Here is a 288358-nt window from a genome sequence, read left to right as displayed (position 1 = left end):
AAGTACTATGCAATGATGCTAGACTTCTTTCAGTACCTGGTCAAGCTCACCTAAAGCAAAGTCAGATCTCTGTATGCTACAGTGCACTTGACTAGATGTTCTGTTAACTGAAGAGATTAGTTTTGGTTTTGTTTCAAACATAGTGAAGTCTGTGGTTAGTCTCTCTTTTGTAACATGTTGTCTACTTTAGGTCTGGTGCCTGCAAACAATTTGTGTTCTGCACTCATGAGTTTCACCCATTGGTTGACAGAATCATTAATCTGATGTAATATTAGTATTACAGGAGGATATATACCCGTGGACTAGGGACAGAAGTCGCACATAAACCATTTTAAGTGATCAGAAACTGGTTTAGACCTTTAACAGAACAGTTCAGTGCACATAAACCAGTTTCAAAATGGCTGAAACTGGTTTAAAGATAAACCTGGTTGAATGTAGTATCAGACTTAACTGATTTGGGTTGAACCCATTTATGAAACTTCTGTCCCAGACCCCTTCCTGCTTCAAGTTTAATCACAGTCTCCCAGCATGCTAGGATGCTTTGCAGCCCTGCAGTGGGCTGTGCTGCCTGCTCCAGAGAACAGAGTTTCCCCCCCTCCACTCCCTAGCGGGAGCAGTGAGGGCTGGCTGACAAGTGGGTTGGGGTGGGAAACCCAGCTGGGGACCACAGCCGGGTCTGCCTGGGGATGGGGGTGGGGGTCCCTGCTGGAGCAGAGAGGGTGGGCAGACAGGCAGAGGGAAGGGGGGGGGGTTTAAAACCCTCTGCCACCAGCAGGGGATCTCAGCCAGAGTCTGCTTCTCAGGGGGCCAGCAGAGTCCACCCCCTCCCACCTCTGGCAAAGTGTAAGGAAGCAGTTGGTAAAAGGAAGGGGTGGGGGCATATTTCCCATCAGCTGCCCCAAGCCATGCGAGAAGGGGAAGAGGCTAGGGAACCAAGGCTGGAGGAACTGATCCTTGCCACCTGTGAGCATAGGGCCAAGCCCTGCAGGACCAAACTGAGTGGTGGGAGGTGTTGGCAAGACCTGGCATAATCATCACATGTATGCACTGGAGACAGAGATAAGGAAACAGGAGAGGGTCCCAGACTTCCTTGGCTGATGTGACCAAAGAAAGCAGAGAGCTGCATTTATATTATGAAGCAGAACCTGTAAAAGGTGGGAAACTGTAATACCTAAGAAGAGACAAAAGACACTGAATGCAGGAGAGCCCTGCCAAAGGTGCTATAGGTGACAAGCATACTAATGTCAAGGCACCCAAGAGGGAGAAGGTGGTACAAGCACCAAGTAGAGATGAGGCCTGTGGGATCTCCAGTTCAACACCTGCTGATTCTCCTAGAAGGGCTTTCTGAATACCTGGCTGTAAGGAAATTATCCGCCCTCAGCATTATGCAAGGCTTTCTCTGGTCTTTTTGGCTTCTTACATTCCATTTTAAGTCCGACTAAGTGGTGTTTTACTGGGATGTATCTTAGCTTAGGTGAAGATTTTTGGTTGTTCTTGTTGTGTGCTTGAGGTTGCAAATTGCTACATTCAATACATGCTTGCTTCTTGTTCCAGGTATTATGAATTCAATGCCGCTACCTTTTCCCCCCAACTGCCCCCTTCTCAGCCTGGCAGGGGCTGCCCCCTCCCCCTCGAGTGGAGAAAGGGGGCAGAAGCCTGGCAGGCACTCTGCCCTAACCCAGACCCCGGGCTGGGGTCCTGTGTGGGCCAGGGAGGGGATTTAAAGCCCCACCCTCCAGTGTGCTAGCCCTGGTCTGGGGCTTGGCCATGCCCCCTTGGCTTGAGCAGGGAGGGCGGGAAAAGCCTTGGAGCTTCAGTCCCGTCCTTTTGGCAGTGTCCGGCAGGCTGGGAGGCATGCTCTAGCACTCCCCGGCTTCTGGCTTGAGCCACTGCAGGCATCTGACTGCATTACCAGAATCAAAAGTGAATGTCTGTTCAATTGCTTCTCAGTTTAATCTCCAAATTTTAGACTAAACTGCAAAGACTGAATCAATTCAGCCTCGAGCTCGTTCACTCTTTGTACTTAGCCATGAAGGTAGAGCTTCTCTCTGTTAATCTAAATCGTTGTCAGGTTGGCTCAAGGCATCTAAACAAAGGCTTTCAACTGTAGTCTGTATGCAGTAGGCAACCAGTATAAAGAATCAAGCATCAGTGAAATATATTCTCAGGAACATGAACACGCCATTAAGAGTTCAGACTGTCATGCTTTGTATCAGTAGCAGTTCTCTCGAGGGTGTCGCTTCATTCAAAGATACGATGAGTTGCAATAAATAAACCTGGAGGTGATGAATTTGTGGACAGAGACAGTCTTCTGGGCTGCAAAGATGGAAGGAGTCTTTCTGAGTACCTAGAAGTCTGAAAGCAACCCAGTGCTCTGCCTGACTCTGTCTGAGGCCAGAGCCCCTCCATAATGCCTTTTCTCATCTTCTTATCCCATCAGCGGTTTCAGTTTGGCATTGAGACTGCTGAAGGCTGGCTGCTAGAAACATGATCGTATGTTATCCTATTTTATTAGTCCAGCTTTAACAGTTTCCTATAGATATGGACTATTTGAGGGAAAATGACTCTCCAGCATAGGTGGCGGAAGGCTGGGGCCAACAGTGTTTAGCCACCCCAAACGTTTCATAGAGGCCAGCGACAGCAGCAACACATGGCACTGCCATCCCACAGCGCAGGGTACCACTCACCATGCAGCTGCTCCTCCACTGCCGCAAACAGCACCAGGACACACCAGCCCTGCAGCAGCCCTGCGGGAGGAGGGGCTCAGCACCCCAACTAATATTTCCCCCCACCACTTATGGTCCCCAGATGTGGGTTCAGTTTAAGTGGGTGAAACGAAGTATTTACATGAAGGCCAGGTAAAGACATTACTCTTTTACCACTATAAGTGATAAAAAACAAACAATCTATATGTGGAAACCAGTCTATACCTGTAACAGAACAAGAAGTTTGGCATGCATGGACTAGTTTAAAAATAGCGACACCCAATCTAAGATTTGTGTCCCCTCCCCTCCACCCCTAAGAAAGGACAACTGTGTGTTCTGTTTGCTACCTATCTAAACTACACTGCTTACAGAAAAGCACATAATTTAGATTGAATCTACCTCAGCTTTTGAAAGGAAGCGATTAAGACTCTGTCCACACAGTGACAACATGAAAAGCAGTGGGTGACCAGCGGTTGCAGTCAGCCTAGGCCCTGCTGCCATCCAGAACACTCCTCTGCTACGCAGTAAATTTACCGTACCTAGTAGCAGCATCCTCCGACATGCTGAGCTGCTCCACAATATTGGTCAGACTAGTTAGGACTGCTGAGCAACAATGAGAGTTAACTCATCCCAATGGCAATTAGGTCAGTCACGATGCTATGCAGATGCAGCTACAACACATCCAGATTAGGAGAGAAAAACTGCTCCTGAGGCACTATTTCCTAGCACAAAAAGTTTATAGTATGAACGTGACCTAAATCATTGTGGGACCCCTGGCACGGCTTTACAAGCACTTGTGATGCTCTGGTGTGCTGCCAGAGGACTGGAAGAGGGCTAACATGGTTCCCATCCTCAAAAAAGGGGAGGAAAGAGGACCCAGGAAACTATAGGTCAGTTAGTCTTACCTTGATCCTGGCTAATCTTTTTGAGAGGATTATCCTGGAGCATGTCCACGAGGGGCTAGTGGGGAGGTTATGCTTAGGGGCAACCAACACGGGTTCATTAGTGGCAGGTCCTGTCAGACCAACCTGGTGGCCTTCTATGACAAGGTCACAAAATCCTTAGATGCAGGGGTAGCAGTGGACATAGTCTTTCTGGACTTTAGCAAGGCCTTCGACACTGTCTTTCACTCCATTCTCATTAAAAAAAAAAACAAAAAAAACTAGGGGACTGTGGTGTCAACACCTACACAGCAAATGGGTCGCCAACTGGCTGGAGGGCCGCACCCAGAGAGTGGTGGTGGATAGGTCATTTTTCGACCTGGAGGGATGTGGGCAGTGGGGTCCCCCAGGGCTTGGTCCTCGGGCCTGCACTGTTCAACATCTTCATCAGTGACTTGGATGAGAGGGTAAAAAGCACCCCGTTCAAATTTGCTGATGACATTAAGATGTGGGGGGATGTGGGCACGCTAAGGGGAGATATAGGCTACAATCAGACCTAGACAGGTTACAGGGGTGGGCAGATGAGAACAGGATGGGTTTCAACAGTGACAAGTGCAAGGTGATGCACCTGGGGAGGAAGAACCAGCACCATACATTACAGGTTGGGGAACTCCCTTCTCGTCAGCGCAGAGGCAGAAAAGGATCTTGGAGTCATCACTGATGCCAAGATGAACATGGGCCGGCAGTGTTGGGACACGGTCAGGAAGGCCAACTGCACCTTGTCATGCCTCCATAGATGCATCTCGAGCAGGTCCAAGGAGGTGATCCTCCCCCTCTATGCGGCACTGGTCAGGCCGCAGCTGGAGTACTGTGTCCAGTTCTGGGCACCGCACTTCAGGAGGGATGTGGACAACATGGAGAGGGGCCAGAGGAGGCCACTCGCATGATCAGGGGACAGCAGGGCAGGCCCTACGAGGAGAGGCTATGGGACCTGAACCTGTTCAGCCTCCGCAAGAGAAGGCCGAGGGGGGATCTAGTGGCCTGTTACAAACTAGTCAGAGGGGAACAGCAGGCATTGGGGGAGTCCCTGTTCCCCCAAGCATGACCAGGAGTGACTAGAAATAACAGTCACAAGCTGGCAGAGGGTAGATTCAGACTAGACAACAGGAGGCGCTACTTCACGGTCAGGGTAGGTAGGATCTGGAACCAACTTCCAAGAGAAGTGGTGCTGGCTCCTACCCTGGGGGTCTTTAAGAGGAGGGTAGACGAACACCTTGCTGGGGTTGTTTGACCCCAGTACTTTTTCCTGCCATGGCAGGGGGTCGGACTAGATGATCTACTCAGGTTCCTTAGGACCCTACTAACTATGAAACTATGAGACTATGAAACTATGAATTGCTGTACCCCTAAATAATGCTGCTTGCCTGTAATCACAATAAAACTGATAAAAATCTTAATAATGCCCATGCTGCCATACCTTTTTAATATGTGGTTACAGAATAAAAAAAAGAGAGAGAGCCACAGATTACCAAGGATTTTGTAGCGATTCAACCAAGAGCTATATGAGACCTGTGTTTGTCTAATGACGATGTACAAATAAAGTGTCTAAGACCACTCTGTGTAGTGGTTTTGCATTAATAATTATGTATTATAGTACAGACCTCAAGAAAAAGTCAGGGCCTGTTGAGTTAGGTGCTTCTGCCTTGTATCACAGGTAGAAAGGGTGAGGTGAAGAGACAGAGAGAGCACACACACATGGAAAGCATAGGAGCCAAGACATGGAGGGGTTAAGTTGCTACCAAGATCATACAGAAAGTTAATGTTGGAAAAGGGCTTAATCCAGCAGCTCTCCAACTTAAGTCCATTATATTCCCTACAAGACTTCTGCAGGCTAAAACACATCATTTGCCATAATTAAATTACCAAATAGTTTAAATGCTTACTTATAGATTAATCAAAAATGTCGCAATGGAACCATTCCAATATCTCTGATTTATTAGGGTGATTTTTATGTATTTAACTGCATACGTAAGTTAGAGTAATTTTTTTTCATAAAATATTCTTTCCTTCTTATAATTAGTTATTTTTTTAGCTGGCCAAGAAATTGAAAACATTTTTCCTATGTGTGGGCTACAGGCCAGGATTGGGAGGCACTTCATTTTCATCAGAATAACAGATCATGAAAAATAACACTTTTGCCAGTGTTTGGAAATGTTACGTTTGAAAATGATGTAATTATTTATAAAAATCAGAGTGATGCTCATGCATGATGATCTCAGATTTATAATATGAAGAAGTAGTAGGATACAGTCTGATCTTATTCAGATGTCATGCCTTAAGGTCTTTAAAAATAAAATAAAATAAAAAGCTGCCCTGACATTAAAGCACTTTATAAAATCATGCACCTTATAAAATCATGAAGGTTTAGATACCAACATCTTTTTAAATGTACCACTTCGCATATTTCTACACTTTTGAGCTATTCATCATCCTATAACACTATTATTGAAAACCCTAATGGTCTAACTGGCAGAGAAGTCACACTGCAATTCCTGTATCTTCAAATGCCTTCATCACTTCAGAGTTCCAGAGGACAGTATTTGAATAAATATTTTACTAAACTTGTCCAAAGCTAAATAGCTATGGCTGTGCTATTTTTTCTATTTATGGCCTCCTAATGAACATTCAGAATGTGACAAAGATACTCTAACAGATGGATCACACTCACGTTGTCCACGTACTTCACACTACTGAGTTTAAGCTTCTCTCAGCAAAGCTGGGCTTTCAGGAAATTTAAGGGGTATTTTAAACTTATGTGCCAAACTGGAGAGTGTTGCTAGCTCTGTCAGCCGTATCCTAAGATTTGTGATATCTAATATTTTCCTTTAATATCCTGGTGCTAAAAACAGGCTTATCCATAAGAATCTCATTTTTCATCTATCTATCCATCTATCTAGTAAATTTTCAAGCCGTGTTGTTAGCTGTGAGTTAATTGTAAGGGCTCAGAAACCAGAAAGCAAATAAAAAGTTCAGAGATCTATTTTTTTTTTAAAAGCAATAATTTGATTTATATATTAAATAAATATATATATTTCCTGAGTTTTAGGAGCCTGACTTATTATTCTGAGCACCAGAAGTTCAGGCTGGAACATCAGCATGGGATATCTCTAGGTGTATGCTCAGCACAACAGGATAATCTTAGATTGTATTTCATATAAAGTATGCAGTTGTTATTTTGGTTGGTCCTCGTGTTTTACCCTGTGCAGAAGAGCTCTGATTATCTTCAAATGGGCAAAGGACATGCCTGGATAAAGGCTTCACCCATGTGTGGAAGTACATTAACTATCCACAAGACCTTGGAAGTGAAAAGCAGACAAATAACAGCCCTAATGCATCCCACACCAAAGCCATGACAGCACCAATTATATCAATGACAAACCTGATAGCCCACATTAGGAAGTATAACAGCTTGGATGTGAATGCAACATATGGAAAGTAAACTTGGTTAAACCACAATAAAGGTCTTTGTTGGAAGTACCCCCACAGACACCCTGGTTCTAGATACTATGTAGGAATTCGAACAGAACAGGTTGTGTCTCTCTTTCATGTCTGATAACTGACTCAAGGACATTACGGTTTCTCCTGAGTGTGGCAAAGCTTAATTTTTCTCCATGTTTGAATCAGACTTGAGATATTGAGAGTATGCCTATACTGCAGTCTGCACATTGCAGACACCTAGTCTTGTTTGGGTACCAAAAGCAGTCTAGCCAAAGTAACACAGAGGTCCACAGGGGTGAATTTACCCCAAATCTCATTGGCTAGACTTCTTTCAATACAAAATTTGGCTGCGGAGATGGCAGCTGCTGGGAGAGAGACCCTGAACCCTAGGGCTGCATGTGTCTTCAGATCCTGCTTCGGATCCAGACCCGCTTTGGATGCTTCGGTGTGTGAAGCAGGACTTCCAGATCAAAGTGGGATCCCAGTAACGGTGTTTAGAGTGGGTTGGGGCATCTGAAATGCATTGGACCTGCTTCGAATGCTTCAGAGCCACTTTGGCCATTTTGAGACAATTAGAAGAGGGAGGGAGGGAGAACGGGGGAGGGACAGAGAGTGGGGGGGAGGAGGGAAAGTGTGTTGGGGGAGGGGAATGACATCTGTAGGTAGCCAGTGAGAAGGATTTCTCCCTGGCTGCCTTTCCAATGGCACTATCCGTGGGGTGGGGCTAAAAAAAGTATAAAAGCCCCTGTGTTTCCAGCCTTTTTGCAGCTCATTTCCTGTCAGCACCTGTGTGAGAGAGGAATGCTGCGACTGAGACCTGCCTGCTGCTTTTTCATGGTATAAAGGAGTGGTTAGGATTTAGCTTAGTTTAGCATAGCTATTCAATTAAATTACTAGTAGTATTACAATTCAATGTATTTCTTTGAATAATTTTTTTGGGAACTTGTTTTGGAAACTTTGCAAAAAGATGGTTGTGTTTTCCCAGCCAGTGTTATCTATCACTGTGCAGGGAGGCACAGACTGCTTGCACGCACACATATACACACGCACATACACAGAGACCCAGAATATAGAGAAAAAAATCACAGCTGGAGATAGACAGATATTTACAGAAGAGCAAGACACAGATAATATATTGAGACACAGGAAGATGTGCAAATTTCATTCACAACAGAAGAGACAACATAGTGAGCCCCACAAAGAAGACACACAAATAATTTCATTCACAGCACAAGACAGACACAGATATTCACAGGAGAACAAGACAGACAGATATACAAAAGGATTCAACACACAGAGAGACCTTTTGCAGCACAGGAAAGATCAGTATGAAGCGTGCTGGAAAGGAAGGTGCCAGGTCTCCTGGCAGAGGAGAGAGAGGAGGTAAGGAGAGAGCTAGAGCTGCAAGCCCCCCGCCGCATCCCAAACACAGACGCATTCTCTTCCCGAGCAGCCGTGACATCGGTGCTGCCAGTGGAAGCCAGGTGGTGGGAGCGGTGCCTGCACCTAACACCCCTGCACCTGCATCACCTCCTCTCGGTCCAGAAGTGGGCATCAGCGCTGGAATCACTGCCTCGTCCACCCCAATTTCAGCTCTCAGCATGAGCCTCCCACTGCCAGAGGAGGAGCTGGAGCTGGAACCAGGGATGCTGAGCGTGCTGGCTCAGGCAATTCTGGGGACTGAGGGGGAATCAGAGTTAGTGCTCCACACCCCTCTCATTTCCCCTAGACCAAGGTCTCCTTTGGAAAGCAGCACCTCAAAGGAGGCTGAGGTTGAGGAGTCAAGTGGCTCAGCTGAGGCAGCTCCTCCTGCTGTTCAGCCTCAGCCTGCTGAGAAGGGGGAAAAGGCAAGATCCACACCCTCAACCCAGAAGCGGGGAAGTAGTGTAGTGTGGGGTCATTTTGAGGTGGCAGATGATCCTAGGTTTGCCATCTGCCAGCACTGCCAAAGGCACATGAGCCATGGGAAGGACGTGAGACACTTCACCACAGCCATGCTGCTGCATCTGAGGAGGCACCATACCCTTGCCCTCCTTCCTGCTGCTCAGCCTGGCACCAGTGCAAGTGTGCTGAAAGGAAAGTCCCACACTCACTCCAAAGCCCCCTTACCCCCAAAGCAGAGGCAGGCCACTCTGGATCAGTGGGGGAAAGGTGGACAGAAAGGGGGGTGCATTCCCAAGGTGTGCAAGATCACCCAGAGCACTGGGGAGATGCTTGCTCTGGATAGCCAGCCCTTCCCCCTAGTTGAGTGACCAGGGTTCAGGCAGTTCATAGCACTTCTGGCCATTTTACAAAGTGCCCACATGTACCACTCCATTTACAAACTAGTCAGAGGGGACCAGCAGGGACTGGGGGGAGTCCCTGTTCCCCTGAGCACGACCAGGAGTGACTAGAAATAACGGTCACAAGCTGGCAGAGGGTAGATTCAGACTAGGCATCAGGAGGCGCTACTTCACAGTCAGGGCGGCTAGGATCTGGGACCAACTTCCAAGCGAAGTGGTGCTGGCTCCTACCCTGGGGGTCTTTAAGAAGAGGCTAGGTGACCACCTTGCTGATGTTGTTTGACCCCAGTACTCTTTCCTTTCATGGCAGGGGTTTGGATTTGATGATCTGCTCACATCCCTTCCGACCCTACTATCTATGAAACTATGAAACCACTTTAGCCGGGTGCTGGTACCCTCCCTGTATCAGACATGCAGGGAGTACTTGAGGGAAGAGCTGTGCAAGGCAGGGCTGCAGATAGCCTTGCACTTTACCTCTGATATCTGGAGCAGCCGGGGTGGTGATCACACCTACCTCTCCCTCACAAGTCACTGGTATGATCAGTCAAGCCATCGGTGGGCTCTAATGCAAGCCGAGGTGCTGGATGAGTCCCACATGGCAAAGGAGATCATGGGGGCCATGAACCACATGGTGCAGGGGTGGCTCATTGGGCAGGCCAAGCTCACCCGTGGGTTCATGGTCACCAACAATGGGGCCAATATGGTGAAGGCTTTCCATGATGCCAACTTTGTTGCCATATGCTGTGTGGCACACAGGCTGCACCTAATAGTGAGGGATGCCTTGGAGGGGAACAGGACTGCTGGTGACAGCACCGCCACCAATGCTGCTACAAGCCAGCTGATTTTGAAATGAAGGAGGATGGCGGGCTACTTCCACTGCAGCATCAAGGGGGGCAAAATGCTGCGGGAGAACCAGAGTTCAAGATCCCACAGCACAGAATCATACAGGATGTGGAGTCTCAGTGGAATGCCACATACTTGATGCTCCAAAGGCTGGTGGCAAAACAGAAGGCTATCCATGAGATGGCCTTGCTTGGGGAGATAGGGATCAGCGCCCCCCTGAACAGAGCTGAGTGGGGTACCATCTCCCAGATGTTGGCGGTCCTCAAGCCCTTCTTCAAGGTGACTGAGACCCTTAGCGCTGGCGATGCCCTCCTCAGACAGGTGATCCCCCTAGTAAGAGAAATGGAGAGCCAAATGGAGAAGCTCCAGGCGATCAATGTCCCTGGCTGGCGCAGGCCGCTGTCACCAGATGTGCAGGCACTGGTGAGGCGGCTGAAGGAGGGCATCAGGAGACAGCAGGATCCCTTACAGCCCAGTACAGTCCACATGATGGCAGGCATGTGCAACCCAAGGGTGAAGGGGAACATGTGCACTGGCAGCCCCAAAACCCTTGATGACTGGATGCAGGTGCTGGTGAACACAGTCAAGGAGGTCGAAGTGCACAGGTGAGAGGATGTGGAAGAGGGAGATCCACTTTCCCGTGCCAGCACTCCCAGCACCAGCATCAGCCAGTCTCCTCCATGACAGTCACTGCCAATGTGGGCTATGGGCATGGCTTCAATGCTGGGGTCCAAATGCACCAGACTCTAGCCTTGGACAGGTATCGCCTAGGCTTTGGTGGCTACTTATCTCACTGAGGATATGGAGCCACTGAACTGTGACTGGAGATAGTTGGCAGGTTTTGTGTTTTGAGATGTAGGAAGTTGGCTTCAGTTCTGGTGATGAGGTTAGGTGCTTGTTTGAATATACAAACCACTTTTCAGAGCTGGGCCTAAGAACTGTACTTCATCAGCCTCCTAGGTAGTAGGTACAGAAACTCATGGAGTTAATATACAGAGTGGAGTTCTGGTACACTGCAACCTGCTAGACATCTGACACCCGAGGGACCTCTGCACTTCTACCTGTGCTGCTACATTCCCTTCCCCCCCCTCCCAGTGCCTCCATTTCCATTTCCATTGACTGGCTTTCTTGCCTGCATTGCGGGCCAGGCCAGCCTCTGGCTCTCTGGCTTCTTTACTATTCCTTCCATCCAGGACCAACTACAGGTACTTCGTCAGCCTGACAAGGGGTTTTTAACGCTAAAGCTTCAAAGATACATTTTTTTTTTTTTAAGTACTACTTTTTTTTCATGATACACATATGGACATAAAAACACAAGATAAGCCATCACATACTGTGAATATCATCATATGTCCAACACAACACAACATCTTTACTTCTTGCTGTCAATTCCTTTATAAAATGACAGGCTCTGTGACAGTTCTGTGTGGGTACCTTTGATGCTGCTGCTGCTGATACTACTGGTGTTGGACCAGGCGTGAGGCTGTAGGGGAGGAGGAGACCTCAGTGGGGCCACCACCCCTGCAGTTTTCTGCCCCTTGTGGTGTAACACACAGCCATGACATGAGTTTGGCTTTCAAGAATTTGGGGTAAAGTTCCCCCAAACCCCTGCACCGATCTTCTAGAAGCTTGGCAGGCTTCATTCTCTTACCAGAGGCTACCATCTCTGCAAGTTTCATCCCAATCATACAAAAAACAAAGTTACAGATCTTTCATTGATTCTCCATGATACCCTATGGCTGGATCTCCAAGGTGGCTCTGAAGCTTCGGAGGCCCTTCACCTGGATCGAGGTGGGAACCCAGTTCAGAGCTCCAGATTAGTTCACTGCCATCTGAAATGGCTGGATCTGAAGCTGGATCGGATAGCTGCCGACTCACACAGCCCTACTGAATTCCTTCCTCCTCAGCAAACCCCAAGCCAGGGCAGCTAGGGGGACAGAAGCCACCCTTTTCCTATCTCCTCCCCTCTTCCAGCCAAGCTGTGCATGGGACTGGCACCAGAGGCTGTCACTGACTCGGGTAAGTGATGTCCCAGTGCTCGGGCAGAGCAAACAAGCTTTGCTGGAGGCTAGAGCAGCCCTTTGCAATGCCACCTGGGATGGTGGCAATCATGCTGTAAGTTAACTTTCAGTAGGATCTGGCACAGACATTCAGTAAAAAGCTCTAACAGAAAGTGCTTTAGGTTGTTACACATCCATCCAGGGTTAATTTAGACATATGTGGGCATTTTTACATGCACTTCGGGAGGTGCGGTGCTTTAATTACCAAGCGTTTTTAATTAAAAGTGCTTGCTAATTAAAATAAAATAAAACAAAAGCACCCAAGCATCACGTATATCAGCATCCCCTGCACTGAAAAATGGCAGCAGAGCACTTTGGGTAACGTCTGTACCTAGCCGCTCTTATCAGGCCTACAGTAGCTACTTAAAGCCTGGACTATTCTCTATAGTTATTATAAGTAATAAAGCAATTATAATAAGTCTTTCATTTATCAAAAATTCAAGATAAATTTTCCAAAGCAATTAATGCCATTTAAATCCCAAATAAGGAGACATATTTTCAGAAGTGTCTAGAGTCGCTCAGTATTTCTGAAAGTGAAAGTCATTTTTATTGAGATGCTTACACTTCAAATTAGCTGCTTCACTTCAGGTTCCCATGATTTTAAAATAATTGGCCTTAGTTCTTTCACAACTGAGTGTAGAAGACAGTTGTGGATTAGAAATAGCTGTGGATATAAAATAATTGAGGAATATACTTTTGACCTCAACTTTTTAGTGTAAATCTGTAGTTAATTTATACTAAGTAACTAATCTCTTTACCATCTTAACTTTCTCTGTATGTAACTGTTCATCTTCTCACTTGTTTTGGTTGAGAACCCAAAAGATATGTTCCTGATTTGGTTTTGGCAGTTTGGTCATCTTCCCTAGTGACTGGAAAAAAACTAACAGAATTGGGGACTGACAGGTGGTTACAGTTTCCTGACCAGTTATTTATTTGGATTCTCAAACATTCAGGTCTAACTTATTACTTTTTTCACTGCAGTTTAAGATGCCATTTATCAACGAGACTGATCACAACATACTGAGTATGCCAGCAGAAAGTAGACAAGGTTCTTTGGGTAAATCTGATATCTTTTATTAGACCAACTCAAATAGTTGGAAAAAGTCTTTTTAGCAAGCTTTCGGGTACAGATATCCCTCATCAGGCTGAGGAAGCGTATGCAGTTGGTCTGTGCTCTTCCTGGATGGAATAGTAAAGCAGCCAGAGACCAGTACATATGCAAGAAAGCCAGTCAGTGAAAATGTAAATTCAGGTAGTCAGTGGGTGAGAGACAGGTGCAGGGTGGAAGGGAAAGGGGAATGAATGTAGCTGCTAAAAAGTGAAGTAGTTACCTGGGGAGTCAGATGTTAGGGAGGTTATAAGGTGTCATCAATCTAACGTCGACATTTAGTCCGTGATTTCTTGGATCCAGCAAGTTGATGAAGTGAAGTTCATAGGGTCATCGCTACAAGGTGTTTTGCAAATTCTCTTTGAGTATTAGAACTGAGAGACTGGAGAGAGAGTGGTTTTCTTGTGAGAAATGTGCCCCCACGGGTAATTGGGTCTTCTTGTCTTCGATAGATTTCTGTGGTGCTTTCATTCTGGTGTGCTGTTGTTCTTTGGTTTCTCGCACTTTTTTTTCCATCAGGGAATTTGGTGCATTGGAAAGGATATATTATTTTTCTGGAGGTACAGCTGTAGGATCTAAGAATCTAGGCATCTTGATGGTTCTGTTGTAGGGTGTAGTCATTGTGGGGTGGTGGGGATGTGTTGGAAGGTTTTTCATTTTTTGTCATAGAAATCCATTTCTGGATCCATCTGGTGTTTTCTGGGCTTTAGGAAGTCTGCTTCTGGTGATGAGGTTGGCAAGATTTGGTGTTTGACGAAGGGTATCTGTACCCAAAAGCTTACAGTGAAGAATTTTCCAACTATTCGAGTTGGTCTAATAAAAGATATTGGACTTACTCAAAAAACCTTGTCTGCCTATGTCCTATTCCACAGCTACAACCTATATCCCCAGCACACAAAGGTAGTGCCTTCAGAGTCCCCTGCCTCACATTAAAAGCAAGAGAATTTGTGACAAGTGAACTGATTTGAACAAACCATCAAACTAAGAGTTTACTCCAAAATCAGAACTGGTCTCCACATTTTTATAGGTTCAGATAATTCTGCCTTTGCATTGCTTGCTCAGTGCCTGTTGTTGACCCCGACACTAACACATTCCCAACTCAGTCTTTAAACATTTCTTTCTGGAAGCTGGTAAAACACAATAAATACATTTACTAACCGTTTTTAAGTTATATCAGTTCACTGGGTTCAAGATGGATCCATGTTATCAAATGTTTTCAGAAAGACTTTCATTTAAAATAACCAGCACTTCATGAAAACTGGGTTTTCAGTCAATGAGAAGGTTTGATGATAACTTTCATACCAAGTTGGTTAAACCCTACTTGGAGAAAAAATTATAAAAGAGTATATTGTGTAAAAGTTCATTTTAAGAAAGTTTGCATTCAAATCAGCTGTTTAAATGTTGGTTATGCCTCTATCCTTCCCTACTTCATTGACTATTCCTCCTCACTTCGTTCAAGAACATAAGCCCAGCAGTTTTAATAGTCTCTCTACACCATTCCTTTCCAGTTTGATTCTCCTGTGGAAAGCATTTTCAATTCACTGTTAGTCACAGCATTTTCATTTTTAGCTAAAAAGTAATAAAATGCCACCAAATGGTAAATCTCAGAATAGGCCTTCTATTGTTTGGTTGTCATTTTATTCTGCTTATTATGTGCAAGTGTCTCAATTTTCAGCGGTGAATATTACTGTCAGAATCAGTCTGAGTTCAGTGGTACCTCCTCCTCTAAGAGAAATTTTATGAGCAACCATTTTTTCTCATGCAAGTGAAATAGTAGTTTTAAATGTCTGTAATATGTATGTTTTGAAAATGATGCTTTTTAAAAAAAACATTAAAGCATCAGAAAACAAGAAAAAAAATCACCAACTTGAAAGGCGAAGTATTTTTCTACACGCTGTCTTCTAATAGATCAGAGCTCTCTCTTTTCCTGCTCTCCTTTTCTTCTTAGCCACATTCTGTCCCACATCATAAATATTGGGTTTCTATGTATATGGACTGTCTGCTAAATATTGTTTTTAAAAAATGGTGGTCATCCAGGTTCCCTTCAAAACTTTATAGCAATGGAGCGACTGCTTCAAAAGTACAGACTGCTACTACTTGAATTCAAGGATAATATTTGTAAATTAAGGCTTTTGATGCACACAGCTATAAGCAGTTTTCATTGTTTCCATTAGCTATTGTGAAGAATATATACACTTGGAGCTAACCGCTATCTTGCTCAAGTGACATCCAGTCTACAGTTGACAGCAAAGTCCTGTTTAAACACCTGAATCTGGGAGGCATCCTACTTCACCTGTGTTGTTGTACAGTTCTTGTACACTTTTTATGCGGAGCTAGTATGCAGCTCATCACTCCCCTACTACTTCATCTTGCAAATCAACACTGCTCTCACACTCATTTAAATAGGAAGCGCTTCAATGCCTTCAGAGGCAGATTCTCTATTGCCCACAGGGTCCGTGGTTCTCCATTTATTCCAAAGGATACATTTAAATCTGTGCTAAGACTCCTCCATCTGTCTGGAATGCTACTCCCCATAACTGCATGGAACAAATGCATCTTGACAGGACTTCTGACCTGAGTGGAAGGACAATTAGGCAGACAGCAGCATAAAGATACTGTACTGGTTAAACCAGTTATCCAGAACACGGGAAATCTGGATTCCAGGCCACTCTCAACCTCCCACAGTGATACCACATTTTTTATGTCTCAGAGTAATACCTTGACCCCCCAAACTATGGGACAAACATGACTGTGAGCTCCTTCCATCTGCCTTGCTTCTGAAGCTAAGCCACTTGGTGGTCTAGGGCTATAGCAAAAAAATCTTGTGTCTGCCCCCTGCCCTCAAATGTGAAGTTCCTCCATATGGCAAAAGCCCATCTTTTAATATTTGCCTCTTTTTAGGGATGCTTTCTCTTTTCTACCTTTTCTTCCTTCCTCTCTTTCTTTTATTATATTATTATGATTTTTATATAAGGTGTATTTGTAGTGAAAATAGATCTTGTAGATGCTTTTACAAATGCATTTTAAGTTTAAAAGTAAATTGTACCACTTAACAATGTTAGCAAGAGCAAGGATCTTTGTATGGAGTAGGTCCCCGAATTAATCATGGTTGATTGTGCAACAGTAACTAGCCTGGAAAAGCATGTTAATGAGTGGCAATTAACACCTACAAAATCAGAGACCAAAGAGAAGAAAGAATCAATAAAGAGCCAGGAATTCCTGGAAACTTCATTGTTAAAAGGCATGGAAGCCCTGTTTGAACTAATCAACGCTGGAAACAGACCATTGGGGCTGAAATATCCCCTGATCAACCACTTCCAGAGCTCTGTTCATCATGGCAATGAATCAATCAGAATTCATCAACGGACTCCTGAGACTGTAGGTATGTATGGATATGACCCCTGGGGCTGACAGCTGGCATCCAGCAGGTACCAAGAGGGACATCCCTTGAGGTCAATGACCCCTGGATTGGGTAAGCCCGGAAACTGGGGAGTCTCCAAAGTCTGCTAGAGAGGGATAAAAGGCAATAAAGAACGACCCCCAATGGCGCCTTCTTTGACCTGACCAGCACCCTGCCTGTCCAGCCAGAAGGACCAGCCGGCAACCCCCTTCTGCAGCAGCATTTCACTGAAAGAAGCCTCGACTAGCCATCAACGGCAGACTCCAGCGCTTGGGGATAGGTATATGTTGACACCAGTGCTTAGTGTTCAGAGCCAGCTATTGTGAGCGTGTGTGCGCGTGAACGTGCGTGTGTTTGAGGGGATCAGCACCAAGGTTTATGATCTGACTTTTGCTTCTGTCCAATAAAGTAGAATTTTATGATGATCCTGTGAGTTTGTCCTTTTTAGCCAACAGGGCTAGGGATAGAAGTTACGCATAAACCCATTTAAGTGATCAGAAACTGGTTGCAACCTGTAACAGAACAGAAGTTCAGTGCACATAAACCCCTTCCAAAATGACTCAAACTGGTTGAAAATAAACCTGGTTGGTGAATGTAGTATCAGACTAAACTGATTTAGGTCAAATAGTTTTATGGAACTACTGCTCCAGATTCCTTCCCAGGTCACATTAACTCAGAGTCCCCCAGCATCCCAGGATGCTTTGCAGCCCTGGGCTATGCTGCCTGCTTCAGTGGAGCTGGGATTGCCTCACCCCGCTGCTCCTTAGCCTGCTTCCAGCTTATATCCTCCAGCCCATAGGGATGTTGAGCGGGGGGCAGGGGAACAGACCACCACCCCAGCATGTGTAGGGAGGGAAATCTCCTGTGATGGGGGCTTTTCAGTCCTTGGCATCCCTCTCCCCTCCCATCCCCCTCCTAGCTGCTGCTTGCTTCAATGCCTGCCATAGAGGGGAGGGAGAAGTCCCCTGGGCTGAATGCCTGTCCATGAAGCCCAGCATGGGGGCACCAGGGAGATCCTGCCTTTGGGGTCTTCCCCCCACCCCAGCCAGGCAGCTGAGGGGAATTCTTCCCCTGCTGAACCACAGAGTGCTTGCCCCAGCCCCCAGGGAGGCTCCAGGGGCTTCAGGGAGTGGAGAGAAATTCTCCTGATTCTCCACAGCTGGTTTTGCCTTAGCTGCTGTGAGTCCAAGCAAAACTAATCCTAGGGAGCAAGGGAATTTGCCTCTGCAACCTGGGCTCTGCCTGAGACGCCCTGTAGCTAAGGCAAGGGGTTAGCATGGAGAAGAACTCCCCCCAGCTCCCTGGGGCTGGGGGACCCTGGGCTGGAGTGGGGGGAATCCCTGCAAGGCAGGGGCTCCTCAGTGCCCCCATGCTGGGCTACACAGGCAGGCATCTGACCCAGGGCACTTTTCCTTCCCGCCTGCGGCAGCAGCTGAAAGAAATCGGCAACTGGGAAGGGGGATGGAGGGAATTCCCCTCTGGTCCTCAGGGCTGCCTGGGCTGGGGAACTCAGGCTGGGGGAACCCCTCTGAGGGGTAGGCAACCCCAAGGTGGGCCACCACCCAGACAGGGGACTTTTTAACTGCCTGGGTTTGGGAGGGGACAGCAAGGGATTGGGGACACTTGGCAGGGCTGGCAATGGCTCTAGCATCACCCCCTCCCCACCCCCACTGCCTACAGACTTGGGTCAGTGCAGGCCTCCCCCTCTGTTTCCCAACTGAAAACCGAATGTCAGTTCAGTTGGTTATAGGTTCAACCTACGCAGTTTAGAGGAAGCGGCTTAGACTGAATCAATTCAGCTTCAGGCTTTTTGACTTTCTGTACTTGGCCTAGAGGGAAAAAAATCACGGGGCCCTGCAAGCAAGCAAGGAAGACCCTCATTCTGTGGTCCAACACTGGAAGCAAAGATAAAATGATTTTTGGCCCTTTTGTCCACGGGTAGTCATGTTTTTTACTCACAGAGTCTCTTTCTAATGACAAATGCATCACACACAGATACATGTAGTGTTATGTCATTATAAGCAGTGGCATTGTTCTGGGTCACACTTCAGTGACAAGGGACACAATAGAGTCAGATCAATGCATGCAACACGAGATTTTGGCCTGCACTGTACAGGGTGATCTAAAACCAACCAGGTTACCGATCACTAGTATGCCCATTCTGCTCCTTTGCGTAAGCTGGATGTGTGGTGAAAGGTGTCACAGGAGAAGTGAGATTTAAGGAAAGACAGCAAAGCATCTGCTGATGCCACATAAGCCTGCGCAGGCTTGTGAAAGAGGGCGGGAGAAGGCTCAGTATTGTACACATGTGGGTTTAAAAGTTAATTCAGAGATCCTTAGGTTTACTACTAACAATCCCCTCAGCTGCCTTCTGCTTTCTCCAAACACAAGCACATACTCCTTCCTGGGATACTGTCCCCCTAGGCTACCCAGGAGTCTAGCTTCAATAGAAAGGTGTCCTTCAACCTGCCTGGCTTTTAGGTTGGGTGATTAGGTTGCTGCCCTACACAGTTTAATGTTCATATTCCTTTAGGGAGAGGTGAACTTTGAACTTGGGTGTCTCAAGCTTCTTGCATCCTGTGTGGGTTCCCAGGAGCTGAGACCACTACCACAAGTCTCATTTTAGTGCCAGAGAGTTGCTAGTTGTGAGTTTTAGTTGTTCACAGTTTCAGGGGGTTACACAGCATGTGTGTGTCCATGGCAAGATGGAATCACAATGGAGTAGAAACAAAATTAGATCCTTCCGTGGTAGCATTGTATCATGTCCAAGCATGGGATAACACAGGATAAAAGTGTAGTTGCATCAAACATTTGGGTACATAAGCGCAGTTCAGGCTAATACATAAGAAAAAGTAGAATGTTGCTGGGCAACTTAGATGCCCCGAAACTACGTGACATAGGTAACTTAGCAATGAAAGAGAATTCTGCCCTTAAAGTTTATTTTAAACACAAACTGAATTTATCGTTATCCCAAAATTAGAAATTTGGACTGTCAGACCTTCTCTTCCAGACATAATATTTATAATTTTATCTTGCGCTGAGTCATCTTTGTATACATCTCATAGTTATTTTCCATCTTTCTTATCATACTGAAAATAGAAATATATCAGTCGATCAAAAGTCAACAGCAGTACTGGGTGCTACTTCAGAATGGATCTGGTTCACACAATGACAATTTAATCTAAAATTTGTTGACAGTGACCACAAACTAATTAATGGGTGGTTTCTCAAAAGCAGGCATTTTGACACCTTAAAAGAAACAACATACTTCTCACTATAAAGTATTTTTTTAAATCTCTATGCTGAGAATTTGGGGAGGAGGCAGCAAAGGGGGTTCAGTTTACTAAAAACAACATTTGCATTTTTATTTGGAATCTACTTGTCCATTTTAAAAATAACTGTTTAAGGTCCAGAATCAAATCACAGGTGAAAAACAAGACAAAACAAAACCCCGAGACAGACAGAGAGAGAAACGGGCACAACTCAGAATAGCCAATGACACTGTCATTAGGGCATTTACTTAAGATGTGGAAAATCCATTTTACCTTTGTTCCAGGTCATTTTTATGTCAACAGACTCACTACAAGTAGGGTCTTGAACCTCAGAATGCCTATATCCCCGCTGAGTGCCATCAACACCAGGCCACTGGCAAGTCTGGGGTGAGCAAAGGGTTTCATTTTCATAAAAATGAGAACAGGGTTTTTGTTTTGTTTTTTTTAAATTGTGCCCAGCCCTACCTATGCCACTATTAATATGGGCCAATTTTAAGGGAAAATATTATACGGTATTGTGCAGGGCCTTAACAGTGAAACCAAGAAGCTCGTTTGAAAGAGTCAAGCCCTATTATCCTAGTTACATAACTACCACCATTGATATGAGGAAAGGTTCAAGTAACGCAGGAATCTAGCCGCAGAATCAATATTTAAAACATGACGAATGGCTTCAAAACTAAGAAAACACACCAATCGGCCTCGCAGCTGAAGTCCTCCTCTAATGGAAAACATAGCTAAGTGATGTAAACAAAGGGGGCAAAGCAAGTGACAACACACAAGACCACCCATCGAAAAGCCAGACTGCTTTCTTCAAGGTTATCTGACTGTTTCTTTTGTCCGGGTTCACACAATGACAATTTGGTCTGAATCCTGTTGACAGTGACCACAGATTAATTAGATCAGTGCTTTTTCACATGTAAACATTCCCAACTTAGAAGACAAATCTTATGTAGCTCCCACTATATTTGCTAAAAAAAAAATCCTTATCCTGATGGATAATCTAACCCTGAACATTTCCTCCGTATGTCTGCGTTGTTTTTCTGGCAGCTGTGGAATGTGAGGGGTCTGAAGGATGTAGCACTATGGCTGAGATCCTCCATAGTATCTTACTGAAAATTTGGTTTCAAGTCTTTTTTATGTTCGTATCTTTTTTACTGAGAATTGTAAAAAACACTGAATGCAAGAAAGTCGCACATGGCAACTACAGCCAAAGGATACAACACTATGAACAAAAAGAAATGCACTTAAATATTTTAAGTGCATCTGAAAACTTTGCTAACACGCTTTATGGGATATTGAAATAAAATGAACAAATGATTAGGATCATTTTTCTTAACTGCAAACCATCAAAAAACTAAAAGCACGGAAGAGATTCTGCCACCTCTATTCATAGCACCTAGTACTTCATTTCATTGCTAGCTCGTTAATCAAAGGGACTATTCATGGAATAAAATGTGACTCATGATGAGTCACGTGGTCCTGAATAATTCAAACAATTATTTCATTTCTTTCCTTTAAATTCTCCACTCCACCTTTCCCCCTCCAATTTCTAGGGCTAGGTGTTGGTTTATGGTAATAACCTGAGTTTTCTATCCAGAAAATGTCTCCCCGGCTCAGTATCTTGCACCTCTTTTGCAATTCTCGTCATCATTGCTTTGACGTCTCTACTTTGATACATAAGTGAAATACTGTGTAAAAGTATCTAAAGAGCTCCACTAAATTATGATGATGCACTAAAAAAGATTTAAGAAAACTAATTCTCTTGCCCATGTAAGGACACAGCTCCCGGTGCAGTACTTCTGAGCAGAGAAAGACAACCAATAAAGAGCTTTACTGATTACTACTTCAGGACTGTGCTACATAATTATGCCTGCTCCTCTTGAGACAGCCACACAACGGAGGGATCTGCAATACACTAGGAGCCAAAGTAACGCCCTACTCCTTTTGAGAATGATATCCATCTCCGACAGCAAATATAAAAGCAGTTGAAACGAGATTTCATGGGCCTCAATTCCCACAGCTTTTTCCAGGCGTCAAATTTGATCACCATTATAAAACCGTCTATGTGAGCAGCCTGGACACTGTAAAAAATAAAAACAAATCCAAACCCTTTAGTTCTGTGCGATTTAAAAAGTAGAAAGAATCAATTTTGTGGAAGACATTTTGATGGAAACCGGACAGCTTTCAAATCAGTTTTCTACCACGTAAAGAAAGGAGCTCCTTTCTCTTTGTTGGGCTATTGGGCATTATTCCTTCACTCTGATCTACCTATTGTGACACAATTTTTGACATTTGCAGAAAAGAAAGCAGCGAGTTGTTTGAATCCATTTTAAAGAACGAAAGCAGAATAGAATTACACGAAGAAGAGAGCTGTTGAGGTAACAAATTAGCTTGTAAGGAGGAATGATACTGAGGCAATTAAAATCATATCAAATAGCTCTTTAGCTCCAATGCAGCTATTTCTTTCCTTAAGGGAAACAATGTCCTTTTGCAGCAGCATTTTTTGAAAGAGAGAAAAGATTAGGCATTCCAAACAGGACTTTCCTCTTCCAATTGTTATTCCTTTTTCTACCGTCTCAGACGCTGAAGTTTGAGTCGAGGAACTCCATATGTGTTTTTAGTTCTGGGCCAAACTTGCAGTTCATTTTTTATTATTAGCAACATGTATGGATAATAGATGGCTACTAGATAGTTAAGCCTCTTGTTTTTCTCATATCGCTGACAGATGTTTACATAAAACGTAGTTAGGTCAACACCATATTAAAAACTGTTTCAGTTTACAATGTAGTGCAAGTCACAGACTGTTCAGAGCAGATTCCTGCATAAAATAGATGCTAAATTTATAGACATGTGTCTAAACCAAACACATACTTGAACTTTAAAGATATTCACAATACAAGCCTGAACTGAAAGAATCTTGAATGCATTTATAGGAAGAGGTTGCGGAAATCCTTCACCCCTGGGGATGCTCACATGACGGCAGAGACAAACTGTAGCAAAAATTGCTTTAATCTAACATGGACTAAGGAATTTATAAGGACACTCAGCATTTCAGCCGGGGTTTTGACCGGCTTATCATCGCACCTTTTTCTTCTATGTATAATATTTTGCCCAGCCTTGTATAGAAGTTTGGACCTCAGTGACAGCTGCTAGAGTTGGCCAAAGTTTTTTTTTTCCATTCAAGATAATGCCTGCTGGTTTCAGCTTGGATAAACCATGGGCTATTGTCCAGTGGTTAAAGAAGAAATCCTGCCACCATTTAGATTTGATCTATTTTAGCTCCATGTCCTCTAAAGCAGGCCCACAAATAGTAAAGGTTTAACTATAGAGCTGGCAGGGTTATTCTCTTCTGTTGACCCATAAGTAGCTGAAATTTGGGTTTACTCCAGTGACTGAGGGCTGCAGTACCGCGCATGGGACTTGCATGGTGTCTTTTTGTTGCAGAATTCTCTTAGCAACCAATACTTCCGTATCTACAAGCCCATTCTCTTGTGGGTTGTTGCGGCTTGAAATCACAGTACAGCCAACAGCTTGGAAATCAGAGATGGCAAACTCGGATCCGCTATTCTTCTGAAAGAATGCTTTTTATGATGCTTTTTAAACTTTCCAGAGACTATTGGTTTCTGAAATAGTGAGAAGTAAAATTTCTGTGCATATAGAAAAATCAGATGGCATCTGTGCGCCTTTCTTTCCCTCTCACAACAATCTTCTGCTATTTTGCACTATCTACCAGGAAATGCAATAGGCACTTAGAGAGGGCAAGAGTGAGAGCAAGGTCCCCAACCCAACACAGAAAAAAGAGGGACAGCCATTGCCAGGAGAAGGGTTCAGCAGCAAAGAGCAGGTGCTGAAGGACTTATAGGTATGAAGTAGAGAGAAGGTTCCTCTGTCCCTTTGAGTGGTCAGCAGTCAGTAAGTTAATAGTAGAGACTTCCTGAGTCAAAAGTGTTAGATGACTAAATGACCCCTGGCATGTAAAAGGACATCTTGGTTCAATGTCCACATATCAGCCAAACGTTTTTGTCCACTTGGATGTATCTGGTGTCCCAGTGTCAGAAATCCAGCACACAATATTCTCTCATATTTATATATCGGAATAGGACCCCAGCAATACCACAGCTACTACAATGTGCAAAAAAGGACTGTAGGCATAGATTTATCAATATGACAAAGCACAATACTGGGAACGTGAAGATTAGATTAGTTGGACCACCTTCTACTCCAATGATTTTTTCTTCTTTGTTTTATTCATAATCAAGAGTTTGGCTCCCTGATGACCTGCAATCCATGGTTTTAAATCAGTGCTAAGAAAACACAGACTCAAAAAATTCCAATAAATATTTCCATTAAAAACTAAAGTATGGCTGAAATGACTCACTGAAATCTGTCTTTGAGGCAAATATGCATATGTGAAGGACACATTACTGTATGGGCACCCTTCGCAAAGTATTAATATATTTATCCTCCCAACACTTTTTTATCCAACACCAGTGTGACTAGAGCAAATCAGCCACATAAAAAGGTAAACCTGGGATCAGCACCTATAGTGAGATGATTTCACATGGCACAGTACCTGTGATGAGACAGCAGGATGAACTCTCTACCGGCGGAGCTTTCTAGTCCTGTTATTAGAGAGCTCCTGGAAGAAGAAGTGGAAGGGACCTAAACTTTAGACACTGCTTCCAAGACTGATCATATATTTTATATTTAAAGGTCCTTTGAATAAAATGTTGAGCTAAAGAGTTATGGATTAAGTTTGACAGACTTTGAGGGCTGTATCTGTGGATTTAGACCCATAAATTCCATGTAAGTCCTTTTGCACATTTGGGACAAAGTGACTGGTCCAAAGCCCAAGTCATTGATGCCGAGATGAACATGGGTCGGCAGTGTGGAGAGGCGGTCAGGAAGGCCAACCGCACCTTGTCATGCATCCACAGATGCATCTCGAGCAGGTCCAAAGAGGTGATCCTCCCCCTCTACGCGGCACTGGTCAGGCCGCAGTTGGAGTACTGTGTCCAGTTCTGGGTGCCGCACTTCAGGAGGGATGTGGACAGCATGCAGAGGGTCCAGAGGAGGCCACTCACATGATCAGGGGGCAGCAGGGCAGGCCCTGTGAGGAGAGGCTATGGGACCTGAACCTGTTCAGCCTCCAAAAGAGAAGGCTGAGGGGGGATCTAGTGGCCTGTTATAAACTAGTCAGGGGGGATCAGTAGGCATTGGGGGAGTCCCTGTTCCCCCGAGCACTGCCAGGAGTGACCAGGAATAACGGTCACAAGCTGGCGGAGGGTAGGTTTAGGTTAGATATCAGGAAGCGCTACTTCACGGTCAGGGCGGCTAGGGTCTGGAACCAACTTCCAAGAGAAGTGGTGCAGGCTCCTACCCTGGGGGTGTTTAAGAGGAGGTTAGATGAACACCTTGCTGGGGTCGTTTGACCCCAGTACTCTTTCCTGCCAGAGCAGGGGGTCAGACTTAACCAAATCCCACTCCGTAAACCCAGGATCATTTAAAACCAATTCCCAGTTTAAATCGTGGACCAAAAACCTGACATTTAAGGCGAGATATATAACCTTTAGTGACTACATTTAAAGCTCATTCTAGCTTGAACACATGTGCAAACAGAGTTTTGCTTCAGTTCCCAGAAGGCAAATTTCCCAGCTTCAAATTAGGGTGAGTGGGGTTGGGTTGATCTTCCAAAGACACTAAGAAAAGGCAAGAGATAAAGAACTACTCACCTACAAAGCATCTGAGAAGCAGAAAAATAAAACATCCTTTGCTTCCTGACAATCCAAGGTATTTCCACCAGGAACCCATTAGCTCACTGCCCTCCCCTGTCTATAAATCCTTCCAACAGTGCCAAAAGTTACAATTTTAATGCTCTAACAAAGACAACAGAAAATGTTTCTTCCGAATTACATGTGCTTTTACCCAATTGCTCCAGGTGGACATGCTCACTGCATCAACAAGCCAGCAGAGTTTGCTTGGAGGGAGAGAAACCCAAGGATTTCCCCCCCACCACCCCAAAGTGATTGATAACCACAACCACCTGTATTTCAACCAACAGACATCTGAAGAATGATGTGAAGTAATGAAGCAGCAATAAATCTTATGTTTGCTGCTGAACTCTTTGACAACTTAATTGTACTTGACTTGTGATATTTTAATCACAAGACTGGGGTAAACCCAGTCAGACCCAAAGAAAGGACACATGGAGTACCAATGTTTGTTCACCTGTAATGGACCCAGACCAAAAATGTCAGTCCCTTTTTATGCACAGAGGTACAGTAGCTGCCCAGCAGCACCCTATGGATTGCATATAATGTCTTTGCGTACAGTAGAGCTGCAAGGTTGCCCTGTTCACTGTTTTGCTGAGCATGGCATTTCACTTGTAAAATAGCAAGTGAAAATTAAGCAAATCACATAAAACAGGGCATGTGGTTTTACAGAAACCATGGCAGGGCCCAGGTACCCTTTCTGGCAGTGAGTTAAGAGACACTAGTCAATGGTGGGGGGGGGGGGCATATGAATTCTCTGCTGTTAACACTCAAAGCCTGGTGAGTGCTATATCACTTTTAGTAAAAAGTGTTAAAAAGCACTCCCTCTTCTAATTTTCTTAATATTTTTTACACAGAAAATTAAAACCACATCAAGATGCTTTGAAATAACACACACGCATTTTGAAGAAAAGACGGCAGTCCAATACATTTCCTTTTACCCTGTTCATGGTAATTTCCTGGTGCTAGAAACTGTCAGTTATGAACTGCACAGGCGCATCTAGAGGAGTGCTGTTGTGCAGCATGTGATGCCGCAAACACACCTGCAGCACCGCATACCTCACAGTGTGGTGTTCTCCGTGCTGCAAGAGTGTGCTGCCCAAATGTGTGTGGTGCCAGGCTTTTTCCTGGGATATTTTTTGACCCCTGGATATACAGGCATCAACATCCCTCTTCCCCCTCTGGCCACAGAAATAAACACTGGTATCGCACGCATTTAGGCAGTGTGCACTGCTGAAAAGCAGAGCCGGGCTCCCCGTACCCACGCTCTGCTGCCAGCCAGGCTCCACGCGGCAGAATTGCCACAGCTGCAGCCATGCTCCACCGGGGCAACTCGCTGCTCAAAGTGCATTCGACACAGGAGCTCCCCGGGGACAAGCCATTGTGGTACAACATGTGCCGCTGCTAGTTGTCCCTAGGGAATCAAACATCCGTGCACATCTGGATGCACCACGCTAGTACATTAAGTGCTGTATTTACCTACAGAACAGGGAATGAATGAACAAGTTTCTGCGACAGCACCTGATGTATACCAACTAGTTTTAAGGATGATAAGGCTTTTTATCAATTCATGACTTTATTATGATCCATAAGTGCCCACCAAAGAGGAAGGCTTCTGACAGTCCAAGTCTTTCAGTTTAGTAGGTTTAGGTTTGGACATTACTATTAGAACAATAAGGCAGAACAGGCTGCCTAAGGAACCGGTGGACTCATCATTACTGGAGGAGTTCAAGAAGGGGTGGGATATGCATTGAGCATGGATGATTTAAGTGTAGTTATGCCTACGCTCTCCTATGGGTATTTCCCGTACTTCTGGTCTGTATTGGTTACCCTAGGGGCCCAGGAAGGAATTCCCCCCCCCAGTATTGCTACACGTGAAGGGTTTTTTTTTCGTTTCTTCAAAAGCACTGGGTGCTGGCTGCAGCCAAGGCTGGGGATTTTGACGGGGTGTGCCAATGCTCCTGCTGGGACTTAAACCCAGAGGTTCCTGTGGTTTTACCAGGCTCTTGCCCCTCTACTCAGGGTCAAACTGATTACGATATTTGTGGTAACAAAATAATTTTACTCCATTGTCAGATTGATACAGACTGTGGGGATTTCTGCCTTCCTCTGTAGTAGGGGTGGTGTTGTCCTCTTCCTTGCATTACTTGTGCGTATTTTAAAAACCCTTGAAGCAGCAGGAGCTTGGCCACCATTGTCCCTTTGTTTTGTCTGTGGCAGGCTGGGGTGCTATGCCTTGTGGTCATGTTGGCTGTGAAGTTTACAATGGGTTTGTAATAGGATGAACCTATTTCTGTGGAGGAGGAAGGACCAGACTAGATGCCATCGAGAGGTCTCTTGCAGCTCTACTTTTCTATAATTCTATGGCCTGAGACTGTCATCTTGGGTTAGAGGGTGTCCCAGGATGAAAATCCAGAGGCTAAAGCAGGGTAAAACATAAAAGCCTAATCTCAATGAAGTCAATGGGAATTTGGGGGGAAGGAGGCAGGGGCCGAGTTTCATATGGCGTATTACACCGAGAAAGTCCAAATAAAGACAGAATCTAGTGACCTAAGTGAAATGTCAGTGATGCTTTGGCTAAGAATTATGCAAGAACAGATTCAGCAGAAGATGGTCTGTTTGTACGGATTGCATCCACAACTAAAAATGGCACAGAGCTTTCTTGGAGATGAATGAACTTCGGTTGAACCTGAATAGGAATAGTTCCTGGTAAAAAGGGGGAAGTATTCAGACAGAGAAATATGTTTGGGAGTTTAACTCTAAGTGTTTTTCTGACTAAGCTATGGATCTTGGTTCCCCCTCCCTTCAAAAAAGGTACAGGTATCATCTGCAACTTGAAAAGCATTACAGCAGACAAGGAGTTCTTTGAAGTAAAGGTAAGAGCAGGGAGAGCACAAAGGTGTAGGTAACAAAATCTTGTCTGGGGAGGAGGGAGAGCAAGGGCAAACCCCAAATTTGTGCCACGATATGGCTTATCTTTATCTGAAGGTAGAGAAAAAGATTGCAAATAAGCAGCTTTTTTCCACCCTCCATCCTTTTGTATTCCCTGCATTTGGACTTCAAAACACTGGCAGGAGGCAAGATCACTGTATTTTCTTGCATACAATATGCCCCTCAATGAGATACCTACCCAGTTTATGAAAGGTGGAATGAAGATAAAAAGCTCTTTTCCTAAAAGTACCGGTAGCCAGAAGTAACTGAGTAGCAACCACTGCAGAGCCCAGCGTGCTCACCATGCTGCTCTCTAGGTGCATGTATAGTGCGCCAGACTGTATGGTTTTTACTGCGCAACCCTTGCACTGCATGGGTCATTTCGGACACCACTGCACAGTTGCAATGATTTCCTGAGCAGTAGCATCAGCATCACGGTCCGTGCCTGCTGCCACTATAAGCTATATCACCATAGCTCATTGCCACAGTGATGTAGCGTCTCATGTAGATGCACCCTCTGTGAAGCACTTCCAGTTACTTCCAGCTCTCCCCAACAGAGGCACACGTTGCAGAAACTTGCTGTTATTGTTTCTCCCCCTGTGCATGTTGTATGCAAGAAAATACAGTAATTCCTATCTTGTTTCTCCGTGTCATTCACAGAACAGAACTGTACGGCTAGACAACCCGTCATAAGACACAAGTGGCAACAAGCAGTGGTAAGCAATCTGTGGAGCTAAGGCTGGACTGGCTAGCTGAGATAATCTCTGCATATGGGTAAATCCTCATACTAGTACTCTTCCCATACATAACAACACAATCCAGCCCTCCATCAACAATTTTAGCAAGGAAGGAACATGAAAATGAGCCTTGCCCACATCCAACTGCGGAGTGGATTTTAACGACTTTACCTGTAGCAAGTTGTGGCGTCCTTGATGGTTTGGGGGCAACGTACCTTGTAGTTGTGTGACAGCTGTTGTGCAGTTTTAGAAATAGGTTAGACGTGGACTTGTATAGCATGGTTTGAATAAGGAAGATTCTACCTTAAACATGAGCTTGCATGACATGACCTCCTACCAGCTCTATTTTTTCTGTGAATTTTCTTTGTATATTTAAATGAGATCATCTAAAAATGGACTCTTAAGCCTGACTGACAACCAATTAATTTCCAGGAACTGTATCCTGAGCAAGGACACTCATTGAGCCTCTGAGAAACGGGGGACTCTTGGGATGTCTAACAGCTTGGAATTTACTCTGAGTCGGGAGAATGGGCCTGTTCTTAGCCAGAGGAATTTAAATATTCCTTTAAAGGACTGATTGGCATCTAACCATGCATGACTCAACTGGTCTGGACCCCAAGCCCTATCCCCCTGAGCTTTAAATAAAAGAACCAATTTGGATTGTTAACAAAATTCATATTTACTAGGGTGCTTGTTGTTGAATTAAAAGCTGTATCAACAGGCCAGAAATTCACACAGCAACCTTGTCCTGAACTCTCCTGCTTGCACATGTGTATCGTGAGAAGGCCTTTCATTACGCGATCACATAACAAATTCACACCCCTTTTCCTGTTAAATAATTTGCAACTGTTTGAACCCGAGAGTTATTCTGTTGAAACCAAGTTCCATGCCAGCCAGCCACAAGTGTGTGCCATATGAGCAGCTGAAAATATTATTGCAGCGCTGGTTACATGACCAGAATATACTCCCTATCACAGTGCAGCGTGTGTCCTGTTTATATACTTAGATGCCTTTGTTTTTGTGATGTTTAAGCAGGTGGTATCGTTACAGCCTGTGAAGCAGATGTGCCCCTCTAACAGATCATAAAACGGAGAGGTTAATAAAGGGATAAGAGGTGTCATGCTAGCAATATCACTGGTGAGGCATACTCAACAGGAGTCCAAGGTGCAGCCATTGTATAAGGTATATTACATGGATTGTGAAGCTTATTAAAATGTTAGAAAGTGTCTCTGTCTCTCTCTCACACCCTGTATTTTCTCCCTCTCCGCTTCCTGTACAGTTACAATAATATTTTGGAAACATGATGGACTGTTATAAAATGTCTTCACTGTGCTATGTTAAGGGACAGTTCAGTTAGCCTGGGTTTTTTTGTCGTTGTTGTTGTTTTTTTTTTTTTTTTAGAGTATTGTAGTCATCATCCTGAAGAGCCATAGTGTTTTGGGTTTTTTCCTCTCTTTTTTTAAGATGGTTAGATGTTATTAGCTCAAGAGCCCAAATCCTGCAGTGCTGTCTAAATCCTAATTCAGGTAAAAATCCCGTTTGATAGACTGGAAGCTGAACAGCAAAGTCAGTTTATTAGAAGTTCAAGCCTCCTGTCCTGGTGTTGCAGTTTAAGGGTTTGAGTGGAGGGAGCTAATTGACTGAAAATGCTAACAGAGACAAAAGAAAAAAAATCATGGCAAAATAGTGGGGGCAGTGGAAGGAAAGATATTAAAAAACAGATACTTAGAGATATCAATTGCCATGATCCCAGGGAGCTGTGAACCTAGCCTGGGGCTCCTGGGTTTTAAACTGTTTGCTGCCAGTGACTCATATACGACTCCAGTAACATTTTATCTTAACCTTTACCTGCCACTTTTCCAAACCATTGCACAGGGTGTCCAGATGCACAGCCATTTCAGAGGGGATTAGCAAGGTCCAGTTCATTAAAGTGCTTTAAGATGTTTTCACACAAGACCTATAGAAGTACAAGGTGTGTTTATAATTAGAAAATGAAAGGGAGAGTGCTCTGTTGGGCATTGATAGCTTATTCAGAGCAGTTCATGTGTAATTTTATTTTATTTACCTAGGGAAAGCAGAGATCTGCTAAACAGAGATATAGTAAAAGGAGGAATCTTATGAAAGAGTTATCTGTTTGATATACCTGTTAAAGTCCAGACATTATTATACATGGATTTGTGGATAACCATCTAAAAATGTGCTTACAAAGAAGCAGGATTAAAATAAGAAACAGGACAGGTTTGACCTTCTTAATTCAGAGGTTCCATCATGCAGGTTTAAAACAAGTAAGCTATTCCTAAATCTATTTTATTTTAATCTAGCTAGTTACATATTGAATTCAGACTTGAACTATGACCATCTTTCTAGCTGAGTCAGTAAAAACAATACTAAGCTGACCTCAGCTGGAATTCAGTTTTTGAATAGCTTATATTCTTTGGCTTGATGAATTAGTAGATGCAGATACATGCATATATAACTTAATAACTTTCCAACTGACTCAATAATCCCTGGAAATTTATAACTTACTTGGCTTTCAGCCTTTGTGCAAAATAAATTGATGCTAAAAATGCAAACATTTAGCTACACTCTAGTTTTAAAGTTTGCCACAATATGTAGGTAATTTTGTTTCCTCTCTGGATTATTATATTTTTCCACTCGGGGCTTTTTTAAAATAGATTTGATGTGCTTGGGAGTATCAAGTAGATAGCGTGTTACATTTAATATCTAAATACAGAAGTTGACAGCAAGCCAGAACAAAGATGACATGATTTGACAGTTGTCCCACTTGCTTGGCTCTGACATGACTTTTCTCTCCTTTGTCCAAGCATTAAATGTCAACTGAGAAAAGCTGATACTGCCCACTGCTTCCTTAGGAGCATGTTGGCGGTGTGGTCTGTAGAAAATGAGGGCTCCAAAACATGCACTTCCCTGGTGCTGTCCAATTAGACTGTGCGGGTGCAACAGAATGTAAAGTCATAACTTAGACATAAATCAAACTCATGGCCTCCAGACCACGTGATATCTTGTCCCGACTCCAACCATCAGGAATGCTTCTTGTCAGGAAACATGAAGTTCCCAGAGAAGTCCCACCTGCTATTTGACATAACCTGTGTGATATAGAAAGGATTCTTTAACCTATGAAGGCAAGATTTTAAAATGCAATATAAAATCTGCGACTACACATCCGTCCTCCACCAAAAGAATTTATCTGGCAACTTAGAGAGTTTCTACTAGAACTCAGAAATAGGCTTGAAATAGAATAAAAGTACAGAAGTGCTCAAATGCTGTAGTTTGATTTGTCCACTGCTATTAGAACAGGGATATGCAGATTTAATTTGGGATTTCTGAAACTGTTAAACTTGCTTGTGTTGATTTCAATGGGGTTTATAGTAGACTAACGCTGAGAACTTCTGTGCAATGTTTTGTTCCGTACGGGCAAAAATTCTGCTCCCGTTTACTCTCCTGTAATGGGATCCCATGAGCCCCATGACACTTCAAATTATGATACAGAATTTAAGCAGGCAAACTACTGTTTTCTGTTTTGTACTTTTTCCAGTAATCACATAGGTGCCAATGGAGGCTGCAGGGGGCAAACCAAGAGAATTGTTCCCCAAAATATAGGACACTTGCATTCATAAGCTTATATATGCATTTCTAATAACAATGTATTGCAATTTTTTTTTTTGCATGAACAAAGTCTGAACTAATACTTCTGCAGCTAAGCAAGTCCAGAATATTTCCAGACTTCATACCACATTGGATGTCAACAGCAGCACTGTAAACTTCTTCAATCCCAGCCCCACTAATGTGACGTCTATCTATGAAAAGGAGCTGTGATTGACTACCCAGAAGTCTGTACTTGAAATAAAAGCAGGCATGAAAAAAAGGAATAGATAGTTTAAACAGTCAGTGTTTTGATCTGTCAGCCCTCTGAGGATCAGTCACAGGTAGAGCCAACCAAAAAATTCTGGTGGAACAGTTTTCCATTGGAAAATGTTGCTACGACAAAAATCAAAATATTTTACAGGATCATGTCACTCAATATTTTTATGGAAAATATATTTAAAAATGATGAGTTTTGATCCTATGTATAATATATAACATATATAATTCAAGACACAACATTTCAGAGTTGTCAAAACATAGCATTTGAGACTATTCTGTTTCATAGGAAATTACAAGATTTTGATTGATTTTTTGTTCCAATTAAGAATGAACCCAAATTCCAGAATCTTAAAATTTCTCTAGGGGTGGCAATACTGTTTTCTGGCCAGCTGCAGTCAGACAGTATAATAAGCTACATTGAAGAAAACCCGAGCGAGGTATGGAAAATACATCTTTTCATGTCAAATTAATGAAGATATAGTTTGGGATTTTCAAAGGCAATCAAAGATGTTAGGAACTGATTGCCTTTGAAATGTTATGGGAATTGGGTAGCTAACTTTTTTTTAGGCTTTTCTGAATATCCTACCCACAAAGAATGAATGAACAAATAAAGATATTCCAGTGGTTGGGAGACTGTTACTGTACACAATAGATTAATTAATTTTTGACACTAGAGTTATGGGAAGATTTTAACAACATTAAATGGTCTATTTCAATCCCAAAGTGCCATACAGTTCTAAAGCCTAAATATTGTATGACATTCCAGCTTCATTCATTTAAGTGGTGTGCAAACAAATGGAAGTAAAATGATGTTGTATTAGTCGAATGACAGGATCATTCAACTTCAAGTCTTTCTGAGCTGAATCCTAAAAATGTCACTTAGGCCAAATTCCTTTTGAGAGTCACAGGAACTTTAGCAGAAAGGAAGGAGAAAGCAGGGGCAAGGGAGGAGACAGTAAAAATGACATGCAGTTTTTATTCTTTTTCTTCCTATTTAAAATGTCCTTGGTATTATTTCTGCCTGTGTGTTTTACTTTCAGCTTCCCTGCTCAGGTAGTAGCCTTCATTACAGTTCTTAAAACAAATGAAACAATCGTTATGATAGACATGTTGAAAATTGTATAAACTACATCTGAGTCTCAGATGCAGGGAAATTTAAATTAACATATTTATATTGGATCAGGAAAGTAAGTAAGTAGGGAGTAATTGCAATGTGAACTCAATCCTCAAGCCTCCAGGCATAAATTGATCACCAGCTGGGGTCAGGAAGAAATATTCCCCCATGGCATAGGGTTGCATGAACACTAAGGAAAACTAAGGAGGTTTAACACCTTCTTCTGATGCATCTAGAATTGAGGCAAGATGATGGCTAAGACAGATCATTGATCTCTCCCATAAAGTAGTTCCTGTATTCTTATAGCCTTAGATTAGAAATAATAGCTCATTTATTGCAAAGGATTTTAATCACTCCAATGTGAATGCCTAACACTCACAGCAGGCTGAAAATTGGGAAAAGGCATTAACCTCCCTGTTTAACTCATTTGAAAATGGGAAGAAGGTATTTTAAAAGCAATCAGGAGTCAGTAGGGGCAGAGTTTCCGGAATGACAACTGAAGTCAATGGGAGCAGCAGGTGGTCATCTTATCTGTAAAGTAATCCTCTAATCCATGCTTTATTTTTAATATGACCGATCCTTTGCATTACAGAAAAGGATACTGAGGGAGATGGTAAGAGTGCAAAACATTTACAGAAGTCGCTTTCAAGCTATGAAGTAACCGGAAGCTTCACATGGGTTGTGTGGCCTTACATTCATGCCAAAGGGAGCAGGAGTTGGATTTTTTCAATTCACTCAGTTTTCATGACACTTAATTCCTTAGGTCCATTTGAGACTCCCAGCCCTAGATCTATACCATCAGAAAAGCAATCTTAAGGCTATTGATCCAGGAGACTTCCTGCATACCCCCCTAACTATGCATCTCTAAAGGTACCTTTTATTTTTTTCAAACAGGGTCTTTTTTCTATGGTTGTATGCATCTAATACAGCTGTAAACCCTTTGGCAGGTATTTTTAATAGCATCAGCAAAGGTTGGGAACTTAAAACAGATGCACACAAGTAAGTAGCCTTATTTTTAGAAGTCCTGACCACACCTGTAATTTCTATTCTGTATGAACTGAGGAGTTTAACAATTCACATAGCAACACTAAAACAGAATGCAATGAGATCCTAGCCCTGCACTGATTGCTCCATCAAGTTACTATTTAAAATGTTAAAAGGATTTGAAATGTGAAGTTTGTAGCATGGCCAGAGGAAATTCTGACTATCCAAAAGAAACCACCTTTCAAAACCAATTCAGGTATTCACTGCCATTCCCTTCTAAAATAACCCTGTGATACATATTACACTGGATAGCCATCTACTACTCATTCTACGCGTAAAGCCTGTTCCCACTGAAATCAATATGACAAAATGCTCATTGACTGCAGTAGGATTAAAATGTGTCCATCTTTGAACAGGCATGGAACTGAAGACTTTTCCAAGAGGTCTTAATGCTAAAACCATCTGCCAGCCATACAGGAGCAGGCACAGATGGACAGACAGAAAGAGCATCCACACAAAGGAATGCTTTGAATTGCCAACACTGTGAAAGGACTGAAGACCCTAAAATATGAATTTTACCTTATTATACCAATAGCTTGGGAGTAAAGTGATTCCTTCTGTTTTCTTTGATCCCAGCACAAACCATTCTGAAAAATGCAGAACTGGTTTCTCCCTTGCTATGCATGATGTAACCAGGCAAGGATTTCAGTATGAAGTCCAAGTGACAGTGCAACTATTTTGTTTAATATTTAACCAGTTTTAATTGGAAGTAGGTCTGGTTTCTCACCTTCTCTATAAAGTAACCAACTTTAATTGGTGGGAGTCAGGGCTGAATGAAGCAAAAAGACACACTACTATCCCCTGGCCCTGTCCTATTCTGTGCTGTGGTGTCTCCCCATCAATTTTCAGGTCTGAGTTAAGATGAACAGAGCAGTTCACGTTTCTTTTGCTATTCTCTCACAGGCATAGGAATTGGTTAAATGGCTCAGATGCTCAAGATTGTTAATGAGAACCAAAATTTTCATTTCATCAGGTGATTTCAGGAGCTGGTGCCCTAAAAATGGGCCTATAAATCCTGTGTTTTCACCCAGACTTGAGGTCAATATAGCACCTATGCATAGAAGGAGGTACTTGACAAACCAAGGTAGAGCAACCCCCCCCCCATTTTTCTTTTCTTTCTTTCTTTTAAATGCATTCCCTCCCCTTCCCCAACCATTTCTGATTTCTCTCTCCCTCTGTATTCCCTATAGATAAGTGTGCCAAGACATAGGATAAGCTTCAGTATTTTATTTTGGTAGCAAGTTGTATTTGTTTTGTTTTTTCTCCTTCTTTATATTGTATAATTATTATGTTTATATTGATTTTTACTGTTCTGTATTACTGTTTTACTGATACTAGATGATTTAGACCTACATACATAAGTTAGCATAAGTCATGTCAAGTTTCCATTTTGTCATGTCAAGTGTCCATCTTGTCCCCAGGCCTGGTTGTGTAATCCATGAGTCACACCTACCCCTCCTATGTAACTTGGTTCCTGAATGAATGGGGGTGAATGAGGATGCTTGAGAGACAATGGCAGTAGGTCTAAAATAGCTCCCTCTGAATGACCGAGCCATCAACACCAATACCGGGAGCAAGGACCCAGCCCTTGGAACCACCCTCAGCATTCAAGAAACAAAAGATGAGGCAACCCACCATTGTTCCAGGCTGCACATGCTCAGTAAGAACACCTGGAGCCTTTTGGAACAGGACTGACCTTGCCTGGACAGGCCCTCCCCATAGGAGATCAGAGGTAGTCTGCCCCATAGAAAGGGGTAGTGAAGACTGATTCCTTGGGATACCCTCCCCATCTGGACCAGCACCATGCCACACCACCTATCCACCCAGAGGCCCTGCCAGCACCCCCCCTGGACAATGCCTGCTGGACAAAGTCCCTTTCCAGCCTGGATAGGTAGCTATCTCCTCCACCCCCTCTTCAACCAAGGACTTGGACTCTGTTTCTCTTCCCTGCCTGGACTCCAACCCTTCCACTGAGTCATTTTCTTCTGTTGCCATTGTGAGTGAGAGAACCAATAACTTCATGGGGCTGTGTAGTGTGTTCTTTGTTTAATAAACCTGTTATTTTGAAACTCCGAGTTAGGTTTTTGTCTGTTTCCTGACTGTTTGCTCCTTGCCACCACTTACCTGCCCCCAATCTCTCAGCTGTCTGCCTCAGTTTCCAGCCCCAAGCTCCTAGCTGTCTGCCTCTCTCTCTTTCCTAGCTGTCTCCTCCTTGGGGCCACTTGACCTTAAGTAACCCCAAGCCTCAGTTTCTCAGCCCAGCTACTCTCTATTCGACCAAATCTAACCCCGGTTCCAGCAACTTTCACTCCTTACACTTTCTCTGTCACCTTAACCTTCCCTCAAGTACCCCAAACGCACCCATACATACTGTACCATCCAAATTCGGAACTCACATATGTGTAGGTGGGTGGTATGTGTGTGAACTGGTGAATATGTGTCATGGTGTGCATGATATATGAATTAGTGATCCGTGTATGTGTACAGAGTGTGTAGGTATTGACAACTGATTGTTGTCTGATTTTTGGTGCTTGAATTGGCGATAGGTATGCATGTGCGTAGGCTGGTTTGAATGTGCACATGCCTAAGTTAACAGTGTGTGTGTGTGTGTGTGCGCGCGCGTGTGTGCACCTAATTGATTTGTGTGTTTATATATATATATGTGTGCAATTGTGTCACACCCTCCTAACAGTGCAATATTGAGATCCTGAGAGTTGCCCTGATCCCACAGGACAACAAAGGGAGTAAGTACTTGCCAAACCAAGGCCAGTCCTCCTGTCTTCAATGCAAGTCCAGCCAACAGGTTTGCCAGAACTTCACAGTCAACGCTTTCTTGGACAGCAGGGGTCACAGTTGCCGTTTTAACAGAGAGTGTTAAATGGCAGTCATTGCCATAAGCCTAATCTACTCTGGTAGGGTTTTTCCCAGGATCCTGGCATATTTACTATGTATGACCCACCGCTCATCTCCTGCGAGTATGATAGGATTATATACCTATACTGTGCATCTGAGCAGGGAAAGAAAAAACTAAACATAAGGCACAATATACCTGTGAGCAACAGTTACCAGGTCATTCAAGAGACCTCTTCTGCCTTCCCATGGAGAGCCCACAGGTACAGTCACATTCCCACTTACTGTTTCACATCATGTTTCACTCCGAATCCCAAAACACAACACATAATCGTACTTTATTAAGCACCTGCTTGGCTTATTTGAAGAATCTGGCTGTGACTGCACTAAATCCTGACCTTTGACTTTTCCTGTCTGATGCCAAAATGATTATTTCTGCTGATTCTCAGTTTGACATCAGGGAGCAATTGGTTAATCCTCAGGTCCTTCAGCCTTCTTATCTTCCCTTCTTGTTTATGCTTGTCATGTCTCTGTACTTCTGGTTTATTCAGACTGATTTAATATTCCAACAGCTGAGAAGGAAACCACAATTTGAACTTATACCAGCTCACCCCTCACCCCGCACAAGGGCACAGCTATGTATTATTTTGCTTACGGATATGTAAATGAATGGTGTGAATGTTTGCAGAAATACCTTAATGCACTTCAAGCGACCGCCCACACATAAGACTGAGCCCAGTAGGTACAAAATATCCATGCCACCTTATATAAAGCAAAAACTGTAATCCACAAATCTAGTGTTGCTGCTGTGATTAGAGAACAATGGCGTTTTTTAGCTGAAACTTTTTTTCATGGAAACAGATTTAGGTGACCAGACCAATCTGAGTCAAAAAATTAAACCATTCTGAAAATAATTGACAAGTTGGTGTCAACATTTCTAAATGGAACATTTTGATTTTTTCAATTCAAAATGACCTTTTACTTCCAATTGCCTTCAAGTTTTTATTTATACATATATATATATATATATATATATATATATATATACACATACATATATATATAGGATACAAACATGAAATATTTCATTAGCTGAAAACAAATTCCAAAACATCCTTTTGTCCTCATTTTTTCAATGTGCTGAAAATATTTGGAAAAAAAATCTTGCCTGATAAATGAAAAACAAACTTTTTATACATTTTTCTATTTTTCAGAACTACTAGCAAACCACTTATTTACAGGGTTCTGGTCACAGGACTTTGTTTAAGGCTGAAATGGCCATCTCAACCTTTTCTTTGCCACTACTACCGGTGCGAAAAAGCAATGAAGAACTCAGTGTTTGTATATGTAGGATTCTGAGCCAACACAACAGCAGTGACTTAGGCCAAGCAAAGATATAAAATCCCAATGGAAAGTTGACATTGAGAATATTTCAGTGCTGCTTTTCATTTGATCCTAATTGAATGTACATCTCACATGCACATCAAAATCAGGAACTGAATGCTTACTGTGGCAATAAAACAATCATGTTCAAAGCGATTTTCAGTTGTAGTGCTACATTTTAAGGCTAATGCATTGTGACAACCTCCTACTTTATTATTTAGTCAGGTGAAGATCTTCAGAAGTGAGCTTTCAATTAAAATTAATCTGTATCATTAGAGCATGTGAAGTTTTGCTAATTTGTTGGTCTGGAGGTTGCTGGGTAGCTCAAGTACCTCATATAACAGGCCAGATCCTTAGCCTAAGTTAAAGCAAGCACTCTGATTCAGATCAATTAAGGAGCTCCCCTATGTGGTTTGTCTTCTTAATGAGTCACGCTTTATTGGTCCTTACCTTCAAAGTTGAGTTTGCTTCCAAAATTTGCTGTTCATTTATCTGCTTGGGGGAGGAGGAGGGATAGGAAGGAAATCTCTTTAGAATGCACATTAATTAGGTTTTCTGGCCCAAATCTAGCAACCCAAGAAGGCAAAGTTTTTTTTTTTTTATAAATTATGAGTAATGAGGCTTTTTATTCTGGTGATTCATAGACATGCCATAGCTAACAAAGTGCCTTTTTAGCCTGCTGGCAATACACTGACAAGACTGTATTAGCCATTTACTTCCACCTTCATCAATTTGAGGGTGTCTACTACATCACCTGTATAGATGTAAAGCCTGAGTTCTGTTTTCCTTATCACTGGTTTCACTACCTTGTCTTGCTCCAATTTCATTACCTTGCACTCTTTCATTACTAACACTCATTGCTTTCCCTCCTGTGTTTGGCTGAGCTGTTGGCAAGTTTTCCCCCCACACTTTTGAAGGCAAACAGTGAACTTTGTTTCCAATGTACAGTTCAGTATTTTGTGAATTCTGTCTATACAGCCCGGCTCTGACTACAGGCTGGTGATAGATCTTAACAGAAAGAGAATTGAACAGTTATCTGAAAAGTAAATTTAGCTCCTAAACTGAAGTTTGAAAGCTGACACTCTTTCACTCTGCTCAGTGCAAACTATTTATATATTAGGCAGCTGAAGCTTTGGATCATTTTCTTGTCTTCCTGCTCTGAGGTTAAGCCTTTTCACTCTTCGGCTGCCTCAATTACTGTAGCCTTCGTAGGTTTGTATGCTGTCCTCCTTACAACAGTATCTCAAAAGTGCATTAAGACATGGGCATAACATCTGCCAGGAGCGGTTCATTCACATGCACATTCTCTCTCAGTGAGGAAGAAAATTATACACGCAGTGAGGTGGTTTGCTTTAGTCCCCATTCACCACAAGCACAAATTATTTGTCAACCCTCTCTGCCTCATTGACTGTCATGGAGACAAAGCTGGTCAATTTGTTTGAAAATATTTTTTTTTTGACAATAATGAACGTTTCTAAGACCAAGATGAGGCCTTGTTTCCAGATCCTCTAAGTGAGGGTTGGTCCTTGCCGTACAGTTTAGCCACATCTCTGAATCCATGCTGGAGATCTATTCTTGAATCAAATTTGCATCCACATGGGTATGTACAGACATTCTGGGAGGTTAGAGCAAGTTAAAAATGGTCACCTGTTCTAATGTAACTCAAGATAGGGGGCTAGCGGGGGGGCTTGGGAGGATCAGGATACAAACAGGGTGTGCAGGGTGGATCACAAGGTTTGTGGGGCAAGTGGGATCCAAGGGTGCAAGTGGGATGCATGGGAGAATTCAAAGAATGGGGTGGGGGGGTGGAGCTAGCAGGGCCTGTGGAAGGGAACAAGGAGGCTGAGGGGACAAGGGGTCTGTAGAGGTGGATTGAGGGAGAAAGTGGGTCTGTGGGGTGGGGGGGAATTAGGAGGCCTGGGGTCTATCAGGGTCCATGGGGTTGGTTGGTGGGAACTAGGAGGGTTTTCTGGGACTGGGGGGCAAGCGGCGGTCCATGGGGAGAAGGGGGTGGTGGAATCAGAGAAGCTAACAGAGTCTGTGGGGGAGTTGGGGAGATCTCTCCCCCAGGTACAGGGTATATTTTCAGCCCCCTGGCTGCCTCCAACCCCAGATAAACAACTCTCCATCCCACCTACCATTCCCCCCCACCCCAACTTACTTCAGTTGGCTCCTGGTACTGGAAGCAGCTTGCAGAATTGGGGGTTTGGCAGGCTTGGTGCGTGTGTGTGGTGGGGGCGGGGGGAGAGGCTGCCCATCTTTCCTCTGAGAGTCTTGATCCTTCCTTCTAGGGAATGCCCCTGCCTGTACTGCCTGGCACAAGCCTCCCAGGCTACTGGGTGCAACCTGCTAGCTGCTGATGGTGCCAAGCTCCAGCATGATGTACCTAGCAGCCTGGGAGGCTTGTGCTGGGCAGTGTGGACAAGGACACTTCCAAAAAAGGAAGGATTGGGTCCACTTGGAGCTTGATATCAGTGGCAGCCAAGGGCTCTGCTTTTTGCTTCTAGGTAGCATCTGGGCTACCTCTGCTGATTTGCTGCCAAGAACATGCCCACAATCCCCTGCCATCACTGCAAACCACCCACCCCAAGCCCAGCCCTAGGCCTCCAGGACAGCCCCAGAGAGGCTCACCATAAAACTCCCAGCAGCCCAGCTGGTGGTAGCAGGGGAGTGGGAGTCCCATAGTGACCTACTTTGGGGTTATCTTGGAAGCCTAGGGTTGGGCATGGGGAGGGGTACAATGTGATAGTTGGGGGCATATGTCTGGCAGCCAGTCAGAGCTGGCCCCTTCTCTGCTGATAGTCTCCAGCATGCTGGGAGGCATGCAGGAGACCCCCAACCTGCTGGCCCCAGCCAGTACAGGTATCTATGTGCCCCCTAACCCAACATACACACACACACACACACACACACACACACACACTTCAGCTTGTGTTTTATATACATATAAATAAAGGTATATAAAAACATAAGCTGAAATTCTTACATTCCAGGAATAGAAAGTTGAAAGGAACATCAAATTTTGAAAAATCTGTGACTTAAGATAGACAGGACTGGCAAACCTGGTGAAGCAGGTTTACCAGGCATATATTTAGCTCATTTTGTTTAGCATAAAACATGTAAGCCCATGTGCAGGAAAGTGTTATTTGAACTAACATTCTTTGTTTTAAAATCTGGGGGAGTTTAGGAGTATTTGTATAAAAAATTTCATATGTTTCCTTTCATTATCACTGATATAACCTCTCTCAGTACCACTGTTTATGCTTTTAATGGATGCTGGGAATAACACACTCAGGTTCTATAAATAATCACTGTTGCAATTACTCTTTCAGCATTAAACAAAGTTGCTGGCTGTACTGGAAATGCAATATGACTGGTTATATTATTATCATAGAACCATTAATAGGCAAAAAAAACCCTCCCCAGCAGCATGGGACTGCAAACCTGCTCTAGTTTTTGAAATTTGTTTTATTTTTGCTTTTTGGAAAAAGTAAATTGTTTTGATGAATCATGTAAGCACCAGCAAATGTCTACAGGAAATCAGAAATGGTCTTAGGGCATTGTCTAAATAGATATTCAACTTAAAATAAGTTCAAGGTACAAAAATAAAATAAAATAAAATAAAATAAAATAAAAATGGAATTTGCATTAATGACCTGAAGCAAAAAAGGAAGAGACTCTGAATTTACATTTCTTGAGTGAATTTAATTAAACTAAGCTAGATTTTTATTTGCTCGTAGAAATCTCTCTCAAAAAGTACACAGATGCATCAGATAGGCTGTTTCATCTTTAAGAAAGGTATTGTCCACTGTTTTAAAAGTAACCTAACTCTCACACCAGGAAAACATGACAAATCTTCTATGAAAGGCTCCATGAACAAATTGCTCTGCATACCATTCTTCTGTGGTTCATTTGCATCTCACTCAGGGCAAGACAAATAAATCCACCCTCTCTCACCCTTTATTTTATTCTTAACTTTATTTTCTCTTTTTTTCAGTTCAGTTTAGATACTTTTGGGGGGAAAGGGACTTTTTATTTTTTTAATAGCAATTCCTCTCCCCCTTCTCCCTATCTCTGCTTCCTCCCCACCCCTCCCAAATGTCAACTGTCTATAGGTTTAAATCCAGAAAGGATTCTGGTCCATAGGAATTGTGATCCTAGAGCAAAACAATGGTCCATCTAAGACTAATATTTTGTCTCTGAAAGTAATCAGAGTCAGATTCTTCAGAGAAAGGAATAAACAGAAACTCTGAGAATGTACACTGCTATATGATCAAGGAAAATATATTCCCGTCTCCAGCTGTTCATTAGCATTTTCCCCCCTGAGGTATGGTAGGAGGCAACAAAATTGCTATATATTGGATAAAGACAGGTTTAGTTACTTAATTATTGACTAGGATTGATGGGTATCAAGAGTGTTTGGACAGTTCAGGTCTGTTCTTTTTCCCGTTCTAATATCTGCTGATAGTTATAGTCATCCCAGGTCTCTAGCTACAGAGACTGAGAAAATTGCATTGCTGACAGTCACATCTTTTACCAAGTTAAGACAGAAACTCTATGCCACTAGTCCACTCTTCAGGGTTGTATGGATAGGTCTTAACGTACCATATGTTCAGCCTGAGATCTTGATCTAACACAGTGACAGTTGGATATGATCTTTATTAGTTTTACCTTTACTGAGGTTAAATGCACAAATGAAACCAGTATGTGTGGATTTAAGTGGATTTCTAAAGATGATATGAACAGGGTGGCAAACGGCACCAAAAGGGGAGTTAAAAAAAAATAAAAATCAGGCATCTTGCATTTGGTGACCCAAGTTTGATCCAATTCAGCACAGAAGCACTCAAGACCTTAAAGGTCTAAGTCGTGTTTTTGTAAGAAGGCTCTACAGAATATATGCACACAAATTACTGTAATAAAGGACAGTTGGCAAAAAGGACCAACAGTAATACAGAATAAAGCAGGATTATATTTTAGTCCATTTTAGTCATTTGCTAGCAAAGAGCATCTGGTCCTACAGAGCATCTGAATTATGCTTATCACTGTTTTCTCCTAACTGGGAAAAAGAAAAGGAGGCAAAGGAAGAAAGAAAATCTTTCAACCAATTCATCCTGATCAAACAAGCGATTTATTTATGCCAATGCTTGGAAAATTCTCTCAGTAGCATTCAGAATACTTAGAAACACTAAGTCTAAGCTATTGCCATAAATTATGAGCTAAGTCAAAGAAATAACTTCCATCAGTTTCCGTAAGCTCCGATGTTTAAAACAGATAACAATCTGAATGAGAACCTACTTTGGTCAGTCTGCACCACTGGTTTTAAAAGGAAGCACATGGAGAAAACATTTCAGAACAAACTTTGCTTTTTGATTTGCAAAGCAAAGCTTTGTACCAGCTCACTTCACACAGTACAGTGGTCACTACTTGTTTCTATTACTTGACAGTTTGGAAGCAGAAACACCCAGATACACTGGAATTGCACCATCTGCTTCAGAAGGTTTTGTAAAATTAAGTACGATTGATTTAGTACAGGAGGTAGCAATACTTTGTACTGCTTAATTTATTACATCTCATGATAAGAGTTATCAGAATTGCGGCCCCATTGATCTAAGTGCTGAATGAACACAAGATGACGGTACTTTACATTTACCTAGATGCTGCTCAAAACTTTTGACCCAAACTTAAATGATCCTGTTATAGCTCCTAAAGTGCAATCATGCAATTGGGGCTTGTAGTTCAACTGAAATGGATCTAAATTCTCCCCACATGTGGGTGTAAATCAAATGTTATTTCATTGTAGTCAACACAATCAGGTCTTTTGAACAATAAGTTAGTGACAAGAGTGTCAAGTTGATGTTATATGACCTAATGCTTCACCCCAAGCCATATTCCAGAGTGCCTGGTTGTGAACAGTCCCACTAATTTCAACAGGTTTACTGGTTTAACCAAGTCCTACTCAACACAACAGGAGTTAGTGAAACCAAGTTCCAGAAGGGCTTTTGTTTACGAGTTACAGGCATTTCTGCTTCATTCTGAAGTTCAGTCTCTAACCAGTTCCAGCTGTGGTTAAAAAGTCTCTTGAACTTGATGCCCAACCATTAAAATGGCTTCAACCATTAAAGATGTGGCCTCCACAGGTTTCAATGTTCAACTCAAAACTTATCAAAGCAGTCTTTATTAATGTAACACACAATCATACCGAGGGACGCAAGACGAAAGAATAATTGCCACCTCTACAACAAAATGGAGCTCGCTACAAAGTGGCAAATGGAGCTAAAAGCCATATGCCATCAATCTGAGGTTGTACTGGAAATATTATCAGTCAGAATGAAGTTACCAGAGTTGGAATTTTGTCTTTAAGTACCATATTGTTTAATTATTCTAGATTAAACTCAGGTTGGCCCAATGTAAGTTAACAAGTCAGCAATGCTCTGGGACTGCACCTCACCAAAACTTGGGGCAACTCCTTTATGACAAACAAATGAGAGTCATGCACTTTTCCAGTCCTATTCTACTATCCATCAGCAGCTGGCTCCCATACTCCAGTTGAAAATGACTCTACAAATGACATGGAGCCACAGAATGTCTTTTACTTGTAGCTTTCCTTGATAACTTTTTTCTTTTTGCAATAAGAGTATAAAAGCTGTAAAACAATGGTTTAGAAAACACTTTGAAAGAAGGGAAAATGGCTTTTTCTTTTAAGGAGTAAAACTTCCTCAACAACATCTGTAAAGAATGAACCTGAAAGCATCGACTACGATAAGCCTAAGGGCAAATATACAGCATGTGCGTATTTTATTTTACTCTTCTAATAGGCACTGAGTATGGTCACAGATGTACATTTCTCAATTATACAAACCAAAGAGACACTAACATTTCCACATGGCACTTTACTGGGGAAAGACAGCCCTGATGTTATTCTCTCCGCAACATAAGACTTATTATCCATTCTACCATGTCTGATTTAGGGATGGAAAGACCTCAGTAGAATTAGATTGTGCAATCATTACAGAGCTAGTGGTCACTGGCTCTCGCTGATGTAAAGAAGCTGCAGAAATGAAGCCATTCATTCAATTGTTATTGTTCCTAGAAAACTTAAACATGGCTGCATATTCCCGTGTGCCACCTCTCTTGGATATCCCCATTATAACAATCCTCAAAGACTATGTGGAACACATTTTTTGAAATGCTTTGCATTTCAAAAAGTATTTGCTTCCCGTAACCTATTATCTGTAATATAATCTACTTTATTACTATAACCTACCTTATTATCTATGCACCCCAATCAGGCTCATTGTGCTTGGCATTATACAGATACTAAATAGGACAGCCCCTGCTGCCAAAGGACTTGTAATTGGACCCCATTTAAACAATCCCTTGAACAAGGTTTAATAAAAAGCAAAATACAGAGTTTTATTAGATAGAAGTTTATGTATCTGAGCAAGGAGGAGTCTTTTTTGAAAGTTTTTTTCCCTGTGCTTCTATGACTGCTGAAATACAATAATAGGATATACAGCAATTTTGAACACACATTTTGATAAAAAGAAAAAGAACCAAGCACTGTTCCAACTCTGAAAGCCAACTGATTGCATGTTTTGTAAAACCATTTCCCCATTCTTTGTCTGAAATCTCAATAGTTTCTTATCATTAGGCTTTTCTAACTTTCTGCTTTTTTTCAAAGTATCTTATCCCTCAAGATTAATGCTTAATCGTGAAGTTGAAAATAATAGGTCTCTCTGTTGTGAAACAAGTACATAACAGCATGCAATGGGTATAAAGGGACAGTTTGAAAACAAGCTCCAGAGATTTAGTACCCATTTCAATAGGGTACTAGACAGGTAAGGCAAAGGTGTTTTATAAGAACAGAATACAAGTTGCATCAGTACATAAGGATGCCTTTGCAAGAGTTTGTAGCCACCCCAAGGGGGGCAAAAAAATGTTTCGGTTATACTGGGGAATGTATGCTGTCAATTAAACATTGTAATAAATGTATCTTAAAAACAGAGACCTGGGTTGTAATACGTGAAATAATGTGGTGTTCCTAACTCCATAACCATCCTCTAAACCCCAGTGCTTGCAGCACACACTAAGACATGCTACGTGTGAGAACGTGTCATCCCTTCAGGAATAAGAATGGGAAAACATATCAGAAAATAAAAATACTTACCAGCTAGAAGGGAGGGAGTCGAAGCAAACAGCAACTGCAACATGGCTGGTTTAGGGCCACAGCTGTTGTTTCCTTTCTAATTTAAAGGGTCAGTTTGCAGAAAGGCATGCTGGGGGAAAAAGTCCTAGAAGTTATTCTCGCGGCGTGACTGAGTAGTCACGGAGAAGTTGTGATGTTTACTTTCTGTATTGCACTTAATTGCACTATGCTATAAAATAAAGGGCAATATCCTGACCTACAGTGCTTTAATCCACTCTTTCTTTACTGACTTGCATTTTGCAAATCCACCATAGTGTAACGATTAAATAAAATGCAAGGCAGATGAAGTCTCCCTGGTTTTGAAGCTAGATTTCTGCAGTGTGAACCCATTATTAAAGATGACAATTGGATTATGCTGTGCAGTTTGATCCATGCCGTGAACCACTGACACAGAAAAACTGATTGGTCTCAAAATCTACAAATCAGTCAAACTTTTCCCAGGTCTGAAATCATGAGATGGCTCGGAGTTGCACTGCATCTTGCGGAGTCATTTGCCCCACTGAAAGATAATTGGCACCTTCTGTTTATCTGGTTAGAACAACAGTGACCTATCAGTGCAGTTATCCTCCCCACAGTAGCAGGTTGAATGAAAAAAAAGGAGACTCACTGGTTAGGCTTCTGAGGATGTGGCTTTAATTCCTTTATCTGCTCCAGACTTTGCAGGTACTTGCAAGACACTTCCGTACAGAGATGCCCTGTTACTTTGGGCACACAGGCTCCAGAACTTAAAAAGTCATATAGCCACATGTCTGTGCCAGGTTACTAAGTTTTCAGAGAAGATAGAAGAGCTTACTCACAACTATCCTGCTCCTAGTTCTTTGCAGGCACACGCTGAGCTAACACAGATTCTTACTACACAATCCTGTCTTGTTCTATACAGACACATCTTTTGTGTGACTTGGGCATAACTTAAGGCTCAGTTGACAAAATGAACTGGGCACTGGGATATGTTGCAACACCTGGCTGTGTAGAGCAGAATCCAGAGCCGTATATTAGGTAGGTACCTAAACTCTCTGAAAAATGGGCAAGCAGGGTAAGGTGGTTCATAACGATGTTCATAACACCTAGCATGACCTGAGTAGGAACCTGCCTGAGCTAGAAGTAAAAAATATTGAGGAAAATACACCCCTTAAGTGATGCCCCTCTTTAGGCTTATGGTCTGATTTAGGAATCTGAACAAGGTGCTGGTCTTAAACATCTAAGCTGATTCCGACAAAAGGCAATGTCTACTTGCTGGTAAATCTGTTCTGTAGGAGAAGGGGGTGGTGGTAGCCTCTTACGCACTACTGTGCTGATGAGCGCCACAAGTCACAATGTGGACTACATAAACCCATGTCTCTCTTCTGCCTGGGGTCAGTTCATACCCACATCTCCCCCCTCCCTGAAATGTGCCCTACACGTTTGACTGCTCTTCTGTCAAATGTCATTGGCAGAATGGGGAGAGGAGCATATTCATTTTCTGTTATTTCACTTTACTTACAATAATTAAATATTCATTAGCCTGGAGAGAGCAAGGCAGGCAGAGAGAAAGTAAGTACGACTCTCTAGCTGAGCGGTTTGAGCACTCAGCTAGGAAATGGCAGAGATTTTTTATAAGGATTGTTTACATATTCTTTCTGATTACTTCTTAATATCAAGTATGGGTTTATACAGGCACTGCATTTAGATCAACCTAACCAAGGTTACGTCGATCTAAATGCCCAATTGTACAGGTGTGAAGAGGGCTTAAATCATACAACAATGGATGGTGTGCCCAATCTAAGTAATTTTGCCCTAGTCAATGCTCTACCTTAGACTGAGATCTGGTTAACCGGATTGAAGAAAAGGTTTGGATCTCATGAGCACCTGTACACATTTGCTGCAGAGCCCCTGGGCTGCCCTATTTCCACCCTCAGACCCTGACTAGTAGGGCTCTGCAGAGCTTTGGGTGGTAGTTTGATTCAGAGGAGATCTAGCCTGAATTTGGTATCTGAATCCGCATGGAATCAGGGGACCAATTTAAAGGTCCAAATTGATTTAAAGCTCTCTAAACTTCTGGAAAAGATTCAGAGAGCTTTGATGATTTGGGTAGTACCCAGTGGCTGCAGCAGGGAGCTGCAGCCAACTCCAAGCTGGTAAGTACTAGGGGCAGGGGAGAGGGGACCATGGGGGGATCCTTGCCAGCCCCGTTGACCCCCCACCCTACTCCCCCAACCCTCCTCTCCCCCATGGCTGCTCCCACCTACTCCAGTTCCCAGCTTTTTTTTAAAAAAGCCCTGATGCTCACCAGGTGCTGCTGGGCGGGGGAGCGATCCCACTGCCCCATGCCGCGTGGGGGCCTCTGCATGACCCCCCCTCATTCCCCCAGCCCTCCCGTGGGTGCCCCACCCAGGCCAGCTCCACCTCTTTAAGAAAAAAAACAAACTCACTGCTCCTGTGGCAGCCTTGGGGCTTTGGGGGCTCGTGCAGAGCCCCTCGCATGGCCTGGGGCAATGGGGGGCAGCAAGGTTGGCCCCACTGCTGGCAAGAGTGGTGAGCCCCGTGGTTTTTTTGTTTATTTCTTAAAGGGCCGGAGCCGGCCTGGGAGGGGCACCCGTGGAGGGGAGGTTGGGGGAGCAAGGGGGATGGGATGGGGAGGGGGGCTGGTGCAGAGCTCCCCATGCAGTTTAGGGCAGTGGGGGCAGCGAGGATCACCCTTTCCAAGTCGGGGCTTTTTTTCCCTCGAGTGCTGGGAGCTGGGGCAGGCAGGGCAGCCATTACCAGGCTGGGAGAGATGGTGGGGGATGGGCCTGGCCTGGCTGACTTGGCCGAATTGAATCAGGAAAGTGTTTCGAATCACCAAATTGAATCACTGTCCCTTAAATTGACCAAATCCAAAGCGAATACTAGCTGCTTCTCTCAGGCCTACTGACTAGGCTTCTTTTAGCACTTTGGCTCCTCCCTCAAACTGGGCAATGCCTCCCCGCAGACCCACCAGTGCCTCCCATCCTGCCAGCCCCCGCCCCCGCCCCCATGGACCTGCTATCCCTCTTGATCTCCTCCACCCCCCTGTTACTTAATGTTTGTGCTCCCCACATGGCTCCTGAAAGCAGTGTGGTCAAATGCAGCGTGCACTGCTCCCAGTCTGTCTCGACAGCTTCAGACCTAGGCCTAGACTGGGTGCAGCAAATGCTTGTTTTCACCCTATATGAATAGTGAATTTGCCCTCACCTCAAATTAGGCTACAGGCTAGTGGGAACTTTTTAGAGTTATAGATGTAATTTGAGGTACCTGAGGCAGAGAAATCTATCCTGGGTGCATGGATTAGCCACTGGGTAGCTTTTGAATACCGCTTCTTCCAACCATGCTTTTGAACTAAAAAAAAAAACAAAACAACTGCCATCTCATTTTGGGTGAAGCCTGATTTTGCAGGTTTGCTCTGGGCCCCTCAAGTTGCTTCACACAGTTCTGAGGCACTGCTGGGTATGTGAAAAAGCAAGATTTGAGTCACCTAGGAAGCTGTACAGGCACAAAGGTAAGCAGCTAAGAAATCTAGGCATAGCCCACAATAAGCAGTGGTTTTGATGATCACACCCCTAGACTGGGAGAATTAATTTCCACCCAAGTCCTCTTGTGGCTCTGTTATCTATAGAATCAGGAGCATTTCCTTTCCTATCCTATCCTCACAACACGCTGTGGGGTAAAACTTATGAAATGCTCAGAAGCTATGAACCATTTTTCCATTATGAAAAGGTTTTTTTTCCGTATTCATCCTTCTTATCTCCTCATGCCAAGCTTCAGTACTCCTCTTCCAAGCAGGCATTGTGTTTTGTGGCATACAGCGAGATTTCCTCCGCAGCTGAATTAATTGTGTTTTGCAGGTAAACGGTTAAGCTTCTTTTGTTACCCTTATGTGCTATGACAACAGCCAGCAGGCTTACTTCTTGTTTGAGACCACAAGTCTACGTATTATCTAATAAAATGTTAATCAGGATTGTTCTTGTGTAACCAACTGATTCTTACATTTCCTTCAATAATTGAACTCCCATGCAAAAGCAATGGTTTCGATGCTGTAAATGTTGCTTGTACTCAACTAGGAATGAGTAGGAATAATCAGGAGTATAAAGACAAGCAAGGTAAGTGGAAGGAGTTTGTCAGTAGAAGGCATTTCACCGTGGGATGTGCAAGGGAAGTTGTTATAATCAGGGAAAGAAAGTAAAACCTGAAAGGCCACATTGGCAACTATATTCCCTAGCCAAGGACTATTTGGAAGCCTTTGAAGAAGTTGCAGAATTTGGCTTTTGATGTACAAGCTGGATAGTGAGCAGAGAGGGAGGTAGGGGCCAGATATTAAAAATCAGGACATGCAAAACAAATAGGGCAAGTGGCTTATTCACCATATGCTGTTCATGAATTAAGCCTAACACCTGCCAATATAATAATATGTAGGCTTGTGACTGAAGTTATGTTGAGGACTGTGTGACTTTAACATTCTTTTAAAGATGCTTGTCAACCTGGGCCATAATTTGATTATATATAAATAACATTATCAAGCAAATTTAAATGGTAGCATAGGCTTCAGGCATAGATGGATAAATTCCTGACATCATTTTTCACAGCCTGAACTGTGAGCAACATAAATACAGACAAAATGTAGAAATAGAGATACCATTTGGGAAACTAGTGATTCTGGCAGCTAAATTTGTTACTTGAAAAAAAATCTAATTTTTTTTCCAGTGACCAAAAAAGCTTGGATCGCCACTTGGCTTTGCTGTTCAACCTAGTTTTGCATACAGGCAACTCCCAAAATTCTTTCAAAGGTACTGCTGATCAGAGGGCCAGATTTCACCTCCCCAATACTCACTTTAAGTAACAAGTGCCAAACTTAGCCAGAAGTCCATTTGATTCTGAAGGCCTCGGATGAGGAAGGAGGTACAGCTCTGAATAGTAGACTGAAGTCAATTTAGAAAGAGGACCAATTTAACAAATGGTTCTGAGCATTTAGAGGAGCTCATCGCTTCCGCAGGAGGCTCATAATTAAGATGTGGCACACCAGATACTTCACTAATTGTCTCAGTGTTTGACCCTGTTAAACCTTCTCAGCTAAAATGAAATATCTCAACTTAATTAGCTTGCTTTTCTTTGGACACATGTGAAATAGTGCTGCACTTAATATCCTACCAGTATCCTAAATATGTGGTTACAGAAAGAAACGTGAGGATTTTTCCCATCCCCCCCCTCCACTTTTCCTCTCCCGTTAGCCATCCAGCATAGCATGGTAGGTAATTAACAATTGTGCCTGCCAGGCCCCAGGAGCTCAAAGTGTTTTACCAGCCCCATACAGGGCCAAACCCTGGTTATACTAAAAGTCAGTGGTGCTACCCCCCTGACTTCCCTGGAACCAGCATTGATCTCATGCAGGGCTCACATCATACCCTACCAGAACGTGGCCACTTGTGGGACAAGAACACAGCAGCTGCTTAACAGTGCACAGTAATACAAAACAACAGTTTGGACTAGGAAATGAAGAATACCATATCCAATTGCAACTGCAGGTGGATGTTAGGTAGGCAGAATGTTATTACCACAGTTGGAATTTGGCCTTGAGTCTCCATCAGAAACTACCCTGGGAGCACTTGTGACCAGAGGTTAGAAGCATTGTGGTGTAATGGATACAGCATGGATCCAGGAAGCAGATACTCCTGACTGTGCCAGTGAGATGATGTTTGGCCTTGACAATAACATGTTGACAGTATGTTAACAAAATCATAGCCCTTAAAGAACCTCCTGCGTGTGCTGGTGGATAGGAGGTGGGGCTGTGTGGGGGACTCTATTTTCCTGTTTAAATAAAAAGAAAATTGCCTTCATACGTATAACAAAGGAGAGAGAGGGGGAAGAAGATGGCGGGGGTATTGGGGGAGGTGTCGGAGGGTGTGGGATTATAACATAGCCAAACAAACATAAAATAAATAAAACTGAACTATCAACCCCAGCATCCTAATGCTCAATAATTTTTGTATTTAATGCAGGCTGGCTCAAAATGAGCCAAGCATCTGCCTAATCCAAGCCAGCTCCTAAGGCACATGTGATTAAGCCACACCAGGTTTGGTACCTATAGGCACATAAGTGAATTATGTGGTTAGCATCAGGCCTGGCCTCCTTTGAAACCACCAGGTTAGCCTAACTAGATCAACTGGAGGAGGCTTTTGGCTTGGTCTTGGAGTGACTCTTGAATTCATAGGTGAGAATAGGTGTTTGCCATACCACTTCTAGGTTTAGGCTGGTTATTTAAGCTGGGGAGCAGGCAAGTCTGGGTAGGCTAGTAGGGGTGTTGGTGGGTCTGCAGAGATGGGGGTTGGTGAATTGGGGGGAAGAGGGGAAGGAGTGGCTAAAACTAGTCTGATTGAGGTCAGTTGGGTAGAAATAGTGGAGCCCTGGGGCTGGGACGAGCAGCTGGGTTTTCCTAGCCTGAGGGCTATACTGTGAATGCATACAGGCATTTACTAGTCCAGTTTAAGCCCTTCCTAGATCAGATTAACCCCTTCTAGATCTAAGTGCAACTCCTGAGGTGAACTAATGTAGATCAGGCAAATGAAACTCTCTGGATGCCTGCAAGAGAGGGCATTTAGATGGGCCTAACCATGATTAGGCCCATCTAAAGGTAAGATCTCTACATGCCCCATGCCCTCAGATCTGTAGTGCGGTACTTTAACTACTCCTGTGCTGACCTCCAGGGATGTTGCAGTAAGTGTAACTGAGTGGAGTTTCAGATATCAAGCTATTTCTGTCCCTGTCATTTGGAGTGCAAATTTACCTTTTGCTTAGTGAAATCTAATACGGCACATACAAGCATGGGTGTCTGGTGCTTCTTGAGTCGGGGGGGCATGTGCTCCCCCTGACCCCAGTCAGCAATTGGGGGGGGGGGAGGGGGTCCTCCAGTGGCTGATCACATGGCCTGTTTCACTTACCGTAAAAGTGGCCATGCTGCTTCTGGAACTCCCACAGCTACCTTTTGAAGCAGTGCGGCCTGTTTTTCTGGTGGCCCTGCTACCCGGCTGGCGCTCACAGTAGGGGCACTGGTGCTCCCCCCTGCCCCCCTGCCTGCCGGCTAAACATGGAGCATGGCCAGAGTGGGAGTGCACTGGCACTCTCAGGGGGTGCACATGCATCCCCGTGCACCCGCTATGCATCACCCCTGCATACACGACTAAATTCTACTGAAGCTTACATTATGTCCTGAATAGAATCATGAAATTCCCACCTGCAGAGGATGTGACCTGCTGGTGCCCAAACTGAACTTAAAGACAGGAGCACAGATTGCACGAGAAGAGTTTAAAGGGAGGCTGTGAGCAATGGCTGGAAAGCTACTTGCACTTACAACTCTTCTGGAATAGCTGTTTTCCTAATTTAGTGTTACCAACATGGTGTCTTCTCATTGCTTTACCCAGCATGCATTTTTGAAACAGGTGCAAGGGCTATCTTATTTGTCTCCTACTCATGCCCTGTTTGGAGCTTCAAGCAGCTTGTAAATCTTCTGTATGAAATGTGCACGTGGATAAATCTTACGGATAGTCCTTAGGCAAGAGGAACTTCAGATGAAGTTGGTGAAAAAAATTGCTGAATAAGATCTAAAGAATGATCGTTCTATAATTTCCTTAACAAGCCAAATACTTTTTCTTTGAAAGTCTATACTAACTTACTATTACCCAGTAGTGGCCTTAGGGGAGGGCAAACCAGGGGACTGCCTGGGGCCCCACACTTTAGGGGCCCCAAAATTTTGCAGTAATTTTTTGGGGGAATGAAGCTATTAAAAACTTTGTTCTTTCTTCAACTTATGAATGTTTCGTGGATAAGGCGAAGTGAAATTGAAAATGTCCAACTTGCTTATAGGTCATCAAAATTAAGCCTCTAAGGGGTCCCAAATGACAGTCTTGCTCAGGGCCCCAACAACCCAAAGGCCACCACTGTATTACCTGGTTTGTCAGGAAAACAGAAGTCAACATCCTTTCAGCAATGTGTTTATTATAATACAACCAAAATATACATTTAACAGTTTCAGTTACCTTTGGAATACAAGAGTGGAAATTCTATTAAAATAGCAGGTCTGGGAAACTCGGAGCTTACCAGTAGGGACCTTCCAAAAGCGTGGTGGAGGTGCACCTCAGTCCTATTAATCTTGTTCACTTTTCTGTGCCTCCCCGCCCCCCAGATTGGCAGAGGGGCCCAGTAGCCCTGCGGCTTGCTGCTGATCAGTCAGGAGGCAAAAAGTATGGTTTTAAATATGCTAGTTTTTGCCTGACATTGCTGAGTAGCCAAGGGCCCCAGCATCCCTGCCAGTCCCTGATCAGCTGGGAGACAAAACCCATGCCATATTTCAAACCACGGTTTTTGCCTCCTGGCCAATCAGCAGCGGGACCTCCAAGGCCTCCTCCCATCAGGGGCAGGGGCCACACAGTGAAACGAGCAAGATTAAAGGAGCTGCTGCGCAGCACACTTCTGTCACAATTTTGGTAGGTCTCTACTTATTATTGATCACTTTAGTCATGTTTTACATTTACAAAGTTTACACCATTAAACTGTGGAGATTTACAAATAGACCCACCCCACCAACAGAGTTTTTCCTCATATCATTCTATAAATAGTTATCCTATAGAGGTGAAACTCATCCCCATGCAATTGGCTTGCCCTACAAATTACTTATGTCCTATGGGTACCTTATAAGATGGACATAAGGAACATAAGAAATGCAGAATTCTGCTGGATATGTGGAACAGAGGGTACTTTCTCACCCAAAGAATACATTAACCTTACTAAGAGAATGTAAGGTATTATGTGGTCAGTAAGTTTGGTTTCAATTTTCCATTTAAAAGATTGTGAAGATTTTCTGAGCTGCTGTTTCTTGCCAGCCAAAATATTTCCTGAGATGCTGATGCTGTTCTTGGAAGGGGCAGGAATCATCTTTATAGAACTAACTGAAAATATTACGGAGCAGTTTGGAGCAAATCTCTCTTTTGTTCACTCTACCCAAAAATATAGGCTATTACAAAGTTAACACCTTGACAAGCTATCTTTAAACTGTCAAAAAACTTGAAAGCATGGAACGTCTAAAAAAAGAACTTACAGAATCCTTGGAACGGGTTCAGCCTTTTTAAAGTTATGTGCATTTTGAAAACAAATTCAGAGCAATTTTCACTTCAGAGCCATTGTCCTTCTGCATGTGAATTTTCTTAGTGGCGGGAGGAGGGAAGGGAACAAGGATTTTTTTAACTGATTCTCAAAAAACATTTTTGAAAAAACTCTTCTGACTGTCATGGCCTATCAATATATTTAACACAACTCCCCCAACCCCACCTCAGATATGCTTACTGATGGCCCTTCAAAATCCATATTTTTATCATTAAGAATTTCCTCTGACCTTTATCACAAAATAGGGAAAATATCTTATGAAATTATTTATTTTATTTTTTTTGCCACCTCTAAACATCAGATTTTACAACTTTGGAGTCCAATTGCACAACTTTAGATGATGCTTTGGAGTACAGTAAATACTAGTTTTGTAAATGGACCCTGACACTCAGCTTATAGACAAAACTGCTGAGGTCCCACGAGGCTCTGAAATCTCATTAAAGTCATTAAACCCATAACACTCTGCCTATGGTAGGCACAATATGTAAAAGTATCCAGGTCAAATTACCTGCCTAACCCTTCTTTTCCATGCACTAAATTCATCAATGGTGAGATTTCAAAAACCGGCTGGCCTCGGAGACATTTCTATTTAATAGCAGGAACAAAATGAACAGAACACAAAAAGCAGCCAAAGGCATTTATACATAATAAGACCACGGGAGCAGAATATGAAACACCACCAAAACTGAGACGTGTCTAGGCCTATTAAAATTAGCATGGTTGTCTATGAACGGACAGATGATTTTCTTGGCATTAACTGTTTGAAACTATTAACTAGCAGGCTACAGCAGTAATAAAATTCACCTGGAACAGTTCCTCTGTTTCCTTGGGAATTTGTTGTGATTATCATTTTATGTTGTTTTACAGCACAGCAGACTTTGGATTTAAACTGGGAAATCTGTACACAATGAGAAGGGAAAGAAAGCTTTAAACAAGTTTCAAAATCTTATTATTGATGGAAATTTCACTTCCTGATCTCTGATTTATCTTTCCAGATATCCATCCTGAAGTAGTTGTATGTCAGAACCGTAGGTAACTTTGTGGTAAATGTAAGTGCCTAAGAAACACTCTTTTCTGAGCTGAGAATATGGTAAGAGATGTTTTAGGGTATTTAGTTTCATATACTGAGCCATGGGCCAGGTCATAAAATCTTCACCTTGTTTTTCACAGCCTTTTCCTCACTATCAGAGGGTGTTTGACTGAGTAAGGATCAAGTGAACACTCAGGTAGGATCAGACATAGTGCTTTGAGAAAATAGATTAAAATGGAAACCTATAAAATCAAATCTGAAGGGATAAGGACCCAATCCCATTACTGTTATATTATATCCTATCACTGTTCAAAAGAAGCATGATCAAGCCAGTTTGCTAACCTGTGGATTATAAATTGCCCAAGCACTTGTTTAAATGTTTCGCACTGGGAAAACATAGGTATGACTTTAAATGGTGCAGTCACTATCATACAAAGCTATGGAAGTAAAAAGCCAGGGTCACTTTTCAAAGCTTCAGAAATCTTTCCCATGGCATGTCTAATTTTCTTCCCCTTCCTTTTCCTGTCTGAAATGAACTCATTTTATTAAGCTTAAAATATGGATTGCAACCTCAAAGAATTCCCCACTTCGGCTAACCACAGAAGCCTAATTCAATGTAATGTTAGCAACACTATGGTAAAATATAATATTAGAGACCATATAATTTTTTGTAAGATGTAACGATGTATTAGACACACATGCGGGCTTAATTTTCTACTCATGCACATGTAATTCTATTGACCTCCATGTTGCTAAATCCCAATTTATATTTGCATAAATGAGAACAGTATCAAGCCAATGGATCAATGCACAACTGTCTTCAACTTAGGCTGTGATTTGGAAGACCTTGCTGTTATTTTTTTTTTCCATTAGATCGAAATTTATCGACTGACATGAGTTGGCGTTGGAGCTGGTTCTTGAATATTTTCAAATGATATTAACTGATTGCAGTAAACTTGTGTTTAAAAAAATACCCTTTTTTGTGCAAGTCTTTACAACACATTCATGCATATTACAGAAAGACCAGACGAAAATCAGTTTCCACTAGCCACCTATTGATTATTGGATAAAGGACTAGGGGTATAACAGATATTACTTATTTCATAAGGGTTTAGACTCTGGAGCTAACACTAATCTCACAAGAATGTAAAACTAAAAATTTATTAAGGTTTATTAGGTTACATCACTACAACTCGGATGAGAATCAGGCCCAGACTGTCTGTAGCATTTGTGCATATTCATGTGTGGTTAAAACCTTTTTTGCAGCAATGGAACCGTCTTATCACAATAAGTGTCACTATATTATTCGTGTCTTCTGCTAATCCTGTTTTCTTTTAACTGACTTCAGAATTATTACAAGCTTCAAGACCCAGTTGGCTCTTTTAAAGCTTGCATCGGACTTCAGCATCCTAATCACTACTAACCACACTGTATGCATCTGTCTGACAGGCTGCTCAGCCAAACTCCAGCAGGCCAAGAAAGGTGGCTTCGTTTTTTGAATGTTGTTTTATAAATACGGAGGGAGGGAAAAAGATTTAATTAGTGATTAGCTCTAAGTTGGGGTTTATTATTATTATTAATATTATTTCAAGTCTCCACTAAAAAATCTGTCTAAGCCTTTTCATTATTAGTGCAAGTATAACTTTTTCCCCTTTCAACCCAAATTTCAGTTAGCATTATTTTACTGAGCTCTTTAAGGAAGTTGCATTCAGTTTCATTTTAACTACGAGCCTGTTGTGACTCATTGTACAGCTCAGCAGCACGACTGACCCCCAAATCCTCATTTTGAAATTTAAGCACTTGCAGGTTTGGGCTTTTAAATGATACAGAACTCGATTTTTTTTTTTTCCCCATGGAAAAATATCCTTTCCTGACCCGCTTTTCATGTTACAATTCCAGAGTTAGCTCATTTTGTTCTCCTTTGAACCCCCCTCTGGGACTGAAGGAGCTGCTGCTAACCTTGAATTGCGAAACACTGTCTAACAAAACCCCTTCTTACCTTCCTTAGTGGTCCCTGATCTGTCCAGTTCATTTACTAGTCTCCAGCATCCTTGCACATGGATCATCTATATGAATGCGGAGTACTGTGCTAGCTCAACAGGCAACTCTTATAAAACTGACTGAACCAAACATTTTTATCTGCACAATATTATCAAATGCCCCTCCCTAGGGAGAGAGGAGGGGGTGATTCCAATATGGCATAATGACTTGGAGGATATTGAATGCATTTCCCCAAGACAGAAGTGGCCTCATACCTCACTTAGGACTCTGCTTTGCTGCCCCACCCAGGAGTGATGAGATCATCCCTCTGAGAGGAAACCTACTGCAAGATGATTTGAAATAAAATAAAAGAAGCTGAATTTAAGAATTTCAAAAGAAGTTTCAATTAAAAAAAAAAAAAATTAACCCTTTAAGGCTCAGGTTCCTAAGGCTCCAGCTTTTAGTCGCATAAAAACTTCTCTTGAAGTCAGTAGAGAGTTCTGTGTGAGGACTGTAGACCACAAGAGTATTTAAACCCAAGCTAGTCCATTTGTCTTTTAAGGTGGAAAACAATATTGAACAACATTTTGTTGGTGTATTTATGGAGGTGGGCAAGACTTTTTTTGTGATGTCTTTTAGTGGTCCAATTGGAGAACCACTGGATAAGCTTTTGGGCATCTGAGGAATGACACCTGATGCCCAAAAGCTTCTCCAACACGTTTCATGTACAGTTGGTCCCATGAAAGATATCCCAAAAAAGTTTTGCCTTTTAACATTTCCTGGACCATCCTGACAGCAAGAACACTCTTACCTATTTATGGCAAAATTCCATGTATATTACTTGGGGGAATAGGCCAACAGAAATCAAAGAATACTGTTTCCCTGCAGGTGGCAAGCAGGATTTATCCTGTAAGCAGTACGTAAAATACTGAGTGCAATCCTATTCCCACCAATTTCAGTGAGAATTAGGAGTAAGCCCCTTGTCAGTATATATAATCATGAGACAGGATGAACCACATGAGGCAATCATCTTAGTTGAGTCCTGGCTTATTGCTACATATTCACACAAGGGCAAAGGCTGCGAGATGATACTCTGGGGAATGGTAAAATCCAACAAGGAATAAATCAGTGAGTTCTATTGGTGAAGGCAATCACCATACTATATTTTCAGAAGTCACAAAAAGATTTAGAGTATTTAATTTTTTCAGTGGTCATATTAAGACTTCTTGAGGGGCTTCATATTCAGAAGGCAAATGCTCATTAAATCCTCAATAAGTAGTTCCAAGTGACCTTAAAATGTTTAAGGTGTGGAGTGATCATAGAGTCCTTGTCCTCCACATCTGCTAGAGAGCACTAGAAGGCTGAACTAGGGAGACAGTAAGAAAAGTTCAGACAGCTGGATTACAACCCAAAGTACGGCTGTTCGTGTCTCTTGATCCCTCACATTACAAAAGGCACCCTAATCACTAGTCACCTTTAAAAATTCTGCACTTGCAAATGACAGCAGAATCAGTACGTTTCAAGTCCTGTGCAAAGCAACCTACTACCCATCTTTTATAATATTCAGCACTTAGTGCTTGACACTATCAAACTTTTGGGCACACATTTCTAGACACCTTTCCATTAACTAATGTCCTCCTTCTGAAAAAAACCCATCTAGGGTAGGGACAGACATTCACAAAGCCTGAGGCTGCGGCTGAGCCTCAATCTTTGCAGGTTAGTCTAACCTGGCTAGGATGAACCAGTTTGTAACTGCACACACATCAGAGACATGAGGGTACATGCCTGCAGTGATTAAGGTTAGAAGCCAGGGGATGCTACAGCAGCCATCCCTTCCCTTCCAAGTGCTGAGCTGAGGGGAATGGCCAGGTCCTGGCAGGATGCTCTGATTAGGGAGTGGTTCTCCCCCTTCTGACCAGTCCAGCAGGGAATTGATAACATGTTGTTTATCACCCCTAACTCAGTGTTTATCACCCCATTAAGAAAACAACATAGGGACATTACCAGCTACCTGGTGATTCTGCCTTTGTCCCATCTGCCACAACGCAGAGATAGCCAGTGCGTGGTCTGCTGGCTAATGCTGAGAGGTATCTATGTAAGGCAGATGGGGTGCGGTGGGGAGCAGGGGGAAGCCAGATAGATACCTGCAGTCTCTGCTGAGCTCCATCCAGGGAGCAGAGGGGAGGGGCCAGCCCTGCTGTGGAGCAGAGAGGCCTGCCTGGCTCAGAGAGCATGCCAGGATGCTGGGAGTGTCTGGTTTATCTTGAACCAGCAAGGGGTCTGGGACAGACATTGCATAAACCAGTTTGACCCAAATCAGTTAAGTCTGATAATACATTCAACCAGGTTGATCTCAAACCGGTTTCAGCCATTTTCAAACTGGTTTATATGCACTAAACTTCTGTTCTGTTACAGGTTTAAACCAGTTTCTGATCATTTAAACCTTTTTTTGTGTGTATAATGTCTGTCCCTAGCCCTAAAGAGAATTACATTTGGTGTCCCTGGCTTTAGATAATACATTTTTTAAAATCTGCTTTAGGTTTTTACACAAAACTTGAATAAGCTGAGGCTCCTTTCTGAAATGTGAAAAAAAGGCATCACTTTTTTTGTATCATTCTACAATGACAGAACTTGTATCTACACAATTATTGATCAGGGACTGAATGCGCACACACACTGGGTAGTGGATAGGTCTAATCTCCAGTATTCAGAACTAAAGTTTTCAGTTCCCTCCTCCCACCACTAAGAACTGCACACCAGTCACATGGGTTTCCCACAGACTTCGCTCTCAAGACTTGTAGAATGCATGAGAAACAAGTAACGTCTGTCTTTTTGGTATCCATCAGAGCTCTCTACCATGTGAGGAAGTGGCTAATTTGTCATTTCACACTCAAAAAGGCGTGAAAGGGAAAACAGGGAAGATTTGACAAAGTGGGGGAAGGGAGGCTGCAGAACTAGAGAAGAGATAGAAAAGCCTGAATTTGATCACGCTTCATCTGGTGTAAATCAGGAGTAAGTTCAATGAAGTCACACTGCTTAGAGTAAGGCCACATATCTCTTCCCTATACAGAATGATGTAACCTATAAAACAGTAAAACATAAATCTGGCAATACTTTCCCAATGGAGTTATTGTCAACAGAAAACTGCTTATTTTTAACTTGTGCTTCTGTGTATTTACACATGGGTACTTTTTGTTTTTTATTTAATTATAATAAAAAGTATTTATTCCAACGATGCAACATTTTGACTCTGAAATACACAAGACCTTTAAAACAGAAAAAAAAAAAGAATACACACGTATCTGAGGAATGTTTGCACTATCTCTGTCAAAAAATAGGTTTCCCTCATTGTCTTATGTTATCAAGTGTATTTTTGTCCTCTTCCTTAATTTTTTCTTCCATGAACTAACAGCATGAGAAGAAGCCAGAAAAAAGGTCAGAGTTATAGAGGTGAGTAGAGACAATCTGGGTAAAATGTTCAGAGAGACAAAAAAAGGTGAAGGCAGAAATCCGATTATTTGTTAATCGGATTTGTGCACACATCTCCCACGCACCGTTTAGGACATTTACTCTCCAGTATCTTGCTGGCAGTTTCAATTTGAGTCAACATTTCATTTCAGCAGATGGACTGCAAACTGGTGGCTACTTAAACCCTAATGAATAATGCTCTGTATTTCCTCCTCTTAAACTATGATCAGGCTTTTCTTTTTCTTTCCTTGGCACAAACACAAGTTACTCCTAAGCCAATACTTAATTGATTTTTTTCACATGGCCTTTCTGTGCTAGCAACCCCCACCCATATGCCTAGTTATGAGCCCAAGGGTTAAGTTAGCGTTGTTTTGCAGATCTGTCACATATTTATATATCACCTTTCATCTATAAAGATGCCAAAACACTTCTACAAATACATCTGCCCACCCCTGAAATGTAGCCACTTCTGGAGTGGAATGTAGCAGCCAATTAATAACAGCCAGTAATACAAACGCTAAATCCCATGGAAAAATTATGTTAGTGAAACTATGAAACACCCACATGAAATCCCACGTATTGGCCTCTCACCCTCCAAGTACCACCTAAAAGTCCAAAACTTTTTTTTTTTTTTTAAATATTGCCTAGGATGCGGTACTCAAATCAGAAACATCTCATTTGATATTGTATTCCAGAGTACAGCCTTATACCGATTAATAATGACTGTGCATTATATGATCTCAGTGAGAAGCAATATTAATTACAAGGAAGGATGCAGCACGCGCCCTCCCCCCACCCCCAACACAGTATTTTCACATGTAAAATGTTCTGTCTTTAAATAGAATATCCAAATTACGTGGCTGTAGGGCCTGCATGTCGGCTGGCAGTTTCATGGTGCCTTCGATTTCGCTTTTTCTTCATCTCCTGCACGTGCTTCCATTTGGCCCCGCCTTTGTTCCGCTGCCGCCGCTTCTCCCGGTGCCACATCTGTTCACAATACTCATCCAGGCTGAAGCTGGGGCTGCTGACAAGCTGGATGTAATCCTTGTACCTCAGCCGGGACTCGGTTAGTAAATCCCTCACCCGCCCTTCCTCGTCCTCCGGTTTCTGCGTGCTTTCCATTTGCCCGTTTTCTATGACGTTCAAGTTCAACTTCACAATGGTGTGGATAAATGTGTGCTCCTGGGCTTTGCAGTAATAGGCTCCAGCATCCTTTTTCTGCAAGCTGCGGATCAGCAGGCCATGTTCCGTTTTGATAATCCTCTCGTCGGCCTTCAGCTGTGTGGTCAGACAAAGTAAACACAGTATGTAAAAATTATAGGGAAAATAAGATGCGAGTGAGAAGCAGAAATGCAGGAGGGGATGGCTGACTTAAGGGACTGTCCTATCCCTTCTTGAGCATCAGTATAACACAGCATATGACTTTCTGAATTTTGGAGTTCTGCTCTTCAAGGGATGGTTACAGTGTCTGTAATGCTTCAGCATGAGTAAGTAAAAGCTACATCCTGGACAATTTATTTACAATAGGAAGTTTCTTTAATTAAGCAGAGATTATTTAGCTGGACAAATCTCTGGTCAGGGACCAGCTTTGTTCCTGTATTAATATCACACCTAGCATATGCGCTTCCTGGTCAAGCTTTTACCACAAAAGAAATAAATAGCAGTCAGTGAAGCTAATCATCACAATTCTGATCTGACACTGGTTTTGCAGATGGAGCTCCACTAATTTCAGTGGAGTTACCTCTGATCGCATCTTTTGTCAGTGAGAAACAGGTCCGAGGAGATCAGAGAGCTAAAATCTAATGCCATTATTTTAGGGTCCTGTTATGGTTCAGGATCTATAAAAGAAAGCATCTAAAAAGACACAGTGGTAGTTGAAGTGGAGGCTGAATATCTCTGCTGTCTGTGCCTTGTCACAGCAACATTTGCAGGATTGTATTTTAGAAGGTGAAGATCTGCTGTGTAGAATAATCAGATGCTAATCTGGAGTGCTGCATCACTATACCCCAGTACCTGAGACAACGCAGGCCTCCATGATGCCAGGTAGTTTGCACACCTGATGATCGGAGAGTGATTCAGAACATTAATTGATCACCATGAAGGATGATGATATAGTGATAGTTAATGATGAAGTCCAGTTAATTTAATAAATTTGCAGATGGGGAAATATGGAGGGTAAGCGATTTGCCCTGGGCCACACCAAAGACCTAATGGCAGAGTCAGGAATTGGAATCAGAGCCCTGACTCCCAATTCTGCACTAACTCTATAGTCCAACTAACATATATTTTAATGATATAATAATTAACATACAACATAAATACTGACACAGCTAACTGACCCTCTCTATACTCCAAGGCACACTGAAGTGCCGATTTTGCAATGGAAAGTTGTCACCTCACAGTGTGCTGTGTTTTACTGCCGCACAGAGGCTGCAGCAGAGAACAGCAGCAAAGGGACTGGAGTTCAGCTTGATTAACCCATAATGCAGCATGCACTCGAAGCACATCTTCAGCACCACTGGTAGCATTGTTATAACACAAGGACCCTGTTTAATCCAGCACCGAGGGCTTCACTTAAAAAAAAGAGAGACAGAGAGAGAGAATCTGGAAACCATCCCAGACTATACATCTGTCCCTCCAGCAAACTTCAGAAGATGAAGATTAGGGAGGCATAAAGATGGCTAAATTAGATTTTTTTTCACCGTGGGTAGCCTCCATGCTGATTCTTTATGTGAAAAATGTGTGCAACTCCCCTCACCACAGAATTTACACGCACACACAAACATTCACTATATACCAGTGTGTGTATATATACACATATGCATCTATATGCATACACACGCACATATACATATACATACATACATATGCATACACACATATATACATATCTTTCCCCATGATACTAAAATGCCAGTGCCTCATATGGGTTTGTGAGGATTAATTAATAATTAATCTGGTAAATCACTTTCACATCACCAGAAACATATTTTTTGGCCAACCTTAGAACCATAGAAAATAAGGGTTGAAAGGGACCTCAGGAGGTCATGTAGTCCAACCCCCTTCTCCCGACACTGCCTGTGCTTGTGTGGGTAGCCAACATACTAGCTGAACCAGAGAGGTCCATCAGTCTGTGTGCCACTGCGGATGTAATAGCATCAGGGACTACAGATCAGCTTAGAAAGGTAGTGTGGATTAGTAATGAGGAGGGCTATGGGAGTCATGGCATATCAGTAGACTCTGTTTGGTTCTCTTACTCATTCACAAAGTAACTTTGGACAAGTCAGATCTCTTTAGTTTCCTTACTTGTAAATTGGGAATAATAACAACCGGCAGCGCCAGGGTGAAGTCAGGTCTCTATTTTGCCACTCCAAAGTATATAAACACGAAGTAGCTGTTTGCTGTCTTGGGATCGGCAGAGCACAGCATGCTTCCATCGTACTCCAATGCTGGAGACTGGCAGAGGGCCAGGCGCACTGCACCTCCTACACCATTCACATTTCCAGCATGCTGCCTATGCCTGTCCAAAGATGCCACAGTGGGGCTCAGCTCATTGTCAGGTAAAAGAAGGAGCAGCATTGTGGAGGCCCTTGAGCAAACTAGAATTAAGAAACACCTGCTGAGTCACTGAGTCCATCACACCACTAATTATTACTTATTTACTAGTTGCACGGTAGCAATCCCACTCGTTTGGACTGTGTCTAGTTTTAATATGCTAGACAATGGGGCTCCAATGGTTCTTCTTGAGCAGTTATATCCCAAACTAACACACCCCCTCATCTGGCAGTGTCCCTCGATCCCAACCCATCAGTGTTTCTATTTTTAATTAATAGGCTTCTTATTGAACATCCTGTATAAATCGTGATTATTGATTTACAGTGACTGTCACCTCCTACTTTTCTGTGGCTTCATTGTTCATTCTTTTCTTATCCTCTGACAGGATGAAATTATGGCTCTGATTTAACACATATTGAGCAACACTTCATTACTGTTTTCCCCCAAGCCTCCGCCTCCCCCCCCACTTTTTTTGGTATCCTGTTTATGTTGTTTTACCTAGAGGTTCAGAGCTCTTCCTGCCTTTCCTCTCTATTCCACCCCCCCAACAGGATTTTGGAGTTTCATAAACACCTGGCATTTCATTATTTTGGTAATAGATCTTTAACCTTTCCCTTGAATACTTAATTTGTTCGTTGGTTCTTGACCTGCAGACATAGAACTTGTTTTAATGAAAACCTGAGTTTAGTGAAAAGTCTAGTTAGGTACGAGACGTCATTTTATTCTTGTTAAATGTGTCTTCATTTTTTATCCATTTTAAACCATAGTTCTGATGGCCTATTAATCGTTGATCGAAATTTTTAGCACTTCAGCAGCATAGAGGCCCCAATTCACAAGCAATTATTTCAAGTTAAACTTACATTGTTTCTTTGAATTCAAGACAAAATTATGAGCCACAGAAATTAAGCATGTGATAAATGTTTGTCCAGTTATGTTTTCTGATAACATGCACTGCTTTGATTCAGTTTACAAACAGCATATACATTGCAACCTTCACCTTCTCGGTGAAGTGGAAGTCGTTTGAAAATACTGTATGTATTCTTTCAGCAATTTTTAAAACGATTTTTGATCCTTGACTAAAGCACTACAAAAATTTGCTTTGCTGAAGACGCAATGAATAAATGGTGCAGTGCACTTGAGATACAAAGGGTCTTTGGAAAAGAAAGAAGATGTCCCTTTATGTTAATAACCTGATTTTGACAGCTGGAATTGAGCGATGGGGAAAAAATAGGCATAAGATGGAAAATAACCATAGATTTGAAAGTGCCATCAGGTTAGGTCAGTGCCTTTTGTCCTTTGTTAATGATGTGTTTAGATAGCTCCCTCATTACAAATAATTCACATGTCAGCTCTTTCACAGTTAAAACATTGCACCTGTCTCTGAGAAGAAAGTGGCTTCAAAGCTTGCCTTCCCTCATTAATCAACATATGAGAAAGCACTAGTGGTAAAGCTAGGCTTGACCATGTGTTAGAGTGCAACCTCCAAATAAAAGCAGACTAGAAAAAAGGAAAACAAGGACCATTCCATGAGAATACCTATTGGTTTTCATTACCAAGTGTGTTCTTCAACATCCAATTGCAAATAAAGATTGTTTTTATTACAAGCCATTTCATTACTGTTACATTGGAAAATTAGCCTGAGTAACTCAAAAACTTGAGATCCCTTTTTTTAACAGCCTATTTCTGAATGTACTAAAATGCAAACGTAAAAACTGAAGGAAATGCTGGGGACATAATGACATTCTGGAGAGACACGAGTCTCACAGTACAGTGAAGGAGAACCTAACTTCCCATTAGAAGGCTAATTTCAAATCCTCAGCACAACCTTATTCAGCTCAAAGCAATCTTTCTGTGTGCTATATTCTAGATATATATTCTAGATATATTCTAGGATATTTTCTTTTTAGGAAATAATGACTTTCCTAATTTTAAAAATAATACTCTCATTTAAAGACTTCAAGGAATTGGGTTTTTTTTTTAAAGGTAGAAAAAAAAGTCCAGTGAGTAGCATAATGAAAGAATAATTTGGCATAGTGCTGAAAAGGTTAAAATTTATAAGCAGTAAGATAACATCAAGTTTCCCCAAGAGAGCACAACAGGACACTAATTTATGAATATACGATGGAAAGCAAATTGGCTTCCTCTTCAATTGAGCTCAGAAGAAAGTGGCTGGCTGGCTACCTGATATTACAATTTTTTCATCTGTGCTCTGCAATGTCCGTTTCAGTCTGGCCCATGGTTTCTTGGGTCCTTTATAAAACTCATCTTGGGACTTCCCTTCTTAAACTACTTATCTTAGACATGGTAGAGTTTTATTAAACCTGCCCTCCGTAAGGCATATGGACTACATTCACAAGGGGGGCATAAGCTTCATGTTGCGATGCCTAAATCTTGGGCGTGCTGCCACTGGATGGGATTCACAGCACAATGATAGGTGCCTGGCTCTCTACGGCCATGGTAAAATTAAGCACCTAACAATGATTTTTATAAAATCCAGCCTGTTGACTGAGAGATGCTTAAGCCAGCCAAGCAGAAATCCTGAAGAGACTGCTGCACCCGTAACCCTGTGTCAGAATGGGGGTGGGTGGAAATATGTCATTGGGAATCACAATTATGAACCCTCTCCCAGAGTTAGATGCTTAAGCCAAGCAAAAAAGAGTCAAGAATATGCCTTAGGAGCTAGAGTCCTCACCTGGGATGTGGGAAACCCACTTTAATTAGCTTCTTGGGCTTAGAGGGCTTGAATCTGCATCTTGTAGTTTTCAAGGGAGTGTCCTACCCTCCAGGCTGTTGGATATTTTAGGGTAAGCTCTCTCAGTTGTTCCTTTTGAAACTGTTACACTTTCCATAAATAGTAATTTATTGAGATTGGAAACAAGTGCACATCCCAGGGAACTCCCCTAATTAGTGGGATACAGAGCCAGTCTCTACCTTTCTTCCCCCTCCCTTATCCCAAGGCTTAAGTGTTTTTGCCTAGTGGCAAAAATTTAGGCAGCCCAAGGACTTCACCGTTGGAAGTTGCAACACTGAGAAAAATTACATGTTTTCAGGGTTAGGCAGAGATTTTGAGGATTTTAATTTTAAATGTAGATGTATAAAATGGCAGTTAGCTGCCTGAGTACACCTTGTGGATCTAGCTTGTGATCATCACCAAAATGTCCTGCTTAAATTACATTTCTTTCTTACTCTGCTCTCATTTGACTTTTAGGCTATTCCATTAGTCATCACCACAAAAAGGTCTTGTCTAAAAACTTGCAACCAAAGAAAATAGGTTCTTTCTACACAAAAAAGTATCAGCCCAGAAAACCAATGGAAACCTATGCCTCACTCACCAACCCACTACCAAAAATGCAAGTGACATCACTGTATTATATAAAGTCCACTCCTTCAATTCTGACCATGGGGAAAAAATGCCTGCTTATCCCTGACATGGTGACTGGTTAAATATCGGGTATTCCAGTAGGGTTCAGCACCTTACCCTGATGAGGACTCCGTAATGTGCCCTAGCTATTCAGAAAGTTCACTTTCATTCCTAACACCATGTTCATGGAAGAAGAAAAGGAAGAGTTAAAGCACGATCAACGCATACTCAGTCATTTCAGAACATATGGCTTGCTATGTTCCCTGGAAGGGCACATGACAGACCGGCAAACCGATGGTCAAAGGAGACTGTGGGTCAGGGCGAGCCTGAAGCAGGAGGTCTAATATTTCTAAAAGTCATAGGGAGCCAATGCTAATGGCTTTGTAGGGAACCCTGGGTGTGCTTTTTCCGGTCCTGACACTTATTATGTACATAACATAACACACTGGAATTTAAAAAGAAATAAACATCTGAGCCAAAGCTGCAGGAAACGTCAGCGCATTAAGCTTTATGGACAAATGACGTACGTGCTTTTTTCTTTATTAATTCAATTCATAGAAAAGCTCTCCCACAAGTAGGTGACTAGCTTCCAAATACGGGAATAAACATGCTCAATTACGTGAGCAAGACAAAATACAAAAGCACTAGATAACTGACTTATGACCTTAGAACAGCTCCGTACTGCAGGGAAACATATTCCCAGTACCAGCAGAATGACCTGGTGACAGCTCCTCTCCCCCAGGAGATCCTGTCCCCCTCCCACAGGCTGTTCTGACTGGAAGTAGGACTCCGAACCATGACCTTAAAGGTGAAATGCAGGAGACATCCTGCTGGGCCTAATGCTTCCCATCTAGTCTGGATTTTGCCCTTTCCCTCCCCTCAGGAAACTGTATTGCATGTCACAGACAATGCGTAACTCTCTATTTGTACAAGGAGGATCTGCTGAAACATAACTGCTACAGCACTGGAACTAAAAGTCCGTAACTTAAGTTCCAGGTGCATGGAGCCATTTGCAAAGCCTGGTATTGTCATCACAATAAGTTATACCTTTAAGGCATGGACTAAAATAATGGTTAGTGTTATCTGAGGAATCTGATGCAGGAAGGAGAGAAAAATGTATAATTGTTACAGGGAAAAAAGGGTGGGAAGGGATTAGCTAAGCAAAGATCAAACTACTTGTTAAATATGACTGCTCAATTTCTTTTGTATGTGGTATTTCGGTCAAACTAAAGGATGTTGAAAAAACCTCATTTTAATATTAGGGTTTTCTAGAGAGGCCTCTGTTTTGTATAATACTACATAAAATATATGATCAATATATGTACGTGATATGTATTGCATTAGGCTGGAGATTAGGAGGAACCTTTGGACTATGAGGGTGGTCAAACATTGGAACGGGCTACCTAGACAAACTGGAATCTCTATGAAGGCAACTTTTCAAATGTGGGTGAAGGCATAACAGGGCAGGTTGGTGCCCGGAGCAGCAGCAGCTTCTGGGTGCCAATGCCGACAATGTGGCCAGCTGGCAGGAACAGCAGCTGTTCCTTTTCTTCCCCTTGCTCCCGCCAAGTTGTTACCCAGGGCTGCTATTGAACATGGGCATCTAGAGATCCCATAAATAAAGAAATAAATAAGAAATGGCCAGATGTGCCATTGTATTTCCTTTAAGAACGTTGGTTAGGGGTATAGTTGTGAAAGTTTTGGGTTTTTTTTAATAACAATTCTGGCTCACATTTGCTTCCATTTAAATTTTCAATATAGGAAAACTTAGTCATCTGCTTAAATCCCTTTGAAAGGATAGTACTTAAGCACGTGGTTAAAGTATCTGCTTAACAGTCTGCATGTACTGAGGCGACTAGCATATATTGAAGCGTGTTCCTGAAGTGCTCCCTGTAAAGCATCCAGTCTGTGGTATTGGAGAGTTGAACAAGTAGGGCAAGAATTACCAAGTGTGCTGTGGTGATGCACACAGATCTTCAACGCTCTGTATAAACCACAGAGCATTCAACACGGGCACTTTGGGATCATTCTCCAGAGATTTCAGCAAGCTTGCAGACCAGAATACCACAATCATTTTAAAGTATTTGATCATGAGGGATATCAAAGATGGTATTTTAAACCAGCAGGCAGTTGTCTATGGCATGAAGCCTGAGGAGTGAGAAGTGCTAGATCTAGAATTACTCTAATTAAACATTCATTCTCAGTGATGAACTCCACTACACTAAAATAACACTGGAATAAACAGAGGTGGGTACAACAAAAGTACTCCATGCTAGGCTAGATCCTGAACCACTTGCATAGAAAGACAGGTTTTATGGCTCCCGTAATGATCTTTAATGATCAGATGAGCTGATCCTTTTCCCTTCCCTTTCCCTGCCACTGCAATTCTGATTGCTACAGAGGCTGGATATAAAGGCTGGAAAAGGGTAATGACTTTTAAAGACAAAGCTGTGAAGACTCCTAATGTCTGAATGAACCCAATCTGTTGACTTTCAGGGCAAAAGGTATGCACGCATGTGCACACAACACACCCCTTTCCTTCTTTTTATTTGCTGTGAGAGGACTCATTTTGAGTCCTCTCAACTTACAGAATTGAAGGTAGAAACATGAGCTTTCCAGACTGGTTTCAGACTGGGGACCATACTCCCACAGGAGCTATACACCACTGTGAACCTCATCACCATCACACTAACAATAACTTGCACTGCTTTGACCTGCCTTCTCTAACATACACAGAGCAGCATGGCCATAAGAAACCCTTCTCCCTCACCCCCAGTTTCAATGCAAAATCCTTCCACTATCACATGCAATTCCCCACATGCAATTTCTCTTCCCTGGTGAGAGGTGGAGAGAAAGAACAACCTGTGAATGCTGGAGGCACCTTATTTACTCAATTTAAGATGACCCTGAATATAAGACAACCCCCTAGTAATTAGATTCTATACTTGGAAAATTTATAAATGTGTTCCAATTTTCCATGTATAGAATCTAATTATCCAGGGGCCATCTTTAATCCATCCCCCCACTGCTGCAGTGGGGCAGGGAATGGGAGCAGCAGGTGGTGTGGGGAAGTCAAGTAGCTTGAGCCCTGCTTGGGCCTAGCCCCCTGCCATTTCTGCTCCCTGTCTGCCCCCCTGCAGGCTCAGGTCCCCCCTTCCCCCTCTGCTCCTCTTCCTGCCTCTCCCCCATGCCTCTGCTTGCCTTTCCCTCCCCCAGCCTCTGCCCCACTTCCCCACCATTACTTCTTTTCTCAATGCCAGAGGTCCCACCCCTGTTCTAGCCCGGGGCACTGAACACAGCCCCAGCCCAGCCCCTGTAGCAGCCATGCACTGCATGCCACTGCTACAGGCTGGGCTCAGTGCACGGAGCCTGCTGGCACGGAGCAAAGGGAAGGGGAAGGGGAAAATGTGGGGAAGAGGCCACAGAGAGGAGAGGGAAGTGGAGGAAGGCAAGACAGCAGCTCTGGTCCTGACCATGACCCTGGGTACAGGCTGAAGCCTGCCCTCGCCCTCCCCCATCACCCTCACAGGCAATTCTAAGATGAGGGGCTTCCCCCCAGATTAAATGGAAGGAGAACCTTGTCCTAGAATCAATTACATTTGGTAAGTCAAAATGTTTAACATGCTGCTGGAAGGTCCTCAGATGCCTCCAATTCTACGGTGAACAGAAGATCAGGAAAAAAAATAAAGCCAGAAGATTCTCAATATGGTTTTTGCTGTTGAGCTGTTCCAAGAGTTAAGTTCTGAGCAAAAAGGTGCTACCAGAGAAGTCTGGCGTTAAAAAATAAATAAAAAAGGCTCCCCAGGAGTAGTTTTAGAGCACTCCTCTTTAATGGAATAAGTATATAAATCAAAATAAATAAATAAAATAAATCTGCCTGTGGCAGACTGTAAATGGCCTCTCTCTTCCCCTCTCCATGGTGCAAATGGTGATACCAGAATGCTATGTGATACCCAAGTTGAGGCAAGGAAAAGTAAAAACATCTACTAATCCCAATAACTCCTGCCGTTGAATACTAGGCTGAATTCTCCATAGAGGAAACTTGCCTTGATGACTATAACTTACCTCTTCTCGATGTTCTTCTCCAGAGCGTTGAATATACCACCTAATAGAGGCTTGCTGGGACTTAGGAATACATTCCAGAAAAGTTGAATTAAATTCAATGCCAAAAACCACCTTTTCATCAGCAGTTTCATGACTAATGCCTGGAAAGCAAACATGGTACAGAAGATTAACCCTGACCTGATTTTTAAAGCAATGGGAAAATAGACTGATTCAGAACAGATGCTATAGGAGCAACTGAATTATAAAAAAAAGCAAAAGGAAACTTAACTTTTAGCTTAAAATATAACTGCTAGGATTTAGAGATGGCTGCTAACTTTTCTCCTGTGCAACTGGCTTTTAAAGACGTTCATAAAACCTGCCTCACTAACTTGCACAATTTTACACAAACATTGTGACTGTTGGTGAATTCAAGACTGCACCTACTCTTTCCCTCTGAAAATGGGAATGGGCCCTTTGTCAGTAAAAAAAGAGACAACAACAGAAAGGCAGCAGCTGTGCAGAAGTTTATCGTGCCCTGACCTGTTAGGGGCTAGTTTAGGCTCCTGAACACTTCTACAGCAGCATCAGGTTGACATTAAAATATATTCAACACAAAACTAACAGTGGTTTCTGGGACACAAGGATACACCAGATAAGGCACTGAACTGTATGTGAAGAGACTTGCTGTGTGACCTACCTCTCTCTGTCTGTCCTTCTCTTCCCAACCTTGCCCATCTTACTTGTGCAGACTGTAAGATCTTCAAGCACAAATCACCTCTGATGCTATGTTGGTCCAATGCATACAAGATTGAGGCCTCAATCTTAACAGCGTCTCATACCATAACAGCATGTTTATTTATTCTGAATAATATTAATATGCCAGGGGCTGGGATATTAGCTTAAGACCATGCAAGTCTGGATAATCCCTAGCTAGTTGCTTAAGCTGGCTCTGTTTTATTTTTGCTGCCATATCAAGGCTTTCAAGTCCATATTCTGTAAGAAGTCTTAGATTTGTTCAGTTAAAACAATCCCTTTGGTACATCATCTCCCATCCAGAGAAACACAACACCATCACTGTGTTGAAGGCAAGGATGAAATTGTGGCCGCCTTGAAATCATCTGGAGCTTTGTCATTCATTTCAATGAAACCAGGATTCTGCCCTGACTTTTTAATGATGTCCGCTGTGGGTATGTCTAGCCAGTGCTTCACAGACCGTGCAGCAGACTGATCCAGGGGCAAGCAGGCCTGATCTTTGCCATGACTCGAGCTGACTTTGGTGGCTGGTTTCCGGTGCTGGTTACCAGAGATCAATTAAAAGCAGTGGTGTGTACAAAATCCAAAGTGAAGCTCAACAATACAATAAATGGTGTTTTGACTGGATGGTTCCCTTTAATAACTGAATGTAAAAGCCCCAGACAAACCAAAACTCCACTTTGAATGCTTTTCATTTATTTTATGCTGCCACAAAAATTGCAGCGTAACCGCAGGATTTAGTACTGACAGTGCACGCTGTAAGTGAACCGCTGTCCTTGCCAAAAGTGTGAGCCAGACACTTCGGCAGCCAAAAGAGGGGGGTTTCTCGACAGGGGTGGGTGTAGGTCCATGTTAATAACAGGAGTGTTTAGGTAGCTGCAGAGAGGGGGAAACGGGAGGGTTTGGCAGCTGGAGCCGAGGTTTGGGACTTCTGTCAAGTGCGTGTAGGGAGGCGGGGAGGAAGAAGGAGTATTTCCTGTTTCCTCCTTTGGGGTTTCTTGCTTGGTTTTCCCCTTTACCGGAATACTCTGCAAGGGAGTGGCAGTGCTTGCATATACTCATGGCGAGGTGAAAGTGCATGTGTCCTCAGCCATATTATCCCCCTCTATAAGTTTCTGCTGGTGTCTCTCTCCTGTGGGATGTATAAGTGAGTCTGTTTTATTTTTTCCTTCCAAGTTCCCTTGACTCGGAGAGTTTAACTGCTGAACAAGGGCTATACGTAGAGTAAATGTTTAGGGATTGTAATTGCATAAGCATTAACTGCCCAGATCTCTCCTGAGACCTAATTCCACAAGTGTTTGCAAACAGACAGATAGCACACACTGTTACAAAGAGAAGGGCAAGTACTTACTGTCTTCCACATCCCAACACTGGGCAACTGGGTCTCCATATTTGACATCTTGCCTCCTAGCTCTCCTATGGGAAGAGCATGAAAATTTGTAACACTTCATACATAATTGCTGGAATTCAGCAACAAACTACAGAGGAGCTCAGCAGATGTGAGACCGCAGTGCTCCCACCCTATTGCTGGCAATTACAACCCTAACTAAAACCAGCCTCGCCCTCAGAGCGGCATGTGGCCAGGAGAGATTTGTAAAATAGGCATAAAAAGACAGGCCTGTGATTTAAGGAAACCACTGTGAAGAGGGAGATCTACCTAGAACAGGCCGAGAGCAATCTAGGGGTAGAGAGAATGGCTAAATCTGCATTACAAGCTCTGTCAGATCCAATGGCAGGTCTTAAGGCTGATTATCTTTGGTCAGAACACTCAGTGTGCCATATCATGAAAAGGTTCAGCAGACCACATTCCTACTCAGTTCAACACTGTGTACTGTTGACTAGAGAATCAACCACAACATAAGCAAAGGGGAAAATTTATGGTTTGCTTTGAATCTTAATATGTTCTAGCCAGGAGCCAGAAAGTATGGCTATGGGAGCTTTATGTACAGATGAACAGAGTAAGGGCCTCAGTCAGAATTCATGGTTTCTTTACTATTCTTAAATGCTTATGGAGCTTTAAACAAATTATTTACCTCTTTGTGACTCAGGCTAGCTTTTGTTAAAATCCTACTGATCATACTTGGCTTTCTACAGTATTTCAGCTGCAGGCTACATGTATTGTTTTAATTTTTCAGAATTGGGAATTTGAGACACAGAGAGGATGCTATGTCCTCAAGGTCATACGGTATCTCAGATAGGAGTACAACTTTACAAAAGTGCAAAGCATAAGTAGGCTCTTGATGTAATGAGTTCATCATAGAAAGAGATTAGATATGCTGGAAGAACACCATGCCAAATAACTAGATTGAACTGAAGGAAACAAGTGATGAGTAACTACCCTATAGGAGGAGGCACAAGGCCACTCACCAAGTCCTCCTCCTTCAGCCTTGCTCTCACAAAACAATGGTACATAGACAGACACAACACTGGCCTTGATGTCAAAGACTACTGATACAAGCGGTAACGGCGCAACTGTTAATTCTGCATGATTCGATGGAGAGGAAAATGTAGCAAAACCACTGCAACTTCAACAGGGTCAAAGTTAGGACTACTTAGTTCACTTATATCACTCGAAAAGGATGCAGGTGCTACAGCTGACACATGCTACCAAGTAGCAGCTCTCCCTCCACTTTAGAGCAGTTAAAAGGTAAATTTGTCCGTGCTGTTGACTTGTCCATCAATCTGAGGATCTTTTTAAATGAATGAACCCTCATTCCCCATATTCTCATCCACAGAAATAAGAACAGGATTGCCGTCCACAAGCTGCCTGGGTGATTAACTTTTTACTGACCCTTAACAGTTTTCTCTTCTCCTTTATGTTTCTCTGAATTTGCTCTAGTTTGCTTTGGCTTAAAGCAAAATGTATAAAGTTCCTTGACGTGTGACACAATGACCCATGACTCATTTACTACAATAGCTTGTGCAATTGTTTAGGCCCTAGTCCTGAAATCTCTAGGCAAGAAAAATTCTCATTCAGCTGTCTATAAGAACTTCAGCCTTGGACCTTATTGTGAGTGTTTCCTGTAGGATCATCTAAAGGAGAAGGAAGAGGTCCAGTACGAGTGACTCCAAGAATTTGGGCATTCCAAGAGGGGCATCTAACGCCACATCAGAAATTCGGCCAGCCTTGTAGAGGGGTACAGTAGACACCCCCTCTGTGCTGGCTCAGTTCTGCTAGCTGGTGGTTAGGATAAGTTCACATCCCAACTCCTTTTTCTTTGGGGAAGCAAATGCAGTCACCAGCAGCCAGCACGGCACCTACATAACCATAACGCAGCTCCCTGTCTCCCTCTGGTTGTTGACCTGCATAGAGTGATTACTGAATGATGATGTCCTTGGGCTACGATTTCTGGGCCATTTAGCTTAAAGCAGGCACATTATGCCTTGCATTAAACTCCACATGAGTTTGGCTTCAGTGCATGAACAGAAGTGCACAAAGCTGTCTGCATAACTCCCTTTGTACACTTATATAAAACCAGCTACAATCTGTATCTCAAAGAATTTCGCATCTAAAACAATGAATTGGTTACACTAGTTGCAGTTCCACCATTATAACTTCACATGATTAAATGCTGCAGTATCCTCTAAGCTCTCCCAGCAGAAATAGAATACCCGGCCAAAGTTATGTCTTCATTTTAGTTAAATGACACGTTATGAACATGCAAAAGTGCTCCCATTGCTTTCAATGAAAAATATATGAATGGGCGGATATTTCATAGAAACGCTGGCCATTTTCTTACCTTTTAGAAGTGGGTGCATATCTGGAACATGAGTTTCCATCCCAAGCGCAGTATGGGTCTCTGGCCAGGCAGCAGTCTGCACAAGCCTTCCCATATGTGTGACATCTGTGCAATGAGAGCTGAACCAATCCATCTCTGGAACCAATGTACAATTGTTGCTGCAAAGTAGGCAAAGCAAATGAATTAAGAGCAACTTTTAAGCAATTCTTTTAAATGTTCCTTGCTTCAATACCATAGTTGCTGGTTTTCAACTTTGCCCCAGATTTTACAGAATGAAGGAGAATTCCTCATTCAGTGTAAAATGTTTCTCAGGACACTCCATGCACTGGCAAGTTTCCATCAATTTCAGAAAACATGATGGTAGAAAGAGGGTTATGGTACAAAAAGGACAATAACTGTTGATATAAGTGGACAGTATCCAAAATTAGCAGCAAGTCCCATAGAGAGCAACTTGTCTTTTAATAATTTGATAAAGAAGAAGGATGGTTTTGATGTTAATACATCAGATTAATAATCAGGACGTTTGGGTTAATTTGTGCAAATAATATTACTGTGTTTCATGGTGTATATGTTGAGTTTTAAAGTCCAATTTTTTATTCTTAAAATTCAAACTTGACTTATACACCGTGTCAGTGTGCCCTGAAAGCAGAATCAGGCTCAGTGCTCAGCTGGCATGGCCTAGGCAGTGTTGCTCACAGGGGTTGGGGGCATGCCAGCTGAGTACCGAGACTGGAGATGCTTGCAGGGCATGAGGATGGGGACAGGGCTAAGCTCGGCACTTGGCTGGCATGGCCCCATACCTGCAAGCAGGGCTGCCTGGGCTGAGCCAGCCAAGCACTGAGCGTGGTCTTGTCCGTTGTGAGCAGCACTGTTGAGCACTGCACCCGGTTGCGTCTGCCAAGCACCAAGCCCAGCACTGCTTGCAGGGGAGGGGGCTGGGCTCAATGCTCAGCAGATCCACTTGCAGCAGGCAGGGCCAGGCTCGGTGCTCAGTGGATGTAGCCCCATCCCCTGTGAGCAGCACCATGCTTGGTGCTTGGCTGGCACAAAACTACTCACAGGGGATGGGGCCACGCCAGCCGAGTGCTGAGCCCATCCCTATCCAGTGCAAGTGGTGCTGACGTATGCATGCCCCAGTGTCAGCCCGCAATGAGGGTGCCCAGCCCATAGTGCAGCGGCTGGTATAACTTGACCCCATATTTCTGATCCAAAAGTTTAGGTTGACTTATACACTGGATCTATGAAATTCCTAACTTTTTGGATCAGAAAAATGGGGTCAACTTATACACCATGTCGACTTATACACCATGAAATATGGTATGGCTTTGTGCCTCAGCTCCCGTATGTAAAATGGTGATAATATGTCCTTTCTCCCCCTTCCTTGCATGACCTGCCTATATAGACTATAAGCACAAAGCACATGGACTCTCTCTCAACGTATGTAAAGAACTTAACCCACCGAGGACCTGATCTCAATGAAATCTCGTGACTATTATGGCCAATAAGAAAATGAAGATAATTTCTAGTTAGGCTGATAAATTATACTGAGCCAAACTTTTATGGTGTCTGTGTACATATCAACTTCATTCGCAAAACCCAAATGCATTTGGCTAAAGATTTTGTTTCCATGAATAAATTACCAGTTTGGGAACACAAACTACTGTTTGCAGGCAAATGTGAACTGTGCAAGCAAACTAGGTTTCATATATATATATATATTATATATATTATGTATATATATTTCCCATATACAGCTACTGTTGACAAATGTCTTAAAAGCACAGGCAATAGATGTCACCTGCAAAACAACAAGCTAGACACTCAGAAAAACCTAAACTTACTATTGTTAATTAAACAAAGTGGCAAATTACCTGCTTCAGGGAAATCTCCATAGTTGAGATAACTGATGGATGCTGAAAAATGAATATATAAGTGTCAGTAAAGCTATTTATTTATGCTTATTTCTATCACAGCTAAGAAGAAAAAAGATCTGAACATCTCTGTGACAATATAATAAATAAAACTACAAATCAACTTAGTTTAGGTAAGTATGGAAAAAAAAGATCAGAAATAATCAAATCCCTGGCCCCCAAAATATACATGGGTAAATAGTCCCTGTTATTTCCAAGCAAATTGTTTTTTATTCATACAGATTGCACTTAACCCTGTTGGGGAAGAGCGGGGGGCGGTGGGGGGGCAGCATTGGGCCTATGTATCAACTTAAGTTCCTATTACGCACTTTTCTAAAGGCCTAAATGAGACTTGAGGGATACAAGCTGCTCTTCTGCATCCAATGAATTTTGCTTCTATTGAAGTCAGGGAAAGCTTTGACAATTCCTATTCTCCTGTATCACCTAACATCTAATAGAATAAGATATGTCTAAGCCTATTGTTTAATTTTGATTGCCTGGGGAGGGTGGGAGAGGGGAGAAAGAATGGTTCGCAGCCATCCTTCCTTCTTCAATTTTCTGTATTTTCTTAAAGAATATAGAGATAACATTTCTGTAGTGGAGGGAAGTCTGCTAAGCAGAGAAAAACCCCCAAACCTTTGGTATTAAATATGATATGGCACATTTGCCCTTGACGTTACGTTTTAAGAATGCAGCAAATTGGTGCACGTACTGAACCTCCTGATTACTTGGCAGCTCATCGAGCAATCTTGGTATTTTCAAACTGATATTTATAATTGGTGTCCATAGCAGCAGAAAGATGACATGGAGAACCTTTAAATCAAGAATGTTCTCATCATATAGATGAGGCATCCAAAGGCATGCGAGTGATTTACTCTGTAAACGTATTTTTACAGTGTGTGCTGGGTGAATTTGTGTTGCCCCATTTCAAACTTGCTCAATTATTTTGGGGTAAAAACTTTGATTAATATCCTCATACTTGCGAGTTTTCACTACAGCTAGGAAAGGGAACAAAGACAAAGATGAGGTGGTAGGGAGAGAGCAGAACAGAAATGAGAAACATAAGAGTAGGGGAACCTCACAGAATAACAGGGAAACTGAGAGAGACTGAAAAAAGAAAAAAAAGAATAAGAAAGAAACAATTAAATCCAAAAATCAACTGACTGAAGACGTTATGTTCTCCGCTACACTGGTGTAAATCCAGAACACCTCTATCTCCAATTAGCTCTATTAATCAGCTTTTGTTTTGGTGTAACAGTGAGCAAAATTTGGCTCAGTGTAAAACTATTAATATGGAATCCATGTACATAAATTAGCTCAATTTTCTTCTAAGAATCTACCAGGACTGTTAAATGCTCAAAACTCATGAACTAACGTCTACCCACCAATCACGAGATTTTACACACACACACATGCACACACAGACACACACTAAGCTCTTTGTTTTTATTCATCTCCTGCTTTATGATACTTCAGGGTTCATATTTTCAAGTTCTTTCTCCATAAACACAATCACCTGAAAGCCGTTGTAAAAAGAAATCAGGCGACTCCAGAAGCTATTGGCGTTGAGACAACGCCAAAAATCAGTGAGTCACAATTAAACTTACAAAATCAGACTGGTTTTGGTTGAATCACTTTGAAAAGCCAAGGGACTTAAAATGAAATATAACATCCATTTGGAACCTAAACTAGTATTAATAAGCAAATAGTCTGACAGGCTGAAATTAAGGATATTATACTCTGGCCCTATTTAAACGGCTGTTAAAGTTTACCTTGAATATTTGCAGCTCTTCCAGGACTACTTCCTCCTTTGCCCACTTCTCCTTGGTAATACTTACAACTTTGAGAACTGTCCCTAGATCTGAAAAAAAATGTAATAATGTAGCGTAAAACTAGTGGTATTTTTTGGTATTTAAGCCTTTCACTCTTTTGGACTGCCTTCATATCAATTCTTCTTCACAAATGTTTTCTTTCTAAAGAGGAAAAAAGAAACTCAGACCATAGATCATGTTCCACATATCCAGGACTTTGCTCTCAAAAAGGCTGTCTTAGGAATGTGCATGGTCCTCATTAACCTAGTATATGACAACCTCAATATTTAGTGTATTTATCATAACAGAACACCTGTGAGGGAATCTAGGTTATTTTCCTTACTTTATAATGGGGAACTGAAGCACAGGGAGTCTCACCATCTTGCCCAAGGTCACATTCAGGAAGCCTGTAATGGAGCTGGAATTGAACAAGTCTATCAAGCCTTTGGCTACTGGACCATCCTTCTTCAAACATAGTATTGATCAAAGCTTAAAGTCCTACGGTGTTTTGCTGACTGGGGGCTTAACGACTACATAACCAACATACAGTATATGATGTGTCTGAAACACAAGCACAAGTACCTTTAAAATAAATATAGACAGTTGTTTAAGATCTCAAATCTTGATGTACTCAAGTGCATACCCTTCAATCTGTTGAGGTGCAGAGATGGGAGGTGAAGGTAGCTCTCTCACCAGTTCTGCCACTGACTGTAACTTGGAGTTTTTGTGACTTAGGTGTTCACCTTGGTAGGAATTGCAGCCCATATCAAACTTCACAGGAAGTGGGGGGGCGGGTTATACTTGAAAATCACTTTTGAGAATTGGGTTTAATTCTGTCCTGTAATTCTGCAGATGGGATGTCAGTTCTTGGGGGGGTGGGGGGGGGTGTCCTATGAACATGAAGGATTTTTAGTTTTGGTGGCTGAAACATGTCGTGCATAGAGCGCGGGGGGGTCAACTTAAAACAAACCTTTGTTTAAACAGCAGGTACATTTGAAATATGTTGTTTCAAAATGAAAAGTTGGTACTTATTTCATGTAAAAACATTGCAACAGAAACATTTACTCTAGTTGATTTTTTTCAGCTAAAACTTTTTGCTCCATTCACCTTGAACCACAGATAATTTCAGTTGATCTGAAACTTCAGTTTCTCTTGAATTTACTAATTACCAACATTTTTTCACATAGTTCTTGTCAACATTGGGTTATCTCACATTGCCTTAACAAAAAGGTATTAAAAACTAGTGAAGGGACAGGGCCTATGCATGTGGGATATACAAGTGATGGGAAAGATAAGTCCATCCAGTGATAAATACTTCATGTAGTATTGCAAAGAGAGAGGATGCATTTGAAAGTAAAGAATTATTTCAGGGTTCTTGGTTTTCCAAATTGCAGAAGATGGCATTACTGACACAAAGTTCAGATAACATCGCTGCCTTCCTGTTAATAATTTCAGCACAATTAGCAAAGGATGTGGAGATACAACAGGCTGATGTTACAAAATATGTACATAATGGGAAGCATTTCTAAATTCTCCACTAGTGCTGAATGCATTCAAGCATATTTTAAGCTTCAAATCTACTGCTGACCAAAACCTTCTGAGTAATTGGCGCATTTTTATATAATCTTTGAAATATTATCTTTCACTCTGATTTTCCACAGGACAAATTTAAAATATAAAATGGAATAAAAACATATGCTTGGAAAAAAAGGCTAAATAACAAGACTGCAGCTAATAATTTTTTTTTTCTGTTCAAATGAGGACTGCCACCTAGTGGCTGCTTGCTCACTACCTAATTTGAAATCTTTACAATACAGAAAAAATATATTGAAGAATTAGGGGCCTGTAATATATAGTAATAGCTAACCTGATGGGAGAGTAACTGTCGATCTCTTAATAACTTTATTTTTTAAGAGAAGCTATAATACTGGCAAATAGCAAAAACCTGAGGTCAACTTCTAGACTAAACTGAAATGATAGCGGAGATATGCTTGGCCTCAAATTTACCTTTTTTGAATGTGTGCTAAAATTTTTGTTTTAATATCTTTCTGGCATTTTCAACCTGCTAACAGATGTGTGCATGCATAGGTTTCAGCTGTAGCAAAACCATGTGAAGCTTAAGGCTTTTGCTATTTTTTGAAAGTGTTGTGATTACTTTCTTCTTTTGATTCCTATCAAAAAGACTTTGTTCAGTGAAGATCTTCCATGTTCTAAGGTAGGGCTTTTTATATCCAATGTGTAACATGACAATACACTGCAATAAAGTCCTTTCTTGCGATAAAATCCAGCACACTTTATCTTGCTCTCACAGAAGACACTTCATGATATTTTTTTTAATGAAATCAGTTCTTAGGGGAGGGAGCAAATTGATCGCTCTGTAGAGCAAAGCATTCCACCAGATGTTCTGTTTTGTTGCCCATGATACCAGAGCTGAGACCAGGAGAGTGGTGGTGGATGGGTCATTTTTGACCTGGAGGGACGTGGGCAGTGGGGTCCCTCAGAGCTCGGTCCTCGGACCTGCGCTGTTCAACATCTTCATCAGCGACTTGGACGAGGGGGTGAAAAGCACCTTGTTCAAGTTCACAGATGACACTAAGATGCGGGGGGATGTGGGCACACTAGAGGGGAGGAATAGGCTGCAATTGGACCTAGACAGGTTACAGGGGTGGGCGGATGAGAATAGGATGGGATTCAACACCGACAAGTGCAAGGTGCTGCACCTGGGGAGGAAGAACCAGCACCATACCTACAGGCTGGGGAACTCCCTTCTCGTCAGTGCAGAGGAAGAAAAGGATCTTGGAGTCATCACTGCTGCCAAAATGAACATGGGCCGGCAGTGTGGGGACACGGTCAGGAAGGCCAACCGTACCTTGTCATGCATCCACAGATGCATCTCGAGCAGGTCCAAGGAGGTGATCCTCCCCCTCTATGTGGCACTGGTCAGGCCGCAGCTGGAGTACTGCGTCCAGTTCTGGGTACTGCACTTTAGAAGGGATGTCGACAACATGGAGAGGGTCCAGAGGAGGCCACTCGCATGATCAGGGGGCATCAAGGCAGGCCCTACGAGGGGAGGCTACTGGACCTGAACCTGTTCAGTGTCCACAAGACAAGGGGATCTGGTGGCCATCTGTAAACTTATCAGGGGAACCAGCAGGTACTGGGGTAGTCCCTGTTCCCCTGAGCACTACCAGGAGTAACAACGAATAACGGTCACAAGCTGGCAGAGGGTAGATTCAGACTAGATATCAGGAGGCGCTACTTCACGGTCAGGATGGCTAGGATCTGGAACCAACTTCCAAGGGAAGTGGTGCTAGCTCCTACTCTGGGGGGTCTTCAAAAGGAGGCTAGATAATCACCTAACCGGTGTCATTTGACCTCCGCATTCTTTGCTGCCCATGGCAGGGGATCAGACTTGATGATCTGCGCAGGTCCCTTCCAACCCTAGAAACTATGAAACAGCTTTAAAAGTTTTTTCTATATACCTTGAGATAGCAGGTACAGCTCGTGATCACTGCAATGCTGGGGTGAATGGAGCGAACCCGGGTCTGTAGGGGAGTGCCTGGGCCCCTCCCTATGCCCCCCCAGCCTGGCAATCAGCTGCAGTGGGACCCCCAGGTACCCCCCAGATCCAGGAGGCATGAGTTGCCCCTCCAGCATGCTCCCTGGTGGACCCAGAAGTGTTTTTGGTCCACTTCTGGGTCTTCTGGTGAGCATGCTGGAGAGCCCCCCATGCTTCTGTGGGATGCTCCATCTGCCTCAGCACTGCAGCAATCCCAAGCCCCTGCTACCCAGAGGTATGTAGAAAAAAACATTAAAAACGTCTTTATGTCCAAATCATCCCACATTGATTTGGAGAGATTAAAGGGTCACCTGATTTGATTCAGATTTGGAGATTCAGCCACTGAATCAGGCCAAATGCCCACTGAATCTAATCAGGGACCAAAGCTCCACATAGCCCTAGTAGGCAATGTAACCCCCTTGGCTATCTCCCAAGAGCATCCCCATGCTGTCTCAGAAAAGCCTGAGGATGGCATTGGGGTTTGCATTTGGGACCTATCTAAGTTCTCTCTAGTGCCAAACTTCTTGGGATTGGGCCTATGCAGGCCAGGAATGACTGGTTGGGCCTTGCTTTTTTGGTGGCAATCCCAGGCTTAGCAGAAAGCTAGTACTGGCCTTAGTCAAGGGTCATGGGGCCAGGACAGCAGCCAAGTAAAAAACCTAGCTCTATAATTCAGTGCATTTACTGGGAGTACAGAGTTCAGGTTTAAGGTCCATTCTGTCAGAATTATTTATCTGTAATATAAAATGCATGGAAAGGCCTGGCAGCCAAACTGAAAGTGGCTGGTCCTCTTGCTGTGTGAGAACCACGCTCTGCAAATTATTACTGAATCATGTCCTTCTGGGGATGTTGGTACTACTCCTCCTTGACCCTGGATCCTAGTGGGGAGAAGGTAGGACCTAGGCACCTGGCTGCTCAGACTGGGAACTTCAGAGCACGCATACGATGTAGAGACCAAGGGAGCTTGGAAAGTTCCTAGGATGTTTAAGGTGCCTCCAGGGTTAGAGAGTTGCTGACTTGGGGGGATAGGTGTGGTCTGAATTGTTGATTTGTTGTAGAAAATGGACTTAGATTCCTAAAGCCTGCCTGCATCCCATTTTAAGCACCTATTGTCCTCTTCTCGATGTGACCCATGTGGCAATGATGAAGGGGTTAATTCAGATCCCAGTGAAACTAATGGAAAAATTCTAACGAAAAATGTCTTAAATGGTCTTCTTCATCCTTTTTAACTGTTCAGCATCATTGCCCATGCAGAAATATGACAAGAGTGCTCTCATATACCTGTTCCGAGGAATATAACATCATATTGACCGTCTTCTGCCATAACATGATCCACCACGATCTGTGTCAGCCGGTAGTCGACGTTGATCCTCGTAAATACAGGTCCTCCGGTCACCGGGTAAACTGACTTGTACATCAGTGGATGACGTCTGATAAAACTAATGACGTCATCTGGAAAATCTCGGGTAGATTTTATAAGTGGGTCATAGGTTTTGCTTGGACACTGAACAAAACAGAGAGAACAAGGAGAGGATATTAGGAAAGAATATAGATTAATCTGCAGGATTCGCTTGCAGGTTAGAAATGTTTTAAATGAAAAAATCACCTGGCTAACTGGAAGCAGAGTTTGACATACAATATTCTGTCCAACTTTCACTGAACTCTGTTCAGTCCTTCGCAAAAACAGGCCACTTATTCAAGTGCCTAACTGTGGCATTAGGATGCAACCTTTTATTTTTTTTTTTCTAATCATCCTGGATACTGTGATTTTATTTAGTATATCTCTAAACAAACACAACAATGCACATAATAGTTGCTATAAAATCAGGATTGTCTGGTTGTAAAGCCAGATTCCCAGAGGTCAGGTGATTTTGGCCTTTTACTGGGAAAAAACCTCCAATTGGTTTTCTAGTGTAAAGAAGTACTTTCAACATCCAACAACTCTGTATTTTGTTCTATGTATCCCTTCTCTTCTCCTATGAACTGCTCTTGGGCTGCTAAAACTGACTTAAATTTTATTTATTCCATCCCACTCATTTACAGGGTGTATCTACACGGGATGCCCACTGCGCAGTTGTTACTTCACAGTCATTTAGTACTTGCATGACCAAGTACTAAATGCCCGTGTAGTAACTGGCATTACTGCGCAGTAGCATCCTGGCATGGCTGCCTGGGGATGCTGACTGTGCAGTAGCTCGTTACTACTGTGGAACAGCTCATTACTACTAGGCAGTAGCATCGCATTGCATCACGGTTCATGCCCAGCAATGCTACTGTGTAGTAGTAATGAGCTACTGTGCAGCAAGCATCTCATTAGATGTAGCCACAGAGTTATAAATCATATTTTTTGTCCAACTCTCTCTCTCACATACACACATGCACACGGTGTAATTGTTGCTGATGATTTTCCCCCCACACACTAGCAATCCTCTCTCAGGAAGAACTTCAACTGAGTTCAGTGAGAGCTCTGAGTGCCAGCCACTTGCTGGAATTGCATAATAAGGGATAGCAGCATATGTTAGCAATTAGTAATAGGGGTCTATCTAGTAGGCATTTTGCCTCATTGCAAAACTTTTTTAATGAAACTAATTTAAAGCTACCTCTTTGCCTCTAGTTTAAAGTTACTTTAGTAAATACATGCTAAAACCATTACTGGAAGTGTCCTGTTCTCTTCTCCATCTGAACAGAGCATGAGGTCAGGTCATACGGTTGTACGGTTGTATCACTATCACTAAGCACGGTGTTCAGGAATGCTGTACTGTAATTGTACATGTCAGCAGGATGCATGTCGTTCATGACACATTTTAAAATTCTTTCCAACAGGCTTTAGGATAATCAAGAGTGCACAGTCTTCAGCCATAAATGATCAAGTAACACGAGGAAGAAAAATCTCCAAAATGTCTGACTTTCATTATTGTTGTAACTCTTACCAGTGTTAAAAGTAGAAGTTCGGGGGGGGGGGGGGGGGGGAAATCTGTTTTAAACAAGTGCTCAGTCCAGAGCAGTCTCAATTCCCACAGAAGTCAGGAAAAGCCACAGTGATCACCCAGTCTCACTATTAATCTGGAAGCAAGACACTGCTGCTCCCGGGGAAGGCAAGTGTCTGCTGAATGCTAGATCTTCCTCAGTGTGAGATAGGCTCTGTAGAAGAGTCCCCCTCGCCTAGGGAAGGCCTATTACTTTAGATATTGGAAAAGTGAATAAGTATCTGGACTACATAGAGGGGGGAAGAAAAACTTTTGTTGTTTGCCTCTAAACTTTTGTTGTTTATCTCTACATTTTAAGATTCATATATACATCAGCACCCCCGTTCATTTGATACAGTCAGCAAATCCCATGCACACCCAATTTTTCAACAGTAAGTCTACAGTGCCCTCTGGTGACTATCAATGAAAGCTCCTAGATACTGTATCCTCAACACAAATACAAGAGGCACTGCCTTTCAGTGTTTCGCAGGTATCCCAAACTGCTTAATTTCTCAGGTTCACAACCTACCCTGATCTATGCATAACAAAGGTGAGCAAAATAAAGCAGAGAAGCCCCTGAGCTTGGGTGGGAGAGGGCTGAACAGAAGCATACTCCACGCTGCCCAAAGGCTACAGATGCCCTACTGCTCTATTTCATCAAGTTCGGGGGTCTCCAGCACTGGGGGAGTGTTGCCAAAATGTAACAAGAGCAATTCTGTTGCCATCTGCTCCCCAACCAATGGTGCATTACCACTGCTGGAACCTTATGAGAAAAAATAGCTTAACCCTGTTCCCTTTGTTATGTTTTTGCTACGAGACAAAAGACTGCTCTAATTTCTTCTTCTTATGTATCATAGGAAGTTTAAAGAAACCTCAAGAGGCCATCTAATTCAACCCTCTGCTTAAGGCAGGAACCCCCTGCTCAAGGGGGATTATGGTAGGAGTTAGGTAATTACAGAAAGTAATTCCGCTGTCTTTTAACTTTCTCTTTTATGAACTGAATGGAGATCCTTTTGGCTCTCAGTGTAAGGCAGGTTCCGGGAACTTTTCTCTAAATTGCTTCTAATTTTTCAGACATCCTTTCTTAAAATTTAAACACCAGATCTGTTTCAAAGATATAGCCATTCCTATCCACCCACATAGCTAAAAAAACCTCTCTTCAGGCTCTTATCTCCTGGCTCAGTTATAGAAACATCTTTTTATTGTCTCGAGAAATGCAGCTTTGCCCTGCTTACAGTCATTCACAATATAGCTGCAAAGATCATTTTCCTAGTCTGCTGGCTGGACCACATCATCTCTGTTTTTGCTTCTCTTTACTGGTTTTCCCTTCTCCCTTGCAGAAAACACAAGCTACTTGACTTAATTTCAACTATGCTTATGGTCTAACCCCCACCGTGCCTATCGTCTCTCAGCATCACGAGGTCAACTGTATCAAGAAGATGCAAATAATAAGGAGTGAGACAAATGGGGCACTAACTGGGCTGAGGATAGGCACAAGATGCTGGCTTCCAAATGTACTTCACACACCACTATGATTTCTGCCACGGTGTCTTTCACATATGGAAAAACCTTCCTATAAACATCCCCAATGCTACCTCATTACGCCACATTGAATAAAACTTCCTTAAAACGTCTTTGCCATGGTGCCTGCAGAAAACTCGTCAAGGGTTGATCTACTATTTACTGCCCACTATGATTGTCATAAAAGGGTTGGCTGAATAATCCTTGTGCCTCCTGCCAGATGGAGCCGTAACACAGAATGTTAGGAGGGACGGCTGGTGAAGAAGTCTCTCTGCAGCGTGCTTGGGCAAAACTAAGGCTTGTGGTGAGTGTTTTGTAATCATCCTTCACAGCTGATTTAAGCAGAGAGAACAGAACTCATCTCCATGCTAAGTTTTCAAATAACAAATTTTCAATTTGACAAGCTTTCTACCTCCGATGCCAGCTAAAGGCTCAGTGGTTAAGACTTGCTGCAGTACAAAAGAGTCAGCATAATGCAAAACATTCACACTATGTAAATACTATGCCAAATACTTAGGGCACCCTTCCTACATGGTTAGTGGGTGTTCTTCCAATGACTAAACAGCTACGGTTACCAGGAAAAACATTTTCCTAGCAGATTCATTACTAGACATGGATCGTGTGATACTTTTCCCCCCTTTGTACATTACAATTTCCTACGCGCAACTTCTATTGTATTATTGAGAACTCTGTATTAAGGAGCTCACAGAATTTTAGCAGTGATCAACCATGCAGACTTTGATTCTATAAGCAGATCATACATTCAAATGCAAAATCCAATTGGTACAGTTTATCTAAGTCAAAAAGATGAATTTGCTTAGTTTGGCATGTAGCCAAAGTAGATAGTAGCCTCCAAAACTATTCTCTTGAAGGAGAGGGATTAATATTTACATACAGAACTTCAAAAACCCTTGAAAAAAGAAACTAGTTAGGAAAAAAATGCTTAACAAAACTATTTTTTTTCAAAATGACCTACATGATCTGGAGCACCTAAGTTTAGTTTACAGAAGTGATCTAGGCCCATTTTTAAGGGCAGTATGGTGCCTGAAACACAGGTTGATGCCCCATGACATCTAAGCACCTAAAATTAGACTTGCATTAGGCTTGTCTGTATCTTTAAGTGGCTAAATCATATTAAAAGCATTACTTAGGAACTTAAGATGTATAGAAGGTAAGTACAATTTAGGATCTTTAGTCACTTTTGAAAACTGTACCCCACATTTTTGGATGGCACTGAATTGCAACTAGTTGAATGTCAATGCACATCCTTCTATAATCATGTCAGCCTACAACAGGATACATCTCCATAGCTAAAAATCAAGCAGAAAATGCAGATGCATTTACATTACTGCAGTGTGATGAGTATTCACAAAACACCTCTGAAAACACAGAGTTTTGTAAAACAAAGGAGGAGCAGGGATTTCAATTGCCTATTGAAAACTAGGCTCCTTTGGAAATATATTTTCTTTTGGAGCAAGTTATTCCTAGTGGCTTTCTGCCAGCGTTTGAACAAGATCATTATCCTCTGGTTTGCTGAACGTGATCTCCCATGTTCTATTCTCTTCCATGCTTTCACAAATGAAAGTCATTACAAGGGTAGTCCCTGGAGATAGGCTCCAGTCAGATTCATTTGTGGAGATAACAATGTTATTTTAATACATTTAAGCAGAGAACGATTTACTTTGATACTATGTAGCTAAAGACTACAGAATACTGTGACAAATCAAAAAATCAATTGAGGCCAGTCAAGAGCTTTTAGATTTCTAGAAAAATATAAACGGGACCATAGTAACATGAAAGGATGCAATTTGGGCACAGCAACCACCACAAACAAGCCAAACCATAGACACAAAGTACACTTTTTAGGTCCAATGCCAGAGAAATAGCTCTTCTTAACTATCCAAACCTGATTCTCTTCCCACTTTTACTGGGTTTAAACCTCAAAAAAAATCTACTGATTTGAGTGCTGATGTTATTCATTTGGGGTTTGAGTCAACTGCTGAAGTCACTGAAAAGTATTTCAGGTTTCATTTTCTCCACTAAGCTTAGGATCAGGCCTTTGCACCAGCATGTGCTGGAAGAGAATCAAGGCCATTGTCCCCTGGTTCCAAACGTTCAATTGCTCTCTGACACTGAAATTTCTCTCTTTTCCCCTTGTGTGTATTTTTCTGTAGCACACATTATCACTTGCTAAATATATTACATTCATGTCTCACAGTCCATATATTTGAAAGCTTTCTGTGTGGCCTCATTTACGGCTGAATCATTTTTTCTCTGAATACCAGTTTGAAAAAATGGATGAGTGTCTGGGCCCAAATGATTTTGCACTTGTTGCCAATGTAAAATCTTTATACATCTTGCTAGAAATGCTGAAGTGGAAAAAGAACTTGGGCAGCAGAGCAAAAAAACAGGAACAACAGTAAAGCATCTAGCAACATGAAAACATTTAACAGTTACACTATTCCCCAGGTCTCCAGTCCTGCAGCATGTGATATGGAGCAGTCTCTGCTCATCAAGTTCAGTGAGGCTCCATGCAAACTTTTATACTGATCAGTTAGCATGATTAGGGACTAAACTTGATCCAAAACTTGTTTAAGTCAATGGGATTCCCAATGGCTTCCGTGGTCTTTGAATCAGATCCTAAGATATCAGCACGAGTGAGAGCAGCTGGTCAGGTGGAACTGTGTTATACTTGGCAAAGATAGCTGCTTCCATCAGCCTCTCAGACAGTGGCATAGTTTAGTGGAGGGCCAAAGGGTTTTTGCCTTTTACAAAGTTACCAAACAGCTGTTTAAAGCTTTCTCCACCCATAATTATAGACCATCTCTTGAGATCTTTGCTTCCTTCCATGCTAATCAGCTTGATATATAACTGTAGAAGCAAGGTGGCAGATTAGGTGAATGAAGAAGCCTTTCACCTCCTAAAGCTTGAGTCATATCCTGGCATGTGTCAGAAGTGGAAATGAGACTTGTGATCTCTATGTTATCTGCGGTTGGACATTAATTCACATCAGCAGTGGCCAGCTGTTGCCCTCAGAATCCATCATCCTTTCTTACTGACAGGAATTGACAGGAGTATTCATATATATCAAAGGGGTACATGACTTAAATATCAAGAGTGCTACATATTAGGTGTGCAAAGCGGGCCCTATTCGATTTGGATTAGGATTCAGCTAGAATCAGGGACAATGATTTGATTTGTTGATTAGGATCGCTGTCCCTGATTCGTTTCGGCCAAATCCAAATCTGAAGATTCAATGCTGATTCAGAGAATCAGTGATTTGGACACAGGCACAGCTTTAAAAGGTTTTTCTACATACCTTGAGCAGGCAAAGCTCACGATCGCTGCAATGCTGGGGCACATGGAGTGTCCCACAGGAGTGCGGGATGGCCTTCCATGTGCTTGGCGGTGAACTCAGAAGTGGACAGAAGTACCTCCTCTCCACTTCTGGGTCTGCTGGGGAATGCGCACGGGGGGACCTGGGTGCACCCCCCCAGACCCAGGAGGCACCAGTTGCTGAGCCCCCTGTGCGCTCCCTGCTGGACCCAGAAGTGGACTCGATATGCTTCTGGTCTACTTCCAGGTCTGCTGCCAAAAAGCGCTGGGGAGCCCCCCACGCTTCTGTGGGATGCTCCATGCACCCCAGCACTGCAGCACTCAAAGCACCTGCTACCTAGAAGTATGCAGAAAAAAACGTTTCAAGCTGTGTCTATGTCTGAACCTTTCTGAATGTCTCTGAGATTCAGAGGGTTCCAATTAGATTCAGAGAGATTAAAGGGTCCTCTGATTCGATTCAGCTTAGGAGATTTGCCCACCGAATTGGGCCAAATTTCCGCCAAATCAAATCAGGGACCGAAGCTTCACACAGCCCTACTACATATAAGGCTGAGAAAGAACTTCATTAACCCGCATTGCTTCTTATGAACAAATCTCATCATAGCATCTGCGTACCTTCCCATTTTGACGTGACTGACATCTCTAGTGGAGTTTCTGTGTAGGCAATATGCAAAGAACAGGCCAGATCCTATTCAATCTATTAAGTGCCTAAATTAATTCAGGCAAATAAGTGGGATCTACCCACGATGGAATAGGATCTGGCTCAACATATCCATAGTATATGTTACTCTTGCCAGATTTATTTGGTTCATTGTTTTTAACACTGTTACTTGCACATGCACTCACAAATTAAAAAGGACCAGAGGGGAAAAAAAAAAAATTAATACATGCTTGGAACATCTATGTTCACCCACTACGTAAAATATTCACCAAATGTTGATGGATTGATTCAATATTCACCGATGTCTATTTTTCACTGACTTCAGTGGGAGTTCACTTAGGCAATAACTGCATTAGGCTTAATTCTAATCTTAGTTATATTGGCATGAACTCAGAAAAAAGTGCAGTGAAGTTGTTAGTTTGCACAGATGTAACGAAGATCAGAATCAGAATCTGGCCAGCTGGTCAGACTGCACTGAGCTGCCCATTGGTGAGGAAAGCAATGTGGGCTGGAGGCTGGACCGCTAGACAAGGTTTCATTCCGGACACTACCACTGACCTGCTGGGTAACCCTGGGTGTGTCACTCAACACCTTTTTGCCTAAATTTGCTCATCTGTAAAATGAGGTGATACTTTCCTCTTTTATAAAGTATATTAGTGTCTATTGATTAAAACATAGAATCATAGAAAATTAAGGTTGCAAAGGACCTCAGGAGGTCACCTGCTCCAACCCACTGCTCAAAGCAGGACCATCCCCAACTAAATCATTCCAGTCAAAGCTTCGTCTAGCTGGGTTTTGAAAATCTCCAAGGATGGAGCTTCCACAACCTCTCTGGGTAACCTGTTCCAGTGTTTTATTACCCTCCTAGTGAGAAACTTCTTCCTAATATCTAACTTAAACTTCCCTTGCTGCAACTTTAGATCATTGTCTCTTGTTCTGTCATTTGCCATCACTGAGAACAATCTAGCTCTATTCTTTTTTGAACCCCTGAAGTTGAAGGCTGCTATTAAATCCCCTCCCAGTCTTCTCTTCTCTAGACTAAATAAACCCTGTTCCCTCAGTCTTTCCTTATAAGTCATGTGCCCCAGCCCCCTCACCGTTTTTGTTGCCCTCCGCTGGACTCCCTCCAATTGTCCACATCCTTTCTGCAGTGCGTTATATAAGTGTGCCAAAAATGTGTGCAAATTATTTGCAAAATGAGGAAGGCCAAATTATTTGCAAAATGGGGAATTTGAGATAGAGTTCCTATGGGAAGTGAAAGAAACTCAGGGGCTTCCCAGATAATAACAGGGAGAAGGTTCAGCAACATAGAAGATGTTGCCCTTCTCTTTTTTCTTCTATAGTCCAAAGGAAATCTGCACAATTGAAATCTAAACCAGGTCAGATGTTGGTAAATTAAGCCTAATCTTTCTCAAATAAAATATAATGGAGGTTAATATGGCTACATTGCACATACAGAAGCTTTGTTTTATTATCTGCTTGTTTTGTTAAATTAGTAGTTGAATGCAGCCCTGAGTGTATGGCTCAGAAAATGTGAAATGAGTCTGCATTAACATTCTGGAGCAACCCTGGCCAAGATTTTTAAAAGCAATTGCAAAAATCTCTCATTTGGATTAAATGGTTCATTTACCAAAATGTGGAGTACTTCACAGGTCCTAACGAAACCAGTAAGAGCTACTGGATGCTGGGTGTATCTACATGTGCCACTAAGATGACGCTATAAACTATGGCACAAGCAGATACTCGCAGGTGCAGTATTTGCATGTGCACCTGGGACCACAGCAGTTTGAGCTGGGACAGAGCAGCCCCAAACTGGCAACAAGCTGGGGAGGAAGAAGTGGGCAGCCCCAGGCTCCAGGTGGCAGCACTGGACAGCAAAGAGGCTGGCTGGGGCATGAGAGTGCCGAAACTGCAGAGCCATGTGGCTGACCCTCCAAGCCTGCGGCCAGCCTGGGGCTACACCATCCCAGCTCAAACTGCTGTGCATGGGCAGATGTGTGTTTCTGCACAGTAAGTTACTCTGCCATAAGACAGTACTGTTCCTGACAGTTTTATCTCACAGCAAATTAATGAATTTACTGCGTCCTAATACTGGTGCATATGAAGATGGTGATGCTTTACTGCGGAGCTAATTAGTCAACTCCACAGAAAGCACATGTGTAGATGCACCCACTGAGTACTCTCTGAAAAGTAGGACAATACTTTGGAAACTGCACTTTCAAATATTGGGTCATAGAGAATTACTCTGAGGGTGACTGGAATGAGAGACCTCAGCTACATGCCCTTGACTTTGCAGGTGGCGTGGCAGAGTGCTCCCTAAAGCCTTTTAAGTATGAAAGGTAAGAAGATTCATTGAGTCCTGAAAATCTGCTGTTAACTCACAGATGATTTATGTAAGGCAAGCATACCGGTAAGGAGGAGGAGGAGGAAAAAGAGGAGGAGGAGGAGGAGGAGGAGGAGGAAGTTCTTTCTGGACAAAAAAACAAAGTGAAAGATTTCACGTAATTGAGCTGCCCAATTAAAATGGGGAGATCAAAGGAGAGAGGAATGGGAGAAGTAAGGAATGCATTCCAACCTATAAAAGATCAGGAGCAACAGGAGATAAGTCTAAAAATAATAATCAAAACCTGTTCAACTTCAGTGTTTTATGAACGCACTTATTACAGCACGAAAGCTGGCCAGCCAAGAGAACAGTGGGAGTTTTTGGCCAACAGCAATATCTCCAAGGCTCATTCTCCTGGGACTCAGTCTAGGTAGATGAGAAGTAAATCACTTCTCCTACCTCCCTTTGCATTGGAAAATCTTAGCGGACAAGAAAAAGGAGAGAAATAAGATTGGTGCTTAGATATTATGGCAAGATGGTCCACTGAAAAGGGAAAGAGAAAGCAAAAGGAAGGGGGGTGGGAGTTGAACAAGAAAGTAAGACAGACATTTTAGGATAAACTAAATTTTAATTTTAGTTATTTTAGATTTTTTTCAAAAGAAACTCTAAGGACATAAAAATACAAAGAATTCAGAAGTCCCATGTCATATTTTGCTTTTACAGTTTGAAGTGGAAAGAAACCTGAAGAGACCAAATAAACAACCTCTTAAAATTGGATTGAGGGATGGCTTCTTCCTTTGGGTACCTCTTTTCAAGGTTGAAGTATTGGTTGGGATAAAAGACTATGCCATGGATTTCCTACCAGACCTTTGACAAGTCAGTTAATGAGAAATTGCAGACCCACTGAAGTAACTAGGAGTTTTGCCATGGACTTCAATGTTAGACCTGTGAAAATGTCATTAGTACCTCCTAACTGAGGCTTTGCTACCCTAAATTCCTTTAAACACGTGGTTCTCAATTTCTCAGTTTTTCATCTGCAAAGTGGAAATAATTTTTTTGTTTCTCACAGAAGCACTGAGGGCGACATCCAGGAAGGTTGTAAGGTGTTCAGCTACTGCAGTGATTACAGCCAGGTACATAGGCAGAGTAAATGCTCTTATCTCCCGGACTGCTCCAAATCCTGCTATTCTGCCTTTTCCTTGGTGCTGGCAAGGAATTATAAAACCCCAATTTTAAAAAGGTGAAACACTTTACAATATATGTTAAGATCTGTGTTCATAAATAAGCCTTGGATTACTTGTACTGTTAATGGAAGTGTCCTGGGTGAGTCCTCATGCAACAAGGAAGAAACAAGCTTAAGTTGTACCTCGTTACAATTCAGATCCATTTTTTTTTTTAGAGGTGAAAGAACGTTATAATGATAATGTCTTGCTTTTCAAATAGACCTTTGTTGCAGACCTGCTTGCTTTTTATATTTAATTTTGCCCTTTCTTCAGTTCCCAGAATTAGTACTTATCAATCCTTTCCCCATTGTTTAATTTCCTGGAGCTCCCTATTAATGCCAGTAAAGGTTTGGCTGAAAGAAAAATACATTTTACACTGACAAAGCCTAAGAGTGTGTCTGTTCCCTAATACAGCATATCAGCGGTCCTTGAACTTACAAACTAACTGGGATCACAGATTCTTATCCCATTACTTGGATAAGCATATGTGACCCCTTTGCTCCTGTGGGTTCTTGCTTGTATTCCCTTCTCAGCACTGTTTCCCTTTCCCCCTTCATCCCCCTCCTCCTTTCCCACTTTTTGTAATCCATTCACTCACTCCCCTTTATACACTGCTCTATGCTATCTTTTCACAGCATCTGATGGAGTGAACTCGAGTTCACGATAGCTTATGTTCTATACGTATCTTATTTAGTCTGTAAGATGCATCTCCACCCTGCCTTTTGCCTTGAACTGACACCAGAGGGCAAGCAAGCAATGCCAGTGAGAAAGGAACTGAAGCAAATAAGGGCTCCTGCTGTCTGTAACTGTCTAGCATTGTAAAGTCCTGACATCATGGTCATGTTGGGAGTTTATCTCTGACACAAATTGCCACAGGAAGCATTTTGTCAAAATTTCAATATCAAAGTGGCCACAGCATATATAGCAAGCAGCTTTATTTACTCAGGAGATAGAGATAGCAGAGCTGAATGTTAAATTAGGGTGACAGTCTCTTGCTTCTGTATAAATGCCTAACGGAAGTCAATGCATCTCTGCAAAGCCAAACATCAAAGGAAATGCATTTCACAGTGTATTCATTTTTGTGTGCTGCCAGTTGTTTAAAACATAAGAAATATAATGAAATCAGGAGCAACGCTACGCATGCTAATTTTATCGCTTATTTTTATAGTCATATAGTCACTTTGTATTCTAGTGTTTGACAAAATTAAAAGGACTAGATTGCATCTATTTAATATTCCCTTAGCACCACGTGAGTTAATCTATCCAACAGAAAGCTCTGGTGGCTTTTGTCTTTGGGCACAATGGTCACTTTTACACATGCTCCAGGGATGGGGGGCGGGGGGCAGTGTTTTAATTAGAGTAGCTCTGAGAACCACTCTAATTAAAACGTTGCCGCACCTCCTGTATCAGCATCCCTGTGCTTAAAAACAGGGGCAGGGGTGATTGAACTAAAGCTTGCTTGGTGAGGTCTAGTTCAAGTGCCCACCACCATGTTTAAGCTTGGGGACGCTAATACACAAGACTCAGGAGGCTGCTGGAGCATGGCATTTGCCACGCTCCAGCAGACCCAGTTAATCGAGTCTGCTCCAACATGTTGGGATTCCAGTGTCCAGGGAGCAGCCAGAACACCCCTAAGCCCTGCAGTATATCTCCCCCTGCTTGACTACTGATGTTGAAAATCTGCATAACCATTAAGCAGAAGAGCAGAAGACCTGCGAGGCTTCTCTGTCAAATTGGATTTCTGTCTCTCTCTGACAAAATTGAAGACTACTCACACAGGATTTTGGTTTAGCTTACTATAACAAAGAAGTGTTTAGCTTACTATAACAAAGAAGTGTGAAAGGAAATATTAATAAAAATCCTAATTTGGACTTGTAACAGGGGGCCTGCTTGGGGCCGATCCAACTGTGGCCCACCCACCTGTTCTTGGGCCAAACACCTGCGTTCTCGCCCACCACGCCTTGACGTTAATTAGTTAATCGATGTTAATCAAGCGGGAGGCTGCCCATTTCCTGCCCCGATGCCAGGGGGCGCTATTTGAGGCTCCTTTCCTCCTCTACACCACAGCCCAAGCCTCACAGATGGCATCTTGATGTTTCTTCAATCGCTGGCCCCCACACTGGGCCCCCGAATCCTACTATTGAACCCCACCTGGCTTTCTCCGCAGGCGGACTCTTCCACCGTCATACTGGGCAACATAGCTCCCTGAACTGCTTCCCCCACTGGGACCTTTGGCTGCTAGCCCTGGCCCACCTACAGGCCAGTCAGAACCCCAAGCACTCAGCTCTTGGGCATTCCTCATGGTGGGCCCCCAGCCCTTCGCCCCTTCTGGTTCTGGCCCCAGCATGGGCCAGTCAGGGGAAGTTCAGACAGGCCTGAATCTATGGCCCTTACTCTTCTTCATGGGGTCCACCTTCCCGACCCTCCAACAAGGGGTAATCCACCCAGTTGTGGGGGCTAGGGGTTAGGGTGCCCGGACCCACCTTTCACCAGGGTGGTAACTGGCATGGCATTTCCTGGGGGCTCCTGCACCACTGGGAGCCCCACCAGGGCACCCACACCCAGCAGGGTGTAGTTTTAGGTTGTACCCAGGACCAAGAGCCTCCTATCCATCCCCTACAGCTCCTCCCTTACCTCCAAATGATATCAGCAGCCCTCTGGCCAGGCAATGTTGTTGCCTGGCCTCTCGCAGCTGAACTGCCCTGTTTGTACGGGCAGCCCTCAGTTCAAAATGGCTGCCCTCATCAGGCACCTGGTAGCTCCCAGCTCCAGGCCCTTAAAGTGGCAGGCACAACCAGTGCCCTGCCACAGGATTCTATATCCCAAACCTCTGATTTCAGTGATTTTCTCATATGGGATGGTTCTATCTCAATATTGAAAACAGGATCCATTTTCAAAAATATGTAATAGAAATAATTACTATTTTATGTGTTAATATGTTCACTTAATGCATAAATAAATATGACCGACACTCTCTTTCCTAGAATCCTCTTGACTACCAGTCAGACCCTTGCTCAAACTCTTACTCAAGTCCATGGAATCAGGACTGAATGAGGAGGTCCTCAGGACTTCAACTTTCTATAGAACTATTTTCTCATGGTTGTTATCAGCAGGGATCTGGGTTTTCAGTTTCCCCATGGATAAACAGAAAATGACGATTTTCTCCTTTACCAAGAAAAATGCAGATTTTTCATTTTAACAGAGAAACATGTGGAGTTTGCTCTTTTGCAAAGAACTCTCTGCAGGCTGGCAAAGTTCCAACCTGCAGTGGGCTGAAGGCAGCGGGAGGAGGGTGGTCAGGTAAGTGGTGCCCTATACATGTATATGTAGATGGGTACCAGGTCCCATAGGTAAGTGGGGGACAGGGACTGAGGACCCCATAGTGAGGGTGGGAGGGAGGGAGACAGTTGGGTAGGGCAGGGCTGGGGCTGCTGGCCAGCCAGGCAGTGCATGCGGCTTGGGGCCACAAACCGCAGCTGCAGAGTGGGCACCAGCAGGAAGTGGGATGGGGTCACAGGTGGCTTGTCCAGGTGTCGGGGGGAGGTCATCTCCCTGCTGCTCCACACACTCCCACAGGGTGGCACGTGGGACCCGTGCCCCCCAGATCTGTGTGCAGGATGGGGGTGGCTGTGGGCTGGCTGCTGTGGGCTCAGGCTCCCAACCCTGCTTCCCCCTCCGGGGCCACTGCAGCCCAGAGGGTGGGACCCAGCACAGCAGGGCAGCACAGGGCTAGGCAGGGAAGCTCACTGTGACTGCTGCGAGCCCCATACTGCCCCGGTGAGGATCCCCTGTCTGCCACACAACAGTGAGAGCACAACAATGTGCTGACATCCCTGCTGTCTAGACATCCCTGCTGCTTTAGGGCAGACAGGGGGCATGTTACCAGGGCAGCATGGGGCTCACAGTGGTGGCAATGAGCTTTCCCACCCAGCCCTGTTCTGTCCTGCCATGCCAGGTCCCACCTGCTGGGCCACGGAGGCCCCAGTGGAGGGCAGCAGGGCAGGGAGCCCGAGCCCACAGCAGGCAGCTGGAAGCTGACCCCACCCCACCCCACACATAGATCTGGGGGGCAAGGGACCCTCTTGACCACCCGGAATGTGCACAGTGGCAGGGAGCTGGCTCCACCCCCCAAGTCCACAGCAGGCAGCCTGCACCTACCCCCCATGAGCTCCGCTCCAGCCATACCACACGTGAGTGAGCTGCAGCAGCCACCACCTCTCACAGGTAGTGGCCAAGGCCTGCTACTAAGTGGGGCAGGGAGCTGCAGACTTGGGTCCCTCACCCCATACCACTGGCCTGCTCCAGTAGGGTTGGGAGGGACAGGGGCTGTGGATGGGGAGTGAGAAGCATCAGCAGGGCCCAAGGGGTTGTGCGTGGGGAGTGAGGGGCCTGGACTTGGGTCCTGGTGAGCTAAGGGGGCAGGGAGACCTGTGATTTTTCCATGATAAAAATCCCAAAATCAACTATGAAAATGTATAGGTACTTAGAATTTATTTTACTATAGTGACTGAGCCACTGGTAGGCTTCCACATTGCTTTAAAGTTGTAAATGTATCAATAAAACTTTATGTTCAATTGATACGTATATACGTATGTAGTGGCATTTCATTTCAGTCATGGATCCTGCGGTTTTTATCAGTGAATTTGTGATTTTTTTTATCAGGGAAAACTAGGATTCCTAGTTATCAGGTGTTTACAGGAAGTCATTGTAGACTTAAGAAGTGGAGCTTATTGAGAGCATTGGTTTGTCATTAAACTTTCCGAAATTTAACATTCTCTCAACTAGGTGCATGGAAATCAGCCAGTAGAATCACAGACATGCCTACTTGTGACTCACACATGAGGCATATGATGGTTAATATACAATAAATGATTGACACTACAATCCCTCAGGCAGTGTATGTATTTTAGTACAGTATATTCAACCTTTTCAGACACAACAAAGCTAGGCAGGGAAGCTCACTGTGACTCCTGTGAGCCCCATACTGCCCCGGGGAGGATCCCCTGTCTGCCACACAACAGTGAGAGCACAACACTGTGCTGACATCCCTGCTGGGATAAGGGCCTTGTTACACAGTAATTTTGGCCAGCTCCTGGAACTCTTAACACCTGAATTGTCCTCACATTAAGAGCTGAAATTAGTTTTAAGTGCTCGTTAGGTAGCTCAAAGTTAAGCCACTCCAGGGCAGGATTATCTCTGATCTGTTTTACCCAACTTGCGTTACACTCTGGCGCAGCCACTCTAGGCTACACCTTAGTGTAAACACCCCACTCAGCCCCTCTCCCCTGCCCATGCTAGCACCCCAAATCCCCATTTCCTGCCCCTCTGTCAGCCTGCCCCCAATTATTTGTGGCTGCTCATGCTGTCTGTCCCAGGGGAGCAGACAGGGGAGGGTTTGTGCAGGCAGTCACATATAAGCTGGCAGGTGGTATGGAGAAGCCCTGGGGCAGGGGGGAACCAGGGGAGTGCCTAGGGGATAGTGGGAGAAGCCCAGAATGGAGGGATGGGATTATTTCTTTTCAGTCCTCCAGACTCCTGCTTGCCTGAATGTGCAATGCCTCCAAACTTGAGCTAGCACTAACACCAAGCTTGAGCTAGCACTAACAACATACAATATTTGAATGGTGCACAGCATAACATATAACAAGGCCCTATATCTAGTTCTTTAGACACTAGGTGAAATATTTTTTTCATAATAATGTTGTCCACTGCTGTCCAACTGTAGTGAAGGTTGACATTTTGCATCTGAATTTTTATGAAATTTCAAATTTTGAAATGCCAAAAAGTTGAGACAAGATTTTGAAATGTATTTTTTGTTTTTGTTTTTGACTTTTCCCTTAAGTTTTGCCTGGTCACTTGTACCCAGAGAATTATTTGAAAATGTTTTTTGATAATAAGTTTAATAAGTTCCTATCACTTTTTCATCAGCATTATTTAAAATGAGCCATTATTTATATTTGTTTTATATACATACTTTATAGAATAGAATTACCACACACAGAGATGGATGGATAGATCATTAGAGACAGACAAACACATAGACACACAGACTGATAGACATTATCAGGGAAATGTTATATTGCCTCTATTTAAAGTGTGTGTGTGTGTGTGTGTATATGTATGTGTGTGTGTGTACGTACATACATATGCCCACAACCTACCTATTCTTACAGATACTCATTGTTTCAGCCAACAATAGAGGCTGAAACAATGACTACATCTAAGGAGAATTTTACCAAAATACAAAGTCCTATTAAAAGCTAAGATTTTAAAAACTAAGTACATCATCATTATTTAATATTTAAAAAATAAATGTACTCAGAGGTTTATGAAGTACTGATGTTTCATACATGATCTCCACCTACAGATAGAAAAATAGCCAAAAAACAGGCAACCAGAACATGAGTGATAATGAGTGAGGAAACAGACAGTCTGAGCACAATGTTATCTAAGAGAAACGGAAGACGTATATAAAAAGGGTAGGTAGAACCTGGAGTTGTCAGCCTGAGCAAGAGTTGAAAGGATAATTTAAAACATCCTGAGAGTACAATATCAGTTACTAATTTTGGGGGGGGGGGGGGGGGCGAGGAAGGTCCTCTGAGTAAAAATAGAAGCATACTCTTAAAGAGATACATACTGTACCAGGTCTTGGATACGGGATGCGACCTTCATATTGTACCCATCGATGATCCACACTTTCTTTATGAGCATAAGGACCATTGAACACAGCTCTGATATCAGCCATGCTGTACACACATACTGCAGAGCCCTTGAATACAGAGCTGAAAGAAAATAATCATATTTACATGGACTTAAACATATTTATAAAAGCATATTTATAAATTATATCTACATTACAGAACTGATCCAAAGTCCACTGAAGATAATATAATGATCCTCACTGACTCAGATTGGCTTCGTATATATCCCTATTCCTGATTGTTACTGTGGTTGAGTACTATTTACAATTTATGTACATTATGGATGGCAGAATCACAGAATAGTAGGCTGGAGGGAACCTTAGGAGGTCACTTAGTCCCACGACTTCAAGGCAGAATCATTTCTGACTAAGCCATCCCAGTCAAGTGTCTCTTGAAAAATGTCTATAACCTCTCTGGATAGTCTCTTCCAATGCTTAATAACCATCACCCTACATTTCCCTTTCTGTAATTTAAGACCACTACTCCTTGTTCTGTCTTCTGTGGCCACAGAAATGAATCCATCTCCATCCTTCAGGTACTTGAAGCCTGCTACCAAATATCACTGACAACCCTATACGCCACCTCATCTTTAGTTCTTCAAACTAAATAATCCTAGTTATTTTAGACCATCCTAATAAATGTCCTGGATCTCTAATAATTTCTTGTCACTCTCCACTGGATTCTGCCTAATTTGTCCATATCTTTCTTGAATTGAGGAATCCTAAATGGGATACAGTACTCCAGTTGAGGCCTTACAAGTGCTATTAGAGCAGGAAAATCACTTCCCTTGATTTGGAAATGGCACTGCTATTAATACAGCCCAGTATACTATCAGCCTCTTTTTGCAACAAGATGACACTGTTAGCTTATACAGTATTGTAAGTTATCAGGTCAAAGGTTACCAGGCTATACTTAATATCACTGAGAAATACAATTTAAAGCTTTGCTCTGTTGGAGCCTAGGCTTGTCAAATCTGTGAACATCCTGGATGCATGTTTTAACCTAGGGATTGAAGGGATCTGGAGATAATGGGGCAATTGGCAGAGGTCCTGGATGATTGGAAAAGGGCAAATGTAGTGTCCATTTTTGAGAAAGGGAAGGAGGATCCAGGGAATTACAGACCCACCTCAATCCCTGGAAAAATCATGGAGCAGGTCCTCAAGAAATCGATTTTTAAGCACCTGGAGAAGGCGGTAATTAGGAAGAGTCAGCATGGATGCAACAAGAGCAAGTCATGCTTGACCAACCCCTTTGCCTTCTATGATGAGGTGAATGACTCTGTGAATGTGGGAAGAGTAGTGGACGTGATATACCTTGACTTTAGCAAGGCTTTTGGTATGACCTCACTCAACATTCACCTTCCCTGTGAAGACTGAGGTGAAAAAGGCACTGAGCACTTCAGCCTTTTCTGCATCCTGTGCCACTAGGTTGCCTCCCCCATTTTAGTAAGAGACCCAAAACCTTCCCTGATCTTCTTCTTCATACTGCCGTATGTGCAGAAACCCTTCTTGTAACCCTTTATGTCCTTTGCTAATTGCAACCCCAATTGTACTTTGGCCTCCTGATTTCATCCCTTCATGTCTGAGAAGTATTTTTACACTCCTCTGTAGTTGTTAGTCCAAGTTTCCAATACTTGTAAGCTTCCTTTTTGTGTTTTAGCTCACTGTAGAGTTCCCTGCTAAGCCAAGCTGGTCTTTTGCCATACTTTCTACTCTTCCTGTGCAAAAGGATGGCTCATTCCTGCACCCTCAGTAAGGTTTCCTTAAAATACAATCAGCTATCCCATACGCCTTTCCCCCCCAGACTGGTGTTTTAGAGGATCCTGCCCATCAGTTCCCTAAGCGAGTCAAAGTTGGCTTTTCTGATGTCCAGAGTCCATACTTTGGTGCTCTCCTTTCATCCTTTCCTTAGGATCATGAACTCAATCATCTCATGGTCACTGCTGCCCAAGTTGCCATCCACTACTACAATCCCCACCAATTTTTCCCTGTTTGTGAGCAGGAGGTCAAGAAGAGCATGGCCCCTAGTTGCCCTCTCTAACAGTAGCATCAGGAAGTTGTCCCCAACCCTCTCCAACAACTTCTGCTAGCTGTTTGAAGAAAGCCTCATCTATTTCATCCTCCTGGTCTGGTGGTCTACAGCACACATCCACCACAACTTCACCTTTGGTTCTGCTCTTTGCCTCTAACCCTGAGGCAACATGCCTGTCTCCAGTTTCATTCTGGAGCTCTAAGAAAACATACAGCTCTTTTGCATAAAGCACAACTCCCCCTCCAGTTCTCTCCTGCCTATCCTTCTTGAACCTATCCATGACCACGCTCCAGTCACGCGAGCTCCCACCAAGTCTCTGTTATCCCAGTCACATCATAGTTTCACAATTGTTCGCTGACTTCCAATTCTTGTTTGTTTCTCAGCTCCTTTGATGAAGATAGTTTTATTAAATTACCCCATAGACTGTACTGTGGAGGTCCTCACAAGGGTATCTGTGCTACAGAATATACTATTTGCCTTAACAAGGAAAGGAGGAAGCATTATTTTTCTACCACCTTCACCTGTAAATGAGGCTGTAGTACTATAACCCGTCTGTTATTGTAAGTGACCTTCTGCTAGATGACTCTGAGATACAACCCTGTTTAATATACAAAGATATTCAAGATCAGCCAACAGAGGGGAATGAAGGGGCTTCACAGGGAGGTGCTGAGTTCTCAGTCAAGATGTTCAAGAAGTTATGAATTTTGAAATTCAATTACATCATAAACTAGAAAAAATAAATAATATTTTTGTGAAGTTTTCATTCTTGTTTTAAACTACCTTTTGAAGATCAGGCACCTATTTAGCTACCTAGAAAGAATATGGGAAACTAACTTCATGCACCTATTTTTGAAAACATAAGTCATAATGATTAGCAGTCCAATTCTTGTTCAGACCAACTCCCTTTGACCTGAAGGCATTTTTCCCTTAATGAAGCTTTCAGGAGTGGATTTCAAGGGTGAATGTAACCCTACACATACCTTGAAGTGGTGAAGACTCCATACACTAGAGGGTTTCTCTCATCTCTTGTAGAAAGTAAGAATATATCTTCTGCAATAGGAAAAGTGTATTTTTATTAAATAGCCATTAAACACTTCCACATTCACCACCTTTTTATGTGACACTTTGTAAACATACAATAAATCCTGACACTTCTTTGATTTTGAATTTTTGCCCAGCGAATTATACTAAAGTGCTGAGTTATTCTGACTATGAAAGGGCTGATTTCTACATGGAACCAGATGAATATCTCTCCAAAGGAAGAAAGGAGAGTAAAAATAATTCTGACTGAGCTTACACTTGATTTAAATCAGCAATAATTTTGTTAATGTCAATGCAGCTGCCAGTGCTGGGAAATGTGATGATAGATTGAGGCCCAAAACTGCCGTCAAGCAAAACAAATATATAAAATGGAGTCACAGAATAAAATCACAAAAGTTACTTCAACTTACGGAGCTCATCAAAATGTGTGTCTGCTCCCTCAGGCCCAGGTATTGAACACACCAGCCTTGCTTTAAGGAAAGTTGTCCACTTATTTATGAGGCTCCGCTGACCGCCCATATCATTCTAATTGAGAAAGACAGATAGTTTTGCTTAACAAACATTTGAGGAAAATAAAGGACTTTACCTAAATATCTGAAACTTCTAATGATGCCCTTTCAAGTCATTTTTATAACCATGCTTCTGGTCTTGTGTTAAATTCTGACCACACCTATATCATCATCTGTGTGCATGAATGCACACATGTGTTTGTCTATGTGCACATGCATGCACATACATATAGCAGAATAAAGATTAAGGGGAAGAGTTTGACATAAACATTTCTCTAGAGAGAAAGGCTGAGGATAGCAGGTGCAGGACCTCCTGGAGTTAACGCTGTAGTGTGATTTGCTTTACAACTTCACTGTCATTTGTTTATAACCTTGTGATTTTTACCTTTTCAGCTGGAGTATGTGAGACTTGTTCTTCTACATTTATAGATTCACAGATTATCCCAAATGTGTTTGGGATGGCCAAATGTGTTTTGAGAGGCCCAGCGAGGGACCTGGGCATAGATCAATACAGTGCTGAGAAACCCCAATGGGGGACCAGTTGGTGGACTAGGGCCATGTGAAGGCCCGTGGACAGCCTCCCTACTACTATTATTATTATTATTATTATTATTATTATATTTCCATCAAGGTGTGGCAGACGAGAAGGCAAGATGCCTTAAGGGCTAAGCAGGGCACAGTCGCAGAGCCATCAGGGGGTATCACAGCCATCCCTGGTTATCCCAATGTGCTACACACAATCAAAATGATACAATCATAAAAATAAAGAAAAGTACATAAGCAGTACATAGCTCTGAGCTTTTCCTTCACTTGTCTGTTCTGATGACTCCAGCTCTGTATACCTATTAGTGTGCTAAATAGGTTGTTGGAGGATGCTGCAGACAGTCAAAAGACTTTTAAATAATTTCTAAGTAGCTGTGTGGAGGTTGGAGGGTTGTTGGGAAAGAAAAGATTGTTGGGAGTGAAATGAGAAGAACTGCCTAGGTTTTAGTCAGGTCCCGTCAGACAGTCTGCTGCTATTGTAGGCTGGAAAATACATCATAGAGACTATGACTCAGCCAAAGCGTTTAAGCAAGTGATTATCATGAAGCCCGTAAGTAGTCCCACCAGTTTCCTCAAGTTAAGGACAAGGCCAAGTACTTTCTGGATAGGGTTTTCAGCAAGTAATTGAAGATATGCAACATATTTCCATCAATTGAATAGGAACACACAAGGAGAAAGGGCAGTGTCATGTGGCTAGTAAACTCTTCACAGACTACTACAAAATGCTTCATGGCCCACAAAGTTTAAGTTTCTGGCACAGAAATTAGAGATGGAAAATAGCCTCTGCCTCATCTGGGTCATTCAATTCCAAGCAGAGCTCCAGAGCCTCTCTTCCAGTAGCACCACCACTTGTAAAGGAAAGATCAAGAGTCAGAAAAAGAATGGGGCTCAGGAGAGACTTCAAGAAGGATTCTTTTTTTAAAAAAAAATATGCAGACAACACTGTACATCTCCATTCAATCCTATCTGGATAATACAGTTTCTGTGTTCCTGTAATGCCTGACTAGCTTCTTTGATGAAAAGCTGATTTTAACTGTCCAGAAAACAGAATGATAACATGATGAAGGTTGTGACTGCTCTATCTGCTGAGCCTAACTCATGATAAGAAGGTTTATGGCCTATGCATAAAATTGGAAGAATACTTTACTCCTGGATTTGCAGATAGCAACGGAGGCTCTTACTGCTTTTGAGACCTGTGCTTATCTAAATAAGTGGTGGTTTCCCCTCATGATGCAGACACCACCATGTTTCCTCTAGATGAAATTGTCAGCTCTAGAAGTTCGCTCGCAAGCATCAGCTACAGAAAAACATGGCTATTCTACCTGCTGATTGCAGTGTGTCAACGTGAGCGCATTAGTTCTGTGCTCTGTGAACAGCACAGGTATCTATCAACTTCCAATTTTAATGCAAGGCACTGGCTCTGCCCGACAAAGCTGTGCTCACTTTGGGAATACTGTTATTTCAGTAAATACCTCCCTTGTTCAGTCATCACCAAAGTTGAAATTCTAGCCCTGTTGAAATTAGCCAAGGCATTTTTGCTGGCAGTCCTTAGATTCTCCCACATGAGCATTAAAAGGTTCTGGTGTGGATTCCCAATCCATCACAGCTCATCTTTACTGACCTCATAGTCTGTTCAAAGCATGCCTCAGTCAAATGTCTGCTAGAGATGGGGGTGATATATGGAAAGGTGACTATTATCAGTCTCTCTTTTGTGGCCTACTTGATATAATATCTGATTGTACTTGATCACTGCTATAATAAGATGATAAAGTTCATAAATGCAGAGGCTGAGTAAACAGCTGACTTCTAAAAGGGGGGAACAAGAAGAGAAGAGAGTAAGGAAATGAGAGGAAAAAGATCAATAAAAGGAAGTCCAAGAAGGGGGGGGGGCAGAAAACCCAGAAGAGGAAAGGATGCAGAACAAAAACAGTAAGTGGATTTTCATGTGGTGTAAATCTGCATTGTAGCACTAATTCCAATGATTCTACATAGATTTACAGCAGTTGAAAATATGACCCAGCATTCCTAAAGAGGCCTGGACCATGAAAAAAAATCTTGTCTGAAAGAAAGCAGTGGTAAGGATGCAGAAGAATAGCTACTGAAATATGAATAGCTTAGTTTTCCATTGTAAAAGTCATAGCCATCCTAACTGCAACGCACGAACAGTCCAAAGGTATCTGAAATCTTATCTCCGTAAGTATCACTGTCTATGGCTCCCAAACACACTGGATTAGTAGTGTTTACAATAAACTTTGTTACATTACAGAAAAAAGCACTTAAGGCTGCATATTTCTTTCTGTATATAAATAAAGATTTAATTAGCACTTACTGCTTTGTAATCTCACAAGCTGTAACAGATACCAATGCTTCCGCCTGAAATGCCTTCTAGAATATAAAGAAGTGACTGTAAGCTCTGTTACTCATGTGCGGCTGGGAGTTACAGGCAGCTTTAGATTAACTGCCAACTGGAAGCAGAAAGTTTAACTTGAGAGACTGTTATAGTAGGATTAAAATAAAAGACTGCACATAAATTAACTAAGGAATAAAGGAAAACATACCATTAAGATGTCTAAAGGGATTTAAATGGTGGAGTACATAAAGACATCCCAACTATGTCTATAACTATTAGAGTTGGTCAACGTAAATCAATAGAACATTTCTTCCTGTTTGAAAATGGAGTTTCATACAATCCAAATGCTTCGCTGGACTATGTTAACTTGACAAAAAATAGACCGACGTGTTCAAAATAATTATTTCAGTAGTTTCATTCTGAAAATCTTTTTTATTAATTTAAAATTTAAAATTTTAGCTTTTTGTTAAGTCTGAGAAGGCAATCAGATTTTGAGATTTCAGAATTTCCAGTGGAAAGGAACACCCAGTTGCCATGACTTCTGGTAACGGTTCAGCTATTTGAGGCAACAGTAAAATAAAGACAGGTGTGGTAGGAAGTAGAGATGCTTTCATAAAAATCAAGAAGGCATCCCAGTTAAAGGCCAGAATAAAACATTTGTAAAAGAGATCAAGGGCTGATCCTGGTGGTTTGAGTGAGTACTTCTACGGCTGTACACATTCTTTCACAACATTAATGGTCTGATCCAACTCTAATTCGTCAGTAGACAGGCTCTGGGACTCCAGTAGGACTTGCATGTAAACCATTACTCATAAATCGGCACAAGAAAGAACAACAGCTTTTTGTAGCAGCTCCATTTTGAAAAACTGCATTTGATCTTCCTTCCTCATATCAAAGTGCAGGTGCATTTTAACCTGTGCCTTCTTTCTGTAATAATATTACAGAAGTCTCTTTCTGATCTGCAATTTGCAAAATGACTGGTTTCTAAACTGTCAAGTTAAAGGGTAAGGTGACAAAGCAACAACCTTTTCTAGAAATCAAACTAAATTCAGACAAAAATTGATCAGAAACTTTTTTCAGTTCACAAGTCAAATTAGGTCAATTCTTTTCTGCCATCACATGAAGGTAAAATATATATGCTGGTAATGTAGCTACATCAAAACGCACAAATGCACATGCTGGAATCCATTAGACAGGAAAACAGATGGCAGTAAAACAAAACATCTGTATCTTGCAAATTCTAAATCATGTACTTGGGTTGTAAGTAAAGGTAACAAATTGAACATAAAACCAGAAAGCAGAATTTTTCAGAAATCAATCAGCACTGAAGATGTCAAGATGTGTGATTCATAAACCTTTAAAGATAGTAATTATCCTGAACAGCTGCTTAAATAATAAAAGAAGACAATAAGTGGAATTCAAAGAAGTACGCTATTAATTAGTGCCTGTGGCAAGTGATACAAAAAGACCATCCAAAGCGAATTTCTGGCATGAACAAAAGGAAATGCTGGAGGAGAAAGAAAAATGAGCTGGCACAGCAAAAAGTCCTGGAGTCCCTCTTGCATACGTAACCTGGCTAAGTGATGGATCCACCAAAAACAAATAAAATCCCAGGCAACAGAAAACTACACTATGTGGAAAGTATCCAGCAGACTTCAGTGATATTTTAGGCAGAATCTGCCAACGTTCTGATCAATTAAATTATGGCTTGAAATTTATGGTTTCTTTGCAACTCTAATTATTGTTATTTTTAAATGTATTCTGGCAGTACCCAACTGTCTTAAGTACTGGCCACACACAGAGAAATACATGATCCCTTCCTCTTAGGGTTTAATTTCTAAGAGTCTTATCCATCTCAGTCCCAAAATATTGGTGAGTTTTTGGATCAGCTCTGGAGAAGGCAAACAACTTATAAAGGATGGATGAGAGAGAATCAAAAGGATTACACATATAAATAAGGAAAGATGGTCATCTGGTTTCTAAAATGCTTGGGTTTGAAATCTGCCACAAATCCCTCATATGGCTGCAGGTAAGTCAACCTCTCTCTACATGTCTCAGCCTCCCATCTTCTAAACAAGGATAATAATTCTCTCTTGTCTATTTAGATTGGTGCTTAGTTACTTTTGGCCCATGGAGCCAGATCTGACCCATAGGCATAGGGCTTTGTTGGTGGTGGGGCTCCAGTGATGTCGGTTTCTCTTATGCTGCAGTCTAGGACAACAGCAACGGAGGGAGCTTTCCCCTAATCAAGTCATGGAGAAGTAGCGGTGGCAGGATGCTTCCCTATGACAAGTGGGGAGAAGCGGTGGCAGCTGTGGATGGGTCTTCTGACCCAAGTTGGGTCATTTTAGACCCATAGCCAGGAAGGGTTGCCAACTGATGATTGAAGTGGCAAGTCTCTGGGGCAAGAACTGAATCTCACTACAGGTCTCGACAGTGCTTGGCACAGAGCAAACCCAGACCTTGCAGGACCCTCCAGATACCACCTCCCTACTACTACCTATTTAATACTTCTCAAAATGGTTGGCATTATGCTGATGTAGTTTAGTCCCCTGTGTGTATCTGACAAAGCCCACTGCCTAGCCAATCTTGTTATCCAAGGGAGAACAAAGGTGTTTCTAAGCTATTGTAGGTGCAAAATGGAGGGAGGGTGGCTCATGCCACATCCTCCTGTTCTTTTATGTTTTAATTTGTTTTACTGGAATGCTGAAAGGGGCCAGCTCTGGGAAGTACACAGATGCATAGAAAGGATCCCTTCCCTAAACCTCACCACAAGCAAAGATGGGAGAGGCAACAGTAGTAAAAGGATGTGAAATAATTTGCCCAAGCTCACCTACCAGATAAACAGCTGGGTCAGGAATGAACCGGGGTTGGGGGGGGTGTTGTCCTAGCTCTAAGCCAGTGCCACATCCAGTGGACCAGGGCAGATTCTTTACTCACCTGAAGTTATGCAGCTTACCAAAAATGTGTAACAAGTAATGGTAGCTTTCCTAAATCAGTGGTTTTCAAACTGTGTTCCACAGACCCGTGGGGCTCCACAATAGATCAGCAGGGGTTCTGAAAAGAGACTGGGAGTAACAGTGGAGTGGCCCAGGAGACAGCGTGTTGCCACTGCTGGTCAGGGACACCTGACTCCATGCCAACTCACAGGATGGGGGAAGGGGTCTGTGGCAGAAAAAGTGATATGAAAGGACTTTAGGAAAATTGTAAAACACTCTTCTAGGCGAAAATTAATGTTTGGACCAGACCATTCCATGAGCACTAATAGCAAAGAATTAATTTTAGGATTGGGGCTAGATATAGAAGCTTAAAAGAAAACAAAGCCAAGAAAAAGGTCTATCCAAGCCTAAATAGTGCATTAGGTCACTGTGATTAGGGCACATCAATTCCTGTAGTCAAGAGGTCATGCAAGGAAATGATATGACTAAAACCACAGAAGACCACCACTGACTTTCCCAGACCTGATGACCATAGCTGGGTCAACTGGGGACAGATTTCATAATGAGGGAGGCTTTAATTTATAACTTTAGATCTGTAGGAAGACACCTTAACTGTTATCATCAAAACATGCCAGTGTGGGAAGGCAATAGTTAAATTAGTATGGCAGATAAAGATGCATTCCTGGGTATTAATGTATCTTTATGTATTAAGATAACAGGTAAATAGGGCTGTACTCAGAGTGAAACCATAGCCAAAGGAAAAGCTAGAGGAATGCAGTCTGAGCAGACCACGTCAACTATTGAAATGCCCTTTGTCTGAACTATGCACGGGAAAGACTATTTTAGCTTCAAGCTCTTGCCCCTCTCACAGATTTACTGTTACCTCTTTCAAAGCTGTAATTTACTCACATGAGCTATGTACAATTATTGAGTCCCTTATGGAAAACTATGACTCTTATTTTAGAAAATATATTCACAACAAGTCCTGAGTTTCTACTGAATTGGTTTTGGATAGGCCCCAAATTGGAAAGTCTAACTATACAGTAAAAAAAAGCCCTTGGCATCTTTACAATGCATAGGAGAAAAACAGAGATGAGCAGACAAGGGTAAAGTGACAGAGATTACAACAGGGTGTGTGTTTGGGGAGGAATGTAGTGTGGTCACATAAGGAAGCTCTGACAACTCTGTTTTTGCCAGCATTAGGTAACATCTCAAGTACTGCACAGGGGCACAGTGCTATATCTTCAGGATTAATCAAATATATAAAAGACAACAGAAGATGGCAGAAATGGATCACTAGCAGTAGTACAAGTTGTTCCACGAAGGGAAAAGTATAAACACATTGTAAAATAATCATAGAATCATAGAAAGTCAGGGTTGAAAGGGACCTCAGGAGGTCATCTAGTCCAACTTCCTGATCAAAGCAGGACCATCCTCAACTAGATCATCCCAGCCAAAGCTTTGTTTAGCCGGGTCTTGAAAACCTGCAAGGATGGAGCTTCCCCCATCTCTGGGCAACCTGTTGCAGTGTTTTACTACACTCCTAGTGAGAAAATTCTGCCTAATATCTACCCTAAACTTCCCTTGCTGCAACTTCAGACTGTTGCTCCTTGTTCTGTTCTCTGCCACCACTGAGAACAGTACAACTCCATCCTCTTTCAATCCCCACTTCAAGTATTTGAAGGCTGTTATTAAATCCCCCCTCAGTCTCCTCTTCTCTAGACTAAATAAGGCCAGTTCCCTAAGTCTTTCCTCATAAGTCATATGACCCAACCCTCTCACCTGTGTTGGACTCCATATTCTTTCTCCAACAGGGGGTCTAACTATCCAATATCTCCACATCCTCTCTGTAATGGGTGGGGAGTGAAGTTTAAAACTGACCACAGTACTCCAGATGTGGCCTCACCAGTACTGAACAAAGGGAAATAATCACTTCCCTTGATCTGCTGGTAACACACCTACCAATGCAGCTCAGTATGCCATTAGCCTTTTGTTGAACCTCATGGGTGTGTCCAGACGAGCACGCATGTGTCTCTTGCCCCACCTCAAACCCCCTTGCAGTCCCAATCTGGGTCTGGCAGGTGCACAGCAGGTCACAGCCAGGCAGCCCCCACTGCCAGACTGCTGCAGTGGGTAGAGGGTGCAGGGAACTCTCAGGGCTGCTTCAGCAGTCCAGCTGGCACAAGGGGTAGCGTCCCCAGGTACCAGTTGGCTGGGCCCCAGCTCCTGAGAACTAATAGCCCTGAACTACTTGCCAGGGCTGCTTTTTATACAGCTGAGGCCAGGTCAGAGCAGCTTTTTATACTGCTGGGGACAGCGTAGGTGCTGGCCCTGCGCTCTAGCTCCCCCTGGCGGCAGATACGGGATGAGCGAGGCAGTGTTATTTTGCCCCAAGTGGCACAATTTGCTCCACACCAAAGTGCATGTCCAAGCACATGCGCTGAAACAGAAAGCCCCGGCTCAAATTTGCACCGCTTCTACTTGAGCTGCTGCAAGCACACGTGCTTGCATGTGTGGATGTGCCCCATGAAATTTATTTTGGCCCAATTTGTCTAGGTAACACTGAATCCTAGCCCTACCCTCCAGCATCTACTACTCCCCGCAGCTTGGTGTCATCTGCAAACTTGCTGATGGTGCACTCTTGTTGATGAAGACTTTGAACAAAACTGTCCCCAGGACTGACCCCTGGGGCACTCCATTTGATACCGACTACCAACTAAACATTGAGCCAGTTTTCTATCCACCTTACAGTTCATTCATCCACCTCCTTAGCTTGCCTGCAAAAATGCTATGGGAGACCATATCAGCAGCCTTGCTAAAATTAAGGTACAGCACATTCACTGGTTTCCCTGCATCCACAGAGCCACTCACCTCGTCAGAAAAGGCAATCGGGCTGCTCAGGAATGACTTGCCCCTAGTGAATCCATGCTGACTGTTCCTAATCACCCTTTTCTTCAAGTGCTTAGAAATGGATTTTTTGAAGGTCTTCTCCATGATTTTTCCATGGACTAAGGTGAGACTGACTGGTCTGTAGTTTCCAGGATCCTCCTCTTCCCCTTTCTTATATATAGGCACTATGCTTGCCTTTTTCCAATTATCCAGGACCTCTCCTGATCACTATGAGTTTTCAAAGATGATGGCCAGCCACTCTTCAAATCTCAACAGACTACTCCCTGAGCACCCTCGGCTGAATCCCATTTGGCCCCATGGACTTTTACAAATCCAGCTTTTCTAAGTGGTCCCTAACCTGTTTCATCACTGAGGGCTTCTTACCTGTTCCCCAAACTGTGCTGCCCAGTGCAGTAGTATGGGAGCTGACCTTGCTTGTGAAGGAGGCAAAAAAGGCAATGAGCACTTCAGCCTTTTCTGCATCCTCCATCACAACATTGCCTCTCCAATTCAGTAAGGGACCCACACTTCCCTTGATCCTCCTCTTGCTGCTGACATACTTGTAGAAACCATACTTGTTACCCTTCACATCCCTTGCTACCTCCAACTCTAATTGCATTTTGGCCTTCCTGATTTCATCCCCACATGCCCAAACAATGCTATCATATTGTTCCCTAGTTTTTTGTCCACGTTTCCACTTCTTATAAACTTCCTTTTTGTGATTTAATTTATTGAAGAGTTCCCTGCTAAGCCAAGCTGGCCTTCTGCCATACTTTCTAGTCTTCCTGAGCATTGGGATGGTTTGTTCCTGCATTCTCAGTAAGGCTTCTTTAAAGTACAGCTAGCTGTCCTAGACTCCTCTCCTCCTCAGACTGGCTTCCTGTGGAATCCTACCCATGAATTCCCACAGTGAGTCAAAGTTTGGTTTTCTAAAGTCCAAGGTCTTTACCCTACTGATCTCCATCCTTCCTTTCCTCAGGATCCTGGACTCAATCAACCCATGGTCACTGCTGCCCAAGTTGCCATCTACTATTAAATTCCCCTTCAATTCATCCACTTGTGAGCAGCAGGTAGAGAAGAGCATGGCCCCAAGTTGGCTGCTCCAGCAATTCCACCATGAAGTTGTCCCTAATACTCTTCACAAACTTCACAAACCTAGATTGCCTGCACACTGCTGTATTGCCCTCCCAGCAGATGTCAGCGTGATTGAAGTTTCCCATGGGAACCAGGGCATATGATCAGGAAACTTCAAAATAACAACACCTATGCAACTCTGTCATTGAATCTTAGCTCTAACATCCAGCTTTATACCAAAATATTATATTATTTCATATTTGATAGAAGGATGCCATTCATTCCATCTACAAGATTCTTCTAATCTCACCATTGTTTTTTCCCCCTCCTCAGAAAGTAAGGACTTATACACAGTGAAAAAGCAAGGTAAAATCCAGTATTTCCAACCTCAGGTAGTCTCCAGGAGAAACTCCATATACTAGTGTCCAAGCTCTATCCGTTAATCCTCAGTAATGTGTCACCTCTAAGTTATTTCTATGCTTTTCTCCCATCTGCTTTCTTCCAAGTCACTGACATGTGGTGTTGCAGCAGCCACACCAGGGAGAGCCCTGATGATCAGGGTAGGTAATTGTAGCAAGACTGGTCATAGCCTGGTAAAGTCAGGAGACTACACTAACCTACCTGTAGGTGAAGGAACGTGGGAGCCAGAGAAGCTCACCATGCTGCTGTGTTGATTTATCAGCTTGTGCTTCCTGCAGCTCTGGGGATGCACAGAAACTGATGTCACACTGCCACACTGTAGTGGCGAATGAATTGTGAATGCTGTTAATTTATTTTTATTGATGGATAACTGATTAAATGATGGTGATTTACTTACCTGTGTTACATTGAAAACCCATTCCATTCTGGAAAAGACACTCCATTAATTTATTCCAGAAATGGGGATAGTTTTTTCTTGAGTGAGGACATCTCAGTGGTAGCTGGAATTCACCTGACAACACAGCTGAGGTGTTTGATTCATGATACAATGTACTTGATGCCAGTTTGGAATCTCTGGGTAACCAACTGTAGATGGTGGGTTACAGATCTGTCATTGTTAGCCCAGCAGTTGGCATGTGGGCAGGGTGTAGGGGAAGAGGGGGTCCCAGGAGAACACACAACTATACGAGTACACCCAGGCAGGCACTTGTATCATCTTGGACCCTCCTTTTTTTTTTGTTGTTTTTTTTTTAAAGACCAATGGCATAGCAGGTCAGTTGAGGGCAGTCTCCCAGGCCCTCAGATGATCAGCACGTATCCATCCAGGTGACAGTGTGACAGGTGTAAACAAACCTGGACCAATACATAGCTCCCAACACTCTACTTGAGTATATCCATTTACCACTGCTTTCCTCTCTGACTTTGGTTTACTAAACAACACATTATCCAGTTATATCCATTTGACCATTAACACTTGGACTTAATAATGATATTGGTTTCCTTACTAATAACAACATTAGTAGAGATTCCAAGCAAGCTGAAGACAGTGGCAATGGGGTGAAGACTTGTTTCATATTAAATCAAATGCTTTATTACATTTCAAGTATACTCTGTGCTTCATCCCACTGTTTCTGATTGGCCTTTACCTATCCATGTATTTTATTGTTTGGTTTCTAATATATAATTAAGATAAATTACACACTGTAAATACATAAAACCTATTCAAATGGCAGATGCAAAAAAGATCGGTACATTATAAAATGCAACATATTTGTTCATGAGGCCATGGGAAAGTCCAGTGATCAGATGCGTTATGAAATGTAATTCAAGGCTGAATGGGAAATGTGTTTTTCAAGTAGTTAGAGTGTGAACTGTGTTTTTGAAGTGTCTTAAAGACAAGGGCAAAGCACTCCTGAGGTGTGCTTGTTTCTCATCTAGCCACAAGCTGACCTCAGCAATCATGTAGATTTGGAGCATGAATGCACAAGATGAAGGTGTAGACAAAAACCTTACAATGTCTTTGGGCCAGTCAGAATGAAATATGACTATACAACAAGGTTAGTAACAACCTTCTCAACAAGCAATAACCACACCTGAGCCACAGGCTTAGTTAGGTCATAAAGCTTCTAAATATGCAAAAATACAACATTTCCTATTTGTTAATTCTTTTAAGATTTGATCTAAAGCCCCCTGGAGTTATTTGCTTTGCCTCAGTCCATATATGTGTATAAAATATATGTTCCAATTAATTTGGAAATTTTTAATATACTAGGCAAATTGTTACAGCTATTTGTCACTGAAGTCTGTCTGGTGGCCAAAAAGATTTTCACAAATGCTGTAGTGGCATTTTAAGAAACTGGTTTGTAAAGTTATAGCTTGCATGGACTGGCATTATCCAATTTCTTCTTCCTTGTTAGGGCTCAGTAAATCTAATTACATAAGAAGAATCATTCTACAGAAGCACAACTTAACATTTTTTTGCTTCAGCTACAAATCATGAAATTTCACAAAAGCTCTTATTGTATCATTAAAACACCCATCAGGGACTAAAAATGACACAGGGCTTTCTATATTCATGTCTGTAACAGTGCCAACAAAACAAGGCTATACTGAAAAACCTGAGAAACTCGGCCAAATATTTCATAATCCATTATAGTGAGAAACAAATGTTGTGTAGAATTTGTTTCCTCTCTTGGCTCTGTCCAAGACATTAGACCTTAAAATGACATAATTCTGGTGAGCATCTGTTTTTCTACATCATCTGAAAGTTTTTAATCACTAATGAACACTAGAGACCCTGCTGCTAAAACATGTAAGAAAGGGTGTTGCAAGGATGTTTAGCTTGCAAACCAGAACATATCTGGAGTGTGATATTGTTCCTAATTTTATTTTCAAACAAAATAAAAACACTTCCACACTCAGCAATGTGTCCAGAAAAGATGAGAAAATCAGAATGATACATGCAGTATTATCCATAACTCCCGCAAAGCAATGGATAGGCTACTTACAAAACAGCGTAAGAAATTTCTAATTTCAATACCCATAACAAAAGCTAGAAATAACTTCAATCCCTTGAATACAAGGGTTGCTTTCTCCCTGCATGAGTACAAATAGTCTTAAAGTAGCTGGAAGGAACAGGAGCCATGGCCCTTGACTCTTCCCTGGCCTATAGAGCTGGGAGCAAACTGCACTACACCAAGGTACAGTAGAGTGTCTGTGTGTGCTCTTTCTTGTTCTCCAGCCTGGAGCACCAAGAGAGAGTATGTTTCACTGAGCTACCCCGAGAACATGCAGTGTAACAGAGATGGCTCTGTCTAAATACCCTAATGTAGCGCAGAAAGAAAGAAAAACCCCTCAAGGATAGTTTGGATACTTTGAGCTCAGCAGTTCTATTTAGAACAATAGCCACAGGCAGGCATTCATATCTACTGGTAAGAATTTCTTTGAAATTTGGAAATTTCTCTAAAATTCTTACTGGTAGAAAACACCTAAGAACTGAAGTGTAAATGCATCCAGCCCTGTGGCTAGAAAGCTACACAGCTAAGCTGTCTAGTCCTGGAGTGGCCCAGGACTTTTCCCTGGGCCACTCCAGCCTTTAAAAGGTGCCCTGTCATCTCCCCTGCCTGAGAAGAAGGCAGGTTGTCAACAGGCAGCCCCTTTGTTGGGTATCAGGGGCCCAGTGCTGTTCTCTCTCTTGGAGGGAGGGAGGGAGGGAAGGAGGAAGAACAGAGGAGTGCTCCACAGCTATGAGAGGTGGACAGCTGTTGTGCTGAGAGGAAGGAGATCTTTCTTGTCCGTATCCAACCTAATTTCTTGTGCAAGAGCCAGTTGTCTTTCAGAAGAAATCCCTTGAACAGTTGTATGTTCTCCCTTTTGTGCTTGGAAAAAAGGCTTTTGTAACACCTAGTCATGGCCAACGAAAACTAGTGTGTAATGAACACTTAGAAAATCAAGAGAAGAAATAATTCTCTTGCCTGTTAAGGTCTCCTGGGAACTAGTCTTAGATGCTAAACACACATATAGTAACTGCTGTAATATATCACTGAGCTTCTAAAATAATCCTATAATGACCGCAATGACAGCACTGAAAGGATGAGATTGTGTACCCCGTTTGTTATGTTACAATATAAAGAAGTTGGTATGTATCATCGGAAAAACATGTTGAAGCTACCTTTGGAAAGAAACTCTTACATCACTAGTACCAGAAGCACATTGCTTCAGCATGCCAAAGTCTGCTGAGGTTTCCAAGAGCTATCAGGGCACAGTTCCAGGGCCTGGCTTTGGCCTATAAGACCCTCAACTGCTTTCTCCCTTACACTTGATCTCCATCCCCAAGGTCATTGGAGAGCAACCAGCAGTATGTTGAGTTTGCTTGGCAAAATCATGTGGAAGGTTGCTTCAGCAGGTGTCCTTTGCTTTAGAACTTCCTCCCCCTTGAGGCCCACCAGACCCCAAGCCTGGATACCTTTTGAAAGCACTGCAAGACCTTCCTTTTTGGACAGACATTTAGCAAGTAAGGTTCAACTGGGATATTGTTTAGCAGGTTTTTGTTTTATATCATAAAAACATAGAGAAGTAAGGCTGGAAGGGACCTCCAAAGGTCATCTAATCCAAACCTCTGTCTGAAGAGGGACCATCCCTTTCCAAACCATCCAACATTTTTGTTAAGCTAGAAGTGCTGCTGAAGGGTGGATCAACTCTCCAGCTCTCATAGTTGCTGGGACTCTCAATAGAGGGGCAGCAAATAAGGCAGTTTCCAAATAGTTTGCTGGGAGCAAGAGGAAGAAGGGGAAGAGGAAGAGAAGGTACCAAATCCTGATCCAGAAAGGTAAATGAGCCAGGGCTACCTGTGTGTTTGGCTTGCTGAGTGTTCGTTTAGTGGGCTGTGTGGTTGGGTGTAAGAGAGGGGCAGGAAGAGAGAGGTGGCAGGTTTAAGAGACACAGAGAGATAGCTGGAGGACACTGCCAATGCCAACTCTTCTTCTACTTGGTGTTTGTCCAGGCAGAACCCATCACTGCTAAGGCTTCCACCCAGGTCCTGGTTCGGTGCTGTGGAAACAGGCTTGCAGGTTTTTCAAATGACAGCCAGGTGGGAGGAGTGCCCAAGACGTAAGCAGTGCCTCCTGATGATGTCCCTCAGGGAACAGGAGTCTGCCATGAGAGCTTCATCAATCTGATTCTGGAGGAGACCTCTAGGATTGCAAAGGAAGGACTACTAGAAGCAGCACTAAAGAAGGAAGATGACATGGATTCCCAGGAAGCTGGAAGCTTGTGCCCTCTGGTGACAAGCAAAAACATTCATCTCCGCGTGCAGCAGTTTTACTTGAGAACAGATATGGAGGAGGAGGAGCATGTTTCATTGGCAGAAGAGGCGAGGCCTGGCATCCTCAAGGGTGGGAGCATTGAGACCACTGCCACTAATAGGAAGCAATGGGTGGTCATGGTTGGAGTGACCCTTCTGCAGGGGATGGAGGCATCCATTTATTGGCCTGACCTGCTGTCTTGGGAGGTCTGCTGCTTGCCTGGGACCAGAAGCAGTCACACTTGACTTGTTGACATCCAACTGAACTCTGCACCGCGGTGCATCGCTAGAACCCTCAACCCAACACCTTGGCTGCCTGCGCTGTCGCACATCGCTCCTCCACCCATCCTTCATGAGGCAACAACTCATAAATGGCAGTTGTTGAGTAAGGCTCAAGTTGCAGCCAGGGAAGTTTAGGTTAGATATTAGAAAAAAAACTGTCTTGCAAAGGGGGTAGCAAAACACCTGAACAGGCTACTCAGAGAGGCTGGGGAATAGAGGTTTTTAAGACCCAGACAGACAAAGCCTTGACTGGATTGATAGTTAGGGAAGATCCTGCTTTGAGCAGGAGGTTGAACTAGATGGCTTCCTGAAGTCCCTTCTAAGCCTAATTTTCAATGATTCTATGATTAAGCCAACTGTGTAACCTCTTAGGAAAACTACACAGTCAACCCTGATACAACACAAGACTTAACACCCTAACCTCTCATAGGTAAAACAGCCAAGATCCTGTTTCTGCAAAAGTTGTTACTATAGTCTCAAGAGATCCCAGGAAGAGGGCCACTCCCCACCACTACAGAGGAAGGCAAAAACCTCCATCATCCATACTGATCTGAACACTCTGACCCATGTAACAGTGGTGGGGTGGGGGAGGAATTTTCTCCCAGCCCCATGCAGTGGACAGCAATATCTTAGGGCCTTGTTAGACCTTATGTTGTAAGCTGAACAAATGTTAATCAGGTTTAGTACTGTTCAGCTCAGTGGAGTAGCTGCACATTAAGTCAAAAGACCTGCTCTCATTGCCCCTCACCTGAACAGCTGGGACTTGCCACTAGCAGCTAGGTGAGGAGGGGCAGGACATGCTTCCTGCTTTCTCAGGGCAGAGCGAGTGCTGCAGCCCCAGGTCCTGGAAGCCATGGTGTTTTCCACCATTGCTCTGACTGAATCTGCTTGGGAGCAGAGCCAGCGGGGTCCCAGTGGCGGAACGAACCTCATTGCTTGGACCCAACTCCATTCCTTGCAAGGTCTCACTGGGGGATGGGGAACAGCATCATTTGGGCCCAACTGGCTCCGCTCTGGTATGCAGCGGAGCCAGGTCTGAACAACACAATCCCCCCACCACCTCCTGCTTGTACCTGGCTGGCTTTGCTCCCAGCAGGGATGGGAGCGAGGTCTGAGCAGCAGCGGTGACACAGTTACCTCCCCTGCACGGACTCAGCTGCCTCTGCTTCTGTTGGGAACAGAGCTGGGCAGAGCAAGCAGTGGCAGGAGGCACAGCAGGCCCATTGCCTCCTGAGATGTTGTTGAACTTGGGCAGAAAAGCTGCAGAGAGTGACTACAAGTTAATAAAACAGGATCAAAATTACCCCTGTCCTGGAGTGGGGTAACATTAAGCTAAATGACGAGTGTCTTAAGCCACTTAAAAGTTGTTAACATGCAGCCAGTCATGTCCCTAAGAGCTCCAGAAGCTGCCTAAAGTGACCATGTAACAAAGACCTTAATATTCTTCATGGTTTCAGTTGCCCTGAGCTTTTGTTGGGAAGGGTTGCATATAAGTGTACTAAATCCCTGGCTATCTGTTTATCAACAGGTTTCCATACAAGTGATATTATATCCACTATGAAATCTATTTGTGATCAATTTACAGTTGTTAGTAAACTCTGACATTTGGGTTCAAAAGTACCATTTTCAAAATCAGCCCTGAACATCTCAGGCATAGGCCAAATCTTTAGCTGGTGTAAATAACTGCCTCTCCGCCAATCTGAGAAGTTAATGATGCTATGACAATTTACTCCATCGGAGGATCTGGGCCTGTGACTATAAAGAAAGGCTGCTATGGGGTATGTATTGCATTTTCGGTATTTAAAAAAAAATAAAATCATTAAGCTGAATCTTTAAGTCTGATATTGGGGGGGGAAAAAATCTAACCCATTACATTTGATATTCAGGGGAAATATTCTGTTTTCCCTGAACACCAAAAGAAATGTCAGGTACTACAGACAAGCTTACTATACCCTCTTTTTTTTGTGCTTAAAACAAAAATGATTAGTGCCATTTGGTATGATAAATTACACATTCAAGTCTGAAAATGGCTGTTAAAAGCATCTCTTTCCAGCACAGAACAATAACGTATAACAACAGAGTTGTACATAATGCAAATGATGTAACCCTAATCAAGTGCCTTTTTTTGCTATGGAGGCTGTGTAAGTACAAAGCCTGTTTCGAGATGCTATATAAGAACAGCCCTCTGAACAGGACAGGCAACAGCTGTTTGACTTTGGGCAAAGAACTGCAAGGGAGATTATTTTAATTTTTAGGCCTTCAAGTAGCTGGGAAAGGCAAATGATCTCCAGACAGGACTATCCCTGAGGGAGAGGATCAGAGAGAGAGAGAGAGACAATACTTTTCAGCCAGTGAAAATGAGCTAAAGAATATGCTGCAATGACTAACTTCCCTTACGAAAAGTACAGGTTAATTTTAGTTGAGCGACACTAACGTGGCTCCCGAGGGAACACTGAACAGTGAAGCTCCCGGGGAAAGAAACTGAAATTATAGCCACCAAGCAAATTATTTAATAGGTTTCTGGTCTCCTGACATACAGTATTGCCCTCTGCTTCCTATAAAGATGGTGAAGGGAAGAGAAAACCCTTGAGTTTGTAGAAAATTGGTTTGATCAGCTTAAGATTTAACAACTATCAAGTAATGTAGTAGAGTGAATACAATTCTCAAACCCATGTATTATTCAGATAGGGTGTAGCCATGGATATCAGCATATGTACCTTATAAGCATGCTAGACTTCTCACAGCAGACCAGGGAATACTGAAGACAGACAAGCAACTAAAGAGTTAGTTTGAACCAGACCAACGTTAGATATACACATTCTTGATATCAAGACAAATGCACAAATGATCAGATTTGTTACGGCTATACTCCCTAAATATTTAGGGACCTAAATGAAACAGTTACTAAAAAAAATGACTTTAGCCATAAATCCCCACTCAGCCTGTTACATAGCTGCTGGCTGCTGAGTGCTTTTGAAATTTAGATCCTACCAGAACTTGTGAACACCTGGCTCTGTAAACAGAGCAACCATGTACATTTTGAGGTATAATGTATATGTTATTATGCATGTACCCAACCCAACTCCCATTGCTGTAAATGAGAGTTGTGCTTGCACTTAATAAAATAGAAAAAATACGTTCTGCAATTCCTTCCACACTGTTCATGAATGGCAAAGTGAAAACATAAGACTCGAGACATCATTTCTCTCATTTACTGCTGTAGAATATTGTCTCGCTGGCAATTCAATTCCGCCTGGTCATTAGGTCTCTGCAATACTTCTGCTTTTACTATGATAACTTATCTATTTTTATTTTCAGTAGAGGAGGCTGGAGGTCTACTATTAATGCATCCATCTTAGTTTAACACAATCTCTCCCAGCCTTGGCTTTGCAGAGCCTAACACATTTCCCTTAATGCATTAAGTACTTCCTCATAATCAACAAATGCCACATCTAGTAGCAAATTATATCTGTTTTCATTCATCTGTGAAAAAAAAATCCCCCAAAACATTGAAGCCTGTCCATTCTTGTTTGTCTACAGGGAATTGGTTGCTTAATGTTTTTCCAAGATTTGTAAGCCGAAGACTGGAGTGTCAAGTGCCCATGGCCCCTGAAGTCTCAATAATTATATTTACATTCACATATAAATATGTCCAGCCTGGTTTTTTGCCATTGCATGTCTATTTTCTTTCTGGAGCTTATGCTTATGTCCTTCTGACTCATGAAGGATTTCATTTAGTTTCATTTAGTTTCAAGGGCTTTCCCCACCCCCACACCGAGGAGTTTCATAACACTTAATGACCATTGTAAATGCAGCTAAATGCTGCATCAGACAAAACTTTAGACGATACAAATAAAAAAAAAAAGAGAAGAATACTGCATAATGATACTATAGAAATATGGTAGATTTATTTCTCAGATTACTGCCTAGAGAGCGCATTTACGTGAGACATTTAGTGCAGTTGAAATTTGCTCTGCAATAAACAACTTAGCCTCTACATGTGTGGCCCTAATAGCTTGCACGGAACTAATACATGCCAGAGCACGTTAGTACTTGTAAATACAAGTACTATCCTGCTGCAGATTTTTTTTTTTACTTTGTAGCAGTGTACGTGTAGACAGTGACCTGACTAGCTGGGGCATGGCTGCCTGCCGGCTAGCCCTGCACTAGAGACCCTCATTCCCTATGCCCAGGCAGCCTTTCTGCAGCATGTTAACTGGGTTGGAGCAGCCCTGGGCTGGCAGGCTGACCCCGCCAGGCCTGGGATGCTCCAACCTGGCTCAACATCCTGAGGTCCTGGGGGCATGTGTCAATGCAATGCCTGGGAACAACAAACTCCAGCATGATATGCACCAGAGTTTATTGCTTTGCATTAATTGCATGTGTAGATGTGTCAATGGGATGTGTGCTTTACTGGGGGGGGGGAGGGGGGGAAGTTGATTAATTAGCTCAGCAGTAAAGCATCACTGTTTATGCATGCGCCTTTATTAGGTATTAGGGTATGTTCACGAAAGTACTACCCTATAGCAAAGTAATTGTGCGTGATGAAATGCAGATGTCGACAATGACTGGGGCATGAGGATAGTAAAGCGTGGGGGCTGCCTGCTGCACAGCTCTGCGCTTTATCATTCTTGTGCCCCAGCCATCCCCTCCACCACCCAACACGGCCACCTGAAGCCCAGAGCTGACCCTCCAAGCCTCCGCCTCGGCTCAAACTGCTGCAGTCCTGGGTACACGTGCAGACACTGTGCCTGTGCCAGTTTATCATATTGCCTTAATGGCACATATAGATGCACCCACTGGGAATTCTGGTAAGACTTCTGGGACCTCATAAGCTAAAGATTGTACAGGCTGGATATTTTCAGAGCTTCACACTAAATGTACAATGAGATTCAATAAAAAACGTGAAGAAGAACTTAAGAAGTTAAAATAGGACATTTGATTTTCTCACTTACAAAAAAATGTGAATGGCCATTTTATGGAAATTCACTAAATACAAACATGTTCATAAATTGATCCATATGGTTTAAAAACTTTGTTTCTCTAAACTTTGTCAATAATTCCCAAGTCCATGAGTCCGATCAGCAAGCCCCTTAGGGGCATCTGCAGTTACCACATCTGTTGCTACAGGATATGTGTTATAGCTGTGGCTGGGAGAAACTAGTGCTGGCTGGGTTCATGCTAAAAGCCCATTTACTTTAGCTCATATACTTGCCCAATACCGAGCCTCAGCTAAGGGGTGACAAAACCAAGGCACTCACCACAACGCAGCTGAAGTTTGCTTTTTAGATGCAAAATTATCATCTGATTATACTTACTACTTATATCAGGTCCATTCTGCAGGAAATTTTAGATGATATTAATAATCCATTTCCTTGCATATAACTAAGACAGCATGTTCTGTATTTATTAAAAAAACAAAACAAAACAAAAAAAATCGAGAGTCTTCTTACAAGAAACAAATTACATTTGTTTCTGAAAAGGAAACATATAGTGCATTTCTCACCTTACACACTCTTCCAACTCGGGAAAGGATTGTTTTATCAGAGGTACTGCTATCTTGTGATATTTCTCGGAAAAAGAAATAGATTTTGTCATCATCTGGGTTGTACGTGTCCGGGATGGGGAAGAGTCCAATAAATTTTGCTCCTAAAAGAAGTCCCCAAAAACAGCAACAAGTTATAAAGGTGTAAAAAATTCCTTAATATTTGAGATCAAGATTGCATTTTTATATCCATGTAGTGAAATCAGTGAGTTGTCACAGAGGGCAGTTTTGCCTTTATCTTCCATGGACAGGATTTGTACTGATTCCAGAAGTATTTATTTCTAGTATGACAGCTTCAGTTTCATTCTTTATATTGGCATAGATGGCTGTCATTTTGAATGTAAAGATATTATATTCAGGTTTTTAGGCCTAAAAGAAAAATCTGTAATAAAGTGGATTTTTTGCTTGTATGGATTGTGTATGACTAGAGACAGTAGAAAACCACATTTAGTAGAAAAATATGGAAGAGAGTAATATAACATCCGTTTGTTTATAGACACAAACTCATATTTATGGCAGCTTTATGAAGCTAATCACATCCTTTATGAAGCCTCACAAAGCCAATGGTTTCCCTACACTGCAGTGCTAAAATTATTTGTTAAGCCATTTGGTTCAACCCCTGTTCTGCTTGGTGTTTTCTTTTTCACACGTTTAAAACCTTGGGATTTTCATTTTGCTTATCCATTCACACCAGAAAGCAAATACATGCCAGACATCTTAATAACTGGAACACAGCATACATTGCATAAATAGAGGAACCCGACATTTAGGAAAATAGCTTTAAGATGTCCTTGTGATAAACCACAGGACCTGAGCCCTCTTGAGGGCATTAGGCTAACGCACAGAAAACTGCTTTGCTTCCAGGAGAACAGGGTAAGTAGCCAGGCAAATTCAGCAGAGAAACACCCTTGATGATGGGATCCATTACCTGGGCTGACACTGAACAGAAGCTTTGGCCTTCACAGGATGCAGTAAAGTGCCTCCTTTCTCTTAGGGATTTGGCTGGCAGAAAAAAGGATAACATGGAACCTAGAGTAAAAACTGTACTGATGTTTTAGACTGTTGGATGATCTTTTCCCATCTTTTTAAATATGTGCATTCATTTATATTTTCATTATTATTTATATTAGGAGCTAGAAAGTCTAGGCATGGGCTATAAGCCCAAAGTACTAGGTGCTGTACAAAAATGGAACAAAACTATGGGCCCTGCCTCAATGCTTGCAATTCATGCCTGAGATAAAAGATGGAATTTGTTTAAATTCCAAGTATGCCTTTGTGCCAGACGGTACAATTTCTAGGCTTGAATAGGTACAACATTACTCCACTTTTAAAACTGGGATGCCTTAATGGTGTATCGAGTTGCATAAATTTAAGCCAGGATTTTCAAATGAACTCAAGGAAAACAAACATATTCAATTTCCACTGAACCCGCTCTATGCTCTTTTGAAAGACCCAGATCCAAGCCTTCATAAGCTTCCACAGCTACCTAAAAAATCATGGATAAACTCCAGCAGCAATGCTCCCCCTGCACTGGCAAGCTGAAGCCTGGGCGCCATACAATCAGCTGATTAGCAGCTGGGCTGAGGGAGTCCCACACCCAGCTGCCCAAAGCTGCTCGGTACAGGGTTTAAAGTCCCCAGCGGGGGAAGCTGGAGGATCCACTGTTGGGAGTCTCTGCTTCCCTACTCTGGGCAGCCCAGCCAGAGCTGTCCAGCACAGGGTTTCAAGTCCTGGTATGGGAGGGGGAACAGAGATTTTCCCCTCCTGGGGACATGAAACTCTGTGTCAAACATCTCTGGCCAGGCAGCCTGACACAGGAAAGCCTCTGACCCCCACACCGGGAACCTCTTCTCTTGCACTAGGCTGCATAATCAGAGCTGCCTGGTGCAGGGTTTAAAGTCCTTGATGAGGAGAAGACTGCTCCCCTGTACCAGGCTCCCCTGCCAGTGCTGCTTGGCATGGGGTTTAAATCCCCAGTGGAAAAAGCTAAAGGCTCCTGCCCCCCTGCGAACCTCTGCTTCCTGGCTTGGGTATTAAAACCTAGGCAGCCCTGGCTGGAAAGTCCCCAGCAGCGAAGGCTCTTTGGCCTCCCTCCTGAGCAGCCTATGGCTGGACTGACAATCAGCTGATTGTTGGCCACTGGCCCCACATTCAATTTAAGGTGCCATGCAAAAAAAAAGTCATAAAGCGTTCTACATTATACATGGAACACTTTTACAGCTTGTTCCCCATTTTATGGCATCTTAAACTGGGTGCATGCCTTCCTATTTGTGTGTTAATTAATACATTCATTGCAGCATAAATGTAATGTGTAGACAGGCCTTATATAGATTTTTTTAAAAAAAATCCACATGTGCAGAGCTGAACTCTGAATTCCAATTTTTTAAAATTAAATTTCAGTGCTTTACTTGGCAAATAAACTCAAAAAACAAGCTCATAAATATGTTCTTGGAACAGATTTAGAAAAATCCCTAAAAAATTAAATAAAAGAACATGAATACTTAAAGACTTAAAATCGCAATTGAAAACATAGATGTTGAAAGTTAAATCAAAACAAAAATATACTGGAAAAAGGTACATGGACAAAGAGATAAAAATCACTTTAAAAACACAGCCATAGCTCACGATACAAAAAACAGATTGCATTCCACTAATAAGCCTTTGTCTCATCTTTTGACTTCTGTTCACACTATATAGAAGAGCAAGGTCTAATCAGCTATGAGCTGGGGTTACTGAAGTGTTGTACGAGAAACAAACTGCATTTGAAATCATTGTTTTTATCCCCATGCATGTGGTCTTTATCACTCAGAAATACATCTGACTTCAATGGAAAGTTTTCTTAATTGAAGATTTCATGGTTTGGCCATATGTAAGCAAACAATAGAGCACTAAGGGAGACAGCAGATCCTGAGAATAGATAACCCATTAGATCCTAGTAGGGCATGAACTTTTAGCAATTTGCTTCCATGGGGTATATTGAGAGCAGTAGTAATATTACAGATTCTGTTATCACCAAGATCACTGATAGTCTTACAGCCCAATTACCTTCCTCATTACATGTTCTAATGTAATATAAGAGGACTCAATAATCAAAAAGCTTGCTGAAGGTTATTCTACCTACAGAAGCCTTGTTAAGAGGCAAAGTAAAAAGTCCAAATGTCAAAGGCACCAAGCAGTAAAAAATGCCCAGAAAACAGGGATGTGAAGGAAGAAGAATGAGCTAGTGGAAGACCCTCTGCACTAGCAGTCTGTAGTTTAGCCTCCAGAGATGACATGAGAACTTGACTGGTCCCAGCAAACATAGGATGCAGAAGAAGAGTCGTTCTCTTTAGTATCATCCTCTGACAAAGAAGGCTTAGATCTGGGGCAAATCCTAAGAGATAAATACTATTCAAGGAGACCTTAACTCTGATTATGGCATTAACTGCCGGTGGAAGTGGGAGGAATGTGAATGTGCTGACTGTGTGCACATATATGGCAGATACAGGACTGCAGAACTTGGGAACCAGACATACCACGATGGTTCCCATCAATCCTCATACAATCCTTTTCCTCTGACACTTGTCACGTACATGCTTAGGTGGATCAAGTCATGTCCAGTGCTCTCCAATCTTAAGTATTTAAGCCTCAGGACTTCTCTGACTTTGGTGGTATTCTGAACAGGAGTTCATATGTGTATGCGAATCACCAGAAAGGTTATCTATCCATCTCTTTTGTGAGGCTGCTATTTATGTAAGAGCCAAGTGTGAAAGAGTTGCCATACACAGTATCGTATTAGTTTTTCCATTTTGTTTTTATTTTGCTAAACCTTCTATAGGCGAAACAATCTTGCTTCCAAACATATTTTAATAAATCAAAACTGAACTTAAAGATGCCAAAATGTATTCTAGTGCAGCACTCTCTACCCTTTAAAAGGAACAAGTCACACATTTTTCATTTATCCTAAGTAAAACATGACTCACTCCCTGCAAGTAATTTATTACTAATTGTACAATTACTTAATTATGTACAACCATTCCTGGAGGTCTAACACATGCCTGGTAAATGGCTGGTATATTCAGGTTTTGAAAGGTTGGGTTATTTTTTTAACTTAAAATCAAGTAAATGTTTTTTTAACACCAAAATTTGCTGAAAGCAGAAAATGTAGGTGACCATTAATGTTACATAAAAACTAATAACGAACTGAGTATTATGTTACTGAGCACACAACATGTTTAAATCAGAGCTGCAGTCAGAATTTCTTCTTAACACAATCATTTTTAACACACTTAAGAAACCCCAAGTTCATATTTATTTCAATGTATAACACTTCATCAATATTTGGGTTCAGTTTCAGATGTGCTGCAGTTGTAGTCTTTTAAAATGGCTAAAACCAGAGCAAAATCTATGTGAATATTAAATTGGAGCTTCATTGTTTTCATAGCATGAGACAGTTTTCACACTGCCATCTCTCATACTAAGCTGTTTTTTTTTAGTCCCAGCAACATGAATATAATGCACAGTGTCCTTGTAAAGCTCTCATAAACACAGTGGCTTGAACTGAAAACAAGAATCAATAATGAACGTATCTAAAAAGTTTTTAAAAAAGAAAGAGAAGAAAGCCCTATAGCTCAGGAGTAAAATATACACTGGCTGCATCCAAAAAAGTGTGGATGTTTGGTTCCCCGGGGACAAGCAGCAGCGGTGCACCTTGCACCACAGCTACTTCTCAGCAGAGGATGCCAGTACCACACACGGTTTAGTGTGCAGTATGTTACCCTGGAAGTGGTAGGGGAGGCTGGGGCCAGCACGGTCCTTTACCTGGGGTCCTCCTGGGGCTGCAGCAGTGGCGATCCTGGTTGAAAGCTGCAACATGGCTCTGGGCAGCCCGCCTCCGCTTTTCAGCAGCACACAGTGCTCATGTGTGTGTTGCTCTAGTTCTTTTTTGTGCAGGCTTTTTTGATCCCTGGATATCCAAAGTCCAGGAGCAGTGCGCACATGGGCAGCGTGCCCTTGCATTGCAGAGAACACCTGACTGTGCGGTATGTGGGGCTGCAGATGTGTTTGTGGCGCCACAATCCACACGGCCACACTCTTCTGGACTCGTACACTATGTTCAATCTCTTTGTTTTATATGCTGCACCTCTTTCTTGTTCCTTTGTTTGTCTAGGATTCCTTGCAAATGCACATGTAGGTAACGTAGCAATGTAAAGGAAACTTCTCATGCACAGATACTGACAGGGCAGATAAGCGTCTGTAATACTGGTCTCTTCAGTAGCATGTTTCTTTTGGCAGGGAACTATGTCGTCTTACATACTAATGTATTGACCACTATAGCCTACAAGCTCCTTAGGTCCAAACTGTACTACTGATCTTTTAGCCCACCCATTTGCAAACTATTTGGAAAAATGGATACTGTCAACTTTCCAAATTTTCTAGGGATGGATTGGTACCCACAATGATCATCAAACTTGTAATACTTCTAGCTGAATGGGGGGGGAGGGGGCAGGAGGGGGAAAGGAGGAGTGTGGAGGTGGCATGTTATTGTGGACCAGGTGTGGTCTGTGGCTCAGTCTGGGAACCACTGCTTTATAGGACTGTAATTTTCCTTTTAGAAAACTGGTTAAAATCTTTATGCTATAAGGACTAGTCAGTAACCACAGCCATAAAATTGGATGGTTTGTTAGGGAACTAGCTGCATACAGAGCCTTGAAACTTATACTGGTTCTACTTTCTAGGAATGCCATCCAGGCCCGGATCACATGTTGAACCTGCCCTGCCTTACCCCATATTGTTTAGCAGCAGGGGACAGATGGTATCAGCAGGATGGGTGGGACACAACAGACATAGGACCAAACACATAAGGACTGCAAGGATGGTGAAGAAAGCATTTGGAAGGTCTCCACTGATCTTGAAAGGGCTCACTCATAAAACTATTACCTTTTTTGACTCAAGAGAGATGCTGGGATGGGGATGTTGAGGGACATAGGTGAGGAAGGGAAGGAGGTGAGAGAGTGAGAGACTCTTGTTGGAGACTCCAAGAATTAATAGATGAATAATTCCTTTCAAAGGATAACCGCTCGAAAGTCAATTCACACTTGTGGTCAGCAGCCTCTGGTTTCACAAGTCACTCAGAAAAGGCACATAGGCATCCAATATCAGGGGACAGTGTTATCTCATTTTTAAAGACAAGTGACTAAATATGGACACTTCAACGCTGGATGGTTTTAGGACTGTGGGTGATGTTCTCTGTGTTGCTCTGCGTGTGGTGGGAGGCTGGCTCGGTGTGAGTGCGGACATTTTCAGAGGCTTTACTAGCTTAGAATAGTTTTTAATCAGCAAGTGAAAGTGGTGTTTTGCTTGGGAAGCTAGGTTAAAGTGCCCTTAGTGGTTCTAAACTGCTGTTTGCAGCAGCAGAAAGTATTTTTTCCTTGCAAAAAAAGATCTCCTACCCAACAGAATGGATTTTCTAGCCTGTCAGTTTAACACACTGTCGGAAAGAGCTGTGAAAAAGTAACTGGAAAATTAGTTGAAAAAAATCCTGACAATGCTGAAAATAGAAACATTTATGTCACAAAATTATTTCCAAAGGCTGTACATTATACAGACATATGGATCAGAGGTCTGATACTCTAATTCCCTTGAAACTGCAGTGTTTTCTTTTCTGGTACATATTTTCTATACTTTATCAATTCTCCTTCTTAATCCTCTAGTTATACATCCCCAACAAATACCCTTAAGTGATCGCATCTATGTTAGTTATACAGGTGTTTGAAAAAGAACAGAGACGATGTTACTAGTACCAGCATATGTTTAATATCTTACCAGTAAGCCAGTAATGTTCAGAAATGTCAGTTCTAATGTAATGGTGGTCCTGAGACAGGCCCAGAGAACGTGTTAAAGCAGTATCTTTGCCAAGGAAATCAGAAGCTGTTCCAGCATAGAGGTACTCATCTGTGAATGAAAAATAGTGTGGGCATTTCAAGAGCACTGTATATATGGTTTAAATCATTCCCATTTTTACTGAGGGAATAAACACAGCTATATATATATTTACAATTCTAATTTTAAACCACTGGGTTTTTTAAATTTTAATTCTGACCTGTGATTTGATCAAGTTCCTTAAAGGAGAATGTTTTGGGTTTTTCTAAGTGGCTTAGGAGTTCAAATTCCATTTTCAAAAATGACTTGGGTAGCAATGAGCCTAAATCCCATTGGCTACTGAGTGAGACTTATGCTTCTAAGTGCCCCAGTGTGTCATTTATGAAAATGAGATCAGGTTTACACAAATTAATATTGCGTACAGCTCATACTACTAATCTTGAGTTTGAATACAGGATCAAATCCTGCTCATTCTACCTTGATGTACTTACCTATGTAAATGAGCCTTACCTGGATAAGGTGGTCAGGATTTCACACAGAGTGAAATTTCATCTATGATGCATTTGAGTTGTGCCAGCTGTAAATACAGCTACGGTTTATTCTGCCATGCATACAATACATACTTTCCTGATATCTGAGCACTGTATAAAACCAAAGAGCACACAAGACCAGACCAATATTTCCTTTTTTGTTCTTTGAAAAGAAACATTTAAAAAATGATCTTGCTGTAAATGTTTTTCATAGCATCGTGCATTCTATCATGTTTGTCTTCCTTGTAAACCAAAGAGATCATTTACCGTAATGGATTTTTTATATAACAGAATTAAATATAATGGTGATTTTTGTTGTTGTTGTCTGTAATGAGAAACAACTGAACTATCATGCATGTTATCTGTAATTTACTGAAAGAAACTTACACTTCACAACAATCACATTGCATGTGTCAAAACCCACTACTTCAACTTTGATGACCTTGGTGGAAACATTTTTCAGGGTCCCTTTAAGGAAAAAGTCGTATACTGAAAGCATATCCAATATTAGTACAGTGCTGTGTGTTTTCTTTTTTAAAGAGATAAATGTACTTTAACAATTAAGACCCAAAAATCTACACACAATATATCCAACCAAATAAATCTCTCCCTCTTTTATTAACTTGGATTGGTATCATCAAAGTGGTCTTTCCAGGGCAACATTTAGAAGTACATCTTTCAGACATTGCGTCTCCACTGTGCAAGAACAATAGCATATTCTGAAAGGTAAATGTCATAATGAGGAATGGACAGTATAATTGGTGTTTGCTAACTGACAGGCATTCAATGATTGATAAATCTGAAGGGCTAAAAGAAAAAAATGCTGATCCTCACTTAACTCCTGTTGACAAGAACTTTTCAGCACTTTAGTTTTTTGTTGGGGTTTTTGGGGGTTTTATTTGGCATCCTGCATTCCAAGTTCTACTTATTTTCTACAAAAGCATTGGTGAACAGATTTTTAAATTAGAGGGATCCTGAACATTAATGTAAACAATAACAACAAATAAGAATGCCATATATGTAACAATAATGGTCTTAAAAGGCCATTTTCCTACCCAGATGAGGTAAATGAGTATTCAAAACTTTTAATGATATCTGTTACTTCTCTGTGAATACTCATAACAGCAAGTATTTACAGTTTGGGTTTGGGGTTTTTTGTAAGGATATGGACTAAATAAACTCTAAACTGGCAAAAATAAGCTCCCATGTATTCTAGCCATCAGGATTTTTTAATAAATGGAACAGAATAAAAACTATCTGGGCTGCAGTGGACCAACTAAAGAGAAACAGATAATATTTAGTGCATATGTATATTTTTATCTTGAGCTCTCAAAATTCTTCGCAAAGGAGAACAATATCATTGTTCCCATTCTGCAGATGGGAGAAGTGAGGCACAGGGAAAAAGAAATATGAACCAGAAATTGAAATCTCCTGCAGCTCAGTGCCATGCCTTTTCCAGAAGTCATACAGCTCCCTCAGGGTCCTAGCATAATCTCCGGCTGATGTGTTAGGAGTGGCAAGTTATTTCATAACTGTTCACCGTGCTATTTCTTGTACCTTCCTCTGAAGCATTTGCAACCACTCACATTCATACAGGGATACTGAATTAGACAGATCACTAATTTGGTCTGTCATGGGTCTTGTTATGTTTAAAATTTTATCTTCACAAACTGCAACATAGCAGTTTCTCTATTTCAAAAGATTTAGGAGAAAAGTCAAAGTGTTTTAGTGCTACTGAAATAGGCAAACAAGACTATAATAAATCATAGTGTTTGGTCACATTAGGGTAAAGAGAATAGTAGAAGTTTTTGGAATACTTGTTTAAAAATAGACTTCATGGCCATTAAAAATACTAGGGGTTCCTGAGAAGGATAACCACTGGCTTTAATCTATTGTTTTTAATAAAGGAAGTGCTGGCCCATCTGTTGGGTCAGGATCACAAATCATCTATCTTATTATCTGGGAATAAAGACTGAGCATTAGTCATATTCTTTTTATAACACACAGTGACCAATACTTCAAAGCACTGTCACCACTCCTCTTCTGCCTCAAATGAAAATGTCACGGTACTTTACTCTTATCTTCCATTCGTACACTTGATGGATAAGTTAAATTAAAATTGTCCAAAGCTACGAACCAAGCCATGACTAAAGTAACTCTTCTGGTGGTTTGAAATGCGGAGGTCAAGATGACCTTTCACGGCACCAAATGTCAGGCCACGCAGCACCAGAACCTATGCAGGAGGCAGATTGTGCTATCTTGTTCTTAGATTGAATGCTTCAGAAGTGGCCATTCACGTAACTGGAAGCATCAAAGATGTATTTATGGAAATGGTTCATGTCAGTGGACTTCTAAGGGCAGAACACATTGGTAGCTGTAGACAGAAGCCCAAAATTATTTGAAACACTGGAGATGTATGTCTTATGTAACAGAACTGACCAATGAATATGATACCATTTTGGTTTTAAATAAGCATTGCTTCCATTTACTGGCTCTCTCCTAGTTCCCTTCGTAGCATATGCAGATTTCAGGATGCTGTTGAGCCAGGTAGGTCATCATTGCATCACTGAAATCCAGGCTGATTTACACTTGCTGAGCATCTCCGCTATTTTCAGTATTTCAGAATACATTAGTGAACATGTGAGGGAAAAGCATCCATGCTTTAACGTCTTACCTGTCATTATGGAAGCAAAAGGCTGCTGAGGATCGAAAGGACATTTCAATCTGCCTGACTCCAAGGTCTGTGTGTCCAGTCTGAATACTGTTTCCTGAAAATAAATACATATTCATTATGGATGTGTTGCTGCAGAGAGTGTCTCAGTCTCATACTTACTGTTCTGCTAATAAATAAAGTGGAGGTGTATTAGAACAAGTGTCTGTTTTGTATCTAGCATTTATATTTCTAGTTTTATGATATCTGTTCCATATCTAGATTTGTGGGTTTTTTTACATTCGGTATTTTAATGAAGCAGGATCATTTAACACAACTAAATGAAATAAAAATAAATTGTTTGGGAAAGAGATACAGTATTCAATTCTGGCTGAACAAGGGCTAGATTGTGCCATAAAAAGCATTTCCGGTGAGGAGGGAGTACACAGAGACTAATGGGAGGCCCTGAAGCGATTCAAGCTAACTCCACCTGAATTTCAATGTGTGGGGTAATAATACTCACTACAAGCTCAGCTCAGCCTCACTTTAAATGTGTGCATCATATGTGTCTTCTTGCTCTCATTAAGAAGGCTAATGGTACAGGGGGTGTCATTATGGAGCAGTGGCTCTAGTATCTGTTAACATGGCTGTTAGCTCCTGGGCAAAAATATGTGACATAGGCTAAAGCAGAGAAGGATGGTAATTAGAAGTAATTAATAAAGTAAAACAATTTACAAGTTGCTAGTTCTAGATACAACCTTTAACTGCCAAAGCGCATGCTTCACACTTGTTTCCTTCAATGGTTTCCTAATATTTAGAGGGCTTGTACTAACATGTTTAACACTTAAAGACTCACCTGGGCTGAAAAAGAGAAGTCCAAGACCTGACTGAGGATTTGACTATACAGGGATGTTTTACTGTGGTCAAGCCAATACAACACCCCATATAGTGTTTTTATTTAGTTTACCTATTAACCAAAGTGACAAAAGCTGAACTGAAAGAAACATGGGAGGGGTTGGGGGTGGGAGGTGGAGAGCAGGGTAAGACTATCCACACAGAGAATTTCTATGTTATAATTTCAATTATTTAAATTCACTGCTTAATTTATTCTGGTATAATTCCCCCCCACCCCACACCTTCCATTTACACAAGTACTAATATTCTTGTGAGATCAGAATCACCTCAAATAACTCAAAGGTTCAAACAAATACAACTGCATCTACTGTTGCAGCTAATACTTACATGCATGCTTAACTTTAAGCATGAGTGACCTTGTTGAAGGCAGTTTAACCATTTGTGAGGGTAAGAAGATCTCTTTGTGAGACCAAGGCCTTACTTCTTTGTGAGATCAAGGCTCTTTATTTTCAGATACTTTTACATATACTCAGGCTTGAGTTGTTTCATAAAATTCGGATAGGATGGATTACCAATAGTCTATTTCAAAATTCTTCTAGTATTTATAATTCAGTTCATCAGCCAGTTTAACCTAAAAGGTACATACAAACTTCTGAGGAGATTAGGGGGAGATTAGTTCATGTTAAAAATGGCCAACCAATATAATTTAGTTCACCCAGATCCCTAGTTAGGTCAAACTAAGTGTGAACTGTACTGAAGCTCAGGACAGTTAGACTGATCTAAAAATGGCCAAACCAATCTAAGTTAATTGTACCTCGAGGTAGTCTAGCTCAGATTGGGTCTGGTGAGACTGATCTAACTGAACATCTGAATGTCTGTACAGTTCCTGGCACAGCCCTGGGGCTGGGAAAGATCCACCAGTGGCTCCAGACCCAGGACAGTGCTTTTTCTAACCCCCACCCCCAGCACTGGGCTATTTTAGCCCCTCCCCCACAGATGGACAACCTCTCACTGTGGACCAGCCATCTCTCCTGCCCTGAGCCTGCCAAACTCAGTATCCTAAAGGCCACTCCCAGTGTCAGTCTTAGGAAGTAAGTTAGGGTGGGGGCAAGGGTGGGCAAGATTGGGGTTGGTTCACTCGGGGGAGATTGCTTGGCTGGGGGTGGAAGGAAGGGGAAGTGTGGGAGAGAGAAACCCTCCACTCCACCAAACCCACATCATGGACCCTGCTAGCCCCCCCCACTTCCACCAAACTCTCCCAGACCACACCACCTCCCCACTGCAGAGCCAACCTCCCCACAGACCCCACTAACACTCAAAATCCTCCAACCCCCCACAGACCTAGCTTGCACTTGCAGGGTCCCCAAGCTCCTAACCCCCACATCCTTATTTACCTTAGATCAGGTGACCATTTTAACTCAATTTAACCCCTGCCACCCCATAACCTCCCCAAATGCCTGTATGTACCCAAAGTTATGATGCCATATAAGTTTTTTTCAGGTATTTTTTCAGGTAAGTATTATGAAGCCTCATTGAAATTAATAGTTTAAAAGTCAATTTAAATGAATTATTTAAAATTGCCTTGACTTAAAATTACTCCACCCTGTATGAAAGTATGAAGTACAGTTACTTGTCTACCCACAGAGGCCCATTCATCACCAGACTTCATAATGAGTTAGATTGATGGGCTTTCATTTTTATTTTCTTTTTTAGAATTTTCCTCAGATGTCTATATATACATTCTCTAGGTTCAACACAAAACATGAAAACATTGGAAAGAAAACAATGTCTATAGGATAACTAATAAAAAAGTTCCCTAAAAAGGCCCTTTCCAATCCAGGAACACTTTTTTTTCACCTCCACTCCTTCATCCACCTTATTCTTTCAAATGGTAGACCCATTCCAATGGTCCTCCATAAAAAATGCTGTGGTACCTTGGTTAGGGTTGTTAATTGTAATCATGTTGGTCTAAAGACATAGACAAGGCTCTTTGGGTAGATGGTCTTTTATAAGACCAACTAAATAGTTGGAAAAATTGTTCTTTGCAAGCTTTTGGGTACAAATACCCTTCTTCAGGCACAGGGAGAGTTTGTTGTTTCTTTATGTGCTCTCCATGGTACCCTGGGGTGCTGCAAGACCCCCTTATGGGTGCCACAGTATGGATGCTGCCTCAGTGGCCAGGTAAAAGTGCCCCACTTGCCTGGTACATAGCCAGGCCAGGAAGAGCTGCAACACACACACACACACACACCCCTCTGCCTCATTAAGGTTGACCGATAAGCAGACTGGAAAGCCAACTTGTGCTGCAGCCTTTCCCAGTTTGACCCTGCACATCATCTCATAGAAACAGAGGTGCCATGAATAGTCTCACCTGCTTCCTTCAGGCTTATCAGAGAACCCTAATGAAGCAGGAGAGTGTATACATGCCATGGCCCTTCTAGGTCGAGCTGTGTGGAGTTGTATGGGGAAGTTTTACCTGGCAGTGATGATCACCCAATTGAGAACCACTGTGGGTAGTTGAAGCAGCACAAACAGTGGTTCTCAACTCAGGGTCCTGCCAATTCAAACATTTTGGAGAGGGATGCCCCTTGTAAAAAGGTTGGAAACCACTAGGCTAATACTATCACTACTAATATTTAAAAAAAGGCACTGGTTTTGTAACATTCTCACAAGAATACCAAAGTATTCTGGGGAAAATGAACACCTTATCCTAGGAAAAAGTTTTCAAAGCAGGTAAACCCATTTTGAGAAAAAGCATGTGTTTGGCCTAATCCTGTTCCCTAGTAGTCAAGAAGTTTTGGTATTGACTGTAATTATTTTAATCCCCTTAAATTAAACTGTGTGACCCCACAAAGATTTAAACTGTTTTCAAAAACAGCATGTGCTATGGTTTTAAATCACCTGACCTACACTGACTCATCTGTTTTCATAGCACTGGCATCAGACAGTTGGCAGACATACTGGCAGGTTTCAAAGGCTTATAAGAAAAAGCAAGAATATACTGAGCCTTGGCTTTCTAAACATCAGATTAGGCCCTAGAATCCAAATGGGTCCTACTGAGTTTGTTAATCTAAAAACATATCAGTATAATGAAGATTTAAAAAAAATAAAAATCTAAAAGGGTCAAAAACAGTGATCGAGTTACCATGCAAGAAAATGGAATTTGCATCCTTGTGTCAGAGGACAGAATCAGCCTCCAATGAATGTTTCAGACAATAACTTTTAGAAAAAGGCAAGTGGAACCTGGCCCTGATGGGTCACTTCTAGTGAATGCAGACAGTAAGATAAGATCTGAAGGGCAAAAAGACATGAGTGTCTCTTGTCATTTAACACAATATTCAACTGTAGGTGAGAGATACTATCAGGTGAGGTGATGGGCAGGGACATGGACGATTGTGAAACTCAGTGCTATAGGCTAGGAGCAGACATTAAAAAATCCTGAGCCAGAATTCATTCAATCTTTGCAGGTTAGTCTAATCTGCCTAGGCTGAATCAGTTTGTAACCCCATAGACATCCCCTCTGGACTCAGAAAATGAAGGCACATGCCTGCAGTGGCTCAGACTAGAAGCTGGGGCAGGGGGAGGGGGGGAGCTCTAGAGCAGCCCTCCCTGCCCTTGCACAGTGCTGAGCTGAGGAGGAGGCATGGCCAGGCCCCAGCAGGAGGCTCTGATTAGAGAGTAAACCAGCAGGAGTTTAAACACAGCATTTATCACCCCACCACCAAAACAGAAGTTCAAGCTCTTCTTAAATAACTTGTTCTAAGGAAGGAGGGGCATTACCAAATACCTGTTGATTAGCTCCAAAGAGCCTTAAGCTTGTCCTCACTCCCTTTGTCTGGTCTCCTACAGCACGGACCTTAGTCAGCATGTGGTCTGTTACAGGTTTAAACCAGTTTCTGATCACTTAAACCAGTTTATATGTAATGTCTGTCCCTAGCCATATTTTCTCTAAATTGAAGGGTTAAGATGAAATTTTACCTATGGTCAGATTATTTCATAATGGTACATTATAGAAATCTTTATTTTTCTTTAAAGTAACTGGTTCTGGTCAACACTGGAGATGGAATACTTGACTGTATTGAATGCTAGCCTGACCCAATAGGACATATCCAATCTTTGTATATGTTTGGAGAGCCATTTTATTGGGCAACTCCAATGATGCAAAGTCTATTTGTGTGACAAAATATGTGGGGTTTATTACAGAGCTTTACAGTCATTTTTAAAATTTTATTTTAGAACCCTTCTGAGGACCTGGATTTGTATACATGCTGGGGTGGGTGAGGTTGGAGGGGGCTGCAATACCATGGTGTCTTAAAGCAACTGACATAACTTACACAGGTTTCCAGGTCCTTTTAGTCCATAGAAAGTGAGAAAACAGGTACAACTGTGACCGAAAACAGAGCACCCATAACGTCCCTCACTTTGGCCTGTGCAGCACCCCCCCAAGCTACCTTGGCAGCAAAAAAGGCTTTAAAGAAATTCTGTCATTCTATTCAGATGGAAATATTCATCCTCAGGCAAGTGTCTCCAAATAATTCCATGGCATGCTGGTGTCTTCCTCCTGCACACTTTGGCATGCTACCAGGTAACTCTGATGCTTTATTCCAAAAATTGACTTGTGCCCAAGGAAAAGGAAAGAAGCAATGGGCAGGAGACATTAATTTTAGCTGGAATACTCTGTCTCTGGACAGGTGCAGAGCTCATTTCTGGACAGCTCAGCTGGAAAGGAACCAGAAACATTCAGAAATAGAATGTGACAGTTACTGGATGTGTTGAGAACTAGTTTCTGTAACTGGACAGGAAGTTTTCACTGCGGACAAGCTGCCTGGCAGAAGGTATCCAGTTACTGAGAATGGAACCAACTGGAGCACACAAATGAGAGATACACATTTATAGCTGTTAAACATGGTCCTGTGAACTCAGAAGCTGAGCGATGCAAGACCAAAATGTATCTGTTGGGATGACTGTACAAAATCTGTACCAAAATCCCAAAATCTGTTGGGATGACTGTACAAAATCTGTACCAGTTCAGTGCACCATAGTTTTTGGTTTCACCAGTCACTGAGGACTAGTCAGTTATTAACCCGAGGACTGGAATGTGCACAACTATGGAGACACCAAACTTTTGGCTTGGTTATGGGATCCTGAAGTGTTTGGAAAGAACTATTCTGATGTTAATCTGCATGAGCTTCAATAGTCTGAGTGACCCAAGTTCAATGTTATGGGTATGCAGTGATGTCTAAGAAAACCACTTCTGAATGCAAATCAGAGGGGAATATTTTTACACATAGCACACTAAAGGCAATAAATGTAAATATTATATTGGAAGATTATTTTTAAATATAGGTAACAACATAAAGAATATCTATAGATTAAAATAAAGCTCCTGAGCAGTTAGAAGTTATAGTTATAGTATTCTAAATACTACTCACAAGGTTGTATACTATTTATAACGTGTTTTTTTCTCCCTTGGAATTATATGCTTGATTCTTTGCTAAGAAAGTGCATGATACTTTTTTTTCCCTGTGAATCATTAGTATCTCCTAATGAAGATTTTATGTACAACAGCCATGAGGTTAACTCTGTATAATACACCCCGAAAAGTCCTGAAAAGAAAGAATTCTGCCCCAGGCAGAAGAGTTCAGCTGAGGTGCAGGAAAAAAATGGAGTGTAATAGGGTTATGTATTCCTCCACCTTGTTACAACTGCTGACATAATACTTTATAGAGACAAGCTGATATAAAGTCATATTTGCTTTGAGGAACCATGGATTACGATGAAGAAGTCTCAAGTAGGACCATGTTCATGGTGCAACGACCAGATGAAGGACTCCATTGTTTGTCCTCAAGGGCATCTTTAGGGCAGAATGCCATGGCAGAGTTGTGTCTGTTGTTTAGCTGCAGCTTGATTCTCCTTCTAACAATTATTTTGACCACTGGGACCACACAAGTGGTAAACCCAGAGGAGAACTACAATCCCATCCCCAGAGTCTTCAAGCTGTCAAGAGGGGAAAACCACTGAATAGTCTTTCCCTACTGCCTTGCCATTTCACAATACTTGTCCTTCCTGTAGCAAAATTGTTATTCTCATTGGGAATGAGTGATTCTAAGGACATGGAGAATGTAAGATTTCACTTTAAGTAATACAGAGACTAACCAAAGCAAAGCAGTTTCAACAGTCCCACAACAGGGGGGCACTTCCATCCCCATGGGTAGGTTGCCCATCGAGTGGTAAGGGAAGCTGTTTTAGAAGTTATGATTTTCCTTTGTAGAAGCGATTTCTTACAGTGGTGGCCAGAAAGCAACAGAGTAGAAAAACTATAGGGAAACGACTTGTTAGGAAGAAAGACATCTGGGTTAAATGAACTCTTCACATAATTAATCACTGGAATGTGTCATTCTAAAGAACTTTGTATATTAATTCTGATTGGGCAAAGAACTTTGTCCAAGTATAATATGGACACATCAAATGTGAGAACTTGAGTTCTTATATGACCTATAAAACCCACCATTACCCTGCTATTTATATAAACTGCTGTCAGTTCATTTTTTATACCGTGCACAGTGTATTTTAAAATAAATGATGGATGCTAAGTATGGTTAGAGCCATTTCTTGTCATGCGCCACTGGCGGGTGGATTAAATTACCTCTTTGTGTGTTCCAAGTTCAATATATCCACAGATAGGGTGGAAGGCTCCTGTTCCACAGACGTAAACATGGGTCCGGTTGTAGGGCTGAAGAACTCTGATAAAATTTGCGCATTCTGTCTATTGTGGAAAACATGAGGGAAATGTTAAGATTGTACAACTATGCCCCCAGCCATACTCACATCTCATCACTTCATTTGCCTCTCATGTCTACGTTTTACTAAGCAATAGCTACGCTAGTCCCACTTTAAAAAGAACTGGGAAAACATGAGCAATGGCTAATCCCCATACATCAGAGAATGATCTACATGCCTATTATGATGGTTGAAGGATGTGGGCCAGGACAAATTATGTGGGAATGGCATAGCTTTGAGAAGGATTTTGGTGAGTTTCAGTGAAGCAGGAGGATCATTCAAAGATTTTCACTGACTTTGCTGGGCTTTGGATCAGCTCCAGGCTGAGTAAAATTCAGGATATATTCACTCCTGAGAACAAAGTCTAGTTATACTTATGCATAACAATAGCTAAAGACAACTTCTACTCATTGCTCTGTATTCTATTTGCAACATTCACATTTGATATAGGGGATGAAACTAGTTAATGGTTTCAATAAATACTGGAAGCCAATACAACTAATTCAAAGTTCAAAGAAAAAAAAAAGCATACAGTATGCAAGTTTTATCTTCTATGCCTTGATTAGAAAAAAAATACTAAATGTATGTGCTTACCAACTCTTTTTGAGTGCAGTTTAATAATCCAACATAGTGCCCATAGAAACTAATGCATACATCGTTACTAGCTACAATAAAATAGAAAAAAAAATACTGTACTTACGTGGGGATCTTTCCCAGCTAATTTGCATAATTCCACCTTTTCTTTTGCTGCAGGCCAGTAAATCTGTAATTTATTTAAAGAGGCATTAAGTTCACTTTCAGCTTAAGAATTTCATTATTAAGCACAGCTAAAATAGCTTTAAGTCTATTAAAGAATTTTTAATATGAATAGGAATTAATGTGACTTTTCATATGTATTTCTAGCAGAACAGTTGGAGGGAATTTAAATGTGGTCTGCCATTAGTTCATGTCTCCTTTTTAATTACCCTTTCTTCAGTTTAATCATTAACATTTTCCCCCCTGGTTTCATGACTCTCATGTATTTTCAGTGCTGTAAACTCCCTTTGGTTTTCAAAGATGCGATGGGCCAAAGTAATTTGAAGTTAGCCAAACATAATTTTTGGAATTACGTGAATTTGCCCCACTGGCTAACTATTTGGCAAAGCAATTAAGAAATATTAGCTGTTTCTGCCAATTTTAATATGAAAAGGTGTTTTGTTCTAACAGCTAAGTGTAGTTTGAGGGAAATAGTCAGAACAAAAGTACATTTGTCAGAAATTAATAGCACACCATTTAATAAATAGGACCAATAAGCTAGAAGTGTATTATAGCTAAGCAAATAGGTTTAGAAAATACAGTCTTCAGATACCTGAATGATGATTATAAAGAGGATGGAGACAGCTTTTTCTCTGTTCCTATAGAAGCAAGACTAGGAGCAATGGCTTCAAACTGTAGCAGAGGAAATTTAGGGTGGAGATTAGGAGGAACTCCTGAATAGGGCAGGCTGATCAAGCATTAGCTTAGTCTATCTAGAAAAGCTGTGGAATCTCCCTCTATGGAAATTTTTAAGAACAGATTGTATAGATACCTGGCTGGGATGATTTAGTCAGGGATGATCCTGCTTTGAAGAAGGAGCTGGACTAGATGAACTCATGAAGGCCCTTCCAAGCATATTTTCCTATGATCCTATGTAATGCCACAGGTAGAGTAGCTCTAATAGGGTATTAGTACTAGCATTAGGGTAGCTTTGAAGATTGCCAAAGCAGTCTTACCACAGACTAGGATCTGGTTCCAGGAAACTCATTAAATTCCTGAACCACTCCAAACTACAACATCTGCAAAACCTGGGTGAAAGAAACCTTTCTGGGTGTATTTCAGCCATTTTTTGTTTTACTTTCAGACTGAAATGGACTATATTGGCCTTTTACAAGCAGGTTATCATAGAAATACAGACAACTACAATTGAAGGGTTATTAAGAGATCATGTCCTCCAACAAAATTCCTGTTCTTAAACTGGTATTTATCTAACCTGCTCTTAAATATTGCCAGTGATTCAGATTCTGCAATCTCCCTAGGTAATTTGGTCCAGTCTTAATAATCCTTATAATTAGAAGGGAGGAACTGAATATTTTAGAAACTTCTAACCTAAATCTCTTGTTATACTTTAGGCCCCTTCTTGTATCTACCGTGGACAAAAATAGTCTTAACTTTGCTGCTTCTCCTTGCAGTGCCCTTTTGCTTATTTGAAGACTACTGTCATGTCTCCTTTCATTCTTCACTTCTCTAAATTAAACCAATCTAATTATTTCAAAAATTTCTCATAGGTCATGTTTTCTAGACCTCTGCCTATTGCTCTTCACTGGAATATTTCCAACATGTCCATATCTTTCTTGGAATGAGGTGCTGTGAGTTGAAAAACGTACTCTAAATGACCCCTTAGCAGTGCTGACTAGAGTGGAAGAATTTCATGTGTCTTGAATACAAGATTTCTGTATATATACCAGTAGGATTTCTGAAATAGTATAAAGTCATTGTCTCCTGTTCAGTCGTGATCTACTGTAACATGTAGGCCCTTCCTCAAAGAACTGCTGCCTAGTCAGTTGTTACCCAATATGAACTTGTGCAGCTGATTATTCCTCCGTAAGTGTAAACCTCGCACTTGTTCTTGTTGAATTACATGTGATTTATTTCAGATAATTTCTCCAATATGGTTGTATATGAGACACTTTCCTGTACAGTATACTAATCTATTGTGCAGTAAAGTGACATCATCTACACGTGTGGCATTTACTACGCAGTCAATTAGTATACTCCGCAGTTAGCTAGTACCTGTAAATTTGGTCCTGGTCAGCCACACCAGCAGGGGGCCACAGGGGACAAGGAACTTCTCTGTCTCCAGTCTTGGCGCTGTTCATCTCATAGCTAATCCCAGGAACTGAAAACCAATCAGTGCTGTCATGGGGTGACTCTATGACCCTTGCCATCCTCGGGATGCATGGCTCCTGGCTCCCCAGAGGAGCTGGGAGCCATGCAGTGCCAGGGTTGGGGCCCTGTCTGCTTTCCCACTCAGCCAAGGGCTTGCTGGCAGCTGTCCCACTTGTGGAACAGCTGCTGGCAAGCCTATTTCCAGGCTGGTCCCTAGCCAGCACAGGGCTGGCTGGGGAAACGCTGCCCAGCAGGAGGCTCACTGGCAGCTGCCCCACAAGTGGGAGAGCTCCATGTGAGCCCCCTCCTGGGGAAGCAGGGAACCCTGCAGGGCATGGGGTTCACTGGCAGTTGTGTGTTCCAATGTGCACGGGGCCAGGAGAGCTCTGCCAGCTGCAGTGGCAGATGTTTCCTGGCCCCATGGACAACAGGACCCCTCTGAAGTGCATGGGGCCAGGAGACAACTGCTGTTGCAGCCAGCAGACCTCTCCTGGCTCTATGTATATCAGGACAGTCCCCCATGTTCCCTGCCAGCCCCCAGCCTAGCTTTACCTGGAGGGGGAAGAGCAGGGCAGAAGCAGCCCTGCACTAGGCTGCTCCCACTGGGAGCAGATTTGCTCCCAAAAGGTTGCACGTGTAGATGCACGTGACATACTGGACTACCGTGGAAGGTAGTGAGGTTAAAAGGAAGGGAGGCTGCTTTTGGGAGGATGCTGTTGAAGAAAGACAGAAGAAGAGTTGTGTAATAAATCTAAGGCCATGGTTCTTCAAAGATAAGAGACCTATTTGGGTGGATCCCAATGCTTATGCAGATCTCTTTTGCAGGACTGAAAACGGAGGTACATCATAAGTGTTCATTGCCTTGCTGACTGAGGAAAATGCCACAATCAGTTATGACTATTGAAGAGTCTGTTGGTTTAGTTTTGAAGATTTTACAGCCCCAGAGTTTAGCATTATAAATCAGTCACTGGAAGGTATAATTAAGTACTGAAACCACTTACAATTATGTACAGAGGATTTAATAGAATGTTTGTTTAATTTACATGAGAGAAATCAGAAGTTCCCAGAAAATGTTGTTTCTCAAATGTATCAGATCAACAAAACTACACAATAAATTAAAGAGTAATATCACAAGCCAAAGTACAGAACTATATTTTAGCTTAGCAATCAATATACATAATTATACCTGCAGACATTGGCACACATAAGTAACTTCATTCATAAGTTATCCGACTGATTTCTCATGAGTATAGGCTAATTTGCATGCATAATTGTTTCCCAGACAACAGCAATGGACTTAGTCTGGATGCTTCTCTTGGAAATACGTTTTAGTCACTGATAAGTTATTGGGCTCAGTCTCATGCAAACTAGACAGTCTAACAATTCTGTCTGGCCTTCAAATGCACAAATCTGTAGATGGTTGGCAGAGTCACTCTCTCTGATCTGCAAGACAAATTTCAGCTGAGATGTTTAATGCCAAATAATCGTTTTCAAATTTCTCAGCATTTTGCACTGGAATTCTGAAACGTGAGGGTCATAAATGTTGAGAGTGAACATGGACAAATGTTAAAATATGTTATATGGATATATTACTGTTACTACATATCATTTTCAAGTCTAAATGCATTAGGTTGAATTTAGAATACATAAGGTTGACTTTCATTTCATTAATCCATAGGGTTGGCTTTCATTCTACAAATCCCACCTATTAAATATTTATAATGTTACACATTTCACAGAGATCATCTATACTACAAGTATCTGTGACTTTTCAGGTTACGTAAGTGAAGAAAGAATTAAATTCATGTCTATCTACTTTAAAGAGGTTTCCCCCTCTCTCTCCTTTTAATTTTGTGTTTATTTTCTTGCAATGTATCTATGTTGAAGATTAAAAGGTCAGTGCTGCTATTACTGTCTCCTGATTGTATCTTGTGTTATTCTGATCAAAATGTAATATATCATTATTTTTAATTAGTTCTACAAAAATACTCTTTATCAACATTTAGGAATACCAACATTTAGGAACCTGATATAGTCTCACCTCAATAGCATGCAATGCTTCAGAATAAGTTTTGAAGGAAAAGTAATTAAACTGTCATTGAGGTGAATCTAAAAAGGGACAAAATGCTGTATGGGCTTACTAAAGGTAGATCGTGCCAGACCAACCCAATAACAATTAAAAACATATAATAAATGCAAGTTAATGTGATAAAAAAATTAGACCTACTGCTGTAGTGATTTAGAAGACCTAGGTATTTATTATTACTTGCTTCCACTGTACCTATTAAAATAAACAGCACTGACTAAAGCCTTTCAGTACTACTACAGTAAATATAATTACATAATAATAAATCAAGGAGCCATTCACCATACCAAAATTTTGAAAGAACAGGCCCATTACGTTCAATAGCAAGTTGTATTTGGGTTTTTTTAAGTAAACCTATCAAAATCCAAGGTGGTGCCATAAAAGTGAAAAACGGATCATGATCCAGTAATAAAGAGAAGAAAAAATGTGATCCATGTAACTATGGTCTCACCTCATTAGCATGCAATGCTTCAGAACACATTTTGAAGGAAAAGTAATTAAAGAGGCATGGAGGTAAATGTAAAAAGGGATAAAATGTTGTATAGGCTTACCAAAGGTAGATCATGCCAGACCAACCTAATAGCTTTTTTTGATAAGATACTCTACTCAAGAAAATTGCCTCACCTTCCTGCACCGCATTCCAGGGACTTCCTATGAAGGTCTGGTACTACTTAATACATTCATTTATCACTTGGCTGGTGGAATGAAGCGTGCACATTAAATTTGTAGAAGATTCTAACAAGTAAGAGGTTGCAAGCATTGTGAAGGACAAAATGAACTTCATACAGGGTGGCTCTACACATGCTATTAATGCAACTTAGGAATTTCTTGATAAAGCAAAGCTGCCCACATTGAGATCTTAGAATGTGTCAACATTCTGGGCATCCCTTCTCTTCTTAGCCAGAGTCAGCTCCAACGGCTTGGTCATGTGTGGGGAATTGCTGATGGGCATGTACCTAAGGAGCTGTCTTATGGCAAACTCTCTACAGGAACAAGGTCACATGGGCATCCTTATTTCTTGGAAGAAGATTGTTGAGGATAAAAGTATTTGAAAATAGTCTAATAAGCATAGAACAAAGGCTTTGGAAGAAAGAAGAGCCCAACTTGCGGAGGGAAGAAAAACTTCATGAAAGACCCCTCACCACATTCAGAATGGTTTGATATGAACTTCAGATGTGATAAGAATGGAAGAGACTGTTGCTCCAGAATTGGGCTCTACAGCCACACTCGTAGATGGTTCCATGAGCTGAGGTCTCTCTCGGAGCAATCCTACTATCTGTTGCCTTGCAAGACAGACAGATGCCTCCTACTACTACTGATTTTCTAGACAGAGGAAATTATCTTTAGTAAAGCATTTAATAGGTTGCCACATGAGATACTGTGCATATAGAAGATGAGTACTATAACTGTAAGGTGATTAAAGGAATTGGCTAAAGAGATTGTGAAAATCAGTTGTTCTCAGTGATTTATTTAGCCTAGCAAAACAAAGAGTGAGGGGATATAGGATTGTTGCCTATGAATACACCACAAGGGAAAACACAAGAGAGAGAAAAAGCATTAGCTAAATGAAAGGACAATGTTGGCACAAGAATAAAAGCGCATACTACTTCCCATGAATAAATTTAGATTGGACCTTAGAAGATTTATAACTAGCAGAGCAGTGAGATTCTGGAACAGCCTTCTACTAAAAGTAGGATGGGTAAAAAACTTGGTGATTTTAGCACCTTAAGAGAGCTTTACAAATATCAGCATCAACCAACCAGGTCACAGCACAACACACTGGGTCAAATTCCATCCTGTTAAGAGGACAACTTTTTTCCTAATTAAGGGTAAAAGTGGTGTGTAGGCTGGGGCTGGCCTTCTTTGGAGGCCTATTAGTGATGGGGAGAGTAAGTTTTACCTAGCAACACCCAAGAAAAACTTTGGTATGCCTTGACAAAACATGGAGGCTGACTGCCCAACCAGATCAAGCATTTAGTTTTTCATTTTTATGACACACAAAATATACTTTGTAAGAACCAGTAACCCAAAACATCCCCATGGACATCACCAGGAGCTCAGTATCTGAATCCAGGGAAAATCCCAACTTGGTCAATTTGGCTGACACATTACAGACATGGATTTCTGCTGCCTCCTTAAAATGCAAAAAATTCAAGGTAGACGTGTACACAACATACTTAAGTGAATAAACCTATTCACAGGAATAAGAATTGCTGATATGCCCTCCACTATGCTCATCAGAAATCCCTTGCACTTGAGGAGGATCATATTCCATGACTGCTATATCTTTGGGTCCAAAGATGGCTGACAAAGCCAATCTGGGATTGACAGACTCTGTTGCAATGCGGGCATGTGTTTCCACGTGGGGTGTGCGGCACTAGATTCTTGATTTCGTCTGCAACATGCTGTTTCTGCTGCTCCTGCTTTTCCATCTCTTGTTGTTGTTGCTATTGTGAGGTTTCAAGGTCCTGAAAGCCCTACAGCAGACTCTTCCCCATTTGAGGCAGTCCTGGGCAACAGTCTCCCATAAGTTGATGTTACATTTTTTCAAGTTGGCCTTGAGGACATCCTTGAAGTACTTTGTCCTCCTCTTGAGCATATGCCTCAATTGAACTGGGAGAATAAAACATGCTTCAGGAGTCTGGAGTCAGACATCTGGATGATGTAGCTGGCCCAGCGAAGTTGATGTCAAATGATCATTGCCTTAATGCTCATGGTTTTTGTTTGCAAGAGGATGTTAATGTTGACACATTTATTTTTCCACTGGATTCAAAGGATCTTCTGCAGCATGCGTTGATGAGATTTGATTTGAGGTATCTCCTATGTTGTCCACGTCTCAGCTCTGTACAGTAAGATGGGGACCATAACTTGATAAACCATGAGACTCATTTTAGATCTGACATTGCGATCTTCAAACACACATTTTCTCCAAAGTCTAAAGGTTGCCTGCGTTTGAGGTGATGTTGGATTTATTTGCCAATGTCAACCTTTTGTGAGAGATGGCTTCCAAGGTATGGGAAATACTCATCATTCTCCAGAGTCCACTGTATGTCTGAATTACCAGAGCTGAGGACTTCTCATTAAGAGCTTGTTAATGGAGGACTTTAGTCTCCTGAATGTTAAGCATCAGTCCCATTTTTTGGTTTGCCTCAGTAAAGATGTTGACGATTACATGAAGGTCTGCTTCCAAACAAGCACACACTACAGCATCATCAGCATACTGAAGTTTGATGATTGAGGTTGAAATGGTCTTAGTTTTGGCTCAGAGTCAGCTAAGATTAAACAGCTTACCATCTATTCAGAAGTTTAGGTTCACTCTGACTAGAAGCTTGTTGGTGGTCAGATGTAGCATCACAGCAAGAAATATTGAAAAGAATGTTGGAGTGATGATGATGTGGCCTTGTTTAACTCCCATCTTAACCTCAAAAAGATCTGTTATAGATCTCTTACTGAGGACCACTGTTCACATACTGGTCTGGGGCAGGCAAAGAATGGTGACAAATTTTGGTGGGCATCCACACTTCAGAAGGATCTTCCATAGTGTTTTTTGGTTGACATGAGGTCAAAGAAGGCCATGTAGAGAGGTAGAGAGGCTTATGTAGTTCCCAGAATTTTTCCTGAAGCTGGCAAGCAGTGAAGATCATGTCAGTTTTGCCTATTTATGCCTTACACCCACAGTGATATTCAGGGAGGAGTTGTGGAAAGACATGGTTCAGGAGGGTTCTTCTAATGATCTTTCTTTTGATGATTCCTCTGTAATTTCCAATTGGATCTGTTCACTTTCTTAAGGATTGTCATGATCACGGCATCCCTGAGGTCATCTGTGGACTCGATCAACTCCAGATGATGCTTTGTCATTCTTCATCTGCTTAATGGCTTTCTTCATTTTGCCAAGGCTTAGAGGGATTTGGAGACTGTCTCTAACTGTATGTTGAGGGATAGAGTTGAAAGCACTTCTGTCAATAACAGCATCTTAAATAAGAATGTCTTCAAAATGCTCCATCTGATAAACATTGATGGCTCTCCTTTCCCTGATCAGGTCTCTTCCATCCTTAGGTCTCAGGGGGACTGGCCCTGAGTGCTCAGACCATAGATAGCTTTGGTGGCACTAAAAAAAACGTGCATATTATGGATGTCACTGAGATGCTGAATCCCCTTCCCCTTGTTTTCTCACCATATGAGTCCTCCTTTGGACCTCTGCTTTGGCTTATTGGTGATTCCGTTTCTTATGTTTGGAGTTGATGCCACTGTACCAAGCACAAAAGGCCTTGCATTTCTGGTCAATCAACTCTTGGATCTCCTGGTCATTCTCATCCAACCAGTCTTGTTCTTTCCTGGCAGAAAATCCAAGTTCTCTTCACAGACACTGATCACAGCAGACTTGAAGACACCAAAAGCACTGCCAACATTCTCCTATTGTTGTCAATTGGAATTTGCCAATTTTTTGTTGAGTCACTAATGAAAGAGGTCTTGTTTGATTGGGTCCTTGAGTCCTTTAACATTGATAACTTTGAGCCAATTTGCAAAGCTAGTAACTCACATGGATAAACATCATGACTCAAAAGAAATGTCTATATGATTAAATAGTTACAAGTCTGATAGAATAAAGGACACGGTGTACCCCTAAAACACTAGCATCAGGGCAGAATGTTTTTTTCCCAGATTTTTCAATGAAGTGTTAACATTAGCTAAGTAACCTCAGCCAAGGTCCCTTCAATGTTTTACCATGAATACGATAGGTATAATGCTAATTCTTCTTCTTTTGTAAAACACTTTTGAAGTCCAAGGTTGAATAATACAATATAAAAGAGAATAGCATGACAGAAAAATGAAACAGTATCAATAAAAGGTATGATGAAAATTCAAACATGTTTTCTGGAAAATTAAAATTGTAACAGTGTGGCATTTAACCCTGTTATTGAAGTCTATGGATTAAAAATTATTTTCCAGAGATGATTTCCTATTGGTGCTGGCATATTTGTTATTCTTGTATTTTAATCGGTGGCAGAGATGGTAAAAAAATTGCATGTAATTTCTTGTATTTTTTTTTCCAGAAGGTTGGAAAGAATTTGGAAATTGGAAAGAATTGCTCACCTTTCTAAAATTCTTCCTGAAAAAAGAATTATAGCTCATGGGAATGTTAGTGAGAGCCAGAATTAATGCTACATATGCATGCCAGTTGCTCTTCACATATACAAACACTGTTTTATGCATGTGTCCAGCATGGGAAATTCATTATTTTAGGAATCTGCATATAACGGTCACTAAATATGGCAATATCAAAATCGGGTTGTCCAAAGAAAACTTCCTGTTCTTTTAAATCCAAAGCTATTTACATCATTAGGAAACCAAGAAGGTTTAAAAAAAAAACACCGTATTTATACATTTCCCCATATTTCATGTTTTAAATACAGTATATTTGAGGTTTTAAATACTTACTCTATTTTCTTTTTACCAGTTTTACTGAAGCATTTAGATTTAACTGACCTACAAAAAACCTTAGGACACTAAAATGTTAGGTATTCTTATACTTTGATGCCCATTTGCTGAAGGTCTTCTATGCTTTCAACAGATATTTACACACCTGACATTGTTTCCTTCCCCTGAAATGTATATGTAGAGACAAGCTTTTGACTGGACTTTGCAAAGTCAAGTACTTTAATACTGCCTGAAAAATGAATATAAGGGAAATATTTCCCTACATGGAATCAAGTATAAAGGACGCTGATTCTTCTCCAAGTCAGTGCAGTTACAACACTACAAAACCAATTGAAGAGTAGCAAAGTAGCGCCTGGTATTTTAGTACCTCCCACATATTGTCCATATTCACACCCTCATCAGCCTTTGTAACTATACACTGGAAGTTACAGATATAACCAATCTTTACTTGGAAGATTACACTTACCAAACAAGATGTAACTTAAAACAGGGGAATGATTTGCCTGGTGGATGCTAAAGAGCAACCTCTCTTTGGAAGCTGGTGAGACCATTGCATTATACCTCTGAATCTTATGGGTTAGGGACAGACATTCAAAAAGCCTGAATCTGAACTGATTCAGTCTTTGCAGGTTAGCCTAGCCTGGTAGGCTGAACTGGTTTGTAACTGCATAGACATGCCCTCTGGACTGAAGAAATGCAGGCACATGCCTGCTATGGCTCAGGCTAGAATCCGGGGGGGCACTAGAGAAGACCTCACTTCCCTTCCACAGTGCTGAGATGAGGCGGGCATGACCAGGCCCCAGCAGGATGGTCTGATTAGGGAAGGATTTAAATCCTCACCCTAGCCTGCTCTGTCTCAGGCTTTTCTCCTGCTTAAGGGGTAGGAGTGTTACCAGAGCGCAGCCTAGCCTAGCACTCTGATGGGGAGGTGTACAGTGCGCACATCTGTTGATGATACTGAACTTTTCAATCTCTGTCTCTGCATCTGCAAACCTGGCATGGCTGCAGACCAGCAGGGAGCTGATAAAACCACAGTGTTATCAGCCCATCAGAAAAACAAAAGCCTCCCTCATTAGATCAAGCTCTTCTTAAACAGCTTTTTCCAAGGAAGGTCATTACCAGCTGACCTGTTGAGTAGCTCCCAAAAGCCCTAAGCTGACACTGTTCTGTCTGCCTGTCCCAGTGAAATTGGAGACACACACACACAGGCACCTCTCAGCATTAGTGACCTTATCACATGTCTAGGGTCCATGGGGCTGGGATCCATTTTGTGGGACACAGGAGTTCCTGCTTGAGGAGTGAGCAACAAGGGAAGCCAGACAGACCCTGCTATGCCTACAGTCTTTCATGAAACAATGGCTAGGGAGGAGAAGAGCAGGGCCAGCCTGTTCTGTGGAGTCCACAGCCCAGCCAAGCCCAGCCCAGCTGAGGGCTGCAAACCATCTAGGATGCTGGGGAACTCTGGTTTAACTTAAACCAGGAAGGGGTCTGAGACAGACATTGCATAAACCAGCTTGACCCAAATCAGTTAAGTCTGATACTACATTCAACTAGGTTTATCTTAAACCAGTCTCAGCCAGTTTGAAACTGATTCATAGATGCTAGGGCTGGCAGGGACCTCAATGGATCATTGAGTTTGACCCCCTGCCTGTGGCAGGAAAAAGGCTGGAGTCATGTGACCCCAGCCAGGTGCTTGTCCAGTCTCTTCTTGAGGACCCCCAAGGCAGAGGGAGAACACCATCTCCCTTGTAAGCGTGTTCCAGATTCTAGCAAACCTAACCATGAAGAAGAAGTTCTTTCTGATGTCCAACCTAAATCTACTGTCTATCAGCTTGTGGCAGTTGTTTCTGGTTATTCCAAGGGGTGCTCTGGTAAACAGGGCACCTCCTATTTCCTATTGCCCCCCCCCCCGGTGAATTTGTATACTGCCACAAGACCCCTTCTCAGCCTTCTCTTGTGGAGGCTGAAAAGGCCCAGGTCCCTCAGCCTCTCCTCATAGGAGCTTCCCTGCAGACCTCTAACCATATGAATGGCCCTCCTCTAGATCCTCTCAAGGTTGTCCACTTCCTTCTTGAATTGTGGCACCCAGAATTGGATGCAGTACTCCAGCTGCAGCCTGACTAGTGCCTCACAGAGGGAAAGCATCACTTCCCTGGACCCATTGATCATGCTACCTGCTAATGCATGACAAAGTGCAGTTAGCTCTGCTAATTACTTTGTCACACTGATGACTCATATTCATCTTGAAATTGACAACAACTCTGAAAGCTCTTTCTGCTGCTGTGCTGCTGAGAAGGTCATTCCCTGGCCTATACGTGTGCAGGTGATTCCCTCTCCCTAGGTGCAGCACCTTGCACTTGTCCTTGTTGAACTCCATCTTATTGTTCTCTTTCCAATTCTCTAACCTGTCCAGGTTTATCTGGATTTGGTTTCTTCCCATCAGTGTGTTTACTTCACCCCAGAGTTTGGGGTCATCTGTGCATTTGGACAGAGTGCTCTCCAGGCCCTCATCCAGGTCACTGATAAAGATATTGAACAGCACCAACCCACGGACCAAGCCTTGGGGGACCCCACTACCCACATCTTTCAAGGTTGATACCGACCCGTCCACCACCACTCTCTGGGTACAACCCTTAAGCCCATTTACCACTCACATGACTGTGTAATCATCTATGGCACAGCCCTTCAATTTGTTTATAAGAATAGGATGGGATACTGTATCAAAGGCCTTCTTAAGGTCCAAATAAATGACATCTACCTTGACTCCTGCATCTAAGCATTTAGTGGCCTGGTCATAGAAAGAAACAAAGTTCGTCAGACAGGATCAACCTACTATGAACCCATGCTGGCTGCCCTGCAGCATCATTGGGGGGTCCCTACAAACGCATTGGGGAGGGAGTGGTCAGGGGAATAGGGGACACTCTTCACCAGGGAGCCCCTCAGATTTACCAGAAATAATGGCCACAAACTGAAGGACAACAGATTTAGATTGGACATCAAGAAGAAATTCTTTATGGTAATGGTTGCCAAAATATGGAATGGGCTTCCAAGGGAGGTGGTACTTTCCCTTACCTTGGCAGTGTTCAAGAGGACATTAGACAAGCATCTGGTCAAGGTTACTTAACCCCAGCACTCTTTCATGCCTGGAGCAGGGGGTTGGACCCAATGATCTACCAGGTACCTTCCAACTCTAGAAATCTATGAAATTTATGGAATCATATTACCCACTGGACAAATATGATCCTTGATAATTTGTCAAGGGTTTTCCTAAGGAGAGAGGTGATACTAAGCAGTTTATAGCTACCCAGATCCTTCTTTCTCCCTGTCTTGAAAATAGGGACCACATTGGCCCTTTTCCAATCCTTTAGGACCTCACCAGAGCACCACGAGTTTGTGCACACTGAACTGGTTTATGTGCACTGAACTTCTTTTCTGTTAGAGGTTTAAACAAGTTTCTGATCACTTAAACCAGTTTATGTGTAATGTCTGTTCCTAGCCATGGAGGTCTCAACATGTCATGATTTCTACCTCAGATTTAATCATACATAAAACTGAAATAAAAAAAAAATGCTACAAAATGAGGTCCAATGATTTCCATTTTTCCTGCTTTTCATAGATCAGATGCTGATATAATGTAAACCAATATCAATTTTAAAAAGACTTCAGTGAACTTACTCTTGGCATGTATGTGAACATAATATTATCCTCATCTATTGCTTTTAGGAGAAAGCTACATATAAAAACTAGGGAAAACAATACCACATTTGACAAGATTCTCACCTCTTTTGCACGAATGCATATCTTTCCCTGCCATAACTTGAACAGAGCCCAAACTGAGCAGAATCTTTCAGACAGGAGGATACTATTTGTAATGACACCAAAAGCCAAAGTGTGACATCTGAATAGGGCGTTGGATGTTTGCACTGTAATTTATGGCAACAATGTTAAGGAAAAGAATGGTGCATTCTCTTCAACCTAAAATTCCACTGTCATTCTACTTAGATAAGACATTCTTTATGTATTATCCTGATCTGTTGCTTTTGTGTTGCTATGCAGGGTTTAAAGGTTGCTGTCTTTCACCATAGAGGTAGCTGAATTTGAACGACAGATGAAATCATTCCCCCATGCAAGGCATTGGGGTGGAAGGGAAATTCAATATATGTGGAACCAATGTCTCTAAGAGATGCAATCTTAACAATGAACCTGCTTCCCTTTTCTAAAGAACCACGATTCTTATTATGTATGTTGGGACTGGCAAGCTAACAAGCTAACCTACCTGTTGGGAAAGGTGAATCCATGCTTCAAATAATGCCCTGGTTCCAATTTTCTTTTTAGGCCCTTCTATATTAAAAAAGATTCATAAGAAAGCAAAGTGACCCAGGATAGTTTCACTGCCCCTCAGGATTTTGTCATAGCCTCTGTATCCAAAGTCCTTGAAATGTTTTCTTAGAAACTTTCTCAATTGTCTCTTCTGGTCTTTGGCACTGTGAAGCCTTCTATCCTTACTGATACAATGAACCCTGGCTCTGCCCAAGAGGTAGGAAAACTTTATACATGTTTCTGTAACACATGAGACTGGGCTTATGTATGTGGCCAGGACAAAACACAACCTTAGTGGGTATAAGGGCCCAAACAGGCACATCAGGCTGTGTGTATGCACCTCAACAGAACCAAAGCCTCATTATTCATCTAGCAAAACACCCATGGTGTACAAGCCCAGTTCAGTCCAGATTTAGACATAATTCCCCTGATTTAAATAAAAAAAAAGGTCTCAGAGACAACGGGCCATTATCATGTGCACACATGGTTGTTTGTGGGGGGGTTGTTTGTTGGTTTTTACTACCAACATGTGAGTTGAGGTCTTTCCAAAAATGGAAGGAGTCAAGTCAAAAGATTATCAATCCACATGATACCTTTAAAAATGCACCCGGTATTGACAAAAAATAACTTCAGATTAAAGGCACCCTAAACATCAAAAACGTGCGTCTTGGTGTCAGTGCACATCATGGCAGATCAAAACAGCTTGCTCCAAAGCAGCTAGATGGGATCTGATGTGTTTATCTCCTTGGCCCACATGTGGATGCTTCTTCTAGCACTGACAGCTCCTGAAGGTTGGCAGCATTTCAAGGGTTTGTAAGCCTTCGATAGCATTCCTATTTCTGCTGAGATGGGTGGGTCTCACCGCGGATTGCTCAGTGATAATCATGCTAGCGTGAAACCCTGCTTGTACTGCTGAGGGCTGTTGTTTGTAAGCACCACTTTAAGAAAAGCACAGAAATTCCTATGTTACCTTTTTAAAAAAATCTATAGGGCTGATCAAAATATATTTTTAATTTAAAAATATATAGATATATAGATTTAGATTTAAAATAATAGAACGGTTTATAGAAAGTGTTATAGAAAGCTAATAACAAATTATTAGCAATTCAGTAAATACAAGTACTGAAGTCATCATTTCAGCAGGAACTCTGGATATCACATCTCTATAGAGGCTCTTTTCCCACCTCTTCATGCTTGTAGGAAGCGTAGCCATGCCCTTAGTTCTGTGCAAAACCCTGCTGTTTTGTCACCCTCGTGCTATCTCAGTTATAACATGCAAGTCATTGTGTATGCTGTTTGTAGCTGGAACACTGGAGCAACCTGTTCTTTTAAGCTTTCTTCTGATCATTTTACTATCAGTCTCCGTGTTTTGCACAGAAAAGTATCGCAGGTTTCCTTGTGTGTCACAGTTTGCACTATTTGTCACATGTTTTGGTTCTTTGAATAAAAACCACTGGGATACATATTTGTCTGATCTTCTACAGGAAATCTCTATGGAGGGTGGCAAAAAAACCCTTAACATAGATTTGCATCAATTAAAATGAGGCAGAATATTCTGTCCCTGCTACAGAAAGACATTTACCATTCCTTATTACATTCTATACGTAACTACAATTCTTTGTATAAAATCTGAATAAAATGTTCCCACATGTTAATGGTTTTCATTCCTAGTAAATTTAGAGATTTTTCCCTCCAACATACAACAGAAATTATTGCTGGGGCAGGGGATTATACTCTGCATGTACTGCACTGAAAGCTGGGGAATTTCTTCAAGTAAGTCCCAGTTGTCATAGTAATGAATGCGAGTTTTCAAGCAACATCCACAATTATATAAACTAATTTGAGTAAAAGTTATAAGCATTGAAGGAACTGTAGACTCAACGTTAACCTGCCCCTCCCCCCAGGTGCTAAAATCATGATACCACAGGAAATAAAAGAATACAAGTTATAAATTATATATAAAAATAATACCCTGAATTTCCCAATACCTAAATGTTTCCCAGTATTTTGGTTTGTCACATTCAGATATATCCTATGCTGCAAGAAGGAAGTTGTTAAAAGATATTCTTAAAGGGAAAAAAGGATCCCTGCTTTTGAGGTTCCTTTAAATGCTCTTCCAGAAATGCTGTAATGTGTATGGCCAGACTCTACAGTAGTATTTGACAAGTGAATAGGTATCCAAAAGGGGATTCAGAGAGTGTATAAGGCAATACTCAGATCAAGCCATTTAGGGGTAACAGCACTGCTATAATAAAATTATCCCCCGAAACCGAATAAAAGGCTCAGCAGACAGCCCTGATCTACTCAATATATAATGCTCAGCACAGTTCATATTTATTTTTGTTTAAAAAGAATGAAAACCATGCATTAGTTACACAAACTTTCCTTCTGGTTTTCAAACCTCTTGCGCCCATCTCAGGACCCTGAAGCATAATATCCTTAAAGCATCCTTTCTTAAAGTCATTAGTAGCTGAATCATTTACCCAAAGAAATTTAATATTCTAATTTATTACTGCTATCCATAATGGCCACCTATAGTACAATATATTTTTTCAGATGACTCCTATTCCAAAGAGCACAAAGGACACACTTCAAATCCTTGTAGCTCCAACATGTGTGGTTTCCTCACACAGGGAAGGCCTGGAACTGAGCCGAGTGGCACAGAGCCAATCTAAACCATGGTCAGTCTAAACACAGCATAGACAAGCACTACTTTCTGACACTCACTTGCTACTGGAGAGTACCCTTTAGCACTGAAAACTTTTAAGTGAGTATGATATATATGAGTTCTCTCTTTCCCCTTATCATTGCATGTGTGTATATATATATCTATAATCGCAGACATAGTAATACGCATACGTGTGCACATGCGCGCGCCCACACACAGTTGTTAGAGTGCTTGTCACATCAGATTATCAATATTAGCATCCCGTTTGTCTGACGAAATTAGGTGCCTAGAACTAGACAGTTACATTGATGTATACCTCAACAATCATGATAATTGAGACAATGATAATTGTCTCCGTAATTTCAGCTGTATTCAGCTCTGTGTATAGAAACAAAATTCCCACTGAAGTTGGTGGGGGGGACACTTCCTGAAGTGCTCAGAACCTGAATTTTAAAGTAATTAGCATATGGAGCATTGCAGAAGTCAAAATCAAGAACTGGGTGTTTTTAAATATATATATATAATTGCCCTTTTTGTTTTGTTTTAATCAATTATATAGTTTAGCTAAAGAACAAACTTGAGCTGTAAGACTGAAGGTCTAATCCTGAAACATACTGAATAACTCAATTACCTTTAAAAAGAATGGGAGGGAGCCCAACTAGGCAGAAAAAAGCTGTCTTTGTTACAAGAAAAAATATTTTGGTTTTCTCCCTCTCTAGATGCTCCTGCCAGAAACTCAACCTGGGACCTGAAAATCTAGTTTAGGAATAACTATGTTAAAGATACCATTTTTATACTGTAGCTTTTCTGAATATGCTACTGTATTTCCAGATGAAAACTGACTGCTTGGAAAGTATACAAGGAAAGAAGCTTCCTGCAGTGTTTGTAAGCTGAATTTAAAGACACTAACTCTTTTTTTTTTTTTGCAATGAGCTCATAGTTTCCACTTACACATATGAAGCCAAAGTCTTTTCTGTTACACCTGTTAATTCCATTGACTTCAGGCAAACTGATCTGTATTCAGTGACACTAGTATATGACAGCAACATTTAACCATTTAAAAACTGCTGATTATAAAGAAATGTATGCAACACAACTAAGGATTTAATTTTACTAAATATCTGTCACAAACAAAATGCAGTTTTTGCAAGGGTTCTTGGCCAAGCAGCTGGTTTTTGTATGTAATGGCCAAAAGAGTTTGTCTAAGCATCAAAATATCATCCCCAAGAGAAATACTGACGTTTAAGAACTGCTTTCCATCTATAAGGTATGGTCTAAATGTAACAAGCCTAGTGCAGTTAAACTGAGACTTAACAAGACCTAATACATGTTTTACATAGGCAGTAATTCCAATTATTAACAGAATTGAGACTATTTAAAACAGCAAAGTAGCATATCAATCCTCTAAATTCTGCATGAAGACACACCCATGGGATCTCTATGAAGAAAACTAGCCACGGTTATCTTCATTAGATTAGGGCTGTCATGATAACAGAGGATATAAGAAACAAATATTCTGAGATATATCCTTGCCTTTGTGTTGATATTTTGGTTTCATGCAGTGCAGAACCCCTACAGGTATTTGACATATTACATTACTTTATTCCTATAAGAGGTCACATATACTGACAAACTCAGTTTATTAAAGAAAGCGATTGTAACAACAGGAGGTAAAATTATTAAGTCTTGTTACAACACGTGCACAATACTTTTGCCATGCAGCTAGTGAAGCAAAAAGGAGTAAGGGAGGGGCTGAAAACAAACTTATCAGATGAACTGTGTGGAAAACACACTGACCTTCTTTACATTTTTGTTTAAATCAACCAAGCTGAGCAGGAAGATGTGGTCTTTAGCTCCGATTAGCAGCCGACCCCTCTCCTCATCTAGCAGCAGGGTTCGAAAATCAAGCCCCTCCACTGAGCCCAGGAATGGGATGCAGCTGTTTGAGAGCAGCAAGTCTGTGGGAAAATGAAGAAAATCTTTATAATCAAAATGTTTACATATGACTCATCGGTGTCTTTTGTAAATATATGCACCCAGCATGGAGTTTGCCTGTGAGATAACTGCAACATATGCCACATCTTTCTGGAGCCATAAGATAGGTTTTGTTAAAATTTCAGCAACCTTTTCCTTTGCTTTAAATAGGGGGATATTTGTTTGCACCAAATGTTTGCATGACCGAAAACTTGTTAATAAATATAATCAAAAATATTAATGGAATCAAAACTTTTGGGAGGAATTGGAAATATGATGACAGAAAGCTGAAAGAAATTGCTACAATCTTTTTTCTTGTTGTAAGAAAATATGATCAAATAATGAATTATGTTTACATATGGATATCACAAATTTGGATATCAATTTAGTGAAGGATCAAGACCCATTGTGCTAGGTGCAATACAAATATTGGTGTATAAAATCCACAGGAAAATGATGCAGGAAGCAACAGGTGGATACACTGAACAAACAAGGACGGAGGATCTGTTAGGATGAGGTAACTGTAACCTTTAATAGGATTTAGTATAAAAGAAATCTCAGTTCACCATTTGGCTAACCAATACCAGGTGCCTGCCGATTTATAGGATAACAGGCTCAGATGTGCCTCATAGGATACATATACACAGCACTAAGGACCACCATGGAGGGATATATCAATGAGATAGCTCTGGACAAGCTAATTCTAGAATTGGAAACGTTATAGGTACATTTGCGCATTAAGCTAATTATCCCTCATAACAAGGAAGGTATATTAGTCTGGGCTAACTTAGGTAGGCTAACATAGCCACATTGCTTCCAGGGCCCAAACTAGTTGTCTGTATTGCACTAGATTGTGGCATATAGGAAATACCATAAAGCACAGCCCTGCAGTAGAAAGCAATCCAGAGGCATGCTCTCCCAGAACAAACATGAGGCAACATGCATACAATATGCCTCAGCTAAGCACAATACCTCCAGGGCTCCTGAGGAAGTTCAGTCAATATCCTCCCCTTGAAGTATCAGCAGGGTATGCTATTCCCAGTGTGGGATCACAGAAAATTAGTGTTGGAAGGGACCTCAGATGGTCGTCTAGTCTAACCCCCTGCTCAAAGCAGGGCCATCCTCAACTAGATCATCCTACCCAAAGCTTTGTCTAGCTGGGTCTTAAATACCTCCAAGGATTGATATTCCATCACCTCTCTGGGTAACTTATTTGTCCATCCACTTACCATGGGCAAGGCCCACCTGGCTAACTAGTAGCCCCATTTTACATGGGCTAATGGATGAATGCAACAACTAAATTCTTGGGACAACTAATGAAAAAAAACAGGATAGGAGTGCTGTGTGGGTCAAAGGGTCAATAAGTGAAAATAAGTGTGCCCGAGGGGGACACAGAACAGAGCTTCCTGGGCCACCCCCACCAGTACTCAAAGGCATCCAAGGAGCCAGTGGATGCTGCCCACTGGTTCTCTCCCTGGAAACATGCATGGACATGTGACAGGAAAGTGGCCCCGCAGTCTCTGGGCACCTTCCCAGCCAAAGCCTCCTTCCTGGTCAAGTACAAGGCCCACTTGGCCAGGGCTAGGAGTAGGTTGACCAGGAAGTCCCGGACTTGGTGGGGCGGGGGTGACCAAAAGCAAAAAGGTGGGGGGCGAAATTCAACCAGAATCTCAGGAGGAGGTTCTGGAGGTGGAGGGGTTGCAGCCTGGCACACTCCAGGGTTTCCCTCTGCCCATTCTCTGCATAACCTGTTCCAGTGTTTACTACCCTCCTAGTAAGAAAATCCTTCCTAATAACTAGTCTAAAATTCCCTTGCCACAATTTGAGACCATTGCTCCTTGTTCTATCATCTGCACCACTGAGCACAGTCTAGCTCCATCCTTTTTAGAACCACCCTCCCTGCCCCTCCCCCACTTTCAGGTAGCTGAAGACTTAAATCCCCTTGCAGTCCCTTCTTCTGTAGACTAAATAAGCCCAGTTCCCTCAGCCTGTCCTCATAAGTCATGTCCCCAGTTCCCTCACCATTTTTGTCACCCTCTACTGGATTCTCTCCAATTTGTCCACATCCTTTCTGTAGTGGGTGGCCCATGACCACACTCTACCAATGAAGCCCAGGATGTTGCCATGAAGGCTAGCAGCAAGTACACAATGTTCATTCATATTCAGCTAATTGTTCACTGTGACCCTCAGGTCCTTTTCTGCAGAGCTGCTTCCCAGCCAGTCAGTCCCCAGCCTGTACTGAGGCATGGGGTTGTTCTGTCCTAAGTACAGGACTTTGTACTTGTCCTTGTTGAACCTCATGATATTTTTTTTGGCACAGTCCTCTAATTTGTCTAGGTCACTCTGAATCCCAGCCCTACCCTGCAATGTATCTACTATTCCCCCCAGCTTGGTGTCATTTGCAAACTTGCTGATGGTGCACTCTATGCCATCTTCCAGGATGCTGATGAAGACTTTGAACAAGACTGGCCCCAGGATCAACTCTGGGGCCGTCCACTTAATACTGGCTGCCAACTAGATGTCAAGCCATTGCTTACTACCCTCTGAGCCCAATGATCTACCCAGTTCTCTGTCCACCTTACTGTCCATTTATCCAACCTGTACTTCCTGAGCTTGCTTGTGAGAATGCTGTGGGAGACAGTATCAAGAGCCATTCTAAAATCAAGGTACACCATATCCACCCCTCTCCTTGCATCTACAGGGCCAGTCATCTCATCATAGAAGCCAATCAGGTTGGCCAGGCATGACTTGCCCCTGGTGAATCCACATTAACTGTTCCTAATCATCCTTTTCTCCAAGTGCTTAAACATGGATTCCTTGAGGATCTGCTCCATGATTTTTCCAGGGACTGAGGTGAGGCTGACTGGTCTGTAGTTCCCTGGATCCTCCTTTTTCTCTTTCTTATATAGAGGCAGTATGTTTGCCCTTTTCCAATCATCTGGGACCTCTCCTGATCACCATGAGTTCTCAAAGATGATGGCCAGTTGCTCTGCAATCTCAACAGCCAACTCCCTTAGTACCCTTGGGTGCATCCCGTCTGACCCCATGGACTTGTGCATGTCCAGCTTTTCTAAATAATCCTTAACTTGTTCTTTCATCACTCTTGGCTGCCCACCTCCTCCCCAAACTGTGCTGTCCAGTACAGTAGTCTGGGAGCTGACTTTGCCTATGGAGACTGAGACAAAATACGCATTGAGCACTTCACCCTTTTCTGTATCCTCTGTCACAATGTTGCCTCCCACATTCAGTAAGGAACCCACACTTTCCCTGATCATCCTCTTGCTACCAACTTACTATACAACATACCAATATACAACAAACCCTTTTTGTTACCTTCATGTCCCTTTTTAGCTGTAACTTCAATTATGCTTTGACTTACTGACTTCATCCCTGCATGTCCAAGGAATGCCCTTATACATCTCCCTACTGACAGCCTGTCAGCAAGGTTGGTGAGGCTATAGCTATACCATTTTTGTGCTCACTCCATGCAATCTAATACTCATTTTTAAATTGACTACTGTATTGATCAGCCATGGGGAAATCCGCAACCTTGCCCAAAAATGATTTTTGGTCTAGGTCTCCTCTACAAGTGTTCACATTAAGGAAGCCAGCATATATCAAAACTGCACTCACCCCATTCATCCATCCATTTTCTGCCTGGCATGTCTCACCAATACCATCCTCCTCAACAACATGGATCCATTCTCAGATTCTGAAAGTGGACTTATTAAAGCAATTACTAAAGCTTTTATGAATTTATTATGATGTGAACAACATGCAGTCTGACTTCCCATTTACATGACAGACAGCCTTAAGGCCCATGAAGTTTGATGAAAAGGTGCTTTAACCTGTGCATAAATTATTCCACCACCAGGTGCTCTACACTAAGCCACACCCATCTGTTAAAAGAGACATGTAAATCCTTGAATATGTCTAACATGAAATTAAGCCTCTTTCCAAGTCCCACATTTTGATAATATAATACTATATCCTTTCTTTAGATAGGTGGACTTATTCCCATACATTTATGTAACCAAGATAATGTATTTATATACCTAGCGCATGACAAAAAAAGTTATTATTTTTCAAATAGGAACTCTTCAATGAGTAAAACATCCCATAGGGTCTCTTGCACAAATATAGAGAGACAGAGCCCATCCTACAGGGTAAGCAAAAAATAAAATGTCCTTACTGGGGAAAAAGCACAAAGGAAGAAAAGAATAAAGATGTTTTTACTAATCATAGTTACTCACGATACTCTTATTACAGTTGTAAATTGGCTTTGTGTCATCTGTACTTAGGAGGTTTGTGTGTTATTGTTTGGCTCAATGTTGAACTTTGATACAAACCAATCTGAAGACAAATGGTCTTGTATCTCAGCTCCTATTCCCCTAGGTGAAGTTTCTGTAGTATTATTTTGAAAAAGACTTGATTTAAACTGGAAACTAAATAAATTGGAGCAAGAACTGCCTTTACTTATATCTTTTACAGAGCTCAAAAATGTCATCAGCATGGAACAAATAAACAATATTTTAAAAGAAATGTCTGTTAACTTGGACCAAGATTACAAGAGGATAGTTTGGGATGAACACATTTTCAAGACAGAGAACTATAAACAACTGAGCACAGTCCAAACTGCTCTTTAAGATACAGTTGGCTGAAGTGTAGTCGCACCATTGCTGTAAAATGGTTATTAATCTCACCAGTAGTAGAGACAAGGCCCTGCAGCCTAAATTTCTCTACTACCTTAGTGTAGTACAGCTTTTGTGCTGAAGTTGAGGGACAGTTTTCCTTTCCAAGATTTATTTGTCCACCTCTCTTTTGTGGCAGCCAGTCACCAACACTTATTAAGAAGATGCTTTTCACATATCTGTTTTTCCATGAGGTATGGACATCTGTCTATTGGGAGGCAAAAGCTGTTCAAACTTTCATCATAACTCTTCTAAAAGTTATTTGTGGCAAATTGTGTGAATTACTGTAATGCCCCAATTCCAAGTTGGGGTTGGTGGCTACTATATTGGCTGCTACGGAAACATATAGGAATAGATTTTCTACTACTGAAAACAATGGAGCAGGAGGTTACGGCTAATTACAGAATGCTTTCTTTCACTATCTGATAATCCCTAAAGCACTGTATTCCAGATTAATGTTACTGAAATACATCAGGACCACCCAGGCTTCCACCATGGTTCTGGTCTGACTTTGCAGGGTCTGCAGCCTGTATATCCCTGCCCAGAACAGCCAGGTGGAAGAAAGCTTGTGGTGTGAGAGATGCCTCTTCGTGGACTGTCTCAGGACTTTGGTAAGAGAACTGCAGGGAGGGGTGGACTGGCTCAAAAGCATCCACAAGCATGAAGCCTTCATAAACTGAATTCACAAAATTACCTCCAGCTTCATAGAAGTTGCACATCCACAAAAAGCTTTAGAAGACACATGTGCTCCAGAAGGTAGAAGCCAACACCTTGTCACCTCTAGCAACAGATATCACTTCCCTTCTGAACCTGTGGCTATCCATATGGAGAACTGTTATGAAGCCCTGGCATTCATGTGAAAGAGCCCACTCCAGTGGCAGAAGATACCTCGATTTTAGCAAGGCTTTTGACACTGCGTGACAGTGCACCACTGGTGCCTGCAACTTTAAGGCTGAGAGCAAGCAATCGGCAGGTGTGGGACAGTCCTGATGAGGTGGCCATTCTAGATCCAGACTCACAGGGCTGAGCCAACAGTCAGCTGCAAGCAGCCAGGGAGCAACAACATCCAGCTGAGCTGCTGCTCATAACACCGTGAGGTAAGGGAGGACTATTGTGGATGGCAGGAAGTTCCTAGGGGCCAAAGCCCCAGAGAGAAGGCTATGGTCCTAAATAGAACAAGGCCCAGCCTGGGAAGGGGCTTATGGTTAGCAGGCCTACATAGGGACTAGGCAAGCTCTGGTTGTAGAAAAAGCAGGAGAGATGCCTGGGGCTCAGGTGAGATCAATTCAGAGGAGAGCCAGGTTACTAAGATCTCTGGGGCTCCAAGTAAACCAAGAGTGACGGTATAGTGGGGCCCAGGAGGGGACCCCTGTTGCCTAAGGAGGTCGGCTGCTGTGGTATTGGGACCAGAACACTTTGACTGGTCAATGCAAGAGGTCCAGGACCAGAAGGCTGAAGGGAAATGAAGCCCCATGAGAGGGGAAGGCCTGGGCTATGATGAGCCATCTGACACCCTGACTAGCCTGGAGGTGGGGCCAGAGTCTAAGGAGGCTCATGGTTCCCTCAATGAGGGGGACATCACTGTCTAGGGGTAGAATGCTCAGCAAGATAGCAGGCTGTAAAAATAACTCCTATCCCAGTAAGGGTCAGACCAAGGTAGGTAGGCCTTCATGATCCCAGGTAGAACTGAAAACTGCAACCTGCCAGGGATGGGGTGGTCTGGTGGAACTGGCCTTGGTGGGAGAGTCCCCCAGAAATGCCAGGCCAGTTACCTCCCAACTGAAAGGTGAGGAGGGGTGCCTTAAAATGCCACCCCCCACATCCTGGTGGGTTACTTACACACAGGGACAGGCACAGGGACCAGGCATGCCTTCAGACACCTGAGCCCTACAGGGGTGTAAGACCCTGGAGGCCCAAGAGAAGGGGACAAGTGGGGCCCAGGCACACCTTTGGACACCTGAGCCCCACAGGGGTGTAAGATCCCAGAGCACAGGGGCAAGTGTTGAAGCCTCAGAGTAGAGGGGCAAATGTAGAAGACCCTAATGAGAGGGCATGTGAGGAAGACCCTAGTGGGAGGGCAACTAGGCTAAGGTCAGTCTATGGATGCCTGAGGTTGCAGTTGGGCCAGAGGCCAAAACCCCAGTAAGTCCTCAGATGTGGTGAGGCCAAATTCAGGTCAAAAGGGCGAGTAGTTGACCCTAAGGAGAAAGTGAGAGAGACGAGTGGCCCGGTGAAAGGTCTAGGGCTAGAGTCAGCCCAGTGTTTGGTGAACTGCCCAATCACTGTGCAGATGAGGGTTGTGGGAGAGGCCCAAAAGCTGTGTGCTGACCAGCCAAGGAATGAAGAGATAATCCTAATGACTTATGGGAGCCACTCAAGGGAGCAGAGCAGGGTGAATGTGGCCAGTGAGGGGTGGCATGCAAGAGGCCTGGTGAGAGAGGGCAGAGTGGTAGAGGCCCCACTGAGAGGGGGGCAGTATGCATAAGGCCCAGAAAGGGGAAGTATGTAAGTGAACCGAGTTTGGCCGAGTCTTAAGCCTGGATGCAGTGATAGTCTGGATGCCATCTGTGAGGTATGGGCCACGGTATAGGGCTGGTAGGGAGCTGTGGATAGTGCCTCCTGGCATTGGGGCTTTAAAACGGGCAGCCTACCATATCTATACACCAGTTTTGTGAGCATCAAACTCATGGCAGATGAGACTGGTCGGACTGCCCTACTTAGACAGCTGGGCGGGCCAATGTAACACCAGGCCCCGGGATGGCCCCCTGTCACACACTGCCACTCACAATTTTGTCATTAACAAGATAGGGAAATTCTGACTACATTAAAATACTGGAAGGTGGATACATAACTGGTTGGATCATTGCTTTCAATGAGTAGTCATCAATGGCTCAATGTCTAACTGGGAGGAGATATCAAGTGGGGCTTCTCAAGGGTCTATCATGGGTAGAAGTCATCAGAATAGAATTCATCATTGTTATCAGTAATTCAGATAATACCACTGAGTGCTTGTTTAGCTAATTTAAAGATGATACAAGGTTGGGTAGAGTTGCAGATATTCTGGAAGGTAAGTCTATGATCCAGAATGATCTGGATAGAATGAAAAAAATGGCCAATGATCAACCAAAAGAGATTCAGCAAACACAAGTGAAAAATCCTGCCCTTGGGACAGAACAATTGAATGCACAAATACAGACTGAGGAATTACTGGCTAAGCTGTAGTACTGCAGAAAATGACCCAGGGGTTACAGTAGACCATAAGCTGAATATGAGCCAACAGTGTAATGAGTTGTATTAACGCAAGTGTCACTTGGGAGTCAAAAGAAGTATTCTTCCTCTCTATTCAGCACTGCAGAGGTTTCACTTGGGGTTGTGCATGCAATTTTTGGCCCCACACTAAGAAAGATGTAGACAATAAGACTTAGGCACAGAATAAAAACTAATTAGGGGCCTGGGAAGCAAGACTGATGAGAACAGGCTGAAGTAGCTGGGATTATTTAGTCTGGAGAAGGGAAAACTGAGGGGGGACTTGATAACAGTCTTCAAATACCTGAAAGGGTGGTTACTGAGATCTTCTCCCTGTGTCCATATGGGACAGAACTAGGAACAATTACCTCAAACTACAGCAAATGAAATTCAGCTTGGAGATTAGAAAGAGCTTTCTGCTGGGAGTCAAACATTGGAACAGGCTACCTAGAGAAGTTACAAAATCTCCATCTGTGGAAAAGTTTAAGAGCAGATTGTACAGATACCTGGCTGGGATGGTTTAGTCAGGGATGATCTTGCCATGAGCAGGGGGCTGAACTAAATAAACTCATGAGGTCCCTTCCAAGCCTACCTTCCTGTGATCTTATGATATTTATACTACAGGTATAGAGTTGCTTTAATAGGGTACTACCGTGTTTCCCCGAAAATAAGACACTGTCTTATATTTATTTTTCCTCAAGAAGACACACTATGGCTTATTTTCGGGGGATGTCTTATTTTTAAAACAGCATTTTTTTTTTTCCTGTTTTTTTGCACCAGTCCTGGAAGCACTGCAATACCAGGTCAATGCATGGAGTGGATGGAGCACTCTCCGGTTCCACCACCCAATACCAAAACTATGTCTGATGTTAACCCAAAGCCGCAGCCACAGCTTTATTCTTCCCCCTGAGGACACACAATACCTAAAGCAGAACTTCTTGCTCCTCACTTCACTGAGGAGACTTTTACTTTCACTTTCTATTTCTCCCTCTCCGGTCACCTCCGAGATAGCAGCTGTCACGATGGGGCAAATGAGAAGGGCTGCCCGTCTTATTTACCGCTTCGCGCCGGTACGCTTAGCCACGCCTATCACTATGTCTTATTTTTGGGGTATGGCTTATATTGCGCAAATACGTAGAAATCCTGCTACGGCTTATTTTATGGGTATGTCTTATTTTCGGGGAAACACGGTAATACGAGCACTAGGGTAGCTGCAAGATTGCTTTGTACCAAAGCAGCCTTATCACAGACTTCAAATACCTAAAAGGGTGGCTATTAAGTTATTTTCTCTGTGTCCATAGGAGACAGGACTTCAGAAGACACAGGTACCTCAGACACAAAGGCCTCAAGTTGCAGCAAAATAAATTTAAGTTGGTGATTAGAAAGAGCTTTCCGACTGTGAGGGTGGTCAAGTAATGGAACAGGCTATCTAGAGAAATTGTGGAATCTCCATCCTTGGAAATTTTCAAGACCAGTTTGGACAGACACTTGGCTGGGATTTGTTTAGTCAAGGGACTAAATGACCTTGTGAGTTCACTTCTAGCCCAACTTCCCTAAGTTCCAGCTAGTCCTCCTCCTTCCTCTTCTTTGCACATGACATGCCAGGTAAGCTAAAAAGAAGGTGGTATACTTGTTAGCTGCATTGCTAAAGAATCTGGACTATAGTAGCTGTACTTCCCTGCCCCAAAGCTTTAGCCATCTAAATTAAACCTTATTTAATTGCTCAGAGTGACACATAATGGATGGGAGGAAAGGAAAACAATGGTTATACATACTTAATTGATCAACATAAGTATTTTACTGGTATTAATTTTACATGAACACCCGTCATGACCTTATGTTCTCTTGACTGCACATTTCCAATGGTATTAAAAACCTAGACCATACAAGTTGGCTAAACAAGGTCAAAAATAGTCCACCAACCTCATTTCCCCTTACCCAGCATATAAATCTGGACACTGAGCACATCTATACACATGATCTGGGGGTGGGGGGCGGTGTGGGGCGGGGGAGTGCTCTAATTAAAGGGCCACAACATCACATGTATTTAGTGTCCCACGCTTCACAATGGCAGCGGTGGTACTTGAACCAAAGCTTGTTCAATGAACTTCAGTTCAAGTGCCCCCACCACCAGTTTAAAGCATGGGGACACTGAATAGACGTGACACAGAGGCTGCTGGAGCATGTTAATTAACATGCTTCAGCAGACTTGATTAATCAAGTGTGCTCTGACATGTACTAATTAACATACGTTGAAGCAGATGTCCAGCACATGTATAGGTGCCCTTACGGCTGAATTACTAATGCACTGCTTTTGAACAACATATGGCTCCCACTGCCACAGAACAAGAAATCACTAAGTTACAAGTGCAATGCTTGATTTGCCAAGATATACAAAACTGACTCAACATATTTGCGAGAAGGGAACTGAAACATTGTTTGACTTTTTTCTTTTTCTTTTTTTTTGGAAGGAAATATTCCTGCCATAAGCATCCCAAAGGGATGATGCATCATCCATTCTTTACAAACAAATACTAGATGATTTAACTAATTATCTTCTAAGGCAGCTATCAACAGGAAGGGCAGCAATTGTCTCATGGCTGAAGCACTTGACTGGGGGGGTCTGAAGTACTTAGAGATGACTCCCCTGCATCCTGTGCCTTATAGAGTCATTTATCTCTTTTCACTCTCCATATTCAGTGGGTATAAAATGCAGCACTTCATTTTGCCCTGAAGTAAATGACAAGACAAACTGCAAGGCAATGAACAATCAGATATGCAGGACTTTTAATATATTTTTTACTGCAAATGGCTTAGAAATTACACTCTGTCCTCTATCACTGATAGGATTAGAGCTAGGAAGTGACCCGTTAAAATTTGGCAAGGAAACATTAACAGAGCACTGATTAAATTACCAGCAAATTAATCATTCCACCTGCTTGCATTAAAAACAATTCAATATTATGGGTTGGACTTATCCCTTATGAGTAAATCTATTAAAGATTATCAAGGACATTAAGTTGATCAAAGTTGTTATAAAAACAGACCTGTCAACTGACATCAAGAAGAATTGATGGCTCCTTAGAGGTAGACACGGATTTGCATCACTACACCTGCATCAGTTAGTGGCTGATTTCAGCATTTCAATGGTATACTCATATTACAAAAGAACAGAGTAATTAACTGGATGGTCATTTTTTAATGTACACTGACCATTCTCTTTAAAAGATATGTTTGCTATTATATTAAAAATTAAATATAATGTACGTCTCTCAACAGCTCCAGGTTAGTCATTATGTTGGTGCTCACCAAGTTTCCATCTAGGTTAATGTTTCACTGTTTTGTGACCGAAGCAGAAATCAGTTCATCCTTTCTATTAATTGAAAACAACTCAATAGGCCTGAATGGCCATCCCATTCCTACAACTGCTGTCATGTGCAGACAACTTTTAATAAAAATGTTTTAAATAAAACACCGCCATATTATGACCCAATATGCCTACAATGGTGCAGCTTACCTGGACTTTAAGACTGACTCCCTCCTTTTCTTTATTTCATTTTTCCCTTAATTGTATATGCAGTCTTCTGTAGTCATGATTACTTTCTATTTCTGGATCAAAGCTTCACCATGGCACGAGAAGCACTATGAGCTGAAACTCCAGTCATGTGCAGGCATAGAACTGCAGCTCTCATCAATTGCAACCATTTTTTCTAATTATGGTAGAATGGGTAAGGTTCCTCTGCTTGCACAGCTCACACCTACCAAGGCCCTTCCCTTAAAAGAACATTTTGTGTGTGTTTGCTCGCGCGTGTGTGTGTGTGTGTACGCACGCATGCGTGACTGCATGTGTGCACATTTTTATTTAAACTATTCTGTGGCTTTTTTCTCCATCGGTATCCTTACTAACCTGTAGATAACTACCTACTTACCAATCCCATATACTTAAAACTCCCTGCCATTTAAAATGTACAGCTCCTCTACTACGCTGGTTAGTGTTCCAAAGAGCCATCTTGCCTCACTCTGTTGGCTGAGAAATGATCCCTATATGCAGTTTACAGACTAAACAGTCTATTGTGTTAAGTACTTAAGGACAAAGAGATATAATAGGCCTAAACCATAGGGAATAATTCCAATATGATTTCTCATACAACTGTGAGCCAAGTAGTGAATTCTACCATCTTTGGCTGGCTAGAAGCCTCAGTAATGCACGCCTTATTACCTCCTGGCTGGAGTATGCAATCTACTAGGCCTTGAGGAAAACGACACCATAACAGGGAGCCTCGGGCTCCTGTTACTTTAAGAGGAAAGAATGTTGTAAATAGAGCCCAGGCGGTTGAATATAGGCTAGCTGGAAGGAAGGAGGCTACAAAGAAACACTGCTGCCTAGGCAGGGAGCTGCACATTAACGAAAAGGGGAACACCTACAGCCTGTCTAGGGAATACCATGCAGCATAAGCTGGCCACAAGAGAATAGGCAGCTAGAAGCCAAAGGCTAGGAGTACCTATTGCAGAGCTGACTGCTTTACAATAGGGCAGTAGGACAGAACATGCTATCGGCAACAAAGGCATGGCTAAAGTCTTGTCTGTAAGTTGCCACGAAGCCCAGTCATCAGGCCCAGGTGAAAAATGCTGGGCAGTTGGCTGGGCAAAGCCACCTGACCAGAAAGGGGCAGGGTTTGGGAAGTATATAGACCTAGGTCTTGAACTAGGCAGGCAGTCTGACCCTGGAGAGGACTGAGGAAGGAGCTCTAGAGCAAGAGGGATGTGGAGGAGCTTCTGTGGGGGCACTTAAACTACCCTGGGTATGAAGCTGGTAGTATTCTGCTGACTTGCAATAGTATAGGGCTCAGGATAGGGGAAAGTACTGCATGGCAGCAGAGCAGCTGATGTTAGGGGCTCAGACTCAGTAAGAATGGGTGTTATGGCCAAAGAGCTTTCTCTTATTTTACAGTTAAACTGGTGGACTGGGTTGGAAACTGATGGGGATGGTAGGAGGTCCCAGAGTGGCACGTGAAGCTTGGGCCTGCCACAGCAGGGTGCAAGCTGCAGTGTAGTCCAAGAGGACAAGGGCCAGTGAGAGAGAGGGTCATAGGACCCAGTTCCCAAGAGGGGCAGAGCCCAGGTGAGGAAACATGGTGCCCAAGAGGGGAAGAGACTATGGCCAGGGGCCGGCAGCCTTCAGGACAGGCAGAGACTGACAAAGGATGTAAAAGCACACCAAGGTGGAAGACGAAATTGGGGCTGAGTGCCCTCTGAACTGGTTGATTGCTGACAGCTGTAAGGATCAGGAATGGCTGTAGGGGAGGTCAGAGGCCACAAAATTAGTCCATAAGGTAACAGCTGCCCCCAGGGCATGTACAGGCTGGAAGGGCCAACTTAGTGAGAGGGATTTGCTGACTGGAAGACCTATTAGGACTTGGTCCAGCATCCTTGGGCAGCCTCCCTTTCCAAAGTTAAGAACATCCAGGCATGATGGGTGGGATTGAGGAGAAGGACCCTAGAGCCAGAGTAGAGCAGGCACCACATAGCCACCAGGGTGCATTACAAGCACCCCTGGAGCCCCAGCCCTCTTACAGATACCTAATTCAGAGAACAGCAGTACTCTTCCCTGATACCACAGGTTACCATGGGCATGCTGACCATACTCGATCCCCATAAACCACTGTGCCAAAACCTTCATCTTTGTTTTCAAGGCTCATAATAATTTTGATCTGGGATACCTAAAAGATTACCTTACATGCTGAGACTAGAACAGTCGCAAGTAATTTTTCTCTCCTCCCACAAAACAAAACCCCTTGCTATTAGGGTAAATAGCATCTCTGAAGCACACTGAGTTTTCGCAGGAATTTGGGCAAGTTCCAGAAGTAAAACTCAATCCTAACAGCCCTATGGCCCACTTCACACCTGACCACTTTCAAGAGCAAGGCACCTAATCCCCATGCCAACCCTTAACCTCAAATATAAGAATAATTTTATGTACACAGTTTTGCTAAATGCCCAGGACTGCTCTTTCATAGGCATTTAAGTGCAAGATGATTACACGTTGTAGTTACACTGTGAAATAAGAGCTTCGCTATTTGTGATGTTCCTTCATTTTCCCTGTGATAGACATTGAGAATACTGTGCACTCACTGGACTCTCAAATGGTAAACGGTAGCTTAAATAATGCTGACATCTATAATAGAGATCAAGTCATATTTGTATTCTTGTAGTGGTGATAAAGCCCATTTCTTCCTTCTTAAATTGCCCCAGTGAGCCATCTCTGGTTTTCAACAGGTTGAGTACATCTACATAAGATGCCTTAATGTGCACTAGATTATTCTAGTGCACATTACAGCAAAAATTGTGCGAATGCACTAATGCACAGTAGAATTAGTCTACTGCCCATTAAGCGTCACAAAAAGTTCACCTTTGCTACCTCATTAGTGTAGTTACTGTGCCGTTATCTAGTACCTCATATTAGAAGTACTGAACTTAGTGAGCAGGAGCAAAAGTGCATTAATGAGCGTATATCCCTTGACATTTATAAAGGAAAAGGCTTGATACAGACAGTTTATTTCTGGTATGCAATCGTTATTTGGTGCTGTGTACTTTAAATTTCTGAAAGAGCTGAGAACTACAGCATGAAATACATGGGAGTAATGTGCAGAGTATGCCCTACTTTGCAGAAGGAACAAAACAATCCCTTCTGACATTTATAGCTGCATAGTTTAGGTGTGTTCCATCTCCAAACAAATTTGACTAGAGAAACAGCTGCACAAATAACAGTTAGCGTGTTGTTATTTCAGAGATGATTAAAAGCTGCTTTGTGACTTCATGTTATTGGTGAAAAATGCAAGGGCCTAGTTCACAAACTCTATGCGGCCAAACAAAATAATTAGTCTGACACAGCACAAATGAAAATGTATCCGACCAAACCATTTATTATTACGAAGATGATTTCTGGCGATGGATTTGCACAGGTTCCCTCTTTCCGCAGCACTTTATCTTTCTTGCATTACTGCCAAATAAAGCAAAGTAATTGTTGTGACCAAGACAATTTAATTTACTGATTGATTGATTTATTTAATTGAAACCACGGCAGGTTTGATCCTGTACAAATTCACTACAGCTAAGCAAGCTCTGGAACATCTCTGAGGGTTGTTGACCCCATATTGTACCTACCTCGGTCAGCCTGGCATGACAGGAAGGAAACTCCACCCCTCCACCAAACCTCTCTTGGGGAGGAGACAAACACACTTCCCATCACATTTTCTTTCCCAGTTTCTCAGAATTGAACATCCTGCCACTCCCCCTTTGTCCTCCCACAGCTCTCTGCTGAAACATGCTCGTAAGCCCCAGGTGCAAGGGGTGGATTGTTTGCATTATTTAACTCTAGATCACTTCTCCCCCTTCTCTTCTCCTTATTTCAAATGCCATTTGAAGTTTCCATAATTGTGAGTCCTTACAGAGCCCTACTCTCTAACACTGGTTTCTTCTTTCTAATGGGGGTGAGTTTTCAGCCTGATGGATTCTGTTCTTCTTGTCAGTTATTGGCTCTTTCAAAGCAGTTATGGTCAGTATTAGAAAATCCCAAAGCCTGAACGCCTGTATTTTTTAAAACTTTCCCTCAGTGGCTAAGGTTCAGATATCTAAGGACGTACCTCATACCCTGCCACACTGAGGTGACTGGGCACTAAAAATGCTTCTTAACAAGTCCTGAAGGCTTTCTGAAGATCTGGATTACCATTTATCATCAAAGGGATGGTGTCCATCACTTTGTGAAAGAGAAGCTGTCAAAGAATCTAGGCTGTTTTCTAAAATCAGTACACCGGATTTAAAACAGATGGATTTTTTTATTGTCCTAAAAGGCAACTCCTTCATATATCCTGCCATAAATCTGTCTCTTTTGCCCACTATGTACCTACAAAATAGTTTGTATAGAAAACAAGAGCCCACAAGGATCAGTTAGGAGTGGTCCAACAAGTTGGAAGTTGAACAGAGGGACTCATAAGTTAATACTGGAACTCACATTTAATAAAAGTTCAGATCCTCAAAGATTAATCTGACAAGACCAGAATTGGAAGTAGCCTCTGAGCTTGGACAGTGCAGGGGTTCTATAAATCAGTCGCAGTTATTCATTTTGCCTACACCAGATTTTAAAGCGGTTTAGCTATACTAATCAATCGTCAATGCCTTAACTATGATAAGGCAAGTCTACATGAGACTCTTGCCGCACATTGGCCTAATAACACTGTACAGTAGCATGTCACAGCAAAAATCATGCTAATAACCTACTGTGCGGTGTCATTAGGCTAAAGCACAGTAAATGTCACTAAAAAGCATGTGTCGGCACTACTATGCAGTACCTCTAGTTACTGTGCATTCAGTTAGTACTTCACTATAGAAGTAGTAAAACTAAATGTGCAGGATCTAATGAATGTGTAGACACAGCCATTGAAAATGAATCTTAAGATCTCATTCTTCCACTTCCAAATTTCTCAGGTCTGGTATGGAAGCTCTGAGAGCACTAGGGGAAAGGCATCCTGCATAACTTTACAAACAGAAAAGTTCAAATTCTGGAAGAGGAAGGCAAAAATCTCTCTTTAGCTGGTTTACTCAAATGATTTACATCAAACTTGTTTATAGTGAACTACCCCAACCGCAATACCTGCTCCCCATCAGCCTAGTTTGTCATCTCTGCTTTTTAAAATCGCCCGTTGCATTTGTGTGTGCAATCATAAGACCTCAGATTCAAAACAGGCTGCATTCCCGTAGAGATTCTGAGCCACAAGAGTACAGTTCATCCTAGAAATTGCTTAGCTACCATAGTTACTGAAACGTGCCTACTAAACAAACTAGGACTAGTAGCACTTGCACAATTTAAAATTGGCAGTAGAATGGGCTTACCAGAAAGCTGATAGCATCAGAATTAGCACAGGCAATCTGGGTTTTGAATTAACTTCTATGAGTTAATATAGAGCACACTGCAGCAGATGCAATATTTGGCAACTTAACGATTAGTGGCTCAGCAGCCTGGTAGCTGTTCACAGCTCAGATGTGTATGTTGCACATTTCAAGCGCATCCAGGTGATAAAAATGCAACATAATGATGATGCTTAGCACTTAGACACATAGTGCTTTAGTTTTGTCATACCACAATTATTCTTGGTACTGCACCTCATTTTAAAATAAAATAACTGTCATTACATTACATATGTCTTCAAAATAGCACTAACCCTTCATTTCAAGACTTATTTTGCCTTAGCGTGACTCAAAGAGACCTGGATTATTTTTAAGCACCGAATCCCTATAATCTACCCTCAAAAGATTGTTTGTTTGTTTGCAGTAAGTTTTTAGATAGATGCGTGACTCAAACTGGCCCTCCTGGCCTTCAATATTTATTCTTCTACAAAAATTTGTAGAATTGCACTATTTGTCTAGTTTACATGTTGAATACTAATTTTGCTAACTGCTAGCACTGTAGGCTCCAACTGGTATATGACATGAAACCAGGATTATTCTGCCACATAAAGCAGCCACAGAAAAAATGGCCCAGCAGCCAGGACATAGCTGCACATTTGAACTGTGAAAAGCTACCAAACTCTTAAGCCATGATGGTAAAGTTGCTACATCCTGCATTAACTCACAGGAGGCATCTGACAATGGCATAAAGCAAAAGAGAACCCACCTTATGTATCCCATATCTGTGAGAAGTCTGCAACCCAATTAAGGATAAACGCTTACCCTCCCTCTCCAGGAAAGCAACAGATGAGACAAAAATACAAGATAAAAAGCTTGCCCTCTGCCTTCTTTAGGTGTATATGAATAAAAAGGTTTTGCCGTGCAGTCAAGGCAGCAAGAATTGGGTATGAGAGAAAAAGTGGACAGTTGAAGACCTATATGCACCCTTTTTAGCGTGGAGACAAGCTCATGGCAAATCACCCAGCGTACACACTGAAGACAAGCAGAAGGAACACCCAGAACTTTCTCTACTGACCACATCAATTGGTTTAATTTTTCATGTGATAAATAGGATCTGGTAGGTTGTCATATGGTGATGGTATACAACAAATTTTGAACTCCTTGCTTAGTTTTTGTTCCTTTGGGCTTGGGCCAGAAATTACACATAAACCAGTTTAAGTGATTGGAAACTGGTTCAGATATGTAACCCAACAGAGCTAGGGACAGAAGTTGCACATAAACAAGCTTAAGTGATCAGAAACCGGTTTAAACCTGTAACAGAAGTTCAGTACACATAAACCACTTTCAACATGGCTGAAACTGGTTTAAGATAAACTTGGTTGAATGTAGTATCAGACTTAACTGATTTGGTTTATGAAACTTCTGCCTCAGACCCCTTCCTGATCACAGTCCCCCAGCATCCCAGCATGCTTTCCAGCCCCAGGCTGAGCTGTGCTGTCTGCTTCAGAGAGTAGGGCTGGCCCTGCCCCTCTGCTCCCTAGCTAAAGCAGTGAGATCTGGCTGACAAGGAGGTGGTGAAGAGGAAAAGCCCAGCTGGGATGCAGTCCAGTCTGCAGGGGGAGACTGTCCCCCAGGCAAACCCTGGCTGGGGTCTGGGGCCAGGGTGGGATGTTAAACACCTTTTCCCTTGCTCAAACTTACTTCTGGCTCTAACTGTAGACTACAAATCCCAGAGGCACCTGGAAGCAGGAAGAGGAAGTGATGAGCAACCCTGCAGAGTCCCACTGCTGCAATTGTGGACTGCAAATCCCAAAGACCTTGGGGGCAGCAGGAAGAGGAAGTGAACACACAGCCACAGAGCTGTGCTCTAGTCCCTCTCAGCTTCTGGCCTAAGCCACTGCAGGCATGTGGCTGCATTTCCTGAATCAAAGGTAAATGTCTGTTCACTGCTGTTTCAATTTCATCTGTGCAAAGACTGCATCGATGACTGATTCGATGCAGCCTTGGGCTTTTTGACTGTCTGTACCTAGCCCTGAAATTTAGTGCACACAAACCACATTCAAAATGGCTATAACCAGTTTAAGGTAAACCTAGATAGATATAGTATCAGACTCAATTGATTTAGGTCAAATCGGTTTATTGAAGATCCAGTCCAGTTTGAAATTAACTCACAGCCCCCCAGCACCCCAGGATTCTTTTCACATTTCTCATAAATCCGCCTTGCAGGGAGGGCAGGCTAGCTTTGGCCCAAGCCGTCTTCTGCAGCCAAGCAGGTAAACGTGCTCTAGCACCCCTCAGCTTCTGACCTAGGCCAATACAGGCATGTGGCTGCATTTCTGGAATCAAAAGTGAATGTCTGTTCACTTGCTTATCTGTTCAATCTGCGCAGCTTAAATTAACCTACAAAGATTGAATGATTTCAGCCTCAGGCTTTTTACCTGTCTGTACTTAGCCCTAGTGAAATCTTAGCCCCAGAGAAATCAATGGTAATTTTGCCACTTATCTTCAACAAGAGTTTGTGGAAGTAGACGGAGGAAAATTAGATGCTTGGCTCCAGTACTATGCCTGATTCTATAGGTAGGTGTTGACAGATTGGTTTCTGACTTACGCTTGCCTGACTTGCAACATGGATTGAGGGTTTGGTGCCAGAATTTGGCCCATTGAGATTAGCTCTGTGGAATATAGAAGGCAGAGTTTCTATAAAGTCACTTGTTAAAAACTATGTTCACCTTAAACTTCTCTCTCCAGTTAAAAACATATTTGCCAACTTCTTAATGAGGGTAAATTTTATACCACAGTAGACAGGTTTATGAGTTAATAGATGAGAAACCCTGAACTATTGTGGCATGAACAACTCTGCTGTAATAAAAGTGTCAAATGACTATGGCCTGTAAAGCACATTAATAACAGCTCTAACAGGCTCAGGAGAGCAATATAGCAGCACAAACCATTGCTGAGGTAGGTGAGTTGACAAAGTTAAGGAGGGTTAACACAAATCAGATTTATTTGCTTAGTTGTCTTTTAAGTACTTTCAACACCTTCCTTTTTAAAGTTTAAAAAATATTTTATGGAGAAAACGACTCAAATAGATACATTTTAAATTCTACAACTGAAAACAAAATCATAGTGTTTTCATTGGTGTAATAATGCTGTATGAACTGCTAAGGAAACTAAATTAGAATCAAAAAAAGAAGAGGAGGGATAGATTCAGTCCAGTGTTTAAAACTTCTGAATCCAGATGAAGTGTATTAAACAGGTTGATTTTGCTAATATGCTATGAGCTTGTCAGATCTCAAAAACTAAGTAGGAACAGCAGTCCTAGCAGTCAAGCACAAAACTTGGCTAGAAGAACAAAGAAGAAAGGAAAATCAGGAGCCAGATTAAGCTGACTCCAAGTTCAAGCTGTGATAAGTACCATCAGCTGAGGATCTGGTGTCAAGTGTGCCACAGGAAGGCTTGGTGGTTATATAAAGGCCATTTTTCCCTCAACCCACTGCTGAACTGAACTTCTGTCATGCTGCTCAGTGGCACTGTGTTTCTGAATAGGATATAAAAGTGAAATCCTGACTACTTTTGGTAAGGATATGACTTAGGTGTCCTGACCAAATCTATATTTAGATAATTACATTCTGTTTAGGCATTTCCACTTGAATGTGGTTAGGTCAGGGTTTCTGGTCTGAGCTTAAAACCAATGAAGCCACATTAAAGCAAACATCTGAGAACAGGTTACTAGACTGGGGGACCAATCTACATTATATGTACATCTGAGAAAACATTATTTCAAATGCTGCTAAACTATTTCCTCCAAAAATAAACCATTCATTTTCAATAAATAAATAAATAAAAATACAAATTGGGGAAGATACAGAAAGTGAGTGAGAGTGAATGAACTAGATAGTCTATATTTGATATTCTTAATTTTCTATCCTAAGCTGCTGTTTAAATTTGCTGATCACTGTTAAGTAGCTCCTGTGCTTCATCCCAGTCCAAGAAGGATGGTTTGTAGCTCGACCATTAGTCTAGGAATCTGTGCATCTACCTGCATGACCCTGGGCAAATGACTTAGCCTGCCTGTGCCCATCTGCAAGAGGAAAATAGTACTGCATGGCACATGATGGCAGTGCTGAGCCATTCAAACAGCCTTTTCCCTGCATGTAGAATAATTCATCACACAAGCAAAGTGATATAAAGTCCACTACAGGTATGTCTTAGGCCAGACCTGTCTAACAGCCAGCCTACAGGCTGCATATAGCTTCATCTTCTGGCTTCTGCTTCCTGTGTTCACTCCAGGGGACAGGGTGGCACAGTGGGGCATCTTTCACAGTACAGTACAATGGGGGAATCTGCAGCCAGGAAGGTGGCACAGTGGCAGGAAGCCTGCACAGCATGGTGTACCATGGATGAGGGTGCATACATGGTGCAGCTGGGTGAATGCCTGGCTCTCAACAGTGCGGCATGGTCTGCTAAGAAGTTGGATAGCCCCGTCTTAGGCCATATTCCTATACCTGGGTTTACCTTTCTCCCTCACAGTCCATACACAAAACCTTCATGAGCTTATTTGGCCTTTGAATGTGTCCACTTGCAGTGACCAGGTAAGGGCTAAGATCACAGCTGTATGTTAGCTTGACTTAGAAACCACCCACTTTGCAGCAAGAGCATGGGCAAGATCTCTCAAGTGCTGATTGTTCTCCAGTGCTCTTCCCGCACTCCTCCTACGAGGCAGACAAGTTCTTGGACTATTGAAACAGCTAGTTGGGAAAGAACCCACTTGGGAAAGAGCCAGTAGGCAAAGCCCCAAACACATACAGCTGAGTGCAGAAACGGAGTATGCCATAAAGTGTTTAGGACATTGTTATGGAAATACTCACACCTGGACTAGGTTAGCACTAGGTGCTGCTCAGACCTCAGTGTCAGTGGTTTTGGCTAACAGCAGTGCAAACATACCCAAAGGTTAAAATTTTGCTGCTTTAAAATACAAAATTATTTTATTGAGTAATTTATTGAGTTTAGAGCTAGATATGTTATTAATGGGGACTGAAAAGGAGGACTGTTTGGCAAAAATCTGTCCATATGAACTAAGATATTTCATTGATTCAATACTAGGGGATCTCATTAGTAAATTCCATTGAATTCCAATGGAAAGAAGAAAATCTCAAAAGTATTTTTTGTAGATGATTTTCTCCTTATACTCATTTTATTCCTATTCCCATTTGTCTCAGGTTTATTAAGCCTTGTCTAGCTTGATTTATACAATCTAACCCTACCCAACCTGCATGGATCTGGTTGGACACCCAGTTAGCTTTAATAGATTTTTAAATTGATTATTTTACTAACAGTTAGACTTGTACTGGTTCTGCAATGGTAATGCATGGTAAGAGCACAGCTAATTCCGGCAATGAAGAAACTGGCTTTGTATCGTAATAGCTCCGACTAGCATCATGCAATTCTGACACAGCAGTTAACAATAATTCTCAATTATCCTTTGTTATAGTGGTGTGAGTTGAAGTTTGGATAAGGCCCTTGGAACTAAATGTCACTGTATTTCTACATTACTTCTTCTAAATACCATTATTTGCACTGGAACAGTGCCCAGCAGGCTCAAATTTGGAGCCTGAGTGTACTAAAAAGCTGTACAAACACATAGATAGACACAGCCCTTGCCTCATATGCACTTGCAATCTAATGTAGGAGAAGACAATTAACTAATCAAAAAGAACTGGACAAGGAAAATGTAGCAAACGGTTACCTAGGCTAGTTATGTGCACTGTCAAATTACATTTTACCAACAAATACATCAGCTCAATATCAGAGATCCCTACAAGCTATTTTAACATTACAGGATCAAAGGCTGTTTTATTCCATTTTTATTTTTCCCAGTCATTAAGTTCATGTGCCTCAGCCCTTTGAAACCCACTCTATCATCCGTACCCTCTGATTTTAAACACCAGATCAAATTTTGTTCTCACTTGTACAATCCTTCAGTTTCCCTGATTTTACTCCAATGTGCTAAAAGATAATGTGGCCCCTCCCCAGGTCTGCCAGAGTGAACATTGCAAAGAAAGACTTTTCTTATGGCTGCACACAGAATGGAATAGGGACAGTCCTCTCTTCTATTCTAGTTTGCCTCTTATTTAAGAAGTCACTGCCTTCTGTAGCCTTTAAAGTAGAAGAACGTCTAGATGGTTTTTGAATTGCTGCTCTCTATGGGTGTCACGTTCCCTCTAGACCAGGAGTGCTCAGCCTCTCGGCACTCCGTCATCCAGCCTGCAGGGCTCCCCAGGAGTTTGGAAATGTGGAGACAGGGGTGACATCACTCCCCGGCTGCCAAATTCCTGGACCTGTTGGGATCCCTGGGCCCTTCATGCTGTATTGGGCACCTGGTCCTAGTCCATGGGGAGAGATGGGCTGATACTGAGCCCCATGGCCCAACCCCATCACATGAGGTAGGAGAAAGTGGTGCTAGGCCCCAGGGCCCAATCCTAGTGCTTGGGGTAGGAAGAGAGTAGCCGTTGGGCCCCAAAGTCCAATCCTGCTTCACAAGGCTCAGTCCAGCCATTGGATCAGTTCATGCCACTCATCTGGCCCATGGAGCCAAGCACTTGAGCACCACTGCCATAGACCTTTTCGAAATCCATTTGCAAACTAGAGTGTATGACACAAAGCCCCCCTCTGGCTTGGCAGTAGAGGAAGCCTCAAATATACAGCTAGCTGCTGACTTCTTAGGAGATGTTTGTCCTTGTATCTGTTTTACAGACACATAAAGAGCATGTAGCAGGGCACTAGGGTGCCTGCTACTGAATAGTAGTAAATGGACTCAGCTGCCACTCACCAGGGAAGCAGGTGGGAGTTGCTATGACAACAGATTGGGTCAGCTGACCGCCAGGGGGCAGGGCCTGGCCTTTATAAACAGAGAAGGCTAAGGCCAGAGGCAGTCCCCCTGCTGGCAGCCTAAGAAGAAGAGGGAGCTTTGTTAGAGCAGACCAGAACATAATATAGAAGCCTGATGGCTGGAGTGCGCTGGCTTGACAGTACTGGGTGGAGGAAACCCTGATGAGGAGATGTGAGAGGGAGCGAGGTTTGCTTGGAACGTATGTTGGAATCCCGGAGGGGGGGAGATTTCGGTTGTGCTTGGAAGTTATGTTGTAACCCCGGGAAGAGAGATTTTGGGTTCAGTTATTGTTAAAACCGGAGGACTGGGTGAGGCTGTAGGGGTGGAGAAGGCCTCACTAGGAGGTCCCCAGTAAGATGGGGGTGTTCCTAGTGCCACAGGGGTGCTGCATTTTGGGGTGTCCTGACCCTGGCCCAGTGTGGGCAGCTTTGGGAAGAGCTCGGTGTTGTGTGTAGGCAGAAGCCCCAGTGGGGTATAGGCCCGAAGAGGCGGGTCTGGGGACCAGGTAAGGCTAAGGCCGCCTGAGCCCCAATCCAGGGAAGCCCGAGTCAGGCATAGAGGGCCCCAGTGCAGGCGGGCGTGAGAAGTGTGAGCAGGGCCCCAGTGCGGGCGGGCCCCGGTGGGGGCGGAGAGCGCGAGAAGCGCAAGCAAGGGCCCCAGTACAGCAAGGCGGGCACTGTGCCAAGGAGGGCAGGAAGGCAGCCTCCCATTAATAATATACCAGCAAGACATGGCGGGTGAGATAGAGGGTGCATTCAAGACCCAATTTGGCACGGTAGCCAGGGGGCGCTAGGGGAGGTCACGGCGCCCCTAGAAAGCATCCTGTCACAGAGCACAAACACATCTGAGCAAGTATTTGGTAAAATTGCTGCAGTGCATTCCCCTCCCCTGCCCCCTTCCAGGAGCTCCAGAAGACTGGCACGTCCATAGGTCTCAACTGAGGTGCCCTCTGTGGTGCTACAGCACAGGAGTCACCACTGCCGCCACCATCACAGCAGTCAGGTAAGTGCCCTGTGCACCAGGAAAGGCTGCAATATATGCACCTGCTCCTGCTTCATTAGTACTCTTTGATAAGCCTAAAACAGCTTGTGGCAGAGCCCTTCCAGGTCCACAATTCACCCCACACTCTGTGCTTGTCTCTTTTCAGGAGATGCAATTCAGGGTTGACCTGAGGAAAGCCGCATCACAAGCCATCTCTCCTGTCTGCTTTAGGCTTATCAGAGATCACTAATGAAGCAAGAGAGTGTGTGTATACCACAACCCTTCTGGTCTGGCTGTGCACAAGGCATTTTTACCTGACTGTGAAAGCCATTTGAGACCCACTGCAGTCAGCTGAGGCAGTGCAAGTCATTCGCAATGGGACATGCTGCCACCTTCAGAGAAGTTGAGGAGGAATGCCCTGATTCAAAAGAAGTTGAGAACTACTGCCAGACATGCATTACCAAAGTAATGCCTCCTGCTCAGTCCAATTTCTGTACCCACTGGCATCAATGCCTAAACATCCACTGGTATCAACTGGACAGGATCAGATCCTAACATTGGTGTTTGGTGAGATGTAGGTTATGGACAGCTGAACTACTTTCCATGAGGCCGTTGTGTGGGCAAATTACCACAAGTCCACTGCTCCATGGTAAATACATGTACTCCCATGCAACAGGTTAGAACCATTGTGATGCTTCATACAGACTGGTTCATCCCTGTCAGGTGCTCTCTCTCTTTTCTGTGTCTCAAGGTCTCATCTTGCATTTTTTCCTGCCATGTCTTGATGGAAACTTCATGAAGAAGAGGCTGCTCTCTGATATTGGTGAGCCAAATGTGCTCCCTCTTCCTCAGTGACTGACTCTCCCAACCTTGCTTGCCTTAAGGGCTTGACTTGTGACTTCCAACCACCCCTATAATCATGCCCATGTCTCGCAGATGTCCTGTATGATCACTCAGCTCAGACACTTGTCCCTCAAAGCCACCAGGCCCCCTCAGGCCTTTACTCCCTTATTGGGATCTTGGCCTTCCCAGCTTCTGCTGCTCCTCTACTCTAGCTGGTCTCTTAGCCAAGGCCCAATTCTAGACTGGACTTCTGGGTTCCAGGCCCTTATCTTGTCCTCTGGGGTCTTTATCTTTGACTTGCTCTAGCTTTAGGCCCTCTGGCCCCAAGTTTTGCCCGTCTCTGGGCTGTCTCAACCCTTCTTGGGCTCCAGGTCCTCTGGTACTCAAGATCTGCCCCATTCTGGGCTATTCCTGCCTTCCTTGGGTTCTGGACCCTCTGGCTCTGCCACACTCTGGGCAATCCTGGTCCTTATTGTGCCCCGGGCCCTCTGGCCCCAAACTCTGTCTCTTCCTGGCTATCTCTGCCCCTTCTTAGGCTCCAGGCTCCCCTGGCTCCTATCTGTGCCTTGAGCTGGGCCCCCTGCAGGGCTCAAGGAAATGAAGTGCCACTTGGGCACTCATGGGACCTCCAAGCCACCTCTTTCTAGTTCCACCCAAACTATCAGTTGAAACCCAAACACAAATTTAAGCCTTTCTGGCAGCAACACAAGCGCCCAGCCCACTGGCTGTCTACTACACTTCTTCCAGGCTCATAATGAGGTTCCTTGGGTTGCATTCCTAAAGCTCCCTCCCAGGCAGTCATCAGTAGCATCTATCTTCCTCAACCTGCTGCTTCCCAAGTCTAACTCTCGTTTTGGCTCTGACTTATACTGCTAAAGTCCTGCCCCTTTCTAGTCATGTGATCTCCCTGTCAGCTGACTTGCCCACAGGGCTGTTCCTCAACCCCTGCTCTGCTAGTTGTCTGTGCCTGTGTTACAAAAACCCTGTCCTTAAAGGGGCCATGCCACTCTCCAGTAACAGGGCAAGGGTTTAGTGTTATAGCACCCTGTAGCAGGGGTAGCCAGAGTTACTCACCCTGGGAGCCACATGTGATCTTCCACAGAAATTCAAAAGCTGGAGGAGGAGAAGGGAATGGGTGTGTGTGCTGAGCAATCTGGATTGGAGGTGACCACCCTGCCACTGCCGCAGTGTCGAGCCACTCCAGCTTTCCCCGCAGGGAACACACCCTGGGGTAAGCGGCGTGGTTGCAGCCCCCTACCCGGCAGCCCAGTGCCTGAGCTAGCAGTCCTGGGAGAAGTGGGAGAGCCACAAGTACCGTGCCAGCAAGCTGCATTTGGCTTGTGAGCCACAGTTTGGCCACCTCTACCCTATAGTAAATGGAAGCTAAACCAGTGCAGCTTGCATTCCTGAGCTCTTAGATATCATTCATCTACCAGAATCTTGGAGTATTAGTTACACTGAGTGGCTGATGCATGGTAATTCCCCATCTCTTTTTAACTCCTTGTAAACAGGTCACCTGCTGCCCTAAGGTATTCAGCGCTGGTCTTTGTTCACATGGTGGTAACATTCCAGTTAGTTTCTAACTAAAATACTTTAGTTAAGCACACACTTTTGAGAACCCCACCCTAAAATGCTGCCACTGATCCCATTTTATCCCTCATTCTACTCTTTTTAGAAACGTGTTTCTTTGTGCTTTCTCCTCCTCTGCTTTAAACAGCCCAACCCTGCATCCCAAGTCTTGTTCATTTCCTCTGTCATCTTCAGAGATCTAATCAAGGGAACATTAAGCATTACTGCATGGTATCTTCTGGACAGAAGATGTTTTCTCATCCAACTGGGGCCCTTTTAAGATTATGAAAAGAGAAAACTGTTGTGAGCTACAAGCTGTTTACACTGTTATGAGGTTGATATGGGTCAGCTCTTTAAGGTTATTCTTAGTTCAGCTGCTATGTAAACTGTTGATGTCACTGAGCAGAAGCTGCCCTACAGAACATAAATATATGTTATAATTATAAAGACAGAAAATACAGCATATAGCCAGAGCTGACCTTCAAGTTCAATGGTTAGAGAAGGGGGTGGGGGAGGAGGGCATGGATCTTGGTAAGAAATGTGTTAGTTTTCTAATTACTAAAACTTTTCAGGAAGTCCAAGTGAAAAACAGGTTGATTCAATGCATTTGACTTCAGAATGATCTTTCTACACAGGACATCTTTGACTGCCCACATTTCACACAGTGTTGACCCAAGTTTCCATGTTAGCTACTTTCAGAGCAAAAGACAGCAGTTAAAAAAAAAAAAAAAGCCTACATAAGGGCTAAACAATGTCCATAATTAGGACCCCTAAGTTGAGGATGTCACAGATGTTCTGCTTGTTTTTTTCATGCATCTGTTCTGGAGGACCCTGCACCAAACGGAAACACTGCGAACCACAGCTATAACGCTTTGCATTTATCTTGCATTTCTCATCTCCAATTTCCTCTGCAAGGGTGACTAAAGCATACTCCTTCTGTGAAGAAAGGACTGTGTAAAATGATGCTCTGACTCATTTGCTGGTTCCCTGCCTATAGTTACAATCATATCCGTGGACCTGCCACTTAAGTATATTTTTACCTCTTTCTTCCTTCTAATCCTGCACTGCCAATGCAGGTGCAAGAGCATGAGCTCAGTTCTGTCTTTTCTTGTATATCATCAGTTTACTGAGTTACAGCCAGCTAGTCTTCTGCAACCCCTTGCTGATGATGTTTCGATTATAAAGATGTCAGTAAGAGCTTAAACCATGATAAGGGAGCTGTGCTGCTGCCACTGAATATTACAGGTGTAACTAAATGGCATATGGCCTGGAAAGAAGCCGACATGACAGATATAGCACAGCTAAGTATGCAGAGTAAGAGTTAATCATCTTTGACTGATACGGTATTAACCAAAAGGCAATAAACTTGGCAACTTGCAAAGATATTTTTACAAGATACTTTAAAACCATTATTATTAAACTAATTAAAATAAAGAAACTCAGTATTGTCTTTCAGAAACATTTTCAAAAGTACCCCCACCTTCTTTGTTGGCTATGTGCACAAGAATGGATTACTCTTCTTGTCAAGAAGGAACTTCACTCTTGTTCATACAAAGCTAAAAGCTTATAAAACAAGACTAAGTCCTATTCAGGGCTGATGATTAACTTGTCATCCTACAATATACAAAGAACCCCGCAGCTTCAATTCCCTCATATAAAGCTGCATAAAAATGTGAACAACTGGGAACACAGTCCTGCCCCGAATGTTGTCAACAGTAAAACTCCTACTCGCTTCAGTGACAGTGGGAACAGGCCACTACTAGGCACATGGCATCTTCATTCACACAGCAGGATCCTCATGTAACGAGAGTTGGGGAAAGCTGCTAAAAACACTATTTCTTTTCAATTAGAATTAGTTAAGGTACCTCCAGAGCCGTCTTTAGTAGGGGCAAGTACACAGGAGCCCTGATACTCTCCTCTAATATCCGAAGACAAATGCCATGAGTTGAAAATAGGTTTATAAAAATACCAAGGCTGGGCATACTAAGTAGCTGCTGCTATTGATCACTGTCTAAACAAAATATGTTCAAGCAAAAAGCCTATGTAAAAAGAACGTGAAGCTTGCAGAAATCAAGCACTCAAAAGTTAATCAATACCAGCACTAAAATCTCCTGTGTAATCTTAATTCAACTTTCTTCTGAATATGCATGAGACAGTTTTTGATTATATAGTCATATGCTGTTTTCAACAGGGCCTCTGTAGAACGATATCATCTGTTATATATTGGAACTTTGCCTTATTTGTTGCAGACATTGGAAAATGTGTAGTGAGTAAGATCAGGGTTTAAAATAAGAGAAAGGATGGTGTCATGGTTAAGGAAGTTGAATGCCACCCTGGAGATTTATGTTTTATCCCTGTCTGCTACAAAAAGCCTTTAATGTAAAACCAAGACGTCTAGGGCCACATTAGCAGAAGTGCTCAGTGTTCATAACTGCACCTGAGAACAATCTTGACTGTGTTTTCAAGCCATTAAAGGGATGTTAAACTCCTAAGTACTCTCCAGAATCAGGTCATACGTGCCTCAAAGGAGGTGCATAAATTAGCAGCCACTTTTAACAATACTCTCCCTTAATCTCTTAGTTTTCCAGCTATGACATGGAAATAATAATGCCTCAACTAGCCTTGCAGTAGTGTTTAGAGAATACATTTCTAAGCCACTCAGATACTGTAAAGAGAGCACTCTAGAAACATACCTGAGGACATTCATAGTTTGGTACTTAGTACAGAGTGTGAACAGGATGCAGTACTAATGGCTTGGAGCCAAACCTCAAATGAGAAGGATAAAAAAGAAATATTCAACCACTACATAGTCACTTAATGAGACTCAGGACATGTGGAAAATAGAATGAGATCATATAATTAATGTATCATAATCATTGCGTTTGCAACCCTAATTGTGCTTTTTGTTTTTTCCCCCTTCTCAGTTGCTGGGTGGACAAGACCATTGATTTTTATAACAAAAGGAAGAAATAAATTCTATCACCACGGGCATATACACATCACCATTGTTCACTAGAAGGACTGGAGCCTTCTGGCGTCCATCTCTGACACAGGTGCTAACTAAATGACTGACAGCAATAGGACCTTGTCCTCTTCTACCTGGACAACTTACAGGGAGGATGAGAGACATGGTCAGATTTGCTGATAGCAGAGGACTGGTAAGTATCAAGATTGCTGGTTTTCACTTACAGCTCTTGAAGAAAGTGCACTCTTGCAGTTATAGGTCTATCTTTCCCTGTATCCCAGCCTGTTCTCCACCCTGTCTGCCTCTGTCTATTGCATTCATCCACTGGCTCCTATCTTCCTCTCTCTCTCTTCAGTGTGACGTTATATATTACACTTAGACCATATTATATCTGTGGATGTTAAGTGATGTTAAAGTTAGAACATGCTGTGAGCAGTCACACTTTAAAGTTAAGAGTTAATACAATTTCTTGCCTGCTCAGCCCTGATTTATCACTAGAGGGTTGGCAAGCAGAGGCATGGCTAGGAGCCAGGACACCTGGGCTCTCTCCCTGGTCAGGAGCAGGGAGAAGATGGCTTGGAGTGGCACATTCTGGGGTGCACGAGGACTGCAAATTGCCTATTTTATCTCTGGAGCAGACTGAATTAACACGAGCTAGGTAGCATGGCCCAGAGTTTACCCTCACCTGAAGTGGGCACTTAACGTAAGTTGAGGCAGGGGTGGGCAGTTATTTGGGCTGGAGGAACACTGCACAGCACTGGCCTGGCCCTGGCTCAGCCCAGCCATGTGCTGGGGACTCAGGGCAGGGGAGGAGGGTGAAGGGAAGAGGGGGCTGGGAGCCACAGACCCAGCCAGGATGGTGCCATGCTGTGTTCCCCTGTTCTCCCTGCACCTCCTCTCCCTGCCCTGAGTCCCTGGCACATGGCTGAGCTAAGCCAGTGCCGCACAGTGTTGTCACATGCCACTTTCTGAGCCACATGGGTGCAGCTGGAGTGTCTCCTGCCCAACCCAGCCACGTTCTAGGGACTCAGGGTCAGGCAGGAGCTATGTCAGCCACTCCAGCTGTGTCCACATGGCATAACCCAGAGTGGTGCACAGGAACACAGCACAACACCGCGCTAGCAGTAGGGTTGTGCAAAGCTTCAGTCCCTGCTTTGTTTCAGTGGAAATTCAGCCCAATTTGGTGGCCAAATCTCCGAATCTGAATCGAATCCTGTCAGACCAACCTGGTGTGACCTGTTATAAACTAGTCGGGGGGGATCAGCAGGCATTGGGGGAGTCACTGTTCCCCTGAGCACCACCAGGAGTCACCAGGAATAACGGTCACAAGCTGGCAGAGGGTAGGTTTAGGTTAGATATCAGGAGGCGCTACTTCACAGTCAGGGCGGCTAGGGTCTGGAACCAGCTTCCAAGAGAAGTGGTGCAGGCTCCTACCCTGGGGGTGTTTAAGAGGAGGCTAGATGAACACCTTGCTGGGGTCGTTTGACCCCAGTATTCTTTCCTGCCATGGCAGGGGGTCGGACTAGATGATCTGTTCAGGTTCCTTCCGACCCTAGAAACTATGAAACTATGAATCAGAGGACCCTTTAATCTCTCTGGATTGAATCAGAATCCTCCAAATCGATTTGGAGAGATTCAAAAAGATTTGACGATTTGCACATAGATGCAGCCTTAAATGTTTTTCTACATACCTCAAGGTACCAGGCAGCTTGTGAATGCTGCGATGCTGGATGGAGTGTCCCACAGGAGCATGGGGGGCTCCCCAGCATGCTCAGTAGCAGACCCAGAAATGGACCCGAAGCACTTCTGATCCACTTCTGGGTCCACTGGGGAACACGCTGGAGGACCCCCACACTCCCCCAGCTCAGCAACTGGTGCATCCTGGGTCTGAGGGGGCACCCAGGGTCCTCCCATGGCTGATTACTGAGCCAGAGGGGCATAGCAGATATGTGTGGGGGGGGCACCCCTGGTGCTGGACCCAGAAGTGGACTGGAAGTACTTCTGGTCCACTTCCAGGTTTGCCACTGAGCATGCGGAGGGCCCCCCTGTGCTCCTGTTGGGTGCTCCATCTGCCCTGCCATCACAGTGTTCACAAGCCATGCCTGGTACCTCAAGGTACCTAAAAAAAAAAAAAAAAAAAATTTAAAGCTGTTTCTATGGCCGAATTGCTGATTGTCTGAATCAGCATCAAATCTTCAGATTCGGATTCAGACGAATTGAATCAAGGATAGTAATCCAAATTAACTAATCAAATTGCTGTCCTCGATTCAGGCTGAATCTGAATCCAAATTTAGCCCATTTCACACACCCCTAGTTAGCAGCACCTGAGCCCCTACTAGGCCCTGGATCGGCATGGCAGGAACCTGTTGTTCCTCTTCTCCCTGCACCCCCACCCTCGCCATTCCCAAGCTTTGACTCTTGCCAGGGGCTGTGCTGTTTGGTCTGTGAATGGCTGCAGGGTCAGAGCTGTGCACAGACATCCTCACTGGGCAGGAGCTCAACACCCCCTGCCTTGGACCAGTGGTGGGCAGCAGGGCAGGGAGTGGATGCCTGGCTGCTGGAGCTGCTACTGCTGCTGCCAATGGCTATGGCACAGGGAAGGGAGAAGAGCAATCAGGGCAGCCATAGGCTGGATACAATTCGCCTCCTTCAGAAAAGCAGCCATAAGTCACATAGAATCATTTAGTGGGCTGAATCTGGCCCGCAGGCCAAATTTCGCCCACCCCTGAGTTGATGAGTTTTAATATGCGGACACTTGTGTTTTAAGTGCCCTTAGTATGATCTCAGTGTAAAGTAACGTCACCCTCTCCCTTCTTCCCCCAGGCTTTGGCTTCTTTAATATCCTTTGTATCCTATTACAGTGTATTATTCTTCTCCCATGCCCTGGCACCTTCCTCAACCCTCTGTATTACTAGCAAGTGGCTTCCTCTTCCTCTTCCCAGCAGAAAGGCCTTCAAAATAGATAGCAAACAACTGCCCTGCTTTCAGTGCCTATGCCCAACAGTCCAGCAGTCTACATTTCTCAGGGACAGTAATTTTAGGGAAAGTCCTGCTCGGGCTTCGCAGTCCCAAAACATTGTACGCTCAGTTGCTCTCAGTATGAACATGCTCTGTCCTAGCAAGAGACTGGATGAAGAGATGAAGGAAGGCTGAGCATGCCCATGAAAGATCTAATCTTTACAGAATTTAACTGTTTGAACAGCAGTTTTTCAGGGACTCTTTAAAACGCAAGATGTTTTCCAAAAAAGGAACAATACAGGTTTTCTGTCATATTTCAAAATGGAGAGACTAAAAACTTTTCAATGAAATGGGTTTAAGAATACTGGTGAAACAGCTGGTTAAGCTGAAAAAGGATAACAATTTCAATGTGTTGGTAGAACATGTATTATGTCAAATTTCAATCAAAAGAGTGAAGATTCGGTCAATGTATAAGCAATTGAACACACGGTCTTGTCATGGCAAATGTCAGGTACCTTTAATTGTAGGTGTCACTATATTTTCCACTGTAATGGAAACTAGATCACTTACTGAAAAGTCAGTATAAAGCAGAGACACCAAAATTATCTCATGGAAATGAATGTTTGAACACATAAGGGTTGTTTAACTACCATCACAAGTATCTACATCATTAAAATGACCATATTTACCGGAATCCAACATGATTTCAAATTTAATATGACCCCCCTCCCCCTCAATTTATTAGATTCTAGACGTGGGAAAGCAGAAGGAAAGCAGCAGCAGGGAAAGCCGTGGCTGGGAGGGAGGCAGCCTGCCCCATGCCCCTTGTTTCCCTTTTCCCACATCCTCTCCCCTGGCACTTTCCTGTGCAGTTGCTCTGCCTCTGCCTGTGTTGGGGGCACAGAGTATGTGGCTAGGCCAGTCAATAGCAAAGCTTTTGGCTTCAGGCTTCAGCATGGACTGGGGTCAGGGCTAGAGCAGCTCCCCCTACCGCTGTCTACGCCTTATCCTCAATTTCCCTTGGCTCTGTGTGCTCCTTTCCCCCATGCTTCCCCCTAAACTGTGCACCCTTTCTCTGTCCTCTCCTCACTCAGTACATCCTTTCCCCCACATGACCCTTGCTGCCATGTCCTCCATGTTTCTCCTGCACCATGCACCCTTCCCCATGCTACCCACAGCAATGCACAGCCTTTCCCATGCACTCTCCCTGCACTGCATGCCTCCTTCCCTGCACCCCCCACACACTGCACATCCTCCCCTGTGCTCCCCCCAGCACCATGCACCCCTTCGCTCCATGCCATCCCATACACTGTGACCCCCTCCCTTCCCCCATACTCCCCCCTCTCCATGCATCCCGATCCTGTTGCGTGTGCCACCCTGCCACAAGTGGACCTGCAGCAACTGCCTGCCTGGTTCACACTCAGATCTAAAAACAAGGGTCTCCTCCCACCTTTCTCATACTGAATGGGGGAGGGTGGGGGGAGAACTCATTCTAGATTTGAGTAAATATAATAATCACTTGACAAATGGCACCCTCTGAATTTTAGGAACTAGCCCAGTTTTTCTTGCACATGCAACTGGTGACCCAACTGTCTGACATTCCTACAAATGGTTTACAAAGTTGCTTCATATTCTTAAAAACTGAATGCAAAGTCATAAGCAACTGATGTAACCCATTTAATTCTATTGGGTGGTATGAAGTTTACAGGTGTACATTGAGTGCATGAAGGATGAGTATCATTCCTCTATTTTTCACCTCTCTCCTTTATTTATGCACTATTCAGAAGCCTTAGAAACTCAAATCATAGAATTATAGACTCAATGAGTTAGAAGGGACCTAGACAGATCATCGAGTCCAACCCCCAGCCATGGGCAGGAAGAAGCACTGGGAGTGGCAGGGGTCATAAGACCCCAGTCAGGTGCCTATCCAGTCTCCCTTTGAAGATCTCCAGGGAAGGTGAGAGCGCCACCTCTCTGGGAAGCCTATTCCAGGCTCTGGCCACCCTTACAGTGAAGTAGTTCTTCCTAATATCTAACCTAAACCTATCCTCCCTCAGCTTGTGGCCATTGCTCCTGGTGACTCCAAGGGGGGCCTTGGTGAACAGACTTTCCCTGAGTCCCTGCTGGTGGCCCCTGATAAGGCTGTAGGTAGCCACAAGATCCCCCTTCAGTCAACTCTTGCGGAGACTGAAGAGATTCAGGTCCCTCTTCATAGGGCTGGCCACAGAGGCCCTCAACCATACAAGTGGCCTCCTCTGGACCATCTCCAGGGTCTCCACATCCTTCTTGAAGTGCGGTGCCCAGAACTGGACACACTACTCCAGCTGCAGCCTGACCAGCGCCGCATAGAGGGGGAGCAAGACCTCTCTGGACCTGTTAGCGATGCCCCTGTTGATGCAGGGCAGGGTGCGGTTGGCTCTGCCTATTGCTTCGTCGCATTGGCGACTCATATTCATCCTGGAGTCAGTCCTGACTCTAAGATCCCTCTCTGCCGCTGAGAGGGGCAGCCCATAACCTGTAACCATAATGCTGGTTCCCTCTCCCCAGGTGCAGCACCCTGCACTTGTCCTTGTTGAACCGCATCCTGTTCAGGTCCACCCACTTCTCCAACCTATCCAGGTCTGCCTGGATGCGGTCCCTGCCTGCCGGCGTATTCACTTTACCCCACAGCTTGGTGTCATCAGCGAACTTGAACAGGGTGCTCTCCACACCCTCGTCCAGGTCGCTAATGAAGATGTTGAACAGCACCGGCCCAAGGACTGAGCCCTGGGGGACTCCGCTGCCCACACCCTCCCAGGTCGACATCGACCCGTCCACCACCACCCTCTGGGTGCGCCCCTGGAGCCAGTTTGCCACCCATGTGACCGTGCATTCGTCAATGCCGCAGTCCCTCATCTTGCCCACCAGAATTGGGTGGGACGCTGTGTCGAAGGCCTTCTGGAAGTCCAAGAAGATGACATCAACTTCCTCCCTCACATCTAAGCTCTTTGTTGCCTAGTCATAGAAAGAGACCAGGTTAGTCAGGCAGGATCGGCCTTGCATGAACCCATGCTGATTACCCCTCAAACTTTTAAATAATGTTTTTTTCTTTGCTTATTTTTAATTTTGTTTCATTCTTCTGTTCTACATTAAAAGGAAGAGTAAACACGGCAATCAGTATTCTTAATTGCATGTCTGCCTTATCTGTCTCTTGAATTCCATGTTAGCTTATCTCTCTCTTCCCACCCACACCTCCTTCTGTGTTATTTTTCCTGCAGGGATTGGAGGGTGAGCTTGAATAAAACCTATCCCTCTGACCAAACCCAAAGTTTTATAAAGATGCTAATAAAAGTTTGGTGTAGCACTTCCATATCAATCATCCGTGCATGTCTTTTTTATTTAAGAATGAGTCCATACCACTCCTAGCAAATCTCTTTCACTATTTTAAAATAATATTCCAATAAATACATTTTTTCCTATGCTGACCTTGATGATCTTTATCTTTTCTCCTATCCACCAACTGTGTCCATTATAATTTTGCAGGTAGTTGGCTGCCTTTGAAATACAAAGGAATTCATTAATCAGGATGCTCAATCCCACAGCAAACACCTTCAACAGAGGCAATATTTAACTTTGGGGCACTGCTTAAAATCCAGTGGGACAATGAAAGAAAAGTTTGAATATAAGCAGAGCTTTCTTCCTATTAATATCCATAACTCTGTGTTGGATCTTTTAGTTTCTGTCTTTGTTGGCTTAAATGACTGTGTTTCCCCAAATTACACACAAACTGTCAAGCTCTCTCTCTTGCACACTCGTATAAATGGATTTACACAGATACAAATGTGCATGTATACAAATGCAAGGAATGCCAAAGAGAAACTTGTAAACAGCTTTTCATATAAAACAATACTTATTCAATAAATCTTTGTACATGTTACGGCTTACAGTAAACACACACTGGACTCTCTAATGATGGTTTTATGGTCTCTCATCATTGTAGATCCCCATGAACCTAATAAATTTACCATCGGTTACATGCTGAGAATTTTGTCCATGTAACTGAATGCAGAATTGCTTCCCCTCAGTACAGGACGCTGACGTGATTTAAAAAAAAACTACAGAATTGTTATTCTACCTAAGGTATCATCAGATAAAGTTGTGAATATTAATGAGATTAGCTTGCTAAACTCTGCAAGCATTCTGTGCATAAGGCCACATACCAGATGATCATAGTCACTAAACATATTAATGCATTTCTATGTTAAATTCATCATTCTTGGGGTGGCTACCAGTGACAGAAATTGAAGACAAATGGATGAGTTGCCTGACTACTATATTCTCTGATCTAAAATATGTTTGGTGTGTGCTAAATGTCTGAAAAACCAGTGAAAAAAGCCAGGGTATGAAAATGTGTAACCATTAGCTATAAAAATCCAACATCTATATATTTGTATAAATTGAACATATTTCATATGGAAATAAGCTGCTACACAATCAGAAAACTGTAAAATATAATTTTGTTCATAACTACTTTTCAGAAAATTGCACTTGAGCTTTTATCCAAACTTTAATGAAAAGGGGGTATCAGACAATAAGACACACTATGAAAGAGCAGCCAGAGGGAAACATTTAGTGAGGCTGCATAGAAGTATTTGCAAGTACAGGAACTGTTTTCTTGCTTTTCACAAGGACTCATTTAATTCATCTAATTCCCTTCCCAGTGATATGCTTGCAGTTTTTCATAAATGCCATTTTAGTTTTAAGGAAAAAGCAAGTCAAAGTTCAACAATTATTTTGCAGTTCTTATGGAAAATTATAAACTATGTCCCTTCAAAAATGAATCAGAGAAACTTTCCTTTTGTAGTCAACCCCCTAAGAAAGGAAGGTGGTTTAATGAGTCTTTCCCCCAGCAGAACTTTTATCTTTGTATCTTTAGAAACAATGGTGACAACTGGGCTCCATGTTGTTGCTTAATACGTAAAAAAAATGAACTGTTGGCAACACCCAACCAAAACATAAATGGCAGAACTAGAAGCTTTTCTGAAGAGTTTACCTTTATAGGAAAGCTTAAGTCTTGGGATATTTTGTTTTGAAGTTCCAGTGACTGGAAAGAATAGCATTAGCAAGGATAAGAAGCAGGAGGCATGTGATGCTTGGGAAGCTCTCATTCTGCTCTTCTCTCCAGAATCTTGTTTTGAAATTGGGTAAAAGCCTTTCATTCAGGAAATCCAAAGTCAATCTGAAAACAAAAAAGAAAAAACATCTGTATGTCTTTTGCATCATCACACAAATCATGTTCACGAAGACAAGGCAGACCTAATTGTAGTGAGGACTTTAAACTGTAACCATGCTTGCCATGAGGGATTTTTTCCCTCCGAACCCTGTACATCTGTTTGCATAAAATCATTCTGGTACATTTGGAGAGAGTAAAAATATGTGAGCTTTCTAAACAAAGTTAAGCTAGTAGCCAAATACAAATTTATTAATAGAACATCCATTAAAAATAGTCCATCATAAAAAATAAAAAAAATTACTGTTTTCCAAGTTACCACACACTGGGTGCATATAGATATGCAATTAGCACATAGAAATCAACTGCAGTGCAATTTATGGCAGAATTTATTGCTCCTAGGTGCTGCATTTACACGTACACCTGGGACCGCATCAAGTTGACCTGGGCTGGAGCAGCCCTGGATGACAGAGGACCCAGGAGAGGAGCAGCCTGCCAGGCTGGGGCTGCTCCACACTGGCTCTGGGGCTGCTCCACACTGTGGAGGGCGGAGGGGCTGGCTGGTGCATGAGGGTGCTATAATACGAGGCTAACTGGTAGGCAGCCCCCACACAGCATCCTTGTACCCCAGCCAGTGCCAGTCACTGCCTACACATGCACTTCAGTACATGTAACTCAGGGCTGGGCAAAATGCAGCCCAGGGGCCAGATGCAGCCCTCCAAACCATTCTATCCGGCCTGTGGCCCCCCCCCAGAATTGAGAAAATTAATATTTATCTGCCCCTGCCTGCCTGGCATGTGGCCCTCAATGGCTTGCCAAAACTCAGTAAGTGGCCCTCCGCCCAAAATAATTGCCCACCCCTGACAACTCGTCTCAGACAGTACTATTCTACAGAAGAGTTAATTAATTTACTACACCCTAATAATTAATTTACTGCACATGTGTAGATGATAATGCTTTACTGCCCAGCTAATTAGACAGTTCTGCAGTAAAGTTCACATGTAGATGCACCCACTGATATGTCTTTGGTGCCCCTTTACATTGCTCCTACACTTTTACCCAGCAGAAGGCACCTGGGACTATGGTGAAAGCATGAATGGGAAGAGGAAAGATTTCCCCTCAAGTATCTATTTGCCTGGTGTATCTTTCCTGTCCCAGTACAATAAGCTTCTCTGTCCCCAAGAATCATGATTCTATTGCCAGTCAGTACCTAAATTTACCTAAAAAATAACTAAAGAAAAAAAAAGAAAAAGGAAGGATTGTGAATAGATGCCCTGGCTTTCTCCATATTTGGAAAGTAAAAGTTGTAATCCTAAAGAAGAGATTAAGTCAACAAAGATTACAAAGGACTGATGACTGGGAAGTCAGAGCCAATAAATACTCTACCGGAGGAGTGGGTGCTCAGCTCACTGACAGAAGAGTGTAATCAAGATCTAGGGCCACAGGTAGGATGCAGCATTAACTTGCAGACTCACTGACTTCAACTGATTTGTAGCCATGGAGCCAGCACTGATCTGGAGCTTTTGGCAGAAGCCTGGCATGTCAGAGTTTTCTGGCCCGAAGAAATCTTCCTCCCTTGTTTTATCTGCCCTCTGACTCTGGAAAGCCATTTGCATTAATGCCTGACACAAGGAACTTAGTTTACACTTGACACAGCTGTTCTATGAATCTGAGCCAGCCACGTCCCATGCTGGACACGCTGCAATCTGGCCAGATTTCCACATTTATTTTTAGGTTACGATTGATCTTATACAAGCACGCCTCCAATACAAGGCTCTTCAAGGAGATGAATAACTAGCTCAGGTTAATGTACTTCGGACCAGCTAACTGGTCATTAATCCCCCAGGAAATGCCCTTGCACCTCCCATGGTATCAGTTAAATTAATCAGGGCTCTGCATTTAAATGAACAGTAATCACAATGTTCGGTATAACCAAATCAGTAAGGACTGGTAAAAGAGTAAGCGAGTTGTATCAGAGAGAACGAAGAACTGTCCTGGTTCCTGCCACTCTTTGATGTTAAGCACCTGCACTTGCTTTTGTGAGATGTCCTAAAGCAAAATGGTGGTGGTGTGGAGAAGGGGTTGGGAGGGAAGGGGGGGAAAACAGGAACATCGCCCAATTTACAGAGCAAGATTAAGACCAGGATGCATCTCCTTTTGGTTTTATGTTTCTGGTTACCCTAGTCAAGGCCCTGATCCAAGTGCTTAAGAACAAATCCAACTTTAACCACAAAGATATTTCCACTAAAGGAAAGAGTGCTAGTCCTGTACACACATGTGTGTGTCTGTAAGTGCCTCATTACGCTGGGCTGATGTGCTTGGCTCCACAGTGGTACTCATAAACTTGGAGTAGGTCATGGGCTAGCAGAGCAGCTAACTGCCAAAGTGTTCATTTGCTGGTATCCTACCATCTTGCAACAGCCAGGGAAGTCCGATTGGGCATAGCTGGTATTTGGTGATACCATATCCTCAAAAAGAGGTGTCATCTCACTGCAAGTGATCAAATTTTGTAACACTTGTAAAATAGATGACTCTGAAGCTACTGTCTTAGACAAACCTGGAGCCAATTTACAAAACATAATTTATTCCAGGCTCTTTGTTGCAATAAACAGAGTTCTTAAACCTCCTCAGACATAGGAGCCCAGCCAATAGGGAGCTGTCTGACTAAATGAGTTTTAACACATTGTTCAGCTAAAGCTGGAATCTAAATGAAAAAGTCTAGCACTTGGAGACACTGAGCGGATGTCTGACATTCCCTGGTACTGTATCATGGAGCCCCAAAGCAAACTGACTGTCTCACTTACAAACATAGATGTTTTCAGCCAATGACTGGTCTAATACTCATTTTAATATTTAATAATCTTTACTGACTGATTTTAAAATATTTATCAAGGAGATCATTTTAAAATGATGAGTTCATACCACCTGAGAGAGAAAGATGAGAACAGCTGAGGGAAAATAAAGTCCATTAACTAAATTGCAGGGCTATGCATGCTGAGCTCAACAGCAACGGGGGAAGCTGAAGGAATAGCATCAAATCCAGGTAAAACCAAAATTTGGGCTGTTGTGATTATGACCGCAGAGTAGGGAAAATGGGGAGACAATAGTTTTCTATTTTAAATATCTTTACTCCATTCTTTGTCCCTTAGGTTCAACGTGTTTAATATGAACCTGGAGCGTTGTATTTAGCTTTGTTTGTAGAATGAGGAAGAAGGAAAGAAAGTTTGTCCAGTAAAGGAAACCATTTCCACTAGGTGATCTAAACTGATGTACATGGAGGCTTGTTCTTAAAACTACAGCGAGATCCATACATGAGTGTAAAACACACATGGGTTAAATGCTATGCTTAGTTGAAAAAAGATTGGAAAAAGTATCCTATCTACTATTAAAATTGCAAACATGCACACACAAGTTACAAGTATAAATAGATATGTATACATCCTAGAGATGGCTTATAATTAAAAGAGCTATATGTGGTCCAAAAAGAACATGCCTGCTCTTGACTGGTTTGAACTTCAAGACTGCACCGAGCTCATGAATGAGGTATTGAAAACACAGTTTTAATCAAAGGGGAAATGAAAAACATATATATGAATTGGGTTAAAAGTCAGAGAATAAACCAGACTAAAGGTATAATTGAGTCTTGGGGGTCACCTAGCATCCAGACTCATTCCCTAAAAAAAACAAAGATGACTTTGATCCAGTGCACAATGAAACTGTGGTCTTATCCTCCTTAGATAGACATTCTGTTGATACACAGTTCAGTCTCTTTGCTTCAATTAAGAATCTGATTTTAAAACTAAATCCATCTAAGAACTGGTAAACAGCATCTTTCATAGCCATTCTCCCATTTATTAAGCAGCTTTTGTACTGTTTAAAGAGCAGCAAATGTTCCCCTTTATAGAAAGGAAAACTATTTCTCTGAATCTACAAAAACTCCAGACCAGTATTGGTCCATTTCCCGACATTAGCACAATTAGATACTTCTGGCATTTGTCAAGTGGCTGTGCAATATGCTAATTTTTTCTTCATGTCTCTATTTCTTCCTTATTTTCCATTTAGATAGGACATTTCAATGAAGAAGAGTTTGGCTTTTAGACATCAGAAGACTCTTTAAAAGCCCCAGTCTTTCAAGGATACATTTATTATTTCAAAAATAAAATTTTTCTTCAAGGATACATTTTTTTATACATTCTTAAATAAATGTTATATTCAAGGATACGTTTTAAAATACATTTATAAATAAATGCATTTTCTATTAAAGGACACATTTTATCATTTCAAGGATAAAAATAAGTATCCACTAATTAATGCATACGAATATTAATAAAATTATTAAATTAAATTCAAGTGGGATTGTCCCCTGTGTTTATAAAACAAGTTGCATTTTAAGGAGCCATTCCATCAGCTACCAGATACCACCGCTTTATTACCAGTATCTCAGGGGCCGTGCATTTAAAACCATCTAACGCCACATTTGCTAATTAACAAAACAAAGCAAATGAGCAAAGCGGTGTGAAGCAGTTATGTAGCTTACACAAGACTAAAAGAGAACCCAAGGCCAAGCTTCTCCAATATGTTATTTTCATTACAACTCATTCACTCATCAGACTGAATGGAAGGAACTATAGAAACTATCAGGCAGTATGAAAATATTTTTAAAATATCTACAGCCTTGGTTGGCATCCAAAACAAGGAGAAGCCAGTACAAATAAAGTCCCTTGAGGCACTAAATGAAAAGTGTGGAGTTGATATCCAATAAATGGATGCTGAAAACTGCCTCCCTCCAAGTGGCAAGGGTTTTGTAGCATTCCTAGCAGAGGCAAAGCATTTAGACAACACCTGCAGCAGTGAGATAGGTTGGCTCAGCTCTGAAACGAGTGGGCAGAGAGAGAAAAGGCAGGAAGCCCTGCCTACGGAAGCACCTTGGCCTGCTATTGAGAAAATAATGGGAAGCCAAAAAACTGTCATGATGGCAGCAAGAGAAAATAAAGGCCCTTCCCCTTGGGAAGACCTGCCTCTGCAGTTAAAAAAATCCAGATTTGATGTGTTCTTCTAAAACCTGAGAAACCGCAAACAGTATTTACAGCCAGCTAAACCACTGCCCCTGCAGCCATCATTATCCTGCTGGCACAGCAGCATACCTGCAGCAGCCAATTTGAACGTTGGACTCTGCTTCGCCTGCTCCCAAGGTCTTGCCAGTGGTGTACTGAGAAAACTGTGTGCAGGCTCCACCAGAGATGCCTTTCTCCAACCCCACCCCACCTCATCAGCACTCAAGAGAACCTGAGAACTCCAGGATCAATTAATGAGGTGTGGGCTTTGATGCCAGAGTTTATGGGACAGGTAATTAACTGGTAATGATAGGCTGTTACAAGTAAGTTATCCATTATTCAGGGTTAGTGTTCCCTAGACCTTCCCAGACTTGAATAAGCCTACCATGACAGAGATGTTACATAACATGCTAAGTATTTCATGAACCTTTTTAATGACCAGTGTACAAACTGGATAAATGCCTACTATGACTTTCAGAGAGAGGAGCTACAGGACAGCTTTGGTGAAACTTATTTCTGAAGATGAAAGAACTGCACTCTGATTCCTCCCCATGTTCCAAACTGGAGATCCATTGCGTTCTTGCTATTAGATTGAGAAAACTGGAGGAAGAAGCTTGTACGTAGGACCTTGCTGCTTGTATAGCAAGTAAACATGCACATCGCACCTAAAGGTCTCAATCAGGCCACAGCCCCTTCTTCCCAGCCATTGTACCATAATGTAGGAAATGACAATCACTACCTCATAGGGTTACAACGGGGATGGGCAAAATATGGCCAGCTGGCCAGATCTGGCCCGCCAAGCACTTTCATCCAGGCTGCAGTACCCCCCAAGGAATTGTGCTCTGCCCAGGCCCTTTGTCAGCAATGGAGGAAGTGATACAGCCTAAGTATGCTAGGTTAAAACTGGATGAAACAAATGACTGGGCAAGCAGAAGAGTCGCTTGCATTTTCATTTATATTATTTATTACAACTCACAGCAAAACACTTTTTTGCTTTGTATGTCTCATATGTTTATAATATGATTTGCTTCTCTGTGAATAGAAAATGTAAAACATTAACTACTTTATTGCTGCCTCAGGAAATCTGAAGAACTTTTTGACACAGCAGAGGTACTGAAAAACTTGCCAGTTCTACTGAGAAGACTCCTATGGGAAATATTTGAATGCTGCAAATACTGAAACTAACTGACTGCATATTTTATTTATATAGCTACGTTTTTTTAATTACCTTTTCTGTACTACTACCAATAGGAAGCTCCATTATTTGCTGGTAATCACCAACATATTATCCGCTTGCGTGGATTATTGCTTTGAAAGTTTGCTAACAAGTTCAGTCATTTATTGCACCTTAATTGAAGTCAGCATGTTTTAGCTTCTACTAATTATAGCAATTTATAAATAATAGTGTGGGATCAAAATGTCTGCTCTACACTAAACTATAAAGTTTAATTTAGTGCTTAAACTCAGTGTATGCCTTTATGATTTGATGCACTGCCAGTGAACTCTATACAACATGGTTTGCTTGGATTTAGCATGTAAACTACAAAGTGGGGATTTATAAGAAAAGGATCTCCAAATTTACAATTGTAACAGATTTTGGTTTCTTTTTATAATTCATGATCATATATCTGAATGCTTTTGGAGGAGTTGTTTGTGTTTCTTGTCCAAGGAAATTTTGGATCAACATTTTGTGCAGCCTATGTGTAAAATGATATTCAAGAAAGCCTAGGCAAGGATATATTACAGCAGGGTGATTTTTATTTATACATTAACCAAGTTATTTCCCTGCTGGGCTGATTGTATTTGTTTTAATTTTTCTTTTGTTTAAATGTTTGGATCAGGCATAAGGAGAGGCTGTGTGAGAGGGAAGTAAGAGAATCATTATGGCATATAGCATTGATAAGCTTACATAGAGTGAATAAATTAATTTTATCCTAAGTTAGCAATGTAGGCCTCTTCATATACACTGGGTTTCCAATTGTTTCCATAAAATTGAGCAGTATGTTAAAGCATTTGTCTTCGCAACATCATTGTGAGGCAATTATTTCTCTATTACCACAGAGAGGACATGGCTTCTATGAAGTCATTATTGCTAGGGACAGAAGTTACACATAAACCAGAAACTGGTTTAAACCTGTAACAGAACAGAAGTTCAGTGCACATAAACCAGTTTGAAATGGCTGAAACTGGTTTAAGATAAACCAGGTTGAATGTGGTATCAGACTTAACTGGTTTGCGTCAAACCAGTTTATGCAACTTCTGTCCCAGACCCCTTCCTGGTTCAAGTTCAATCAGAGTCCCTCAGTATCCCAGATGCTTTTCAGCCCTGGAATGAGCTGTGCTGTCTGCTCCAGAGAGCAGGGCTAGTTAGCCCTGCCCCTCTGCTCCCTAGCTGGAGCAGTGAGGGCTAGCTTACTAGCTGGCTTACGGCCCCTCCCCAGGCAAACCCCAGCTGGGGGCTGGGGCCAGGGAGGGAGGTTAAACTGCACTTCCCCAGAGTATGGAGCTGCACTGTGGAGTTGCTTACTGCTGGTTGTGACTGTGGACTACAAATCCCAAGGGCACCTGGAAGCAGAAAGAGGAAGTGATGAGCAACCCTGCGGAGTCTTGCTGCTCTGGTGCTGGACTGCAAATCCCAGACACCTTGGGAGGCAGCAGGAAGAGTAAGCAAACACGCCTCCCAGGTTGTTTTTATAGGTTTTAGTTTATAGTTATTCAGAGAAAGAACTATTTTTGTGAAAGCTTTTATGAATTCAATGCTACTACCTCCATCCCCTCCCCCCGCACTGCACAGTCAAAGCACAGGCTGGGATCTGGTCACACCCACTCCACTCCAGCAGGCCTTTCTCTGTTCCCTCACCTCTGGCAGTGGCTGGCAGGCATGCTCTAGTGCCCCCCAGCTTCTGGCTTCAGCCACTGCAGGCATTTGGATTTATTTCCTTAATCAAAAGTGAATGTGTGCTTATTTTCTAATCAGTTCAATCTCTGCAGCTTAGACTAACCTGCAAAGACTGAATCAATTTAGCCTAAGGCTTTTTGACTATCAGTACTTAGCCATAAGTTCTGTAGCAGAGCCTTGATCAGAACCCACATCCCTTCCTGTCTAGTTAATGCCTTAGTCACAAGACCATCCCTGTCCCCTTGTTCTATTAACTCTTCCTGCTATGCATTGTTGGCCATGACTCTTGTGGTCAGGGACTGGATGATTTACATTCCTTTGAACTTCTAACAGAATAAAAGAAGGCTCTTCTAAGGTTTTACTCTTCATTTAAAGCCCCTAGGATAGCTGCAAAGTATTCTTCTTCCTACTATAGCAGATTCAGTAAATCTTGGAGTAACATACTACTCATTGGCTGGATCTACCCAAAATGCTGACTATGCAGTCACCTTAAACTGCTACATACTAGTGCCATATGCCAAAAACAGTGACATGATGCTACTGTCCGATGGCGTCACAAAAAAGACATCCATCAGCACTACTGCATAGTAGTTCAGGTTACTGTCAGGGACAGTACTATCTTATGGCAGAGTAATGACATGTGCTCAAAGTCACATGTAGCCTATCACAAGGGCTGGCTGAGTCATGAAGGTAGCCCTGCCAGCTAGCCCTGCACTGTAGCGCCCTTGTGTCCCAGCCAACCCCTCTGCCACCTGACACTGTCACCTAGGGTCTGAGTCCTGAGCCCCCTGCCAAGCCAGGGCTGCTCCACTATGGCTTGAATTGCTGCAATCCTGCGTGCATGTGTAAACACCATGTCTGGTGAGCAGCTAACTTCTACGTGAACTCCACTGGAGTTTATTCTGTCAGGGTAATTCCATGTGTAGATGAACCCACTGTTACTATAACCCAGAGTTTTCTGCCTATGTTACAACAGGACTCCGTTTATCTTTAGAGCAGCAGAAATACAACAGAAAAAAAAAGAAAAGGCTGTTTTGTGAAGGGCATAATGTCAATGTCCTCAGGGACTAAACTTAAATCATTCTTGAAAAAAAAAAAAATCAGGGATCAGCATCCCCATTAAACTCTGAATTATTTTCCACTTTGGTTTCAAACCACAATAGTTTTTTTTTTTTTTTTTTTTGTCTCTTGAGTACACTGTGAGGACACTAAGTGCAAAGATGAATCAGTACTTTGATGGAACATAGCATAGCCTTTTCAGACATTTAACCTCTGAGTTGCTGGGTAGATTCATGCTACATATTCTGCTCTGCAACCATATGAATTCATAGACATTCGGGCTGGAAGGGACTCCACAGGATCATCGAGTCCAGCCCCCTGCCCCAGGGGCAGGAAGTCAGCAGGGATCATAGGACCCCAGCAAGATAAGCATCCAAATGTGTCTTGAACCACCTCTGGTGGCAGTCTATTCCAAACCTTGGGGACTTGGACAGTAAAGAAGTTCTTCCTTATTATGTCCATCCTGAACTGGTTTTGGCAGAGTTTGTGACCCTTTGGTCTCATCATCCCTTGGGGGGCTCTGGTTTACAGATGTTTCCCCAGATCCTAGTGAACACCCCTGACAATCATATAAGTGGCCACCAGATCGCCCCTGGGCTTGCGCTTTTCCAGGCTAAAGAGTCCCATAGTTCTCAGCCTCTCATCATAAGATCTGTTTTCCTGACCTCTGATCATGCACGTGATTCTTCTCTGGACTCTCTCAAGCTTCTCCACATCCTTTATGAATTGCGAAGTCCAAAACTGGATGCAGTACTCCAGCTGTGGCCTCATCAAGGCCTAGTACAATGGCAGAATGATGTCCCGGGATTTTCTTGAGAAGCATCTATGGATGCAAGCCAGAGTTTTGCTTGCTTTACTAACCAAAGCATCACATTGAAGGCTCATGCTCATCTTGTGGTCAATCGTGACCTCCCAAGTCCTTTTTCTCGATAGTGCTAGCCAGCGTAGCACTGCCGAGCCTATAAGAATGCTGCAGGTTTTTCCTCCCGAGGTGGAGAACCTTGCATTTTTCGGTGTTAAACACCATCAGGTTCTCGTCCACCCATTTGCTCAGCCTGTCCAGGTCAGCCTGGATCACCCTCTGTCCTCAGGTGTGGATGCTTTACCCAAGAGTTTGGTGTCATCAGTGAACTTGGTGAGCCCACTGCTGACACCAATGTCTACATCACTGATTGAATGCAATCCCTGAAGCCTTAAAAGTCTACCAGACAGGCAAAAGAAAAGGGTTTCCTTAAGAGTCTTCATTCAGAGACAAAAGAAAAGGAGGGTCCATCATTGAAGGAATAAGTGGACAAGTAGGCTTCTGGACTCTGCACACATCAGAAAGAGGACATCAACCCTCTGCCTCCTGACATGTCAAGATTATCAGTTGCCATCTACCTATCCAGGCCCATAATGCTAGATTAGTTTTATTATACTACAGGCATTGAAATAGATACTTTTTGTGGGACTGGAAAAGAGTTTTTCATCTCGTTACAAAATTAACTATGATTAAGTATGATTTTTTTCATTTTCCCCACAGCAGGTCAGAACCTTGGGTTGTTCCTGATAACCTGGTGCTGGAGGTGAATTTATGGGAAAGCATCCACTAAAGAAGCTGCAGAATAAGGTTAGGGCCCTTTCCTGGCTCTTTCACCCACCAAATGAGATGCAGGGGGGCTATGAGGTGCTGGTCACAAGTTAGGATGTACTTGGGGTAGGGCACGTAGACAGGCTTCCCATCATATGAAAACAATTAGGACAGGATTTCTAACCTTCCCTGTATGAGTTATTGCTCTGGATAGCTCCTTGCTGAGTTAAAGTTAATAAAGCCATGGCTAAGTTAAACTACGTGGTCTTTTACAATCACATCATATCACCAGATCATTAAATGCAGGGGTAGCAGTGGACATAGACTTCCTGGACTTCCAGAAGGCTTTCGACACTGCCTCTCACCCCAATCTCACTAAGAAACTGGGGGACTGTGGTGTCGACACCCACACAGTCAAATGGGTCGCCAACTGGTTGGAGGGCTGCAACCAGAGGGTGGTAGTGGATAGGTCCTTCTCAACCTGGAAGGACGTGGGCAGTGGGGTCCCCCAGGGCTCGGTCCTCGGGCCTGCGCTGTTCAACATCTTCATCAGTGATTTGGACGAGGGGGTAAAAAGCACCCTGTTCAAATTTGCTGATGACACTAAGATGTGGGGGGATGTGGGCACACTAGAAGGAAGCAACAGGCTACAATCAGACCTAGACAGGTTACAGGGGTGGGCAGACGAGAATAGGATGGGATTCAACACAAACAAGTGCAAAGTGATGCACCTGGGGAGGAACAACCGGCACCATACCTACAGGTTGGGGAACTCCCCTCTTGTCAGCACAGAGGCGGAAAAGGATCTTGGAGTCATCGTTGACTCCAAGATGAACATGGGCCGGCAGTGTGGGGACGCGGTCAGGAAGGCCAACCACACCTTATCATGCATCCCCAGATGCATCTCGAGCAGGTCCAAAGAGGTGATCCTCCCCCTCTGTGCGGCACTGGTCAGGCCACAGCTGGAGTATTGAGTCCAGTTCTGGGCATCGCACTTCAGGAGGGATGTGGACAGCATGGAGAGGGTCCAGAGGAGGCCACTCGCATGATCAGGGGACAGCAGGGCAGGCCCTACGAAGAGAGGCTATGGGACCTGAACCTGTTCAGCCTCCGCAAGAGAAGGCTGAGGGGGGATCCAGTGGCCTGTTATAAACTAGTCAGGGGAGATCAGCAGGCATTGGGGGAGTCCCTGTTCCCCCCGAGCACTGCCAGGAGTGACCAGAAATAATGGTCACAAGCTGGCAGAGGGTAGATTTAGGCTAGACATCAGGAGGTGCTACTTCACGGTCAGGGCGGCTAGGGTCTGGAACCAACTTCCAAGAGAAGTGGTGCAGGCTCCTACCCTGGGGGTTTTTAAGAGGAGGTTAGATGAACATCTTGCTGGGGTCGTTTGACCCCAGTACTCTTTCCTGCCATGGCAGGGGGTTGGACTCGATGATCTGTTTAGGTCCCTTCCGACCCTAGAAACTATGAAACTACGCCCTTTGCATCTTGTCATTCATCCCCTGTGTCTGGGACAATGAACATATGTCTTCTAGCATTGTGGGTCTTTTAGAAACAAGAACACACAAGCTGATTTAATCCTCAGTTTTGGCTTGCTCTTCAAGGGCATTTCTCCCAAGAATTTGGGTACTTTGAAATACATATAGAGAGACACCTTCCCTTCGTGCTTGCAGGAATCTGATGTATCAATAAGGCACTAAATGCCTGACCAAAAGCTTATGGTGAGACTCCCAGAAAATTGTTTGCAGAGCAATTTCTAAGTTTGCACAGTACAGTGATTTTTTTTAAAGAATTTAAGATTAAACTGGCTAAACTGCTAATCACACAAGTCTTACACTATGGGTAGTCCTTTTTCAAGGAAACCCTATCCTCCCAATTTCCCTTTAATAGAAATATTTATATGAATAAGGGAGTCTCATGTGAGAAACAGCTACCAGGATCAGGCCTTCAGACCTTGGCATTTGGCTGCTGACAAACATGAAAAAAACCTTTAAAAAAGCATCACTTTACTGGAAGAGGTATCACATTAGTTCAACCTGTTTCCACAGCACCTGTGTAGATCGGGTGCTTCAGTGGGAGCTTTTGGCACTTATCTAAAGCTGATGCGAGCCGGGTCCAAGTAATGCAATACCTCTTCTGGGCATGTGCTGCACTTGGTGCAGGGGCACACTGGGCTTGAAGTAAAGCCCCATTTTCCCCAGGATTTTTGAACAACCCAAGCCGAGTAGCACAGGTATCACAAGACCTCTGGTAGCCTTTTGTACATATGGACAGAAATTCAGCCTCCAAAACACTTTGGAATCTGCATGATTCATCATCAGATACAAAACAGTCCACAATGCTTTAATATTCTTAAACTCCTAACCCTCTGAATTAAAGAGGTATCATTCTCTTCTTACAGCTGTGGCTCAGCACAGGCAGGAATTGAGATGCCCAAAAATGAAGCCAGACAAAATTTAAAACAAAATCTTTCTGTGACAGATTTAAGAGTGATGGATACATCTGGAGCTTACAAACAGCCAATTAAATTAGCATGTATTATACAACGGTACAGGAGCTCAGTTCAAGAAAAACAGTTTCTTATAGGAAATTAGAGGGAACAAAAATACTAAGGTTAAATGAGATCAGATAATGCTGACAACAATGGTGACGAAGCAGCAGCTTTAAAAAAAATGCTATTCATTCTCTTACAACAAGACGCCTAATAAAATATAAATCTTTGAACCATTCCTTGGGTACACGTAATTATCATCCTCATTTCATCACATGGAAACTAAGGCAGAGAGTAGCTAAAACAGGGGTTAAACTTCTCTCAAAGCTCTTGCAATGAGTAAAAAACAGAGATGAAAACAGGTCCTAGAATCTTCCAAAGACCAAAGCTACAATTTTACATTTTTAGTAAAATGGTCTCCATGACAAAAGACATAGCATAAGAGAATAATAATAATTAAAAAAAAAAACTCAGTATCTCCAGAAAAAGGTCATCTAAAATGTTCAAGAGGCAAAAGCTCAGAAAAAGATGTTAGTCCAAAACAACGGATAGAAAGAAGCACAGACTTATGGACCACATTATCCTCAAGCAGAATTGAAAAAGGGGTTAAATAGTTGCAGTGCCTCTGGCCCTGGAAAAAAAAAAAAATCAGACATACATTCCAGAACTGTGAGTTTTATAACTGTAGATTCTTTTACAAATTAAGAAATTTGAAGAAGAGAGAGAAAGACAGAGAGAGAACATACAGTTCCTCAAGAAAGGCCTTCACAAATGATCTCTAGAGGAGCCAATAACTTGGGCTGTAACCAAACTCACTGCAATTTCTTATCCTGGTTTTCACAAAAACAGTATGAGATCCACAATCGAGTACTTATGAAAATAGGTTTAATCACACTAACAAAAATGAACCTCTCTACCAACAGAGCTGATAAGACATCCATACAGCACAGAATCACCATGTGCGTAAGCTCAATGGCTGCCCTACCAGGGATAGAAATGTGCATCAGAATTGACTGCCATGCTGGTAATATGCACAAAGAGATGAACACAGCGGCAGGTTTTGGAAAGTCGATTTTGGAAAGAAGCATAATAATCATGGCAATGATATTCATAGTGTAAACACAGTTTTGAATAAGTTATCAGTGCAGGTTAATTCAGAGACAAATGCAAGTTTTAAGGAGAGGGGGAAGTTGGCTGCTTCCAGGAATGCTGAGTCATACATGAAATAGGTTCTAATGGCTACAGACCAACCTCATGATCCAGAGATGAAGAACAGGTTACTCTGATGAGTATATTCCAACTTTGCTGCCTATATCCATTTTTAGGCACCTAAAAAACAGCCTTAGTTACAGAAATGTTGTCTAAACAAAGTAAAAAACTGAAAATAAAAGTCCAGTAAAACACTAGATCAGGCAAGAGCAACAGAATAAGTGAAATAAATGCCCTATGTGTATAATAACAAAATTACAATATTATGAGTCATTGAACTGGCTCCTACAATACAGTTTGGCTGTGACCCTTTAATTACCCTAACGATCTTTTGTCAAAAACATGTAAATGGAAGTAAGTGCTTTTAAGCCTATATTTTTGTTTTTATTGTCAAGTCTCTTCTGTTCATCAGTGATAGGCAAATACTTCAGTGTAATCGATGTCATTTGCTCAGGACAGGATACAACTGTACAAGCATGAACACTGCATGCCCCTGGAGCCTGGTGGGGGGGGCACAGCGAGCTCCCACAGGCGGCAGTGGCACTGTTGGCAACAGGAGCATGGTAGCGAGCGGGGAGCTCCCGCAGGTGGCTTCGGTGCTGTTGGCGGTTGGGGGTGGCAGACCGACCAGTAGTCGGCAGCAGCCAGTGGTGATTACGGACCGCCCGCAGACGGGGGGGGTCGGTGGCACCAGCACACTCAGGGGGAGCATTTGCACTCCCTGCGCATCGCCAATGTGTACAAGACTCTTCTCAACAGCAGATTTCTATCTGGATCACTCAGGCTAGGAACAGATGTTTTAGAAGGCTGGAGGTCAGAATGTATTAAAAATGGCCACCTGATGTAACTGAGTTTGCCCGGGTACAGATCTTACACTTTGGCTAGGTACAGAGGTTCAAGAAACCCGAGGTGGAAGTGATCTAACTTTTGTGCTTTACTCTTTCAGTGTCCTACATTAGGTCAGGTCACCCACCACACGCTACTCTGTCAGCCACAGGAATCTGTCAGCCACAGCCAGGCAGAGAGTGGAGAAAATCCCAGAGTACATGTCCCCACCTGACAGAGAAACAAGGGGTGGGGGACACTCCCACTGTGACCCCTGCCCCCTACAAAACTGTGGCTGTATCTGTGTCCCTGTATCCACATCATAGAAAGTTAGGGTTGGAAGGGACCTCAGTAGGTCATCTAATCCAACCCCCTGCTCAAGGCAGAAACATCTCTAATTAGATCATCCTAGCCAAAGCTTTGTCTAGCCCGGTCTTGAAAACCTCCAAGGAAGGAGCTTCCACCATCTCTCTGTTTAACCTGTTCTGATGTTTTACTACTCTCCTAATGAGAATTTTTTTTCCTAATATGTAATCTAAACTTCCCTTGCTGCAGCTTGAGACTGTTGCTTCTTGTTCTGTCATCTGCCACCACTGAGAATAGTCCAGCTCCATCCTCTCTTGCCCCCCCCTCCCCCCCCAGGGAGTTGAAGGCTGCTGTTGAATCCCTTCCAAGTCTTCTCTTCTCTAGACTAAATTCAGAGAAGTTAGGGACTGAAAGGGATTTCACGAGATCATCAGGTCCAGCCCGAATAAATTGAGACTTAAAATCACTTGCCCACACCCAGACTTGAACTAGCAGCATTTTAGGTATCTGCTCACAACTCAGACCTTTCAGCCACAAAAAAGGCCTACCTCAATCACAGAAGAGGCATGTCAAATAAACCTAGTCCCCTCAGCCTGTCCTCATAAATCATGTCCCTAGCCAGTCAGCCCCCAGCCTGAGGTCATTCCCTCCTCCCCCACTTTGCGGCTCTGCCATGCAGGGACACAGATGCCAGGATTTCAACCACTCCTCTCCCCCGCCTCCCAAACTATATGCAATTTGTCAGAGGGGCCCAATCCTTCCTTCTGCAGAGTGACTCTCCATGCCAAGGGACATTGTATAAAGATAGAAAACTACTGAACTACAGATGCTCCCTTCCCTGTCCCCCTTCCGTCCACAGCTGACAGCTCAGAGCATCTGAGTACAGCCAAGTTGCAGGACACCTCCCTGCAAGGACGGGCTAGCAGGAAGGGCCACAAAGCAGCCTGGGATGCCAGCAGCCTAAGTTAAGTTGGGATGGGATCTGGTCCAGAAGTTATATAGACCAGTCTAACCAAAAACAATTAAGTCTGCTACTACATCCATCCAGGTCTATCCTAGACCAGGTTCCACCATTTTTAAAACAGTCTGCGTGTGCTCAACTTCTATTCTGTTGCAGGTTTAGACCACTTTCTGATCACTTATACTAGTTTATATGTAATGTCCTTACCTGATCTTAGATTTACCTAACTAGTGATCTAAGTGTTAATCATACAGAAGTTCAGAAAGTTTAGATCAGTCTAACAATGTCCAACCAATCTAAGTGAACCCTACCTCTGAGGTAGTCTAACTTAGATCAGGTCCAGAAAGAATTTCTGTGTAGTTCCCAGTGCATCCCAGCCCTGACACTGCATTTCCTACCTCCCCCTTGGCACCAAGATATTTTTAGCCCCTCAACCCCTTTCCTAGCTCTCAGATGGACCCCCACACCCCTCATAGACCAGCCAACCCCTGCACAAGACCACAAAACCCAGGATATTGCGAGCCACTTCTGGTACCAGTTTTACCAGCATTGGCCAGGCCAGGAGTAAAGTCAACTGGAGTTGAGTGGGATTGGGGAAGTAGGTTTGTGGTAGGGGCAGAGGATCAGTGGGCTAAAAATAGCCCCTGATTGGGAGGGGGAATGAGAGCGCCCTTCCATCCCTCCAAGCTCCCTACTAGCCCTTCTGACAATGCCAAACCCTCCCAGACCCAACCCCTCCAAGCCACCTGCAAATCCCACTTGCCCCAATTCTCCCTGCAGACCTAGCCTGCCCCCAAAAACCCTCATAGACCCCACTTTCCCTCCTAATCCCTCCATGGACCCCATGTGCTCCCCAACCCCCCCATCCCAATTTAGCCATTTTTACCTTAATGTAATCTCCCCATAATTCTTTGAATGTCTGTATCTACCCTCAATGATCATTATGGATCCCTGGAGAGAGAAGTTGGAAGAGAGAAATGTTAGCAAAAAATTGCAAAACCATCCCTTGCAGACCTCAAAAGGAAGAACTTAATGCTGAGGTTGCAAACCTGTGTCCAGGCAGCTGGGATAATAAAACTGGGTCACCTTTTAACATTAAGTAAAGCATTTTGTGTTCTCCGAGTCAAGCCTACAAAACTTAGTTTGCAAAAAAATGCTGCCTCTCCCTTTACTTATAGAAGACTGACGTGTTAGCCAAGGGTTCGGTCTCTCATTTCCAATATTTATTAGCAAGGAAATGGTTTATATTCTGTCCCCAAACTTTTGTTTTTACCAACTCCCCTCATCCTTTGTATGTATTAGACACTAAAGGACTTCAATCCTTTAATTTATTTCATCATTATGGTGTGAGACAAACATGTGAATCTCAATGGATTTTACCAAAAATATAATTTAATAATATGTCCAATGATTATTTACTCCAAACACTGATGCCACCATACTAAGGGACACAAAGAAAATCACAATGGATTCTGGGAATGGCAATGACTGATTTTGACTGGAAAATAACTAAGAGTATCAGTATATTTTGTCACATGATGTATTATGCACCATGCCCTGAGATGTGTATGCATTGGTTTTTATTAGATTAAGCACCTGAATGATAAAATAAGAATGGTATTGTATGTGCCTATCCCGAGTTCCCTCTGCCACTGCAGTCATCCTCATTGACTATTCCCTAAAATAACATGTACATTGCTACTATTCACAATTCCTTCTTTGATCCATCTCCTATTTATCAGAATGTCCCCATCCCAGCCTTGATTTTTAAAATAAGAAAAATCAAGTGTATTCCAGTTCAATAAAATAGCAGCTCAACACAAGGAATGTTTTAAGATCCTGGGTGCATCTACACATGCACTTTACTGCACAGTAGACACTTTTACTGTGCATAAAATGTCTCATAAAAATGGTGACATTACACTAATGTGTGGTAAAATAATCTACTGTGCATTAAGCATCACTAAAAAGCATGTAGATGTACTACTGCACCTTAGCACAGCCTAATACACATTAATTTAGTACTTCACATTAGAGGGTGTGTACAAAAATGCAGAGACTGCTCCGATGCGCTGGGATTTCAATGTAAAAGAGCAGACTCACTTAACTGAACCTGCTGCGGTGTTACAGCCTCCTGCATCTCAGTGTCCCTGCACTTGAAAATGGTAGCAGGGGTGTTTGAAGTTAAAGCTTGTTGAATAAGGTTTAGTTTAAGCACTCCTGTCACCATTTTTAAGTGCCGGGATGCTAATACATAAGATGTTGTAGTGCTTTAATTAGAGCTGCTCTAATTAAAGTGCTGCTCCTCCACCCCCAGAGAATATGTAAAAGTGCCCAGAGGTACTAAATTGAATGTGCATTAGAAAAGGTGCACTAATGTACATGTAGATACACCCCCTAACTATTTAGTCTAGAAAGGATAGGACTAGAAAAGGGTGTTATAGAGACTTGTTAAAACGACAAACAACATATAGAAAGTCAGACATCTATTCATGTTTATATTTTTCTATAATAAAAGTCAGATAATTTTAAAAATAAACCAAAGAAGCTGCACTTTCACAAGAGAAAAGATGTTTAGAAAGTTTGTTTCCCTAGGAATATAAGCACTACAGTAGCACATGATGAAATAATTTTTAGAGGCCTAATGCTTACAGAGCCTTGTATTGCCAGACATAAGCAAATTAATATAGAGAACCAGATACAAGGGTACCTTATAGACAGGCTTGGCAGGATTTAATTTTAATCAGTAAACGTTGATAAAACAGTCACACTCAGTGACCAATGAAAAAATATTTCCATCATTAATCATCAAAATTCATAGAAAGAGGACTTAAGAAAAATGATGGCTGATGGAGTGTGTCATGACAGGGGAAGCAGTAGTTTGGACTGAAACTCCCAGAAACCCCAGGGGACTTGGAACAAAGGAAAAGGAAGTGATAAAGTGGACAAGGGACCTATGGGTGAGCAGAGCCGGGACTGATGGCAGCTCTGCCACTCAGCTGGCAGCAGTCCTACAATACTTACATTTATTATCAATAAATTGTCTGCTCCCCACACCCTTAATTTTACACTATCCTGAAAATTAAAATTTATAAAAAATCAAATGTTTAAAAATAAACCTCAGTATTACCCACCAAAATTATTTTAAAATAAAAATTGAATTCTGCCAAGCCTACTTACAGACTAACTGAATCAGAGAGATGTATATGCTTTCACAGCTATCTATGATAAATATAGGATGGGTTAGGGATGTGAATGGCTAAAACCTGAATTCTTTAACTGATAAGCCGAGTGATAACCAGATATAGCTTACTGGCCATTATTTAGCATGGCACGGACAGTCTGGTAGGGGAGTTGAGAAGGGAAGCCATGCAGAGTGCCAGCAGGAACTGGAAGGCAGCAAGGCTGGTAGGCAGGAGGGAAGGAGGGAGAAGTGAGGAGGTGAGAAGGGAGAGGTGGGGACTAGTACCTATAGCTTACATCTGCAGACCCTGGTACAGCCACCTGCAGCCTCCCCACCACTTCCCAAGAGCATTTCAAGCTCTAGGTAGGCACCTGCTGCCCACCATGGAGCCTGAGCTGCCTGTGGCAGGTAGTTGGGAGGCTGCAAGCAGCTGAACTGGGTCCATGGAGCCTAGCTATTCAGTACTAGTCCCTCCTTCCCCCACTCCCTCCCCCCTACTCTGTTGTCCACAAGGAAACCAACTCAGCTTCCTCTCCGGGGAGTGTGGAAGTCAGAGGCCATGTCCTGCCTGCCAAAGGTTGGAGCCCCGCCCCACATGCCCATCCTCATCTGTATGCCTGGCTGGATGCAATGCCTTCTGTTGCTGCAGTTGTTGCTCCTGGTGGCACCCATGCATGCCCCCCAGCCAGGCCCATGGTAGCTGCAGGGCCTGGCAGGTGCAAAGTGGAGGTAACCAACATGGAGTGGCTCCTCTGAGCCTGCAGCTCAGGCCCATGGTACACCCCACCTCCAGAGGACCTGCCCGCCCACCCAGCTCATCGTGAGGCAGAGCTCTGGGGAGTTGGGGCCCTGGGGAGCTCCCAAGTCCCTCCCACACCCCTTGGGACTAGAAGCACCCCACTGGTGCTGGGTTGGGCAAGAGTGCCCCTCCAGCCAGCCCAAAACAGGCCCATGTAGGCCAGGAAGGACGTCATCCTTCTCAACCTGGAAAGACGTGGGCAGCAGGGTTCCACAGGGCTCGGTCCTCGGGCCCGCACTGTTCAACATCTTCATCAGTCATTTGGACGAGGGGGTAAAAAGCACCCTGTTCAAATTTGCTGATGACACTAAGATGTGGGGGGATGTGGGCACGCTAGAAGGATGCAACAGGCTACAATCAGACCTAGACAGGTTACAAGGGTGGGCGGACGAGAATAGGATGGGTTTCAACATAGACAAGTGCAAGATGATGCACCTGGGGAGGAACAACCAGCACCATACCTACAGGTTAGGGAACTCCCCACGTCAGCACGGAGGTGGAAAAGGATCTGGGGGTCATCATTGACTCCAAGATGAACATGGGCCAGCAGTGTGGAGAGGCAGTTAGGAAGGCCAACTGCACCTTGTTATGCATCCACAGATGCATCTCGAGCAGGTCCAAAGAGGTGATCCTCCCCCTCAATGCGGTACTGGTCAGGCCACAGCTGGAGTACTGTGTCCAGGTCTGGGCGCCACACTTCAAGAGGGATGTCAACAGCATGGAGAGGGGCCAGAGGAGGGCCACTCGCATGATCAGGGGACAGCAGGGCAGGCCCTATGAGGAGAGGCTATGGGACCTGAACCTGTTCAACCTCCAAAAGAAGGCTGAGGGGGGATCTTGTGGCCTGTTATAAACTAGTCAGGGGGGACCAGCAGGCATTGGGGGAGTCACTGTTTCCCTGAGCACCGCCAGGAGTGACCAGGAATAACGGTCACAAGCTGGCAGAGGGTAGGTTTAGGTTAGATATCAGGAGGCGCTACTTCAGGGTAGCTAGGGTCTGGAACCAACTTCCAAGAGAAGTGGTACAGGCTCCTACCCTCGGGGTATTTAAGAGGAGGTGAGATGCACATCTTGCTGGGGTCGTTTGACCCCAGTACTCTTTCCTGCCATGGCGGGGGGTCGGACTAGATGATCTGCTCAGGTCCCTTCCGAGCCTAGAAACTTTGAAACTATGAAACTAGGATAGGGGTTGCCATACTGATTAATCATTTATTTATTATAATTACAACAGGTTAAATGGATATTTCTAAATTGGTATTTACATCCCTAGTTCAGGTTGGTACGAAGTATCTCCTTGTAGGTTGTATTACAGAATCAGGAGGATTAACATTTTTTCTGAACCATCTGGTCTTGCCATGGTTGTTGCCAAAGGAACACACTTGGAAGAACTACTTGGTAAGGCATTTTCTTTGTTTCTGGTCTTAGTATACACCCCACCAAACACACTAAAGATGTTTTATGTTCAAGAAATCAGTGGGTCAGGTTACCTCAGTAATGGCTCAGTAGGATTTATAATCTGAATCTATTCACGCACCAGTCAACACAAACTCCATTTCAATATATGCTACAAGTATGTTTTAAAGCTCAAAGCAACATATCTGTCTTTAGAGACAATCTCATATGATAGCCCATGAAAACCACCACTGTTAGTGACCTACTATCAGAAAAGATTCAATTATTTTATTATTATTATTTCTTGTGAAAATAATCCATTAAAAATAAAATTACATTCTGCTTTTCAGTTAGCTCTATTTTACAGGTTGTTCCTCATTTGTGTGTACTACAAATAGCTAACAATGCAGATTAGATTTTGCAGTTTTAAAATACAAGTAGTATCTCCTAAAATCAAGAGGAATATGAATGTCTGCAATACAGCAAAGCACATAATCAAACTATTGCTCCTATTCAGGATGAATTCTTCTGTAAAGCAGACCACAAATTAAGGATGGCGAAAAAACTTGCTAGTACTACAGTTAGATATTTAATTGAAGGAATAATCCTCAGAACACATTTATTTTGTCCTTTTTTCTGTGCTAGTATAGCTTTTTGTAGATGCCAAACATTTCATAATTGCATAAAACAGGCACATTAGGAATTGGAATACTTTAACCTTGATTCACAGATGATGATGGAAAATGGTTTAAGTAGAATCATACATCCAAAACTCCTCAGATTTCAGGGTTTGTGAGATCTGAATCTAAGCCACCCACTATGTTTTCAAAACCAAGGCTCAACTGGCAAGATTGCGTAACATTAACCACAACAGTCAAGTTACATTATTTTCTAGTGAGTGAAAGCTTGAATGTTGCAACTATTAATATGAGATTCTTAGTTGGAATAATTCACGGCATCAATAAACTTAGGTATAATGGCAGTTTTAAAACTGAATTATGTAAAGCCTCAGATTTTTTTAAAGATAATTTAGATTATTTTCAGGGAGAAGAAAAAAAAAAAATCAAACTGTTGATATTAAGATTTCAGCCTCAAGGAAGCTCCTCCCCAAAACATTCACCCACAATGATTCAGAAACACAATTACACAAGAGTTATACATCTTAAAACCAAAGCATTTCTTCCTCTCTGTACAAATACATGACATTTGCATAGTGGCAGCAATTTAGGATTGGGAATCTAGTGACTGTAACTATTTAACTAGTTCTGAAAGGGGCTGCAAGGGTGTTACTAATGTCATAACCTGCAGTAGTTCAATTTAAGGGACTGTAATTTAGCTTAGAGAACATCTTCTATTGGTGCTCATGAAGAAGATGGGAAGAACCCAGTTTTCCTATAAAAGCCCAGATGACCATCTGGAGAAAGTGCCTTTTAGAGATGGTATCTTTCACTTTGTAAATCAGGCAACTTCAATATAGGAAGCACTGTATTATAATGAATGTGCAACCCCACAGACCATAATTTTACAGTCATTTTTTTCAAGATTCAATTATAGACTTCAATATGTTATTTATTTAAAATACGATTTTTTGTTGCAATAGGGTCAGTTTTACAGAGGCTTAGCAGAAATTATCCTTCACTTTACTGACTGCCATCAATTCCTTCTGAAGGCCCTGAAAGCCAAGGGTGGATGGGATGAGAAGGGAAAGCAGAGGGCAGATGGGATGTTAGAGATGAATCAACCTCACAGTGACTTGTCCAAGCTCACTGATACTATAAAATTACCATTTATTTTAGATTTCCCTTATGTCAGAAAGAAAACATTAGGTATACATTTTGCTGCCTGTTAGGTAAAGGTGTGTTGGGATATGCGAGCCCTTAAATCTCAAAGCTGCACATCTTACTTGCTTTGGCTCTCTTCTCCTTAATGCTGGGGTTGCTAATAGAAAAGCAGTTTTACAATTATTAAAGAAGTTGCACATCTGTTTTGGTTTAATAAACTAATTGGACCAGGTGGCATAATGGTTCTTCACACAACCTGAGGATCTGGTTCACTATGTTCCTATACTTTATTATAAGTTAATAAAACATGCTTTATAGGACTTATGGCTTTCTATACCCAGCATTCACCAATCAATGGTTTTCTGCATTTTTGTTGGCATAATTTCTCACAAGAAACCTTCTGATGTCAAAGCATGGCTGAAATATCAAAATTCCTTCAAATATCTATTTCCATTACTATTATCTATAGCTGCACTTGAAAGCTGCTGCCCCTGGTATCACTTACATTTCCACAGAAATATAAATCTCTCAGGGAACAAAGGAAATAAAAAGGTATTGTTCTTGGACCAAAACAAAACGTACTATTTGATTATTTTGATATTGCACAATAATTTTCATGAGTTATACATGCTGAACCACATGTTCTTTGTACTTAATTGTGGACATTACCTCCCTCAAGACATTTACTTGAAAAAGGCCAGACAGAAAACCAACTCAAAGATCTGATTAATTCAGAATTCAAGCATTGTCACTGCAGGTTTTGCTATGGAGGCACTTCTAGCATAGGAATATTAAGGAAAACATTATCAAAAAGAGATTACTGAAAGCTGGATATTTATCTCTCTGAGATCAAATGGGATCAAAAGGATATGAAATGGTTAACTGTAGACAAACCAGTAATGGCTGTGGTGGTCCAATATTGAATTTTTTAATATCTGTACTTAGATATTTTATTTTAAGAGCTCTAAATTTGAAATCCAGCAGCACTACAACAAAGGAACAATTCAAAAACACAATTTCGATCAAAATTAAGGCTTATTAGAACTATGACACCTCTTTATTTTTTTGGGAGGGGTGCGAGTGGGACTCAAGAAAATCAAAAGGAGATAACTCAATACTTTAATGCTGTATTGATTTTAAACTTAGTGTCCTTATTGGTTTAATTTGTTAGGCTTGAGGAGCCAGGTACAGAAGTTACACTCATTGGTAAGCACACAGAAAGTGCTCTGCGGGCCCTAACCGAACAGACGGGCAGGGCATATAGAGTGCTATAAACATGGTGGATCCCTCTCTAAGATATCCTGGGATCAATGTTGTATCAAACTTCACTGCTGTGCATTACAGCACTGTAATGAACATCTGTACCAGATCCCATTGTGACTTAGGCAACCCATTGGACTTTGCGGCACCCCGCTCACCACCCCCTTCCTAGACCAAAGCTCATTTGGTTTGCCTGAGTGCTGGGCTGGCCTTGCCCCCAGACTGTCAATGACAAGAGTCATTGAAGCCCCTCCTGCTTCCATCCCCCCACCCCCATTCCCTCTGGCCAGCTATGAGCCACTGTCTAGTATTATCGCTCAGCATGTGGATCCATCTACCCCGTCTGGGCATTTGTAAAGAACGCAACTTTAAGTGCTGTGCTGTTTGCTGGACACCACATTCACACAGGGGGCTGTCCAAGATGTTCATCTTGTACAGTGTTGTTTTGAAGCATCCCTATCCAGTTCTCAGTCTGTTCAGTTTGATTCACGGTTCTCTGTCAAAGTCGTGCCCAACGGGGCACTCATTTAGTTTTGGTACAAAATGCTGTAGGAATAGATTTCGGACTGGATTGCTCTGAATGATCATTTCATTCTCATTCAACCCACCCCTTATCTAAATGTGATGCAATGCACACAGCCACAGTACCAGGCCTATCAGGCTCTCCATGGGCCCAAAAACCCAGCAACAGGGAAGCGGTTAGGGTCTGTCTTTTTATGTCACTTGTCTAATGCCCTAGAGCAGAGGTTCCCAAACTTTTTTATTGAGTTTCACCTTCCAGATTTACCAGCTTCCTTTTTATATTTAAAGTGTAATATTTAAATGCCAATTATTATTATAATGGAAATTAAATCCACCACTACACAATTTCTTCCATGTATCCTCTAGAGATGCCTTGTGTACCCCAGGGGTACATATACCACAGTTTGGGAACCCCTGCCCTAGAGTGCAGGCAATACATGTATGTGTGCGAACTGTGCATCCTATTATGAGTCTCTGCACACTGCAAGTTTGGCGCTGAGCTTTTTAGTATGTGCTCCTGGACTATACAGGAGCACATAATCTGTTCTGACCACTTTGATATTGGCACACCATGTCATGCTGGCTACACATCTTAAGGAAGATACCCATGTAGAGACTTCACTGACCTCCTGAATGTGCTTATATGCATTACACAGTACGGTCAATGCCAGGCTGTAAGCAGCTGTGCAGCTTCCAGCCCCAGGCAGGGAAAAGAGTGTGGACAGGGACTCACCATAGGTCTCTCGTGTCTCCCTTATCTGCAGACTCTACATTTGTGCATGGGAGGCCCAGTTCTGGAGCCCCAAATCCTGGATCCAAAATGGTCAGCCAGAGACGCATGTAGACAGCGCTGGCAAAATGAGGACAAATGGGACCTTCGATGTAGAGGGTTGGAATGGACAGGTTAGCTATTTCTTACACCCACACTGCTGTGGCACTTGATTGAGCCATCTAGGCCCAGGAATGTGCTATGAAGGTCCAAAAACAAGATCTACAGACAGCCACCCACTTTCTGAGGGAGATCACCCACACCAGTAAGGAACTGAGAGAGTTGCAGCACCAGGATAAGGTGTTTATGTGCAGGGTCAAAGACCAGCTGGGATGCAGCTACAACCCCCTCCCCCCCACCCCGAGTGGCATCAGCACCACAAGGGGAGACTGGTGCCCTTCTTGGCAGGAATGGTGCGGCAAGCTGCTGTCTACCCTTTCCCTGGCATTGACAGCCCTGCTCAAGGGTGACATGCCCAAGAATCCCACAGAGCAGGTGGGGCCAGATGGCAGCTGTGGGGGAACGCTCCACATGGTGCATTGATTTGGAGATGCTGGGGAGCAGGAGAGTCCTGGAATAGATCTGACACATAGAAGCCCATGACCTATGGTCTAAGGAGCCATAAAGGCATCCAGCAGGGCCCACTCTGGGGAACAGTACTGGGAGAGGTAAAAGGTACCAGGGCTGCCCAAGACCCACTGCCAGGGCCAGCACTGACGCTTCCCACCTTCCAGGGCCAACTCACTCCCCCAGCTGGAAGTCGCCAGCTTCAGCTTAGGGCCCCAAAGAGGTTCCAGGCCAATCCCTGAAGGGTGCAGGAATACTTAAAATGAGGCAGGCTGGGGAAACACCCCCCAGCCCACTGGGCCAAGCCAGTCCAGTCATTCATTCCACTGCAAGGGAGCAGCACAGTCTCTGTGAGGACAGGCAGCCCCATGGGCTTCGGTCCGAGTCCTGGAGCAGACAACATTCCACGATTTCTTTTTACTATGAACAAAAAACGTTTGGCAGCTGCAACATTTAATTAAGCCCAAGAATGGTAGTTTCATGCTTAGCATTCATCCTGCTGCCCCAAGGTTTCGTGTTTGTTAAATTGAGCCCCATTGGTTGCCTGCCCCTATCTTGCCCTCCACTCCATAACGACCTAGTGCAGCCAGGGGCTGTCCCCACTCTGTCACTGTTAACTGAAAAGGCTTCAAGTTCCAGAGCAGGCAACCTTCCACGGGTTTTGTTTGATAAACGCACTAAAAGTTTAGCAGCTTCAACATTTGATTAAAAGATGGCAGATCTTTTCCTCATGTTACACCCCCTCTGCAACCCAGGTGAGAGCCCCTGGGGGGAGCTGGAAAGGGAGAAGAAAACGGGACTGGTGCCTGGCCAGCTTGGGGTGTGGGCAGTACTGCCTGGGATGCAGGGCCAGAGAAGCCCAGGGCTGGAGACCCATGGCCCAGTATCACTTGAAGCCCTCCAGCTCTACTACTCATTTGGGGAGGGCTCCAGGTCTATGAAGATGAAGAACTACTTGTCCAGGCCTTCAAAGATCCAGAGAGCCTGCTCCTGTCCAAGGCCAGGGCCCCCAGCATCAGCAGGAAGGGAATACAGGCATCCAGGACATGCATGTGCACACACACAGGGCCCAGGCATCCAAAATACACACATACACGGTGGGTGCAGAGTACATTGGGTGGCCATATATAGGGTGGCTGGCTGATGGCTTGTGCCCAAGATGGTGCATGCCATGATGAGGTGCTACCATATCAGGTCCAGATGGGCAGCTGGTGGGGACATCACAGCCAATCAGAGGTGGCTTGGCCATTCAGCTCCATTTGGGAGTCTTTGGCAGCCCAGGGAACCCACAGTGCAAGCAGGGAGGTGTGCGAGAGCCACCCCTATCTGCTGGACTCAGGGTGTGCGGGCAGTCTCTGAACCTCCCCCAAGGGCTAACATGTTCTGCTGGCTCCCAATCTAACTTTGGATGCTTAACAGTAAAGCTCAAAAAAGTTTGAGCACTTCTGCCTCAGGCTTCTGGAATGCCTGTACTTAGCCATGGATATTATAATATTACTATTCTACAAAATATCTTTTATTGGAGAAACTATATCCATGTTCACCAAATTAAAAACATCACTAAGATAATGCTACCCAAAATACCAATATTAGAAAAGCTGTTCCTTTAAGAAATATTAATCACATTGTCATCTTGTTTGGAATAGAAAATAAGCTTAAAAAATCATAATTCAAAAACAAAGAGTACACGCTAAACCAAACACATGTGTCTTGAATTCTACTCTGGTATTAATTAGTTTTGGGCTCTGGCAGAGTACCACAGGATGCCTCAGTTGAGAAATCCCCGACATTGGTCAAGTAGAGTTCAACCCATGGATGACAGCAATATCTTAAGTGTCATGGCAGTGACAGAGCTTAGAAACCAGACCATGCAAAGCTTTTATATTATCACAGGCACCTTAAATGACACAGAGAAGTGAACAAGGTTTAAGCACAAGTGAATGGGCTCCTTGCAGAATGCTCTGGTCAGAAGATGAGAAGCTGTTCTCTGCCACTGGTAAAGCAGGAAAAAATCAGAGTATGAAGCACATTAGAGCAATGGAGCCTGAAGGCAACAAGGAAATGATAGATATGAGGTCCATGTTAGGAGGAAGCAACATTTCATGGAGAGTTAGCAACCTGTCAACAGATTATACAGATCCACCTATTTTCCTCTCTAATTAACAATCATCACATCCTCTTTTTTCCAAACTGAGTCGTCAGCAGTGAAAACCAGACCATGAAATCTCTGGAAACCAAGTATAAGTGTAACTGGTCTGACATCAATTGTTTTTCAATAATCTTCCCTGAAAAAAGCACGAAGATAAGGCAGTAAAGCAAAATAAGGAATGTTATTAATATCAAACTATTAAATGCTTAACCAGAATTTTCTTACACATTTCTGGAAGCCTGGCCTAACTAAGAAAAAGAAGTAACTCCATCACAGCGGGTCCAAAACTTACACTCACCTTAGCCACCTATAAAGGGTCTGCATACATCTCCCAGCTGGTTATCTACAAATCCCTAAGGACATCTACAAACATAGGGACTGAAAGTGGAAGACAACCAACCATCTGAGAAGGTAAATGTTTTCCTTCCTCTATTTTTGCCATCAGACAATATAGATCTGATGCAGTGCACCCCCGAAACAGAATTAACAATTCTTTACAAAAAAAAACCATTTCCCTCAATTAAGCAAGGTTAGTGTCCTAATTTAGTAGTCTGACAATTTCAAGGAATTCTAGTTTGGATTTTGAAAGGCTCCTTGAGAAGCTGTGGATTAACTCAGTGAATGCCAGATTGTTTTGGGTATAACCAACACTTTGCCCCAAAAAGCACCTGGAGAAAATTGGGGTATACATTATATCAAGAAGGCAGCCTCTATGCATTCAGAAATTTGGAAGGGAGGGGCAGAGGAGCTGGGAGCTTTAATGGTCAGGGCTCTAAGAGTCATGGCAATTAACACTACCACTGCTCCCTCCCTACTTGTCTCCCTCCCCACTACCACATTTCTGAACCTATGGGAAACCCTGGATTGGAACAACATGCAGGGTTGGGGGACAGACCTGTCTGAGTCTGATCTATCACATGGCTCCAGATTTTGCCTGAAACTCCAAAGCTAGAGCACAGGTCAGACCCAGCATACAGCACCAGCACTGGCACACTGGAACAGGCCCTAACTCATGGATCCCAGTCCCCAGTGCACAGCCCCCAGCTACAGAGACCCCAGTCATCTGGTACTTTTCTGTAATCCATAGTAAGATTTTTTTTTCCTTCTCCCCAAACTAGGAAGAGCGTTAGGTTCAAGGTCATGCTAAACACAAGAAAATATGGTAGAAGCTGAAGAATGTGGCAGAGACAACACTACTACCCTGAGAGGGTGAATAGGTGTACATTTGCTATAGGTGGAAAATAGATGCTACACTGAGGGTGTGCTTTACTGAGCACTAGACTAATCTACTGAGTAATAAAGCATCATTGTCTACACATGCACAGCATTCACTGCACAGTAAATTAGTTTGTTGCACAGCTGGCTACTACCTGTAGATACAAGTAGTAGATTTATTGTGCAGTAGCTACTGCACAGTAGTGCACATGTAGGCATTGGTCTCAGTCAACCCAAGCAGCAGGGGGCAGGTGCTTACTTCTCAGCCCCCACTCCAATCAGTCAATTGGAGTGGGGCTGGGAAGCAGGCAGCTGCCCAGGGCAGGGGATGGTTTCACAGCACCAACCCCAGCCAATTGGGGGGCAGGGCTTGGCAGTAGGTGCCCCCTGAGATGGGACAGGTCCACCCACCATCCAGAGCCCAAGGCTCACCCCAGTGCCACTGCCAGCCTGGGGCTGGCAACCAAAAGAGCCTGGAGCTACTCTAGGTGTTATAAGGGGGCAGAGAAGAGCAGCAATAGCTTTGCAATGAACTGCTCTTGACGGGCACATGTATAGATGTGCTCCCGGGGAAAGGTTACTGCACCTCATTTTAATGCGCAGAAAGCTTAAAGCGTATTAATAGCATGTGTAGACATGCCCTGAGAGAACTGATTACAGGATGCTAATACATAAGCTAATTTTGAGAAACAACCAACATCTTTTCATGGATGGCCTCAGGGGATAACAGACATATTTATCTGTTGTGTTAAGCAGTGTTATGTCATGAAAAGAGCTCAGCTAAACACAATTAGCCAATAAATGCAATACTAATGTCATAAAAACAGTTAAATATCCATTTATAGCTGTATCTAAACATAGCCTTCAAACTGGCAAAATTGCTTCAAATAAACAAACATTTTTGTTTGTTTTTTAAGATTCCACGTTGAACAGTGCAGGCCCAATATAAGGAAAACTGGCAGTTTCTTCAGTCCATTGGAGGCAGAAACTGCAAAAAGCACATCACATTACATTTTTACTCCTAGAAAGACAAAACAGGAACTCTCCAGAGAGCAAAAACATTATTATAAATGATCGTTGCAAAGTGAGATAGACATGTTCTGGAATATTTATCTCTGGACATGTATTCAACATAATAAGCTAATTTAAAGTATACTTTCTTTCTAGCATCAAATTATTTGGCAAAGTAAAGGGGTAAATTCAATGGAAGTTACCAGAACTGCATTTAGTTACACAGGCAGACCATCTAGTCCTAAATAATGTGCATCATAAAACTATAAATCCTACAAACACACATGGGAATTTCTTGGTTCATGTATGTTACCCCATTCATAGTTTTATAGTTTCTAAGGTCAGAAGGGACCTGAGCAGATCATCGAGTCTGACCCCCTGCCATGCAGGAAAGAGTACTGGGATCAAATGACCCCAGCAAGGTGTACATCTAGCCTCCTCTTAAAGACCCCGAGGGTAGGAGCCAGCACCACTTTGCTTGGAAGTTGGTTCCAGATCCTAGCCCCCCCCCCCGACAGTGAAGTAGCGCCTCCTGATATCTAGCCTAAATCTACCCTCTGCCAGCTTGTAACTGTTATACCTGGTCACTCCTGGTAGTGCACAGGGGAACAGGGACTACCTGCTGGTCCCCCCTGACTAGTTTGTAACAGGCAACTAGATCCCCCCTCAGCCTTCTCTTGTGGAGGCTGAACAGGTTCAGGTCCCGTAGCCTCTCCTCATAGGGTCTGCCCTGCTGCCCCCGATCATGCAAGTAACCTCTGGATCCTCTCCACATTGTCCACATCCCTCCTGAATTGTGGCGCCCAGAACTGGATGCAGTACTCCAGCTGCGGCCTGACCAGTGTCGCATAGAGGGGAAGGATCACTTCCTTGGACCTGCTTGAGATGCATTTGTGGATGCATGACAAGGTGCAGTTGGCCTTCCTGACTGCAACCCCACACTGCCGCCCCATGTTCATCTTGGCATCAATGATGACTCCAAGATCCTTTGCTGCCTCTGTACTAGCAAGAAGGGAGTACCCCAGTCTGTAGGCATGGTGCCGGTTGTTCCTCCCCAAGTGCATCACTTTGCACTTGTCTGTGTTGAATCCCATCCTATTCTCATCCGCCCACCCCTGTAACCTGTCTAGGTCTGATTGTAGCCTATTCCTCCCTTCTAGCGTGCCCACATCCCCCCACATCTTAGTGTCATCAGCAAATTTGAACAGAGTGCTTTTCACCCCCTTGTCCAAGTCACCGATGAAGATGTTGAACAGTACAGGCCCAAAGACTGAGCCCTGGGGGACCCCACTGCCCACATCCCTCCAACTTGAAAATGACCCATCCACTACCACTCTCTGGGTGCGGCCCTCCAGCCAGTTGGTGACCCATTTGACTGTATGGGTGTTGACACCACAGTCCCCCAGTTTCTTAATGAGACCAGGGTGAGAGACAATGTTGAAGGCCTTCCAAAAGTCCAGAAAGACTATGTCCACTGCTACCCCTGCATCTAAGGATTTGGTGATCTGGTCATAGAAGGCCACCAGGTTGGTCTGACAGGACCTCCCGCTAATGAACCCATGTTGATTGGCCCTAAGCATAATCTCCCCTGCTGACCCATTGTGGATATGTGCCAGAATAATTCTCTCAAAAAGCTTGCCCAGGATTGAGGTAAGACTAACCAGCTTATAGTTTCCTGGGTCCTCCTTCCTCCCCTTTTTGCAGATGGGAACCACACTGGCCCTTTTCCAGTCCTCTGGCACCACACCAGAGCACCACGAGTGCTCATAAAGCCATGCCAGGGGTCCTGCAATGACCTCAGCCAATTCCCTCAGTACTCTAAGGTAGAGATCGTCTGGACCAGCTGATTTGAATACATCCAGTCCTTCCAGAAGTTGATCCCATGCTTGTCTCTTTTAAAGGCTCAGGCTTCAGTTAGTAAAGTACTATGTAAGCTACGTTGTATTGTGTAAGGGCAACAATACAGAACAGCATTGTTACTGTTATTGGACTATAGATTTCATTTTAATTCAAGCCTCCTTAAAAATGAAACACTGAAACGATACTTCAGCAGTGAGAAACAGTTAGGTAAAAAATGGATAATTTGTTTCAGAAATTCATTACAAGTTGCACAGATTTACTCCAGGGAAGTGTCTGACCTACAGCATAAATGCATATAAGCACACAACAACAGAATTACTTTATTTACCCATCATTTTGAGTCATCTTAATATTTTTATTATACTCTAGACAGAATACTTCGTGGGCATATATTTTTAATTCAGTTGGGTGAAAATACAGAGCTTTTCATTAAAAAAAAAAAACAACCAAAAAAAAAAGAAACTCCCAGAATTTCTACTCACTGTTGTGTTTACTGGCCTGACTTTACTCTTCTCAGCTAAATATTTCCAAAGACAACATTTCAGGACCAACTGAAAACCTTTTTCCTCATGTATAATGCATTGCACACCCCAATTTTACCTAGCTGGGTTTGAGGGGAGTAGGTTATAGGCAAGAAAACATAGTATTCACCAAGTTGCTTCACAGCTTCTCAAGGGCTCTTGCACAACTTGAACAATTACCACAATCTGGAACTGAAGAAACAAAAATACAGTCATTATGTAGCGTGTAATTCCCTTCAACAAGGATCACCTGCTGGAACTAATCATGAACCATAAGTACAAAAACATGGGTCTCTACCCTTGAGGTAAAGGACATCAGCTGGGAGCAGCAGTAAGCACTTACACTCCATTTGGACTAGGGAATAAAAAACACATTAGACAGTTGTTACATGTGCATGTTATTATGGTGACATTTTAGTCTCATTTACCATTCCCTCTTGTGCCAATTTGAAGGGACATAAAAGCAATGATAAACCAATCACAGATAAAATTGCGTAAAATGCATGATAAGAACAAAGACAAGCACTTACAGTGGGAAATGACAGAATTATAGCTGTTGCGTAGGTTTGCATGCACACATTCAGATTAAATCTTGCCCCACATCATGTAGTAAATGTGTCACAGCTAGAAACAGAATGCAGTCAACTTCTCTCTCTCAGTATGCATTAAAAACAATTGGACATCAGTTTTCTTCCTACAGCCTTCTGCCCCATCCTCTATCCTGAACGATCTAGAGATCCTGTAGAACAAGCACTTTGTGATCACATGATTGAATGTGTATCACAGTCACATGTGTGGTAGGGAGTTGGAGGACAGAGACAAGCTCCCCATGGTACCCTGGTAAAAAGGTACTCGCTAGGAATTTGCAATAAAAAAGACTGTCTCTGTTTTCCCTCTAGCAAAGGATATCTGCAAATCAACCAGGCTACGAGTAGGTAAATATCCCTTGGTTCTCCTGTGGCTTATTCCTATAAATTATATTTTCTCCTTTTGTAAATATAACCTGTGTGCTTAATGTAGGAAAGGGGGATCTAGAGTGGGTCATCTATACAGACGTATGCATGGGTGAATCTAAAATTTTCAAGAGTGGCAAGTGTAGATGGTGTGATATATCACCACATATTTCCCAGTTAAAGAAAAAAAAAATTAGAAGCTTTTCTAATATTATTGAGGCCTAGGAAAAAAGAGACAAATATAACTTTATTGAAATATGCATTAAATTTGTTATATTATATATTAAATTTAAAACCACAACACACTTGGCAAAAACACAAGTAGTTTTTTCATTAGTTTTGTAGTCATTAGAATCACATGTGCATCTCTGATTCAGATTCATAAAACAAACTTTAGTCACCTTGAACATCTTGACAGTGCATCCATCCAACACTTCACTGACAGTTATTTCTACACCTGAGTTAATGTCTATAAGGCTGTGACATACGAGAAGAGAAACATTACCAGGAGTAGCCAACAGAGAGCAAAATTGCAGAAGGTTTGATTAGTGAAACACCAAGACCATTTAAAAGGAGATAAGGGCATTAACATCTGTGGGTTGAAGAGCTATTAGCAGGTATCAGGTGGATTATAATGAGTCGTGAACTCAATTGACTCCATCAGCATTGCCTAAATAATACTGCTACTCTGACCAGGTAGTTGGTTTTAAACATTGGGTGGAGCAGGAATCAAAGAAGGGTGCATTTGCACCATTGCATCTCCCTTAGATGCACCCTTGGACCCCTGGAAGTATGAACAGTCTATCATGAAATGAAAGGCAACAGGGCTTAATGGAAGTCATTTCTTCCCCAATAACTACCTGCATGAATGCTTTTTTAGGATAAATGAAGACTGCCACAGTAGCATAGTCATCTTCTATTAAGGGCTACCCTAGTATGGTTTAGTTTCCATAGGGTAAGAACACACATATGGCCAGTCATTACAGAGTAGCTGATGCTTGGTAAAGCCCTGCCTCCATTATTCTGTGTGGTAAGTTGTCCATACCTTGTCCATGTCTTCTCAAAGGTTATAATATACTATCGTACTGCAAAGTGCATTGTATGCTCTTAGGTTGATGGTCCTGGCCATTACCGATGACAGGATATGGAACTAGATAGATAAGACTGTCCTGACCAGATACAGGAAGTCATCAGGAAATAGCACGGGGATATTTATACTTGATGGAAAAGTATCCTGAAATTAAAAGTCAGAAGTGCAAGGCATCAGGTATTTAGGGGCAACTGACTCTCTTGCTAAGACTATAAATTGTAAATAAATTCTCATCTCTTTTTTAAAGACAGATTCTATTCCACCTATTAGGTATTTAAACAAAGTTTCAAGGTCTTGAAAAAACAAGTAATGCAAGGTAAAGTGGGTCCTTCGCCTCCCCATTGTTTTTGACTTGAGACTTATGGCTAAGAAAATGACTCCTCACAAAAACTGGAACATTAATGCTCTTAAAGGGGCTTGAGCAGGGTAGAAGAGGTTAATACTTAAGCACCTAAGTCCACCTTGGCAACTTACAGGTACAATAGGATCCGACCCTAAGGCCCCTGATGGACATTATGTTTAAGGCTCAATTAACTGGTTAATGATGTCTTAAGTAGTGACCTTGCCACATGTTCAATCAGTTAATGGTGTGATAAAATGGGGAGTAACCCACAAAGTTATTGCACAAAAATTGGTAATATCTTTGTGGCTGGTTTCTATCATGCCTTTAACTGAACATGTGGCCAGTGCCCAACCTCTAGAGCACACAGAAGCCTTTCAAGACCCTTGATTGGGGATCCCAGCCAGGGGAGTGCGCCATGTGCTGATGGGGCTCCCAGCTGGTGGGGCACAGGGAGAAAAGGCTGTCACTTGCCAGTGCAGCAGGGAACCCAGGATTTTGAGTCCTTTGCCCCAGCAATACGGTGTGATGGGATCTAATACCAGATCCCACATTCGCACCTCATACCAGGTGTCAGATCCCCTTGGTGCTTTTACTTGAACACTGCCAGGTTTCTGACTTTTTTCACAGCAAAGGTAACCTTTAAAAGGTAACCAAAGCAAACCAAGTGGTACAGTAAAGGGCTATCATTAACTTTTCTTTTAAGATCACACATTATACAGAGTCTCTTCATAGCCATACAGGACTAACCTTTAGCATCTAAATAAAACATCTTTTATGGCTGATGTTTTTTTGGGAGGAGCACAGAGTGTATTCATCAGGGTACTCTCTCCCTGTGGGGCCCCGCCTGTAGCTTTTAAGACTTCAGCTATAGGAAGGAAACAAATAGGAACAGGAATTCTAAAATAATCTGCCTGCACATATTAAATAATGTCCTCAGTTTGTCAAACACTAGTGGAATGCTGAGCTTTCGCCATTGTTATTGGTTTATCCTCCTTTTGAAATGAGAAATGCATACTTTTTATCCTACATGACCCGGTTCCCTACATTTAAGATATACACAGTGACCTAATAAAAAGGCATTAGAAAAATGTTAAAGTAAACACATGCTAATAATGACAGTGATAACAATGGGCTGCCATCTGGGTATGATTATTGTTTATGAACTTCTTTTGGGGGGAAAGAAAACCACACTGAATGCTTCCAGCTCACATCAATCTGGCTGCTTTACCTTTGGCTCAAGACTCAAGGTACTGTTAAGTTGATTCAGCAGGAATCCTTTCATTTTTGTCTCTGTGGCAAGTAAGTGTAAGCTTTCAAAGCAGGCTGGCGGTGGCAATACACAAGGGGATCGGAGGCATACTTCCGTCACAAGAGAAGGCAATTCAAACATCAGTGTGCCATTCTGTCAGCAGCTTATCACTCAGCGGGTGCGAGTATCACTCTCACTAGCAGATTTCCCTTTCAAACTTACACTTTGTCACAATCCTGACCTCGGCAGATAACACCCCTTCAGCAGAGTTCAAGTCTATATCAAGAACGACATGGAGGGATGATTATTCATTGCATCCTATTATCACCCTAGGGCTCTGTTTACTACCCACCACAATTACTTACTTTTCTATTCTTCTTCTTCAAGTAAGATTTGAACAAATGCCTCTCCCCCCCACACCCTACATGCACCCACAAAGCAAAAAACAAACAACCCCCCCTCCCCCCAAATCAGACCTGTCCTAAACAACAACAACAGAGGATTGGATCAACTACCTATAAGCATACATGCAAATGCCTGTTTCTCGGCTCTGCTTTGTATGTGCAGTCCAAAAATGGGCTGGAAACTGCCATAGCTGGCCCTCCCCTGCTGCACTTAGCAAAGTGTTTCAAATCCAGGAAAACAGGCAACTGCTTCAGACTGGGCTAAGCTGTGTGGAATTTTTTCCTCCTTTTAAATGTTCCCTTTACTATTCCATCCAAACAAAAAATGAAATAGGCTTAATCTGCAAGGTTTGAAATAAGACTTCAAAACAGCAGCAGTAACTAGCCTAAAGTTATTAAGGACTTAAAGTTATTTTGAATTAATTTGTGGTTGTTGCTGCTTAAATAAACACCCTCGCTTTCCCCCTAGATGATAAAATTATAATAAGAGCATACACTAATGCATATAATGAAGACCAGATTTGGCTACCCTTATTCACACTGGGTTCTACTGAGGTCAGGGCCTGATAATGTGTTGGGCACTGTAAGACAGTAATTAGTGTCAGCCCCTACCCCAAAAAGCTTACAGTCTAAATAGACAAGACAGATGGTGGGACAGGAAACAGAAAGAGAGATTTGAAGACGGTTTTTTTTTAGGTCACCGGCAGAAGCAGAAACAGAACCCAAGTCTCAAGACACTGTTCAGAGCCTACTGCATTGGGCCTACAATACCTCTCCATGGGTGGTTTCAATGGAAACAATAAGGTTACACACCAAGTTAAAAAATAATAATAATAATAATAGCATCAGTAAGGTGGCAGACCCACAATGAAAATGGAAACTGCAAAAAATAAATAAATACAAATAAAAGACAATTTAAGGGTTTCACGCAACCATATGGGAGCTGAAACAAATTCTGATGTGTGCTTTGGAATCTGATTTTTAAAAAGGTCAGTCCTAAGGTAAAACCCCTCCTCATTTTTACTTCCCCTGCCATGGAATCCCTTTCTTTTGAAGCCGTTGACAGATTCTTAAACACAGCAAAGCTGGCAGGTGCTGCAATGAAAGCAAATACAGTCTTGCAGACCCTTAACACAAGGTGTGTTTTTGAAATAGGACTCTGTCTATGTCTGTTTGCTCTGAGTGCACATTCCAGTACTCAAAGTGGACTGCAGTTAAAAAAAAAAATATCACTGCTTGTGACACACACGAGATTACGGGCCACATTGCTTTTCGGTCTCCCCAGTCAGATGCTCAAGGGTAGGGCCTAATCCTCATTCCATTAAAAGGAATAGCATAACTGGTCCCCTCTTTCAGCTCTAGAGCTATATATATTGCCTGAAACAGGGTGGTCTGCTTCTGTTGCTAAATCAGTTCTTTGGAAGAGTTTTTCTTCTTTTTCTCCCTTAAACTTTGTCATGCCGCTTGAAGGAAAGGGAACTCGGAACTTTTTATGGCACAGATTTGTCATCAACAAGTTAGTTTTGTTTTAACAATCCACGAGAAAAGAACTTTTGCAATTTCTTTTCTCTTTCCTACCCCAAAGACCCTGAGGATATTTTTCTTTAATTGTATTACTCTCCTCCTGCACTGGGAATCCCCCCCCCATAAGAATTAGTTAAATGAATGGGGAGTAATTGTTATTGCCTCTCTCTTTCTTGCCTTGCAGCAGTTTTTTTTATCCTTCTAAGACTTTTTGAGAAAAGAAGAGGACTGTCCTTTTCTTTATTTCATTTATTTAAAAGGAGTTTTCGACTCTTTGGAAACGAAGGACATTTGTCTTTTTAGGTTTGGTGACAAACTTTACTGAAGAATGAATGAAACCATTTGTCCAAATCCCTGCTTATAAAGAAATTCAAAATAAAAGAAGCCCAGGGAGAGATGAGGGGTCCTGACTTTCATCCAGGCTATGAACTCACACTCATAGATACAGTAAATGTTTATCCAGGGGCTCAGCACTTTGGAAGGACAAGAGTTCCTGACACTGAGAGAAAAGGCCAGGATCTTTTGCTTACAAAGTAAAAACCTAGATCAGTCACTTTTTCCTTTATTTCCCTGTAAGAAAGCCTATCCATAGCAATGCCTTCTATTGACAAGAATAGACTAGAATAATGGCTGGAAGAGAAATATAAGATCATAGAAAAGCCTTCCTCCTCCAGTTCCAGTAAGCAAACAATCAAGAACCCCCTTTCTTCAACCTAGTTGCACCCTGAAGTTGCTGCTACAACCCAAATAGGTGCTAGGCTACATACGAGAGGCAGACAAGGTTCTTCGAGTAAATCTGATATCTTTTATTAGATGGTGCAGCAGCAAGCAGCCAAAGAAAGGCTAGGGAGATGTATTCACAGGGAATTTGCAGCAATGGAAAATATGGTGAGAAGGGGGAGCCAACAGGCATTCCAACCTCCTGGAAGGTGGGCTGCAAAGTTGTGTCAAAGGCAAGCTTTCCAACCAGGGGGCAACCAGGAACTTCACCCCCCTACCCCCATGGCAGGAAAGCTGTTTCAAGTTGATGCATGTGCATCAGCTGGTTCTGGCTGCAGGGAAGAGGCAGCCTCCCTGCTGCCTGGGCATGGAGGGGGCATCGTCCATGCCCCTACCAGTAGAGTTACCATATGTCTCGGTTATCCTGGACATGTCCTCTTTTTTGGCCTCCCGCCCTTGTGTCCAGGCAGGTTTTTGAAATGTGAGCAGATGTTCGAGTTTTTGCTTTGCCTCTGCTTTCCTGGGTTGACTGATTGGGGCTGGGAGCAGAGAGCAAGGTGATTAGCAGTTGGGGGTCATGTGGTCTGTGCGCAGCCCTGGCCAACTGCTCGTGTGTGTGTGCGTGCATGCACACGCTGCACAGACAGCAGGGCTGGGAGGGGCAGAGGCTGCAGGTCAGGAGTGAGGGCCACTGGCAGGGCTGGGTTGGCAGGGGTCTGCAAGTCAAGAGCAAGGGGAACTGGCAGCACTGGGAACATAGGTGACATGTAGGTGGGGCACAGGGTGGTATGTGCCCCCCCCCCCAAGATTGACTGCTGCCGAAGCCACTGCCAGCTTCTGTGGGCAGTTGCCGCTGACTGCGTGGGCAGTTGCTGCTCACCACCATGGTGCCCCCCGTAGTTGCCGGAGGCACCATATACAATTAATGTAGTTTTAGATGTTAAATAAAACAGCCCAAGATCACAGCATGTCATTTCATCAGTCAGCTTCCTTGCATAGCATGGATTTTAGCTAACAGTAGTTGCATGCAAAGCTTCTGCTACAGATATCAACTTCCAATCTTATATTAGAGAATTGCGAGCTCATGAGTCACTCCCATTAGACTGGCTGGGAATGTCACTTCTACCACTCAATAGCTTGTTGCATGTAGTTTAGAGTCCAGAAGTTATTCAAACCCCAACCTCCTACTCAGCAGGAAAAACAAAGACAGTAACTGAGCTTTGAGCTGGTGATATTTGCCTATTTCATCAAAGACTGTGAAGCAGAAAAATATTGAAGAGACTTTATAAATACGGTAAAGCAATTTAACTACATGGTCTTCCTGGTATGCCTGAGGCTACTGCATTGTCAAGTTCCCTGGCTCACAGCATTGGCAACCAAGTGAACAGGAAAGGTTTTGGACATGGGTCTGCTTGTGGGAACCTATCAGAGGTGCTACTTTCTACGCATCAGCTGCCACAAGAGTCCTAGTAGTAGCTCCTCATTTGGAGGCATGGGGTTGAAAAGAATTAAAGGAACACAGCAACTCTTGAAACCACAACTCCACAAAAGCTCTATGTTCAAAGTTTTAAGAAACTGCTGCTGCTAAATAAGGATGTCCCCCAAATGATAAGACTGACGAGAACATTTCATCAGTAATCCAAAACACTATCTACAATTTTATCAACTCATATGGGAAAGCAATGGTTAGCTGCAAAAAGGAAAGAACTACCTGTCCTCTAAGGTATGTCAGCCCTGCCCCCAGTATTTTGGGGGAGATTGTGAGCTGCCCACCTACTCCTGCTCATAAAATACCAAATCCACAAATGTGCCATTCCCTCACTCAGTTCTTGAAACATGATTCAGGGTGCCAGAGAGGAACTGTGGATTATGTCCACCCAGTGGATTCACTACTGCATTTCCAAATGTGAAGAGTGCAGAAAAGCACAAGCAGGTAGAGTACATTTTGAGCCCATTCCTCATCCAGAACAAGAAGGATGCAGCATAGACATAGCCCCAGTTTTCTACTCAGAAAGTGGGAATACTACTGTCCTCTTGATTCCTTTATACATCTGTACTATCTATTTAAATTGCAAGTTTTTCAGAACAAGTTTAACTCAGCCTTTTTCCACATATTTGTGTGTAGCACAAGAGGGGCCCCAAGGCTAGCTGGGCCACTAGGTACCTTTAAGTATTTATGACCAACCACCGGCTCCATTGTGCATTGTCACTATAGTCCTCCAAAATGTCTTGGTGTGTCACCAAGATAAATGCTTAATCTGATCCTAGTGGAGCTGCATGAACAAAATCAAAGCTATGCAAGAAGAGAGGAAGCTGCTGCAAAACCCCAGTGCAATAAAAAAAAAATACATGGAAAACACTTTACTGTTATTCAGTGCAATTGCTTCAGTCCAAAAAAAAGTTTTTAAAAGCTTGGAAAACCTCCAAAACTAACCTGATAAACTCTCGGGCATCACAGAAGATGTATTCTTTTCCATACTTGTAAGTCATCTCTGGAATACTTCCCAAATTTCAATAAATATAGATTTCCCCTGCCCACCCCAACATGCATGCACGCACGCACGCACACACGGCCTCATATCTTTCATGGGTTTTTAGCTCTACAAAAATCTGGGTAGGCAATTGCATGAAACGGTCATCATCAGACAACAGATTAGTTTCCTGCTAAGACACCACTTGGGTCTGGAGAACTACCTATAGTTTGTTTGATGGATGTTACATCATTAAGGTATTATTCCATAGCATTTGTTATTGGGGAAGTAATGAAAGGCCCCAATCAGGGGTGGGACCTTATTGTACTACAGAGATGACCAGGACAGTCCCTCCCCCTAAGAATATAATGAACTGAATGAAATGAATGCAATAATCGTGGGGAGCAAAAGGTACTATGAATAATGTAATGAACAGCCATCAAAGACACCAGCTGCTGAGTTATCCCAGCTATGTAGATGCAACCTTGTGTTCTTATTAATGTCAGCTGGGTCTTCCCTATGCCCTCTCTATTGTGTTTTAAAGCCACCTGTTGCTACTTATCCCCATACAGAGGCCTTCAAATGATTAACTCTGCATTGACTTCAAACAAGCATTTGCAGAACCAGATGCTCGGAATCGAAAAGCTCAGTTCACAAGGACTTTATGCCTAAAATAGCACTTTGGTACCAAAGTACCACAGTCACTTAAATTTCTGCTGCTGAGTTCACAATCAACCGTTAAGTCCTGACAATGTGGAGTATCTCAGCATGTAGCTTACACATAGGCCCCACCAGAATTCATAAATAAATGCTCCCTAATTATCTTGTGTGTGATCATACTGTGACCACATTAACCCCACTTAACAAATGGCCAAAGGAGGTGCTCTTTTAACCAAGACCCCTCCAACTTAAATACTGGGATCTGGGATACTAACACTCAAGTCCTTCCTCTGCCCGAAAGAGTTTGAACTCACACATCTTTGCCTCAAGTAAGTGTGCTAATCCCTTTGTCTATAAAGTCTCTCTGTTTTTGAAGAAATACATTTTCCCCCATTAATCAGCTTTAGCAAGTGTGGCTGAGGACAACTGTTACCTGAAAGACCTAAAACCTTTACCTGGGTGGAGAGATAGGAGAGTTCAAATCCCCCCAGAAAAAGAAAGGACTTAAACCTGATCCTCTTTCCTGTTGTAAGCTCTGGGCTATAAGATAAAAGGTGGGAGCACTTAGGCATTTATGCCAGGAGAGGCATCATGGCTGTGAATCACGTATAGAGATAAGGACCTAAGCCCCCTGGGCTGGGATTATATCCTTCTTGCCAGAGCATTTCCTACTGGCTAGCTGAGGTGGTTGACCTCTGTGAATCCCATTGCCTCCCCAGGCATAGCACTGGGAACCCTATTTGTGCCTCATAGGATGATGTAAATTCCATTAGGCAGCAGAGTGCCTAAAAGTCGGGCACTGTGATTCCAGCCCTAAACAGCGAGAGGCAGGGACTAGACACTGTTTTATATTTATATGACTCAACAGAGCGTGGGCCCCTGGGAGCTACAAAAAATAAAGTGGTGTCCAAATTGTGTGCGACAACTCAGGGCATTTATTAATGCCCCTCTTCCTTTCATTTCTACCCAGGAGAACTTTTACAGTCTTTTCTCCAATGCCTGACAAAGGGTGGTTGTGCCCAAAAGCTTGCAATTAAAAAAAATATTTTTGCAAAAATCTTGTTGGTCTAATAAAGCATATCATCTATACTAGGAGTCCTGATTGCCTTTTCCCCTAGACCAATATGGCTACAACCTGGATACCTCTTCCTAACATACATTCTTAAAAGGATGTTCACCTTGCCTGAATTTCTTGCAAGATAGCATCCTTGTATTGTTATATTTTGGAGCTTAATAGGATGGGACATATTTTTACAGTTGCGTGACAATCAGAAATCCAATCTGCATACTGAGGATCCCCTACTCTCTCCTAACCTTTAACTATGAGGAAAGCCAGCAGGAGACTAAGTTAATGTGGGTATAGAAACATCATGCTGAAGGGAGCGTATGCTTGCAGAGCCAGTAAAGTGAATGACCACAAACAGCTGTGATGAGAAGGTGGCTGTGGAGCCAGCTAGGAGGGCATGAGGTCCACTGGGGGTGGAATGGGTAGTTTCCATAACAACAGGGACAAGACATTAAAAGCAGGCATTTACTTTGAAGACTACAAACAAAAGGAGTAAACTAGACAAAAAAGAGAGAGAGAGAGGGAGAAGATGTTCTTCTCACGGGATAAAGAATGTAAAAATACCAGTGAGAAATCAATCACTAGGTCACGCCTATGTCGTTAACAGGATGGAGTAATTAAGCTCATCTGCCTTTGAAATGTAGAATCAGGCACTTGCATGGGATATAAGGGACCTCAAATGGGTTACCCTCCCATCATTATTGCTAATATTGCTTCAAAGACCCCCCTATCCTCCATCTGCTCTGCACATGGACCTCCCAGCTCCAAGCTTAACGGAGAGCACCAAGCATCCTTTACTTCTCCTTTGACATTTACTTTCCTTAAATCTCTTTTTTCTCCAAGGTGCTGATAATTGTTTCATCCGAGCCCTAACAAAGAAGGTGACTGTTGCTCATGGCAAAGTATCAGTAAACAATTTTGACTGCCAGGTTTTTTAATCCACTTTCCTTATTAAAATATTTAAGGCCAGATTTTCAAAACAGATTGGCTTCCATTTAGGCCCAGATTTTTTTGAGGCACGTAGGTGTTTAATGTTCTTTAAGTTACGTTAATGCCATTAAGCTTGGAAGATCTGCGCTGTAATGTTTGAAATAGTTTCTTACTCTAGTCCCTTAATACCCCTACCAGGTTCTTATAATATATGGATGTGAAATGTTTGTACCTTAATTCATATAATTCATCTCTTCCAACATGGCAAGACTTCTCCTGAACTTAAAATAACTAATGTCTTTTTTTTCCCAGTTCAGTTTTAAAATCACAGCTGAAAAATCCTCCCTCGCTATTCTTGGAAGAACAATCCCCAAGATAAATGGCAGGTAGATTTTTTTTCCCCCTTTATAGCCAGCCTAAATCTTTCTTCTTTTGTTTCATGATGTTAGACTAGCTATACTACCTTTTTACTGCCTCAGGTACTTATGCAAGTTCCATTAACATAGGGCCAGAGTACCACACAATCTTCTAGTATGTTTATCCCCACAACCCCCTTGGGTGGAAGGGATTGTACAAATGCAAGACTGGGGCACAAAGAAGTTAAGACCAGGATCAAAGTATCAAATACCTAATTCTCTTCAGAGAAAGGAAAAAAGGAAAAAATAGCTTTTGGTGGTCTGGGCCTAACTTCTGAAATTCACAAAGGATGGCTGTAGCAGAACAAGGGACAGAAGCTGGCATCTCGTGTGCTGAGCCATCTTTCCACTGTCCTAAATAATTCTCCAACTTTAGTGCTGACTTCAGTGGGAACTATACATGGGCTTCCAAAATAAGCACTAAAAGAAATGAATGAAAGGCAAGTTGCATTCATTTTATAAATGAGGCTCTATTAATTTTAGCTCGGGTGCTGTTATCAGGCCTTAGTATGCACAATTTCCCTACAGGGAGGCAGAAAATCAAGTTGTCCTTGAGACAAAATTATCGCCTATGTTGAACAAAGAGGTCCCTCTCTGTGACAGTCTCACTATCAAGTCAAGTGAGAATAGGAGCACTATCTCTGCTGCACTAGATGTGCTACTTTCTCATACTAAGCCAGTATCCTTGATCTTCAAACTATCCAAAATAATCCCATCCCATTTTCAAGCCACCAAAGCCAATCAATTCTTTGGTTCTCAAAAATTACATGCATACTGAACAGATCTATATAAATGAACTCCTGAAATAATTTTAACTGGAGTAACTTTCATTTTAAGATTGTAAACATGTTCTGCATATATTAATTTACTAAATTCCCAGTTTAAGGCTAGAATGGACTATTATCATGTACTGTGACCTCCTGTATTAAACAGGTCATAGAATTTCATCCAGATTTTCCACTATTGAATCTAGAAACTTTTATCTAACAAAAGCATGTCTTCTAGATGTTCCTTGATTTGAAGTTAGAAAGAGATGAAGAATCTATCAATTCCCTCCGCAAAATTGTTCAACATAGCCAGAGTCCCAAGTCCCAATCCAATGTCCTACCCACTAGACTGTATTGCCACCTCTCCTTTCTACAGAAAGAGAAAGGACAAATCAAGCACCCTAGATTAAAAATTATTTTATTCTCCAGCAGTCTTCAAAATGAGTAAATATTGAGTGCCTAAGGCAATGTGACACAGTAGATGCCAGAGTGGTCTGGTTTAGTTATGTGGATTAGGCTGACCGTCAGTCTGACTAGACAATTGCTGATGAAGTGAACTACTGTCCAGATCTCCTATCAGAAAGACATGTTGGTGGAGTGACAGGTACTCACGTATACAAAGCTTACTGCATTGTCAATCAATATATATCTGCCTCTGTTGCTGTTTGATATTTATGAAGACCTCCATCTATTGCTCATGTCTTCCCTAGCTTCCTCTGTTCCCCTTTCTTCTACAGACACATAATATGCAGTGATAAAGCGAAAACACAGGTCAAAAAGGTTTCCGCTTTCATATGTCAGATGTGCCAATCAAAAAAGAAGAATGAAAACAAATAGATAACAATGATAATACAGGTCTTTCTGCAAGTTCTGTGGTATTCTTTGTGTGTTGCCACAAAAGGATATGCAATTATCTGCCAGTCTTTGTGTAGCAAAGCTAACAATGCTACTCCTCCTCAAAGAACCTTGTCTAAGCATATGTGAGATCTTTTATTGGCACTCATGCTTAGAGTCACTATTCCTCTGTTACATTGGCTTTATGTACCAAGACATTAAAGTATTTGAGTACAGTACTTGTTATGAAGACCAACAGTTTTAACAACACAGTATATTTTTTATCTTATAAATCCCAAATAGAAAACAAGTCTAGCAAGCAGATTTACTTCCCATCTGTTTAACTGTGCTTTTTAAATCTTTTTTCCTCAACACTTTCTCTTTACTTAATTCAAGTATTTAAACCCAGAAAAAATTAATGTTTCTTTTTAAAAGAACAGGTTGAGAACATGCCTAACCATGTGCAGAAAGGAACTGGGGGACAAAGTGACCCACTTCTACCAATTCTTAGACACTCCCCTGCATGGGGACAAAACTTTTGCCCAATAAATCTTTAATATAAAACATTCATTAGGGCTAGGGACAGAAGTTATCCATAAACCTGGTATAAGTGATTGGAAACTGGCTCAAACCTACAACACAACAGAAGTTCAGTGCACATAACCTGCTTTCAAAATGGCCCAAACTGGTTTAGGATAAACCTAGATGGCTATAGTATCAGATTTAATTGATTTACTGAACTTCTGTCCCAGATCCCTTCCAAATTCAAGCTAACTGACAGTCCTCCAGCATCCCAGGATACTTTGCATTTCCCCTGCAAACCTCCCCTGGCAGGATGGGTAGGTTAGCTTTGGCCCAAGCTGCCTGCTCCAGCTGACCCGGGAGGCATGCTGTACTGCCCCGCAGCTTCTGGCTGGGGTCACTGCAGGCAGGTGTCTACATTTCTCGAATCAAAAGTGAATGTCTGTTCACTTGCTTATCAGTCAATTTATGCAGCTTAAACTAACCTGGGAAGATTGAACTGATTCAGCCTCAGGCTTTTTGACTCTGTATTTAGCTTAAAGAAGGCACCAGAAGCCAAACGTCTCCCAGATGACTGCCTTAACCACTAGAAACCAACCTCCCCTTCCACCCACTCTGTCCCAGGGATGTTTTATTATGGCGTTCCATGCAAAATGGAAATTTTGAAAGCTGAGTTGACAACATCCCTATCCCAGACTATCCTCTATCCTGCTGATTAGATCACCCTGGTGGGAGGTGGGAGCCAAAGGTTCAAAACACCTGAGGCAGAGGCAGAATTCCATATATCAGGTGTCCTCCAGACCCCATGTAAGAGCTCGAATCCCCGGGGTACCATTTCTCCCTCTCCCTTTCTTTTTAAAAAAAGGATTAATCTGGTTTTGGCCCCTACCATGTTGGTGAATCCCTAGCCAAGATGTATCCTCTCAGCCCAATATTAGGCATCGGAGTCTGAGAGGCAGAGTTTAGCATTGCCTTCCCTCAACTTCCTTTTAGCTAACTGAGGCAGTTTCTCACTCCTTCGGTAGGCTCATGTGAATCTCATTCTTAAGCAGCAGTGTCTCAAAACTAGGGAAAAGCAATGCTTGCCACAGAAGCCTAGCAGACAGCTCTACACCCAGGCAGCCACACCACATGGGGCAGCAGGATCAGCTGCTGCTGTGTTAATTGCAACAGGTGCTGCTACAGTGATAGTTATTTTGCCCCCTCCCCTCCAAGGCCACACCAGGGTTGCTACCCTGGTCACCCTCCGCCCCCAAGTTACAAAACCGTTCAGCATTGCCAAGTCTAATTCTTCTTTGCAAATATAGTAAAAAAAAAAAAATTTAAAAAAAAGGGTGTCCAGTCTATAAGCAGCAATCAAAAATCTGATAGCCTTCAGGAAACCATTGAAGTGGGGATGCCACTGGACACTTCTTTAAATATAGGGCAGTCCCCCACTGGTATAAATAAAATAGTGCTACTAACTTCAATTCAGCTACTGTGATTTACTCCAGCTGAGGTTGTGACTTGTAAAATCCTGAATACTTTGCAAATGTGGCTTTTTTTTTTTTTTTTTTTTATTCCCACTGCAGGCACAGAGAGCTGTTGTTCTATCTAATCTTTCCTTCCAGCAATCTTACCTATTCCTGCTCTGGCATGTCTTCATAACACTTTTTTTCCCCCCACCCCAGCTCTGAGTTATATTTATGGTGTGTATCTCAGCTTATACAAAACTGAGAACTACCCACACATATGGATTTTTAACAGTACAACCATTATTAAGCCACTCTCCTGCTCTCATTTTAATAGGATGCCACACAGGAAGTTTCCTTCTATTAGGCCATAAGTATTAACTTAAACTCCTACAGATTTCAAAGTTCAATTGACTTCTATTGTGAAACATTTGAAAAAAATATCCATTTAGGCAATTATTCTTATCATGTATTATTATTATTTTCCAAAGAGAAGTGGTTGGGACAATTTAGGGAGTTTCTTCTGTGCTTTTCTCATCTGAGGGTTTTGCATATACGTTTGTTTCTGGGTAATGTATTTGACCCTATTGCTTAATGCTCAATTTCTCTCAAAAATTCCTTCTATTGGAGAAGATAACGTAAATCTTTGCCAGTTAAGCCTCCTACCTTTTCTGAAACCAGAGCAGCGTTGTTATGCCCATTTTATAGATGATGAAACAGAGAAGCATGTTTTGCTTGCTGTGGAGTGCATGGAGTTTCTGATTCTTTTCCCTGATCATTTAGCTTTTGCTTCCAGTTAAATGGGAACTGGGGGATAGCTCCCCCAAATCAAACCGCTACCTGGAATTCATGTGGGGGATAGCTCCCCCAAATCAAACTACTGCCTGGAATTCATGTGCATCTCAATAGATGGATGCTTTTCAGATGCACCATGTCAGCGCTCCTAATCTCTTCGCAATATTCTTCCTCAGAATAATATGTAGTCCTTGACACTGTACATCTTGGAAATATATTTCATAGCCGGTGGAGGCTTCTGAATTAGCAGGACGACCATTTTATTATTACTATGCTTATTTTATTATTTCATTTGGGATTTTTTATTATTTTACTTTTAATTATTGCTATTTAAAATGAATATAAGTATTAGCCTGCATTTCCTTTTTTAACATGTTCAATTTGTATCTCAATTGCTGCAACAGGGCGCTTTTTCCCCCCAAACCATTCAATGCATTGGTGCTAATATCACCTCTTTGTGTCATCGCTCTTATAGCTTTACCACTCCTGTCTTTGCCTCCCTTCAGTGGCTTCCCCTTCTCTATCATATCAAATGCTATGTATCACTCCACTCTACTTACCTATTCTAGCAATCAAAACATCAGCATCCACCTTCTTAGCACCAGCATAACCTTCTTTCATCTCTAAGAAAGAGCTTCTAGTAAAACCATTATTGTGTCCAGTTTCAAACCTCTCCTTAAGGTGCAACTCTCCAATAATACCTGCAAAATTCTCCAACACCCAGACGGCAGGCGTGTTGAAACTACTGTTTGTTCTACCAAACATATTTAGCCTCCCTTGTCTCACTTTGTACCTGTGTTTCTGGACTTCTTCAACTACCGTCTACATTATATGTTAAAAATGTTAAACTTTTGTCTTATTTTTATCGGCTATACATACAGTGCTTGGTATAATGAGGCCCTGACCACTGGCAGAGATCTCCAGATGCTGCTTCCACAAAAATAATACATTAATATTTAAAAATCACTTGGATTATAAAAGGACCTTCTTCGTGAACAGATGGTGAATTCCAAAGATTTTTGTATTTTGCAAACTTCCCTGCTAATAAGAACAAGCTTGAAGAAATGGAAAATGGATACAAATAAATATGCACGTAAATCTATTTCTCAACAGTTTCCATGAAACTTTAAAGAAGCTTTAATGAAAAAGAATAAATTAAACTCTGAGCACACTGTCCTATAGTAGCTTTAAAGTAATATTTTTGTCATAAAGATTTTCAGGCCCTCATTATCAAAACATAAAAATAAAAAAAACTGAATAAAGAGCCAATATTGTATGAAAAACTGAAAATTCAGAGACTAGTCACTGGAATGTTGTAAGAAAGACAACAGAAATATTGGCTGTCAAAAAACACAGGGTAAAAATCAGAGACTGTGGTCAGATAAAAGGCCACATTCTATTCCACTTGGGTGTATAAGTGGACCCTAGGTGCCTTAGCATGCTCCTATTTCATCCTGCCCAAGTCCCTTAAGAAGAGTTAATAAAAAAGTAGGGTGGGTTTTCTTATACTTGATGTTTTCTTGTGAGTAGATACATTAATGGATTTTTAGGGACTTGAACGGGGTGGAATAGAATTATTCCCAAGTGCCTAAATCTACTTAGACGCTCAGTAGGTAGAATACGGTATGGCCTGAAACAGCCATGTCATTTTTCTGTTTTGTTTGGAGAAGAGCACACTTGCATCACGACGCAAGTACCTGCCACTGCCAATATCCTTAATTTTTTTAGATGGGTCCACAGAGTTACTTTGGCTTCAAAGCATAGTATAACTGGATTTTTTTCTGTATTATAATGCATGTCCAGTAATCATAAAAAGCTGCAAAGCTTTTATAATCCCAAAGAGAAAAAACCTACATGTACAAAACAATATATTTCTTCGTTTTCTTTGGCAGAGAGTCTGACATTTAATTTTAGAGTAGCATACATTGTTTTTAAATCTTCTTTTGGGGGGAAGCAACAATTTGTCTTGTGGAGAGAGAGAATTCTTTGCATTCTCTTTTCATTAAAATCGGGAAATGATGGTTTTTTGTTTTTTAAAAAAAAGCTGAATTACATAGAGTCTGTCACTGATAAGTTCCAGTATATATTACAAGCTAGGTAGGCACATACCATTGGATTAGCCTTTCTCCAACCAAGGAGCACCCACAAGGCAGTGGGGGTCTTGAGGCCCTTTTATACTCACCTTATTCTGGAGCTTGCAATCTTGTGGTTGCAACCCCACCACAAGTATCCCCCACCACTTTGCGACTAGGCCCTCCAGTCTGACGCAATTTACAGTCATACCCAGGACTAAGGAATATTTGGGTACACACATTTTGAAAACCATACTCAGTATTTTAGGAACCTCACCTTACACTAGTTTTCAGGAAAATCCATTCAGGAACAGCACCCCTAACAAGAGTAACACTTAAGCTTAAGCTCTGTTAAATTGGGCTGAAGTCAGTAATTATGGAATGGATAGCTAAGAACAAGCTTACATCTGGGAAGTTAGGCTAGTACAAGTCTACTGATATTGGGCATTCTGCAGTGAATTGAGTTCGGAGCTATTTGGAACGAGATGAGATCAGAAGCAAGTCTACAGTATCTGGAATGTTTTTGGAATGGGATATTCCAGGAAAATGGGTAATTTCCTCCTCCCCTCTCCAAAAAAACAACCCATCACATTGAATTGTAAAAATAAAGTGTTTTACAGATTGTCTTTTTTTTTGCACAACATCTGCTTCCTGCAAGAATCCTGATTCACTGACCAACTTGATTGGAAATGATTTAATTCTGGGGTTTTTTTTCTATTTTAAAAGTGACCACATCAAGACAGCAAACTCACAAATGTTCTTCTTTGTACACACACATGAAAAACGTTAAAGATGCAGAAGAGGACAAATATTGCTGAAAACAGAATAATATAGATAGCACATTATATGCAAAATTCCTCACCATTAGATTACATAGATTATATGTGAAGGTCCTCACCATTTAATCCCCTAAACATAATTTAATTCCAAAGGATGAAAAAGTTCCTCTGTATCCACATAAATCCTGAACCACATGAGAGTAAAGGTTGTAGAGTCTTTATTCCTTAAATAGGGCTAATTTACTGTTATTCTTGACAAGGGTTTGATTAGTGAAGTCCAGTACAAGGTAGCAGTATCAGGGAAACTCCATATTTTAATCAGATTTTCCAGTTGGGTTGGAAAGGTTGAAGGGTGGTGCAATAATTTACTAAAGGTCACATCTAACACTCTAGATATTAACACCAGATCCCCTCAGCATGATAGCTGAACTGAAGCAATGATTCAACCCAGATGGTAATCCTGATTTCTTTTGGATTTCAGTTATTTGCCCGGTAGACCATACTGCAAATGCCAATTGGCTCAATGCATTATTTGGGTATTTCTACAAAATTCTATATTATCCTAAATTCAGCCACAATACAAATTGGATTTTTGAACTAGACATTGGCTACTGACTCCTTCTGGGTGCACTCCATGTTATGCCTGATCCATCTCTGCAGAGCACAATAGAATTTAGGGACTGTTATCATAGATAATTACATTGTTTGTGCAGTTTACTACCTGCTATCTGAAAAGAAAAATACAGGAGGGTAGTTTCAGATAAAACGCAGAAGGATGGAAGCTGAAATAGGAAAACACAAAAGGGTCCATATAGGGCTTTACGGCTACCCTATTTCCACGTCAAAAAAAGAGGACACCAGTTGTGCATGAGTGTGTGTGGGGGGGAGGGGGCAGAGATTTGCCAGTGCCCTGCCCCTGCCTATTCAGTTGCCCCTCCCCGCCAAGCCATAGCCCCCTCCCCCTGCCCCTGCCCTGCTGCTGCCTCTCACTCTCGACCCACTGACTTCAGCCCTGCTACTGCTCCTGACTCCCAAACTGCAGTACCATGCCCCCCTGGGCCATTACAGTGCCCATCACTTCCGATCCAATGCCCCCTAACACTGCCAGTGCCCCTCACTCCCAACTCAGAGTTGCTCGCTCCTCCTGATGCCCCTCACTCCTGATCTGCAGCCCCCTGACCCCCTGGCCGTCCCTGTCCTGACCAGGTCAGAGTACAGTGGCTCCGATTCATGCAGGCAGCAATGCAGTGTGTCCATCCCCAGCACAGGCTGGAGGGAAGAGGATGGGGGGCTTGTGGCACCCCCTGCACTGGGATGGGGCTGCTGCACCACACCAGGCAGCCTGGCCATGGTCTCCCTCCCTGCTTCTTCCCCCACCCTCCGGCAGTGTCTTCTGGCCGCTACGCTCCTGCGAGCAAAATAAAATCCTGGACATCTGGTCAGCTTTGAAAAACCCACCTGGATGGAGATCAGAGGGTTCAAAAAGAGGATATGTCCAGGAAAACCCAGATGTATAGTAACCCTAGCTAATTTAAACATTTATTCATTGCCACTGCTATAATATATATATATATATATATATATATATATATATATAGACAGAGAGAGAGAGAGAGAATACAAAGCCCAGAGTGAGATGTCAGATCTTTTACAAAGTATGACTAAGGTACAGCACTAAAAAAAGAGCAAAACAGCACACCATGGAAAAAAGGTTATTTCACAAATAAATTAAATGGAGTCATTGCTCTTCACACTTCAGATGCCTTGTGGGCATCTTTATTCTAAGCTTGTCTGTTGCCCATCTACAGCTGAGAAGAGTCCACAAACGAAGGAAAGCAAATAGTCAACACATTTACTGTATCTCTTTAGATTGAACAGCTCTCATCCTGGGCCTAAAGTGTTTGGCAAGGGTGAAAAAGACAACAGGGTAAAACTTAACTCTTGTCTTTCACTGATTGTCTTTGACTGATTTGGACTAACTTGCTACAGGAAAAGAACAGAGATTTTTTTTATTGTAAGGCAAGTCTTTAACCAGCTCCTAAGGATCCCCACAGTAGGAAAACCTCACAAGGTATATAGGTAGTATACAGTGATATTTTAATCATTACATTACCCTTGTGCAGCACCCCCAAGGGTTTGGAGGTGTACACCTTATAAGCAACATTATTTATATTTAATTTTCTAATTTGATTATTTTTAAAACATCACAAGTATTCTCCCTAGGGCCTTAACCCATTTAAATAAATTGAAAAATTCCAATTGAATTTACCAGGAACAGTATCAAACAGTGAATGAACACAATCACACACATAGGGAAATATTACCTCTGAAAGGCCACTGTGAATCAATTATAAGCCATGTAAATTAGGTCCATAAAGGTACTTGAGTGATATCACCTCTGAAAAACCACTGTGAATCAATTATAAGCCATGTAAGTTAGGTCCATAAAAGCACTTAGGTGTCATAACACTGTAAGCTGTAGCACCTAGGGGTACATGCAGATGTTTGCCACACTCGATCTACTTTAAGTCAGTGATTGTAGATCGGGAGAGGTTGTACACACATTTTCCGGTGCCAGAAGCCATGCCAGGAACCCAATTTAAGTAACTCTGGGTGAGGAGAGGGGCAGACATGATCAGGTTTTAAAAGGTACAGGGTGGCATGGGGGATGTTGGCAGGATCCAGGGGCCTAGTGGGTCTGCAGAAGAGGTTGCCAGGTCCACGGGAGGTTGACTCTGCAGGCGTGGGGATGTTCAGGGAGCTAAAAATAGTCCAGTCAGGGTTAGAGAGGGGTGTAGGAAGAGCGGAGCTCTGGAGCTGGGGCAAGTGGCTGGGCTTTTCCAGTCCCAGAGTTGCCTGCATATGCTTGGAGCACATTCAGTAGACTGGGCTAACCTGTACCCAATCTAACTTAGGTCACCACCTCAGATGAACTAATTATGATCAAGCCATTGGGTTTTTTTGCCCAATTTAACCTCCCTGTATATCTGCACAGATTCACGCTTCGATTGACCTAACCCTAGTCAGGCTGTTTTAAATGTAATGTCTGCATGTACCCTATGTGACCTGCCACATTATAGTGGAATCCAGAATCCCAAGTTAAGTATTAGTGTCTCTAAGGGTTTGAGGAGCATTAGATGCCTCAGGATGGCATGAAGAATAAGTACACTAAGTAAGGAGCCATCAAGAGAGTCGCACTAAGCAGGGAGATGCCTAGACCCTATCTAGGTCAAGTCCATATACACAGCAGCATCACAAGGCTCTTTCCTACTCCTGGGATTCACAGTCCAAAGCCTCCGCTTGAAGACAGATGCCAAAGCTTTTTCTTTCACATACTGAGCAAAGGTCAGTCTTTCCATTTATGACAGGAGGAACTGATGATGCCCTCCCTTTATACAATAACTAAGAGTGCAAACAAGTATTCACTGCATCCAGTCTAGGTGTAAGGGGAGGTTGGCAGGTTCGGGCTGGGACAGGAGGGTGGGAGCAGAGCACAGCCTGTACAATCAGGCATTCAGACTGACCTAACCCTAGTTAGGCTGATCTACATATAATGCTCATACATCTCCTAAGCCATTAAAGCACACACCAGGAGTTGGGAGAACCTGGATGAATTCCATTTCTCTTCATGGGACACATCTTCAGTCTCAGGAAAATAACTTAGCTGCCATTCTGGAGCAAATGATGACATGGCTTGGACCCTTCAGGCCTCCTGCTGAAGCTCTTCTGCTTTTCATGCAATAGCTGGGCTAGACAGAGAGCACCAAGGGAAGCATCTTTAGCTAAGTGATGGGGCCACTTACCTAGGATGGGAGAGTCTTGTTTGGGTTCCAGGCCTTGCTCCAAGGGCTGTTTAAGTTTTTCTCTAATGATGCAATGAATAAGAAACCTCTGAAGCAGGGACTGTAATGCAAGCCTCCTCTCTCCCAGGTGAGTGATCTGACAGCTATATTACTGGTCTTTCTTGGTTTCTCTCTCTCTCAGCCAATTCATTTGGAATCCTTTTCTGCACAATGGAGTATCCTGCAAATCCTACCACTGTGTGCAAGTCAGTGGGTAGCACACCTTTTAGGGCAGTGGGGGATACAGGCTTGAATCCTCTCTGGTAAGGGAAGGAACTGCATCGGAGTCTCCCACATGATGGGTGATTGTACTAACCACTGAGCTACTGTGTAGCAAAATGGGAATCCTGTTGCTGGTTCCTCCTCTGATTGTCTTCAGCTGGCCATCACCACTATGCAGCCTGATTTCTCAGAAGCACCCTTATAATATGTAGCAATCAGTGCCTGGCAAGAAAAGAATACCTAGTTTCTGGGCTACCATAATGTTTAGAGAGGATACAGGAGCCAGGCTGCTCTGCCCTGTCAAGACAGATGGGACAAGGCCTCCTAGGACTTGGGTACCAATGTTCTGATTAAACGTCTTCTCAGGAATGTAGAATTACAGAATCACAGAAAAGTAGGGCTGGGAGGGACCTCTGGAGGTCTAGTCCAAATTTCTTCCTGAGGCAGTATCATCCCTATCCAAACCATCTCACACAAACCCTGTCTAACCTATTACAAAAACTACCCCAACAACCCTGTTGCACAACCTCCAAGCACAGCACCTTAACTTGCCACAGGTAAAGTAGGGGGACAATGGCAGTCAGCATAGCCCTTTTCTGGATAGGATTCATAATCCTAATCACTTCCTCATCTTCAGCTGAGCAAACTAACAGACCAAGTTAAAGGCATGCATCATATTTTACACATGTAATAACACAAGGTAGAAAATGAAGCTCTGTTTTGTGCTCATTGATTAACTGAAGGTTCTGATATAATCCATGCCTCTCTTCACCTTGGCCAGATTGGTAATTAAGAGTAAGAGGGGGATACAATGTATTATTACAACTTAAGATCGAGTTTGCCTATGCAATCAATCTAAAGGCAGAGCTTTACAAATGAGCAGTCTGAGAGCTGCTCTGTAAGTAGACAAGGAAGCATTGTCTGGTACGTGGTTTGACAAGTGTTTTGATCTCTATTGTTCTTGGAAAACTTTTCATAGTTCAAATAAAAGTGAAGCTTTTTTTAAGGAAATCTAGGTTGCTGCTTTGTGATTCTTCAATACACAAAAAGCAATTACATCACACGCTGTGGAATGCTTCCTCTTTGGACACAGCAAATGCCATTTTCAATATTTGTAAGAAACACGAACTTGAATAACTAAACGTGGGCACCAACTATGCAAGTACCCAAAGCAATATACAGCTTGTTTTCAGTTTGAGAAAACTAGCAACCCCCTGCCTCTGACCACCACAGGTCGACCATTAAAATGATGGATGCATTTGAGCAATATAGTTAGCTTGACCATACTCATTACTATAGTATCTGTCTTTCTAGAAAAGGAGAATACTGGTCTCAATTGCTGCAACTCCAGAGTTCAATTGCTTCACGCTTCCACTAAGTCTAAGAATGCCCCTGCCATCTTTGCCTTCCCTTCTTTGCAGTTTCAAAATAATAATAATAACATTTAAAGAGGAACTAGTCCCACAAATGCTAAGAAAATGCCAGCAGATACCTAGTTTTGCCTATCTGTATGGCCTGCATCGTTGTAGTCTGATTAAACAAGCGATGGATCCACTCCTGTGTCTTCCCAACTTCTGGGCAAGAGCAGGTAATGCAAACATCTAGCCACCTTTGACTTCCAAGCCCGAATGGCCAAGTACCCATTTACACTGGATCATTTGGAGAAATTCAGCAGCCCAGAACAGAGCTCAATGTTATGCCCCTGGAGCCATAGGAAGATGCCTTAACCCCTCCAGCCCCCACACCTCGAGTGCATTCATCTGGATCACACCTACAGCTTGCCAGGGAGGACAGGTGTTCTTCTTCGACTCTGGACCTAGTGTGACGATCTCCCTAAATATCTAGCTCACCCTGAGTAACGATCAAAGACAAGAGGACTAGGCATGGACGTCATTTCCACCAAAGCAGGGTCCGAAGGTGAATGTACAGGCAGTCCTCGACTTACAACGTTTCACACTTACAACCTTTATAAATTGACACCCTATTTCAACTCTATGACATCAGTTTTGACTTTATAACGCTTGATCTAACGCGACGCCAGGCCAGAGAAAAAGTTCTCTGTGTCACCCATCTCCCCGGAAAACGTCTGTCCAAACTCCCTTGGACACTTTCTTTAAGAAAGCAGACAGGACTCCAGGAAAACCTGCAGCCAGGCTCCTGCGAAGGCTCCAGCCCAGAGCCCTTCAAAAAGTCCAGCAAAGTCACCTCAAAGAAGTCCTTCCCAATCAATATGCTTGCTATTTACGATGTAAATACATTCATGTAGCTATATCCTTCACCTATAATTGATCGAGTACACAATTCTGGGGTGTTTTTAGTGAAAAGAGGGTATCGGACCTTCATTCAGGAGCCAATCCCCCACTTACAGCACTGTTTCTTGTGAGAAAATTGGTTCTGCGTCGCACCGTTTCGACTTCGGACGCGGTTGTCAGGAACCGGCTGCGTCGCAAGCCCGAGGCCTGCCCCTGCCCAGAGTCCCGCGTGCGAGGGGAGCGGGAGCAGAGGGACACCCGCCGCCCGGCAGGGAGGCGGCACCAGGGCTGCCCCCGCACCCCTCCGAGGTGCCTCAACGCCTGCCCCGTGCGCAGCAGCTCAGCCCCGCGTCCAGCACGGGCGCCCGAAGCGGCGCGGCCGGGGGCGGGGGGGGGGGTTTCCCAGCACAAATGCTCTCCCTCAGCCACCCTCAGCTCAGCGTGCCCCTTCTCCAGGCGCGGGCGGCACCCCTCGGTCTCTCCCTCTAGGGAAAAAGAGGCAGCAAGAGCCACGTTTCTCCCGCGGGGAGCGGCGGAGGCAGCCGCCCCGGGGAGGAGGCACGTGCCAGCGGGAGCCAGGTGCCCGCGGCTCGACGGCCGCCCCCGGCTCCCGGGCGCGGGGGCGGGGCGGGAGAGGCCGGGTACCTGCCGGGCTGGACGCGTCCTCGGGCGCTGCTGCCGGGAGCCGTCCCGTCCTCGCGGGGCTCAAGCGGCGGCCGCGGGGTCCGCGCTCTCCGCCGGGGCTGGCCGGACTGGCAGAGCTCGCGCCGGCTCCCCCGCCGCTGCCATCCCCGCCCGCCCTCACAGGCGCACCCTCCGGCGGGCGCCTGGCGCTGCCCCGCCCCCGGCTCGCTCCGCTGCGCTCGCACCTACCCCAGAGCCGCCTGCCGCGCGCACGCACTCGCCCACACCCGCGGGCCGGGCGGCCGCAGCTGCTGCGGGGTGTATTGCACGCACGCACACGCTCGTATCCCCCCAGCACTGCCGGCCGCCAGGACGCTGGGCTTTACACCCAGCTCCGGCGGCGCTGCTGGGGTCCCAGGGGGAATCAGAGGGTTTATAAACACCCCATAGATTCACTAAGGGACTGCCCCCAGGACCAGGTTCACCCTGGGTCCTAAGGTGAATCGCAGGGCTATAGGGACCGCACAGAGTCACACCCACTCCGGGTCCTGGAGGGAACGAGTCATGGAGCTATAGGCACGGCGCAGATCCATTTAGAGGTGGTACCCCCTAGACCAGACCCGCCCTGGGTCCCAGGGTGAATCACAGAGCTGTAGGTACCACAGAGATGCACTAAAAAAGTGCTGCCCACCCTGGGTCCCAGAGTGAATCACAGAGCTGTAGGTACCACAGAGATGCACTAAAAAAGTGCTGCCCACCCTGGGTCCCAGAGTGAATCACAGAGCTGTAGGTACCACAGCGATGCACTAAAAAAGTGCTGCCCACCCTGGGTCCCAGGGTGAATCACAGAGCTGTAGGTACCACACAGATATGCTAAAAAAGTGCTGCCCACCCTGGGTCCCAGAGTGAATCACAGAGCTGTAGGTACCACACAGATGCACTAAAAAAGTGCTGCCCACCAGACCAGACCCACCCTGGGTCCCAAAGTGAATCACAGAGCTGTAGGTACCACACAGATATGCTAAAAAAGTGCTGCCCACCCTGGGTCCCAGGGTGAATCACAGAGCTGTAGGTACCACACAGATGCACTAAAAAAGTGCTGCCCACCCTGGGTCCCAGAGTGAATCACAGAGCTATAGGCACCACGCAGATTCATGCTCAGTCTGGGTCCAAGGATGAGTCATGGAGCTATAGGTGCTACACAGGTTCACTTTGAGGTGCTACCCACAGGACTGTGCCCACCCTGGGTGGGTGCAAGACCGGGTCACAGCACAGCAGGCAGCCCCCGGGTCAGGAAGGGGCACCGCAGACCCCTGGCTCATCACTGGCAGGATTCCCCCTTCAGAGGGAAAGGGCAGGAGATAAAAGATGCCCACGAGCAAAGGAAAGAGCCCATAATTTGAGCAGGGTGACCTTCACAAGCAGCTCGTCTGAACTAAGTAGTGGCCAGCATGGGTAGATCTGCCTTCTCATTTAGTTATTTTCTCCTTTGTCCGTCTCCAACCTTTTCATTCGGCAGACCACTTCCTAAGAAAGAATGCCTCACTTGGGAGCCACCCACTCCCACACCAAACCAACACCCTTCCCAGGCTTCCTTCTCAACATCTTTTATTCTGTGGCTGGCCAAGGAAGAGCCTTGCTGACCACAGCCTGAAAGATACTGCACAAACTGCATGGATGATATCAAACTTTCCAGACAAGACACCCGAGCATTCTTCCAAAAATGGCCTTGATTCCTCCTAGAAGGAGTGCAAGTTGAAAGTTTGCAGTTGGGTTATGGACCAGACCACCACTAGACTTCCACTAAAAAACCAACAAAGATCAGTCAAAGAATGGGATATATTAGGATTTCCACTTCAGGGAAGTTTTAAACTTCTCGACATTTGGGGTGAGAGATCACTTCAGTTATTAGGGTTGCCTCAGGAAACAGGAACTCGGAGTTGTCTTCTTATCACCTGTCAACAAATCTAGGGCGAGTTTTATACTAACTCTGTCACCACAGGATATGATGGTTATGAAGGTTCGGAGGCAGAGACCATATTTTTACCATGTTGCTTAAACCCTGAGCCATGAGTGTGGATTGTAGGCATTCCCTCTATATGGGGAAATTTTATATATATGTGTGTGTGTGTGTGTGTGTGTGTATTTATGTGTATATATATGTGTATATATATTATATATATGCATATATATACATACACACATATTATATATATATAATATATATAGTTCTCATATATATATATATTTCTCATATATATATATATATATATATATATATATGAAGGTTATTCACTGAACAATAGAACCTTGGAAGTGGCCGGCAGCCTTGACTTGTACTGTCTTGCAAACTTCAGAAATGGTTTTTCAACCTTATTTCCTCAACAGTTCACACAGAAAAGACAAATTTCAGCATCATAGAAAAATGTCTATGTTGCTCAACATGGTTTTAACATGGTTCATTATTGTTTGCTTGTTAGAACACAGTTGTGATTAATATGCTGGAAGCTAGAAGTCTGTTTGAATTTTAAATGTATAGAAAATTATTCTTCCCTTTGATAGCCAGGTTCAGAATAAATGTCAGGTAGATTACAGGTAACGGCACTTTTCCAACAGATGAAGTTCAGTAAAGAAATACTGATCTTCTAGGACTGGCAAAGACATAATTCCCATTGATTTTTACAGGTGCTTTCTGTCCACTAGAAAATGCCTAATCCTGAGCAGGCTAAGCACTTTGAAAAAGTTTTGTACATGCATCACATAGATTGTCTTAAATGCTGGTGCATTAAAAGATGCACTTAGCATTTTTTGAGATCTGCTTAAATACTGGAAATATTTCAGGCCATGTCAAATAACAAGGAAGCTTAAAGGCCTGCTTTTTAATTTCTTATCAAAATCCACAATCTCTATGTAATATAAGGGAAAAAAACATTTGGGAGTGGTTTTTTTATGGGTTTTTTTTCCTGAGTGGCCACATTTTCTCTTTAGAATACGGCTATTTACTGTAAACGTAACACAATCAACAAGTAAAGTTTAATCTTTCCAAAATATGCTAAGCAAATCATACAGTTATTAATCAATGCATATACTGAAACTGTTGAAAACAAGAAAAAGATGCCCTCTTGTGGCAATTTGACTATGATATTTAAAAGTGGGGGAAATAGTTCATAAAATCTCAGGAAGTAGAGTAAGCATTCCTTTTTATTCCATGTGTATTAAGAATGGCTATAAATGCACTGATAAGGTTCTACAAAGGTGATCCCATAGGAGCAGAATGAAAAGATATATTCATTGTCCACATAGAGCATCTTTTTAAAAGTTCAGATAGTAGAAAAGAAGTCTTCTTAAGCATAATAATATCAATCATAGCTGTTCCCACAATTCTAGGGGGAGGCATGAGTGCTCCATCAATGAAGGGTGATTTCTCCAAATGCCCTGCAAATGGTTGAAAATTTCATAGGAAAGTTAGCTTCATATTTCTTAATGTTATTCATTGGGTATTTAGTTTCCCCTGCAATTTGAAGATTGGTGAACTCAATATCATACAAATGTGAGAAAAATATGCATTTATTGCCTTGTCTCTGACAGTTTATTTGAGATTCCTTGGGCCAAATTCTATGCTTACAATGGCCAGTGCAACCCGCCAAACTTCACAGTAGTAAGATGCATTACAAAAAAGAGGTTAGACTTGTATGACTTGTATTATTCACTTTTTCTTCTCTTCCCGAACAATGGTTAACACACAAAGAGGCAGGAGTTAAAATGGTGCAACATGTCTTTAAAAGTAACTAAAGAAACCTAAGAGCTAAGCCATTTTTTGGGTGCTTGTAACAAGGCATCTGAAACATAATTATTGTCCAGCTACTTAGTATCAACTGAGTGATCTAATTGGCAAACAAAATTATTTTCATCATACCAGAACTATCATAGCAGAAACAGAGCCTCTTAAAGGTTACAGTGGAAATATGCCACAATATCATAAGCATTTGTCTTTGTTCAGGGACTATTATTTCTATGTAATATCTTAGATGTACATGGCATTGTGTAATGCTTCACATGATCCAGACTATTCTCTTCCCGGAATATTTTACAACCAAAGTTTTGGCAGTCACAGGTTTGATACTCACTTAAGTTGATTTTGATTTAGTACATTGGGCCCTGGATGAGCTCCTAAAGGAACTATAACAAAGTGTTGCACCGCCAGTTTAAGTTTTAAAGATGGCTGTGAAAGCGGTAGAGTAGTGCTAACAGTGTCTGTCACCTTGCAATCCATGCAGAGTAAAGCCTTTAGTTCTGAGAATGACAATTCACCCTGCCCTTGCTCCAGTGTGGGTGAACAACTGAGAAGAAATGCAAAACTCTGATCAGAGATGATACCTTTTATTAGGCCAACTAAGACATTGCAACAACAAAAGCAAGCTTTTGGGCACATGCACCCTTTCTCAGGCTCAGGGAAAATTAAAGCTGGTAAAAAGTCCCCATAGGTAGAAAATAAACTTGTTTTTTTTACACAGAGGTGAACAACTGAGGCATCCATTTCCTGCTACAGCTTCTCCCTTTGCACCAGCTCAGCTTCTTAGACTCTGCCGGGTCCATCCCATGTATCCAGGATGGGAAGCAGCAGCTCAGAAAATTGTTGTTTTACCTCCATTCTGGTTTCCCTGCAACTAAGGCACTTGCAAGGGAGAGCTGCTTACTTCCTTGAACGGCTTCACAGCCAAGTTCATGAATTGGCCTTTCATACTACAGCTGTCTATCAGACGAGCTTGATATAATTATTTTTTTTATCAGTACAAATACCTTATTTTTTCTGTGCATTCTATGTGCAAAGATAAGTGCGACTGACTGAAATCTTTCCCCCCTTGCTCTTTCTTCAGGCTAGAACAGTGGTTTTCAATCTGTGGTCCACAGACCTCTAGAGGTCTGCAGACTGTGTCAAAGGGGTTCACGAAAGATGATTTTGATCAATCAAAAGCATGTGAATACCCACACTTACGAGTCAAAGGGTCTTCACTTCCATTCAAAATTCCTGAGGGGGTTTGTACCAATGTTCAAAATGTTTTTGGGGGTCCACAAATGGTAAAAGGTTGAAAACCACTGTGGTAGAGTATCGGGGAAACACACAGACAGAGGCTATAGAGAAGTAGTTAGCCATGTTAAGTCTGAAGTCAGGCAGAAGGAAAGGCAGGGTGACACTTCAGACACAAACTGGTTCAGAGAGGTATAAGCTTTCATGAGGATCTGGTGAAGTAGGCTGTCATCCATGACAGCTTATGCCTCCCTGAACCTGTTATTCTCTAGGGTGCCACCTTGCCCTGCCTTCTGACAAAGGATGCAGACACATTATAAATGTGTTTCACTTAGGGAAGTCCCTTCCTTTTTGCATTTCTCAACACTGTATTGCAATGTTTATTTGGTGCAAAGTATGATTAAGGAGGAGCAGCCAAGGTGGGAGATATGAATCCTTTGGTCATAGTGGATTATAAGAGAGTTTCACAGTAAATTGCTAGTTGTGGTACAAGAAAATATCTTAATGAATGTTAGCATCTATAAAGCTGTATCTTTGCATTAGCTGATTAACAATATATTGCCCTGTGATGTTAGCCCATTGTGCTAGGTGCTGTAAAGATGTAAAGGATAACGGTGATCTGGGACATTTTGAGTTTACATCTTATTGAAGGAATCGGGTACAAGAGGTATGGGAAGAACACAATGATGAGGGCTGGGGAGGTAAAGTCAAGGGTGACACTAAATAAGAACATAAGTCCGTACAAATCGGGAAGGCAGAAACATGTCAGTGGTAAGCCACTGCATGCTGAAAAAGTCATCATTTCTTGGTCATGATGGATCTGATGCTGAAGTAGTAACTACATTCAAAGTCACTATAGTCAATTATAATTCAAATTGGCAGCATGTTAATTCGGATCCAAATCAATTATTCCACAGTGAAAGTTTGGCTGTGTTGTATGCAGATTCCTGCCTTTACTGGGAAACACTCCTGAAAAGGGATCAGATCTGTGCCATAAACACTGAGGACTTCCACTGATTTCCACTGATTGGGTGGAAACGGGCCAAAACCTGCCTTAGAAATTTAACCATAACAGTGGAAGTGTACACTTTAATACATCAAGACCTTACACGCGAGAACCAGGACTGGAAGATATATTCTACTCTTAATTGAATGAAGATAACTCCTATTGACTTCAGTGGGAACTATATTCATGTTGAAGTCCCCCCTAGTGTTACATATAAAAACAAATGCTATAACAAGAACTGATTTCACTTTTTTTTTAAATCTCCAGACACAGGATCTCAGGTTCTGTTTATCTTTAGTATGAACAAGCCTTTTGTGTACTCCTGAATGTCACTTTTAATATGCAAAATGTACTTGTGGTTAATTGAAGAAAACACACCCAAGAAATGGTCCTTTATTAGATAGAAAAGGTCTTTGTGGCTTGAAAAGATAGTTTTGTCCAAAGTGCCCCCTATTTATTATTTATTTTTGGATATTTTTGTTTCCCACCCAATTTAGAGTAAAAATTACTCTGACTGATCACTTTTCAAGCAAAACATCTGTTAAATGAAACCACATGTTTAGTGATTTACACAGTAGATTATGTGGACTCATAGTCCTGGCTATAAGGTTATCCTTAATAAAGCCCAATTTTGAGTGTATTACAAGGTTTTTGTCCTATTTCACAAATGTTATATTTGTTATAACTTCATTTACAATGACTTATTGTTTACAGTTGTTTGAGACAGTTTTCTTAAGGCCAAGGCAAGCCAAAACCTGTGGGCTATTTGCAGGAGGAGTCAGAAAAGACGAGAAATAGGTTGCTTTGTAATTTGATTTTTTAAAACAAATTTCCCATTATTCCACTGGGTTGCTTCTCTTTATTATTGTGTTCAAATGCACTTCATGCTGTGTTTGCCTAAAGGCTAGGTTTTCTTGCAGCACACAGATGCTGAAAATGAAATGGAGACTGAAGGACATGCTTACTTTTGGAGAAAGTAAAGGAGGGGACATTGCAGTGATGCATCAGGTTCAAAGAAACTGTCAGGGTATTTTTTTTCTAATGTTGTTAAACTAAGTCCCATGGAGACTGTGCGGTGGAAGCTTCCTCTGCAGGAACAAAGACCCCACAGGCCAAAGGGCCCAGCGAGGAGTCTATGCCCCACACAACGAAACCTAAACTAAGGGATCCCAGCAGAGCTTCCACGGCAAAATCTACTGTGAGCAACATTTCTAATTGGCAGCTTATTACATGGGCAGAGCTTGGAAGAACACCAGTATTACTTTCCCTGCAATCTGCTCCCTGACAGCTTGCAGAAGAATGGGGGCTTTGCTCTCCCCCACATTGTCCTTCAGCTCTCCCTGTGTCAGATGTCTTCTTGGCTACAGCCTTTGAAAGTGGAATGAAATCATCCTTGACATACATATATAGTTGGATGCCACTTGCTTTTATTTGGCAAGGGTCCTCTCCTGGACCAAGATCAGGACCAGGGGCTATGGACAAACATTTATGCTTAATTTTGCATACATAGAGTAATCCAGCTGAAGTCAAATGAAGTACATGCATAAGTGGTTGCAAGTCTGTAGAGGGCTTTGGTAAGAAAGGTTTTATTCAGCTCTAGGTTATTACCTAGAAATGGTATGGTCCCATTTTGATTGTCATTCTGTTTGTTATTGATAAAAGTTACCTTCATATTTCAAATAGATTTCATAGATTTCATAGACATCAGGGCTGGAAGGGACCTCGGAAGATCATCGAGTCCAGCCCCCCACCCAAAGGGCAGGAAGTCAGCTGGGGTCATAGGATCCCAGCAAGATAAGCATCCAATTTGCTCTTGAAGGTGTTCAGAGTAGGTGCTTGAACCACCTCTGATGGCAAATGCATATATGCTCCTGCTCCACTCAAGCTAAATAAATATATTTCTAATTAGTTTTGTTTATTGCTCTTTTCAGTGCAAAAAGCTTGCTCCGTTTTATACTAGAGTTAATTCAGTTCACATCAGCAATATTTCTAGATGTGGCTATGTCTGGCTGCCTTTCAGTCTTTTGGGCTATGGTTAAAAAAAAAAAAAGCCTAACAAATTAATAAGTTCAACATCATTGAAACCATGTGCATGTATGAAAAAATGTTGATACATTCAGTGGCTGTATCAGCTGTGATGACAGTAACCTGGACTCAAATACAGACAATCCAGTATGTTGCTGTAAATAAAGATAAAAAATCTCCCTCTATGTAGAGATGCAACATTGTGGTTGGGGTAAGAACCCTCTCATCGGATCAGATACCAAATATGAAGTGAAATGTAAGATTCGCTTAGTTCTTAGATTCCCTTTTTGGGTCTCATCTTACTGAATGGTCAAAGTCCCATTAGTTTCACTGTATTATAGCAACAGAACTGGGACCTTAGAGAGGGAACGAGTGCGTAGTTTTAAAGGCAGCGTTACAGTGATGGTGTGGCGGTGATGATCCAGGAATTATTCAAGATAAAATCATTTCTAAGGGTGATATATTTATTAGACGAACTGCATAGCTGGGATAGGGTTAGACAAGCTTTCAAATGCAAGTCATTCTTCTCTAGGTCTGAGGAGCAAAAATTAGCATGAAATAGGGAAAAAAAATACTGAAAGAGGAGGGAGGAAAATTTCCAGGCAGAGGAAAAGAAGCCTGGAAGGCTTGACTCCTGGGAGATCAAGACCTATCAGAATTGAGGAGGGTCATTATCACCTTTCATACATGGGAAGAATTTAGAAATCAGGTACATTATAATGTTCCATAAAACCAATAACAGTGGTTTTTATTATCCAGCACCTAATGATTTTTTGTTCCCAAGTTCGCCTTTTAAAAGTATCAGGTAGACTTCCCTTGAGTACAAAGACAGTGAGGTCAGAGAGGTAGTCGTTGTTCTGTGAGAAATGTGCTCCAGCCTTTCCTCTATGTGGAAAGGTGCAATCTATTATTGCATGTAGGCATTAGGTGCCTATATAGAAAGAAATTAGTAATTCAGTTATTGAAAGAAAAATATAGATCTATTACTTCTCAATGTTTTTAAAAATATTTTTCTGTATTTTGTCCAGCTGAAGGGGGGGAAAAAAACCCAACAAAAAGCCCCTGAACATGTCAGTTTTACTTCTCATATTTGGTCCTTAATTGGATTTCCAATATAGAAAAACCTGAAAGTGAAACCAAGTAAGCACTACTTTTACCAAAATCAATGTTTCAGTCCTTTTCTTATGTTATAATGTTCATGTTAGTACTGACATCCAAAATGCTGAATGGTTACACTTTTAAGTTAGTCAAATAAGAAATACACTGATACAGAGATAATCTATACATTGATAAAATTGAAAATTTATAAATTTAAAGGCTAAAAAAGAAAATTATAATAATCGGATCTCTTGAATAACACAGGCTAAAAAAGTTCAGGCCCATAACTTCTGGTTGAGCTAGAACAAATATTTTAAACACTAATCACTCCCATCAAGACTGGATTAAGTGTCAGAAATGTGGCCAATCCCTAGGAAATTGGTCTAGTGATTAATTCCCATAATTCTGATTAAGAACAATTATTTTACCATATGATACTATTTTTCAGGTGATAGAGTTATTCAGCTGTGTGCTTAGTTGCTGTCTGTAGTGTTATTCATCTCCATTTTGGTAAAACAGAAAAGCTAAAACAATTTACTCAAGCATCAAGTCTGTTCCCAATTCTAAAGACAGACAGACACAGTGGGTATATCTACACAAGACATTTACTGCACGGTAGACTAATTAACTGCACAATAAGAATTGCACACCTATATGTGTGCCCCTATTAGGCTGGAGTAAACTAATGTACTCCAAAGCAGGGTAGTTTTTGTAACAGGGCCCATGTAGATGCTGCTCCGGCTGGCTGAGGAATGATGGTGCTTCAGAGCAAGGGATGCCTGTTGGCTACCCCTGTACTAGAGCTCCAACCAGTCCCTCCACAGCACATTGTGCTGGGTAGAGCAGCCCTAGGCTGGTATCCCAATCCCCTGGGCCTTCTGCCAGCCAAGGCAGCTCTGACCTGGGTCAACGTGCTGCGCTCCTGGGAGCACATTCATGGACTCATAGAAAATTGTGGTTGGAAGGGACTTCAGGAGGTCACATCTAGTCCAACCCCCTGCTCAAAGCAGGACCAGCCCCAACTAGATCATCCCAGCCAAAGTTTTGTCTAGCCAGGTCTTAAAAACTTCCAAGGATGCAGATTCCCCCACCTCTCTGGGTAACCTGTTCCAGTGCTTTACTACCCTTCCTGATGGGAAAAATCTTCCTAGTATCTAACGTAAACTTTCCTTGTTGCAACTTGAGACCGTTTCTCCTTGTTCTGTCATCTGCTAGCACTGAGATCAGTCCAGCTCCATCCTCAACAGGTAGTTGAAGGCTGCTAATAAATCCCCCGTCAGTCTTCTCTTCTCTAGACTAAATAAGCCCAGTTCCCTTAGCCTCTCCTCACAAGTCATGTTCCCCAGCCCCATCACCATTTTTGTTGCCCTCTGCTAGACTCTGTCCAATTTGTCCACATCCTTTTGTGGAGTGGGGGCCCAAAACTGATCACAGTACTCCAGATGTGGCCTCACCAGTGCTGAATAGAGGGGAGAATCCACTTTCCTTGACTTGCTGGCAACACACCTACCGATGCAGCCCAGTATGCTGTTAGCCTTTCAGGAAACAAGGGCACACTGTTGGCTTATTCAGCTTATTGTCCACTGTAACCCCCAGGTCCTTGTCTGCAGAGCTGCTGCCCAGCCAGTCAGCCCTCAGCCTGTACTGGTGCATGGGATTGTTGTGTCTCAAGTGCAGGACTTTGCACTTGTCCTTGTTGAACCTCATGAGATTCCTTTGGCCCAATCCTCCAATATGTCTCGGTCACTCTGAATCCTAGCCCTACCCTCCAGAGTATCTACTACTCCCCCCAGCATGGTATGGTCTGCAACCTTGCTGAGGGTGCACTCTATACCATCTTCCAGGTTGGTGAAGACATTGAACAAAATTGGCTCTAGGACCAAGCCCTGGGGCATACCCCTTGCTACCTGCTGCCAACTAGACACTGAGCCATTGATTACTACCCTCTGAGCCTGACACTCCAATCAGTTTTATACCCACCTTACAGTACATTCATCAAGCTCACACTTCCTTAGCTTGCCTGCAAGACTGCTGTGGGAGACTGTATCAAAACATTGCTAAAAAAAAAAAAGGAAAGAAAGAAATTCAAGGTTTATCACATTCACTGCTCTCCCCACATCCACAAAGCCATCACTTCATCATAGAAGGCAATCAGGCTGGTCAGGCATGATTTGCCTTTGGTGAATCCATGCTGACTGTTCCTAATCACCTTTTTCTCCTCCGTGTGCTTCAAAATGGATTCCTTGAGGACCCACTCCATGACTTTTCCAGGGGCTAAGAATAGGCTGACTGGTCTGTAGCTCCTTTGATCATCCTTTTTCTCTTTCTTAAATATGGGTACTATGTTTGCCATTTTTCAATCAGCCAAGACCTCCCCTGATCACCATGAGTTTTCAAACACGATAGCCAGAGGCTCTGCAATCACATCAGCCAACTCCTTCAGCACCCTTGGGTGTATCCCATCCGGCCCTGTGGCCTTGTATATGTCCAACTTTTCTAAATAGTCCCCAACCTGTTTTTTGCCACTGTTGTACACTCGCCTCTTCCCCAAACTGTTCTGCCCAGTGCAGTAGTCTGGGAGCTGACTTTGCCTGTGATGACCAAGGTGAAAAAGGTATTGAAATGGTGTACCCAGCAATTAGCTCTGGAGTTCATTTACATACATTAATTGCAGAGTGATTAAGGTTATGCACTTTGAAATCATGTATTTCTTACTTCTCAAAACTGACCAAAAAGTTATCCTCATTCTACCCAAGTATTTATTAAATCAAGATTTTTCTCTTTCCTAAGTATATAGAAAGCAGGTTTTTAAACAAAGTAAATAGTCTGAAACACAAATAGAAAAGGATGAGGGGGGTTAAATAAAATAATTATTCAGAACAGCAAGATCTAAATCTAGGCACAATAATTTCTTCAAGCCATAATTTACATGATCCTGGACACTGATCCAGCCTGTTTCCTGTAGGGCTCTATGTAGCATGTACATACTGGACAATATAGGCTAAGGGCCAGATTCTTTTTCCATCCATTAGGCATTGAATTAAGCGATTCTATTCTGCTCTGTTAATATCCTAAAATCCATTACTTTTATAACATGGCTTCAGCATACCCTTCAGACTGGGTCACAAATATGCAGTTTACATTAACTGTTTTTCAGGAGTCTGGGTGAAGTGGAATGACATTTCACTTAGGCATGTCAATCCACATATGCACCTAATAGGTGGGATAGAATCTAGTCCAGAAATGGCAGTATATTAAGCTTTCTCCATATCCAGGTTAAGCCAAAACCAGAATAGAATAGAAGCATCTCAGTCATTTTTTTTAAATACTGATAAAAATGGAAAATGTATTGTTCCTCTCCTTCCAGTTTTTCCCTCTCCTCATACTCGTGAGCTAATACCATATTTCATGCTGCCTTGCATTCTTGGAAACAGTTGCCTCTTCTTTGGAGGACAAACACATGACCCCACTGAAGCCACATTAATTTACTCTATCTGACCATCTAGCTCAGGGTTTTGGGGACCAGATGGCATTTTTGTTGTTGGAAGCACAGTTCATAGCACAGATAAGGCTCTCTGAAAACCTTTACTGATCGCTGTGTCTGTTAAATCACCACTTGTCTGTATTCAGGACTGTGCTGCCTGTTTCTTAGCTGACAGACAGTTTTCCCAGCCTGATAGTTAAAAACAGATTTCTTTAAGTGCTTGTTAACTAATAAATAAATAAATCAATCGATCACATTTTAAACTACAAATAATAAGGTTGGTATTTTGCTAATTGTAAAACCAGTTCTGCCAGAGCATTTTTAAAAAAATCTTTAGACTCATAACCATGAATTTGACATATTTTGTACAAACCTCAGCAACCAAGTGATCTTATTATAATTGCAATCATTCTTCTTCCTGTTGTTTGTTACCTTTGCTTCTTGATTTCTGATTCCTGGTAGGTAAGAAATTATTTTGGGCAGAGGCAGTATCTTCCTGTGCCTTTGTGCAAGATCCAAGATAAGCTCAGATTCTCATTGGGGTTTTGTGATGCTTTATCAATAGAAATAATGAATAAAAATATTAATGAGAGAAGACTGAATTAGGATTATTTTTCAGATCCAGGGGAAAAAGTCCTCTCTCTGTATTTTACAGTTCTGAGCCTTTATGTATTTAAAATTAGTGCATAGCATTATCCAAAAACACCAGACCTGAATTACATTAATTTACACTCCTATAACTGCAGCGTAACTGAATTATTGTGTGTGAAGTCACTGAGTTGAATTGCACAGTCCATATTATGCAGGAGGGCAAACTAGATCAGTGGGGACCAACTTTTTTTGCAAACATGCCTTAAGGTAAGTCTTGCCAGAGCCCTCTTTCCAAGTGCTAGTCTGATCCCCTTCCCCTTCCCCGGGTGTTTTTCTGCTCTCTCCACCCTGCCCAGTCTTAACACTGTCCTCAGTGTCCAATTCATTGCTCTGCTCTCCCTATTCCCTGCTAAATCATCACACTTAGTGGCTTCACATGCCACTTAACGATGAAGTTGTTCCCCTTGGTCTATGGGTAACATGCTTGCTACTCTGCAGTCAATGGTAACATGTCCCTTGACTTTAAGGGAATACAAACTTTAACCGTGTCTCTCTGCATTTGGCTCAGTCTCTGAAATAACTCAGTCTCTAAATCTACCTCTTCAACATAAAGCCTTAACAGAATCACAATTTCAATTTTAAAAAAAATGCAGCGTAACAACCTACTTTAAAAGCTGTAACTTGATTGAAAAAACTAAGAATTATCCTTACTCAGGAAATCTTTCGGCTTTGCAACACAAGAAGTAAATGCTTTTTCTATTTCATTTGCTCTTGTTTTCTACGAAGTCATTTTTAATGAAATTTTCTTGGCCCACAGACCCTGTCTGGAACGTCAGATCTTTGATATTTTTATTCATCCATATACCCTCATTCAGCAGTCTGATTGTTTAAGATTGTTTAAAAGCACAAAACCTGTTTGTTTTGGCAGCATTGTTTAGGAGCTACATTTCAAAAGAGTGCCATAGTTTAGCATACACTGTTGTGTACATGTAATGTAGTATTTTAAATTTTAAAACCCCAGCACATTTATATTGCAGGTGCAAGTTGTCAAAACTTGTGGCTTCTTAACTTCAGCCCAAAGACATAACTATATCCATATTTTCATAAAACCAGTTACATATTCTAATTGCAAATTACATAGTCCCTGTTCATTTGATGGCCCTTTCCTTATGTTTATTGAATCTAGAATTAAACTATAAAGGAAAGCAGACTTGGCAGGCATCTAGGTGGTTACTGAAGGGATCTAAGGCATCATAGTTCCAGGTTTTGTGGTGGTTGTGGTAGAAATGGATTCAGTGCTCATGGTTTGCTTTTATGGGATATCATTGGACACTTATAGAAACACATTCTTCTTTTTCCAGAATTATGCATGTAGGATTCACTGGAAAATTTAAGTGCAATTTTCTGATGCCTCATTGCTAAGTCACAAAAATAACTTATCCCTCAAGTTAGTACTTTTTTTTTGTTTTAAAAGGACAATGACCAGTAGTTTAAGCATAAGTCTATGGCATATTTCCTTCCAAATATAAGAACCGAGTACGAGCAGTGCATGCACACAAGGCTGATTTGGACAACAGAGAAAAGAAAATTGTGATAGCATTAACTGTTATGAAACCTATTTCCTGAATATATATAAGAAAATGACAAGTTATTTTAATAGATTTAAATCTGAAATATAAAGTGACCTGTATAACCCTGGCCACATGGCTTTAGCCAACAATCTCTGCTTCAAACCCATACATTGGATACTTTTCTAACAGGTACCCTGCAGATGAACCCGTCTCAATTGAAAGATGTCCAATCTACTTCAGCATTGACATTCAGTGTCTGAAATCTAAACACTGCAGTCTGGTACGAGTACATGAGAAGCAGGAATTGATGGGCTGTCATGTGGATGTTACTTAGGTGAGGACATATTTGATACATCTCAGTATATTTACATGTAACATGGTGTCTTGTCTAGTGATACAATTTAGAAGGTACATTTGCTTCTTTAGATTTTTTTATCCTCACTTTTAGGGACTAAGTTAAAGAAAATTTGACACATTGCTGAGTCAGTGGTAACTAGGGGTCTATACAAGCATTACATGTAGAGCCACTTATGTTCTAAACAACAGAACAGATAATCTCCTGGGCTAAGTACAGACAATCAAAAAGCCCGAGGCTCAGTTGATTCAGTCTTTGCAGGTTAGTCTAAGCTGCAAAAATTAAACCAGTAAGCAAATGAATAAACGTTCACTTTTGATTCAGGAAATGCAGCCATATGCTTGCAGTGACTCAGGCCAGAAGCCAGGGGGCACTAGACCATGACTTTGTGGCATGTAGCCACCATGGGCTGTGTGTTTGCTTCCTCTTCCTGCTGCCACCAAGGTGTCTGGTATTTGCAGTCCATAATCGCAGCAGCAGGACTCTGCATAGTTGTTTGTCACTTCTTCTTTCTACTTCCGGGTGCCTCTGGGATTTATAGTCCACAGTTACAGCCAGCAGTAAGTTTAGTATGGCAGGACAAGTCTGTACTCAGGGAAAGGGAAGTTTAGCTCCCCTCCCTGGCCCCAGACCCCAGCAGAGGTTTGTCTGGGTGGGAGGGATGGGCAGTGAGCCAGCTAATGAGACCAGTGAGCCAGCCCTCACTGGCTCCAGCTAGGAAGCAGAGGGCCAGGGCCAAACCTGCTCTTTGGAGCAGACAGCACAGCCCAGCCCAGGGCCAGAAAGCATGCTGGGGGGTGCGACTTAATTTGAACCAGAAAAGGGTCTGGGACCCAAGTTTCATAACTTGTTTTGATGCAAATCAGTTAAGTCTGATACTACATTCAATGAGGTTTATCTTAAATTACTTTCAGCTATTTTGAAACTGGTTTAAATGTGCACTGAACTTCTGTCCCGTTACAGGTTTAAACCAATTCTGATCACTTATACTGGTTTGATTGTAATTTCTGTCCTCAGCCCTGGAGGACATAACCTCACTAGTGCATAGGGGAAAATGTAATATAATCCCTCACATTTCACTGAACTGATATGATGTGGTCTTTTTTCATTCACAGTTTGGGAAGTGTTTTGGAAGAGGCAGGCAAGAAAGTCAATTTTTTGCCACACATGGCAATGGGAATAGAGTTCCACATGTTACTGTAAGTTGTCCATGCACATGAAGCTTTCCTTATGGCAAGGTAACCTCCAAAGAGACAATCCTAGGTTATCTTGCCTTTTCCTATGAAACATCTAAGACTTGTCATTGTTGGAAACAGTGCTGAACCAGTTAACCACATCTTTGATCCAGGCATGCAGTTTGTGTGTTCCTAAAGATAAATTCTATTTGGTTAATCTAAGAGCTTAGATTTCATTAAAGAAAACTGATATTTTTTAAGGGGGAAATGCCCCCCCCCCCAAAAATTTATTTTTCTTCTACATTGTATTTCTTACAACAATTATTTCTGCTAACTTGAATCCTAGACTGAAACATGCAACTAAACACTAAAGCTAGGTACAGATGTTCAAAAAGCCCAAGGTGGAATCGATCAAACTTATATGGGTTTCTATAAGCAGGGTAGGTTAGTTCAGGAGCAAACAGAGCACCTGTTCACCTTTGGTGGAGGGAGGGCAGATGGCATGCAGGCTGCCTGCACTGGCTAAGGACAGCAGGTTGGGGGTGCTCTTGCAGGCCTCTCAGTATGCCCTGCAGGCTCCCCAAGCTGCTGGAGGTTGCCGAGTGTAGCCCAGAGTCCAGTCCACCTTGACTGGCTACTGGGCACAGGCCAGCATGCCACCTTGCACTGCTGGCGTCTGTCAGCTGTAGGCAGTCAGTGGAAGCAACCATGCTTGTCCGTACCCTGCAGCTTGGTAGGTTCGCTGGTGCTGTGCCTGCTCACCATGGAGTAAGTGGCAGCAGACCCAAGGAGCCTAACTGAGCTGTAGGGCATGGTGGAGCACCCCTGCCTCTCTTGCCAGTGTTAGTCACAGGCATCAGCAGCCAGGTCTGTTCCCTGGTGCTGCACCTACTTAAAGAAGTATAAGGTTCCCTGGGTGGGCTTCTGCACACCCACTCATGGACCCCCATGCTCCCTGCAACCAGGTGCAAACCCAGGGAGTCTGATCAGAGAGGGGTGCACGGAAAAGTGAAGTACCCCTCCCCCTCATCGCAGGCCATCGTCAGCCACTGTGCTGACTCCAATCTGTGAGAGTCCCCAGAGCGGGGCCAGCTGGGTGCTTGGCTGAAACAGCCAAGTGTGGGCTGAGGTTAGTGCATCTCCCTGAGAGGCAGGGGGCTACAAAGGCACCTGGGACTCTGGCAGACAGTAACCTAACATGATTCAAAAGGGGGATCTGGTACAGAAGTTCAATGCACTGAATTAATTCAATAAGTTTGAGTGTACATTGATACAAAAGTATCTTGGACCAGATTCTGCCAATTTTAGACCAGACTAACTATATGCCCTGAAATTCTGTATGGTTACAGATTTAGTTCGATTTCCGATCACTTACTTCAGATTGTGTGAGACATCTTAGGCTAGGTACACAGGCAGACAAGGTTCTTTGGGTGAATCCGATATCTTTTATTAGACCAACTTAAAATTTAATAAAAGATATCAGATTCACCCAAAGAACCTTGTCTCCCTATGTCCTTGGACCGACACAGCTGTAGACTAGGTACAGATGTTTGTGGGACAGTTTTGCTGAACATTCATTTTTATATTTTACTTATGTTGAACATGCCTTTCATTACCCCACAACTCAGTTGTTTTCTAAATTATTCCATCACCAGGAGTCAGAAACAGAAGGAATGTCCAGCAATGTTTACTAAGGATCAACTCCTGCTCCCACTGAAGCCAACAGTAACATTTAGATTTCACTGCATGCAGAATTAGTTCATTGACCTTGGACAAAATCCTAAGGTTTTTAGTCCTTATCTCTTTACTATGAGAAGGTTATATTCTTCTGAAGTACACAGTACATTTTACAGTTCAGCTCAATAACAGGGGGAAGATCCTTGCCTGATATACTTCATTGTAGCTGCACTGACCTCACTGGATCTATACAGAAACTTTTCATACTACAACTATTTATGCAAATACTGTGTTTTATCTCAAGTGATGAAATAATTTATTACCACAGACTATAAATTACAGGTGACCCTCACCATTCATGGGGGATATGTTCTTGAGAGCCCCACGAATGGCAAAATCCATGTATACAGCACTACGTTCATGAGCGCAGTGCCCCCAGCAGCTGTCAGGGGTGGAGAACAGGACATGGCTGCACTAGTGATGGTGGGAGCCTGGCAGAGGTGGCAGGATCCTGACTGCAGCAAGTGCAGAGCTCCTGCAAGTGTATTTAAGATGCAGTTTTGGCATTCATGAATATTTGAAACCACAAATGCCAAACCTGAGAATAGCGAGGGTTTCCTGTAATCATTTCCACTAAGGAAAGGTTAGACCAGTGGTTCCCAGTATGTGATAGGCATACCACCAGTGGTACCCAGACAACCTGTCAGTGGTATACATTAACAGATTTATGATAATTAATTTATATGACAAAAATTTGCTGGTGGTACTTAAGGTTGTATCATTTTAAATTGGTAGTGCGCAATCTATCAGAATTTGGGAACCATTGGGTTAGACATCAAGTCTTTCAATATTTTACATGTGGTGCTCTGTTGTGTTAGTTGCAATGTGTTTTGGGAGATCAATTGAAATAGAGTATGGTTAATTTGCATTGGCTACATGCAGGCCACAAATGCTTCATGAAGTAAAAGCAATAAAGTGTCTTAAAAAACACTAAAAGACTTCAGAGAGATTAGCTGTCTGTTCAGGACAAATAGAACTGAAAATAACAAACTTCAAAAGAATGTTTAGCTCAGTTTTAATTTACCTGAAGTGGTTTTAACCTTTGGCTTTTTATCTTCACTGCTACTCTGCAATCTGAATCCACTACATACTACTCAAACCTTATTCAAGCACTGAATAGCTAAGAGAATGATTAAATTATCTATGTTAGTAATTAGTTTACTAGTTGGTCACATACAACGGGTCCAGATGAGCATAGACATATGGTATGTGGCACTGTAGCCCATCTGCAGCACCACACACTGCACATGCAGGCATTCCCCGCAATACTACCTTGCAGTGAAGGGGGGGGGGAGGGTTGCCACACTCTGGCTGCCAGCCAGGCTTTCTGCCATGGCTGTGGCCTTAGGAGGACCCCAGCTAAGGCTGGCCTCAGCCTTCCCTACCCTACCCAGGGTAACCTGCCACATGCCAGAGTACACATGGCATGGGTATACCCCAGGGACAAATAGCAGCAGCACAAGATGTACCACTGCTACTTGTCACCAGGGAAACAAACATCCACGCTCATCTGGACATACCCATTAAGGAATTTCTGTTGTGTCTTGGATGTAGTATCTTTAACCTGTATAGATATTTAATCATATAGTGGCTATATTTTGCTTCTGTTTCTGAAACAAATTAACGGGTCTATAACAGGAGTAGGGAAATACCAACTGGTCAGCCAGTCTCACTCTCACCTCTGCCATGCCTGGATGTAATACTTGGTCGGAAATGTAGTGTGTGGGAGGCTGCTTTGTGTGTGGCCCTGACATCCAGGCCAAGATACATGGCTCCACCTACCCCACACCATGTCCATCTCCATCCTTGGATTTTAACAAGACTTCCACCTAACCTAGGAGGTGCATAGTCCCACCAGAGGGAATGCCCTGCTGGACCTGGTCCTGACCACAGGCTACAACCTGGTGAGAGGACTCCAGGTCCTCAACCACCTGGGTGATAGGAATCATCACCTACTGGAATTCACCAGCCAGCACCGGGTGTCAAGGGCCTGCAGCAAGGCAACAGTCCTGGACTTCAGGAGGGCCAACTTCAATGAGTTGAGGAGATTGGTAGGAGAGGCATTGCAGTCCTGGAGAGTAAGGGAACTAGGTGTCCAAGACGCGTGGTTGTTCCTTAAGGAGACAATCCTCTGAGCCCAAGGGGCGACAGTCCCAATGTGAGTCAAAGGGGGCAAGAGTGCTCAAAAGTCCCCTTGTCTCGCCAAAGGCATTCAGGAATGCCTGAAAGCCAAAAAAAGGAGGTGTACATCCAGTGGAAGCGAGGGACTATCACTGAAGAGGATTATACCTCCATTACTCAAGTCTGTGAGGAAGCTGTTAGGAAAGCTAAGGCAGAGATGGAACTAGGGATAGCAAAAAGGATCAAGGACAACAAAAAGTCCTTTTTTTAAATACATAGGGAGTAAAAAGAAGGCACTAGGAGACATAGGGCTCCTACAGGATACGCTTGGCAATCTGGTGGTTACATCAGATGAAAAAGAAGACCTTTTTAACAAATTCTTTGCCTCCATTTTTCTGAGAAGGAACTGGGACATCTCCCCCACCAGAATTCAGGACAGACTCCTCCAGGCCTATAGTCAGGGAAGACCGAGTTAGGGAATTTCTGGAGGGGCTGGAGGTAGTCAAAAAAAATTCAGCAGGTCAATGCTTTCCACCCCAAGGTGCTGAGGGAATTGTCAGGGGTCATTGAGGGGCCCCTGGCATGGCTTTATGAGCACTTGTGGTGCTCTGGCCAGGTGCCAGAATACTGGAAGGAGGCCAATGTGGTCCCCATTTTCAAAAAAGGGAGGACCCAGGCAACTATAGGCCCGTTAGTCTTACTTTGGTCCTAGGGAAGCTCTTTGAGAAAATTATCCAAGAGCACATCTGTGAGGTACCAGCAGGGGGCAGGATGCTTATGGGCAACTAGTATGGATTCATTAGGGGCAAGTCCAGTCAGACCAACCTGATAGCCTTCTACAATCAGATCACAAAATTATCAGACGCAGGTGTTGCGTTGGATGTAGTCTTTCTGGACTTCAGGAAGGCCTTTGACACCATCTCCCACCCCATTCTCATTAAAAAGCTAGGCAACTGGGTATTGATGCCTACACAGTCAGATGGGTCGCAAATTGGCTAGGGGGCCGCACCCAGAGAGTGATGGTGGATGGGTCATATTTGACCTGGAGAGATGTGGGCAGGGGAGTCCCCCAGGGCTTGGTCCCATAGTGTTCAATTTCTTTATTAGTGACTTGGACAAGGGAGTGAAAAGCACCCTGTTCAAATTCACTGACGACACCAAGATTTGGGGTGGGGTGGGCACGCTAGAAGGGAGGGACAGAATACAACTGGAGCTGGACCAGTTGCAGGGGTGGGCAAATGTGAATAGGATGGGATTCACTACTGACAAGTGCAGGGTACTGCACTTTGGCAGTAAGAACCAGCTGCATACCTATAGGCTGGGGAACTCTCTTCTCAAAAGCACAGGGTCAGAAAGCTCAGGGTGGGCCACAAGGAGCACTATTCCATGATGGCCCACATTTGCAGGGAACAGATAAAAAAGGCTAAATCAGCAACCAAATTTAGATTGGTGACTGAACTTAGATTAGCAATGGAAATCAAGGACAAGAAGTCCTTCTTTAGGTACATAGGGAATGTGAGGATAACAGATGGGAGTGTGGGGCCATTACGCAACAACTCAGCAGAGTTGCCATTATGCAACAACTCAGCACCAAGGAGAAAGTGGAACTGAATGAGTACGTCACCTTGGTCTTTCACTGGACCAAAGGGAAAACAACACCAGGTAGAGTACAGGATAAGCACGGTAGGAATAATCACCTTCCTACCATTGCCATAGAATTGGTGTATGACCAATTAAAAAAATTAGACATACAAGTCAGCGGGACTGGATGATCTTCTGAAGGAACTGGCCAAAGTCAGTGTGGAACCCCTGCCAAAACTCTTCCAGAACTTATGGCGCTCTGGAGAAGTCCCTGAGGACTGGAAGAGGGCCAATGTTGTGCCCATCCACAGGAAGGGCAGGAGGGAGGATCCAGGTCAGCCTAACTTCCATGCTAGGGAAAATCCAAGAAAAGTTCATCAAGGAGTTCATCTGCAATAAGCTTGCAGAAGATGAGATTCTGAATGACAGCCAGCATGGCTTCATTGTGAGCAAGTTTTGCCTTACCCACCTATCTCCTTCTATGACCAGGTAACTCACCACCTGGACGTGAGAGAGCAGGTGTCTACTTAGACTTCCAAAAGGCCTGTGATCTAGTCTCCCACAATGTCCACATGATAAAATTGGAGGATTGTGGGCTTAACTCTGAGACAATTGGGTGGGTGAGAAACCCTCTGCAGGATAGGACCCAGACAGTCATAGTGAACGGATCCATGTCAACCTGGCTACAAGTGGGCAGTGGTGTCCTACAGGGGTCGGTGCTTGGTCCGGTACTTTTCAAAATCTTTATTAAGGATTTGGACATGGGGGTGAAGAATTCACTGGCCAGGTTTGTGGATGACACCAAGTTATGGGGGAGTGTGGTCATGCTTGAAGATAGGTTGCAGATACAGGTGGACCTAGACAAGCTAGCAAGTTGGGCAAATCAGAACCTGATGAAGTTCAGTGCTGAGCAATGTAAAGTGCTCCACGTGGTGATGAGCAACCCCACACACCTACAGGTTTGGCAGCACCAAACTGACTAGCACTGTGAATGCAAGGGACCTCGGGGTAATAGACCACAGTATGAATATGAGCCAGCAGTGCAATGCTGTAGCCAGTAGGGCAAATAATACCCTCGCATGCAATCGATGCATCTCCAACAAAACAAAGGAAGTGACTCTCCCACTCTATTACAGTGCTGGTGAGACCACAGCTGGAATACCACATCCAGTTCTGGGTACTGCACTTTATCAAGGATGTGGACAAGCTTGAGAGAGTCCAAAGAAGAGCCACCTGTATGATCACAGTCTTACATGACAAGCCATATGAAGAAAGGCTGAGGGGTCTTGGACTCTTCAGCCTGAAGAAAAAGGGTCTGAGAGGGGACCTGGTGCAGCTTACCACTACACTAGGGGAGTACATTAGTGAGGGCTCAGTGAGCAACTGTTCACCAGGGCACCTGAGGGGAAAAAATAGAAGTAATGGACACAAATTCCTGGAAGACCAATTTCAGGCTCAACATTAGGACAAACTTCTTCACAGTCAGGGTGTTCAGACTGTGGAATAAGCTCCCTCCAGAGGTGGTGCAATCACCTACCCTGCAAATCTTCAAGAGGAGACTGGACAGTACCTTGCTGGGGTCACCTGACCCCCTAGTTACCTTTCCTGCCTGGTACAGGGGGCTGGACCCAATGATCTTCTGAGGTCACTTCCAGCCTTACAGTCTATGAATCCAATAGTTAACTTGGATGTGAATTCTGCTAAGTGGAAAGTAGCAGGTAGGGCAGGGTGGCACATTAGAGAGAAACTGGTTCAGTCAAGCATGAAAGTTTGTAGACAACAACCTACTTTGTCAGATGGTAAGTGGCTTGGTGCCCAAAAATTACATCATAATACCCTCCCTTGTGAATCTGATTCTCGTTGGTTGAGTAAAGAAGCCGATACCTTTTGTGACTACAGTAAACTTGTGTTACTTAAGGACACAGACTTATAAACTGTCAATGAGATCCTTTCTAACCGAAAAAAATGGAGTTATCTTTGCAAAAATGTAGAGCCAGAGATGAGGCTGAGATAAAATTCCACTTGGGAGCTAAACTCTCACAAAATTTGAGGCATTTGGTTCTATGGCTTTTGGTTACACCACAAGCAAACTGTTTTTACTTGGAATTTTCTCACCACTTCCCCCATCTTGATTTGATAGCTCTCATTTCCCTGTCTAAACTCTGTAACTCTCTGGGTGCAATTCCTTTGCCCCAGACTATATCAGGCCATTTCCTTCTCAACTGTGCTCCATATTTTCCCTCCTTCCTCTGGTATCTCCAGTCTGGTGTAATGTCACAATGGCTGCTATTATACCAGCTGTGTATATATATTTCCTCTAGATTGGGGTGTCCAACCTTTTAGAATGTGGGCCGGCAAGCCATATTCAAAGACTTCGCAGGAAGTGGTAT

At 42.8% G+C, this 288358-nt stretch overlaps 1 protein-coding gene across 5 annotated transcripts; it reads right to left on the bottom strand.

The window, feature by feature from the left end:
- Positions 1-55838: 55838 nt before the first annotated feature.
- SEMA3D (semaphorin 3D) lies at positions 55839-264598 on the bottom strand. 5 transcript variants are annotated; one of them, XM_090041870.1, is made up of 18 exons: positions 263686-263824; positions 204626-204811; positions 166371-166531; positions 147857-147919; positions 147023-147142; positions 139546-139639; positions 136285-136413; positions 129442-129584; positions 108539-108653; positions 108068-108137; positions 104993-105137; positions 87607-87829; positions 82728-82816; positions 80917-80958; positions 79046-79203; positions 76657-76721; positions 74574-74713; positions 55839-64870 (listed from the first exon to the last, which is right to left on the bottom strand). In XM_090041870.1, the coding sequence occupies exons 2-18, from the start codon at positions 204789-204791 to the stop codon at positions 64445-64447; spliced, it is 2349 nt and encodes a 782-aa protein (XP_089897996.1). In that variant the 5' UTR covers positions 204792-204811; positions 263686-263824; the 3' UTR covers positions 55839-64444. The 5 variants fall into 5 exon arrangements, with proteins under 5 accessions (XP_089897996.1, XP_089897997.1, XP_089897995.1 ...); XM_090041871.1 differs by lacking the exon at positions 263686-263824 and adding an exon at positions 238340-238360; XM_090041869.1 differs by lacking the exon at positions 263686-263824 and adding an exon at positions 264445-264598 and having other exon boundaries at positions 55840-64870.
- Between the last annotated feature and the right edge of the window lie 23760 nt (positions 264599-288358).

This window comes from Crocodylus siamensis, chromosome 4, assembly GCF_052110815.1.
Source record: "Crocodylus siamensis isolate JL-2025a chromosome 4, ASM5211081v1, whole genome shotgun sequence".
In the NCBI taxonomy this organism is placed as follows: Eukaryota; Metazoa; Chordata; order Crocodylia; family Crocodylidae; genus Crocodylus; species Crocodylus siamensis.
Note: the sequence above shows the minus strand (reverse complement) of the source record. Positions and strands in the feature narration are given on the sequence as shown.

Excerpts from the sequence above, each read along its gene's own strand:
- SEMA3D (XM_090041869.1), bottom strand. The coding sequence starts at position 204,791 with ATGAAAGGCTTTTACCCAATTTCAAAACAAGATTCTGGAGAGAAGAGC. Across the intron at positions 166,532-204,625 it reads ACTTAAGCTTTCCTATAAAG|ACTTGCTGCTCTCAAACAGC; the intron begins GTAAACTCTTCA and ends ATTTTCCCACAG. Across the intron at positions 79,204-80,916 it reads TGGAGATTTCCCTGAAGCAG|CAACAATTGTACATTGGTTC; the intron begins GTAATTTGCCAC and ends CCTACTTTGCAG.